Source organism: Moschus berezovskii, chromosome 7 (genome assembly GCF_049115385.1).
Source record: "Moschus berezovskii isolate FMDL1 chromosome 7, NW_MosBer_1.0, whole genome shotgun sequence".
NCBI classification, from domain to species: Eukaryota; Metazoa; Chordata; class Mammalia; order Artiodactyla; family Moschidae; genus Moschus; species Moschus berezovskii.
The window spans coordinates 68,737,343-68,970,195 of NC_142466.1; the positions used below are offsets into that span (position 1 = coordinate 68,737,343).

General features: G+C 44.1%; 5 protein-coding genes, 1 long non-coding RNA gene, 1 other non-coding gene and 1 pseudogene across 12 annotated transcripts in view; 6 read left to right on the forward strand and 2 right to left on the reverse strand.

Annotated features, from left to right (window-relative positions):
• Positions 1–37,272, forward strand: part of ZCCHC7 (zinc finger CCHC-type containing 7) — a 260,183-nt gene extending 222,911 nt beyond the window's left edge. For all 3 annotated transcript variants that reach the window (XM_055427067.2, XM_088837982.1, XM_055427066.2), the window contains 4 exons: positions 694–729; positions 26,897–26,992; positions 34,034–34,151; positions 35,964–37,272. In XM_055427067.2, the coding sequence (XP_055283042.1) occupies positions 694–729; positions 26,897–26,992; positions 34,034–34,151; positions 35,964–36,403 (690 nt within the window). In that variant the 3' untranslated portion in view covers positions 36,404–37,272. The remainder of the gene's footprint in view (positions 1–693; positions 730–26,896; positions 26,993–34,033; positions 34,152–35,963) is intronic.
• Positions 37,273–95,303: 58,031 nt separating this feature from the next.
• On the forward strand, positions 95,304–96,023 carry LOC129557149 (large ribosomal subunit protein uL23 pseudogene; annotated as a pseudogene).
• Positions 96,024–113,478: 17,455 nt separating this feature from the next.
• GRHPR (glyoxylate and hydroxypyruvate reductase) lies at positions 113,479–122,461 on the forward strand. The gene is made up of 9 exons (XM_055427069.2): positions 113,479–113,636; positions 115,529–115,659; positions 116,024–116,096; positions 116,646–116,762; positions 117,852–117,940; positions 118,957–119,061; positions 119,860–119,995; positions 120,524–120,654; positions 122,186–122,461. The coding sequence occupies exons 1-9, from the start codon at positions 113,554–113,556 to the stop codon at positions 122,305–122,307; spliced, it is 987 nt and encodes a 328-aa protein (XP_055283044.2). The 5' UTR covers positions 113,479–113,553; the 3' UTR covers positions 122,308–122,461.
• Positions 122,462–122,563: 102 nt separating this feature from the next.
• On the reverse strand, positions 122,564–151,958 carry ZBTB5 (zinc finger and BTB domain containing 5). Its single transcript, XM_055427065.2, has 2 exons — positions 151,760–151,958; positions 122,564–128,300 (listed from the first exon to the last, which is right to left on the reverse strand). Exon 2 carries the CDS (start codon positions 128,294–128,296, stop codon positions 126,266–126,268), a length of 2,031 nt encoding a protein of 676 aa, XP_055283040.1. The 5' UTR covers positions 128,297–128,300; positions 151,760–151,958; the 3' UTR covers positions 122,564–126,265.
• Positions 138,565–138,671, forward strand: LOC129557692 (U6 spliceosomal RNA). The gene has a single exon (XR_008686283.1). It is a non-coding gene; the product is annotated as a U6 spliceosomal RNA (small nuclear RNA).
• An 8,784-nt stretch (positions 151,959–160,742) lies between the features above and the next one.
• On the forward strand, positions 160,743–179,381 carry POLR1E (RNA polymerase I subunit E). The gene is made up of 12 exons (XM_055427073.2): positions 160,743–160,901; positions 161,518–161,621; positions 163,031–163,107; positions 164,396–164,481; positions 166,587–166,645; positions 167,456–167,600; positions 168,740–168,847; positions 169,474–169,570; positions 171,515–171,648; positions 173,595–173,676; positions 174,425–174,556; positions 175,701–179,381. The coding sequence occupies exons 1-12, from the start codon at positions 160,826–160,828 to the stop codon at positions 175,858–175,860; spliced, it is 1,260 nt and encodes a 419-aa protein (XP_055283048.2). The 5' UTR covers positions 160,743–160,825; the 3' UTR covers positions 175,861–179,381.
• A 4,558-nt stretch (positions 179,382–183,939) lies between these two features.
• On the reverse strand, positions 183,940–228,671 carry FBXO10 (F-box protein 10). 4 transcript variants are annotated; one of them, XM_055427071.2, is made up of 12 exons: positions 227,082–228,667; positions 224,030–224,121; positions 206,042–206,632; positions 202,318–203,139; positions 200,498–200,647; positions 199,121–199,257; positions 194,078–194,148; positions 192,167–192,319; positions 190,866–191,135; positions 188,662–188,972; positions 187,384–187,562; positions 183,940–185,878 (listed from the first exon to the last, which is right to left on the reverse strand). In XM_055427071.2, the coding sequence occupies exons 3-12, from the start codon at positions 206,624–206,626 to the stop codon at positions 185,704–185,706; spliced, it is 2,853 nt and encodes a 950-aa protein (XP_055283046.2). In that variant the 5' UTR covers positions 206,627–206,632; positions 224,030–224,121; positions 227,082–228,667; the 3' UTR covers positions 183,940–185,703. The 4 variants fall into 4 exon arrangements, with proteins under 4 accessions (XP_055283046.2, XP_055283047.2, XP_088694109.1 ...); XM_055427072.2 differs by having other exon boundaries at positions 206,042–206,211; positions 227,082–227,200; XM_088837983.1 differs by lacking the exon at positions 192,167–192,319 and having other exon boundaries at positions 227,082–228,668.
• On the forward strand, positions 192,314–197,226 carry LOC129556829 (uncharacterized). Its single transcript, XR_008686101.2, has 3 exons — positions 192,314–192,509; positions 193,513–193,661; positions 194,111–197,226. It is a non-coding gene; the product is annotated as an uncharacterized LOC129556829 (long non-coding RNA).
• Positions 228,672–232,853: the final 4,182 nt, after the last annotated feature.

The following is a 232,853-nucleotide window of genomic DNA, read 5'->3' on the forward strand; positions in this document are numbered from 1 at the left end:
ACTGGTTTTTGTTGCTGTTGCTTTTGTTTGTTTTGTTTTGTTGTTACCTATTCTGGTTTCAGTAAATCACTCTTTTACAAAATTATTGTGGTTTTATTGGGTTTTTAAAGTTATATCTCTATAAATGTAACAATGGAGAAGACTTGACTTTTATGGGAAAAGGTATATAGATTCTTAAAGCTGTCTTTTGTTTTGCTCTTTTAGTTCTTATGTATTTCCTAGAGTATAGCAAGTGATTAGGTAAAACATCAGAAATGTATAACTACAGTGAAGTCTTCTTAAAAGTAGTTGCTATTAAATTGTTTTCTATCGTATTACCAGAGTTCAGAATGTTCTTTTAAAAGGTGTACTTGGTGAGTCTTATTGATTTTGAACACTGCTGTTCATTTATCAGTTTAACTGAGTTATGGCTCTTAATCACATCTTAGTGCCCAAAACTTCTAACCTGAAAAGATAAAAAGAGAGAGAAAACTTTGTTACTGGCTTTCTGACAATGGCAGGGAGTGTGTTAAACCAGTGTAAAATTCAATTAAACTGTCTAGCCAGGTTTTTGAAGCTGAAATGCAGACCCTTTCTGTTAAGCTTCTTATTTTCCTGTGACCGACACCGGTGGATGCTGGGTTATGCCAAAACCAACAGGCTGTAAAGTACCTTGTTTCATGCTCGCAGCTGATCAATATTTTTATTTTCCAGGCTTGCCCAGAAATCTGGAGGCAGTATCACCTAACAGTGAGTAGAAACACCTTTTTTATTTTCCCCAAGACCTAGCCTATTTACCCTTCTCTGAACTGCTGACCATAAAATATAGACAAGCATCTTCTACTGGAAGATAATAAACATTTGAAGCACTTTTGCATTGAGAAAGCAATAATATACTTTTTCTCTTCTCCCCTGCCCACTACTCTGTCCTTTATCTTCCAGTTCTTGAAAGATTTTGATTGTTTTTTATTACTCACATCATTTAATGATTGCATCATGGTATTTCTCATTTTTCCTAGATGACATTCATTAAAGGGGGAAAGTATGCTAGGAGCAAAAAAGAACAGTAGTAATCCAGCAATCCGGTGTCTTTAAAATGTCGTATTATCTACAGTCCACAAGCATACCATCCACACTATATTCCATTATAATTTTTCTGGCTTTACTGAAAGCTTTACACATATGTTTTAGTGAAGCTAGAAAAAACTTAGTGTATCTTTCACATAGAATAATTCAGCTGTCATATCCTTAAGCCCTTCTTGACTTATTTAAAATGTATCTTCTTTATACCATTCAAGTTATTTAATTCTTTGGTTTCCTTTTACTATGATTTTAGGCCAAGTAGAAGCAGAAAACATAGTCTGCTGTGGAATCAAATTGACTAAAGCTCAATATTACGAAGTCCATTTATTTTTAATATTTAGCTTAAATAATTTCAGTAATTCACCATAGACTTGCTAGTCATTTCTTTTAATATATTAAATATGTTGTGCTGAGCAATAGAAAACAATAAAAATTACTCTTATACAGTTATGCAGTATATTTAAAAGCAGTTCTTTGAAGTTTAACTTACTAAAAAAAGTTTTTTGTTTGTAGGAGGACATAGTAAAATAGAAACGGCAAAGTTTTTACCAAACATGTCTTCTTTCTGCTCTCCTCTTAAGAAGTAAAAACAAACCAATAAGTCGACTCAGACTATCAGTGTGCCTGTTACAGGCCCCAGAAGTACATCAGGTGGTTTGTTTTCACATTCTGTTATCACTGTTTACTTTGATCCAAGATTCTTGGTAGAAAGCTATAATTCCTCTACTATCCTCAATCCCAAGTTGGGTTTTGTTAAAATTCTTTAGTGTTATCCCCTACTCAAAAATAAATAAATACACACACATGTGAGTGAGCATGAGCACACACACATATACACACGTTACACATATATGTTACAGATATAATGCATATGAATATATTATGTTTTTGTATAAGTAGCAGTTTTTTTTATCCTAACACACTATGGTGAAATTCTTAGCTTAAACTTAATTGGAATCGAGTCATGTATTATACTTTTCACTCTTTGGAACTGTATAGCAAGTTTTTCATCGGCATTTTTATTAAGTAATAGCCTAATGTATATGACATTGCATTAATTTTCTATTTTCCTGTAAGTTAAAGAATTCCAATCACGAAAACTTGAAGTGTAGGAAATACTATTTTAAAACTATTCTTTTCATTATCTGCACCTGTATTTTTTTTTATATAACTATCATAGAAGAATAGAAATCAATGTTTGGTATAACAGATATTTTAAGGTTTGTTTAATATTGTAGCTTTTGAAAAACATAAATTGTAAAAGGAATAGTTAGAAAAAAATAAAAACAAAATTAATTTGCCTTCGGAGAAATCACAGTATATTCTATCTGTAGGTTTAACAAAATCATTTTGAAAAGTTTGTCTTAAATCTGGGATCATGATTAATTTTTCAAAATAATACTTAAATAACTATCACAATTCTGAATTATCAAGTTTCAATTATAAGTAATTAAGTATTAGTTTCCTGTGTAAGCATAAATGCAAAACAAGTATATTTATAATCGTGTACATCAATCCAGCTAAAATAAAATAGCTAAAATAATTATGCATATAGGCAATATCCTAATGTGTGCAATTAAGCAATATTTAATCTTGAATAAAAGCAAGATGCATGATGAGTTTAGTCATCTTCAGCTCTTTTACTAGGCGATGGACTGCCATCTATTGACTCATAGTAGCCCTCACACGTGAATGTGGCGTCAATCAGGGCAGTGACCAACTAATGAAGCCCAGGTTAGAACTGCTATTGTATAGTCATTTAAACTAATCTTCTTAAAATTAGATGTTTCTACACATAATCATTGATTAATTTTCTCTTTCTAACCAAAACACGCCCATTTCTTATTCAGAATGAGCTATGCTTTCTTTTTTGAAGGAAGAAGTGGATTTGTATATCTAGTTCAGAAATGTTTACATTTGAGAAGTTTTTGATTGCATTTATCTGACTGCCAATCAGTGAGGATAGAAGGACATTGACACACCCTAAAGTTTAACTACTACAATTTAAGATCTATCCAGGAATCACTTAAAAAAAAAATCTGTAGGTTAAACATAGTTTTATTTCTCAAACACCTAGGAAAAATGGTAGAGTTGATTGGTTTAAATGAGCCTGTGAAATCAAACCAGAAATTCCTTAAAACACATTCTGAAATAAGAAAATTAAAGAAGTATTCACTATTTTCAGTAATTTCATGAGAGTCAAATAACTTCTTTACAACTTATATCTGAATAATAGCTTTTTAACCAGACTTGACTAGACTCACTATATTAATAAAGAAAAAAGAAATAAGACCATCATCCTAAAGGGTGCATCCTAATAAAACTCTGGCACTATATATATTTATGTATATATATATATCCATATTATAACAAATATTTGGCCATGTCATTTTTCTTTATATATTTATTTAGTGGCTATAAAATTATATCATATAATTTAATGACTTTAGATTATCAATTTGTTGATCTGCATGGGAAAAAGAAAAATATATTATTTTTATTTAGCAGTTAAATAATTTTTATGAATAGTTTATGTATTTACGTCCTTCAAAAAACGTTTCGAAAGTTTTTTAAATCTTCAATAATATAGCACTGTTCTTGTATTTTAATTTCTGTAATATTTTCAGATTTTGGTAAAGCCTAACTTTGAATATTCTTTTTCATCTTTCAGATAATTCATTCTAGATTTAAAAAATTTCCCTCTTTAACTATTCAAGAAGGAAAGTCCCTTCCCCCATCCCCTGTCATTTCTAGTCTCATTTATATTAAAAATCCCAGTCCAAAATGGCCACCAACAGAGTTTTACAACCAACAGAATTTTTAACTAGTAGAGGCTATCATTTGAGATGTTTTAGACATTTTGTTAATCTTGTTTTTAATCTACTTACTTTAAAAAGTAACCAGGAGTTTGCTATTTGGGGGGCAGATGTATTGAGAACCAAAAAGGACAATACATCTTTTATATTTAATTTTGTGCTTGGATTTCTTTGTGTGCATTGTTAAAATGTGTTACAACCTACTACCTTTTATTTTAACTAAAAGTTTAAACAGGAAGTAAATGTGACTTTTTTGAAAGAATTAAGTTTTGAATGTTTCTTTATATATAATGTTTGAAATACCTAGAATTCAAAAAGCAAAATACTTGCTCTCAGGGACGTGAACAGAAAGGAATAGCTTTCCTGTCTTCCTTTCTAGTCTAGGAAAGGCTTGTGACCTGCATTTACTAGTAATTAATAGTAATCTTACCTGAACTAATTGAATGCTAGAGTGTGTCTTATGGACCATCACTAACAATATCATTTCATCTTGCCACTTAGTTTTCTCTCCTTACTTGAAAACATCAATTTAGAAATGCGTTCTTTGGATTTTCACAGTATGGAAATGGGAGTTTGAATGTTACTCTTGAAAACATTCTCTGCCATACATTGAATAGGCAACCTAAATGCCAACAGATTCAAATTTAACTTTAGAACTATGTTTTATAGTCCAGAAGGAAGGACCAAGAAAGTGGAATTTCATTATGAGGCAACAGCTATACAAAGGCATTTATCCTGGAGTTGTGATATTAGTTAGGGTGGGTGAAAGTTTTCTACCTGGCTAATATTAAAATGGAATATATTTTAATTAACTTAAAATGTGAAAAAGTGAAGAGTTAAAAGAGTTTCAAAAAGTCAGCCTCAAACCAAAACCTTTTCTTTTCATGGACAAAAATCTCTCCCTCTTTTTCTCTTTCTCTGTCTTCATTGACTATATATTGGGAATCCTAAATCTCCTAATGAGAGCTTCTTGGCTACATAAGCAGAACTGTAAAATCCACAAGAAACCCCATCCACACAGTGGATATCAAGTGCTAGGACTTTGATTTTTCTTCTATGTATGTGTGTCTAAGGAAATAGAACTGGTTACATACAGTGTTTTAAAATGTCAGATACCTCCAAACAGTGAGAACTAAGCCTCACTCTATTTTAGAATTGTTTAAGTTACCTTTTTCTTCATACTTTTTTTTTGAAGCCTGACATACAAATTATCACAAACTAAGACTTTATAAATTCATTTTGGAGGCCCTTATTTTGGTCTTTCAGTTCACCTTGCCAGCTTCCTTAAGAACTGGGAATACTCTTGTTTAAATTGTAGGGCTTTTTCCTCTATGTCTTGAATCACTATGGTTAAGTGTTGTTATTAAGATATTACATCTCTGTAAAATTTTTCCGAGTTTTAGTTTTTATTAAAATGCCCTTAATACTAGAACACTACCATAAATGTGAATGTACCATGCTCTGAGGATTCAGATGGTACATGACTGTTTTGTAGTACCTGAGGGCCATCTTTCCATTGTAGTACTAAAAAATAAATCATGCTGCCTTCTGTTTCAGGTTACTTTGGTGTGTGAATAAAAAGAGTTTTCTGAATAAGCATTGATTACTTATTTTCTAATATTTCATTTTGATAGCAGAGATAGAAAATATATTTGTACAGTGATCAAAATTTTTAAAGATTTTTTTCAAATGGAAAATTTATGTGAGTAATTTAATATTTACTTAAACACTCACCTTGTTCTTAAAGAATTTAGTGTCACCATTTTGCTAATAATTTTTTAGTTCAGTCTAACCATGTTTTGAATTTAGTATAAAAGATAATTACTACATTTACAGAGTAGGTCAACTGATTTTTTTCACTAGCATGTTGGACCACATTTGATAGAACTTATCATTGGAAGCAATTGGAAAATGCAATTTCAAAGCAAATGAAACCTGGAATTATCAATCTCAATAAATGAGATTCATTTAAAAATAAATACAATTTGCCAAATCATCAAAAAGCAATTTTCGAAAGCTTCTGTAATAGGAAGGGGGAAAAAGGTGAATGTTTTGAATTATAAATGCATATGTTATTTTTACTCTCACAGTGTTTCCTCAGACCTCTAGACATTGTATGTATACAAACTTATTTTTGAATTTGAGTAGAATAAATTATTTAGATTTGAGTATAGTTTATTTCTATTTATTAAAGCACATGAGAGAGCCTTCATATTTTTATTTTGTCAAAGGAATATTGAGGTGTCATCTCCTTCAGTGAGAATGCCCAACTTACTTTATTTCCAGTATTTTAATGCAAAAATTAGTTTGTTTTAAATGGGGAATCAATATGGCATATTTTGAGTAGTTGTTTTAATATATTTAATATCAAGTGCTTTATGAAAATAATTCTAATGTAGATTTAAATGTTTCAGAAGAAATGAGAAGTATGCAGCATTCACACAATTTAGAAAAGATTCTTTATAAATATTTTGTCCAGAAAACAACTGTTTTTGCATTTTCTAAATATCTTTAATGTCCTAATCACCCATTATTGTTATGTCTGTTTTTTTTAGGTAGTGCATGTTGCTGATAGTAAACTAATTGAATCTTAAGCTCTGTTATAAACTTCCTTTCTTCAACTGACAAAAAAAATCCCTGTGCTATTTGTATGCCCCTTAGTTGCTGGGAGCAAAGTCTATTACATTTAAGACATATATTTACTATATGGGCTTCAAGTTTTACTTCCATTTTAGAATGTTAAAGAAATAACCAGTTGCAGTTTATATTTTCTTACCTGTTAATAAATATTTCTCCTAAAGATTATAGAAACATGGAAGATTACGTTTGGGCATTTTGCTACTCTTTTTTTTCTTTTCCTTAGTGTGTTCACCTTTATACTTACAAAGGAATTATAGTTAGTCGTTACAGGGGTGATTTCTTCTTGATACTTAAATTTTGTTGCAGTTAAATCTCAATTTCTAAGTATTTATAATTTTAGCATGTATAACATTTTTAAAATATTTTCTTTCTTCTCCTTAAAAAACATACATCATTCGTATAATCCCAAAGAAAACTACATTGTGTTTTCCTTTGAAGCTCTACACTTTGAAATATTGTTCCAAATATGAAAAAAGTCAATGTAAGCAGAGAGCCTGAGAATTTTCAAGATTCATGAAGTTTAATACTGCACAATAATATGTAGCTGTATAATCAGTTAGATTTTAAAAATCTGAAATGTTGAATGCCTATTCTTTGTCATGTTAAATACACGTAAAGAGTATAGAATTATTAGGTAGGACAATTTTAGCATGTTTGAGTGATTATTATTCATATGTGCTTTGAACGGGTGGTTCATGCATTCCTTAAATATAGTACAGGTGATTGAGCTTGTCATGATCTTCTCTGGACATTTCAATGCAAGAATAAAAGTATACTGGACCAGTGATATTTGTAGTAAGCATTCCTTTTAGTAATCATGCATGTGAATGATATGGTAGATTACAGTAATTCCTAACAGTTCTTAAGTATTTAGGAATCGATTATTCACAATCATGATCAACTATAGCCTTTAGAGGTTTTGTTCAGTCATTTGACTAATCTTCAGGAAAAGGCTCCTGAAAGAACCCCTTGACTTATTGACATGAATAATCTCTCTCAATTAGTGTTATATTTTCTGTTATGATATAAAATACAGTTGTAAACTTGGGTTGAATTAAGTTTAAGATTTTAAAAGCAAAATCTCTTAAATTACTATAAGTTAATGAATTGCTGATAAACCCAGATTTTAGACTTGGAATTCATTTGCCATTTGATCCCCACATACCAGAAAGTCATGAGAGTTACATTTTTGTACATTTGCAGATATTTTCTTCTAGCTGTTTTGAGTTCAGCTGTGGTCCTCCAAGACCAACAACTCTGTTTTTTTAGAACTATCTAAACTATTATGTGAAGAAAAATGCTACATGTTTAGAGGACAGTTGAGCAGAAATATTTTTTTAATATCTTTGGAATTAGATCCCCCCCTTAATTGGTATACCAATGCACTACTAGATCACATTTTAAAAACAAGAATTATTCACTGAGAATGTTCAGAAATCCATATTAGCTTTGTAAAAAGGATTCAGTGTGTAAATCAATTGTTAATAAAGCTATCCCAGTATTTTAATTCCTCTTTTACAAAATTCATACAGAATTAACTCTTAAATAGATTTTAAGGTCACTTTTATAATTTGTAGTATATCGATGTCTATAAATACCAGTTTTACATAAGTATTGTTCCTTTACATGTATTTGTGGATTATCCCACATTTCTTTTCAGTTAAGGGAACTAAAGTTTGGATTGTTCCTTAACTATACAATACAATCTTAATTCCCTCATTCTTAAATTACTCACATTTCATTTATTTGTCTTTGTACCATATTCCTTCTTACATATTAAAGTCTTTAGAAAAATGTGCTGTAAAATTGGGGTGAAAGGGCAGGCTTATTTCTGAGGAAATTACTATGAAATTTTTAAATCATAATACAGGGGAAAGAAGGCCAGCTTTGGGATCAGACTTTGGTTTAAATTATGACTTTCATTTACTAGCTGTGCAAACCTAGTTAAAATATTTCCCTTTTGAGATCCTCAGTTTCTTCATCTGAAAAATGGGTATAAAGCCTTCTAGGGTTGTAAGTATGCTGTGAAATAATAAATGTAAAGTACTTAGCACAGTACCTAACACACAGCCTATGTTCAGCACTCTTGTGAGCTCCAATACAGCCATCCCACAGATGACTCACTCCTGTAGAGATAGAACGCTGGACTAGTATCCCAAACTCAGATTATGTATTTTAAAGTCTTCTATTTGCCTAAGATGAGATCCATAATGACCCTTTTCATGTGTGTCTCCTAAAAATGTTTCCTCCTTAGAGCTGTTGAAATGAAATCCCCATAAGCAGTGTCTTTTCTTAAAATTATTTACCTCAGTTTTCATCTTCTAGTTATTTATGCTTATCTTCTTTCTAGAAATAGAGGTGAGTAACTTTTAATTAAATATAGCAAACAAATTATTTTCTTAATTTGATTTGCCTAAAAATCATTATAAAGACTTTTTAAGAGTAGCTCACAAACATATTTAATCCCTCTCTTAGTGAAAATGATGATATAGAATGTGTACCATTACACAGATAAAATGGTATCATTCTGAAAAAAGCACATTGTTAATAAATGTATAATTCTTAAGTGGTAACTTCGGTGTCATCTGAATATAGTTATCTCTCTTAAGCAATTATAATACTTTCTACCAAAGCTAGAGAGTTTATGTTAATCAGATAAAAAATGAAGCAAAATAGCATATCAGTTTTTTGCCCTTCAGGTAAAACTGCCTCCTGTGCCTTCATATGATTGATGCCAGAAACCAGCCTGTTTTCACAACAAAATATTGAGTTATAAGAGCTTGGTCAGTTGTTCTGAAGACTCCCACCCATATTCTCATATAGGTCCAGTAGAAAGGACAACAAAAAATTAAACACTTCCTCAATGGATGTGATTGATAGTCTTTCAAAGGGCATTGCTATTCCATATTCTTTATTTTAGGACAAGCAGAAGCTAAGATGGAGCATATTGTAAAAGCATTACTTCCCCCCATTTAAGCAGGTACTTAACTGCTGTGGAATTCTCTACCTTTGTGGCTGGTGGCTAAGAGTATTTCAGTAGGATAAGCATGGGTGGGCTATCAGCAGGGGAAGAAATATGTGTTGTAAGTCATGTGAAGTTATGACAAAAATGAGAATCTCGGGGTTTATTTGGATCCCCTGTGTATTAGCTAATAAATATAATAAAGCTATGGTTCTGTTATTTTGCAGTTTTTCAGTGGGATAGTTTATGTGCAATTATATGCAAAATATATAGGCAGATTTGAATATGTTAAGCACTGCATGTGGTTGGAAGATGTATATTAATGTGGTTTCTGTGTTTTATAGTCTACACCAGTAAACATTCACATAAAATATCAATGGATTCACACATGTATGTGTTCCTCTCTTTCCCTTCCCCCCACATCCTGTCTCCACGCCCTCCTCATCCCTCCACCCTTCATCAAAGCTCGTGGTCCTTTTCCATCCGTGTACTAAAAGGTTCTTTGTAAACCAGGCCATTTGTCCATCATTGTTTGGGGTCCAAACAGTGGTAAGATACCCTGTCACCGATCCCACGTGCTATGAATGGCAGCTCCTCTCCGGACAATTGGTGGAGGGGCCGAGAAATATTCCTGAGAGGATTATTTAACCTTTCAATTTAGAGGGCACAAAGCCTAGCTGATTAATGAACTTTCTGATGGGCGCCGATAAGCGGATCTATTTCTTTATTTCCGCTAAAAGTGATTCCTTCTCCTGTCCATATTACTATAATCTTAAACATAAAATGTGGCAAATAGATTAAAAAACAGCACTAAAGAGTTTATCTGACTGGCAAACTGAAGGAGCTAAATTAAAATTGGTAATGACAGCAGTGGCTCAGCCTCATATATGGTTTTTAAATGCACTGTGTATTTTGAAGAGACTTATTCTCCAGCACGACTGGTAATGACTGCTTTTGGTGCACAGTCTGGGGCTGGCTTCTGTTATCCCCACCTCACCCCACCCCCCACCCCCCAAAAAAAATGAGTTGTGTTATCTGGATGGCTGCAGACACATACGCATCCCCCTTTCTCACTGCATGGGCAGACAAGGTCGATAGCATTACAAGGTATTTGTGGCAGTGCTTGTTTCAGTTTTCAGAGCTGCCAGTTTCCAGGCGGATTTGAATTACAAAAGAAGAAGCTGGCATGAAAATTGAAAGGTTTTATCGGCTGGTCTGAAGCCTCATAGCACATTGCTTATTTATGCAGTCCATTTGCACCAGGAAATATAAAAAGGAAATACATTTTAAAAATAAGGCCATAAAGACCCAGATATGTTTAAGATGGCAAATAAAATATAGATACCTATAATATCTTTCCAGGAAACGATTTTCACTTAATGTTGCACATTACTTCAGAAGAGCATTTATGTTGCTGTCATAAATTTGTGCGTTTGTGTCACTATGTAGGTAGTCTCTGGGGATTAAGAAGGAAGCCTTTGCTAACTTACTTTAAAATTAAAATAGACGGAGGGATAGCTCTGCAGTTTGAGAGCTACATTGGAAATATTTAAATAGGGTGGTAAATTAAACTTAAACTAACATTTTTGCATTCCATGTAAAATTAGCTATGGCCCAGTGAATAAATGCCACTACCTTTGGAGAAAATTGGGATGCTTTTTAAGCTATGAAGATTTGGAGCATTCAGAGGGTAAATTACTGTGATCCTTACTGTCTTGCATATGTTCATTGTTCTCTGCTTACTGAGGTTTTCTTTTTTTGTTGTTGGTTTTTTTGGGGGGAGGTCAGGTAGGGTTAGGATGTCATTTACAAAAGGAAAAACCATAAATTAATAAATTTAATAGCTCCTTATAAAACTTATGCTTCATTCATTATAGTCTTCAAATATATTGTCTGTTAGATTTTGCCTAACACTTAACATTGTGAATATATTATCTGGTTGGTAGTTATACCAACTGTTTCCCTCTATCCTTATTACTGTAGTGTAGTTTTGACTTGAAAAAGATACAGTCATGTAATCCCTTACACTGTAGGGTACATAAAATGAAGATATAAGTATACAAACATACAGTTCTTCAAGGCCTTGAATACTTAATGGTCTTGCCACACTGGTTATTTGCAGCCTTCAGCCTATTGGCTTATAAAATTTAAGAGTATCCAAAAGAGGGGTAGGGAGGAAGTTATGTGTACATAGGAAATTTCAAATCAAATTTCAAATCAGAATAAAGCAAAACACTTTATTTGCTGCAGTTCAAATGGACACTGTTTTAGAATTCATCTTCCAATAAAGCAAATTGCTCTATTACTCTCCGCTTAACCATGAGAGGTGCAATTTTTTGTTGTTGTTGTTTTTTTTTTTTTTTGCAATTTTCATTTTCACCAGTGTCTGGTACCTTTCTCATGTTTTCATGACCTGGACTAATTACTTCATGTAGTTTTTTTTTAACAGAGAAAATATCAAAAGCATACACGTCTGCTGCATGCTAATGATGTGCTGTACATTTTTTCATGAATTTTCATAAGGATTTTTTCTACGTAGCATGTGTGGCTTAATGATGTAATCACCCGATAGACTAGAAAATGCTCCAAAGGAGACGTTACGGTCTGTTGTGTACATAATACATGTTTCAAAAATCTGCCTAATTAAGGAATTACTCGATGGATTGGGAGTCTGGTGGGTACATGACATAGTTTTTTTAACACATAGAAAATACAGGTATGTCATTATATATGGTGCTTTTAATGGAATTTTTAGGATATAAGGGAAAATAATGGCAATGTCTGCTGGAATAAAATTGAATTCTTTTTTTTCACTTAGGAAAAACAAAGCTTAAAAATCTTCATGAAGGAAGCTTTGTTTTAAAATAATTTCAAAGCCTTTAGCTTGAGAAGAGACTTGCTTCCCAAATCTCTCACAGGAAGTAGTACTATGAATATTTGTCCGAACAGTATGCAAATGGAAGGTTTTGTTCAAATCGTGGGTGGAGTAGACCTGGAGTTCAGGTTACTAGGTGTGAGGGCCCACTCCAGGAAACCACTGAAAACGGAGAACAAGATACAAGCCTTTATGGGATAAGCATTTTTGCCTTTTCACAGACTCAGCTTTGGTTCAGTTCACTGCAAAACTATTTGCCCAACTTTAAAGTTTCTTTCTTTGATTCTTTTAGGCACCAGCTGTGATTTTCCTTGAATGTGTACCAGTTACTTTTCTGTTGGCATTTATTTTGTGAACAACACCAAAGGAAAGGGAAGGCATCCATTCTTTCCCTGATGGCTTTTCATAAAACTAAATAAAATACTTAGAATACTCTATCTGATTCTGGAGTTGGTAGTAAAAATAATATTTTTAAATTGGGGGAGAAGTATGTTTTAAATTTAAACTTTTGTTCTGTCCAAATGTGAAAATCATGCCATTGGGTCACTTCAACTAGTGGACTTTGTGGGCAAGCTTTCAGATTATTGGAACATTTTCTTAACAAATCCTATTTGATTACTTGGGTTGGATATTTTAAAATACATGAACATGAATATTGGAAGGAGGCTTGAGCTGTTAGTTTATTAAAAGAATAAATTAATTGGAAATATTTTTGAAAGAATAAGGTAGTTCTCAAGCATGAAAAGCATAATTGATTTGAGAGGTGTGTATACGATGTTCAGGAGAACTGAAGCTAAGCTCAGTGCTGCATTTGGTCATGAATACATTTAACTTGAAACACTTAATGTATTTGCTTTTTAATCTATATTCATATAACAAATTAGATTAATAAAAAACATAGTCTAATCTTTAAGCATATGTATGATTATAAAAAGTCTATTTTGCATTCACAGGAGTAGAAAATTCCCTTTAATTAATGAAATTGATTGCAGATCCTATATAGTAATGAGCTTCAACTAGATACAAGCCCTCATTGGATCAAAGTCAGTCTAGATAAGGGCAGCCCAGGGTCACAGAGGGAGATCCCCAGCAGGTTCGTTTGCATAAAAAATTACTGTTAGAAATAGGACACTGAGGCAGCTCTGGCGTTTTGATCTCTTGGCCTTTGTCATGGAGATTCCTGGTAGTGAAGGGAGTAAGGCCAGTGTCCCAGATAATGATTAACTGTTTTAATGGCATTCATTCATTCATTCCGCACTAACTACTCATGCAGAAAAAAGGGTTATGTAAAATGACATTAGAAGAAAATCATTTGTAATCGTTGCATCGGGCTGCACTTTGAGGAGACATTAGGAGTAAATCCGTGGCGTGGTAGGCTTACGCTTTATCTTCTGATATTTACTGAGTTTACTGGTGCATGAAAAGCTTTTAGCAAGAATAGCAGATGGGATGGACCTTTCATAGGTAATGCTATCTACCAGGTTATTACTTCTATATATTGATGGTAAAGTAATCTCCAAGATATCACCCTACAAATACAGATTATTTAAATGTCTGTAACCAGAAAACAAACAAACAAAACTGCTTTCATAAATAGTTCATTTGGTTATCCATTGGGTCAGTCTTTAGATAAATCTTTTAACTTTAAAAAAAGTTCTAAAAAACTACATTCATTCCCTTGCATTTAACTTTTTGTCTGCAGTACAGACATGTATGACTGAACTTTGAACTTAGAGCTAATCAGTTGACACATTCTGCTTTAAATTGGACCTTTATCGTTAATTAAAAATAAAGACATGCTCCAAGGCAGAAGTATTGAGTCATAGATTTCTATTTCTAACACTTTAAAGAGTTGTAAGATTTTTGTTAGGTCATAGTATGAAAACTTGTCCACTGGAAATCATTATTGAGTTTTCAGTACTGTATTTTCTAATACAGAAATGTTCTCTAATTAGGTAAGATCTAGGCTGATTTCATTCCTATTAAGTCCTAGTACATGATAGCAGCAGATAGCATTTGTCACGTCATTTACTAATTAATTATTGCAAAAGTTTGAATTTCCATAGCATGATATAAATACTGTTGCTATTTTTATTATAATAATGGAAGTTCTTAACTAGTGATATTATTCAGATGAATGAACATTCAGATGTTTGCACTTCATCCAGGGGCATAAATGAACAGTGGGATTAAATATGAAGCTTTTTGAATGAGATTACTTTCAAAATAAGTGTCAACTTTAAACATGGTTTCAAAATCTTGATTAGAAGGATCTCTCTTTTCCTGGTACTATGACTGATTCCTATTCTCTTTGCATTACTAATTCCTTCCTGGTTCGACCAGAGTACATCACTCACCCTCAAGGTGAAGTATGAGAGCTTACAAAGCTGTATTAATTTTTTCAGCCTTTTTAATATATCAAAGCATAATTTTATGAGTTCTCCCTTAATGACACAAAAAAATTAATATTATTTCCCAAAGTATCCAGACTATTAAAAATAACTAAAATGTATTGGATGCTTACATGGTCCTTGCACTTTATATATGCATTATCTGATTATTAATTTATTAATACTTATTGAACTCCTACTGTACACCTAGACCTGTTCCAGGAGTGAGGGTACAACACTGAACAAAAGCACAGACAATATCCCTGCAAGTTAGGGGACAGGCAAACCAAATAAGTAAATAGTACAAGTGTCAGATGTAGTGAGTGCCTTGGAGTTCTAAAAAAAAAGTAGTGAAACAGGATCAGTTTGGTTCAGTTCAGTCGCTCAGTCGTGTCCACCTCTTTGCGACCCCATGAATCGCAGTTCGCCAGGCATCCCTGTCCATCACCATCTCCCGGAGTTCACTCAAACGCACGTCCATCGAGTCAGTGATGCCATCCAGCCATCTCATCCTCTGTCGTCCCCTTCTTCTTCCGCCCCCAGTCCCTCCCAGCATCAGGGTCTTTTCCAATGAGTCAGCTCTTCGCATGAGGTGGCCAAAGTATTGGAGTTTCAGCTTTAGCATCAGACCTTCCAATGAACACCCAGGACTGATCTCCTTTAGGATGGACTGGTTGAATCTCCTTGCAGTCCAAGGGACTCTCAAGAGTCTTCTCCAGCACCACAGTTCAAAAGCATCAATTCTTCGGCGCTCAGCTTTCTTCACAGTCCAACTCTCACATCCATACATGACCACGGGAAAAACCATAGCCTTGACTAGATGGACCTTGGTTGGCAAAGTAACGTCTCTGCTTTTTAATATGCTATCTAGGTTGGTCATAACTTTCCTTCCAAGGAGTAAGTGTCTTTTAATTTCATGGCTGCAGTCACCATCTGCAGTGATTTTGGAGCCCAAAAAAATAAAGCCTGACACTGTTTCCACTGTTTCCCATCTATTTCCCATGAAGTGATGGGACGAGGTGCCATGATCTTCGTTTTCTGAATGTTGAGCTTTAAGCCAACTTTTTCACTCTCCTCTTTCACTTTCATCAAGAGGCTTTTTAGTTCACTTTCTGCCATAAGGGTGGTGTCATCTGCATATCTGAGGTTATTGATATTTCTCCCGGCAATCTTGATTCCAGCTTGTGCTTCTTCCGGCCCAGCGTTTCTCATGATGTAATCTGCATATAAGTTAAATAAGCAGGGTGAAAATATACAGCCTTGCCGTACTCCTTTTCCTGTTTGGAACCAGTCTGTTGTTCCATGTCCAGTTCTGTTTCTTCCTAACCTGCATACAGGTTTCTCAAGAGGCAGGTCAGGTGGTCTGGTATTCCCATCTCTTTCAGAATGTTCCACAGTTTATTGTGATCCACACAGTCAAAGGCTTTGGCATAGTCAATAAAGCAGAAATAGATGTTTTTCTGGAACTCTCTTGCTTTTTCCGTGATCCAGCAGATGTTGGCAATTTGATCTCTGGTTCCTCTGCCTTTCCTAAATCCAGCTTGAACATCTGGAAGTTCATGGTTCACTTATTGCTGAAGCCTGGCTTCAAGAATTTTGAGCATGACTTTACTAGCGTGTGAGATGAGTGCAATTGTGTGGTAGTTTGAGCATTCTTTGGCATTTGCTTTCTTTGGGATTGGAGTGAAAATTGACCTTTTCCAGTCCTGTGGCCACTGCTGTGTTTTCCATATTTGCTGACATATTAAGTGCAACACTTTTCACAGCATTATCTTTCAGGATTTGAAATAGCTCAACTGGAATTCCATCACCTCCACTAGCTTTGTTCGTAGTGATGCTTTCTAAGGCCCACTTGACTTCCAAGATGTCTGGCTCTAGGTCAGTGATCACGTTATCGTGACTATCTTGGTCGTGAAGATCTTTTTTGTACAGTTCTTCTGTGTATTCTTGCCACCTCTTCTTAATATCTTCTGCTTCTGTTAGGTCCATACCATTTCTGTCCTTTATCGAGCCCATCTTTGCATGAAATGTTCCCTTGGAATCTCTAATTTTCTTGAAGAGATCTCTTGTTTTTCCTGTTCTGTTGTTTTCCTCTATTTCTTTACATTGATTGCTGAGAAAGGCTTTCTTATCTCTCCTTGCTATTCTTTGGAACTCTGCATTCAGATGCTTATATCTTTCCTTTTCTCCTTTGCTTTTCGCTTCTGTTCTTTTCACAGCTATTTGTAAGTCTTCCTCAGACAGCCATTTTGCTTTTTTGCCTTTCTTTTCCATGGGGATGGTCTTGGTCCCTGTCTCCTGTACAATGTCATGAACCTCCATCCAGAGTTCATCAGGCACTCTATCTATCAGATCTAGTCCCTTAAATCTATTTCTCACTTCCACTGTATAATCATAAGGGATTTGATTGAGGTCATATCTGAATGGTCTAGTGGTTTTCCCTACTTTCTTCAATTTAAGTCTGAATTTGGCAATAAGGAGTTCATGATCTGAGCCACAGTCAGCTCCTGGTCTTGTTTTTGCTAACTGTATAGAGCTTCTCCATCTTTGGCTGCAAAGAATATAATCAATCTGATTTTGGTGTTGACCATCTGGTGATGTCCATGTGTAGAGTCTTCTCTTGTGTTGTTGGAAGAGGGTGTTTGCTATGACCAGTGCGTTCTCTTGGCAAAACTCTATTAGCCTTTGCCCTGCTTCATTCCGTGCTCCAAGGCCAAATTTGCCTGTTACTCCAGGTGTTTCTTGACTTCCTACTTTTGCATTCCAGTCCCCTATAATGAAAAGGACATCTTTTTTGGGTGTTCGTTCTAAAAGGTCTTGTAGGTCTTCATAGAACCGTTGAACTTCTGCTTCTTCAGCGTTACTAGTTGGGGCATAGGCCTGGATTACTGTAATATTGAATGGTTTGCCTTGGAAACGAACAGAAATCATTCTGTCGTTTTTAAGATTGCATCCAAGTACTGCATTTCGGACTCTTTTGTTGACCATGATGGCTACTCCATTTCTTCTAAGGGATTCCTGCCCACAGTAGTAGATATAATGGTCATCTGAATTAAAATGGACTGGAATGAAACAGGATAGGGAACACCAATTGGAGGGAGCTTAATGGCAACCCACTCCAGTACTCTTGCCTGGAAAATCCCATGGACAGAGGAGCCTGGTAGGCTACTGTCTGTTGGATTGCAAAGACTCGGACACGACTGAGTGACTTGACTTTACTATTAGTGTTGAATAGGGTGGTCAGGAGGGCCTTACTAAGAAAATGACATCTGAGCCAAGACTTGAAGGAGACAAAGGAGCTTAACCATGCTTGTCTGGGGGAAGAGTGCTGCAGACAGAGCAGCATTGGTACTGTTTGCAATACCCTCAAACTTAAGCAATAAAGTAAACTCAGAGAAATTCCATTAAGCTTTTGCTGTGTATCTTCAATCAGTAGTTTCAGTATTCATGTCTACTTTAAATACTTTTATTGGCTGCATAATTCATTGTCACTTTCTAAAATTTTGGAGGCTATAACATCTACTCATTCACTAGGTATTTATTGAACATGCACTGTGTTCTAGGTGAGATGTTGGGAGACTTCTTTTTTTTTTGTCAAGAGCCAGATAGTAAATATTTTAACTTTGTAGGCCAGTCACTGGTCTCCGTCATAGCTCTGTCATTATAGCGTGAAAAGCCACCTGGCTGTGTTCCAATAAATTTTAGGGACATTAAATTTTGAATTGTGTATAATTTTCACATCTTACAAAACATTATTTTTTTAAGATTTTTAAACCATTTTTTCTATTCTAAAAATGTGTTTTTTATTACAGACCTCGCTCCTAAAATGGATTTAATATTATCCCTTTCTGATTTTTTATTTCTTTCAACTTCACTGAAATATAATTAAATTTCAGTAACCATCACATATTTAAAGTGTACAGTTTGATCAGTTTGGATATATGTATGCAAATCTGAGAGGCAATCAAAATGTATTATTTATTTAATAATGCATTTAATAAATGTATTATTATTTTTGGCTGCACCATGCAGCATGGGGGATCTTCGTTCCCCAGCCAAGGATCAAACGTGTGTCCCCTGCAGTGGAAGCACGGAGTCTTAACCACTCCCAATGGTTTAAAAGTGCCAAACTATTTTAAAATGTTAAAATCATTCTTGGGCCATACACAACAGGCAGTGGGCCGGATTTGGCCTGCCAGCCATGGTTTGCCAACACTTACTCTAGAATCTTGGCATAGGGATGTAGAGTGGACTAGATGAAGATCTCTGTCCTTAGCATCTCGCATTCTAGGAATGGGGAGGCAGATAATAATGAATAATCAGTTTAGTATATTAAAGGGTGACATAGGAAAAGGGGATCCAGAGCCCTGCAGCCTCTACTGTGAGAGGAAGTGACAGGAATGAACCACTGAAGAGTTGTGTTGTAGTGTGACTTTCTTTGTGTTCTGTACTCCCAGGGAAAAGCCAGAAGGATTGTAAGGGGTACAGGTGCCCCTGCATATGAGGAAGTCCCTGCTTGTATCCATACTAGTCAAATCAAGTTCCAGTGTCTGGATATACTTGCTAATTTGGTTCTCATCAACTCCCCTCATAATTACTTCCTTATCCTTTTGCGTAGGATTTGAACCAATGGAACCTTTACTCAGTGAAATAAATATAAGTGAGAGTATTTTCCTTCTCATGAATGAATCTAGAAATCTTGGCTCAGAGATAAATTGTCATGTATCTATACAGACATAGAGAAACTTAAACATAGATAAGTTTTCCAGAGAACATGTATTATTTGGGGGATGGATTATGCTATCATTGGTTATAGTTTGTGCTAACAGTCACCAGTTAGTTGTTGAGTACCTACCATTAGCTTCACACTAGCTTCCCATGCCACTTAAATCCAGTGCTTTTCACCCTCATTTGTGATCTGGTCCCTTTTCACCTCTAGAACCACCTTTTCTCCCAATTTTCCATCACCTACCACACTTGTAAGTTATAGATATTTTTCAGATACTCAAATATAGCAAGCTTATGCTCACCTCAGGACTTTGCACTACCTGTTTCCATGCCTTATGCCTAAAATGCTGTTTCCCCAGTCATCACATACTTGGTGGGGTTATTATGAGAAATGACGTTCGCAATGAGAGTTCCCCCTTACTCAATCTGAGTCACAACCAATGACTCATTTACAAAACATTTTAATTGCCTGTATACCATTTATTACTACCTGGTACTGTCCATGAATGTGTATTCTTGGTTTCATCTGTCTTTCACCATTGGAGACGCGAGTAGCAATTTTTGTCTTGCTCAGTGCTCCATTAGCTACTCTTTTTAAAAAAATTTATTTATTTTAATTGGAAGCTAATTACTTTACAATATTGTGCTTGTTTTGACCATCAGTTCAGTTCAGTCACTCAGTCATATCTGACTGTTTGCGACCCCATGAATCACAGCATGCCAGGCCTCCCTGTCCATCACCATCTCCCAGAGTTCACTCAGACTCATGTCCATTGAGTCGGTGATGCCATCCAGCCATCTCATTCTCTGTCATCCCCTTCTCCTCCTGCCCCCAATCCCTCCCAGCATCAGAGTCTTTTCCAGTGAGTCAACTCTTCGCATGAGGTGGCCAAGGTATTGGAGTTTCAGCTTTAGCATCAGTCCTTCCAATGAACACCCAGGACTGATCACAGGTGTACGTATGTCCGCCATCCCAAATCCCCCTCCCACCTCCCTCCCCATCCAATCCCTCTGGGTTGTCCCAGTGCACCAGCTCTGAGTGCCCTGTTTCATGAATCGAACTTGGACTGGTGATCTATTTCACATATGGTAATATATATGTTTCAGTGCTATTCTCTCAAATCATCCCACCCTCGCCTTCTCCTACAGAGTCCAAAAGTCTGTTCTTTGTATCTGTGTCTCTTTTGCTGTCTCGCACATAGGGTCATCATTACCATCTTTCTAAATTCCATATATATGCATTAATATACTGTATTGGTGTTTTTCTTTCTGACTTACTTCACTCTGTATAATAAGCTCCAGTTTCATCCACCTCATTAGAACTGATTCAAATGTGTTCTTTTTAATAGCTGAGTAATAATCCATTGTGTGTATGTACCACAACTTTCTTATCCATTCATCTGCCCATGGACATCTAGGTTGCTTCCATGGCCTAGCTATTGTGAACAGTGCTGTGATGAACATTGGGGTACACATGTCTCTTTCAATTCTGATTTCCTCAGTGTGTATGCCAACAGTGGGATTGCTGGGTCATATTGGCAGTTCTATTTCCAGTTTTTTAAGGAATCTCCATACTCTTCTCCATAGTGGCTGTCCTAGTTTGGATTCCCACCAACAAGTGTAAGAGGGTACCCTTTTTGCCACATCCTGTCCAGCATTTTTATTTGTAGACTTTTTGATAGCAGCCATTCTGACCGGCGTGAGATAGTACCTCATTGTGGTTTTGATTTGCATTTCTCTGGTAACGAGTGATGTTGAGCATTTTTTCATGTGTTTGTTAGCCGTCTGTATGTCTTCTTTGGAGAAGTGTCTGTTTAGTTCTTTGGCCCATTTTTTGATTGAGTCATTTATTTTTCTAGTATTGAGCTGCGTGAGCTGTTTGTATATTTTTGAGATTAATTCTTTGTCAGTTGCTTCATTTGCTATTATTTTCTCCCATTCTGAAGGCTGTCTTTTCACCTTGCTTGTAGTTTCCTTCGTTGTGCAAAAGCTTTTAAGTTTAATTAGGTCCCATTTGTTTATTTTTGTTTTTATTTCCATTACTCTGGGAGGTGGGTCATAGAGGATCTTGCTTGTGATTTATGTCAGAGAGTGTTTTGCCTTCATTTTCCTCTAGGAGTTTATTTATAGTTTCTGGTCTTACATTTAGATCTTTAATAGATTTTGAGTTTATTTTTGTGTATGGTTTTAGAAAGTGTTCTAGTTTCATTCTTTTATAGGTGGTTGACAAGTTTTCCCAGCACTACTTGTTAAAGAGACTCTCTTTTTTCCATTGTATATTTTTGCCTCCTTTGTCAAAGATAAGATGTCGATAGGTGTGTGGATTTATTTCTGGGCTTTCTATTTTGTTCCATTGATCTATATTTTTGTCTTTGTGCCAATACCATACTGTGTTGATGACTGTAGCTTTGTAGTATAGTCTGAAGTCAAGCAGGTTGATTCCTCCAGTTCCATTCTTCTTTCTCAAGATTACTTTGGCTATTCGAGGGTTTTTGTATTTCCATACAAATTGTGAAATTATTTGTTCTAGTTCTGTGAAAAATACCATTGGTAACTTGATAGGGATTGCATTGAATCTATAGATTGCTTTGGGTGGTATACTCATTTTCACTATATTGATTCTTCCAATCCATGAACATGGTCTATTTCTCCATCTATTTGTGTCCTCTTTGATTTCTTTCATCAGTGTTTTATAGTTTCCTATATATAGGTAGATTTGTTTCTTTAGGTAGATTTATTCCTTTTTATTTAGGTAGATTTATTCCTAAGTATTTTGTTTCTTTAGGTAGATTTATTCCTAAGTATTTTTTTCTTTTTGTCTCAATAGTGATTGGGATTGTTTCCTTAATCCTCTTCTGTTTTCTCATTGTTAGTGTATAGGAATGCAAGGGATTTCTGTGTATTCATTTTGTATCCTGCAACTATATTCATTGATTAGCTCTAGTAATTTTCTGGTGCTGTCTTTAGGGTTTTCTGTGTAGAGGATCATGTCATCTGCAAATAGTGAGAGTTTTACTTCATTCCAATCTGGATTCCTTTTATTTCTTTTTCTTCTTTGATTGCTGTGGCTAAAACTTCCAAAATTGTGTTGAAAAGCAGTAGTGAGAGTGAGCACCCTTGTCTTGTTCCTGACTTTAGGGGAAATGCTTTCAGTTTTTCCCCATTGAGGATAATGTTTGCTGTGGGTCTGTCATTTATGGCTTTTATTATGTTGGGTTATGTTCTTTCTATGCCTGCTTTCTGGAGAGTTTTTATCATAAATGGATGTTGAATTTTGTCAAAGGCCTTCTCTGCATCTATTGAGATAATCATGTGGTTTTTATCTTTCAATTTGTTAATATGGTGTATCACATTGATTGATTTGCAAATATTGAAGAATCCTTGCATCCCTGGGATGCATCCCACTTGGTCATGATGTATGATCTTTTTAATATGTTGTTGGATTCTGTTTGATAGAATTTTGTTGAGGATTTTTGCATCTGTGTTCATCAGCAATATTGGCCTGTAGTTTTCTTTTTTTTGTTGCATCTTTGTCTGGTTTTGGTATTAGGGTGATGGTGGCCTCATAGAATGAGTTTGGAAGTTTAGTTTAAGTAGGATGGGTGTTCGGAGAAGGCAATGGCAAGCCACTCCAGTACTATTGCCTAGAAAATCTCATGGATGGAGGAGCCTGGTAGGCTGCAGTCCGTGGGGTCGCTAAGGGTCAGACACGACTGAGCGACTTCACTTTCACTTTTCACTTTCACACATTGGAGAAGGAAATGGCAACCCACTCCAGTGTTCTTGCCTGGAGAATCCCAGGGACGGGGGAGCCTGGTGGGCTTCCGTCTATGGGGTCACACCGAGTCAGACACGACTGAAGTGACTTAGCAGCAGCAGGATGGGTGTTAGCTCTTCTCTAAATTTTTGGTAGAATTCACCTGTGAAGCCACCTGGTCCTGGGCTTTTGTTTGTTGGAACATTTTTTATTACAATTTTGATTTCCGTGCTTGTGATGGGTCTGTTAAGATTTTCTGTTTCTTACTGGTTCAGTATTGGAAGGTTATACTTTTCTAAGAATTCATCCATTTCTTCCAAGTTGTCCATTTTACTGTCATATAGTTGCTGATAGTAGTCTCTTACGATCCTTTGTATTTCTGTGTTGTCTGTGATTTCTCCATTTTCATTTCTAATTTTGTTGGTTTGATTCTTCTCCCTTTTTTCCTTGATGAGTCTGGCTAATGGTTTATCTATTTTATTTATCTTCTCAAAGAAACAGTTTTTAGTTTTGTTGACTTTTGCTGTAGTCTCCTTTGTTTCTTTTTCATTTATTTCTGCCCTAATTTTTATGATTTCTTTCCTTCTACTAACGCTGGGGTTCTTCATTTCTTCTTTTTCTAGTTGCACTAGGTGTAAAGTTAGGTTATTTGTTTGATTTTTCTCTTGTCCATTAGCTAATCTTAGAGCAATATCTGGCATGTATTAGGCACTCAATAATTGTCTTTTGGGTAGTTTAAGGAAAGTATATACAGATGCTCATGCCATGTGCCTCGCACTCTGATAATTGTCACTGATGGAGGCATCCTTGAATTTAGATTTTGCTCTGCTTGTCCCCTTCTTTTCTCTCATACACAATGTGGTTTCTTGAAAAAGTCATCTATATTCTGTTCTTCAGCATCTTCCTACTTGTAATAAACCCCTTACAATCTGGCTGGTGCCTCTGCCTCTCAAACGAAACTGCTCACACCAGTTGCCAGCAACTTCCTGGCTGCCACGTCCAATGGATTTTTGTAGTCTTTGTCGTATTTGATTCATCAGTAGCGCTTGACAACTTCTCCGTTCTGCCTTCACATCCATGGTACCATCTCTTTGGGTTTGATTTATTTCTCTTAAACCATTATGTGTTTATGGTTGCAAATTTTAAATTTTATGTCACATCAAATAATATCTTTTTGATGGAAAAATTATTTCTCCTTGCTAACTTCATGTCTTCCTAGCGCTCTGCTACCTGAACAAATTTGTAAGCCACTGAGCATGAGTGGTACATGCTTCTGTGCATACCTGTTAAAACTATATTTAATGGCTTTTTGCTAGTCTTAATTCATGACCCCCATTTTTTATTGAAGGATATATTTGTTGATTGTGTTTTTTATTATATCCCAATTTGTAATAGCTGAAGTTGTAAATTCCATTTTGTATTTTCAGTAGAAAGCATCTTTCAGGTAAATGTCATTCTCCAGTTTTTCATTTTAGGAAACAGGAGCTAAAAGTAAAGTTGTTTGAAGAAGGTTACTTTTATAGCCTATAGTTTATTTTCCTATATCAAGAAAATAAAATCCACAGTCTACCTATTTGGCACATTAAATAACAAAATTAGTTGGCAGGCCAATTAGTTGGCACTCTTTTGTTGGCATCCAATAAAGAATACAAGAAATAAACTTATTCAAGTTTATTCTCATCCATCCAATCTCCAAAAATATGGGGGGAATTAGTTTTTTCTCCTGTTTAAAGCCCCTGCCTTTTCAGGAGTTTTGGTCTCTCCACCCATTCTGTGTGTCTTCAACTTCCCCATCTCTGCTAGCTTTCTCACTATGTTCAAATCTCTTCCATTCTAGTAACAAACTCTGCCAAATCCTCTCCCTTGGTCCTGACTGATCTTATTTTGCCCCTTCTTATATATGCTTCATAAAGCAATATATACCTACTCTCCAGGCTTTCCTTGTGGCTCAGCTGGTAAAGAATCCACCTCCAATGTGGGAGACCTGGGTTGGATCCCTAGGTTGGGAAGATCTCCTGGAGAAGGGAAAGGCTACCCACTTCAGTATTCTGGCCTGGAGAATTCCGTGGAGTCCATGCGGTCGCAAAGAGTAGGACACAACTGAGTGACCTTCACCTACTCTCCACTTTTTTTCAACTTCCACTCATTTTTTAGACATTTTTTATTATGAAATGTAATATACTTCCTTAAAAGTGCATCAAACATATGAGTACAGTTTAATAAATTAGTTATATAACTTCCATTCAAGTTATACGACACCAGTGTGTTCAAAAATAGAAAATTACCACTACCCTGAAACCTTCTGTGCTCTATTCTCTCCCCACAGGAAGTAATCACCGTCCTGGCTTTTGTGGGTTATCATTTCCTTGCTCTTTTTTGTAGTTCTACCACCTTTGAGTGCATCTTTGTCAGTCTTCAACCCATTGCCTTCTATTCTCTCTACCTTCCCACAGATTCCAAAATTCTCACAATGAGATTATCCATGAAAAATGACAAATTTCATGGGTGTTTCTCAGTTCTAATCTCACTAGGCCGCTCTGCTATATTTGACATCATATATCAGTTCATCCATCTTGGAACTACTGTAAGGTATATGACTGTATTCTCTGTGGCTCTGCATTCTTTAACCTCTCCTCCTTTGTCTCTGTCATAGACTTTTCTGCCTGCCCCTCTCGTGTTGCTGTGCTCAGGGGTTCCATCTTTAGCTCACTGCTGTTCAGCTGGCTGTGGCAATTCTGAACATTCTGGTCATTTCAGCCTCAGCTGTTGTATAGCTTACTTTCAGATCTAATCTTTAGCTCAGACATGTTTCCTAAACCTTATCTTGAAACAGATAACTTCCTGGTGGACATCTGTCTCAACCTAGATGCTCAACATCCAAAACATACTTCATCATCTTTCCCTCTAAATTGACTCTGCCCTCTTTTCGTACCTTTTCGGAATCAGTTGTTGACACTACTACTCACTAGTTCCCCCAAATTAAAAAACTGAAAAGAATCCTAATTTCTCCTTACCCTCTACCTAAAATTTTCCATTTGATATATGCCTAATTCTTTAAGAGTAAATTTAAATTTTATATTTCAAGGGAAGCTTTACCTGAATTCCTCATCCCATCCAACAATGGATCCCTTTTGTCAATCCATTAATACTTTGTATATGCTTCTATCACTGTGTTTACATTGTTTGCCATTACCTATTTTTATTCCTGAGTCAGGAAGATCCCCTGGAGAAGGAAATGCAACTCACTCCAGTATTCTTGCCTGGAGAATCCCATGGACAGAGGAGCCTGGCAGACTAAAGTCCATGGGGTCACAGAGTCAGACATGACTTAGCGACTAAACCCATCTGTTTGTCACATTCTACTAGGCTTTTATTCTCCTTTATCTGAGATACCTAATGCATAACACAGTCACAGTATTGGGCTCGACGCCGAATGGAATGAGGAGTGAGGAGGTTGAGGAAAGCACATGTTGATGTTAAGAATAAAAGAACTGTTATCATGTCACTGGAATCACACAGAACCGTCTGAACATGGGTTCTCCACACTAAACTGTAGGAGGCAGTGTTTCTAAGGAATCTTTTACCTAAAAAAAGTTCTTTTGGAAAGTATGAGGTTTTAGTTTCCTTCTGACATTCACTAAATCTTCACAAATATTCATTTTGCAGACCAAACCTGGACCACCCAAAAAGCCAGAGACCCCTTCTGGACAATCAACCTTAGTGTATTGCTACAACTGTGGGCAAGAAGGCCATTATGGACATGTAAGTTTAAGTGGTAATTTGGACATAAAGCATTCTGTTGCTCAGGAGTGGTTGCTTAAAGGTAGACTTGAGAAGAATAATTCTAAACACTTTTTTTTTATATAAACTAATATCTTGAAGTAAAACTTAAATATCTTTTCAACTGAGTTACTTCTTCCATTCCTACCAGAGTAATACATCTGACAGAGCACATTCCTATATTTGTTTTAAATATACATGCAGGTTAGTCTAAAACAAATACAGCTCATAGAATTATTCAGACAAATAATAGTAGTTAATAGAATGGTTTACAATTCTCAGGAATTTCAAGGATTGATAATACTTTGACCCAGCCAAATAGTGATTTTAGATTTTCTACATAGTTCTCCAGTATCTCTGGTTTTTCCTGGTACTGTGTTCAGTTAAATCTTTACCACTCACATGCAAACCCCAACACTCGCTGGTGGAAGGACAGAGGGGTGCTGCCTTGTCAACCAGCCTGCCCACCTCACACATGCCAAGATTCCCTGTCCCACCTGCATATTTCGTAACCCTAACTGAAAAGGCCAAACCTGTGTTCTAGATGTTGAGGTATCAAAGCAGAAGCTTGTTGCTGTGAGGTGGGAGTGAGACTCCTAGCCAGTAGTATGAATGAGCAGCAGCTCATTGCAGAGATTGGATACAATAAGAATTGATTCACAGTCCATACATTCTGGGAATCTTGAGGAAGAGGAGGAAAGGCAGTGGCACAAGAAATAGAAAATCTGTACAGAGAAATACACTCCCAGTCTCCAGATAGGCTTCTAACAGCCTAGAAGCCAAAATAAACTGATATCAAATCAGATCTGATGACAAGAAGTGGAAAGCATACAGAAGTAGGGAATCCTCAAAATAGCTAGAGGTATGAGCAGTAGGATGGAGTGGTATTGCAGATCACATCTTGAGTTCCGACCATGGCACTTCACCACTGCAGACCTTGGAGGTAGAGCTCTACAATATGGAGAGAGATAAAAAGTCTGGAGAAGAAAAAGCATGGGACACAGTCCATCAACAGATGAAGTTTTCCTTCCATATTGGGACAGTAGGACTGTGGAATGAGGGATAGAATATAAAAGCTAGGATGGAGTTCTGACCCTTAGTTGTAATTTTTGCTGTATATGCTGACAACCATGTGACTTACCTTGTAGGTGCTGGGGATGGGAGGGGGGAATGAGGAGTTAGTGTTTAATGAGGACAGAGTTTCAGTTTAGGAAGGTGAAAATTTCAGGAGGTGGATAGTGATGAGAGTTGCACAACAATGTGAATGTACTTGTGTCACTGATATGGCTTCACTTTTATAGAGCTCACACTGGAAACCTAGTTAGAGAATTTTCAATTTTTTTGCAAAGTTATCATCTCCAGATCTTTTTCTCCTCTGTGTTTCTTGTTGCCAAAACTCAGATGTTGCTAATACTGTTTAGTGAACATTTTCACATAAGCAGTCCACTGCCACACAAATCACATATGTGTACCATTTATGCTTGCTTACCTCTTTAAAGCAGAAGGGTATAATTTTAGCATTTATGTTTGTTCAATTAAGGAAAAGCAATTATAGTTGAACACATACTGCTTGCTAGTCACTCCTGTTAATGGAGATAGGAAATACATTAAAATCATTTGGAATTTATCCCTGAAATCTAGATTTAGATGATTTTTAATTTATAATAAAGCAAATTTTGGCAGCCTTATAACTGCCATAGATGAAGAACTCTAGATTATCCACACTAATGAAGAAGATCAGTGGTGTGGCTAATCCAGAATAGTAGATAAATTATATAGCCAACTATCAATTGTCTGTGCTAATGGAGGGGACCAGTGATGTGGATAATCAAAAAAAAATTTACATGTAGCTTTGGAAAATGTTTGTAGTACTGTATAGCTCTGTATAGCCACATCAATCTGGACTGTACAGGATCCAAATAGGAGACTGTGTAGGTAGGTAGTTAACAGATGTCTGAGGATGCCTCCCCTTCAGTTTCAGAAATTCAGCTGTACAGATGTTAATAAATAGCTTTTTCATGTAAAAGATACTCTTAAGTAAATGTGACTGCTCCCTTCTCTAATTCCACTCACTCTCTCATTGGGGAGGGAGGGATGAACATAAGCAACTCTGTATGAGGCAAACTGATAGGAAATGCTGGTCACTGTATAAGGAGACCACTCCAGGATCATTGGGGTGCTAGGAGTATAAGAGCACTAGTACTTTTTTGTAATTGTGATTTGCTCTTAGGCTTCCAGGGTGGGTTGTGGCTAAAGACTCCGCCTGCAGTATAGGAGACATTTGAGATGCAGGTTCAATCCCTGGGTTGAGAAGATCCCCTGGAGGAGGAAATGGCAACCCACTCCAGTATTCTTGCCTGGGAAATCCCATGGACAGAGCAGCCTGGCAGGCTTCTCGTTTGCTCTTTATATTTTACAATTAGAATCTATCTTAGTCCATTCAGACTGCTATAAACAAGCTACCACAGACTGAGTAGGCTTATAAACCACCGGAATTTATTTTTTACCAAGATCATGGTGCAGAATCAGTGTCTGGTGAGGGCCACTTCCTCACTTTCTTGCTGTCTCCTCACATGGTAGAAGAGGATAGAGAGCTCTGTGGGAATTTCTTTAATAAGAGTTCCACCCTCATGATCTAATCACAGTCCCAAAGGGTTCACCTCCTAATGCCATCACCTTGGGGTTTAGATTTCAACACATGAATTGGGTTGAGGGGACACACAAATGTTCAAACTATAGCAGAATCTTAGACCTAAATCTTTTATGGATGTCTTTTATTCTGGAAACTTGGTGCCACCGTGGATAGAGATTTATAAAAGCAATTCTTTATGTTACCATGTAGGTTTGCCTTATAACTTTCAATACCCAAAAAGTCAGAAACTCAACAGCAGGTTAAATCTAAAGATAGTTGGAAGAAGGAAATTATAATGAACCAAATTGCTGAAATAGAAAACGAGATTAAATAACATCATCAAAACCAAAAGCTGGTTCTTTGAAAACATTTTCTTTTCAAAATAAAAGAGACAGACTTCTGGAAAAGCTTCTCAAAGAAAAGGAAAAGATATAAATAAATGATGAGTGAAAAGTGTAAATAGCTTGAAATATAGTATAATTTTTTAATTATAGGAGAATACTGTATAAACTTCATGAAGTTCAGCATTAGGGACTTCCCTAGCCATTGCATGGTTAAGACTCTGTGCTTCTACTGCAGGGGGCATAGGTTCAATCCATAGTCAGGGAACTAAGATCCCGCTTGCCTGTTGGCCAAAAGTTCAGTGTTAAATCTGAAAATACAAATAAATCTATGGAAAAATATGAACTAATCAAAATGACTGAAGAACAAACCTACATGAACCAATACCACTAAAAAGATTGAATTAATAATCAAAATTCTCCCCATCAAAATATACCAGAACCAGGTAGGTTTGTAGTCAAGTTGTACCAAACATTTATTCAGATAGATAATCCAGAAGAACACTACTCAACTTATTTTTTGAAGCTGTTATAACCTAAAGCTACTTCAAAATATTTACAGAATGTTACCATTTTTATGAAATCTGAACACTTCAAACTTATAATGTTGTGTATTGGCTTATTTATTAATAGTAAATTAATAGTAAAAGTATTAAAGCATGAGAATGGCAGACACCAACTTTAAGACCATGGTGGCTTCTGGAAAGGGAAGGAGATAAATGAGAAGTGGGAAGGACAGTTACACAGAAGATCTCAGTTCTATCATTAATGCCTGGTGGGAAGAGAACTGAATTAATGGTAAATGTTGATTTGATAAAGCTACATGGTTAGGTATAGATTTCTATTACTTTATTTTCTGTACTTTAGTATGTATTTAGAATGATTCCTAGTTCTTTAAATTACAAATTATGTCTCTAAGTGTGTGGCTGCCACCTTGATCAAGTATCTTAGAATTACAACTTGAGTATATAATGACAGAGTTATGATAAATCAGCTAAATTCTATGCAGGTAATTCACATATTTTCTTGCTAAGAGATACAGATAGCCTCCATTATCTTAAAGTAGAGTGTTCCTGTGAAACCTTACCTAACCTAAGGTAAGGTAACCTAAACTTGCCTAACAAAGTAGCTGTAAAGCAGAGAAGCAGTTACCTTATAACACATCTTTCCAGTGAGTGCAAAAAATAAGTGGAGATAAAACACAGATGCTCACAGACACAGTTCAAAGCTATGATGGCTTGATGCTGAGATGCTGAGTGTAGTTTATAAGGAGGGAGCTTGATGGCACCACTCTTGCTACTCCCAGTCATTTCAGTTCAGTCAGTCGTGTCCAACTCTTTGCAACCCCATGTCCATCACCAGCTCCCAGAGCTGGCTCAAACTCATGCCCATCAAGTTGGTGATGCCATCAAACCATCTCTTCCTCTGTTGTCCCCTTCTCCTCCTGTCTTCAATCTTTCCCAGCATCAGGGTCTTTTCCAATGAGTCAGTTCTTCACATCAGGTGGCCAAAGTATTGGAGTTTCATCTTCAGCATCAAACCTTCCAATGAATATTCAGGATTGATTTCCTTTAGGATTGACTGGTTTGATCTCCTTGCAGTATGAACAGTATGAAAAAGCTACTCCAGTTACTCACTGTATAATGGTTGCTGCAAAAGATGCTAAAGGCTATTTTCACTTTTCACCTTTTCTTATAAAGGTGAAAATCGGCTTCATAGTTCTTTCTGTAAGTGAAAACAAGTCTTTCATAAAAGTGAAGCAGTGTAAAGCGAACTTTTAAAAAGCAGGGGCTACTCGTACTTTAACTTTTCTTTAGTACCTAGCTAAGAAGTACTGACAACCTAGACAGCATATTAAAACGCAGAGACATTTCTTTGCCAATAAAGGTCTGTCTAGTCAAGGCTATGATTTTTCCAGTAGTCATGTATGGATGTGAGAGTTGGACTATAAAGAAAGCTGAGTGCCGAAGAACTGATGCTTTTGAACTGTGGTGTTGGAGAAGACTCTTGAGAGTCCCTTGGACTGCAAGGAGATCCAACCAGTCCATCCTAAAGGAAATTAGTCCTAAATATTCATCAGAAGGACTGATGTTGAAGCTGAAACTCCAATACTTTGGCCATCTGATGCGAAGAACTGACTCATTTGAAAAGACCCTGATGCTGGGAAATATTGAAAGCGGAAAGAGAAGGGGATGACAGAGGATGAGGTGGTTGGATGGCATCACTGACTGAATGGACATGAGTTTGAGTAAACTCTGGGAGTTGGTGATGGACAGGGAGGCCTGGCGTGCTGTAATCCATGGGGTCACAAAGAGTCGGACACGACTGAGCAACTGAAATGAAGAAGTACTGAATGTTTATGGTAAATTTTAGGCAAGATCGCAGAAGACAGGCGTGAAAGGTTCCAGAGAGCAGTGTTTTTCAAATGAAAGACATTATTTGGTTTGCAACAAGTTGAATGGATCTTTGTCACAGATCAGGATAAACAAAGCCTACTGCATGGGACATGGCTTAGGCCAAGGATGTGGATTTGGGAACTGGCAACCACCAGAATGCCAGAGTATGGAGAGTGGGGCAAGTGAGAGGACTGATCTTTTCATGAGTAGGGTGAGCAAAGAGGAGAAAGGTTTCCTTCAGAATCATGTAGGAGCACTTTCAAGCTAGGCAAACCCACCACCACCCTCAGTTCAGTTCAGTTCAGTCGCTCAGTCGTGTCTGACTCTTTGTGACCCCATGGACTGCAGCACGCCAGACCTCCCTGTCCATCACCAGCTCCCAGAGTTTACTCAAACTTATGTCCATTGAGTCGGTGATGCCATCCAACCATCTCATCCTCTGTCGTCCCCTTCTCCTGCCTTCAGTCTTTCCCAGCATCAGGGTCTTTTCAAATGAGTCAGTTCTTCGCATCAGGTGGCCAAAGCATCAGGTTCAGCTTCAGCATCAGTCCTTCCAACGAATATTCAGGACTAATTTCCTTTAGGATGGACTGGTTGGATCTCCTTGCAGTCCAAGGGACTCTGAAGAGTCTTCTCAAACACTACAGTTCAAAAGCATCAGTTCTTCGGCACTCAGCTTTCTTTATAGTCCAACTTTCACATCCATACATGACCACTGGAAAAACCATAGCTTTGACTAGATGGGCCTTTGTTGGCAAAATATAATGTCTCTGCTTTTTAACATGCTATCTAGGTTGGTCATAACTTTTCTTCCAAGGAGGAAGCATCTTTTAATTTCATGGCTGCAGTCACCAACTGCAGTGAATTTGGAGCCCAAGAAAATAATGTTTGTCACTGTGTCCTCTGTTTCCCCATCTATTTGCCGTGAAGTGATAGGACCAGATGCCGTGATCTTAGTTTTCTGAATCTTGAGGTTTAAGCCAACTTTTTTACTCTCCTCTTTCACTTTACAAGAGGCTCTTTAGTTCTTCGCTTTCTGCCACAAGGATGGTGTCATCTGCATATCTGAAGTTATAGATATTTCTCCCGGCAATCTTGATTCCAGCTTGTACTTCATCCAGCCCAGCGTTTCTCATCACCCTGCTCCCCACTGTACGAATCACTGCCCTTGTGAGCAGTGGTGTTGACTTAAAGTAAGCTTGCAAAAACCACTTGTATGGAGGAAAAAGAGCAAAAGTCTAAGAATTTAGCTCCACATCAGAGTGTAAATGCGATGAGAAGAAGAAAAGGAGAAGTACTTGAAGGAAGGCTGTTGGAAGAGACAGAGATGCAAAGGACTGATAAAACATAATTTCAAATGAAACAAACCCTCTAACAGAGGAACAAGGCACTGCTGGGGAAGAATGTTGGCAGGAAAAACAGAAGGGTTTCATAGGTAAAGAAGTAAAGGAAGAAAACCCAAGCCTGAAAGACTAGCATGTAAGCACAATTGAGTGTTTGATCCTCCCAGTGTCCCAGCAGACCACATCGTGCAGCCATAGTGCATATGAGTGATGCAGGGCTCATCTCTTAATTACAATGGTCCATAATCTTACCAAATGGTTATCTGAACGCTGTGACCCTATGACATCATAATTTCAAATACAATTTGCAGGAATGTACAGAAAGACGAATGTTTAACCAGACCTTTCCAACATCTCCATTCATCTATTACTATGATGACAAATACGAAATACGGGAGAGAGATCAGAGAATAAAACGAAAAGTGAAAGGTATGTTACTAGACTTTTTCCTAAATCGCCCTTGCAGTAGTCCCTAAATTTCTTTCTTTTTTTTTTTTTTTGTGCTGTCTTTGCAAACTGCTTTGTGGGCCTTTGGTTAGCACGGAAAATGTTTTTAATAATTACTGTAGAAACTGGAACTTCCTTGATCTCCAGAAGTCAAGCACCCACTTCAAAAATCCTGCTTTATAATCTGTTCACAATGAACATTTTTCTCACACTGTGATTATTTTAGAAAATGTCCAGAAAAACACTTCTGTCCATTTATGCATGCAGAATTTTTAAAGGCTCCTTTGAGATTTTTCTTTTCAACAAGTAATTATGTTTTCCCTCTAGTATTTTTCAAGCAAAGAAAAAGCTTTCTCTGCTTGGTGATTCCTGGAGCTTCCCCAAAGAAGTCATTTTTAATTGGCCACCATTATGAGCAAAGCTCCAGATCCTCCATTTCTTTATTTACCATTGCTAACATAATGCTCTTTCTCACCAAATTGTTTTATAATTTACATCTGTTCTCTCTACCTCTCTTCTTTCTTGCTATATACTTCAAGGTGGTTTACAAAGTTACTTTTTTTGTCTTCAGGACCAAATAGTTTTGTATTTTTCATGTTTGCTCATACATTGTTGACCCTTGGCCTTTTCATTATTCTTTTCCTGCCTGTCTCTGAGCTCAAGTCCTTTCAAAATGAAGACACTAATTCTGGAGAAAAGTAGATGAAACACTTCAACTCCTGCATATTTTGCCTATTTTATTTTATATAACATTTATCTCAACTATATGTAGAGAAATTACAGTATAAGAAGATAATGATTAGCAGCTACATTTTTTAAAGATTACAAAGAAATGCACCAGAATGTCATCTCTGGATTAAAGAGTTGTGTGTGCTTTCTCTTTTCTCTATACTTTTGTGTATTTTCCATCTTTTAGTTATTGACAGCTCTGTGGTACAGATCCGCTTTGAGGCTCACTATAGTGGACTTTGTGTTTTATACTAAAGTCTATAAGTAATTACTTATTTTTGCGTTGTATTCTAGAATTCATTTTTGTTCCCTAAATATACTACTTCATACTCCACCTCATTTTTTTTATTGGTGATTTCTGTAATCTTTCAAGGTTCTGTTGATATAACTTTTCATCCCTCACTGTACCCTCACCTCCCACTTATCTGTTCAGAATCACTATCAGATATTTGCAGTAAGAATGCCAAGTCCTGACAAAATATAGTGTCAGATCTGGCACTTAAACCTCTTGGATATACAAGTGCATGCGCATGTGCACACTCAGTCTCCAAGCTAGTGATCTTTACTCTGAGGACTAATCTGCTGTCCAGTATGGCATTCACCTATCAATACTGTGGCCAGACTTTATCTTCAGAGGATAGTTGAGATGTTATATGAAACTGTCAGTGGGCCATTTTCTACATCTTGCTTCACCTTATCATCAAGGACTCTTTATCACTGCAGGAATTTGAGTTGGTCAGATATGACTTTTCTTCACAAAGCTAAAATGATTACTTCTCTCACTGATCTCTGTCTCCATTGTTTAACCTAGTTAAACTGTGTTGAACAAAATAAATATCATTGGAGATCCTGATGTTTTTCATGTTTGGAAATAGAGAACTACAACCACTGAGTTTTTAGTGAGTGATTTTAACCTTAATAAGGTCTCTTTAGAATGTCATATCATTAATGCATTTAAGTATCTGACTTTCCTCTCTGCTGAGTTATTTACAGACCAGTGAAAACTCTGAATATGCTATGCCAGTCTAACTGCTGAATATGCAGAAATACTTTTATGTTTTCCAGAACTCCAGAAAAATGGGGACTTGCCAAGAAAGTTCAAGAGGCCTCATATGGAAGCAGCAGATAAGAGGCCCCGTGATATGAGAACAAGCCATGCCTCATGGAAAAACAACAGGTGGCCTCAAGAAAAGAAAGAAACCCAAAAAGAAACCATGAGCAGGAACATGAGAGAACGTGAGAAGCATAGAAAGGCTGCCAGGTGTCATGAAGATGATGAGGACTTCCCCAGGGGCCCCAAAGTCCACTCTACTCCTGGCACTTCCAAAACCCAGAAGCCTCACAAGCCCTTTCACCACTCATCACATTACCTCAAGCCGAAAGAAGACAGGCTGCCCAAGGAGGGCAAGCGGGGCAAGCATAAGAAAAAGGAGAGCTGCTTGGAGGAGGATAGCAATGATAATTTGTTTCTCATTAAGCAGAGGAAAAAAAAATCAAAGCTGTGAGTCAGCTTCTGATTGGGCTTCCCAGTGTTTGTCTGTTCTTCATGTCTACAACATCCTGTCCGTATTTTTATTATCTGTGATTAAATAAAATGAGATTTTTGGTTTTGTTTCTGTAATCTCAGCCATATCCAGAGCTATTGAACAAAGTCCTTGAAGATCTCAGTTCTCTATGTTCAACAGGTTCCTAGGTAAGAAAACAGATAAACCTGGACTTTCCCTGTTCCCAGATGTCATTTTTATTCACTCAGTATCCTAGGGATAGGAAAACTTAATCTTTTCACAAAAAAGTTTTTGAAATATTTTGAAAAAATAAAAACTCATTAAATGTAATTCATCTGCAGTGTGAGTATGAAAATTAAGTCCTTATAAGGAGAAATTAGCACTAATATGGAAAATCCATCCCTCTTTTTTAGCATTCTTTTTAATATTGGAAAGGATAATAACTATATATCTAAATCTGGCTTTTTCTTCTGAAGCTGGCATCAAAATCTTACTTTGATCAGAGCATCACAGGCTGAAAATGAAGGTGTCCTCCTTGAAAGCACTGAAGAGTTGGGAATTGGATTTTATAACAGAAGTAAGGAATCCATCCAGAGTAAATGCTGAGAGATTTCCTGAACTAAGTGAAAAGAGTTATCAAAAATGTTGACTTCATTGCAGTGAAATCATTTTTTACTATTTTTATAGCCATACCTGAGGAATACTGTCCCTCAGATATTTAAGATGAATGTTACCCAACTTAAAAAATTGTTTCCTTCTCCTGGGTTTTTTAACTACCACAGAGTTACACAGAAATTTTTGTATTTGTGACCTTTTGTACTTACCAGAGCCTAATGTTAGAATAAGAAAAATAAAATGTCTGAAATGTACATTTGTCTACTGTGTAAAAAGACAATGAGAGTTTGAGTGACAAAGAGCATACTTGGGTTGGACAAGTGACTGAAGTTATAGAATCTCTATAAACGGGGGTCAAATGCCCTTACTTCCCAAGCACTAGGTCTATGCTAGAATAAAATGAGATGGAGAAACATGTTCCTCCATGGTCTCCAACAACTGGAGTCTTAAATTTGGGGTTCCCTCTTGGGAACCATGTGTCTGGTAGCATCAGCTCTCTTTTGAGGGGAAGGGAAAGTCTCTGCTCTGGAATCAGACTTTAGTCTTTAGTCCATCACCTCCCCTTTGGCTGCCCAGCTTTCAACTAAGTATCAGCATCCATTATGTGTTGGTGCTTGACTTCCTAACATCTACTGGGATTGTTTTACTTGTTTTGACCCTAAGGTAAGTAGACAGAGTCTTTTTAATAACCCTGCTAGAAGTGGCAGCCATGAAAAACGACTTCATAGAATGCTGAGCCTTGAGATAATTGGCATTGTTTCTCAGTAGGACTTGAGACAAGCATGGCTTATTATTGACATGATGTGACTAGCATTCCTACATATCTGAGGACCTCTAATTTCAGGGCAGAAATGGGATGCCTTTCATACTCAGAAAACTGGAGGCAGGAAGAAAAGAAGCACTTCTCTGTTTCTGAACTTTGTCTTGTTTTTCCTCCCCCATTTTTTTTTAAAACATTTTGTTTGGGCATTTAATTTGCCCTTCAGATCCATGTAATTAGATGAAGTTAGGAAACACAGCTGAGTTTCTTCACTTTGGGGCAATGGGGAATGGTAAGGAAAGAACAGAAACATAAGACGAGTTTTTGCTGCATTTTCTCTTTGTTACCCTTGGCACCTGGCTCTTATACCAAGTGTTTGGTTAAAGTCAGTAAGTCTACTAACACACTAACTTTCCATACAAGAATAAGGAGTTTACCAATCTGACAATGAAATAAGATTTTAAATGGATAAATGTGATTAAGAGAAAAGCAGATGTCCCAAACAGTAAGGATCCACATAGTTGCTAAGATTGTGTGTGTGCGCGTACATGCGTGTACATACTGTTGCTCAGTCATGTCCAACTCTTCACAGCCCCATGGACTTTAGCCTACCAGGCTCATCTGTTCCTGGAATTTTCCAGGCTGGAATACTGGAGCAGCTTGCCATTTCATACTCCAGGGGATCTTCCCGACCCAAGAGTTAAACCCTGGTCTCTTGAGTCTCCTGCACTGGCAGGCAGAGTCTTTAGTACTGCATCACCTGGGCTTCCTAGTATATCGTTATACCATACTTTATTGAATCATTCCTCTGCTGTTGAAGTTTTTGGTTGCTTCTGATTTTCATTATTTTTTTAAAATTTCTCTACGCACATTGTATCTTTTCCAATTATTCCATATAAAACCAAAATTATGGGTCAGAAAACATAGATTTCATGCAGGTTTTAGTACATGTTGGAAATTATATTCCTAGCAGTATATGAGAATGTTCATCTCCTCATTCCCACAGTAACATGGAATATTTTCATTCCTTTTTCTCTTTGCCACTCTGATGGGCAAAGAAACATGATTTGTTAGTGCTGCAGTAAAAATATTGATGTGAGCTGTGTTTATGTAAGGAGAGACAGGGTTAACAGTGTGTCAACCTGTTGATAAAAGATATAGAAGCAGCTCATCGTAGGAAACAACTGAAAATTCTGACAAAAGATTGCATATGAAATAATAGAACCTTTCGTTCCTTCATTGCTGTCTTGATCCCTTGATCTTATCCTTTTTGGTTTTCATGGTTTAGAGGTTGCCGCTGGCATCTAGTGAGTAGAGGTCAGGAATGTTGCTAGAATGCTGCAGTGCAAAGACGGTCTCCTGCAACGGAAAGTTGAGCAGCCCTGAATGTCAGTAGTGCTGAGGTTGAGAAACCCTAATTAAAACCCCAACCCATTTCTCAAAAGGAATTCTCACCAGGAGTCGGTGTAGGCTGCCTTCCACATCTTGTAAAGCTTATATTAATAGTATATTAATACTTTCATCAGACTGGTGTTTGACAGTTTGATGGGACATGTCCTGCTCATCTGAAATAAGGGCCACTAGTTTCATGGCATGAATATCTATAGACCATATGGACCCCTTTGTGGAAGGACAAGGCCACTGGCAACTCAGCCAGCTTAGGGGAATTACTAGCATAACCAGAAAACATGGATACAAATTTTAGAGCACCAGGCTAGGGTGTTAGCTCTGTCAAGAGAATAGTGTTGTGAGAACAGAAGGAATTAGCTGAGGCAGGGGGAGGTGCGGTGAGGAGGGTTGGAGACTATCTAGTGGGACATTTGATTGGTTAAGAATGTCAGGAGGTTGTAGATGCCATCACCAGGACCCTAGTCCAACACAAGCACTTAGGGTTCGGGCTTATCAGCATGGCAAAGAAGTACCAACCATTGGAAGACATGCAGTGCATGCCATGCAAAGAATCACTTCACATGATGAAACCATTTGAGAGTTGCTCTATCCAGAGGACAGTTTCTGGTGAATTTAATGTATATTTAACTTATATGATGGTCATTCTACTTTCATCCTAACAATTGTGAAATCAATTTTTCAAGTGATTTACTAGGAAGTATTTCCAATAAAACCCAGTGAGGGAGTGGGGAAGTGGGACAGAGAAGAGAATGTATCCAAACCGGAAGCCTTATCAAGTCAGGTCCTGCAGAGGGCAGCTCTCAAGACTCCCAGAGGAGCACTAGAGATAGCATGGGCCACCTCAAAGTCTCCCTGATCAGGGCTAAAGGAGTATGTGTTCCTGTATCATTTTTTGTTTTGTGTTAAATCAGTCATTGTTTAAGAGCTGCTTCAGGAGACTTTTTTAGTCAACTCTGGCTTTCTGTGCACCCAGGCAAAGTGGGTTTGGGCAGTGAGAAGGCAGCCCCCTGACAGTGACACGGGGATGTGAATGAAACACATCACCTGCTACAACCATAAACTCAGAAGTCCTTCCCACTAAATACTTGGCAATCATACACTCAAATGTGGGTGTTTTTTTTTTTAACACAAAAAAACAACTTCGTTTTGACGAACTGTATGTAATCATTTTTCCAGACTTTTATCAGCTTATGGTATTCATATATAACGGTATAACATGAAAGAGTCCAAAATTCCAAATTTATTGCAGCACATATCATAGCCATTATCAGAAGTTTCAGGGAGTTCTACTTCCAACCAAGACTGGAGTAACGGGCCAGATTTACCATCCATCCTGGCATTGTAAAATACATGAAGCAGTTTTCAAGACATTAAACATAGACAAAGGACAGTGAACTTTTGAGAGATGACCCCTGACTGCCCCAGCAGACTGCTAAAACGGTTTTCCAATTGTAGAGCAAGGAGGGGAACCTAGGAAGGGCCTCATTAAGGAAACAGAGCTAGGATCCTAGAAAAGTCAAAGTGTCTAGTTTGCAGATTGGATTACCAGAAAGGAGAGAGCCAAATAGCCCAGAGATCTACCTGCAGAGGGTCCCCAGCAGCACTGGTTGGTGCGTATGTGTGAGGAAGCCACCAGAAAGGATTAGAGGGAACTGTGGAGCTCACGGAGGGTCAAGAATAGTTTCTGTTCTCACCAGAGTGGAAAACTTCATAGTTCATGCAGCATTGACTACAATACTCAGAAGAGTTTTTGCCTTGGTAATGGGGGGAAATTAGTCCTGGTTTAAACCTGTCTGGTTCTGCCTAACTAGCTTAAAACCAAGACATGAAAGAGCCAAAGTGTTTCCAAATAACCAGTTCCAAGAACAAAACTCAAGATCATTTATAGGAATACAAAAATATGCAGCACCCAATAAGGTCAAGTTGACAATGGAATACTACCAAAAAATGCAAATTAATCTATAGTCACAGAAGATCCATGGTTGCTTGCAGGTGGGGATGGTTGGGTAGGATAGGAAGTTTAGGAAGGGGCAGGCACAAGGAGACCTGGGGATGGTGAATACCTTCATTATCTCGATTGTGGGGATGGTTTCACAGATGTGTGTGTGTGTAAAAAGTCTTAATTTCATTCATAGTTTACTGGAAACATTTTAATGTTTTTTTCACTGAGTTGGGAATATTCTGGAAAAAAGAGAGGGCAAAACCAAGGATCAGTGGTCCACAGGCCATCCTCAGAGGTTTTTTGTTTTTTAATTATTTATTTATTTGGCTGTACTGGGTCTTAGTTGCAGCACATAGGATCTTCATTGCTGCATGCAGGATCTTTAGTTGTAGCATGCAGACTCATAGTTATGGCATGTGGGATCTAGTTCCTTGACCAGGTATTGAACCCAGGCCACCTGCAATTGCAGCGCAGAGTCTTAGCCCCCAGATCACCAGGGAAAACACCATCCTCAGTTTTGTTACCTGCTTTGCCCATGGCAGGCCAAGAAGGAGACTGATCACAAAGCAAGTGTCTAACTTTTGGGGCCTAGGGAGGGCAGTAGCTGACCTCTCGGGCCCAAGTGGTAGGAAATGTGTCTAAGAGGCATGCTATTGAGAATGTGCAACAGCATCGGGGGACCATGGCCCACAGGTTGGTGTCTGACTTCGTGGCCTAACATTCAAAGCTTTCCCAGTTCGTCTTCTGCCTCCTTCACCCTTCCAAACCCATTGGATAAATGACTAGTCCCTGAACAAGTCATGCTTTACCTATGCTGTTACCTCCTTCCAGAATATCCTATTCCACTTTTATGAACACCCCGGACAACATTAATCCTTCTCTCTTTGGTATTCCTGTTTGAGTTATTTAGTCAACAGATCTTTACCATGGATCCTTTTGTGCCAGATTGCTTAAGGTATTGCTTAAGGTTGACTTTACTAAGAAATCTCAAGGCTCAAAGACTTAAGCAATTAAAAAGCAAACACAAAAATGACTGTCATACATGTGAGGAGTGCAAGGACGGATATGGATCACTGTCAAAAAGAGTCAAGGAGATGGCAGGACCTCTCTTGCCCAAGACTTCCACTGGGTCTTCATAACAGAATGCAAAATTTCCAAGATAACAATAGGAAAAAGCCCTTCAGGAAGAAGGAATCTGTAAATATGAAACAGCAAGGCAGTTTGCCCATCCTCATTTCCTACGGCCCAAACTAGATGACTTGAAGCTGTAGAATTTGTCCTTTCACAGTTTTGGAGGCCAGAAGTCCAACATCAAGATGTCAACATAATTTCCTTTTTAAATTTTTTGAAAATTGAAGTATAATTGATTTACAATACTATATTAGTTTCTGGCATACAACATAGTGATTCAAAATTTTTATAGATTGTACTCTATTTAAAGTTACAAAGGAAAGGAAAGATTATGTGCTCAGTCGTGTCCAACTCGTTACAGCTTCATGATCTGTAGCCTGCCAAGCTCCTCTGTCCATGAAATTTTCCAGTCAAGAATACTGGAGTGGGTTGCCATTTTCTACTCCAGGGGATCTTCCTGACCCAGGGATAGAACTCATGACTCTTGCATCTCCTGCATTGGCAGGCAGATTCTTTACCACTAGCGCTACCTGGGAAGCCCACACAAAGTTATTATAAAGCATTGGCTATATTCCCTGTGCTGTACAGTATATCCTTGTAACTTATTTATTTTATACATAGTAGTTTATACCTCTTAATGCCCCTTCCCTCTCCCCACTGGTAGCCACTAGTTTGTTCTCCATGTCTGTGAGTCTGCTTCTTTTTTGTTATAGTCACTAGTTTGTTGTATTTTTTAGATTTCACATGTAAGTGATATCATCTGGTATTTGTCTTTCTCTGTCTGACTTATTTCACTTAGCATAGTGCACTCCAGATTCATCCATGTTGCTGCAAATGGCAAATTTTCATTCTTTTTTAATGACTGAGTACCATACCACATCTTTATCCATTCACCTGCTGATGGACACCTAGGTTACTCTCAAATCTTGGCTATCGTGAATAATGCTGCTATGAACTTCGAAGTGCATGTATCTTTTTGAGTTAGCATTTTCATTTTCCTGGATATATACCCAGGAGTAGAATTGCTGGATCATGTGGTAATTCTGTTTGTTTTTTTTTTTTAGGAATTTCCATAGTGTTTTCCATCATGGCTGCCCTAACTTACATTCCCACCAACACTGTACAAAGGCTCCTCTTCTCTACATCCTTGCCAACATTTTTTATTTGTGATCTTTTTAATGATAGCCATTCTGACAGGTGTGAGGTGATATCTCATTGTGGTTTTTAAATTTGTATTTCTCTGATGACTGGTAATGTTGAGCATCTTTTACTGTGTGTGTTAACTATCTGTAGGTCTTCTTTGGAAAACTGCCTATTGAGGTCTTTTGCCCATTTTTACATTGGGTTGATTTTTTATATTGATTTGTATGAGCTGTTTATATATTTTGAATATTAACCCCTTATTGGTCATGCCACTATCTAAGTGCCATGATAGTTGGCTAAACACCACACTCATGGTCCTTTTTAGGAAAAGTTGGGTATCAATCCCTTGATAATGAATGTAAGCCCTCCAGTTTCAGTGTGGGTTGTGTTCTCTCACAGCACCTTTCTGAGCATATGACTAGCATTCAGTTCAGTTCAGTCGCTCAGTCGTGTCCGACTCTTTGCGACCCCACAAACCACAGCACGCCAGGCCTCCCTGTCCATCACCAACTCCCGGAGTTCACTCAAACTCATGTCCATCGAGTCGGTGATGCCATCCAGCCATCTCATCCTCTGCCGTCCCCGTCTCCTCCTACCCCCAATCCCTCCTAGCATCAGACTCTTTTCCAGTGAGTCAACTCGTCGCATGAGGTGGCCAAAGTACTGGAGTTTCAGCTTCAGCATAAGTCCTTCCAATGAACACCCAGGACTGATCTCCTTTAATGGACTGGTTGGATTTCCTTGCAGTCCAAGGGACTCTCAAGAGTCTTCTCCAGCACCACAGTTCAAAAGCATCAATTCTTCGGCGCTCAGCTTTCTTCACCGTCCAACTCTCACATCCATACATGACCACGGGAAAAACCATAGCCTTGACTAGATGGACCTTTGTTGGCAAAGTAATGTCTCTGCTTTTTAATATGCTATCTAAGCTGGTCATAACTTTCCTTCCAAGGAGTAAGCGTCTTTTAATTTCATGGCTGCAGTCAGCATCCGAAGTGATTTTGGAGCCCAAAAAAATAAAGTCTGACACTGTTTCCACTGTTTCCCCATCTTATTTCCCATGAAGTGGTGGGACCAGATGCCATGATCTTCATTTTCTGAATGTTGAGCTTCAAGCCAACCTTTTCACTCTCCTCTTTCACTTTCATCAAGAGGCTTTTGAGTTCCTCTTCACTTTCTGCCATAAGGGTGGTGTCATCTGCATATCTGAGGTTATTGATATTTCTCCCAGCAATCATGATTCCAGCTTGTGCTTCTTCCAGCCCAGCGTTCCTCATGATGTACTCTGCATATAAGTTAAATAAGCAGGGTGACAATATACAACCTTGACGTACTCCTTTTCCTATTTGGAACCAGTCTGTTCCATGTCCAGTTCTAACTGTTGCTTCCTGACCTGCATACAGGTTTCTCAAGAGGCAGGTCAGGTGGTCTGGGATTCCCATCTCTTTCAGAATGTTCCACAGTTTATTGTGATCCACACAGTCAAAGGCTTTGGCATAGTCAATGAAGCAGAAATAGATGTTTTTCTGAAACTCTCTTGCTTTCTCCATGATCCAGCGGATGTTGGCAATTTGATCTCTGGTGCCTCTGCCTTTTCTAAATCCTGCTTGAACATCTGGAAGTTCACGATTCACATATTGCTGAAGTCTAGTTTGGAGAATTTTGAGCATGACTTTACTAGCGTGTGAGATGAGTGCAATTGTGCGGTAGTTTGAGCATTCTTTGGCATTCCCTTTCTTTGGGATTGGAATGAAGACTGACCTTTTCCAGTCCTGTGGCCATTGCTGAGTTTTCCAAATTTGCTGGCATATTGAGTGCAGCACTTTCACAGCATCATCTTTCAGGATTTGAAATAGCTCAATTGGAATTCCATCACCTCCACTAGCTTTGTTCGTAGTGATGCTCTCTAAGGCCCACTTGACTTCACATTCCAAGATGTCTGGTTTCAGGTGAGTGATCACGCCATCGTGATTATCTTCGTCGTGAAGATCTTTTTTGTACAGTTCTTCTGTGTATTCTTGCCACCTCTTCTTAATATCTTCTGCTTCTGTTAGGTCCATACCATTTCTGTCCTTTATAGAGCCCATCTTTGCATGAAATGTTCCCTTGATATCTTTAATTTTCTTGAAAAAATCTCTTGTTTTTCCTATTCTGTTGTTTTCCTCTATTTCTTTGCATTGATCGCTGAGGAAGGCTTTCTTATCTCTTCTTGCTATTCTTTGGAACTCTGCATTCAGATTTTTATATCTTTCCTTTCCTCCTTTGCTTTTCACTTCTCTTCTTTTCACAGCTATTTGTAAGGCCTCCTCAGACAGCCATTTTGCTTTTTTGCATTTCTTTTCCATGGGGGTGGTCTTGGTCCCTGTCTCCTGTACAATGTCATGAACCTCCATCCAGAGTTCATCAGGCACTCTATCTATCAGATCTAGACCCTTAAATCTATTTCTCACTTCCACTGTATAATCATAAGGGATTTGATTTAGGTCATATCTGAATGGTCTTGTGGTTTTCCCTACTTTCTTCAATTTAAGTCTGAATTTGGCAATAAGGAGTTCATGATCTGAGCCACAGTCAGCTCCTGGTCTTGTTTTTGCTAACTGTATAGAACTTCTCCATCTTTGGCTGCAAAGAATATAATCAATCTGATTTCAGGGTTGACCATCTGGTGATGTCCATGTGTAGAGTCTTCTCTTGTGTTGTTGGAAGAGAGTGTTTGCTATGACCAGTGCATTCTCTTGGCAAAACTCTATTAGCCTTTGCCCTGCTTCATTCCGTGCTCCAAGGCCAAATTTGCCTGTTACTCCAGGTGTTTCTTGACTTCCTACTTTTGCATTCCAGTCTCCTATGATGAAAAGGACATCTTTTTTGGGTGTTCGTTCTAAAAGGTCTTGTAGGTCTTCATAGATCTGTTCAACTTCTTTCAGCTTCTTCAGCATTACTGGTTGGGGCATAGACTTGAATTACTGTAATATTGAATGGTTTGCCTTGGAAACGAACAGAAATCATTCTGTCGTTTTTAAGATTGCATCCACGTACTGCATTTCGGACTCTTTTGTTGACCATGATGGCTACTCCATTTCTTCTAAAGGATTCCTGCCCACAGTAGTAGATATAATGGTCATCTGAGTTAAATTCACCCATTCCAGTCCATTTTAGTTCACTGATTCCTATGTCGACGTTCACTCTTGCCATCTCCTGTTTGACCACTTCCAATTTGCCTTGATTCATGGACCTAACATTCCAGGTTCCTATGCAATATTGCTCTTTACAGCATCGGACCTTGCTTCTATCACCAGTCACATCCACAACTGGGTATTTGTTTCGCTTTGGCTCCATCCCTTCATTCTTTCTGGAGTTAATTCTCCACTGATCTCCAGGAGCATACTGGGCAACTACCGACCTAGGGAATTCCTCATTCAGTATCCTATCATTTTGCCTTTTGATACTGTTCATGGGGTTCTCAAGGCAAGTATACTGAAGTGGTTTGCCATTCCCTTCTCCAGTGGACCACATTCCGTCAGACCTCTCCACCATGACCCTTCCGTCTTGGGTGGCCCCACACAGCATGGCTTAGTTTCATTGAGTTAGACAGGGCTGTGGTCCATATGATCAGATCAACTAGTTTTTTGTGATTATGATTTCAGTGTGTCTTCCCTCTAATACCCCCTCCCAATACCTACCGTCTTATTTGGGTTTCACTTACCTTGGTCGTGGAGTATCTCTTCACAGCTGCTCCAAGAAAGCGCAGCCGCTGTACCTTACCTTGGACTAGGGGTATCTCCTCAAGGCCGCCCCTCCTGACCTTGAATGTGGAGTAGCTCCTCTCGGCCCTCCTGTGCCCGCACAGCCACCGCCTCTTGGACGTGGGACAGCTCCTCTCGGCCACCGCCCTGATCTTGGGTGTGGGGTAGCTCCTCTCGGCCACGATTCTGTGCATTAAGTGCTTATAACTGGCTGTTCTATGGCAGTGTCATGGAGACAGGGCTACATTTTTAGCTTTCACACAATAGTTCAATACCCAAATCCACACGTAAGGAGCAGAAGTCACAAAAGAAAGTAAGACCACAGTTCCCATAGCAAGGCAAATGAGAACCCATGAAGAACCCAGAATTCACACCCCAAGCCATGCCCTGGTCAGGCATGGCCCACACTGGACCTCCACACTGGGTCATCCAGCCAACTCAATAAACATCTTGAGTATCTTACCTGAGCCAGGTTCTGTGCTGACATGAAGGGCTACCTCACCCTTGAGGAGCTCTCATTTTCTCTAGTGGGTAAGACAAATTCAAACTCCATTCAGTTCTACCACAGGTATTTATAGAATACCTACTCTGAAGTCATGGCACAGTGATGAGCCAGATAAATAAGATCCATGCCCTCATGAAGCTCATAGTTCATAGGGAAGATAGACTCCGTACGAGTGAGTTGAGTGAGTTGAGTGCTACAAAGTGCTCCTGGTGTAGAGTAGGGGCTCAAACATATGTTGATATAATAAAGAGATAAAGACTATGTCTTCTTTCTCCTCTCAGAGAGTCCTGAGAGAGGAGGACATTCAGTTCAGTTCAGTTCAGTCGCTCAGTCGTGTCCAACTCTTTGCGACCCCAGGCCTCCTTGTCCATCACCAACTCCCGGAGTTCACTCAAACTCATGTCCATCGAGTCGGTGATGCCATCCAGCCATCTCCTTCTCTGTCGTCCCCTTCTCCTCCTGCCCCCAATCCCTCCCAGCATCAGGGTCTTTTCCAATGAGTCAACTCTTCGCATGAGGTGGCCAAAGTCTTGGAGCTTCAGCTTTAGCATCAGTCCTTCCAGTGAACACCCAGGACTGATCTCCTTTAGAATGGACTGATTGGATCTCCTTCCAGTCCAAGGGACTCTCAAGAGTCTTCTCCAACACCACAGTTCAAAAGCATAGGTTTCAGTAAATGAATGTATGCCACTGCTCCCCAATACTATCCTGTGCCTGAGAGTACCAAAATAGGGACAACTAAAACCTTAGTCCACTGGACTGGGATGTTGACCTTCCAAATGGAAAGGTCCACAGTAGTTCCTTTGGGAAAGTGGCCTAAGGCCAGAGAGGGTGAATGTGGGTCTCCCATTGTAGGGTTTGGGGGTTACTGAGCTTGCTGGTGTTGCTCTGTCAAGCCTCAGGCAGAATAAACAGGACAAAGCCTTCCAAAATTATCAGTGTGAGGTCTGTTGTTCAAATGGAAGAACGAAGAAAATTCAAGTCCACTGACATAATGCTGGAGCAGAAATAGCCCTCATCTTTCAGAAAACAACCACACAGACACCTACTAAGAGAAGTATCTCAAAGTTCCCTGTTTTAGAAAGAAAGCCCCTGGGTTTCAGGACTGTCCTCAGTTGTAATCAATCAGACTTGTTTTCCTGCCTTCAAAGAGCTTTCATTCTGATTGGAGGAGAAAGAAACCCTGAAACAGCAGTAACTCAAGGTGGGGAGAAACCCAGATGTGAGACTGTGCAGGAAGGGGTCACTTCCAGGATCAGTGATGGTAGGGGCCCAGGAAGACTTCACAGAGGAAGTGACCCTAGAACTGGCCCTTGGAGCAGAGAGAAGACTTTGACATATAGGATAAAAGGAAATAACGTTTCAGAAGAATTCCAGGTATAGGCAATAGCTGGTGTGTAGGAAAATCCAGAGCACACTTAAGAGGGTCTAATTCATTTGCCTTGACCGTGGACGACATGAAACGGAGTAGAGGGAGGTTATTGGATCAAGATCACTAAAAGCTCCACAATTCGGGCCAAGAAGTGTGGTACTCTGTGTTTCATTTTCCTCATCCATAAAAATGGAAAGAAAACCCTTTCTATTGTAAGAATTAAAGTATCTAATGGATGGCACCCTCAGACATGAATTTAGATTAACACAGCACCACACAAGTTAGCATTTTTATAATATTAGTCCTTTCAGACATTGCTCTTCTATGGAATTAAGTATTCTTTATCTGCCTTTACACAGAAAGGTAGTGGGTGTTTGCATCAGGGTTCTCCGGAGAAATAAAACTGCATTTTTTTTTAATGTAAGACCACACAGTTGTTGGGACCAGCAAGTATAAAATCTGTAGGGCAGGCCAGCAGGCTGGAAACTCAGGCAGGATTTCTATCTTAGAGTTTTGAAGTGCGATTCCTTCTTCTTCAGGAAACCTCAATTTTTGCCCTTAAGATCTTCAGCTAATTAGATGAGTCCTTCCCACATTGTGGACGGTAATCTCCTTTAATGAAAGTCCATTTGTTGTAGATGTTAATCACATCTATAGAGCACCTTCCCAGCAACAGATAGACTGGTATTTGATCAAATAACTGGGTGCCCCATCGCCTAGCTAAGTGGACATACAGATTTACCAGCTCAGTGGTCTTATAAAACCTTAGTCCCTAGAACATGGTACCAGACCTGCCAGATGACTTCTGTACCTTGGTAATAATTTTACATTATTCATTCCTGCTTCCTGCATAAAACTTTCCACGTACCAGAAACAAGCTGAATGTCTATGAAATATATTGTGCCAAATGCTGATGCAGCCAAATATGCAGACTTCAACTTGGTGCCAAGAAACCCTTCCTGACTGGAGTTTCCAACAGTGAGACCGCCTGGGATGAAGTGGGCTTGCGAGGTAAGCAACCAGAGGAGATTTAAGCATCTCCCAAGAGTGGGCCCAGGCGCTGGGAGAAAGCCCCCGTGGAGGGTGAACAGATTCTGATAACTCTAGATTCTAAAAATGTTGCTCAGAAAAGTCCCTGCTTCTTCCTCCTCTCTATACCCCTCCCCTGCCCCAAAGTGAGGCATCAGAGGCTGGGGCAGAACATGGAACCTCCCCTAAATGAAAACCATCTGCATGTCTTACTCACCCTTCCTCCACCAGCCCCCTCTCCCCAGCCAGCTTCGCCTGGTTGATCTTTCTGGGAGGGGAGCTTGTCAAATTCTCCTCTGCCTCAGCCTCCTTTCACACCCCACCTTATCCTCCACGCCTATCCCCCATGGAGCCTTAAGGGGCCCAGGGGATCCACCTTCGTCCTGGACAAGTCATGGGTCACCAACCACCTCTCTTCTGTGCCTACACCCAATTAATCATCACTTCCTGGTGATTTGCATGGTAACCCTCTTGTGCTTAGCTGCTCAGGGGAGTTTTCTGGTTTCATTGCCTCAATAAACACTGGCCTCCTGGGTCACTGTGGATTCCCCTGCCAACCCACCACATACCTGGCCTCTGCAGCCTGCCTGTCTGTGCTCCAGAAGGTCCTTGTTTTCTCAGGAGGCTTCCCTTACCATCAACAAGCCAGGCTATGTATGCCGCACCATCTCGCAAGGGATGGGGAGGTCTTGGACAGGGCTGGATTCTTGCAGTTCTTCTCAGAGCTTCAAAGGCCTGAAAGATTGTCTAGTCCACTCTGGCCCACTAGATTTCACCCCCACTTTACAGATGGGGAATCTGAGACCAGACAGGGAAGAGGTTTGTCTGTGGTCATACTTCAAGTCAGAGGTTGAGCTGAGCCTAGGCTTTGGGACCCTTTCCCTCAGCCCTCCCTGTCTTTCTGTGCCACACCTTGTCAACAGAAAACAGAAAGCATTTGAAAACATCAGCATATTAGGCATGAGCAAAAAACATGTTTAGTGTTTAAATTTTGAAACTCAACAATCTCTGGGCATCCTCTGCTCAGATGGCAACAGTTTGAAAGATGTTCTGGGAATGGCCATGGGCTGGTCTGTGGCAAGGAGCCAGAGGGTGGGTGGAAGAAAAGACCTTCCTCCCAGGCAGGAACTCTTTTAGCACAGTAATCTGGGTATCTCCTAAGTAACCCCTCCCCACAGAGTCATTATCACGATCCATGGAACAAATGAACATGAGGATACAGGAACTAGACCAAAGGACAAAGAGAAAATTAGAAAGGAGGGGGAAACAGCAGCAGATCCAGGGAATACAAGGGAGACACCTGAAAGACCTCAAGTTCCCAGACCATCATGGGCCAGCAGAAGTCCAGACACTTGCTATAAAAGATCATCTCAGAGTGTCCAAGACAAGGATACTGTCAAGATCAAAAAGTCACCATTCTACAAGTTGGATGACCTTCAGAAGTTATTAAGTCTAGAACCCTCTGCAGTACATAGGGGAAACCCATAGAGTGCTTCATATCCTGCACTGAGTTAGGAGCAGAGCCAGGACTGGACCCCAGTCCCTGCCTCGCGGTGTGCGACTGTCTCCATGAGGCAGGATGGGCCACGGGGCCAGGGTTTGGAGAAGGCTTAGAGCAGGGGACGTCAAAGACAATGTTGAGCTTTCTGGAGCCCTGGAGCCTGGTGAGGCAAAAACGCCACACAGAAAAGCTGGGGTGTCTCTGTGACAATAGACTCCTGAGGTGCTGAGGAGAAACCAGTGCGGTTGTCATGAGGAAAGAAGGGCTGTGAAAGTGAAATTTACAATTTGTGAGAGAGGGAAACTGAAAATGTGCTCTCTATCCCATGCAAATCATCTGTGGCTTGTTGTCCCGCACCTGCAGCCTCTCATGGCATATACAACAGCCGGATCCATGGGTTTGGTTCCCACGGTCCTGTTCCAGGAAAATGGAAACAGAGATGGCCCCTGTCGCTCAGGGAGGGATGTGCTGGGGTGCCCAGGCTCCACGTGGAGGTGTCCGCTGGGCTGAGAGCCAGTCTCCTTTGTGCCTGACTGAGGTAAACCTGGCAGGGACTAGCTCCTAGGGACAGCATTCCCAGGGGGCCCCTGCCTCTCCTGCCCTCAGCTCCAGACTCCCTGCCCTGCTCACCTCCTGTCACTTCCCCTTTTGCTCTGCCCCCAGATACCCCCATATTTTCATTCTTGTGAGAATTTGCTCATGCTACATCTCCTGCTGGAAATGCCCTCTAGTCCTGTCAGCCCAGTCAGAAATTCCATGAGGAAACCTCCCGTTTGGCTCGAGGCACTAGCAGTGTCTCTCCCAAACGTGCCTCTCAACCTCATGTAGCCCATATCTACTTTCAGTGGTCTATTTATTCTTTCAGTCTCCCTCAGAAGACTGGGAGCCCCACGAGGACAGTTACTGTGTTAGGTTCATCTTTGTATTCCAAAGCCAAGACCTTCGCTTGGTGCCATTGGAGGCCAGGGTACAAGCTGCCACCATCCCAGTCAGAGCCAGGGCTGTCATTGCCAATCACTCAGGGTCACCTTTCCCTTGGAATCTCAAGAGGCTTCAGTCTTCCCCATAGGGTTCCAAAACATGGTCCACTCGAGAAGGGAATACCAAAGCATTTCAGCATTCTTGCCTTGAGAACCCCATGAACAGTATGAAAATGACACTGAAAGATGAACTTCCCAGGTTAATTGGTATGCTACTTTAGAAAAGCTGAGAAATAGCTCCAGAAGGAATGAAGAGGCTGAGCCAAAGTGGAAAAAACCAGTTGTGGATGTGTCTGGTGGTGAAAGTATTGTCTATGCTGTTAAGAACAATATTGCATAGGAACTGGAATGTTAGGTCCATGAATCAAGGTAAATTGGAAGTGGTCAAACAGGAGATATGAAGAGTGAACATTGACATTTCAGGAATCAGTTCAGTTCAGTTGTTCAGTCATATCTGACTTTTTGTCACCCCATGGACTGCAACACGCCAGGCCTCCCTGTCCATCACCAACTCCCAGAGTTTACTCAAACTCATGTCCATTGAGTCGATGATGCTATCCAACCATCTCACCCTCTGTCGTCCCCTTCTCCTCTTGCCTTCAATCTTTCCCAGCATCAGGGTCTTTTCCAGTGAGTCAGTTCTTCGCATCAGGTGGCCAAAGTATTGGAGTTTCAGCTTCAGCGTCAGTCCTTACAGTGAATATTCAGGACTGATTTCCTTTAGGATGGACTGTTTGCATCTCTTTTCTGTCCAAGGGACTCTCAAGAGCCTTCTCCAACACCACAGTTCAAAAGCATCAATTCTTCAGCACTCAGTCTTCTTTATAGTCCAGCTCTCACATCCATACATGACCACTGGAAAAACCATAACTTTGTTTGACTCGACAGACTTTTGTTGGCAAAGTAATGTCTCTGCTTTTTAATATGCTGTCTAGGTTGGTCATAATTTTTCTTCCAAGGAGCAAGTGTCTTTTAATTTCATGGCTGCAGTCACTATCTGCAATGATTTTGGAGCCCAAGAAAATAAAGTCTTTCACTGTTTACATTGTTTCCTCATCTATTTCCCATGAAGTGATGGACCAGATGCCATGATCTTAGTTTTCTGAATGTTGAGCTTTAAGCCAATTTTTCACTCTCTCACTTTCATCAAGAAGCTCTTTAGTTCTTCATTTTCTGCCATAAGGGTGGTGTCATCTGCGTATCTGAGGTTATTGATATTTCTCCCGGCAATCTTGATTCCAGCTTGTGCTTCTTCCGGCCCACCATTTCTCATGATGTACTCTACATATAATTTAAATAAGCAGGGTGAAAATACTCCTTTGACATACTCCTTTTCCTGTTTGGAACCAATCTGTTGTTCCAGGTCCAGTTCTAACTTGTTTCTTGTCCTAATACAGATTTCTCAGGAGGCAGGTAAGGTGGTCTGGTATTCCCATCTCTTGAAGAATTTTCCACAGTTTGTTGTGACCCACACAGTCAAAGGCTTTGGTATAGTCAATAAAGCAGAAGTAGATGTTTTTCTGGAACTCTCTTGCCTTTTCGATGATCCAGCAGATGTTGGCAATTTAATCTCTAGCTCTTCTGCCTTTTCTAAATCCAGCTTGAACATCTGGAAGTTCAAAATTCACATACTATTGAAGCCTGGCTTGGAGAATTTTGAGCACCACTTTGCTAGCGTGTGAGATAAGCGAAATTGTGTGGTAGTTTGAGCATTCTTTATTATTGCCTTTCTTTGGGATTGCAATGAAAACTGAACTTTTCCAGTCCTGTGGGCACTGCTGAGTTTTCAAAATTTGCTAGCATATTGAATGCAGAACTTTCACGTCATCATTTTTTAGGATTTGAAATAGCTCAACTGGAATTCCGTCATCTCCACTAGCTTTGTTTGTAGTGGTGCTTCCTAAGGCCCACATGATTTCACATTCCAGGATGCCTGGCTTTAGGTGAGTGATCACACCATCATGATTATCCGGGTCGTGAAGATCTTTGTTGTATAGTTCTTCTGTGTATGACCAGTAATTCCAAAGAAGCTGAAGTTGAACAGCTCTATGAAGACCTACATGACGTTATACAACTAACACCCAAAAAAAGATGTCCTTTTCATCATAGGGGGCGGGAATGCAAAAGTAGGAAGTTAAGAGATACCTGAGTAACAGGCAAATTTGGCTAGGGAGTACAGAATGAAGCAGAGCAAAGGCTAATAGAGTTTTGCCAAGAGAACGCACTAGTCATAGCAAATACCCTCTTCCAACAACATGAGAAGGCTCTACACATGAACATCACTAGATGGTCAATATAAAATCAGATTGATTATATTCTTTGCAGCCGAAGATGGAGAAGTTCTATACAGTCAGCAAAAACAAGACTGGGAGCTGACTGTGGCTCAGATCATGAACTCCTTATTGCCAAATTCAGTTCAGTCATTCAGTCGTGTACAACTCTTTGCAACCCCATGGACTGCAGCTGCTGGGCCTCCCTGTCCATCACCAACTCCCAGAGTTTACTTAAACTAATGTCCATTGAGTCAGTGATGCCATCCAACCATCTCATCCTTGTTGTCCCCTTCTCCTCCCGCCTTCAATCTTTCCCAGCATCAGGTCTTTTCAAATGACTCAGTTCTTCACATCAGGTGGCCAAAGTATTGGAGCTTCATTTTCAGCATCAGTCCTTCCAATGAATATTCAGGACTGATTTCCTTTAGGATGGGCTGTTTGGATCTTCTTGCAGTCCAAGGGACTCTCAAGAGTCTTCTCCAGCACCACAGTTCAAAAGCATCAATTCTTCAGTGCTCAGCTTTCTTTATAGTCCAACTCTCACATCCATACGTGACTACTGGATAAACCATAGCCTTGACTAGATGCACCTTTGTTGGCAAAGTAATGTCTCTGCTATTCAATATGCTGTCTAGGTTGGTCATAATTTTTCTTTCAAGGAGTAAGTGTCTTTTAATTTCATGGCTGCAGTCACCATCTGCAGTGGATTTGGAGCCCAAGAAAATAAAATCTGTCACTATTTCCATGAAATAGTGAAAATCTGTCATCTATTTGCCATGGAGTGATGGGACAAGATGCCATGATCTTCGTTTTTTGAATGTTGAGTTTTAAGCCAGCTTTTTCACTCTCCTTATTGCCAAATTCAGACTTAAATGGAAGAAAGTAGGGAAAACCACTAGGCCATTCAGATATGACCTAAATCAAATCCCTTATGATTATACACTGAAAGTGACAAATAGATTCAAGGGATTAGATCTGATAGACAGAGTGCCTGAAAAACACAAGGATGGAGGTTCATAACACTGTACAAGAGGCAGTGATGAAAACCATCCCCAAGAAAAAGAAGTGTAAAAGGCAAAATGACTGTCTGTGGAGGCCTTACAAATAGCTGAGAAAAAGAAGAGAAGCGAAAGGCAAAAGAGAAAAGGAAAGATACACCCATTTGAATCCAGAGTTCCAAAGAATAGCAAGAAGAGATAAGAAAGCCTTCCTCAGTGATCAATGCAAAGAAATAGAGGGAAACAATAGAATGAAAGACTAGAGATCTCTTCAAGAAAGTTAGAGATACCAAGGGAATATTTCATGCAAAGATGGGCACAATAAAGGACAGACACAACGTGGACCTAACAGAAGCACAAGATATTATATAGAGGTGGCAAGAATACACAGAAGAACTTTGCAAAAGAGATCTTAATGACCGAGATAATCGTGATGGTGTGATCACTCACCTAGAGCCAGGCATCCTAGAGTGCAAAGTCAAGTGGGCCTTAGGAAACATCACTACGAGCAAAGCTAGTGAAGGTGATGGAATTCCAGTTGAGTTATTTCAAATCCTAAAAGATGATGCTGTGACAGTGCTGCACTCAATATGCCAGCAAATTTGGAAAACTCAGCACTGCCTACATGACTGGAATTGGTCAATTTTCATTCCAATCCGAAAGAAAAGCAATGCCACAAATGCTCAAACTACCACACAATTGCACTCATCTCACATACTAGCAAAGTAATGCTCAAAATTCTCCAAGCTAGGCTTCAACAACATGTGAACCGAGAACTTCTACATGTTCAAGCTGGATTTAGAAAAGGTAGAAGAACCAGAGATCAAATTGCCAACATCCGTTGGATCATAGAAAAAGCAAGAGAATTCCAATAAAATATCTACTTCTGCTTCATTGGCTACGCTAAAAAAAGCCTTTGACTGTGTGGATCATGACAAACTGTGGAAAATTCTTCAACAGATGGGAATACCAAATCACCTTACCTGCCTCCTGAGAAACCTGTATGCAGGTCAAGAAACAACAATTAGAACCAGACATGGAACAATGGGCTCATTCCAAATTGGGAAAGTAGTACGTCAAGGCTGCATATTGTCACCCTGCTTTTTTAACTTATATGCAGAGTACATCATGAGAAATGCCGGGCTGGATGAAGCACAAGTTGGAATCAAGATTGCCGTGAGAAATATCAATAACTTCAGGTATGCAGATGACACTACCCTTATGGAAGAAAACGAAGAAGAACTAAAGAGCCTCTTGATGAAGATGAAGGAGGAGAGTGAAAAAGCTGGCGTAAGCTCAGCGTTCTAAAACCTAAGATCATGGCATCTGGTCCCATCATTTCATGGCAAATAGTTGGGGAAACAATGCAAACAGTGAAAGACTTTATTTTCTTGGGCTCCAAAATCACTGCAGATGGTGACTGCAGTCATGAAATTAAAAGATGCTTGCTCCTTGGAAAAAAAGCTATGACCAACCTAGACAGCATGTTAAAAAGCAGAGACATTATTTTGCAAACAAAGGTCTGTCTAGTTAAAGCTATGGCTTTTCCGGTAGTCACGTATGGATGTGAGAGTTGGAATATAAAGAAAGCTGAGTGCCGAAGAATTGGTGATTTTGAACTGTGGTGTTGGAGAAGACTCTTGAGAGTCCCTTGGACTGCATAAAAGATCAAACCAGTCAATCCAAAAGGAAATCAACCTTGAATATTCATTGGAAGGACTGATGCTGAAGCTGAAGCTCCAGTACTTTGGCCATCTGATGTGAAAAGCTGACTTATTAGAAAAGCCCCTGATACTGGGAAAGATTGAAGGTAGGAGGAGAAGGAGATGACAGAGGACGGGATGGTTGGATAGCATCACTGATTCAATGGACATGAGTTTGAGCCAGCTCTAGGAGATTGTGAAGGCCAGGGGAGCCTGTCGTGCTGCAGTCATTGGGTTGCAAAGAGTCGGCAAGACTGACTGAGCAACAACAACTACCCAGGAACCAAGATTAGCTTTCTTGACGGCAACTAGTGACTCATTACATACTCGCCTCAGGTCTCTCAGCTGGGGGCTGATGGCGCCTCAGATATTTGGCTCCAGGGCCATGCTCTGGGCTTACCATAATTGCTGAGAGATGCAGAGTGGACTTTCTCATGTTGCCTCAACCTCACTCCTGAAGAAATCCCGGCAGGAAACCCACGCCGCTTCTCAGCACATGCACACACTCCCACATTTTCTCACTCTTGCACACTTACACACGTATTCCCCCTCATGCATGCACACATCCACACATGCTCAGATATGCATATCCCCACACGTGCGAGCTGACACACATGCTCTCACACATATATACATATTCACACACTCACATATGCACACACTTGTGTCACGTGCACATATTCCCACACTCACAAATACACTTCTGTTAAGCATTTCGTTAGTTTGCTTACGAACCCTCAGTGAGGGTTTCAGGGCTGCAGGGAGGTATCACTTGACACAGTGCATAGTTACCACTGTCTTGCAGTTCCTTCTTCCCACTTTCACCATCTTTCTCCACCTCTTCCCTCCGTTTCTCCAGCAGTGCCCCACCCCAGCATCAAATCCTTGCCTCTCTGCTTTGCAGAAGCTTTCTGCTGTGCACCCTGGAGCTGGGGGCAACCCATACGTCTGCCTGCGGACCTCCACCCCCAGGTATTGACTTTCCCAGAGTTATTTGAATCATGTTTCTCTACCTGGTTTCAAATATTGTTATGACTAGATGGATGGCTTTAACAAAAGACTTTTGTCTAAAACTCTCTTCTTCTCCTCTTAAACTAACACAGTTCAGTGACAAACACTGTTTAAAACCTCTACTAGTGCCTGGCACCATGCCCAGCATTGCCAACAGAGGCAGCACTGCCCCTAAAGGAGCACCCAGTCTAATGGCAAAAACAATTAGTGGCAAGTGAAGGGTACGATTAATGCCATCCCTGGAGGCGCAGGAATGACGTCCCTGCTGTGTGATGACCAAATTCCAGGTGAACAGAATCGAGAGGGTCATCTTGGGCAGGAAGGACACATGCACAAAAGTGGTGGAGGGAAGGAGCCCAGCTGATGACCTGTGAGGGTGGGGCTGAGGGTGCAGGAGCAGAGTGAGCAAGCAGAAGCCAGACTGCACCGGGGTGGGCCTGTCGGCTGTCACTCTGTCCTGCCAACGATGGGCCCTGGTCGACTTGTGAAAGCCATGATTTGAAAGGGAGCCGGTATCTCCAATGTCTTCTCCAAAACTGCCTGAGCCATATGCCCATCTGTCCGTTGTCACCAAGGCCTTGGAAAAGTGTTCAGTGTCCGACTGTCCTCCAAGAAATACACACATCAGAGGCAACCCATATCTGATTCCTGTCACTGTCATCAGTTTCACCTGTACTTGAACCTCATCTAAATGGAATCATCCAATATGGACTCTTTTATCTCTGGCTTCTTTAGCTCACTGTGTCTATGAGATTCACCCCTGGGTAGAATCTTTTTAATAACTTTGTTTACAGCATTGAGGGTTGAGGTTGAAGAAGCCCAGACTTAACAGCTTTCTAATCACCCCACCACAGAAGCAGGGCTTTCATGAAAATTAGCTTTTATCCTCTTCTTTTAAAAGCTTACACAAAACATAAGCCTCAAGGACCATGATGTATAGCAAGCTGCCCCAGCCATACCGAGCAGCAAGAGTCTCACTGCAGTCCACGACTTAAGAGACTCTATTAAATTCAGGGTGGATTTTCTATGCCCAGTGGTTTTCCATTTTTGTCTTTTAATTTTTGCTCTAAGGACTTAATTTTAACAAAAGAGCCAAATTACCACCATGCTTTAAAATGAACTTGTTTAGAGAAGTTAAAAACAGGCTTTAGAATATGGAGCTTTAATTAACTCTGGAAGATGGTAATTAAACAGCCCCTGTGCCCTGTCTCATGCTTTGCAAAAGCAAAGAAGAAAGACCAGTGACTGGAGGTTCTCATTTTGGCAAAACACTGAGCCACCTAAAGAGCTTTAAAGCTTCTCGTATCTCAGCTGTACCCTCAGACCAGCGACATGGGAATCTGTTGGGTTGGGACCTAGACACCAGAATAGTTTTTTAAGCTCTCAGATTCCCATGTGCATCAAAAGTTGAGAATCTCTACTTTAGGCTGATTGACAGCTGTGGACAGTGATGGGGTGAGAGACAAAAACGGGAAACGGGTGAGCTGAGAGATAAGGAGAGGGCGTCACGCAAAAGTACATCTCAGCTTAGGAAGGAACCGAGGGAACCTCAGCCAAGCCACAAGTCACCAAAGGACTTTTCCAGCCACTCAGGAAGAATTCTGTTATGGGATGAACTGTGTTCCCCCAGATATTGAAGCCCTACTCCTGGTACTTCAGAGTGTGACTCTAACTGCCTTTAAAAAGTTAATAATGTTAAAATGAGGCCACTAGGATGGTCCTTACAAAAAGAGGAAATTAGGACAGGCAAAATACCAGAGCCACATGCATGGAGGGATGACCCTGTGAAGAGGCAGTGAGAGAGCCACCATCTATAAGCCAAGGAAAGAAGCCTCAGAAGACTCCAACCCTGCCAGCACCCTGATCTTGGACTTCCATCCTCGAGAACTGTTAGGAAATGAATTTCTGTTGTTTTAAGCCCCCCAGTCTGTGGCATTTTGTTATGGCAGCTCAAACAGACTAACACATTCCATGTCATCTCTTTGGCCATATGTGTAAAGAGTCTTGCAAGGGTTATTCTCTGGCCCAGTGTCTCCACTTCTAGGACTCTACCCTATACATTAATCAGGAATGACCTTAAAAATTTATCGGCTAAGATGGCCATAAACAATGGAAACAGTGGCTGACTTTATTTTTCTGGGCTCCAAAATCACTGCAGATGGTGATTGCAGCCATGAAATTAAAAGACACTTGTTCCTTGAAAGGAAAGTTATGAGCAATCTAGATAGCATATTGAAAAGCAGAGATATTACTTTGCCAACAAACATCTGTCTAGTCAAGGCTATGGTTTTTCCAGTAGTCATGTATGGATGTGAGAGTTGGACTATAAAGAAAGCTGAGGGCAGAAGAATTGATGCTTTTGAACTGTGGTGCTGGAGAAGACTCTTGAGAGTCCCTTGGACTGCAAGGAGATCCAACCAGTCCATTCTAAAGGAGATCAGTCCTGGGTGTTCATTGGAAGGACTGATGCTAAAGCTGAAACTCCAATACTTTGGCCACCTGATGTGAAGAACTGACTCAATGGAAAAGACCCTGATGCTGGGAAAGATTGAAGGCGGGAGGAGAAGGGGACGACAGAGGATGAGATGTCTGGATGGCATCACCGACACAATGGACATGGGTTTTGGTGAATTCCAGGAGTTGGTGAGGGACAGGGAGGCCTGGCGTGCTGAGGTTCATGGGGTGGCAAAGAGTCGGACACGACTGAGCAACTGAGCTGAACTGAAGATGGCCATAGAATATTCTTTGTAGTTGTAGTTATTGGCAGTGTTTGACAGTGGGTGAATGAAGGAATAAATGATAGCAATCAATCAGTTCAACTGAGCAAGAAGTTATTAAGTTACCAAAATTTTTAAAGTTGTACATTCAGCATGATCTCTCACCTATGTGAAAACTAATTTATCTTAATCTTGATCAAGGATCTCATCCTGAGATCTCTTAACCCCATCCCAGGATGCTGGCTGTGCGTCTTTCTTTGGCCTCCAGCATCTAAATTACCTACAGGTAGCACCCCCTCCTCACCACACATGGACCCACAGGGAGTCTTCTAGCTTTCTAGCTAGTACCTCTCTATCCCAAACCCATACACAGGTGTATACATATGAGAAATGCATTGAGCTGTGCCTGCACTTTACTGCATATAAATTATGCATCCACTTTTAAAAGTATTTTGAAATGCAAATGGAAAAATGCTGGAATTTAATACATACATACACAGGTGACTGATACAGAGTCTGTGGATCTGGGAAAGGCAGGGACAGGAGGCTCAGTTTCTCTTAAGTTGGAAGTGTGGAATCAAGGAAGGTTCTGCTGAGAGGTGGCTTCTGTACTAAGACTTACAGGCTCAAAGAATGAATAGTGGAGATTGAGTGTCTCAGATATTCTCGTTCACAGGCTCAGAGGCCAGTGAGGGTGCATTCAGGTGGGAAGGTGGGACTGGGAAAGGTTGAGGGATGTGACAGGTCACCAGAGGGAGTGGTCTGTTGTGCTGATTCCAGGAAGGATCCTAGCATGGCAGGTCAAGTGATCTGCTTTGTCAGTGATCTCGGCTGGGGGGTGGGGGTGGGGACTGGGCAGCTGTACCAGCTGTGGGGTGCAGGGGAGAGTGGGGGTATGTGGAGGTGGAGGAAAGGGTCTAGATGATGTGGCTGAGCCCCCCAGATACTGTACTTTGGGATACAAATGAATGGGCCAGGCCCTGGCTGGAGGGCTAGGCTTTGTAGGTCTGTGAGTGTGGAGGGGAGGAGGGAACTGCTTGGGAACTTAAACTTTGGGGACCAAAGAAGATAGACAGGGGGATGGGGTGAGAAGATCTCAGGAAAAGGTCTTGGGTTGTGGCCTTGAACCCAGACTGGTGGCCAGAACCCAGGGTCAGGTTCTTAGCTGATCTGTTTTCTCCTTGTTTGGGTTGGTTTTTTTTTTTTTTTAATATTTATTTATTTTTGGCTGCACTGGGTCTTTCTTGCTACACACAGGCTTTCTCTTGTTGCAGCAGGCAGGGGCTACTCTTTAGTTGCAGTGCATGGGCTTCTCGTTATGGTGGCTTCTCTTGTTGCAGAGCATGGGCTCTAGGCACAGGTTTCAGTAGTTGTGGCTTGTGGGCTCAGTAGTTAAGGCACACAAGCTTAGTTACCCCATGGTATGTAGAATCTTCCTGGACCAGGGATCAAACCCATGTCCCCTGCGTTGACAGGCAGATTCTTAACCACTGAACCACCAAAGCAGTCCCTCCTCCTCATTTTATTTTGTAATGACCTTTTTGTCCCCTCAACCCTTACCACAATTTATAGAGGACAACACTAAGGCCCAGGAAAGGGTAGAAAGTCGACAAGGAAGGGGCATGAGAGTGGGTTAAGCAATGTGAACCAAGCATGTAAGGGACCTGCTGGTGTCCTGGCCTTGGCCTGGGGCCAGCAAACCCACTCAAGCTCACTTCAGAGCAGCCTCAACCAGGAGGAACTCAGAAGGAACCCTGCCCCTGTCACCTAGTGAGGTCCCGAGCCAGTCATTTCAGTAGCATGAACCAAAATGATGCAGAAATGTGCCTGGCCTATCTGTACAAGTTAGCAGAAGTTCCTTCTGAATTTCTGTTGGGTATTTTGCTTGGGTTTTTTGTTTTTGTATTTGTTTTAATTATCCAGATTAGCATTAGGTGAATTCCCATGATTAAAGGGTCCCCATTTTGTAAGACCAGCTGTCAAAGTGGAAGTAAGCACATGCTGGGTTTGCCCACCAGCCAGTGTTTAGTGGACAGAGGACAGTGGGACCCCTCCAAACCCCACTCTCCACCTTGTCAAGAATTAATATCTCCTCACCATATAAACAACATGGACTTTGTAAATGCATTTCTTTCCTTAATGTTTTAGTACAACATTTGCTCTTGTAATGAGTTGATACCCCAGTATCACTATTCCAATGCAAACTAACCCCCTTTTCCCAACAAGGCCACTCCCTGGTTTCTGGTGCTGGAGGGACTGGAGGGGCAGGTTTGGGATTGCTGGGTTGGGAGCTCTGGAAGGAAGACAGAAAAAAGAGATTGCCATAAGTGAAGACCTACCTGGGTCTGTGCATATGCTCACAATTGTTTGATGAGAGTCTGCACCACAGAGGGGCCATCTCATCTCCCTCTAGGCCTTTATTTCTGCCATTCCTTCCTCCCGGCGTCCCTTCCTCCCACCTCTCTGTCCAGCAGAATCCTACCACGTTCAGGGCCGGCTCAGTGTGAAGTCTGGCTGGACAAGCAGGCAGCAGAGAGCTCAGGCTTCAGGGCAGGAAGACCTCTCAGGATGGCTGTGAAGATCTCACATTTGCAGCCACCATCAGGGCCACCTTGTTGTGGCACCAGTAGCTCCTCCTCTGTGATCTCCCAGCACTTGCACATTTGTACACTTTGTTTCTGCCAATGAAGGAGATGTGAGTTCAGTCCCTGGGTCAGGAAGATTCCCCGTAGGAGGAAATGTCGACCCACTCCAGTATTCTTGCCTGGGAAATCCCATGGACAGAGGAGCTTGGCAGGCGGCAAGCCATGAGGTCACAAAGAGTCAGTCATAACTCATCAACAATGCTTTGTTTCAGAAAAATAAGCACTGAAGTTGCAGGACTGAATACATTCTAATATCCATTTTTTGAAAAAAAAAATAAAACTGGGCTGTTTATGTAGACATGAATATAGAACATTTGGGAATGTATGCACATATATAAAGAGATATGTCTTTTTTAATACACTTTAAATTTTATTTTATTTATTATTTATTTATTTATCTTTGGCTGTGCCGGGTCTTGCTGTGCATGAGTTTTCTCTAGTTGCAGCAATCGGAGGCTACTCTCTAGTTCTGGTACACGGGCTTCTCACTGCAGTGGCTTATCTTGTTGTGGAGCATGAGCTCTAGAGTATGCAGGCTTCAGTAGTTGTAGCACAGGGGCTTAGTTGCCCTGAGGCATGTGGGATCTTCCACAACTAGGGATCAAACCCATGTCTCCTGCTTTGGCAGGTGAATTCTTAACCACGGGGCCACCAGGGAAATCCAGAAATATGTCTTTAATATCCATAGAAAGAAATCTGAAGGATATATATTTCTAAACTATTTATCTTGCTTATTTCTAGGAAGTGGGTTTGATTTCATATGAAGTATTATTTGAATTTATCATGAGCATGTATTAGGTTTTTAAGCCTTTAACCAATGTTTCTGAAGAGATGTTTCCTGGGTTTGATGTGTCTTTTCCCCTGGCTGAATTTGCCTCTGTCCCCCATACCAGCCCAGGCCAGGGCACAGTGCAAAGTGGGCAAGTATTTGCTAAGCGAATCATGGAGAGCACAAGGGGAGAGCACACCGCCTTGAGACAGGGACATGATGTTATTGCCTCACAGTGCTGGAAGGGCACTCGTGAGTCCTCAGGAAATATTGGTTGAATGAGTGAACAAATGAACAGGAATCCAGTCTGAGTGATTATAAATTCTGAGTTTATATTTTTGAACCAAAGGAGTTTTTCAACATTTTTATGTACTTATTTGGCTGTGTTGCATCTGAGTGGCGACATTGGGATCTTTAGTTGTGTCATGTGAGATCTAGCTCCCTGACCAGGAATCCAACCAGGCCCCCTGCACTGGGACCATGGAATCTGAGCCACTAGACCACCAAGGAAGACACTGGGCAAAAGGTAGTAATTAAAAAATTAATACAGTGCTGTAGTAAAAACGGGAATCTACTTCAATATAACTACAAATGGTTGACTAAATAAATTATATATGCTCCCTTAATGAAGTCAACTGCACTCATAATAGTTTGGGGAATTTCTAACAGGATGAAAAAGGCTGAGAATCTAACAGTAAGTTTTTTTAAAAGCATGACACAAAATGGTGTGACTGGACCACCAAGGAAGGAATTAATGGTTTTGTAATATATTAATTGGAGAAGGAAATGGCAACCCACTCCAGTGTTCTTGCCTGGAGAATCCCAGGGATGGGAGAGCCTGGTGGGCTTCCGTCTATGGGGTCACACAGAGTCGGACACGACTGAAGTGACTTAGCAGCAGCAATATATTAATATTAGAAACCAAAGAGACAATGAAAGAAGGTACCAACTGAAGAGGTCTTAGAAATGTGTTATCAACAGGTATAAAATTTTTTTCATTATAAAGTAACAGAATTATACTTCAGAAATTTGAAAAAGAAAGAAGAAAAGGGTATACTCACAGCACGCTAACATATCCACTCTCTGTGTTTTCATGGCCTTCCTTCAGGCTATGTGAATGTGTGTACATTTACCAAATCTACATGTTACCTAGTGGACCGCTTACACCATTTTGTGTCATGCTTTTAAAAAAACTACTGTTATATCCTCAGCTTTTTTCATCCTGTTAGAAATTCCCCACACTATTATGAGTGCAGTTGACTTCATTAAGGGAGCATATATAATTTATTTAGGCAACCATCTGTTGTTATATTAGAGTCCCTTTTTTATTACAGCACTCTATTAATTTTTTAATTACTAGCTTTTGCCCAGTGTCTTAAAATTTTACTCTGGGGTGCCATTCAAAGATGTTTCAGCACCTCAGATCCATGTCTCTGGAAGCAAAGGAGAGCTGGGCTGTCCCAAGTGAATGTGAAAGTGAAAGTTGCTCAGTCATGTCCGACTCTTTGCGACCCCGTGGACTGTACAGTTCGTGGAATTCTTCAGGCCAGAATACTGGAGTGGGTAGCCTTTCCCTTCTCTGGAGGATCTTCCCAACCCAGGGATTGGACCCAGGTCTCCCACATTGTAGGCAGATTCTTTACCAGCTGAGCCACAGAGGAAGCCCAAGAATCTCCAGCGGATCTTCCTGACCCAGGAATCGAACCAGGGTCTCCTGCTTTACAGGTGGATTCTTTACAACTGAGCTATCAGGTCTCAAAGTGGCCAGGCCACAAATTATTAGTTTACCAGTCCACGCTAGATAAGGAGCTTCCATCAGAGAGTCAATCACTGCTTCCTTCCTAGAGAAAGTCTTGCTACGAAGAAAAGTCAGCTGAACTAAACAGTGAGCCTGGTATCACAGTGATGTACACTCTGGTGCAAATTCCTTACTCCTTCTTGGACATTTAACCAAGAATTCAGACCAGTGCTGGTCTGAGGTCACATCTTGAATAGTACTTATCTAGACAGCTTCATTGAGCACGAGTGGATTCTATGGGAAAAACACCCTCTGGGTGGATTTGTGCTTGGGTTTGGAAGGAGCGTAATAACCTCCCTACTCCCAAGCCGGAGTTGTGTTGTGGCCTTCCTGGGCAACCATACACAAGGGTATCCCGTCCCGCAGCTGCTGCTCCCATGCTCTTGGGAGTCTGCGTCATGTTCCTGCAGAGCACACTGGTACACATAGGTTGTCGGTCACCTGCACACTGCCACACACACGTGTGTACAGCCAGGGCTGCCCCTAGAAGAGAGAAGAGCCCTGGAAGCTGTCTGAAGGGCCTCCATGACAGCTGCGCTGTTGACGCATTTCATAGGACCCTTAGGCTTCCCTGGTGGCTCAGAGGTTAAAGAGTCTGCCTCCAATGCGGGAGACCCAGGTTCAATCCCTGGGTTGGGAAGATCCCTGGAGAAGGAAATGGCAACCCACTCCAGTACTCTTGCCTGGAGAATCCCACGGACAGAGGAGCCTGGTAGGCAACAGTCCATGGGGTCGCAAAGAGTTGGACATGACTGAGTGACTTCACTTTCACTTTCACTTTAGACTAGCCTTAAGAACAGAACTTTTTCAATTGAATTTTAATTATTCTCAGAAAAAAAAAGGAAGGATTTTTAGGATTTTAAGCTGAAAAGTGACATAGTCAGGTTTGCATTGTAGAAGGAGCAACTGTTCTGTGGAGAATAGACTAGAGGAGGTGAGACCAGAAGTGAGGATTCTAGCAGTAAGGTGAGAACTAGACTGGTAGGCTTCCCTCTCCTTCTCCCAGTCCCTGGCCACAGCTTCATCACGGCAGGAGTGTAATCTAATAGTCCTGGACTGCGGGCTTGGTCTGGTGACTTATTCTGGTCAATGAATGGAATGGGGCAGGAATGACTGGATATCAGTTCTGAGACTTGACCTTAATTAAGAGACTTCACATGTTTCTACCTGCTCATCACCAGGAGAAGGATGTGCCCAGCTAGCCTGTGATTCTGGAGGATAAGAGAAGCATGCCGCACACCCACCCCCTCCTGCTTATGGATTCACGGGTCATTCCAGCTGAGGTCAGCAGAGGTACAGAGCCATGAGAAAGAACTACCTGTCACTGTAGGCCACAGAGGTTCGTGGCTGTTTGTTAGGCAGCAGCAATAACTGGTACAGTGCGGATGGGGATGTGAACAAAGCCGGGGAGCCTAGGCAAGCAGATGGGGTTGGCAGTCAACAGGGCGTGTGGGTGAGACTGACGGAGCATCTCTGAGGGCTTGAAGATTGGGCTCAGGTTTCCGGGCGGTTGGAGGTGCAGTCCCTGTGCTGGAGGGCATGGGGAAGAAGGACAGAAGTGACCTCCTGCATTAGACTTAGGTCAGCAACTCTCTCCTTTCCCTGACTCTATTTCTTTGTTTCTGAAGGAGTCCGGGGCCTGTCTGTGAGGAAAACCCCTTGGGGGCTAAACCACTGAGTGGGATCACCTGCATCCCTGCCACCACACTCAGTGATACTCAGTCTCTGTCAGAACCCCTCCCCTCCACTACAGACTCATTGGAACAAGCCCTGACTTGGACAGGGGGTGAATTAGTCTTCCCAGCCATGGGAGCCACTCAAGGGAAGCCCTGAGATTTCCCAAGGCTTCCTGCTGAGAATGCAGTCTGTTCTTATTACTTTCATTTTCTTGAAATACCTGCCTTTGCATCAATGAAACTGCCCAAAATGTTCACTTCTTTATTTCCAGCGAGACAAATGGAGCTCAATTTTCATTGGATAATTATTTTCAATTAAGCGATAACAATCCTGTTTTGTGCAAAAATAATCTTGTCCAAAGACCAAACAGTTTATCCCACCCAGGAAACAAGGAGGCAGTGGCAGGGAGAACCCTCGGCGTGTTTTCCATGCAGTGGGGGGGTGTTCCTCCTGGGGCACCTGCTGATTCCCTGCACTGCAGCTGCCTTTTTCTGCCTTGAACTGAGAAGCAAGTACCTCCTGACACCTGCCAGGAACTGGAAAAGCAACTGGTGCTGAGAAGGGCCCTGAACAGAGGCAGGAGACCTGAGTTCCAGACTAGCTATGCATCCCCATGCAAGCCTTCCTGCCTCCTGAGGACACATGTGCCTTGGAGTACTCCTGAATAGTCTGGTCACCCTGCTGACCTCAGCCACTGCCCAGTCAGGCCTTGATATCAGGTTTGAAGAAGCCATGATGCTGTTCACTTGGCTGTAAGGGCAGCACACCCAGCCAGACCCATCCCTTGCCACACCTTCTGATACCCCATGTTGTGTGTACAAGTTATTTTGAGTCGCTTTTCTGGCTCACCACTGTTTGGGCCATCTTACAGAGGTCTTCACAGAGTCGCGTGGGCCTGCAAGTCTCATTACCTTATGGTGACGTCATACTCTCGCTTCCGACCAGAACTCTTCACTTCCGCTTTCAGTTCTTCTCTACTGTTGCAGTTCTGGGTAAAACCCCTCTACTGATTCAGCTGCCGAGAACATCTCCTACCAATGTCTTCCTTCTTCCTAATGCTGTGTTTTCATTATGAATCCAAAAGTAGATGCAGTTATAATTGTGCACTGAGAAAGACTCTTAAGTTCATACATTCTCTATTGAACTTGAACATGATCAGATTTTATCAAGAACAGCAAAATACACAGTCCAGAAACGTTTCCCCTCACTGAGGCAGATCAGCTGAGCTCCAGCTCTGTGCGGGTGGTGGCAGAGCCCTGTGGTCCCTACTGGCCTCCTGACCTCCACTCCCCACCCCACATCCTCCCTAGGGGACCTCAGGGAGGCCTGGGGAACAATTTGGGAAAAATAATGAGGAAGCCACGACAACACGTGCAAGCCTACTTTTAAACAACCAACTCTGCCCTTGAGGAAAGAGATCAGTGTTTGTGTGCGATGGAGTAGGGGGCGGATAATGTGGTTGATATATTAAGTAATATGAATTATTTGTTCTATAAATATTTATTTATGTGGAAAGGTGTTTATAAATATTTGTGTGAAAAGAGTACATATTGCTAAGTGAAAATGAAATGAAAATGAAAGTCTGACAATACATATGATCCCATTATTGGGGGAGAAAAGAAAAATTGCCTTCCTGCCCACCCTCCTATTGTTACTTACATAGAAAGAAATGAGGATTAAGGTGATCCAAACAAAAAGCTGATGTGAATTTTTGTGTCCAGTATTTCCAATGTTTGATGCTTCAGGAAAGGATGATACAAGAAACCAAGGAGGGAAAAAAACCCTCCAAAGCTCTTGTTCAGTCACTCAGTTCTGTCCGACTCTGCAACCCCATGGACTGCAGCACTCCAGGTTTCCCTGTCCTTCACTGTCTACCGGAGCTTGCTCAAACTCATGTCCGTTGAGTTAGTGATGCTATCCAACTTGCTAACCATCTTGTCCTCTGTCACCCCCTTCTCCTTTTGTCATTGATCTTTCCTAGCATCAGAGTCTTTTCCAGTGAGTTGGCTCTTCACATCAGGTGGCAGAAGTATTGGAGCTCTAGGTCTATGAAATTCACCACCCACCCCAAAAGCCTGAAACTCAGGAGGCCTTTGGACATCAACTTCATGCCATCAGCAGTAAATCAAAGGAATACTGATCAGAAAAGCCAGCTTTTTCCTCCTCCATCCTCCCCTAAGACTAGTTAAAGTTCCCCCAGGCTGGTGGAGGAAGATGAATGGGGGGTAAGCATGAAAATGTAATGCTGGAGGCCTTCTGAGAAAGGGCCAAGTCCCTGATCCCTCACCCAGAGACTTGGCCTGGAGGTGGGGGTGATAATAGCCCCTCATGAGCCAAGGATCTGAAAGCAGAGAGGACTGCAGCCTTGATGCACTGCTGGGTTTAGACACTTCCGTAGAATGGGCATACCCACTGGGACAGTGGGAGAGGCTGACGGGAGCCAAAGACTTCCAGTGTGCCTCGGAGGGCACCAGGCTCTTTGCCAGGCCCCACAGCAGGCACTGCTGTCCCTCTGCTTTTCCAGCCCTGGCTGGCTCTCCTCAGAGCTCAGACAGTCCCGCCACTGGATGGCTAGGTTGGGGATGGCAGTAGGGCTCTCTGCTCCCTTGGCTTCGTTCTCCTTCCCCAGCATCCAGAAAGTGTCTAGCCTCTCTTGCACACCTCTACTGACAGACAGATCACTGCTTCCCAAGTCAGCCTGAGTCACTGTGAACACCTTTCTTTATCGTTTATTGTGGTATATACACATAACATAAAATATACCACTTAACCCATTTTTAAGTGCGCAGTTTAGTGCCATTGAGTATTAATATATCCATAATGTTGTGTCACCATCACCACCGTCCATCTCCAGAACTATTTTATCTTCCCAAACTGACTCTCTAGACCCATTAACTAACTCCCAATCTCCCCTCCCCCAGCCCGCAGCAGCCATCATTCTACTTTCTGTCTCAGTTAATTTGACTACTCTGGTTATAGTATATAACTGGAATCATACCTGCAGTGTTTGTTCTTTTGTGCCTGGCTCATTTCACTCAGCATAGTGTCTTCAGTGGAGAAGGCAATGGCAAGCCACTCCAGTACTCTTGCCTAGAAAATCCCATGGACGGAGGAGCCTAGTAGGCTGCAGTCCATGGGGTCGCTACAAGTCAGACACGACTGAGCGACTTCATTTTCACTTTTCACTTTCACACATTGGAGCAGGAAATGGCAACCCACTCCAGTGTTCTTGCCTGGAGAATCCCAGGGACGGGGGAGCCTGGTGGGCTGCCATCTATGGGGTCACACAGAGTCGGACACGACTGAAGTGACTTAGCAGTAGCAGCAGTGTCTTCAGGGTTCATCGTGTTATAACCTGTGTCAGCACTGCATTCCTTTTTGTGACTGAATAATATCCCATTGTGTGTATATACTGCATTTGATTTATCCATTTATCTGTTGATGGCCACTTGGGTTGTTCGCACCTTTTGGCTATTGTGAATACTGCTGCCGCAAACATGAGTGTGCAAGTATCTCTGTAAGTCCTTACTTTCCATTCTTTGGAGCATATACCTAGAAGGGGGATTGCTGGCTTATGTGGTAATTCTATGCTTAAGTGTTTGAGGAAGCACCATACTGTTTCCCACAGGACCTGTACCTGTTGAGTGGCTCTGACTGAGAAAACCATCTTGCATGCACTGGACTCCACAGCCCCATGGCTTCCCTCACTGGCTTTGCCCTCAAGGCCATGTCCCTCAGCTGCCCGCTGAGCCTTGATGGCGGCCTGAGAGTCTGCTGGCTCTCTCTGCTCTGGGCAGGTCTCCCCGGGGCCCCATGTCCCCTGAAGTTGGCTCCTTTGGTACACATGCCTCCCAGGGCTCCTCTCCAACCATTCTTTGTACCGAGCACATTCTCTAGAGAAGTTCCCCCAGGCTGGGAACATCCAGGCCGCCCTGTTGTGGGGAGACGGGGCCTCAGAGTTGGGATGAGCTGGTTGTGGTGTGTAGAAGGCAATCCAGTCCCGCACCTCAGCCTACCCCACCCACAGCTGGTGCTCTCTCTGCCCCTCACCTGCTCCTTTCCCTCACTCCCCTCCAGCCGCATCAGCCTTTCATCTGCCCTCTTCCCAGCTCAGAGCTCCCCTCTTTCTCACCACACAGATTTCAACTCAGAAGTCAGCTTCTGAAGGAGACCCTCACTGACTACCGGGCATGACGCCCCCCACTTGCACCCTTTCTATCACCTTTCCGGCTTGGCTTCCTTCACTGCACTCACTGCTGTCTACCAGCAGGTAAGCCCATGGGTCTGGAGCTCCTCTGGCCCCTGGCTCTGTCCTAATGCCCAGAAGGTGCCTGGCATCAAGGAGATACTCAGTGGCCAAATTTGAAAGCCAAGAACCCTATGCTCTCCTCCTGGCTGGGGAGTCAGGGACCTGAGGCAAGGACCCTCCCCCAGGGTCTCACTCTCATCAGCAGTGACCTGGGTACCTGGCTTCAACCATCCCTACAGCCTCTCCCTGCTTTTCTGAGTCTCCTAAGTTCATTAACCCCACTAACAAAACAAAAATCTCTAAGCAGAAGTATAAATGTAACCTGGGAAATTCTGAAGGCATTTTATACATTTAAAGAGGTAACATAGGTTTAAAATTGAAATTTTACTCTGCTCTGTTTCCTAGATGAGACTGAAAGTTCTTTGATAGTCATAAGGCTTTAAAATATCTAACCTCAGTTTCTGAAGGGATGAAGACTGCCTTTTCACCCTCCATTCCTAAAGACTTCCCTGTCCTGAGACATTTTCCATTTCCCTGTCCTGGACCTATATGAAGTCCACCCAGCGGGAGATTGTGCATGTGTTGCGTGTGTGGAGAGAGGAGTTATGTCATCACCACCAACAGGACTTCCCTGGTGGCCCAATGGTTAGGACTGCACACTCCCAGTGCAGTGGGCATGGGTTCAGTCCCTAGATGGGGAAGATCCTAAATGCCACATGGTACAACCAAAACACAGTGTAACAACAGCAACAAATAAACCGAATCCCCCTTCAGTGGGGAAATGGGTGGTGACCACAGCTCCTCCGGTTGTACTGAAACCTCTCTAGGCTGCTCTAGACATTGAACTACGTGAGTTTTTGCTCAGGGCCCTTTCAGTGTCTGTGGGGAGGTATCATGGTGGCGCTTCTACTGCCGAGTGGTGAAGCCAGTCCAGATCCAGGGCAGCACTGCAGTCATAGGACACTCACGGAGGAACTCCACAGCAGGCCAGGCCTGCAGGGGCGGTGGTTTAGAGGGTTTAGGGGGCAGGTGCACAGGCCCTTACTCTGCTAGCCAGGAAGGGCAGACTCAGCCCAGAAGGGAATCTTCACAGATTTCCTACATGACGCTGATCATGAGGGCTTGCCTCACCCTAGCCCAGCCCAATCCCCAACCTTGCCAGAGGCTGGGTGACTGGTGGGAAGAACACTGGATGCAGCTCAAGACCTCTGAGTCCCAGCTGTGTCTCTGCCACCAAATGTGGACCAGGCACACCTTGACTCTCCCCTTTTATGAACCAAAAGGGTTAGAACGGATCATTTCCACACTTCTCTCTCTGTGTGATTTCTCCTTTGTTCCTGCCCTTGTTGCAGTCCCTGAGGTGGGGCTGGGTGAAGCCAGGATGCCCAGGGTGACTCTGTCCTCACTGAGCCCAAAATGTGGACACAGAACTGAAATACAAGCATGAACTCTGCTTGGTGGGAAGGAGACTTGAGTGTGGTCCAGGGAGGTGTTCTAGAAGCTCCGAATGAAGAGTCTGCAGTGGGGAGTCCAGAGCTGCTTCCTAGAGGAAGCAGTATTTGGGGATGTGCATACGCTGAGGTGGATGGGGGGCGGTGGGGGTGGGGAGGCGGGGAAGCATCATGGAGGAGAATGGGTGGGAGACTTGGCCAGGCCAGCAGGTGGTCCAGAAGGAGGAGCACGTGAGAAAATTTCTTGGTGTCCCAGTACTGTGGAGCAGGGTAAAAAGGGTTTAGAGGTTTGCTCATTTGTGGGGTCAAAGTCTGAACAAAGGATTTTTTTGCCTGTGACAGTAGCTTGTCTCTGGACACAAGAGGGTCTTATTCTGGTGACAGCATGAATGATTAGGACTCCTCCAAAGAAGTTCTTGGGTCTGTTGCCACCTCCAGCATAAGAGTCCCAAGTGAGACAAACCTGCATTGTATTTCATAAAAAGACATTTTTGTAAATGTTACATAAGACCATCACAGAAAATCTGGAAAAGGGGAAAAGTAAAATTACCCCCAGGCATCCATTAATATCGTCCCTGAGATGTTGGGTGTGTTTCCATCCAGTATTTTCCATAAGTGTGGGTGTGCACGGGCTATTGCTATATGTCTTATCTCCATATCGCATGTATTTTAATTTTTTTAATTAAAAAAAAATTTGGCCATGCCACTCAGCATGTGGGATCTTAGTTCCCCAACCAGGGATGGAACCCATGCCCCTATAGAGGAAGTGTAGAGTTTTAACCACTGGATCACCAGGGAATTTCCCTTACATGTATTTTTAAATACATAAGAAATGCACAAGGCACATGTGTGTCATTCTTCCTGCCCTGCAGTGACCCACCTTTAAGAAACGATGCTGTGTATAAAGCAGAGGAGGCAGTGAGAGAGGTGCCAGCTGGCACGTGCCAGAATGATGTTAGATGTGTGTCTCCAGGCCAGGCAGCCATCACAAGGCTGCATGTGATTGCTGGTTTCTGCTCGGTGTCCTGTCTTGTAATCTCAACATGTATTTGTGACCTTGCTCAGTGTTCATTGTCTATTAAATGCACTACAAAATTTAATTCCCATGGTTGGTGACTGAGTGAAGGAGCTTTTCAAAGAAAGGTGTATCCTTTTAACTCAGAAACTCTTATCATTTTTTTAAGACTTAATTTTTTTTAGAGTAGTTCTCGATTCACAGCAAAAGTGAAAGGAAGGTACAGAGACTTCTCATATACCTTCTCCTGCACACAGGCACAGCTTCCCTCATGATCGGCGTCATGTAGCAGAGTGGTACACTTCCAACCAAAGGTGAACCTACGCTGGAGACTTCCCTGGTGGCAGTGGTAAAGAATCTACATGCAATGCAGGAGACCCGGGTTCGATCCCTGAGTCGGGAAGATCCCCTGGAGGAGGGCATGGCAACCCACTCCAGTACCCTTGCCTAGAGAATCCCATGGACAGAGGAGCCTGGCAAGCTGCAGTCCTTAAGGTCTCACAGAGTCAGACATGACTGAAGTGACTAAGCAACAGCAGCAGCAAACCTACACTGACATAGCATGATCACTCAAAGTCCGTAGTTAACCTCAGAGTTCACTCTTGGTGTTATGTCTTCTATGTTAAGTGACATGTATCCATCACTTTAGTATCATACAGAATATCTTCACAGCCTTAAAAATCCTCTGCGCTCTGCCTGTTCATTCCTCCTGCCCATCTCCACCCCCACAACCACTTATCTTTTACTGTTTCCATAGTTTTGACTTTTCCAGGATGTCTTATAGTTGGAATTACACAGTACGTAGCTTTTTTAGATTGTCTTCTTTCACTTAGTAACACACCTTTAAGATTCCTCCTAGTCTTATTTATAGTTTAGAGCTCGTTTCTTTTTAGTTCTGAATAGTATCCCACGGCCTGGAAGTACCACTGTTTATTTATTCATTCACCTACTCAAGGACATCTTGGTTGTTTCTAAGTTTTGGCAGTTATGAATAAAGCTATTATAAATATCCCTGTGCAGGTTTTCACGTGGGCATAAGTTTCACTTCCTTTGGGTCAATACCAGGGAGCGCAATTGCTGGATCCTATAGTAACAGCACGTTTGGCTTTGTAAGAAACAGATAAACTGTCTTCCAAAGTGACGGATATGCATCCCCAGCAGCAATGATGAAAGGTTTCTGTGGCTCCTCCTCGTCGTCAGCATTTGATGTTGTCAGTGTTTGGGATTTTGGTCATTCTAACTGGCGTGTAGTTGTTGCTTATTGTTGCTTTTTTTTTATTATTAAATATTTATTTGTTTTTGGCTGCATTGGGTCTTAGTAGCGGCGTCTTTCACCATGGTGTGCAGGCCTCTCTTTAGTTGAGGCCTGCAGCCTCAGGAGTTTCTCTGCAGCCTGTGGGATGTTAGTTCCCTGTCCAGGGATTGAGCCCACGTCCCCTGCATTGGGAGGTGGATTCTTAACCACCGGACCACCAGGGAAGACCCTTGTTGTTTTAACTTGCATTTCCCTGGTGGAATATGAAGTGGAGCATCACTTAATATGCTTATTAGTCTTCTGTTTGTCTTCAATAGAGGAGGTGTCTATTGAGGTCTTTGGCCCACTTTTAACTGGGTAGTTTGTTTTCTTGTTGTTGAGTTTTAAGAGTGCTTTGTGGGACTTCCCTGGTGGTCCAGTGGTTAAGACTGCACTTCCACTACATTGGGTACAAATCTGGTCCCGTGAGGGCACCTAAGACCCCACATGCTATGCAGTACGGCCAAAAGCAACAACAGAAAAGAGTCCTTTGTATATTTTGGATAGCAGTCCTTTATCAGATACGTCTTTGATAAATACTATTTCCCAATCAGTGGGTGATCTTGTTATTTTAAAGAGCTCCACAGATCAAATAAGTGAACTCCAGCCATGCTCTGAGCTCTGACACCCTCGAAAAGAGGTGGGGAGGGGGATGCTTGCTTTTTCTTCCCCAGCTGGATTCAGAGGTGAGCAGTCCTCATAGACTGGAAAGGGCAGGGCTGCTCAGTGGTACTTTTTTAAAAAAAATTATTTATTCTAATTGGAGGATAATTACTTTACAATATTGTGATGGCTTTTGCCATACATTGACTTGAATTGGCCACAGGTATACATGTGTCCCCCGCTATCCTGAACTCCCATCCCACCTCCCTTCCCACCCTATCCCTCTGGGTTGTCCCAGAGCCCCGGCTTTGGGTCCCCTGCTTCATGTCTCGAACTTGCACAGGTCATTTATTTTCCAGTGGTACTTCTTAAGGATCACTACACATGATGGCTTTAGGCATGGTAGAGACCCTCAGGATAGAACTGGCAATGTTCTATTTATAGACTTTTTCCTGCCTAGTCTGCTGGAAGAGGTCTTTCTGACTCTTTGCGGTGTATCTGCTTTTTTTAATATTTTATTTTTATTTATCTACTTGGCTGTGCTGGGTCTTAGTTGCAGCAGGTGGGATCTAGTTCCCTGACCAGGGATCAAACCCTGGACCCTCTGCATTGGGAGCTCAGGGTCCTAGCCACTGGACCACCAGGGATATATGGTTTTGTTTGCAAGTTCCCTTGGGGAAACCAGTCCTCCTCAACTTCATGAGGCTATCAATTATGATGGCTTCACCCTCCAACCCTGACTCTCTGAAGCAGATAATCTTAAGGACCACTCCACCCTGCCTCTCAGTACAGTGGTTGATTTAGAAATGGGCATCTGACTCAAAGAGCCAATCAGAATCCTTTTCTGGTATTGTTGTGTTCAGTTCAGTTCAGTCGCTCAGTCGTGTCTGACTCTTTGCAACCCCATGAATCACAGCACGCCAGGCCTCCCTGTCCATCACCAACTCCCGGAGTTCACTCAGACTCATGTCCATCAAGTCGGTAATGTCATCCAGCCATCTCATTCTCTGTCATCCCCTTCTCCTCCCACCCCCAATCCTTCCCAGCATCAGAGTCTTTTCCAGTGAGTCAACTCGTCGCATGAGGTGGCCAAAATATTGCAGTTTCAGCTTTAGCATCAGTCCTTCCAATGAACACTCAGGATTGATCTCCTTTAGAATGGACTGGTTGGATCTCCTTGCAGTCCAAGGGACTTTCAAGAGTCTTCTCCAGCACCACAGTTCAAAAGCATCAATTCTTCGGCGATCAGCTTTCTTCACAGTCCAACTCTCACATCCATACATGACCACTGGGAAAAAGAGTGCCTCCTCTAGATAGCCTTGTTTTGCTGGGAGGTTCTGTATCTGGGCTGCCCACCACCATCTTTCCTAACTCATGGAAGGAAGAAAGCCAAGCAGAGCCAAGAGATGGGCAGAGAGAGGCAAAGTTCTGAGTGCCTGAGCTCCCACATAAACCATGCCTGGTTGCCCAGAATTCCTTTCAGGAACCGATGAATTCCTTGATTGTCTAGGTTCAAGTGAGTTAGGTACCTCTCACTTGTAACCACGAGCCCTTTCAGGTCCATTCAACAGAGTTGGCCTGTACAGTTGTGCAAGTATGCACTATGTAGCCATAGGTGGCATCCTAGATTTATACAACATAATATACATTTTGCTCAGCTGAAAGTAGTATGGTGCTCAGGCATCACCCCCTCTCAGAAGCCCTCTTTGATTTCCCCAGGCAGTCAGCCCTCCTCAATGCTTCCAGGAGTTTTGTGAAAAGATACACTGTGGAGCTAATCCTTCTATACTGCAGTTTACATACACACACACCTGCCTGTCTCCCCGCAGACTGGCCGCTCCCTTGTATGGACTAGATCTGATTTATCTCTTTTTCCTCAGTGACCCAACTGAGAGTGTGCTTAGGTGTTTTTTAAGTGAATTATCATCAAATCTCGTGACAGCAAACAACTGGAATGTCCCGTCTAGTTTGTTGTAAAGAAAATTCCCCTTATCGTTGCTACAGGTAGATCGGGAATCAACAGACTTGTAAATATTTTAGGCTTAGCAGTCCACATCATCTGTGTCATGACTTTTCATTCCTCTTATTGTAGCATAAAAGCACTACAATAAGCCTGGCTGCATTCCAATAAAACATTATTTACAGACACTGTAATTTCATATAATTTCCATGTCACACAATATTATTCTTCTTTTGAGTTTTCCAAACTACTTCACAATGTAAAAGTCATTTTTAGCTCTCAAGTCATACAAAAATAGGAACCTGGCAGGATCTGGCCCATAGGCCTCAGTTTGCTGACTCCTGGTGTAGACGGTTGCTGGGCACCTCCATCCACAGGGGGCACTGGCAGGAAGCTGCATCTCCCCCTGATTCTGGGTCTTGGAGCTGGAATGGCTATCACCTGGTACGGCAGCCTGGGCCTTCGCCTGCCCTCACTATGTGAATCAGAGATTGGGCCAACTTCTGGTGATCCACAGGTTCCTGGCATGTCAGAATAAGAAGAGCACAACACAGCTGTACCTCCTACAGACCCAGGGAGCTGAGGCCGCTTGAGCCACCGACTGGCTCCGGGTCACACACCTTGGTGCGTCTGGGTCCCGGGGGACCAGGTGTGCGGTCACCCAAGAGGCTTTCAGCAAACCTCCCGGCAGCAACCAGAGGAGGTTTCATTCCTCTAGCCGCAATCCTCCAGGTGCTGATTTCATCTTCACACACCCTCATGCACTTGGCTCTTGGCTGCACCCACCCCGCCTCACCCCAGATACCACCAAGCAGCGGCAGTCTGACAGTGACCTTCCCCTGTCACCTGCGATGCCTGTTCTCCACCACATGCTGTGGGCCTCTCGTACCAGGTCCCTCCCAACCCCGTGAGCCCAGCTCATACAGCCAAGAAGGCACCTTTGTAGAAAGGTCTGTTTCAGAGACCCAGGTGGCCCGAGAATGGTCTTCTCCATCTGCAGGAGATAATGGACGTGCATCTTTAAAAAGGAATAAATACATATATAATGATTTAGTTTAAGAAACTGAACAAATATTCATTTTCTTAAACTATTAATACCTAATTAACTGATAATAAAATTAATTGGGTAAAACAGCCTAAAAATAATGGAGTACTCATTACCTGAGGGAATATAACTGCGTTGAAAAGAAGTCTGACTGTTCCAGAGACCAAAAAAGTCCCCAAAAGCAGCGAAGGGAAGAGGCTTTGTCCAGACACTGGATAAGGGTTCCCGTGTGTGGCTTCCTGATGTGTCTCCTGGAAGGGGTTGGAGGTAAAGACTGCCTGTTACAACTCAGCAACTTGACCGTGGATTTAAAGAGCATCCCAATGCCCACCCCAGCCTTGACAGCATCCTTTCATCACCACCAATTCCAAGAAAGAAAAGAAAAAACCAAACCACTATTCACATCCTTTTGTTAGATTATGAAAGAGAAAACTTGCAGAGACCTTAGAGACCTTAGGTCTTCTATGGTCAGTGCCAGTCCCCAGACTGGACACTGGCAGGGAGGCTGCCTGGCTAAGTCTCCGGTCTGGGGTGTTAGGGAAAGAAGATGCAAATGCAAAATTCCCATGACAGCTGCAGACAGAGGTGAGGTGCAATCAGAGGAAGGGAAGGTGCCGGGAACCAGTTAGAATGGCTGGGTGGGCTTCGACAGCACAGAGGAGAGAGGAACAGTAGCAGCAGCCCCAGGCAGGGAGGCACAGGGACCCACTGGAAACACCCGGAATTTGGGCTGAAACAGGACCCAGGAACTGCTAGGATGTAAGGTCACAGCTGTGCGAGGGAAGCGCTGGCGCTGACCACCTCGCCTTCGACAGCCTGGCAAGCTCTGGGTCCCACTGTAGACCCTGCCTTTTATTATTCATCTCTTTTGTGAATTCAGGTGGGGAAAGGTCTGCTGAGAGTCATGCCAGAATTCACAGGAGAAAGACTCTGTAATTTCTTTTAGCTCTGTGACTCTGGACAAAGTATTCAGTATTAATGCAGTTGACCATGACGTCTTCTGTGTGCGCGACTGACAGACCAAATTACCTTTCCTTATCTCCTGGGGAGAGAAAAAGGACCATTTATTTGACATATTTCATAATCATTTCACCTGCTTGCCCCCTACGAAGAGCACGGGTGACCTGGCTCCCTCCCTCCCTCACGAAGCAGGAAGCATATCCTCTAATAAAGCCCAGTTTCTAAAGAATGCTTTTAATCTTGGAATAACTGAGCGGGATTTTCAATTGTATTTTTAATTCTCTATCTACTTTTAAAAGCCCAGGTTTCCATCCTCTCCAATTCTCAGCTCATCAGAAGCAGGAGGGACATCACGGGTTCCCATCTCCTGCCTGGCCTCTGCCATGTGGAGAAGGCAGTGGGCAAAGGCTGCTGAGGATTGGGGGTGAGGGCTGTGTGCCACCCACTGGGCACTGTTCTCTAGGTGGGGCCTTGCACATCCCCAGGCTGGGCCACTACAGAGCCCCAAAACATTTTTTAAATTGTAGTAAAAGACACACAGCATAAAATTTACCATCTTAACCATTTTTAACCAGTTTAGTGGCACGAAGCACATTCACCATTCATGTTGTCATGCAACCATCACCACCATCCATCTCCAGAACTCTTTTCATCTTGCAAAACTGAAACTGTTCAGTTAAACAATAACTCCCCACTTCCCCCTCTCCCCAGACCCTGGCAACCTCCGCTGTGCTTTCTTTCTCTAGGAATCTGACTACTCCAGGTTCTTCATGTAATTGGAAGCATACAGTATTTGCCTTTTGGTGACTGGCTTATTTCACTTGAAATAATGTCCTCAAGGGTCATCCATGTTATGTTAATAGTATGTGTCAGGATTTCCTTTCTTTTTAAGGTTAAATAATATTCTATTGTATGTATTAATATATACCAGATTTTGTTTATCCATCCACCCACTGAGGAATATTTTTAATTAATTAAATTATTTATTTATTTTTGGCTGTGCTGGATCTTCATTGCTGCACATGGGCTTTCTCTAGTTGCGGCAAGCGGGGGCTACTCTCTAGTTGTGGTGAGTGGGCTTCTCATTATGATGGCTTCTCTTGTCGCAGAGCACTGTTGTCCTGTGGCATGTGGAATCTTCCCAGACCAGGGATCAAACCCACGTCTCCTGCATTGCCAGGCAGATTCTTTACCACTGGACCACCAGGGAAGTCTGATTGAGGGATGTTTAGGTTGCTTCCATATTTTAGCTATTGTGAATACTGCTTATGAACAGAAATATCTCAAGTCTCTGCTTTTAACTCTTTTGGGTATATATTCAAGAAAGAGGACTGCTGGGTCAGATAGTGATTCTATTTTTAGTTTTTTGAGCAGAAGCAACTTTTACTTATCCCTGTTCTGGCCTTCTTCCACTCCTCAGGCTGGAGGCCAAGCCAGGCAACACATGAGAATGTGCGAAAGCAGCCTAGGGCTTCTCCTAGGGCTTCCCCTCCTCCTCTGGAGGGGAATTTGCACAAAACCTAGCAGGCGGCCTCTCAGGGCTTCCTCTCTGGATTTCAAGTCATTGCTTCTTAGGATTTCCAAGACCCTCACTCCAGAGTCTGCCCTTGGGAGCTGGCAGGGGACACATTCACATATCAAATAGGCTAATAAGCACCTGGGATCTAGGAGGTATGATCTCCCAGGTATGATCATTATCCCATTTTACAGATGAGAGTACTGATGCTCAGAGAGGTTACATGGGGGTAAGGGGGCCCAAGGTCCCCTCTAGGAAGTGGTAAGGCTCAAACTCAAGCCTAGCTCTGTCTACATTCTACTGCCTTATGCTGCCTCTACTGGCATTTAAATGCAGTGTGGAGAGGTACAACCCACCTGCTACAGAAAGAGTGTACAGGGTCAGAGAGAGGGGAAACCAATTCTTTTCTTATTTTTGGCTGCTCTGAGTCTTTGTTGCTGTGCGTGGGCTTTCTCTTGTTACACTGAGCAGGGGCTACTCTAGTTTCGGTGTGGCTTCTTTTGTAGCACAGCATGGGCTCCAGGGCATGCAGGCTTAACAGCTATGGCACGCAGGCTTCAGTAGCTGCGCTGTGCATGGGCTTAGTTGCCTGAGGCATGTGGAATTTTCCCAGACCAGGGATCAAACCTGTGTCCCCTGCATTGGCAGGCAGATTCCTAACCACTGGACCACCAGGGAAGTCTAAGGCAGAACTGATTCTGACTTAGGGAACTGGAAGTTTCCTTGGAGGAGCTGCATTTTAGCAGGACCTTGAAAAACAGGTAGATTGTGGAAGGAACTGGGTAAAAAAAACCCTTGAGTGGTTCTGTCTGGTGAAAGGTAATAGATCTTAAATGCGGAAGAGAGCGACTGACCTAAGAAAATATTGGTGCAGTTTATGTCAGAGGATGTTTTGCCTGTGTTCATTACTAAGGATTTTATGGTGTCAAGAACATGAAAGAATCAAGAATCTTAAATGCATATTACTAGGGGAAAGAAGCCAATCTGAAAAGTCTATATACTATATGATTCCAACTATAAGACATTCTAGGAAAGGCAAAACTATGGTGACAGTAAAAAGATCAGTGGTTTTCAGTGGTTGGTGGGAGGGAGTGACAGAAAGATAAGTAGGTGGGACACTGAGTATTTTTAGGATGTATGTTATTATAATGATGGATAAATATCATTGTATATTTGTCCAAACCCATGTAATGTATAATACTTAGATGAACCCTAAGGATAACTATGGACTTCGGGTGATAAGAATATGTTAATATAGGTTCATCCTTGGTTAAAACTATACCATACTAGAGTGGAGATGTTGCTAATAGAGGTGTAGGGGCAGGGGGTATGTGGGAAATCTCTATACCTTCCTCCCTCCCAGTTTTGTTGTAAATCTAAAACTGCTTTTAAAAAATAATTTTTAAAAGTTATTTTGAAAAAGAAAGTAAAGCATATTCAAGTTCTACTCTTGCTACAGGCAGTTCTCAGGATGAATATTGTCAAAGTTTCACATAATACTTAACTCCTATGCTATTTAACTTTTTCCAGAGTTTAAGAATGTTTAAAAATTTCCAATTAATTTTATATACTTAGAGTAACTCCAACACCAAGACCTGATATATATTTTTAAAACCATCAGATAAAGAACACTTATGTAAAATCAGGAGCCAACATCATACTCAATGATAAAACACTCAACTCTAATCTAGAGGGATTCACATTTGAGTCAGAATTAAGACAAGGATATCAGTTGTGTATCAGCAATGTTAGCAGCTATAACAAACAAAATCCCAAATCTTAAGAGCTTAACACAATAACAGTTTATTTCTTATTCACACAAATAACAATGAGGACTCCTGGTCAGCAAACATCTCCCATTAGGCTTTTCATGGACCTAAACCCCTCTGCCTCTGGTTCTGCCATCACTGAGGACCACTGCTAGATCTTCCAACAGCAGAGAGAGAGGAGAGGGTGGTAAGGAAGGTTTTATGGGCCAAGCAGGAAAGCCCCTATGTCATTTCCACCCACAATCTAAAGGCTAGGACTCTGGAGAAAAGGAGACAGGTGGTAATGCAGCATTCCTTTAAGTCTGCTCCACTGTTAGGTTACTTTCTGCACAGTTTGATGTGGGGCAGGCGGGCAATGACTGCCACCTGAGCACTGGTGATTGTAAACACATCCCAATTTCAGAGATTTAAAATGTGAAAACTTTGACTCGATGAAATACTGCTTATGAATACAAGACAAAATAAGAAATACTGTATTTGGAAAAACCCATAAACAAGCAAGGATTTTCCAGGCATGATCCCAAGGCAAAAAGCATAAAAGACAAACTGAACTACATAAAAATTAAAAATCCCTCACATCAAAAAAAGAAAATTAAGGACTTCCATGGCAGTCCAGTGGTTAAGACTCCATGCTTCCAATGCAAGGGGCTCTGGTTCAATATCCTGGGGTCGGGGGAACTAAGATCTCACATGAAAGCGAGAGAGTCACTTAGTCGTATCCGACTCTTTGTAACCCCATGCTGTGGAATTCTCCAGGCCAGATTACTGGAGTGGGTTGCCATGCCATTCTTCAGGGTATCTTCCTTCCCCAGGGATTAAACCTGAGTCTACTACATTTCAGGCAGACTCTTTACTGTCTGAGCCCCCTGTGGGCAAAAATAAAAATTATAAGCAGAAGAACCCATGGGGGGTGGAAATATTTGTAACGTGTGATAGATCAAGAATTAGTAGGCTTTCTATTTTTAAAACCCTTATAAACCTATGGTGAAAAACATGAAGACTCCAAGATAAAAATGGACAAAACTGTGACAGGAAATGAATCAAAAAAGAACTAAACATGGTTAAATATGTTAACTATGTAAAACTATTTGGAAGTCAAAGAAAGGCAAATTAAAACCACAATAGGATATCTTTTTTTTTACAATCAAACTGGCAGAGATCTGAAAGTCGATAATGGTACTGGCAAGGACTAGAAATGAGAGACTAATTCACTTCTGAAAGAGGGTAAAATGGGTGCACTACTTAGCTCTGTGAGTATGATCTTAAACATGTGCATACCTGTTAACCCAGCCATCCCACTTCTGGAATTTTTTAAATTTAGTTTTCATTTTTATCAAAGATAAACATGCATATAATTTTGAAAGTTGAAAAATTCTACATGGTTTCTTATGAAAATCAGCAATTCCCTGAAGCCCCTTTCCCCTATCACCACCCTACCCCTCTTTCTCAGTTGTAGAGATACAGATTTCAATCTTTCTGATATTTACCATATATTCCATAAAGAACAGCTTATATTGCTACTTCTTGAATTTTCAGGTTTGGGCATTATCTAACGATTTCTCATCATGAAGAGAGGATTTAACTCTCTCACCAACCCCTAAACACAACCCTAAGCACAACCGCTACAAAACACATACCTATACTCACCCGCCCGCACACCCACATATACCTCCCGGTCATCAGCCTCCCAGTATGTTGTCACTCTGATTAAATCAATATTCATTATTTGCCTTATTCCTACTGTAATGTGTGTGTGCTCAGTCTCTCAGTCGTGTCCAACTCTTTGCAACCCCATGGACTATAGCCCATCCAGCTCCTCTGTCCATGGAATTTTCCAGGCAAGAATATTGGATCAGCATGGGTCACGGAGAGTTGGACACGACTGAGCGACTGAACTGAACTGAACTGAACTGCCATTTCCTACTCCACAGGATCTTCCCAACCCAGCGATCGAACCCACCTCTCTTGAACCTCCTGCATTGGCAGGCAGGTTCTTTACCACTGCACCACCTGAGAAGCCCTTTCTGGCTGTAAATCTATTGTCAAATGAGCTGCGTAAAATGTTATTTTCTTTTTCTGCACAGCATTTTGTTTTCCCTGGGGTAATAACTGACTTGTTTTAATCATTGGTTCAGCTTGCTCATTTTTATCATCAATTTAACCACAAACTCTCTTTCAGAATTTTGAACTTGTTACTCCATTGTGTTCTGGCTTCCACTGATGCTGTTTTTTAAAAGCAATGCCATTCTGAGTCGTAGTCCTCTGTATATACCTTCTTTTTCTCTGCAAACATGTAGAATCTTTTCTCTGTCCACATCACCCCATATTAACCCCAAATCTGAGATACTTGAGCCTGGTTTGAGACCTCTTCATGGTTTGTGGTATAAATCAGGCTGCTTCTTCATCTCTGGAATACGGCTTTCTTGGGCCTGTTTAAGTCCATCTATTTTCCAACTACCAAAATGCTGTTGCTGATGACTGCTCTATTATCCTCCTCTTTGTGGGTTTGTTCTGTTTTAGTCAATTTGCTATATTAATAGTTTGGAGAGAAAGCAGTATTGTACCAAGGTTAGGTATGGAGGGACTCCTTCCTGGTGGAGAGTCTTGATTAGACTCCTCCCCAGCCCCGCCCTGGGACCTGGCTCTCCACTTCCGACTCCCTCCTCCCGCAGTCCTCTCAAAACAGCTGTTGCTTAGCTCAGTTCAGCTGGCAAATACCCTCAGGGCAAATTAATGAGCTTAGTGTCAAATGTAAGGAGTTTGCAAAAATTACAGTAAACCTGAAAACAATATAAGGAAAGAGATTTTAAAAAAACAAAATGGAAATCAATGAAATAGAATTTAAAAAATGGAAGGTGAAGACCAATGAAACTAAGAGTTGATTCTATGAAAAGACAAAAATCTCTGGGAAGATTGATCAAAGAAAAAAAAAAGAATATACAAATAAATGATATTATATATGAAAACAGTAACATAACTGTAGTTAAAACAGGCTTAAAAGATAATAGGATAAAGATAGACAAATATCTGGAGCTTTTATCTTTTCATGTGGCTGTATTTGCAATAAAAGATTACTGAGAAAAAATGTAGTAAGAGAATGCTATCAACAACTTTCTGCCAACAAATCTGAAGTCTTAGTAGAAATAAATTCCTACCAAAACTGAAAAAAAATAGATATCATGAATAGCCTTTAAACAATTAAAGAATTTGAAGCAATAATTGAAAATTATTCCCATAAGGAAATATACTGACCAATGATAAACTTTTAAGCAAATTGGAAATAAAAGGGAAGTTCCTTAACCTGATAAAGGATATCTAGAAAAACATCCAAAGGAAATATTACTTGTGTAAACAATAGAAATATTTCCCTTAAAATCAGGAAAAGATAAGGATGCCCACTCTAACATTTTTTGTTTAGCTTTATACTTACAAATTTGTTTTTCTTAAATAATTACATTTAGTAGTAGAAGTTTATAAATGAATTAATAAAGAAGAAAATAAATGAATGACATACATTTGAAAAGACAGAGAAACTGTCAGTATTTGCAGATGATATGATTATTTAGAAAATCCAAAGAAGTCTACAGACCAATTATTAGTTTGCAAGATTACTGGGTATAAAATCCACAGACAAAAGTCAATGAAATTCATAGTCATTAAAGAAGAAAACACAGATAATGAATAAATTTATGAAAATATGCTCAACCTTTGTAGTTATCTGGGAAATTCAGTTTAAACAAAGATGGTATTTTATACTTGTCAGATTGGCAGGTATTTTTTTACAATCTGATACCATCAAGTGTTGGAGAAGAGGTAGAGTAACTGGACCCCTCATACGCTGCTTGTGGGAGTCACTGGTACCATCTAAGTTAAGTCAAAGATGCCCTAGGCTCAGCAAATTTATACTAGGGTATATTCCCCCACCAAATCTCTTCTGAGTGTATCCAAAGAGACATTTATAAGAATGCTTATGGCAATACTGTTTATAATGACAAAAAAAAAACCAAAACTTAAATGTTCATTGCCAAGAAAACGAATAAAGATGGTGCATTCATAAAAAAAAGAAGAAACTAATATGGAGTAAATAAACAGGAAATAGAAGGATATGATCCTACTTAAAATTGCAGCATTCCACCCCCCCACCCCCCACCTATCTGACTTTATTTTTCTCCTTTGCAACTCTCACATTCTAACATATAATTTATCTATAATTCATAAGTTTTGCTTATTGTTTGGCTCACCCCATGGGAATGTACACAAGAGTAGAGATCTTTCTGTTTTGTTCACCAATGTTCCCACAATTTGAAAGGGTACCTCATATAGAGTAAGCACCCAATAAATATTTGCTGAGTGAATTCGCTGAATGAATGCAAGATGGCATGAAGCCACATATTGAAAGTTTCAAGGCGTGCAAAACAATACTACTTAATACTACAGTTCAACACCCCTTTGTGGTTTGCGTTACCTGTGTGACAGATAGAGGGCAGTATGAGGATCAGGGCACCCAGGAGCCTCCAAGTGTCCCCATAAGGTTTTATTTCCTAAGGTGGCCATGGAGGGGGAGCATTTGTTATGTTATTACCAGCAATGTTTGCATGATGGAGAAATTTTGCATTACAACTTGTTTTAAATAATAGGAACAATTGCACCTGCAGTATGTATTAAGTTTCTAAGGGTTTTTCCACATGATCTCATGGGTCAAGTGTGCAGAGAGGGGGCTTCCTATAAGACCAGTTCAGAGCAAGATGGGGCCTGGCACTGGGGTTCTTCCAAATTGCCCAAGAGGGGAAATCCCAGCCTGAGGAGGAAGAAACATTTGCCCAGGGGACACCCCTCCTGGATGAAACAGGAGGGTCTGTGAGAACTGGGGTTTGTCTGATGCTGTCCTCACTCGGGAGCTGGGGGCTTGCTGCTGGGCCCCCAGTCAGGGGCACGCTCATCTGAGGCAGCACTGGGTTCTGTGATAGTAGCTGCCCTAGTTCAGAATCTGAATCCCTGTGGTCTCTGTTTCCTCACATGGATTATGAGAGAATAACTAATGACCTTGTTCTGTCTACCTCAGAGGGCTTTTGGGAGGACCAGACAGCAAGGAAGGAAAATTGCCCTGACAGTATCAGAGACCAGAGTCCCAACGCAGCTTTGCATTTTCTCCTTCGACATGAAACACTTGAATGTAAACATCATCTATGTTGTTACACAATCTTCTTCTTTGCAACTTTTTGGCTACGCAGAGAGGCATGTAGCATCTTAGTTCCCCAACCAGGGGTCAAACCTGTGCCCCCTGCAGTGGAAGCCAGAGTCTTAACCACTGGATGACCAGGGAAGTCCCACATGATCTTCAAAATGATCATTTTTATTGGTCAAAGAACCATCAAGGGCCGCGGCATAATTTACAGAATCACTCCCCTCTTGTTGTAGATTGTGTTTACCATTTTCCTCAACTGTAAGCAACACTACAATTAACATCTTCATGTGCTTGCATCTTACTTTGCTCTTTTGGAATTACTTCACTAGGATAAATTCCAGAGTCAGCAAGTGGTCAAAGAAATGTAAATGGCTCTTACGTTGAGCTCCCATTCAGAGCTCAAAATGGCTTGCATTTTTGATGGGATCTATGGAAGTGATGCTAAAGCTGAAACTGCAATACTTTGTTTTTTTTTTTTTTTTTCCAGTAGCAGTTTGTTTATTTTTTTTGTTTGTTTTAATTTTATTTATTTATTTTTTTGCATTACAATAGTTTAATATGAACAATCAGAACTAATTAACAGTATAACAATATTTTACAACTGAAATAATTAAAATAAACTATAAAATTACTACATAAAACAGATCTGATCTAGCTTATTTACTTTCTATAATCTCTTCAGTGCTGCAAAACCATTTATTTCTTTTTTTTTTTTCATGTTTTAATAAACACTTCGTTTTTTTGTATTGCTTTTTTTTTTCATCACAATAATAGAAATATAACATCATATATCACTGTAAAACACATTTCCACATAAATGCTGATAAGCACAAAATATTTTTCATCATTTACATTTTAACTGTAATAATATATGGCAGAATTAAAGCTGCATCCATCATGTGTCTAACTCACCTTGCTGTAATGAATTTTTAAATGTAATGGTTTCTGTCGCAAAGTAAAATCGTACATAATGTCTAGTGACACAGTACGCTGGTGGATGGGTGGATTTGGAAAATGGAAATGCAACTTCATTTTTAATTAGATTTATAAACTTCACCACCTCTACCTCCAGCCAGCTTCCCAACCCTCCCTCCCACCACCATTATTTATTTATTTATTTATTTAAAATGAGGCTTTTAATTAATGTTTGACAGAGCTGATTCAGGTTGAATAGACTAAATTTCTTTAAACAAACTTACTTATACTCCAGAGTCCTTTAAAAACTTAATAGCATTTATACATTGAAGGTATTTGATTTTCTTGTAACTAGCACTTCAAATGCAACAAGCATTTGAAGCAACAAGCATTTGACCCAACAAGTAAAACTTTCTACAGTTCATAACTTTTATAAATAAAATAAATTAAATGTACAGTGAATAAGTTCTCTGAAATATTTCAATATTTCTGCAGGTTTAGTAACATCGTAAAATACATTTCAACTAAAATTCACAAATCTAAAAACCTGTTAGGCATTTTTAGGCGTTTTAAGTTGGAAATGAAGACCAATGTTACATCGTAATATGCCAATTACAAATAGTACTTCAAATAGCAAATACTACAGTTTGTCCCAAACTTTAAAAACTATTCATGAACTCAACACTGAACTATTGATGGCTATGAGAATTGTTTCCTAGCCTTTTTGAAAATTTCAACCCATTTACGTTTAAGGTAATTATTGATAACTACGATCCCATAGCCATTTTCTTTATTACTTTGGGTTCAAGTTTATACACTCTTTTGTGTTTCCTGTCTAGAGAAGATCCTTTAGCATTTGTTGGAGAGCTGGTTTGGTGATGCTGAATTCCCTCAGCTTTTGCTTGTCTGTAAAGCTTTTGATTTCTCCTTCATATTTGAATGAGATCCTTGCTGGGTATAATAATCTGGGCTGTAGGGTATTTTCTTTCATCACTTTAAGTATGTCTTGCCACTCCCTTCTGGCCTGAAGAGTTTCTGTTGAAAGATCAGCTGTTATCCTTATGGGAATCCCCTTATGTGTTATTTGCTGCTTTTTCCTTGCTGCTTTTAATATTTGTTCTTTGTGTTTGATCTTTGTTAATTTGATTAATATGTGTCTTGGAGTATTTCGCCTTGGGTTTATCCTGTTGGGGACTCTCTGGGTTTCTTGGACTTGGGTGATTATTTCTTTCCCTATTTTAGGGAAGTTTTCAACTATTATCTCCTCAAGTATTCTCTCATGGTCTTTCTTTTTGTCTTCTTCTTCTGGGACTCCTATGATTCGAATGTTGGAGCGTTTAACATTGTCCCAGAGATCTCTAATATTGTCCTCATTTCTTTTAATTCGTTTTTCTTTTTTCCTCTCTGTTTCATTTATTTCTACAATTTTATCTTCTAGTTCACTAATCCTGTCTTCTGCCTCTGTTATTCTATTGTTTGTTCCCTCCAGAGTGTTTCTGATCTCATCTATTGCATTATTCATTGTATATTGACTCTTTTTTATTTCTTCTAAGTCCTTATTAAATCTTTCTTCCATCTTCTCAATCCTTTTCTCCAGGTTATTTATCTGTAACTCCATTTTGCTTTCAAGATTTTGAATCATTTTCACCATCAAAATTTGAAATTCTTTATCAGGTAGATTCCCTATATCTTCTTCTTTTGTTTGTGTTGGTGGGCAATTATCTTGTTCCTTTACTTGCTGGGTATTTCTCTGCCTCTTCATCTTGCTTATATTGCTTTGCTTGGGGTGGCCTTTCCCTCTTCTTGCAGTTTGTGGAGTTCTCTTTATTATATAGTTTCTTCGCTGTGTGTGGGGTTGGACGGGTGACTTGTCGGGGTTCCCTGGTTAGGGAGGCATGTGTCAGTGTTCTGGTGGGTGGAGCTTGATTTCTTCTCTTTCCTTTAGAAGACAATGGCTGCTTTTCTGGGAGCCTGATGTCCTCTGCCAATATTCAGAAGTTGTTTTGTGGTCTTTACTCCGCATTCAAATGTTCTTTTGATGAATTTGTGGGGAAGAAAGTGGTCTCGCCATCTTATCCCTCCGCCATCTTGTTCCTTCCTCCCCAGAACACTGGATTCTTATATTCCACTTGGTCGTGGAGTACCTCTTCCCAGCTGCTCCAGCAAGGCGCAGCCGCTGTACCTTACCTTGGACGAGGGGTATCTCCTCAAGGCCGCCCCTCCTGCTTTGAATGTGGATCAGCTCCTCTCGGCCCTCCGGTGCCCAAGCAGCCACCGCCTCCTGGACGTGGTACAGCTCCTCTCGGCCACCGCCCTAACCCTGGGTGCGGGGCAGCTCCTCTCAGTCACGATTCTGCACGTGGTCGGTTGCGCCGGGAGCCGGGCGTCTCTCGCGTCTGCGCCGCCGGGAGCCGGGCGTCTCTCGCGTCTGCGCCGCCGGGAGCCGGGCGTCTCTCGCGTCTGCGCCGCCGGGAGCCGGGCGTCTCTCGCGTCTGCGCCGCCGGGAGCCGGGCGTCTCTCGCGTCTGCGCCGCCGGGAGCCGGGCGTCTCTCGCGTCTGCGCCGCCGGGAGCCGGGCGTCTCTCGCGTCTGCGCCGCCGGGAGCCGGGCGTCTCTCGCGTCTGCGCCGCCGGGAGCCGGGCGTCTCTCGCGTCTGCGCCGCCGGGAGCCGGGCGTCTCTCGCGTCTGCGCCGCCGGGAGCCGGGCGTCTCTCGCGTCTGCGCCGCCGGGAGCCGGGCGTCTCTCGCGTCTGCGCCGCCGGGAGCCGGGCGTCTCTCGCGTCTGCGCCGCCGGGAGCCCTGAAACTGCAATACTTTGGCCACCTCATGCGACGAGTTGACTCACTGGAAAAGACTCTGATGCTGGGAAAGGTTGGGGGCGGGAGGAGAAGGGGAAGACAGAGAATGAGATGGCTGGATGGCATCACCGACTCTGTGGACATGAGTTTGAGTGTACTCCGGGAGTTGGTGATGGACAGGGAGGCCTGGCGTGCTGTGATTCATGGGGTCGCGGAGAGTCGGACACCACTGAGTGACTGATCTGATCTGATCTGATGGAAGTGCTCGGAGAAGGCAATGGCAAGCCACTCCAGTACTTTTGCCTAGAAAATCCCATGGACAGAGGAGCCTGGTGGGCTACAGTCCATGGGGTCACTACTAGTGGGACAAGACTGAGCGACTTCACTTTCACTTTTCACTTTCACACATTGGAGAAGGAAATGGCAACCCACTCCAGTGTTCTTGCCTGGAGAGTCCCAGGGATAGCGGAGCCTGGTGGGCTGCCGTTTATGGGGTCGCACAGAGTCGGACACGACTGAAGCGACTTAGCAACAGCAGCAGCAGAATGGAAGTGCTACTTCCAAATGGTTGGCCCTTGTGTATGTGTAGGACCACTGCATCTTACTCCAGGAGGGGTCTAGTCCTTCTGCTGCTGCTGCTGCTAAGTTGCTTCAGTCGTGTCTGACTCTGTGCGACCCAATTGACGGCAGCCCACCAGGCTCCCCTGTCCCTGGGATTCTCCATACAAGAACACTGGAGTAGGTTGCCGTTTCCTTCTCCATTGCAGGAAAGTGAAAAGTGGGGCATAATTCAAAATTCACCGAATTCGAGATTAATCCTGACAAAAGATGAGAGAAGATGTTTATATTTCTTTACCTGTTTTAAAAAATGCCCTACGTGGCAATATTGTAAATCCAGTTGGCAGCTCACTTAACTGCACAGCTTTGAAGTTGCTTGTTTCTTGACATACATTGTAAAAGGTGGGAGAATTCAGACAAAATGAGACTTTATTAATATGTAACATTCATAAAATACTTACCTTGCAGATTTAAAATACTCACAAAATACTGCCACGCTGTTCTAGTTTTGTCACACCATTTCCACCATGGGGCACTATTATTTTAATTGTTTTTTTTCCCCAAAGAAATAGGTCTTCTTCTACCTACTACCAAGTTTGCAGCTGCAAGCCTGTAAGAACCACCTATAAGGCAGGGAAGGAGGAGACAATGCAACATAGGCACCTCTCTTGAAACCAGCTGATAACCATATGCTCCAATTATTAAGAATTTACTTCCTGCCAGGCACTGTACCAGGCTCTTGCCTGTGTTACCTCATTTAATCTTTGATACTATTAAATAGGTACAGTTTTCCCACTTTCCAAAAGAGGAAATCGAGGTCTGGGTCCTAGGCATACGGGCATTACAGACAGAGCAGGTAGACTCAGAGAGCAAGATAGAACTGATGTCAAGGGTCATTGCTCCCAGTTCTGTCCCTAATTTTTGGCTCATTGCTCAACTCTTCTGGGCCTTGTCTGCCAACAGGGTGAGGCTAAGGACCAGGGATGGGCACTGGACATGGTACAACCTCTTTACATGGCCTTGCCAGCTATGGGGCCCTGGAAGAGAGAACTACTGTCTTTTCTTTACCTGCACAGAACACCAGGAGAGTCTCCATCTCAACGCTCAGCTGAGCAAGGACGGGCCACCAGACCAGACCAGACCAGCAGTGGGTTGGCACACAGATGTGTTTACAGCGTCTTCATCACTCACTCAGGAGCCCCAGAACTCAGGCTTGTCATTCCCCAAACACTTTTTGAGAACCATGCTGAACGCCGTGGAGCTGGCCTTGGGGCCAGGGAGCCCGGCTACACTCCACCTTGTGACACAGCTGTGGGACTTGGGTAAGTCATGTCTGTGGCTTCTGACCGCAGTTTCCTCCTCTGTAAAATGGGGATGAGAATGTCTGCCTCAGAGGGTTATTGTGAGGCCTGAGTGAGGAGAAGGTGTGACTTTGGCCTCATGAGAGGTCCTGTAAAGCGTGAACTGAAGTGGGCCCTCCAGGTGTTCTCTGGATATGACTCAGGTGCCCGCCAGGGACCTCAGCCTGACACCAACACCCCAAAGAGACCACAAGAGAGAAAGTGTCAGGCCAGGAGGGGGTAGGACAAACTTTCTCTGAAGGTTGGGAAGGGTTCTCAGAGGGTTCCCTGGAAGAGGTGGTGTTTGCACCAAAGGAAAAATCAGTCCTACTGAGTGATCAGAGCTGCCCCTGTAGCCAGGACTTCCATTTAGAACCTGGACAGAAGACTTCCTGTAGGAGGTAAGCTCAGACTGATTCCACCCACCCAGAGAGGACAGCCCCCCAACATCTCAGGATCTCTGCGACCCACTGTGTCACAATGCAGTTCATTCATTCATTTGGTTAATATTTATTGAGTATCATGTGCCAGGCACTGCTGTCACACTGGAGATATGTCAGTGAACAAAACAAATCCCTTGCTCCTTTTCACAAAATTGGTGCTGAAGGTAAAAAGGAAGCCCCTGCCCCTCCCAAAGCCAAAGACAAAGTAAAGCCGTTGAAGACTGAGAAAGTGGCGTTGAAAGGTGTCCACAGCCACAGTAGGAAGATCCGGAAGTCACCCACCTTCCGTTGGCCTGAAACACTGTGACTCAGGAGGCAGCCTGAATATTCTCGGAGGAGCGCCCCTAGGAGAAACAAGCTCAACCACACTGCCATCATCAAGTTTCCCCTCGCCACCTCAGCCATGAAGAAAACAGACAACAACACACTTGTGTTCATCGCGGAGGTCAAGGCCAATAAGCATCAGATTAAACAGGCTGTGAAGAAGCTCTGTGACACTGACGTGGCCAAGGTCAACACCCTGATCAGGCCTGATGGAGAGAAGAAGGCGTATGTTCGACTGGCTCCTGACTGTGATGCTTTGGACATTGCCAACAAAATGGGGATCATCTAAACTGAGTCCAGCTGGCTAATTCTAAATACAAAATTTTTATTATTAAGATAAATCCCTGGCTCTTAGAGCTTACATTCTGATGAAGAATAGAGGGAAGCTAGACAGTAAGGAAAAAAATAAGGATATTTCGGGTCGGTAAGGAGTGAGGAGAATAGAGAATGAATGGGGCATGGGTGTGATCAGGGAAGCTGCAAAGAGCCAATTGTTGAATAAGATCAGTGGGAAGAACATTCCACGCATGGGAAACAGCCGGCAGGAGTGCTGGCAGGCAGAGTGTGCATCGTCAAGGGATTCCAGGGAGGCAGCAGAAGGGAGGGAGTGAGGATGGAGGGCATCGCATGGTCCTTAGTGGGCCTGACAGTATTCCTGAGTTCCCCGCAAGGGTAGCAGGGAGCCCTTGGAGGGCTTCTGAGGAGCCATGGCTTGGCCCTGGTTGCCCGTGAGCAGAGACTGGAGCGGGGTGAGGCGAAAATAGGGAGAAGGCCAGGGGACAACTGCAGAGGTGACCGTGGCTTAGGTGGGGTAGAGGCAGCAGAGGAAGAGAAGTCAGATTCTGGCTGTGCTTGACGGTGGAGCCAAGAGGAACTTTTGATGAGCTAGAGTCTACCCCCACTCCCCCAAAGCCCTCCTGGGGCTGCAGGACTGAAAGGCTCCCTGAGACCTCTCTGAACACCACCTGGAAGCCTCCTCCTTCCAAATGTTATTGGGGAAATTAGACCTTAAATGCTTCATTTTTGTGCTTTTTTCCAGAAATCAAATATAATCACTGTAAGAAAAACTCCACCCCCAAGGTGCTGCTCCCTCCGGTGGAGGCAGGGATTAGCTGAGATTTGCAGGACTGTGTTGACTCCCAATTTAGATGCTTTCCATAAATTAATTACAGAGGCAAAGTCGGAAGGGAGGCCTGGGGAGTGGGTCCCGGGGCAGCTCTTCCCTCTTCCTGGAGAGCCAGGCTGCTGCCAGCGCTGCCCTGGCCTGCAGGCTCCAGGAAGATGCTGGAACTCCTGATCTCTGCCTGAAGTTTGCAGCTGTCAGTCCCTGCGGGCTATGCATCGTCCTCTCGGGAAGAGGTCCTGGGAGAACATCGGGCTTTGGGCTTTCTCCTGAGGGTAGTGGGGAGCCAGGGAAGGTGGCAGGCAGGGAGGAGATGGGACCAGATCTGCTTTTTAGAGGCAACCTCTGGCAACTCCAGGAGCCTAGCTTGGAGGAGGGGAGGCTGAGGGCCCGGAGGCCAGGTGGATGGAGAGGGGAAGTGGGGTCATGTAAAGAGATGGGAGTTCCCACTAATAACACACCGCCCTCCCTGGGTTGCCCCTCATCAACATGGCTCTGCCCTCTGGGCCCAGGCCTGATGCCCACCTCACCTGGGGCCTGAAGCTCTTGTTGGCAGAGCCTCTTGGGGCCTAGATCAAGGCCAGTGACTCATTTCTGAAGGTTTTGGGTGAATAAGACAGTTCTACCTCTCACCTAAGCTATTTGTCCCTCCTCGTCACAGTTCAGGGTTTTGGCCGCAAACAGTGGCAAATGGGAGAGGGATTTCCGGAGGTGGTTTATGGGACTTCTGCTGAAATAGTTGAGTGTACTTCACCTGCAGCCTGCAGGGGGATGAGCCATCCCTCCAGCTCCACCCTCTTTCTTGTTTCAGTCACTTAGTCATGTTGACTCTCTGGACTGTAGCCCACCAGGCTCCTCTGTCCATGGGATTCTCCAGGCAGGAATACTAGAGTGGGTAGCCATTCCCTTCTCCAGGGATTCTTCCCAACCCAGGGATTGAACCCAGGTCTCCCGCATTGCAGGTGGATTCTTTATCATCTGAGCCACCAGGGATATAGTTAACGCTCTTCCTTGGCTTGTCCTAACCATGGCCACTCTGGCCTTCCAGCAGTATGCCTGAGCTCCTCTCTGGTGGCCCCCTCAAGCTCTTTTCCTCAGCAGGAGGAACACCTGGGCAAGGACAGGGTAGGATCCAAGCCTTTTGTGAGACCTCAGGACCCAGCTGGGGGGACACTTGATAAACATCTTCTCAGTGAGGGAACCCCTGCAAGGGTGGACACCATCCCCATTTTTCAAACAGGAATACTGAGGGTCAGCAGGCAACAGTGACCTGCCTAGGCCAGAACCTGCACATCCTGTTCCACATCACAGGGCAAGGCTACACCTCCTCCTCCAGGAAGCTGAACTCAAGTCTCTTTGGATGGTACAGACTGATGGTTGCAGGGAACATGGAAGCCCAGCCCCCTTGCCTGGGCTTTTGAGAACCCTGACATGTAACTTACACTCCAGGGCCCCCTTGGATCAGACTGAAGTTACCTTCTTCAAGAGGAGACCAGAAATGGCACCATGTATGATGAATAGGGAAGCCTGGCATGCTGCAGTCCATGGGGTCGCAAAGAGTCTGACACGACTGAGGGACTGAACTGAACTGAACTGATCTTCTCCTTCCTCCCCACCTCCACCCCTCCTGGATCCCAGTCTTTTCCAGGCTTATTCTGGGAGTACTTCCTGGATAAATCACTTGCATTGGAATCCTCAGCTAAGAGCCTGCTTAAGAGCCCTGCCACACCCACAGTCCAGTCTGCATGTGGAGTTTTGCTGCCCCCGACCTTGCAGCTGCCCTGGGCCTCCGCGACTCCATCTGTATAAAGGTGGTGCCCGGCTCCAGTCCTGTGTGAGCACTGCTGCTCTTCTGGTCCTGGATCCCTGCCTCCCAACCCTCCCCCACCCCTTGCCACAACTGAACTCAGTCATCAAGGAAAGAGGAGCCCTCCTCATGTAAGAATGAACAGTTCTCAGCTCACAGAACCAAGTATTCGGGCTGTTACAGCTCATTACTAAACCCCAGCCATGTCCTGAGAAAGATTACAGAAACGGCTCTGGTAGAAATCCCCAGCAGAAATAACCTGCCACAGGGAGCCCTGCAAATCTGTGGTCATTCCCCAGCTCATCTCCACTCAAGCACATTAGGTGTTTGCAAGTCAGTGTGCCCACAGCATCTGAGGGATGGTGCCTGCTTTTGGGTCCACGTGTAGGACTTGGCGGGCTTCCCTGGTGGTTCAGATGATAAAGAATCCGCCTGTAATGCAGGAGACCCAGGTTCGATCCCTGGGTTGGGAAGATCCACTGGAGAAGGGAATGGCAACCCACTCCAGTATTCTTGCCTGGAGAATGCCATGGACAGAGGAGGCTGGCGGGCTATGGTCCATGGGGTCACAAAGAGTCAGACACGACTGAGTGACTCACACACACATACACAGAGGACTTTGTACAGCTGCTGGGGGGCTTCAAGCCAGATTGTCCAATGGAGGGAACCTGAGTCTGGGCAGCAAAAGGCCCAGGTTGGTCAGCACTCTGCTTGGAGCCTGCTGGTGGCCCAAACAGATCACCGTCCCCTACTGACCCTCAGTTTGAAAAATGGGGATGGTGTCCACCCTTGCAGGGGTTCCCTCATTCATGGGGAAGATGTTTATTGAGTGTCCCCCCTGGCTGGGTCCTGAAGTCTTACAAAAGGCTTGGATCCTACCCTGTCCTTGCCCTGGTGTTCCTCCTGGTTTGCAGGGACAATGGGCAGAGGAGGAGAATGATGCAGGTCAGAGGGAGAAGTGGAGTCTGTTGGGCAGAGTCAAGTTAGCACATAGAGGGTCTGGCTGGTGGCTTGGGTCAGAGGAGTCGTGGGTGTTGTGGTCAAATGCTGTGGTGTCACTCTGTCTTGGGTTTGAGAGCAACTTATGATCTTGGGCGAGTCCTTCTGCCTCTCTGAGCTAAGTTTTCTTGAGAAATCCTAACAGTGCCACTGTCAGGCCTGTGTGGTGGTAAAGTTTACATTTTTTCAAATCTGACATAGAGCTGAGCTCAGTGTGGATGGAAGTGACTTCCCTATACTGAGTCCCCCAGCCTGGGGTCCCCTGCTCCCCAGAAGAGCAGGCCGAGAGACTGAGAAAGGGGCAGGAGGATTCCTTTGCTGGGAGCAGAGCCACAGCAGGGCTGAAAGTCTAGGGGTGATCAAGGTTTGCTGAGAGAGCTGGGTCACCCCCGTCCCTCCCTGTGCTCTGGTGAGTCCAGTCCCTGGAAAGCCTGTGGGGCAGGTCCTGCTAAGCCTCCCTCCCTTTTCCCCAGCCTGCGGCTCCACACACTCACCTCATCTCCCAGACACACCTCACTGGGAGCTGAAACTCAAACACATTATCCAAGGGCCTGGGCTGGTCAAGGGGGCCTAAATGGGCCTTTTGCTTCCTCTCTGCCCAGGGCTCAGGTCCATATAGCCATATCAGCTTCTAGCGATCAGATGCAAACCCACGCAGAGGCCAAGATGGAAGCCACACTGAGCCTAGCTTGGTGTGTTTCATCAGGGGACTTCTTGGCCTCAGTTTCCATATCTGTATAATGGGCAAGTAAGAGATCTCTGAGATCCTTTCACCAGTCGTTAGAGCCATTGTACCCTCTGGCCCAGAGAGGTAAAGGGAGCCCAGACTAGAACCCAGGCATCCTGCCCCCAGACCAGGGCTCTAGGACCATGAGCGTGAGCAGAGGGAGGCTCCCAGGTGCTGTCAGGCCTTGAGATGACGTGGAGGAGCTAACTGCCCAGGCCTCTGGGTGTCTGGAACCCCAGCTCCTAGCTTCCTTCATATGCCCCATCATCACACACCCACAAATCAGGGGTAGGCACTCCCCTCAGGGAGGAAAGGATCAGATGATCTCAATTCAGTTCTGCCCTTTATCAGCTGTGTGACCTTGGACAAGTCATTTCACCCATCTAGGCCTCAGTTTCCTTGTATGTAAAGTGGGGGTACTAAAATCTGCCTCACTGGACTCTGCAGAGATTAAATGATCTCGTGCATATGAAATGCCTGGCATGGATCAAACACCAAGTGGAAGTTTCCTTTCCCTGGGGCCTCTTCCCTTCCTCCTGTATCATTTGGCTCACCTTCCACTTCCCATCTCAGCTGCTTGTACTTCTCTTCCCCTTGGCACACGCCCAAGCTTTCCAGCCTCTAGACCCCTCCTCATGCTATTCTTTCTACCAGGATTGCCTTTCCTCCCTCTCATTCCCACCATTCTCAATCTTATTGCTTTCGTTGTTCAGTTCAAATGCTGCCTCCTCCAGGAAGGCTCTCCTCCGAGGAGCTCTGTACCAGTAGACAAGAACACAGATACAGCGGCATCAGAAGGGACAGATCTCTGCCTGTAGTGGCTTTGGGTACCTCCTGCTTGGGTCAGTCACACATGTTGGAGCATTGGTCTCCCCTGCCCCGCAGTACACAAAAGTGTCCACTAGGTGGTGATAGAATGACAAAGTCGCCGAGGAGATGCACAAGAAGGGAGGCCAACAAGGCACCACCAGTGTCATTCATTCATTTCTTCCACAAATATTTCTGAACACCTGCCATGTGCAAGACTGCAGGATGACAGTGGCAAACAGAGCAGCGAAGTCCTTGCTCTAGAGGAGCTTATGTTCCTGTGACAGGGTGAGAGAGAAGAAACACAAAAAATAAGGAAATAAAGCAAGAAAAACCAGGATGGGGTGAAGGCTGTACAAAAAACACTGGGACCCACTTGTGTTCAGACTTTTGAATGAGCATTTCTTCAGTGAACAGCAGGATCTGTAATCAGAGCATCACTTAGGGTCTCCAAGTGGCTGAGCTGGAACATTCCCCACCCCACAGTGTGCTCTTGGAACCAGCAGCATCTCTTGAATCTTACAGGAAATGCAGCTTCCTAGGTCAACCCTACATCTACCGAATCAGAATCTGCATTTTAACAAGATCCCCAGGTAATTCATATGCACATTACAGTGAGAAGCTCTGCTCCAGCCAGAGGTCAGGGGGTGACCTGCAGCCAGGGGCCAAATCTGGCCACCTATTTTTGTACAATGCCCAGGCAAGAATGAGTCTTGCTTAAAAAAATGAAATCTAGGAATTTTATGACACAAGAAAATTATATGTACAGTACTTCAAATTTCAGTGTTCATATGTAAAGTTGTATTAGCACACAGCCATGCCCATTTGCTGACGTGTTGTGTGTGGTGGCTTTCAGGCTATGATGGCCACAGCTGAGTAATGCAACAGTAATGTATGGCCCACAGAGTCTAAAATATTTACAACTGGGCCCTTTGCAGAAAAATTTTGCCTATCTCTGCTCTAGTTCATCTCCTTGAAGAATCAGGGCCCAGAGAGGGGCAGTATCTTGTCAGAGCTCATAGGAGCCCCATTTATATTTCCATTTTCCATGTAAGGTCTTGTTTGCACAGCCTCTGGTTTGGGCAGTTGAATTGCCTTTGTCTTTTCTGGATTTGGAGTGATAACCTCACTGGAAAAGGTTCATGACTGATTTATGATATAATAAAGACATTTCAATGAAATTCCCATTTCAGATGAAGCTGGTTTGGAGCCCAGAATGAGATGTGGGTGCCCATGGAAACTGGGTTCTTTTTAGTAGAGTGTGCATGACTGGTATGAGCCTTTTGTTGAGAAGGTAGGGAACCCTGGGCTCCTGAGAAAAGGAGAGGGCTTCAGGGGTCAGCGCAGGGAGCTGGAAGGAGACTTTCCAGCCATAACCCACACGCAGAGTGAGGGGCTCTGACCCTTCGGGTGCTCTGAGGCTTTGGGACAGGCCAGCAGTTGAGACTTATCTCAAGTCACCAAGTACTTGCCTGCTGCGTCTCCAGTAGGGGTCTTGCAAGGGTGTGGGTACTGAGAGGGCACAGCAGAGAGGACTGTGGTCAAGGTCTGGACTCTGGGCAAGGAAGCAGCTCTCCCTGACTCTGCTGCATCCATGAGTCCCACTGTCCTCGTGCTTGAGGGCAAAGCTCAGCCTGCTGCAACCCCTCCCTACTCAGACCAGCTGCCCAGAGCAGCTTGCAGCTCCCCTTTGGGGCCCGTGCTTCCCACATCAGGACCTTTGCTCCTGCTAGAGCCGGCCAATGACCGCAGTGCCCTCCCTCTGTCCCCAGTTGCCTCACCAAATCCTCCCCATGATTCAGGGCCCCGCTCAAAGTCTGCTCCTAAAAAAAACTTTCTGGTTTCTCCCAAGTTAGTTTCTCTGCCTCCTTCAGCACCTTGAACCTTTCTCAAAATTAGGAACACCATTTCTCGATCTCATCTCAGCTACTGGTTGGGGAACAGAGGGAATAAGAGCACAAGCCACAGTCATATGTACTTAGATTTAAACATCATCTCATCCACTTATTAGCTGTGAATGCTTGGGCAAGTTTCTTAACATTTCTGAAACTGTTTCCTCATCTGCGAAATGTGAATAATAACAGCATCCACCACAGAGGGTTGCTGTGAAAATTAAATGAGATAATACATGTAAAGAACAGCCATGGACTCACAGCTGGCACTCAGTAAATGTTAGCTCTCACGGTATGTTGGAATAATATTATTACTAGTTGTTTGTTGAATAAACAGATGAGTGGCATTGATTCTGAATCAGAGAGCTGATCAGCACCCATGGACACCTGCGCTGCACCCAATACTGGTGGGCACTTTTCTTTTTTTAGATTATTTATTTTTTATTTATTTTTATTGGAGGCTAATTATTTTACAATATTATATTGGTTGGTTTTGCCATACATTGACATGAATCCGCCCCAGGTGTACATAAGTTCCCCCTCCTGAACCCCGCTCCCACCTCCCTCCTCCCCTTATCCTCCCTCTGGGTCATCCCTGCACACCAGCCCCGAGCATCCTGTAATATGCATCAACCCTGAACTGGTGATTCGTTTCACATATGATAGTATACATGTTTCAATGCCATTCTCCCAAACCATCCCACCCTCACCCTCTCCCACAGAGTCCCAAAGACTTCTGTATACATCTGTGTCTCTTTTGTTGTCTCGGATACAGGGTTATCATTTCTATCTTTCTAAATTCCATATATATGCGTTAGTATATTGTATTGGTGTTTTTCTTTCTGGCTTACTTCACTCTGTATAATAGGCTCTAGTTTCATCCACCTCATTAGAGCTGGTTCAAATGGATTCTTTTTAATGGCTGAGTAATACTAACTGCAATACTTTGGCCACCTCATGCAACGAGTTGACTCACTGGAAAAGACTCTGATGCTGGGAAAGGTTGGGGGCGGGAGGAGAAGGGGACGACCGAGAATGAGATGGCTGGATGGCATCACCGACTCTGTGGACATGAGTTTGAGTGAACTCCGGGAGTTGGTGATGGACAGGGAGGCCTGGCGTGCTGTGATTCATGGGGTCGCGGAGAGTTGGACATGACTGAGCGACTGAACTGAACTGAACTGAACTGAATACTCCATTGTGTATATGTACCAAAGCTTTCTTATCCATTCATCTGCAGATGGATATCTAGGTTGCTTCCATGTCCAGGCTATTATAAACAGTGCTGCAATGAACACTGGAGTAGATGTGTCTCTTTCACTTCTGGTTTCCTCGGTGTGTATGCCCAGGAGTGTGATTGCTGGATCATATGGCAGATCTATTTCCAGTTTTTTGAGGAATCTCCACACTGTTCTCCATAGTGGCTGTACTAGTTTGCATTCCCACCAACAGTGTAAGAGGGTTCCCTTCTCTCCACACCCTCTCCAGCATTTATTGCATGTAGACTTTTGGATAGCAGCCATTCTGACTGGTGTGAAATGGTATCTCATTGTGGTTTTGATTTGCATTTCTCTGATTATGAGGGATGTTGAGTATTTTTCATGTGTTTGTTAGCCATCTGTATGTCTTCTTTGGAGAAATGTCTGTTTAGTTCTTTGGCCCATTTTTTGATTGGGTCATTTATTTTTCTGGTATTGAGTTGCAGGAGCTGCTTGTATATTTTGGAGATTAATCCTTTATCAGTTGCTTCATTTGCTATTATTTTCTCCCATTCTGAAGGCTGTCTTTTCACCTTGCTTATAGTTTCCTTTGCTGTGCAGAAGCTTTTGATTTTAATTAGGTCCCATTTGTTTATTTTTGCTTTTATTTCCAATATTCTGGGAGGTGGGTCTTGGAGGATCCTGCTGTGATTTATGTCAGAGAGTGTTTTGCCTATGTTCTCCTCTAGGAGTTTTATAGTTTCTGGTCTTACATTTAGCTCTCTAATCCATTTTGAGTTTATTTTGGTGTATGGTGTTAGGAAGTATTCTAGTTTCATTCTTTTACAAGTGGCTGACCAGTTTTCCCAGCACCACTTGTTAAAGAGACTGTCTTTTCTCCATTTTATATTCTTGCCTCCTTTGTCAAAGATAAGGTGTCCATAGGTGCGTGGATTTATCTCTGGGCTTTCTATTTTGTTCCAGTGATCTATATTTCTGTCTTTATGCCAGTACCATACTGTCTTGATGACTGTGGCTTTGTAGTAGAGCCTGAAGTCCGGCAGGTTAATTCCCCCAGTTCCATTTTTCTTCCTCAAGATTGCTTTGGCTATTCAAGGTTTTTTGTAATTCATACAAATTGTGAGATTATTTGTTCTAGTTCTGTGAAAAATATCGTTGATAGCTTGATAGGGATTGCATTGAATGTATAAATTACTTTGGGTAGTATACTCATTTTTACAATATTTATTCTTCCAATCCACGAACATGGTATATTTCTCCATCTATTAGTGTCCTCTTTGATTACTTTCACTCGTGTTTTATGCTGCTGCTGCTAAGTCACTTCAGTTGTATCCGACTCTGTGCAACCCCATAGATGGTAGCCCACCAGGCTCCGCCGTCTCTGGGATTCTCCAGGCAAGAACACTGGAGTGGGCTGCCATTTCCTTCTCCATGGTAGGCATTTTTCTATATGGTGCCTCTTGCAGACCTTTGCTGTGGCCTCTAAGGCAGCCACTCTCCCTGCCTCCCAGCCTGCAGCTGTCCCCGTGCTGTTTGACATTCAGGTGTCTCTGGGAAGCATGCTGAGCTGTGTCACTCTATGCCTGAGTGGGTGTGGGGAGGGCTAGGTTACAAGGTCAGCCCTGGGGTCCTACAGTGGGACTCCAGCCCAGAGGGCCAAGGCTGGACTCTAACCATGGCTGGGGGGAACAGTGGAGGAGAGAGGGAGGCACACCCCCAGGTCAGCTGGGCAGGGCTCAGGAGGGGTACTGGGTTGGCTCAGGCCCTTAAAGTTCCAGGTTCCAGAAGGCAGGAATAGGGACCAGCCTCAGAAATTGGGCAGAAGTCAGATGTCCAGAACAGAGGCCCAAGGGCCAAGTAGACCCCTCAACCAGGCTGACCTGATCCAAGACCCCTGAGCTCTCTGCATCCCCTGACCAAGGGTAGGAGGGTTCCAGGGCTGGAGCAGGGGAAGGGGCTGCAGGGGGCACATGCCACAGCTGTGGGGAGTGAAGCCCCTGAGGACAGGGAGGCAGACAGTGGACATGGACATGGATGGGGCCCATTTTCTTCCGCTGGCCAAAGAATGAGGATGAACTTTGGTCTAATTTATCAGCATTTCCTGTCCACCTCCGAGGCCCAGGCCCTGGGTTCAGCACATACCAACCACCATGACAGGGAATGACTGTCCCCATTCTGTGGTTTGGAAACCAAAGATCAGACAGAAGCGCTTTGCCTGATGCCACCTGGCCAGTATGTGGCCAAGGCAGATCTTGTGAGCCAGGCTTGTTCTCACAGAGCCTCACACAAAGGCCCGACTCTCTGCTTCTAGGCCCTCAAGGGTGTCCTCACCCACTCTTGGGTACGAGACTGCATAACGTGACCACAAACCTAGTGGTTTCCAGCAACAACACCCCTTGACTATCTCAGAGATGACCAGTCACATAAAACTAGATAGAAAGTTCCACAGAGCAGGAGATCCAATTTAGAAGTAGACCCTAAAAGACCCACATTTAGTATACGATATAAAAAGATGGTTTATTTCATAAAAGGTGTTGAACAATTTGCTAGCTATCTGAAAAAAAATCATGGATCAAAACTTCAGTAAAAAATTAAACTGCAAAGGTACCAAGCCTAGAAAGCATTATACACACACACATGTATATATATATGTGTATACATATATATAAAACCCCATGTGAAAAAGATTTTTTGTGAAAAGGCAACTTTAAAACATAGCCCCCCATGTCTTCCATACTCTTCCCATCAAGAAGTGGCGTCTCTGTCACCTCGTGATTCTGGGCTCAGCGACCATGTGGCCAAGAGAATATGATAGAAGTGAGGCAGTGCCATTTCCAGGCTCAGGCCTTAAGTGCCTGAGAGCTCCCTGTTCTATCTCTTGGAATGGCCCAGGCTCCAGGCTGTGAGAACGTGCAGGCCACAGGCCGGGGGCCCTGCAGAGGGCCCAACTGGTGGCCAGCCTCGACAGCCAGACACTTGAGTGAGGAAACCTTCAGCTGCCTGCAGCCCAGCCACCATCCAACTTCTCAGCAAAAAGCAGCCTGAACGAGACTCTCTTACTGAGCCCAGCCAACCTCCAAAACCATCAGAGATAATAAGGGAATGACTGTTGTTGCTTTAACCCACTATGTTTTGAGATAATGTATTATGCAGCAATAGATACACTGTGATACACGTTTTGTGACAAAACCTAGAAGCCACAAGAATAAAAATGTCTTCATTAAAAATAATTAACAAAATCACATGACAAAAAAAAACTGGGGGAAAGACCATATTTGCAACTCATTATAGACAAAGGGCTAATTTCCTAATGTACAAATAGTACCTACAAATCACTAAGGCAAAGATGCCCAGCTCAACTGAGTAGGCAAAGAATATCCATAGATAGTTTATGGAAAAGGAAATGGCTCTTAAATGTATGAAAACTGCTTAAGTTGGCTCAAAAGAGAACTGTAAATTAAAATTACAATAAGATACCATTAAAAATAATAATACGCTGAAGAAATATGTGCTTTCATATATTACTGATAGGAACATAAATTGAACAACTCTGAAAAGCATTTTATCAGTATCTATCAGAATTTACAGCGCACATATTTTTTGACCCAGCACTTCTGCTTCTAGGAATTTATCTTACAGATGTATTTCAGTTCAGCTCAGTTCATTCGCTCAGTCGTGTCCGACTCTGAGACCCCATGAATCACAGCACGCCAGGCCTCCCTGTCCATCACCAACTCCCGGAGTTCACCCAAACTCATGTCCATCGAGTCGGTGATGCCATCCAGACATCTCATTCTCTGTCGTCCCCGTCTCCTCCCGCCCCCAATCCCTCCCAGCATCAGGGTCTTTTCCAGTGAGTCAACTCTTCGCATGAGTTGGCCAAAGTATTGGAGTTTCAGCCTCAGCATCAGTCCTTCCAATGAACACCCAGGACTGATCTCCTTTAGGATGGACTGGTTGGATCTCCTTGCAGTCCAAGGGACTCTCAAGAGTCTTCTCCAACACCACAGTTCAAAAGCATCAATTCTTCAGTGATCAGCTTTCTTCACAGTCCAACTCTCACATCTATATGTGACCACTGGAAAAACCATAGCCTTGACTAGACGGACCTTTCTTGGCAAAGTAATATCTCTGCTTTGTAATATGCTATCTAGGTTGGTCATAACTTTCCTTCCAAGGAGTAAGCATCTTTTAATTTCATGGCTACAATCACCATCTGCAGTGATTTTGGAGCCCAAAAAAATAAAGTCTGACACTGTTTCCACTGTTTCAGTTCAGTTCAGTCGCCCAGTCGTGTCCGACTCTCCGCGACCCCGTGAATCACAGCACGCCAGGCCTCCCTGTCCATCACCAACTCCCGGAGTTCACTCAAACTCATGTCCACAGAGTCAGTGATGCCATCCAGCCATCTCATTCTCTGTTGTACCCTTCTCCTCCCGCCCCCAACCTTTCCCAGCATCAGAGTCTTTTCCAGTGAGTCAACTCGTCGCATGAGGTAGCCAAAGTATTGCAGTTTCAGCTTTAGCATCAGTCCTTCCAATGAACACCCAGGATTGATATCCTTTAGAATGGACTGGTTAGATCTCCTTGCAGTCCAAGGGACTCTCAAGAGTCTTCTCCAGCACCACAGTTCAAAAACATCAATTCTTCGGTGATCAGCTCTCTTCACAGTCCAGCTCTCACATCCATACATGACCACGGGAGAAACCACAGCCTTGACTAGACGGACCTTTGTTGGCAAAGTAACGTCTTTGCTTTTTAATATTACCCACCCACAAAATGACCTTTGTGAAAGGTTCTTTGTGGTGGTAAAGATGGGAAGCATCCTAAATGTCCATTAGGAGAGGACTGTTCATTGAGGTTCACTTCTACAGTGAAATAGTCCACATCCATAAAAAGAATGAAGCGCCTCTATGTGTCCGGATTCGCAACAATCTCTAAGATACACTGTTCAGTGAAAACAAACGGCGTGAGGCAGAGGGTATTTGCTACCATTTATCTGAAAACTATATGCATATTATTGTATGTATTAAACATCTCTGGAAAGATGTGACTGCCTCTGTGGAGATGATCTGAGTGGTGGGGGACAGGGTAGGAATAGGCAGTTTTCACGTTATACCCTGTGTACCTTTGGGGATTTGTATCTTGCATTTATTGAGTTAGCCAAAATGTTTGTTTGGGTTTTCCTGTAAGAGGTTATGGAAAAACCCAAATGAAATTTTTTGCCAACCCAGTATTCTCTATTCCAAAACTAAAGAAAAATACTCATTTAAAAATAGTACTTGAATAACTGGCTAATCCTTTGGAAAAACATTAAGGAGAACCCCCCTCAAACTGTAAACACAAAATGTTCCAAATGTATTCAAGATTCAAATGCAAAAGTGAATTTATAAAAGTTCTACGAAAACTTCCTTTCTTACTGTCATTTTGAACTTTTGCATGTCCCAAATTTCCATCCCCCTGCTGAAGCTGTTGCCCTGACCCCCAGACCCTCAATACCCTCAGTACCCTCAGGCCCTGATACCTCACCCAGGTATCTCCCAGGCTGTTGGAACTTACCAAGGGCTCCATGAATCTTCAGTTCAGTTCAGTCGCTCAGTCGTGTCCGACTCTTTGCGACCCCATGAATCACAGCACGCCAGACCTCCCTGTCCATCACCGACTCCCGGAGTTCACTCAAACGCATGTCCATCGAGTTGGTGATGCCATCCATCCATCTCATTCTCCGTCGTCCCCTTCCCCTTCCGCCCCCAATCTTTCCCAGCATCAGAGTCTTTTCCAGTGAGTCAACTCATCGCATGAGGTGGCCAAATAGTTTCAGCTTTAGCGTCAGTCCTTCCAATGAACAGCCAGGATTGATCTCCTTTAGAATGGACTGGTTGGATCTCCTTGCAGTCCAAGGGACTCTCAAGAGTCTTCTCCAGCACCACAGTTCAAAAGCATCAATTCTTCGGCACTCAGCTTTCTTCACAGTCCAACTCTCACATCCATACATGACCATGCGAAAAACCATAGCCTTGACTAGATGGACCTTTGTTGGCAAAGTAATGTCTCTGCTTTTTAATATACTATCAAGGTTGGTCATAACTTTCCTTCCAAGGAGTAAGCGTCTTTTAATTTCCTGGCTGCAATCAGCATCTGATTTTGGAGCCCAAAAAAATAAAGTCTGACACTGTTTCCACTGTTTCCCCATCTATTTCCTATGAAGTGATGGGACCAGATGCCATGATCTTTGTTTTCTGAATGTTGAGCTTCAAGCCAGCCTTTTCACTCTACTCTTTCACTTTCATCAAGAGGCTTTTTAGTTCCTCTTCACTTTCTGCCATAAGGGTGGTGTCATCTGCATATCTGAGGTTATTGATATTTCTCCCGGAAATCTTGATTCCAGCTTGTGCTTCTTCCAGCCCAGCGTTCCTCATGATGTACTCTGCGTGTAAGTTAAATAAGCAGGGTGACAAGATACAGCCTTGATGTACTCCTTTTCCTATTTGGAACCAATCTGTTGTTCCATGTCCAGTTCTAACTGTTGCTTCCTGACCTGCATACAGGTTTCTCAAGAGGCAGGTCAGGTGGTCTGGGACTCCCATCTCTTTCAGAATGTTCCACAGTTTATTGTGATCCACACAGTATCTTAGCTCTTGTCAGTTTGAAGCCTGGGAGAAAGAGAGCAGTGCAGAGTGAGCTCAGTCAGTGAAGGCTCTGCTTGCCGAATGTCTTCCTGGGGGAGGGTGCCTCCTGAATCCTGAATGATGGAGGAGGGTTTAACAGCTGAAGTTAGTGCACTAGGTGAAGAGGACAAACAGGGGTGCAGGGAAACTTGACTCTGAGGAGTGAATTCACCACTTCCATGGTCCTGAGGGGCTTCCCTGGTGGCTCAGTGTAAAGAATCCACCTGCCAATGCAGGAGACATGGGTTCGATCCTAGGTGGGGAAGACTCCCTGGAGAAGGAAATGGCATCCCACGCCAGTGTTCTTGCCTGAGAAATCCCATGGACAGGGGAGCCTGGTGAGCTATGGTCCACGGGGTCACAGGAGTCGGATACGACTGAACAACTAAACAACAACAACAACCCATGAAGCTCAGGTCAGGTAAGCCCTGATCCCTCTCCAGTTCTGATCCATCCTCTCCCAATTACTTCATCTCATGCGCCCTCAGTTGGCTCCATCCCCTGGCTCCCTAACCACCACCCAGTAACCCTTACTGAGCACCAGCTGGGTACTTTGCCTTGGAGGAGGAGCCCATTAACATGTCACAGCCCCTCCTGCCTCTGGTGGACAGACTTGGCCAGTGTCCTTGCCTGTCCTGGTGTGAGGGAGGAGCTGGACCCACGTATCACCACTGATTAACAGATGATAGAGACACAAGGCCAGAAGCCCTGGTCTGAGGAAAGAAAAACACCTTGTTTCAATGTTTGAGGTATTTCATAAATTGTCCTCGAGGTGACCTCACACTGCAGATAGCAGTCTGTGGGTAAGACATTGATATGTTACTTACAGAAGGAGATGGCAGGACAGAGCACGGTCCAGGGACCCAGGTGACCCAAGGATCCAGCTCTGGCCACTTTAGCAACTTCTGTGTGAACTCAGGCTGGAGATGTCACCTCTCTGGGCCTGTCTCTCCTTCCTGTCTGGGCCTTGAGGAGGCAGGTTGGATTCAGATTAACATCCACAGAGAAGAAACCAACAGGTAGGGCTTTTGCCTTCTAGGAGCTCCCAAGCCTGGGAGCAAGTATGTGAACAGCCTGTGGTGGAGATGAAGCCGGCAGAGCTGAGGGACAGGTCTGGGCCCCTCTCACTTGTTTACTCAGCGTTTGCACCTCTGACCAGCTGCTATTGCTGGGGTATGGGTTTCCTTGAGTGTGTTACTATTTATTAAGCACTCGTGACATGTGTTACCTTGTATGGTTAGGCCATTCACGGTGGCTATTGTCTTGTTCTCTGTATCTCCTGCTGCATATCTGGTCCCCGCTTCACTCACATGACTGTCCAATCCTCTTAATTAGAGGGCTTAATTAGTCCCTGGTAACTGATGAGCCCACCTGATGCCAATTCCCTCCTGATGCCAATTCCCTCCTGATGCCAATTCCCTCCTGTAAATGATAGCCTTCTCCCTCGGGTAGTAAAGACTGTTGCAATGTCCTGCCAGCATGTTTGGCAAGGTGTGGCTCCAGGACCCTTTGTGTATGATCCCCTGACAAATAAACCACTGATGTCTCTGTCTCCAGGCTCTTCAGTTTCGAAGCTGGACAACTACAAGGCTTGCAGGCCTGAGTGGTGCAGCCCAACATACCTGTTGTTTGTAAGTACTGTACACGGTTATCCTCCCAATAAGCCATGAGGGAGGTAAGTACTATTACACCTATTTTACAGATGAGGAAACTGAGGTGTGTAGAAGGTTAAGACTTGTCCTTAGTGGGTCACAGAGCTGCGATTTAAACCCAGGCAATCTGGCTCCAGAGCCTGAACTCCTCACCTCTCTCATGGCCTTGGTGCTTGGTGACTATCAAACATGGCCCAGGGCCCATGCAAGTGTTGCCTGCTTAATAATCACAATAGCCCTCAAAGGTAAGTACTCATCACCCCATCTTGAAGCTGAAGAAACAGCCTTAGGAAGAGGATGTGAACCGGCCAAGACTACACTGCTGGTAAGTGACAGAGCTAGGAGTCAGACCCTGTCCACTTGACTGCAATCCCAGGCTCTGCCCATGACCCCATATGATCCCGCATGGCTCCAGCAGCTTGGCCCTAACCCCATGCCTGACCTGCTTCCGGCCAGTCAGCAGGTGTCCAGCAAACTGGGTAGCTTTCAACTGTGGGCTTCCTATGGGAAATTGCACCAAGTATTAAGGAGGTCATTCTGGGATTCAGACTGCCCTGGTCCAGGCTCCTGTGTTTGCACAATAGGCCAGGCTCAGAGTCCAGTCTGTGTGGCTAAAGATAGCTGCCTGGAACATTGTGACCATGATGGAAGAGACCTAGAGAAGATGGTCAAGGGACAGCAGACCCTGGGAATGAGGATAACCCTTGACCACACCCTTCTCCCCCAGCACAGGCATCATACTCACAACCGTAGGCACCTTTACAGGCACCCACACACATTCACACAGGACTCTCCCGTGGCTGCCCCTTTACCCATCCCAACCCCTAAGACCGACCGGAGGCTCTGAGGCAGTGAGTCCTCAGAGGTAGGCCGTGGGAGCCAAGGGCACGAGCCTACCACCAGCTCCAGAGCCAGTCTATTTCATTAAGGCTTGATCACACTAACACAGAAACGCACAAGGCGCACACTCGGAGCCCGAGTCTCCCCGCCCCCCCGCTCCGGAGCCAATCCACACCCTCGCCCCGCCTGCTCCTGCTCCGCCCCTCCCGAGGCCCCGCCCCCTTCCCGGCCCGCCCGGTCTGGGCCCAATATCCGGCGGCTGCGGGGTCAATGAGGCCAGTGAGACTCATGAAGGTGTTCATCACACGCCGGATTCCCCCCGAGGGCAGCGCTGCGCTCGCCCGGGCCGCAGAGTAAGAGCCCGGCGCCCCCGGACCTCTCCGTGCGCCGAGTCCCCTCCCTCCGGGCGCGCGTTCGGCGGGTGGCGTCGCGGGAAGGGGTTGCGGAGCCCGGGGCACCGCTCCTAGACCTCCGGCAGCCTGCACGTGGGGTGACTCAGCATCTCCGGGCGGGCCGGGGGGCGGCCTCCCGCCACCCACTCCTTTTTGGTGGGGCGGACACAGCGGTCCGTGGGGCCAGAGAGAACTAGGATCCTGCGCTTGGGCCTTCGCCCAACTTTCGAACCCGTGCCTGGCTGGAACGGTCTTGGAGTTTGGGGAACCTTAGAGAAAGTGCTCAGGGGCCAAGCTTTCTCCAGGCCCGTTGCTGTGCTGCTGGGACCCGCAGTTCCCGTGGCACTTGCAGTGGGGTTGGGGTGAAGGCTGGAGCCTTCCCCAGTCGTGGGCGTGGGGAGAGGGGAGACTGCTCATGTCACAAGGTCCAGGCTGTTAATCCTTTACCCTCTGAGGTCTCTTGGACGGGTCAGGGGCCTTGGCAGTCACTGGTCTGTTCCCTCTGGACGGTTAGCAGGGGGCCTCTGCTAGCACTTCTTAAACTGAACTCTGCATCTTGCCAGGTGCTTCTTATAAGTAAACTCTTAATTCTTCAACGCTGTGAAATCAGTGCTGTGATTCGCACTTTACAGAGAAACTGGGAGAGGTACAGTACCTTCACCAGCCTCTATAGGTGGCACAGCTGGGATTAGAAGTCTGCTCTGCGGCAGTCTGAGCACTGCAGTATGCAGGTTTTCACTTCCATGTCAGGCGAGGAGAAGGTGGACCCAGCCTTTGAAACAAGTGCCAGGAGAAAATGAAATTTGTTTCTTTTATTCAGTGCAATAAAACTTTTGCCGAAGACTTGCCGTGTACTGGGCATTGAGGGGGAGAGGGGAAGGCAAAGACAACAAGAACACTAGTAGCCGTGCTCACACTGCTGAGCGCTGGGCCACTGTCCAGGAAAGGAGGCTGAGAAGAGGCCGGTGCCTGGGCAGGGAGTTCTGGAAAGTGCCAGCAGCTCTGTGTCTTGCACATGTAGATTTTCCATACGTTTTGGCTGCACTGAATTAAATGTCATGGGCCGGAGGTTGGGCAGCACTGCTGGTAAACATGCCTGGGGCCCCCCAGCCACTCTGGAAGTGCCCCCTGAAACTCCTCCATGTTGAACCCCTTTGGTCTTGTCCATGGCTCAGATGGTAAAGAATCCGCCTGCAATGCGGGAGACCTGGGTCCGATCTCTGGATTGGGAAGATCCCCTGGAGGAGGGCATGGCAACCCACTCCAGTCTTCTTGTGTGGAGAATCCCCATGGACTGAAGAGCCTGGTGGGCTACAGTCCCTGGGGTCACAAACAGTCAGACACGATTGAGCGACTAAGCAGAGCACAGCACATGTACAAAGTTAAGAACAAGAGTTACTCCTTTCATGGACTCACAGAAGATGTGCAACTGGATAAGGAATCCAGGCCTGGTTGCTGGCAGGACCCCCCACTTGGCCTTCCCAGTTGGCAGCCTGGCCCAGGAGCTTGCTGCCTGTGAGGCCTCCTGTGGGGGTAAGAAAGCTCTGCTTGTGTTGAGCTGAGAATGGTCCCCCTGACTTTCTCCTTTCAGCTTAGGCCCTTTTCAGTCCTTGTTGGAGAACTGTGCTCTGTGACAGCCTTCACCCTTCAGCCACCCTCTCAGGACAATTCTGAGGCTGCCCACACCTAACCTTGACTCCCCTCAGCCAGCCCCAGGCAGCTTGAGGCCAGGGCAAGCAGAAAACAATGTTTCGCACTCTGACAGGGTCTGTAGATGTGGTTGGAGGGCTTCTGGGGCCTGTGGGCACCTGTGGGGCTTCCCCACTTCTGAATGGTCTTCCCTTTGTCTTCAGCTGTGAGGTGGAGCAGTGGGATTCTGATGAGCCCATCCCCAGAGAGGACCTGGAACAGAGAATGGCTGGGGCCCATGGCCTGCTCTGCCTCCTCTCGGACCGCATAGACAAGAAGCTCCTGGACGCTGCAGGTGTGTGCGCTGTGCAGGCCTGGGGAGGGTTCCCAGGGTGTCTTGGTCCGCTGCTGCTGGTTCCCAAGCAGGTCTTTAGTGATTTCAGCGGGCTCTGAGGGAGTTCACTGTGGTCCTAGACCACAGCTCCATGTGGCACACACTTTGCCCCTCTCTGCTGTCTGTGAGTCCCCGGAGGGAGGCTTTAAGAGGGCAGAGACCATGGTGTGGAGGAGAGCCAGGGCCCTGGGCCCTTGTCCAGCTCTGTTCAGGCTTGGTTTATGACCTTTAGCAGGGCGCTCCCTTTTCTGGATGCGTCTATATATGTGGGAATGCCTTGAATCCCTTGAGGAAAGATACAAATAATGCTTTTTCTGCCCAACAGGAGCTAATCTCAAAGTCATTAGCACAATGTCCGTGGGTGTCGACCACTTGGCTTTGGATGAAATCAAGAAGCGGTAAGTGCAACTTGGGTTCTGGAGTAAAGGGTGACTAGCAGAGAAAAAGAGGAGCTGAGTATCTATTTGTTTTTTCTTCATACCCCTTGACCATTTGGTGAAAATGTAAGGTAGCCAATGATAAAATCTGCCCACGTGTGCACAGGTCAGTTAAGATAAGTCTGAGCAGTCAGAGACAGTGGGTAACAATGTCCAGGTAATATCCTTGCTCATTCATTTTTTTTTCTTGACCCTCACATCAACCCCTTCAAGTAGAAAAGGCAAGTATTATTATTTCCCTCTTTAGATGAGGAAATTCAGAAAGATTAAGTAATCATAGTTACTGGAGCTTCACACATTGGAGCCTGATTTTCCATCTAATATTCTTCTCAAAACGGGAGATGGTCAAAGAGGGGATTGAGGGCTGGCCATTCCTGGGGGCCCACTTACAGCTCTGAGCTTCCCAACAGGCAGTGCAGAAGGAGCAAAGCTGCATCCCAGCAGTGTCCCAGCAGTAGAAATCGGGAAGGTGCTTGAAACCATTGTTACCACCAGCTCTTTGGTTCGTAGTGGGATCCGTGTGGGCTACACTCCAGGCGTCCTGACAGATGCCACGGCCGAGCTCGCCGTCTCCCTGCTGCTTACCACTTGTCGCCGGTTGCCGGAGGCCATTGAGGAGGTGAAGAAGTGAGTGAGTGCTCAGCTCAGCACTTGAACCCTCAGTGCTGCCCCCTGGCCCAGAGGTGATGCCGTCCCCAGCTAATGAGGGAGACGGACCCAGGCAAGATGCTAAAGTGCACAGCAGAGCTGAAACAAACAGGGCATGAAGGGAAATTGTGGGGGTGCAGTGTAGGTCAGGGAAGGCTTTGCAGAAGAAGTAGCTGAGTAGCTGGTGGGCATCCTCAAAGGGCCCTGTCCACCATTATGTGGATCCAAAAGACTCTGAAGACTGAAGCTTGTTTCATGTTGCTGTAGATACACTGACGTGTTTGATACAGGTGCCACCCCAGATGTTGTTGAGTGTGTTATGTAGAATAGAGCATATATACTTTACCCCCTTTCTAAAATCTGAAAATTAAAAAAATTTAACTTGGGAGTTTCAAATCGAGATGTGGGCTGTATATCCAGAATTGGGGAAAGCCCTCAAGGTGGGGGGCACTGACCCGAGCAAAGCCCAGGAGACATGCGGATGCAGGCGCTCAGAGAATGTGGACCGGGAGAGGGTCTTCGTGGTGGGGGTGTCGCGGGGCGAGGCTGCGTGGGACTGAGTAGACACAGCGCTGAGTGTCCCTCCCACCCTCCTGCCCAGGGGGTTGGCCCCTTCATCGGAGGCAACTCAAGATAGACTGTGTTGCCCTGTCAGTCCAGGGCAGCAGGGGTGGGCCTATGTTTTCCCTGGAGCACTGAGAACACTGGTTTTGGAATCCCACATTCCAGGTTTGCAACCTGCTGCTCTGCCCTGGCTGTGTGACCTCACACAAGTCGCCCTTTCTGATCTCAGCTTCCCTGTCTGCAGAAAGGGAGGAGAACCTGTAAGAAACCTTGCAGCCCTCAGATTCTGTGTCCTCAATTGCTTTAAAAGAATCGTCATTCCCACTGCTTATCCGCAGTGCCAATTGGCTATAGGTGTAACTTGTGGTCCCCTGCATCCTTAACTGAAGGGTGGGGCCTGTCCCTTGGACCCCAGCCCTTGCCTGGGAGTGTGGGGTCTGTGCAGCAGCCCTCATCTTTGCCCAAAGCCAGGGCCTCTCAGCCGCCCCTCCTCTGTCCCCGCAGCGGTGGCTGGACCTCATGGAAACCCCTGTGGATGTGTGGCCACGGCCTTTCACAGAGCACCGTCGGCATCGTTGGCCTGGGGCGCATAGGTGAGGCTCCATCTACCCGTTTGGCTTCCTGGCTCACATGTCTTAGTTAGAATCTCCAGCACCCCATGTCTGGATGTTGACAATCCTTCTTTGGGAAGGATCGCCATACCTGTGTGCAGTAGGGATATCTCCAGTGAGAAGACACAGCATTGTAAAAGATAGGCCAAAAAATAAAATGAGTTCCTTAAGAAGTCACTAGGTGATAGATATGAGTTGTAAGAGCCAGGGTTCTTTATAGCTCCGTACAGAGCAGATGAAGCAGTGATGGCTGAGGGGTTGGGGAGCCCTGCTCCCCGAGGCCTGGTTTCCAGAAGGCATTTGACTCCTGAAGCCTTAACACAGAAACTAGAGGGTCCAGTGGACAGAGCTTACCTGTGATGAATGAGGCAGGGCAGAGGTATTTTTCTTTCAGTGGCCCCAGCACTGGAGAAGTCTGGCATCCTGCCTGGAGAGGCGAGGGTGAGGGTAGGAAGTGGGCGTAACTTGTCTAGCTAGCTGGCAGCCCTGCCTCCGACACTAGGGAGTTGCTTGGAGGAACCCAGCAGCTGTGGTGCATGTTCTGAGTCAGAAAACCCAGCTGCCCAAGCCCATCTTGGCAGCAGTGTATGTGGAAAGGTGTTAGAGGTGGGGCAAGTTGGCAGTGCCATCAAAAAGTCATTTGGGGTCTGCGGCTGCATTAACAGAAGCAGAGGATCCAGAGGAGGCAGGGGACCACGTGGTCAGACCTTTCTTGGGCTGCCAGGGAAGGTTAGAAAGTGGCCCTCAAGATGGCCAGAACCACGTGAGGACAGCACAGGCCAGTCACAGCCACACAGGAGCTGTGGTCCCTAAAGGATGGACCCCTGAGCTGAGGGCAGTGTGGGGTGGTGGGGGCCGGGTGCACTGTGGCAGGATTAGTTACCATAGGAAAGGACCTTGCCCTCAGCCCTTCCCCCAGGGGCTCCCTGGGCACTGTTCCCACCCTCGCCCTCTGAGGGCTTGGGAACAAGCGCTGACTCTCGACTCCTTGTCACCAGGCCAGGCCATAGCTCGGCGTCTGAAACCATTCGGTGTTCAGAGATTCCTATACACAGGGCGCCAGCCCAGGCCTCAGGAAGCAGCGGAATTCCAGGCAGAGTTTGGTAAGTAAAACCTGGATTTCCACAGGGGCCCCTTCTGCTTGGCTGGGTGGTTCTCCATGCTTGCTGTAATGGCAGCACTTTGGGGCAGGATGCAGGAGCTCCACAAGGCCTGTGATGTCCCTCAGGCTTTATCTGACTGCCCTGCCCTGCATACAGAGGCCCATTCGGGGAGCGCAGGGACTCAGCCAGGCGACACCGAGTCCCCTCTGTATCAGAGAGACTCCAGGTCTCCTGTCCTGCAAGGTCCCTTCTCACTGTTGTCCGTGTACACAGAGCAGTAGGGATGGTGATAACGTGTAATGAATTGGTACCTGTAAGGATGACACATGTGAGGAACTGCTGGGACTTTCGCTCCTAATTTCCGTAATAACCTGCTGAGCCCTGACCATCAGCCTTGCATCTGGGTGAATCCAGTCCCCTGGCAGGTGCACAGCTTGGTGAGCAGAAGGCAAGCTGGATTTCAGCCACTCCACCCTGTTGGCACATTGGGCCTTCAAAGAGGTGAAAGCAGTGTGGCCTAGATCCCCGCTGTGTGACCCTGAATAAGCTTCTGCTCCTCTCTGGCCTCAATTTCCCCACCTTTAGAGCAGGGGGCTGACTGAAGTATGTAACACACCAGGATCCAATGAGTGGCCATTGACTGTGCAGTTATCAGAGTTGTCCAGGTGGAGACGATGCCTTCAGGAACCATCTTGGGAGTTTCCATTATGGGAGGAGGGAGGGAGGGGTCAGGTTGCCCACCCTCTTTCTGTCCTTAACCCGGGACACAGCACCTGATGGAGCCCTGCACTCCCCCAGTGTCCACCCCTGAGCTGGCCGCTGAGTCTGATTTCATCGTTGTGGCCTGCTCCTTAACACCGGCGACCAGGGGGCTCTGCAACAAGGACTTTTTCCAGTGGATGAAGAAAACAGCTGTGTTTATCAACATTAGCAGGTATCCTGGGTCACCAGGCAAGCCTGGAGAGGGACTGCCCCTGCTGTTGTGATCCCCATGGGATGTCGATGAGACTCAGGCTGAGTCTACTGCTCTCCATAAACCAACCAACCACTCAACTCAGAAGGACAGTAAGGGCCCCAGAGCACGTCCCAGCTGCTCAGAGCAGGGCCTGGTCTGGTTCCCAGCAATACCTTGACCTTGCTCAGGAAGTGAAGGCACCATGGCAGCAAATTAGGTAATTTTGTTCCTCTAACCACAAACGGTTGGACTTGACAGTCTTTACAGCCTATTAGAGGCCAGCCTTCATGGCCCTGAGCCTGGGTTTGTCTGTGTGAGTCAGTGAGCTTGAACTCACACACTTCTGGAAAGACAGACCCAAAACATAGGTTGTCTTGGGTCCTCAAGAATGTCCGCAGGGTGCCTCTAGTCCACTAAGCATGTTATGGGAGCAGACCTTCCATCTCAGCCACTCCAATCCCTTCTTAGTTATTAATAGTGCTTCAGGACATCCACTGTCATTCCCAGGGGAGAAGTGGTAGACCAGGACGACCTGTACCAGGCCCTGGTCAGCGGTCAGATTGCAGCTGCCGGACTGGACGTGACGACCCCAGAACCACTGCCTACTAACCACCCTCTCCTGACCCTGAAGAACTGTGGTAAGAACCGTCCTTTGCCAGTAACACTTTCCCCGGCAGTGGTTCTTTCCCATCGTGGCTGATGAAACCAAGTGGCAGTTCTCCCAAACACTCGGGTTGGGCACCATGCCCCTCAGAGCCACAAGCCACAGCCATCAGAGGCAGGAGGCACAGATCCAAAGGCCCTCCCTCAGTCTTCTAAGTTTTAACCACCCCATCCTCTCTAGCTCAGTTGGTAAAGAATCCACCTGCAATGCAGGAGACTTCGGTTTGATTCCTGGGTCGGGAACATCCACTGGAGAAAGGGATAGGCTATCCACTCCAGTATTGTTGGGCTTCCCTTTTGGCTCAGCTAGTAGAGAATCCTCCTGCAATGCGGGAGACCTCGGTTGGGAGGATGCCCCAGAGAAGTTAAAGGGTACCCACTCCAGTATTCTGGCCTGGAGAATTCCATGGACTCTATAGTCCACGGGGTTGCAAAGAGTTGGACACGACTGAACGACTTTCACTTCACTTCACTCCTCTCCCCCATCCCCTAGCCCCAGGGGAAGTTTGGCATTGCTCCCTCTGTGATACCTTAGTGCAGTGGTTCTCAACTTTTATGTTATCAGTCACCCGGAGGGGCTGACCAAATACACCGTGCCAGGCCCCCACGGGCATCTGCCTCATCAGGCCTCGGGTGGGGCCTGACAGTGTGTCTAACGTCAGCGGGTGGCTGCTACTCAGCCTGGGAGTGCAGTGAGAAGCACTTAGAGTTCCTCTTTAGCGTCCTCAGTTACTGCTAACAATTCCGTGCTGAGTTGACAATTCTTTATATTATGTTCTCTCTATTCAGGTAGCTGGTTTGGTTTCTGTCTCCAGACTAAGACATAACTGTTAGGGCCGTAGGCCGTCTGGGCCGATCCTGCCCTTTGCTCACCCTCTGGAATGGAAAACCAAAGAGAAGGCCTGTAGCTGCCTTCCCCGCCTTGAATGCTCCTGTTTTCACAGCCCTTGGAGGCACTACCATCCCCACCCTGTGCCTGTGTGAAGGGAGCACTGGCTGTGACGGCCAGGCTGTTGCCCAGAGCTGGGAAAACTGTCCCATTCCTGAGGCCTGGCACTCAGTGCAGTGTCCTGGGGACTGCTTTCAAAAGGCCCTTTCTGGGGACTATTGACCTCACTTGCTCTGCAGTGGGGTCAGAGGGCACTGGGCTGTCCAGCCTCTCATCTGGTTATTTTGGGAGATCAGAGGCCTGGGGGCCTTCAGGGAGGGGCCCATGGTGTGGACCAGCAGGTAAACTGGCACCTAATGTCACTGTCTGGTATCTGAAGGGCGGGTCTAGAGAGGCTCTGGGACCCCTTCTGGCCCTGACACTCGTGTTCAGGATGCATATTTGTCACCCTTGAGTCTGGGTTTGGTGGCCCCGGGGAGAGGAGTGCTTTGAGACAGGAGGGAAGGCAAATTGAGAAGTGAAGGGGGTTCTCCTTATTCTTTTTCCTGGCAAACCCTAGCCCGAGGTAAGGCTCTTGAACCACTCTTCTCATTTCCCGTCCTTCCTCTCCTTTCCAGTCATCCTGCCCCACATTGGCAGTGCCACCCACAGAACCCGAAACATCATGTCTGTGTTGGCAGCTGACAACCTGCTGGCTGGCCTGCGAGGGGAGCCGATGCCCAGTGAACTCAAGCTGTAACCACACAGGGACTCGGGGCCAGAGGAAAAAGTCTGAAATGTACCCATTCTGCAGAGGGAAGACTGGTACTAACAGATGTGCTGCACTTTTGAGGTTGGAAGCATCCTAGCCCCAAGTGTGTAATTCTATTAAATAATTCTTGGAGACGTCTGGGCATGTAACTGGGAGAAACTGACAAAAGCATCTGCTTGGGTTTCCTAAGCTAGGGCCTCTAGTGACTCCAGGTTCTACCTCCAACCCCCGTCCCCACCCCCGAGCATCTGAATTCCTAGAACCTGTCCAAGCTGCCTTCAGTTCAGTTCAGTTGCTCAGTCGTGTCCGACTCTTTGCGACCCATGAATTGTAGCACGCCAGGCCTCCCTGTCCATCACCAACTCCTGGAGTTCACCCAAACTCATATGCATTGAGTCGGTGATGCCATCCAGCCATCTCATTCTCTGTCGTCCCCTTCTCCCCACAATCCCTCCTGGCATCAGGGTCTTTTCCAATGAGTCAACTCGTCGCATGAGGTGGCCAAAGTACTGGAATTTCAGCTTCAGCATCAGTCCTTCAAATGAACACCCAGGACTGATCTCCTTTAGGATGGACTGGTTGAATCTCCTTGCAGTCCAAGGAGCTCTCAAGAGTCTTCTCCAACACCACAGTTCAAAAGCATCAATTCTTCGGCACTCAGCTTTCTTCACAGTCCAACTCTCACATCCATACATGACCACTGGAAAAACCATAGCCTTGACTAGACGGACCTTTGTTGGCAAAGTAATATCTCTGCTTTTTAATGTGCTATCTAGGTTGGTCATAACTTTCCTTCCAAGGAGTAAACGTCTTTTAATTTCATGGCTGCAATCACCATCTGCAGTGACTTTGGAGCCCAAGAAAATAAAGTCTGACACTGTTTCCCCATCTATTTCCCATGAAATGATGGGACCACATGCCAAGCCACCTTAGCCTCAACCAAAAGGCTTCAAAGTTTCCCTTGCTGAGGACAGGACAGTCACAGCCCAGTGGTGACCACAGCAATGGGACCTGCTACCTAGACCATCAGGCAAATTAAACACATGTGGCAAAGTGAACTAGGTAAGGTCACAATACTCACTTTTTGGTCAAGAATAATCAGGGTAGGTAAGTTTCTTTCATTTTTATTTTAAAATTAGTTTTAGCACCTTCACACTTTGTTCCTCGTATCCATCTCCTCCTCCACTCCCGCTCCCAGGTGGATGCCCTTTACTAAACACCTCTCCTCACTCCTAAGGCCTGGCTGCCAGCACTGCCAAAGCCCTACGCCTGCTAAGGGACTCAGCTCCGGCTTTTCCCCGCAGCCAAGCCAGACTGAAGAATGGGGTTTCTCCCCTAGGAGGCAGGTAAGAGAGCAGCAGAAAGTATACAATTTGGCAGGCCCTCTAGGAGGGCCTGAGGACACCGCCTCACCCCCATCCACAGTGCAGAGGGAAGAAGCGCAAGGGACTAACAACCAATACTTGTTACTGACAGCATCAGAGTATTTTCTAAGATGCCTGGTTTAAAACAGAGTACTGGTAACAGCAGGGTTAGCAGAAAAAGCAATACTACTTCACTCTTTTGTTTCAACCTTAATAACCTAAGGTGAAGAACAAGAACACATAATTAGTTAGAGGCATTAATATGACAAAGCTTTTATTTCAAAGTCTCAAATTTTGACCAGCATAGCACCACTGACACAGGTGCCCTGATAGAACTTTATGATTTGGTCACCAGAAATGATTATGCCAAGCTATAATTAAGGCTAACCAATCAAAATCCAGGTACCCAATACCAGTTAAAATTCAGGTAGAAACTACTAGTTGTAGGAACCCTGGGACTGGTCTTCCAGGGAACCTCTGAATTATTTAAGTGCTACAGCATGTACAAGGACACTGGCCCACAGGCTTGCTTCTCACACATAGAAACTGATTGACTAAGAGGTAGATGAGAGATTCCAGATTGCACTGGGCAGTGGAGAGTCAGGGCTTCAGCTACTGTCAGTCCCCAAGGCAAGTCCACTGAAGCCTGAGCTCAGATGGGGGGGCCACTTCCTGGCACCTCTTCCTCAAAGTGGAAGGGAAGGAGGGTGACCGCTGTTTGGTGCCACCAACTCCTCTTCCCAGGCCAGGCAGGGCCTCTCTCCTCCTCCACACTGACCCACCTGCCTCCCAGGGTTGATCTCACAAGTCACTGACTCCACAGAGGGGTGGATGTACAGCCTCATCACATCGTCAGAACATAACTACTAACAATTTTCCACACACAACGACTTCACAGGTGATCCCTCCCCACCTCTCCCCTCCCCTTTCAGGAGACAGACAAGAGGCTTTCCCTTTTGGTTTTCCTCCCTGGGAATCAGTTCATAGGAGATGCTAAATCTGACAGTGAGCATTGTGAGTTTGTCCACAGACAGACGTGTGCATATGCTAGATTAAGAGAAAACACATGCTGACTACTTTTCTAAACACAAGAACTGAAGGATTTTGCTCAATTATGCACAGTGGTTTGGGGTGTCTCAAGCTGTATAAAAAAATGAACTCATGTTCATGTACGAATTAAACTGACTTCATGAGCTCTACAAAGACACATTAACCTGTGCTGTTCCCCTGGAAGCTCTCAAGCCACGGCTTAGCCTAACAGATGCTGCCCATAGGGTTGGAAGGCTACAGGGGCGGCCCAGAGAAGGCTAGGTCAGTCACCCAGAGGTCTCCTCAGACTGTTTCAGATGCTACCTGGTGGCTTCTATGCTGTGGGCTGCCCAATCCTCTTATAGAGATGGGAAAATATTTACCCATGAACACTGCTGTGTCTGGATTTTAAACCTTCAGTATTGGGTTGGGGCAACAACAGAAGCTCAGGGTCTGGACTTTAAAACCGTAGAACAGTAATAAAGCCCACGATGGAGGGGGGTTGACTTCACTTTTAGTTAGTTTTTTACCTGAAAACAGTAATCTAGGCCCAGGAAAGATGCTGTAAGTGGCATGAAAGTGTGAAGAAGCGAAGCAGAGAACGGGCTTGTCGCTGAGTGAGATGTGTCAGGCTGGACCGGCCCCCGAAATCTGCACAGAACAAAGGGTAAATGCGCCGTAAAAGATCCCACTAAACAGGACTCCACATCATCAGAACAAAGACGAACACTAGCTCTTCTGACTTCCAAACTGTAACATGTGTAATACAAGTTGGTTAGAATACCGCTAAAACAGCACATACTGAAACAACACCTTACTTGTCGCTCCCTATTCATAAGTACATACTCCTTTTACAACTTTGTCTTTAAAACTGGGAAAAATTGTTAAAACATCTATCTAACGATGATGTTTTCAAAAGTATATACACACCTGTTAGTCCAGAGAATGCTCGCTCTGGACCCAGTGTCAGCACCATCAAAGTGCAGCATCTGTGACTGCAAATCAGACAAAAAAAAATACAGTACTTTCTGAAGCCTAAAACTAGCTCATGATAAACTTTAAAGCATTTCTGGCAGACAGGCATGTCCTCAAGGGTGTTCCTTTTAGACAGGCACAAAGTTGCCACTGGTTACACATAAGTGCGTTTTGCATCACTATACAAGTATATAATATTCTCATCAGAAGGTATATAGGAAATTTCATTAAATGCTTCAGTTTTACAAAAATTGCTAAAAAAATTTTTTTGCACTTCAATGTTTAATTTTTCAATGTGCCACTTCTAACATCAATTACAGACTACTTTCCGACTGCATTACTCAACCCTAAGGAAGAACGTGGTTTCAGGGATTGGATCCCTTCTCTGAATGTGTGCACTGCCCTCAGAAATGCGGCAGCACAAGCTCTGCACCTATTAACTCTCCGCTTATTAGTCTTCGAAATCTGCGTGAGCCACTCACAGCCTGAAGTCTTAAACCCCATGGCATTAACCACCAACCAACCAGAGATTTTAGTTCCGGTCCTACAACTGGCATCGGCATTATCTCGAGGTCAGGCTAGAGCAAAGTGCTGGGGAGGTTGCTGCTCTGCCAGCGCAGGCAGGTGGTCTTCGAGTGTTTGTACAGGTGGCTGGACTGACTGAACCTCTTGCCGCACTTCAGGCAGGCGTAGGGCTTTTCACCTGTGTGGACACGGATGTGCTTCTTGCAATCTGTCAAGGTCAAGAACGTCTTGCAGCAGATCTTGCAGGCGTACTTGCGCGCCCCCTCGACAACCAAGACATTGTGCTCCGACAAGGCCTTCTTGCACTTTGACAAGACATCAGCAGATGCCCTCGTCAGCTGTGGGGGGCCGGGCTGTGAAGGGTGGCCGTTTTCAAATGAGGATGTGGCCGCGTTCATCATTAGCTGGGAACTGGCAGAATTCTCTGGGATCTGTGAGCTCCTGACAGAAGTTACCACTGGCATTTTGGGAGCTATGCGGCGATAGTAGGGAAAGTTACTGGCTCCTCCTCGAGGGGAACCCATCATTACCCTGGAGAAGGAGGAGTGCAATCCCAAACCGGACCTGGAAAAATCCATCCCAAACTGTTCTCCTCCCTGGTAGCCTGAGGTCTGCACACACGGTAGGCCCATCACGTCCTGCATGGGCCTGACAAAGTGGGAGTCTGCGGGCTCACTGAATGGGTTCTCCACGTGGGCACCAGGGGCCGAGGAGGGCCCGCCCGCAGGCCCGGCCTCCGGACTCAACAAATAAGGGGCCTCCCCCTCCAGCCTGCAGTCACTGGTTGTGTTTGGGAGATTATCGTCATTGTTCTGATTGGTACTAAAGGTACTTCCTCTGCTCTTGTTAAGAAAATTTGAAATACTAAAGGTGGATTTATGTTCGAGGTTATTGGTGACTTCCAAAATGTGGATGTCCCCTACCCGGTCGGTGCTAGACTGGGGATCTGAAAAACTTCGGTCACTGCTCTCTGGGCTGAGGTCTATCTTCTCGGCACTGACCACCACCCCCTCCACCTCCACCGACTCGCTGCCTTCCGCTTGGGAGGTCACGTCACTCACTTCGTCCTGCGGCTCAGGAGAGCTCAGGGGCTCAGACTTTACCACCACTCTCATGTGTTCCTTCTCACCAAGGCCCACCTCCGGGTTTTCACACTGAAAACCACTCTTCTCAGCTGTGGTTTCCTGCTCAAAACTAGTCTCGACCTGAGTGGCACGGGAGGCCATGGAGAGCTGGGCCATGTTGCCGGCGCTGTTGTCGGACTGGCTGGGCATCTGGGCATCTTCTTGAGCGCTGAAAGACTGGTCAAACATGATGGTGCTGTCGTCTGGGTTGTCGGCCATCCCATCGGCCTTAGGGTTGTCCACAATCTTCAAAGAATCTGGAGAAAAGAACTCCTCCCGGGAATGAACCCCTGGCCCGTTCTCTGGCGTCACGTCGGAGATGGCAGACTCATCCAGGGTAGGTCGGAGGCGCTGCCTGGCCCGCTCCTCCGCAGACTGCTTGCGCTTATGCAGGCGGCGCATGGGGAAGGGTGTCCGCTGGTCCAGGTTACCGCGCATCGAGGAGCTCATGGGGGCTGGCTGCTCCTCGCCGCTCTGGCTGGAACTGAGGGCGGAGCTCACAATGCTCAGTCCCAGCTGCTGCAGCATAAAGGAGCGCTGCATGCGGGCGCTCTGCTCCTGAACACGCTCACTGGGGGGAGACATGGGCAGCGTCCGTGTCGTCAGGTAATGTTTACATGCCTTAACAACAGAGTTCAGGTGCAGGTGAGAGGCTGCCAGTAAGACATCCATGACATTGCTCTCCCCCAGCATGAGAGTGGAGGTGTACATCATGTCAATCAGTGCGGCGAAGGCCTCTGCTGTCACCACTTCACTATCCAGCTGGATCATGTTCATGGTTTGATCTCCCTCTGCCACTGAGAACAGGGCTCGGAAATGCGTGCTGCACGCTGCTAGTACCGAGCGGTGGGCTTTGAAATGTCTGTTCCCCACTACAATGACACAGTCACAGAGCTGGCCGTGAAGCCTCTGATAGTTCAGCTGCTGGAAGATCTGTTCAAAGTGACCAGGAAAATCCATGATCCTACAATACAAAGAAAGAATTAACATGAAGAACAGCTTAAGTCAAAGTCAGAGCACAGAGTGGGCACTGACCAGAGAAGCATGAATGGCCAAGCCTGGACCTTTCAAAGCGTGTGGTGTTTCTGATGGGGGGCACACAGACTAAACACCAGTCCAATAAGGAACAAATGCTGACTCAGCTAACAGCCTTGGAAATCTACACAGACATGCACAGATCAGCAACTGGCTATTTACAGGCTTCCCTTCACTCTTAAATGACCCACTTTTAACACTTGGGGCCATTGTCAGAAAAGACCAACATGTGGGTGATGCAACATCTATACCTGAGAAGTCAAGAGTTCTGCATTCCTGAGAACAACAAACTCCAAGAAACTCTAAACTAAGACTTTTGGCAACCTTAAACGGTGAAAAGGGCAAATCAGCATTAGTGGGAAGATGTCCGGTTCTAGATGGTAGTAGACTGCACACACGCATTTACCCTCTCCACCCGAAATCCCATCAAAAAGACACCAATGTTTCTTGGTTTGTTCTTGTTTTAAAGGTAAAAACCCATAAGGGAAAAAAGAATGGGAAAGAGGTATTAATGGCATTTTGGAAACTGGTAAGCAGGTAAACAAATGTGTGCTGACTTAGCACACCCAGAAACAACCCTAAGTTACAGTCCATGGAGTCACAAAAGAGTTGGACATGACTCAGAGACTGCTGCTGCTGCTCCTAAGTCACTTCAGTCGTGTCCAACTCTGTGTGACCCCATAGATGGCAGTCACCAGGCTCCCCCGTCCCTGGGATTCTTCAGGCAAGAACATTGGAGTGGGCTGCCATTTCCTTCTCCAATGCATGAAAGTGAAAAGTGAAAGTGAAGTCGCTCAGTCGTGTCCGACCCTTAGCGACCCCACGGACTGCAGCCTACCAGGCTCCTCCATCCATGGGATTTTCTAGGCAATAGTACTGGAGTGGCTTGCCATTGCCTTCTCCGGACTTAGAGACTAAACAACAACAAATAAAACTGGCAGTGGTTAAAACAATCTGACTTATATGTAAGTCCCCATTCACCCAGAGGCTCATAACTGGCTGCCACAGTGCCAGAGGAAGTGAAGCAAAGATGATGCCAAGACAAAAGGACTGGCAAGAAGTCTACTCAATTAAAAAAAAAACAAAAACAGAGGTTCCACACTTGTGGCACACAAAAGGTAAACCTAGAGACAGAGAATAGATTAATGGCTCTCTGGGGCTGGGCTCAGGGCAGGACTGCAATAAGGGACTTTCAGGGACATGATGGAAATGTTCTAATATGATGATTACGCATAAAATTTTCTAAAAACACTTGATCTGTACACTTAAAATGAGGAATTTTATGGTATGTACATTATACCACAGTAAAACTCAATTAATTAAGCTTCAAAAAAAAATGGGGAAAGAAAAACAGGAGATGAGCAAGCTCTAAAACCACCATTTCAGAGTACATTTCGAACTTTAGGGCTTCTATAAAACCAACCAGGGACTTCCTTGGTGGTCCAGGTGGTCCATGCTCCCAATACAGGGGGCCTGGGTTCACTCTCAGGTCAGGGAACTAGATCCCACATGCCACAACTAAGACCCAGTGCAGCCAAATAAATAAATATATGTATTTTTTAAAAAGACAAAAATAAAACCAAACAGACTGCTTAGAACATCACATATATCTTTGATAATACTACGGAATTATTAGGTGTTTTTTTTTTTTACCCCTTACGTGTGATAATAGCATTCTGATTTTTTCCCCCAAAGGAATAGTTTTTAAAGAGAAAACACTAGAATATTTACAGATGAAATGACATGATGTCTGGCATTTGTTTCAAAGTTTATTTTTCATACATTGCAAAATTTTCAAAAATGTTAAAAAATGGAAAAAAGAGATCACATCACTAAGTAAAAAAATTTCCAAAGCTGAGTTTGGAATCATTAAATATCTGGACATTTTCATCTCCTGGACTCATCAGAAACAAGAATTTGCTTATTCTCTCCTAAGAAATTGCTATACTTCCCAGGAATTACGTGTCTGCTGAGTCAAAGTCTGTGTCCTTGACCAGTGCTCAGGACACACACTCATTGTGTGGTTAGAAAACAGAGTCAATGTCCCCAAAGTGGCGCGGCTCTGTGCCCTCTGCCCACAGACTCTGTAGAAGCTGAAGGAGCCACAAAGTTTAAAACCCTGTTTCATCCTCTCCAAAGAAGGACCCTCTGGTCTTCTGGGAGGCGGTGAAGCAGAATCTAGTGGTTAAACGCCAGGATACAAACACATGCAGACAGCATCTAGTGTGCCTGGTACTAGAGATAAAATGATCAACAAAACAGATCGGATCTCTACCCTCAGGGGGGAGCAGACCAATCAACATTCAAATACAATAAAGTACTGCAGTGCTAAGGTAGAAAAGATGAAGAGGCCCCTGCCTCGGACAGTGGGTGTGGAAAGGCATCTGCAGGGAAGAAGCCTGCAGACTCCTGCTAGGCTTGGGTGGCTGAACCAGAGAAACTGTACTCAGGACATGTGCTTGCGAGGCTGGGATGAGCAGCTACATCCACAAGTGCAGTATAAAGTTAAAGTCGGCATCAGAAGGCAAGACGCTTCCCCCTCAACCCCCTCCCCACCAATAGAAGACTAGCATCTGGGTTCATATGCCTGGGAAGTTCCTCCAATAGAAGACCACTTGGGACCCCATCAAACTTCCCCACGGTGAAGCCCCCAGTCCTCAAGGCCTATTAACTCAGCTTCCAGTTACTCAGGAACACCACAAACTGGAGGGGGGAAACTTCTAACATGAAAAACAAAGTTCTAAACAAACAGAAACACATCTGGAAGAAACGGAACTAAGAAAGAAAAGCACCTATAATTAACATCCTCAGAGAGCTAAGATACCATATCCACAAAACAAGAAGAGAAAGTTTTTAATTTTTTAAAAAACATTTATTTAGCTGTGCTGGGTCTTAGTTGTGGAATCTTTAATTGTGGCATGTGGGATCTAGTTTCCTGACCAGGGATCAAAACCGGCCCTCCTGCATTGGGAATATGGAGTCCTAGCCATTGGACCACCAGGGAAGCCCCTGTTTTTAAATTTTTTTTTTTAAGAGATATTCCAGAAACAAAATTATTGGAAATTTAAAGTTGCAAAAAAAATTTTTTGTTGTTCTTACTAGAAGGGCTGGAAGATTATATGGCTGCAGAAATGTGGCAGACAAGGCAAAGGAGAAATAAAAGTGAATGAACAAGGGAAAAAAAAAAGAATTAATGAAGTCCAATGTCTGAATACAAAAAGAGAAAAGACAGAAAGTGACAAGAATGATAAACAGCAAAGAAAAATTCCCAGAACTGAAGAAGTTCCTTATTCAAACTAGAAAGTTCCACCAGGTACTCAGCAATATGAGTACAACAGACAAATCCCCACGTTTGGTGCATCACAGTGACATTTTAAAACACTTAGGATAAAGATCTGGAAAGTTGGGAGTCGGGGAGTTAACAAAGAATCAGGAATAAAACTAGCATTAGACTTTTCAAAAGCAATATTGGAGGGTAAAAGGTGATAGTTCCATTAAAATTCTCCAAGAAAATTATTTCCAACTTAGACCATACCCAGTCAAACTATCAATCAATTATGAGGGTAGGCTAAGGCATATTCAGACAAATAGGAACCCAAAGGTTTACCTCCCACATACCTTTTCTCCAGAAGCTATTAAAGGTTGTGCTTAATGAAGCTGATAATAAACCAAAAAAAGGAAGACAATACAGAAAGTTGAGACCCACTTTAGAAAACAGGCAAAGATAATTTTGAAAGATGATGCTGAAGCCGAAGGTGACAGCAAGGCAGCAGGGCAGAGGAGCAGACTGGAGCAGGAAGCTGAGAGAGTCCTGACTACTGAACCACCCAGGAATTCCCAATATAAAATGAAATTTTAAAAAACATGGAAGATCCTTGACATTCTAAAGGCACACACCCTGAGATCTTTGCACATCTCCAAATTCACAGATACCATTATGGCACTTTGCAAGGATTACTACAAGCAGAAGGCAACATGGATGCCAAGCTGCACACCAGGCTTGCCCACTTGCTCTAGTGGCTCAGCACCACAGAGCAGGCCAAGTCTTGATTGAGCGAAATGACAAGTAACCAGAGAACACACACCTTAAGATCCTTTGGAAATAACAAAAATGAAAAACTGTAAATCCATCAAAACCAAGGGTCTACAGTGCCATGAGAGTATTAAGCCACAGGCCTTTGTCGTACCTTGAAAGTTGCAGATGGCAAAATGCCTCAAAGCAGTGGCCACATGTTGGCCATATTCATTGTTGAGTGAAGGGTCAACAATGGTAAGCAGCAGCACACATGCCCGGACCCCTACGGAATCACTCAGGGACCAAAGAGCTCAAGGCTTTGGGGAGATTAGTTAGACAAAAAGCAATCACTGCTCACAAGTCGACAGCCCCCTGACTTAGAAAGTAAACGTATATACTAATTAGTGTCAAGTTCCAAGGAGGTGATTATTTTATAGCAGTAATAGGGAAGAAACATTCTGGTTCAAGTTTATTAAAAAAATAATAATAAAACCGCGAGTTGTTTTAGGAAGCTGTACTGGTCTCTGAGAGACCATGTCGACTGGGGCCCTGTTAGGTGAGAGCAGGCAGCACCAGACACTGAGTTTATTGCTCTTTCTCCTAATGTGGAGACCAGAATCAATGCTGTAGTAACTGTTGAAGTGCCATCTTAAGTACTTTTCACTTATTTTATCTCTAATCTTCAAAACAACCCTGCCAGGTACGGCTTATTAATCTGACTTAACAGATGAGGGGAACATAAAAGACTAACTCCCCAAGTAAGTGGTATTTAGATGCGGCATATCAGTTTAAAAGAATGATGATATTCTGTCCAATGCCTTTCTTTTCAACAAGCAGCAGAAATATGACTATCTGAGGAAAAATAGCCTCCTTATTTTTTGAAATGTCAGTTACCTTCAGTATAAGAAGAAACCACCACTCTTTTCCACAAAAGGTCATTCACTAAAATGTCAAACACTTATTCAATTCCCTTTCTATAGAAATGGCATAAGGAGGAAGGAAACTGTAGTCTCAAAAGTACTATTCTGAGGAAATTCCCAGGGCTCAGAAACCTATGAGAAGAGACTACTGAGGTGGCTAAACATGCCCTGGGAAAAAACCCAGAGATTTAAATAACGTTGGAAAATAGGTAAACAGTCCATATAACTTGCTATCACTTAGAGATTGTCAGCCCTACACTAGATGCACCAACAGTCCTTGAAATCAACTTGAGTACTCCAGGAACTTCTCAAAGCACCTTAGGGACAGAACTATAATGTCCTGCTGTGCCTTACTGTCAGGGCAGTACAGGATTCCTTTCTTCCTCCTCCTCCTCTTTAAATTAAGATTTTTTTTTTGATGTGAACCATTTTTAAAGTCTTTATTGAATTTGTTACAATATTGCTTCTGTTTCATTTTATGGTCAAGAGGCATGTGGAATCTTAGGTCGCCAACCAAGGATCGAACCTGCAATCCCTGCACTGGAAGGCAGTCTTAACCACTGGACCACCAGGGAAGTCCCAAGACTCCTATCTTCTTAAGGGGCTCCAGAAGTTGTGAAACTAAATCGTGACATTAGAGATGATCAAAACCTGGAGAAACACTTATTCTCTATAAATTAATAACTGCGTTGAATTACCCATTTAGAGATAACCACAAACTAATTTCTCCTTAATAATAATCTTTTATCTCAAAATCATGTAATCAATTTATGATCATTTAGATTAGCAATAGAAATTAAATCCACTATGATAAAAGCAAATTTTAGCCATAAAACTGGCCAATTATTCAACTATTCTTTCCAATATCTAGGGTGTCAGAAAGCACTTCAGGATAACTCAGAGCTCTTAACTGAATACAATAAGTTCATTCAACTGATTTAAAGAGAAGGGGATTTATGATTAAAGGATGTCAGGAAGCTCACAAAATCTCCAGGAGGGTGCGAGAGTGATACTGGAATGAAGCAGAGCATCCAACCCACATTATGGAAAGTATTATTGCCATGGCCACTCAAACTTTGCATGGACCCTGCTCTGGATTAGCGGCTCAGAAGAGTAGCTGTCACTGCACCTTCTAGACTAGCACTATCCACTAAAACTTTCTACAGTGATGTAAATCACCAGCACAGTTGCTGTGCTGTCCACTAGTCACTGGCAGCTACAGAGCACTTGAAATGTGGCTAGTGTGACTGAGGAAATGAGCTTTTAATTTTATTTAATTTTAACTAATCAAATGTCTACTGGATTGGCCAGAGTAATTCTAAATGCTCAAATCATTCCATATTGCTCACATCTGCATCCAGACCCCACTCAGGTATCTATGACCAAGGGAACCTAGTTCTCCTATCTGCACTGTAACTATGATTCTACCTCGGAAAATGGGACTCACAATTTACAGCCTATCCAGATGTAAAGGTTGGGGTGTTCAAAAGACTCTGGACAGCTGCAAATGACAAACAGCTATTATATCATTCCTCTGACAATTTGAGCCCCTATCCATGTCTGTCATGTGCAGATGACTTTGTAATACATTGCTCTGCATGCAATGGGGTGAGAGGTGATCAACCTGAAAACGAGAGAAAAGAAAACCAACAGAAAGTCAAAGAGCTGGTGTCACGGCACACGTGCACAGACAGTGCAGACATCTTTAACTAGCATTATCTTTTTATATTTTTTGCTGCCCTGGGTCTTAGTTGCAGCATTCGGGATCTAGATCCCCAACCAGGGGTCAAACCCACTGGGAGTACAGAGACCCAAACCCTGGACCACCAGGGTAGTCCAACTAGCATTTACTGAGCCATTCCATAGGCCATGATAAGGAAATAAAGCTCTAGGGAATTTAAAAACTGAGGCCACTTAAAAACATGCATTTCTAAATTAATTTTAAAATAACAGTATATAATGACATACTAATTTATGAAAAATAGTATCTCCCACCAAAAAATAAGAGAGGAACTGTTTTACATTTTTGCATTAACAGAAGACAGCTGGATTCTATTTGCTTTTGCATTCAGGTTTTTGCAATATCACACACAAGTGTACACTCATGAAAGATGTTATACTGCAGCCTGGATGAGAGAGGGTTTGGGGAGAATGGATACAAGTATATATATGGCTGAGTTCCTTCGCTTTCACCTGAAACTATCACAATATTGTTAATCAGCTATACCCCAATACCACGTAAAAGTTTTAAAAGATAAAATACATAGTAAATTAAATAATAATGAGGAGAGAGGCACTGTTTTACATTTTTGCATTAACTGAAGACAGTTGGATCCTCATATTGCTTCTTCAATCAGGCTTTTGCAATATCACAAGTGTACACTCATGAAAGAATGACAGTGAAAAAAGTAAGTTTTTGTATCATTATGAAAATAGTTTTAACCTCACAGACTCCTTGAAAAACTCTCAGGGGCCCCTATTGGTCCTTGGACTATACTTTGAGAATTGCTGATCTAATGAAAATTCTAAGTATCGTGGGGGATGGAGGAATGGGGAGTGAGCACTGAAATGCACAGGGCAAAACTAGTAGAATTTAAGGAGAAATTAACAGACTCATAAAAAGACAAATTCTTATCTCTAACCAGGGGAAGTCAATAGACTATGTTTAAACTGAAAAATTAAGTAGATCCAAGCATAGCTTTTCATACATGTATGTAAATATCAAAAGAATTAGCTAAGAGTTGAAAGTGGGAGTCTTGGGGAAGAGGAAATGGGATGCAGGGGGGCCAGGGCCTAGTACTTAACAAATCTTGTTGGATTATTTGACTTAAGTGTGTGTACTTAGCAAATTACTGAGACATATATATATCTTTGGTAAAATTTATTTTTAAAACTATAAAAAAACCCTGAAGAGACCATAATCACCCCCACCCTAACACACACAATTAGAAAAAGTTGCAAAAGAATTCAGTTCAGTTCAGTCGCTCAGTCGAGTTTGACTCTTTGCGACCCCATGGACTGCAGCACACCAGTCCTCCCTGTCCATCACCAACTCCTGGAGCTTACTCAAACTCATGTTCATCTAGTCAGTGATGCCATCCAACCATCTCATCCTCTGTTGTCCCCTTCTCCTCCCGCCTTCCATCTTTCCCAGCATCAGGGTCTTTTCAAATGAATCAGTTCATCGTATCAGGTGGCCCAACTATTGGAATTTCACTTTCAACATCAGTCCTTCCAATCAACACCCAGGACTGATTTCCTTTAGGATTGACTGGTTGGTCTCCTTGCAGTCCCAAGGGACTCTCAAGAGTCTTCTCCAATACCATAGTTCATAAGCACCAATTCTTTGGTGCTCAGCTTTCTTTATAGTCCAACTCTCACATCCATACGTGACCATAGCCTGGAAAAACCATAGCCTTGACTAGACGGACCTTGGTTGGCAAAGTAATGTCTCTGCTTTTTAATATGCTGTCTAGGTTGGTCATAACTTCCCTTCCAAGGAGCGTCTTTTAATTTCATGGCTGTAAACACCATCTGCAGTGATGTTGGAGCCTCCCAAAATAAAGTCAGCCACTGTTTCCACTCTTTCCCCACTTATTTGCCATGACATGATGGGACTGGATTCCATGATCTTAGTTTTCTGAATGTTGAGCTTTAAGCCAACTTTTTCACTCTCCTCTTTCACTTTCATCAAGAGGCTCTTTAGTTCTTCTTCACTTTCTGCCATAAGGGTGGTGTCATCTGCATATCTCAGGTTATTGATATTTCTCCCAGCAATCTTGATTCCAACTTGTGCCTCATCCAGCCCAGCGTTTCTCACGATGTACTCTGCATACAAGTTAAATAAGCAGGGTGACAAGATACAGCCTTGGCATACTCCTTTTCCTATTTGGAACCAGTCTGTTGTTCCATGTCCAGTTCTAACTGTAGCTTCCTGACCTGCATACAGGTTTCTCAAAAGGCAGGTCAGGTGGTCTGGTATTCCCATCTCTTGAATAATTTTCCACAGTTTATTGTGATCCACACAGTCAAAGGCTTTGGCATAGTCAATGAAGCAGAAGTAGATGTTTTTCTGGAACTCTCTTGCTTTTTCGATTATCCAGCAGATGTTGGCAATTTGATCTCTGGTTCCTCTGTCTTTTCTAAATCCAGCTTGAACATCTGGAAGTTCATGGTTCACGTATTGCTGAAGCCTGGCTTAGAGAATTTTGAGCATTGCTTTACTAGCGTGTGAGATGAGTGCAATTGTGCAATACTTTGAGCATTCTTTGGCATTTCCTTTCTTTGGGCTTAGAATGAAAACTGACCTTTTCCAGTCCTGTGGCCACTGCTGAGTTCTCCAAATTTGCTGGCATATTGAGTGCAGCTTTTTCACAGCATCATCTTTCAGGATCCAAAATAGCTCAATGCATCACCTCCACTAGCTTTGTTCATAGTAATGATTTCTAAGGCCCACCTGACTTCACATTCCAGGATGTCTGGCTCTAGGTGAGTGATCATACCATCGTGATTATTTGGATCGTGAAGATCTTTTTTGTAGAGTTCTTCTGTGTATTCTTGCCATCTCTTCTTAATATCTCCTGCTTCTGATAGAATCATATCATTTCTGTCCTTTACTGAGCCCATCTTTGCATGAAGTGTTCCCTTGGTATCTCTAATTTTCTTGAAGAGATCTCTAGTCTTTCCCATTCTATTGTTTACCTCTATTTCTTTGCATTGATAGCTGAGGAAGGCTTTCTTATCTCTCCTTGCTATTCTTTGGAACTCTGCATTCAAATGGATTTATCTTTCCTTTTCTCCTTTGCTTTTTGCTTCTCTTCTTTTCACAGTTATTTGAAAGGCCTCCTCAGACAGCCATTTTGCCTTTTTGCATTTCTTTTTTCTTGGGGATGGTCTTTGATTTGTTACACAGCAATAAATAACTGAAACAATTGAAACTTTGCGTCTCCCAACAAATCAATATTCAAATACAATCCCCAAGGGACACTTTTATTTTTTATTAATATCTGGGGGGAGGGGTGTCTGTCTATTAATGTCTTTGGGGAAAATCACTTTTAAACCATTCTTAGTCCACATGGAACAGATGAATGCCCCCAAACCTCTGAGTTCCAGAAGATCCAGGGTGGCCTGGCTAATTTGGTAACCACTTCCCTTGATTACAGTGATTGTTTCAGAGATGGGTATATGACCCAAGCCATACCAGAATTAGATTCTGCCCTGGGGACTTCTGCTGGTACCCTTAAAGAAAAGATATTCTCGTTCTCGCTTTGGCAGCACACATACTAAAACTGGAACCATACAGAGAAGATTAGCATGGGCCCTGTGCAAGGATAACACACAAATTCATTAAGCGTTTCATATTTTTCACTCACTGGGATCCTTTTTTGGAGGGGGGCTGTGCCGCATGGCATTCAGGATCTTAGTTCTCAAACAAGGGATCAAACCCACACTCCCTGCACTCAGAGTGGGTTAACCACTGGATCTCCGGGTAACTCCCTCACTGAGATCCTTATCAATGCCAATGTTAGAGAAGAGAAAAAGGAAAGACTATCTCAAAAAAAAAAAAAAAAAAGTGAGAGAGAGGAAAAGAAAGAGATATTCTCTTCACTCAGACTGCAAGCTGTGAGGGAGATGTAAGTCTAACACTGATGGTGTCGATTTCTGCCTATTTGAGAATGAAGCCAACACAGAAGGAAGCAATCCCAAAGACAATGTATTGATGACATCAAGACCCTGGGATCCAGCCATGACTGTAGTTGGCATGATCCTAGGACTTTCTATTTCATGAGTCAACAAACTCCCCTTTTACCTTAACCAGGTTCACATTGGATCTCTGTCACACTGTAAAGCTCAAATCATAATCTTAATAAAAAATATAAATAACATGGCTATCTTGAAACATTTTTGGATCTAAAAACAGTATTTTAAAACTTCAGTCAGTTTGGGAGGTATGAAATGTGATGGAAGGGAGTCATGAATCAAGATCATGCTTATTCAAAACTCACAAGCATCTCCAGCAAACTCACAGATCCAGTCTAAAAGTTATAAGAGAGCTCATGCTAAGAAGATAAGTGTTCTATGAAAAGCTGCCTGTCTGAAGCCTTCAAACCAAGGAGAAAAGCTTCATGTCTTTTTAAAAGATTTCAAAATGTGACTGTGTCTATATGGCAGGAGATACTGCAAATAACTTACCAATTTCTAAGACTGAAGGAAGGAGGAGAAGGGGACAACAGAGGATGAGATGGTTGGATGGCATCACCGACTCGATGGACATGAGTTTGAGTAAACCCCTGGAGTTGGTAATGGACACGGAAATCTGGTGTGCTGCAGTCCATGGGGTCACAAAGAGTTAGACACAACTGAGCGACTGAACTGAACTTTGTTTGACCTGAAGCAAGTGTATACTACAATATTTATCTGTAGGAACAGATTGTTAGTAACCTCCAAACTAAATATAATTAAGAAAATAAACTTATACCACTGCTTATTACATTAACATGATCAAGAGCTGTTTTTTCTACAGATTCACTTTCCTAATAGTGCTTTACTTAGACTAATAAAAAAAGTTCGTTTGTGTTCTAGGAGAACAAGCCAGTTAATAGTACATTTTAAACTATCTGATTTATATACTGACCTACCCACATACTTTTCAACAATACACTTAGTTTGTAAAGAAAAGTACACCCATACTCAAACATCATCTACCACATAGCAAGCGATCTGCTGCCCATCTGCCAGGGAGGATCTGCAAGGCTACACCACTAAGAAGCATCTTAACATTCTAAGAACTCTTATGTTCAATATACCTAATCTAGATAAAACCCTAGCAGAAATATAAACAGAACTTTCCCTCTACTTGTAGAGATGACAAAAGTGAAAATAAATATGTAAGAGTACAAAACTAGGCAAGGTCCCAGTCAAGCAGGCTAGGATTTTGATGGGGCTTCAAGTCCTGGAAACCTAAAATTCACCCATATTCTGATCTGACCAACTGAGACTAGCCAGGCTCACAGGTGCCCGGGGTTAGCTTTAGATACCACATCCATCAGCCTGATTAATTTCTTTCTTGCTTTTTGGCTGTGCTGGGTCTTTGTTGCTGGGCATGGGTTTTCTCTAGTTGCAGCAAGCAAATTTCTCATTGTGGTGTCTTCTCTTGTTGGAAAGCATGAGCTCTAGGCATGCAGGCTTCAGGCATGCAGCCCAGCATGTTGACTCAGCAGTCATGTTGCAAGGAAGGGCTCAGTTGTGCCACAGCATGTGGGATGTACCTGGATCAGGGATCAAACCCATGTCACCTGCACTAGCAGGCTGATTCTTAACCACTGGATATGACTAATTTCATGGTATCTCTGGTTCTGTTGTGTCAGGGCTGGTTCAGAAATTGGACTTGTGTACTAAGACTTTTCAGTCATGTCTGACTCTTTGTGACCCTGTGGATTGTAGCCTGCCAGGCTCCTGAGTCCAAGGGATACTCTAGGCAAGAATATTGGAATGGGTTGCCATGCCCTCCACCGGGGCATCTTTCCAACCCAGGGATCTTTCCAACCCAAACCTGTGTCTCTTAATTCTCCTGCATTGGCAGGTGCATTCTTTACCACTAACACCACCTGGGAAGCCAAAATTGGACAGATTAAGTCTATTAAAAAAGAAGTCTATCAATGACTGAACATGAGCATGACTGGGGATGTCAACCTAACCCCAGAAACCCTTACCATCTCACCCTACTCTTCAATGCTCCCACTTCACCACCTTGTTTTCCAGTGAAAAATCCCTAGGGATTAGCTAACCTAGAACTTTATAATTCAGTCTGAGTAAGTTATTAGTGCCCTACTTATACTCCAGTGCAAAGTCAAAATGCTTCTACTAAAACCACCTGTTGAGGCCAGGGACTATACTTCCTCTCTCTCTCCCAAAGTGCTTGATATAAACTCAATGAAGTATTTGTAAAGTAATTTTAGATATTTTATTGGTCACTCGTGCAGCATGTGGGATCTTACTTCCCCGACTAGGGATCAAACCTGTGCCCCTTGCATTGGATGCAAGGCATTTTAACCACTGGAATTTTGTATATAGATGCAATATCACACCGCATTACCCAACAAGTCATTTTCCTGAGAATCACAACTATCCCTAAAATCAGCCAGAAGTCAGAAAGAAGAAATCTCAGAAATCCAAAACAAAGATCAAAGCCTACACATATATGAAAGACTTCCTCATAGGAAAGTCCCTGAAGCCCTCACAACAGTCTTCTGTTTCAAACAAACAAAATTCAAATTTTTCGAGTTTCCTAACTAACTGAAGATGGGCACAAGCAATTCTAGAATGAAGACCAGAGGCGGCTGCATGCTGACAGCTGCAAAAAGGGACAGCTGACCCACTAAGGGGGAAAAGGGGCCCAGCAGCAAGTACTGGAGGGGCTATTAAACCTAAAGATCTTAAAAGCCAAGGAAGGTGCTTGTGAATTTGATTTACGAATTCATTCATCTAACATTTTAAAGCTCCTACTTTGTTTAAGATTAAGCACTGTGGAACAGAGAATTTCGACGGCATAGTCAGTCTTTACTGTCACAGGAGCTTAGTGGCAACAAGACATACACAGATAACCATAGCTCAAAGAGAAAAGCATTAAGTGCCACCTAAGAGATGATGGTACTCAGGAGCTCAAAGAAGGCAAAGGGTATTTTCAGCTTCATGGTGGTACTGATAACAGAGCTAGGAATTACTGGTTTGGATTTGGATAAACTGTAGATGTAAAGTACATTCTAGACAGAGATAAAGGCAGGGAAAGGTTTGAGGTAGGGGAAGCAATGTATTCACTCTGGCTGGAAACTAGGTAAAGCTAGAAAGATAAGCACTGGAGAGTGAATACTCATAACTGATATTAATGATTACTGTGAGTCATCAGAAAAGCGAACCATGAGAGGCATATAATTTTGAACTAAAGACTATCATCATTTTTTTCAGATAACTTTTATAAAAAGCACTTTACTTTTTTTCTTATGTACTGTTCACAGTATGTCAGGGTTCTGGGTTGCAGCATAAAGGTCAGTTGCTGAGAGGTTACTGGTTTGCTCACAGAACTGATGGGAAGGCTGGGCATCTCAGCTTGAACTGGGTAGCAGGAACCATCTGGCCAGAACGCAGTCTCTGTCTGTGCTGGACAAGCCACTAGTGCAAGGAAGCTGACTCTGCAGGGTATCTGATCCCTCTTTCCCTTCGTTATCACTAATTTTTATTCTTGAACAGGTTTTTTTAAGAATACATGAGATGAAATGTGAAGAGCACTCGAAGTAATTGTACTGCATACTGAAATAAGTTGTCTCAAGGAAAACTACTTGCGTAATTTTTGAGTCATAAGCTGAACTGTTTTCATCAAACACCATTTTTACTTGGAAGAACAAACAACAGACAAACTATGGTTATTCAGACTTGAGTATCTGCCAGACATTTTCTTGAAAATGAAATGAGCCTGTCATTTCAATGAAAACAATCTACAGCATTTGCTGCCTATGATAAAATTTGAGCTTTCAGGTGAAAATAAACCTTTTGGAAAATTTGTGTTTGCCACCACAGGCTTCAAAGCATCCCAAAACTCAGTCTTCTGACAAGACCATTTGTAATGTTACTATCACGTAATTTTTAAAATACTGTATAATAAGTGTCAACATTTGAAAGATCTGCATAACTCAGTGAAACAATATTTTCCAAATATCCAATGTTGTAATCATATTACAAAGTAACGTATGGGTAACAAAATTCAAAGTGGAAGATATAAACTAATATATTTTAATGCAACAATATGATATGGCTTCACATCCCACAGCAACTAACCAATTAAGAAAATTGCATCTGTCAAGTTTGTTACAGTATCAGAAGAGAATATCCAAATTTATCTGAAAAAGCTACTAAAATACTCTTCCTTCCAACTACACATTTGTGAGACGCTGGATTTTTCTTTTAGGCTTTAATCACGAGTATAACACAAGGGACTTCCTTGACAGTCCAGTGGTGAAGACTCTGCACTCCCAAGGCAGGGGGCACAGATTTCATCCCTGACTGGGGAACTAAGATCCTGCATGCTGCACAGTGCAGCCAAAAATAAAAATAAAAAAGAATATGTCACAACAAACAGAATATTAGAAGCAAGTATGAGAACCCACCTGTCTTCTATTTGACATTAAAGAGATTTGCAAAAAGTGTAAAACACTGCCATTCCAAGCATTCTTGGTACCTAGAACTTGGTTCCAAATACAATTCTCTAAAAAAAGAAACCAGGGCTCCTTGAAGAATTGGACAGTTCAAGGACTGGGGCAGGAAATATACAAAATAAGCCTGGAGCATCTCACAGTACTAAAGTGTAAGGAAGTGCTTCAAACAAACAAACATGATAATGGAAGTAGGTGAAAAGCTCTTATCCAATAGGAGTAAGAGCTCTCAAAGACCAAAGTTGGAACAATTGAACAAACAGAAAAATAGTACTGGATTATAACCCAAAATATAAATATCCATAGGTCAATATTGATATAAATGATTAAACAAATGAGAGAGAAGAGACAAATCTGCTGGGCAAATTCCAAATAATTTACATAGCTACTCTGCCCTTAAAGGGGCTGGAACATAACTCTCCACTCCTTAGTGAGAGCTGGTCATAGTGACTTCCTCCCAGGGTAAGGGATGGAAAGGGAGGGGAAGGGAGGGGAGGGACGTAACAGTGGAGAAATCTGACCAACACTGTCTCGGCCAGGTGACCAAAGGCAACATCAATGGTGATAAATCATGTTGATAGTGTGCATCTTGGTATGTACCATATGTTCCTGTGATGAGGATGGTTCTCCCTGAAGACACCCATAATCTCCATCTAATTGTGAGAAAAATCAGACAAATCCCAACTGAGGGATATCCTACAAAGTATCTGACTGGTACTCCTCAAAACTATCAGAGTCACTGAAAACAAAGTATGAGAAACTTTCACAGCCAGAAGCTTAAGGTGACAAAATGACTAAATGTAATGTCATTATATTTAGTAATGAGATCTTGCAACAGAAAATTGACAGGAGGTAAACAACTAAGAAAACCTGAATGAAGAATGGACTTTAATTAATAATAATGTATTGATAATGGTTCATTAATTATAACCAATGCACCATACTAATGTCAGATGTTAAGAATAGGGAAACAGGGTGTGGGTTTTTATTTATGGGGAGTCTGTACTATCTTTACATTCTATACATCAAAAACTGTTCTAAAAAATAAAATTTATATATTTTTAAATTCCACTCTTTTCACTAGATGTTTGTTTTGAAAACAGTTTTCATAAAAATATGTTAACATGTAATAGGTTTATTATTTTTAATGAATTATTTTCCCCTCAATATTAATTTCTAATATGTTAAATATCATAGCTATAACTCACAAACCCTTTGGAGTCATCAACAATTTTTAAACACATAGAGAAATTCTAAGGAATTCAAAAAGTTTGAAATATCACTGAAATAGGTTAAGTTTCACATATATGGAAAATGCATGTATGTGGAATCTCACTCTAAAAACCAGGATAAATGGAACTTTAGTGTAAAGGTAGCCTTCAATTTATACATATATTGTGCTACTCAAATTTACAAAACAAATTACTTAGCATTTTCTCAACAATATTACCTTCCAAGATCACTCATGAAATATGCCTTTTAACCTGTTACAATGGTAGCAGACAGTCAAAGCACCTGTGCAATTTAAGTAACACTGCACTACACTTACCACTATATTCAATTAGTTGGATGAATGGGTGGAATGCCTACTAAGAGCCAGGTCCTGTAGGTACTTTACATATATTCTCTCTGACGGATGGATGGTCAAGCAGTGACTTGTCATCCCCACGTCTAGGGCCAACATCACCTGACTAGTACAGTAAGTGAAGGAGAAGAGGTATGAACCTAGGTCCAACCACAAAACTTCAGTCACCAGGAAGACACGGGCCCAGTGGCTGATAAAGAGAATATTCAGAGGAGAGAGAGTACACAGTTATTAATATTAGTGTGACACGCTAGTAAAGTAATGCTCAAAATTCTCCAAGTCAGGCTTCAACAGTACATGAACCGTGAACTTCCAAGATGTTCAAGCTGGATTTAGAAAAGGCAGAGGAAATAGAGATCAAATTGCCAACATCCACTGGATCATCGAAAAAGAAAGAGAGTTCCAGAAAAACATCTACTTCTGCTTTATTAACTATGCCAAAGCCTTTGACTGTGTGGATCACCACAAACTGGAAAATTCTGAAAGAGATGGGAATACCAGACCACCTGACCTGCCTCTTGAGAAATCTGTATGCAGGTCAGGAAGCAACAGTTAAAACTGGACATGGAACAACAGACTGGTTCCAAATCTGGAAAGGAGTATGTCAAGGCTGTATATTGTCACCCTGCTTATTTAACTTATATGCAGAGTACACCATGAGAAACGCTGGGCCGGAGGAAGCACAAGCTGGAATCAAGACTGCTGAGAGACATATCAATAACCTCAGATACGTAGATGACACCACCTTTACAGCAGAAGGAAAAGAAGAACTAAAGAGCATCTTGATGAAAGTGAACGAGGAGAGTGAAAAAGTTGGCTTAACGCTCAATGTTCAGAAAACTAAGATCACAGCATCTGGTCCCATAACTTCATGGCAAATAGATGGGGAAACAGTGACAGACTTTATTTTTGGGGGCTCCAAAATCACTGCAGATGATAACTGCAGCCATGAAATGAAAAGATGCTTGGTCCTTGGAAGAAAAGTTATGACCAACCTAGTTCAGTTCAGTTCAGTCGCTCAGTCGTGTCTGACTCTTTGCGACCCCATGATCGCAGCACGCCAGGCCTCCCTGTCCATCACCAACTCCTGGAGTTCACCTAAACTCATGTGCATCGAGTCGGTGATCCCATCCAGCCACCTCATCCTCTGTCATCCCCTTCTGTTCCTGCCCCCTCAATCCCTCCCAGCATCAGGGTCTTTTCCAATGAGTCAACTCTTCACATGAGGTGGCCAAAATATTGGCGTTTCAGCCTCAGCATCATTCCTTCCAATGAACACCCAGGACTGATCTCCTTTAGGATGGACTGGTTGGAACTCCTTGCAGTCCAAGGGACTCTCAAGAGTCTTCTCCAAACCACAGTTCAAAAGCATCAATTCTTTAGCGCTCAGCTTTCTTCACAGTCCAACTCTCACATCCACACATGACTACTGGAAAAACCATACCCTTGACTAGATGGACCTCTGTTGGCAAAGTAATATCTCTGCTTTTTAATATGCTGTCTAGGTTGGTCATAACTTTCCTTCCAAGGAGTAAGCGTCTTTTAATTTCATGGCTGCAATCAGCATCCTCAGTGATTTTGGAGCCCAAAAAAATAAAGTCAGCCACTGTTTCCACTGTTTCCCCATCTATTTCCCATGAAGTGATGGGACCAGATGCCAAGATCTTAGTTTTCTGAATGTTGAGCTTTAAGCCAACTTTTATGACCAACCTAGACAGCATATTAAAAAGCAGAGACACTGCCAACAAAAGTCTGTCTAGTCAAGGCTATGGTTTTTCCAGTAGTCATGTATGGATGTGAGAGTTGGACTGTAAAGAAAGTTAAGTGCTGAAGAACTGATGCTTTTGAATTGTAGTGTTGGAAAAGACTCTTGAGAGTCCCTTGGACTGCATGGAGATCCAACCAGTCCATCCTAAAGGAAATCAGTCCTGAATATTCATTGGAAGGACTGATGTTGAAGCTAAAACTCCACTACTTTGGCCACCTGATGCGAAGAACTGACTTATTTGAAAAGCCTCTGATGCTGGGAAAGACTGAAGGTGGGAGAAGGGGACAACAGAGGATGAGATGGTTGGATGGCATCACTGACTCGATGGACATGAGTTTGAGTGAACTCCGGGTTGGTGATGGACAGGGAGGCCTGGCATTCTGCAGTCCATGGGGTCACAAAGAGTCGGACGCGACTGAGCAACTGAACTGTATGGAACTGACTGTTAGCAAAGGTTAGGAATAAGGATTAGGAGATTGGAGGGATGAAACTGAAAAGCAAGGTCAAGAATTAAAGCTGATTGAAAAGAAAGGTGTGTAAAATAACAACTAAGGAGTGAAAATTAGAGTAAGGGTTCTGAAAGAGCTGGGAGCATGGGCTGGTCTTCTCTTCCTCAAATCCTCCTTTACTGCCAATGCTACATGCTGCCAGCACCAAAGACCACACTGCCAAGCCTTCGCCACTGCCAACAGACTCTAGTTTGGAAGGTCAGCAGGATGCAAGATAAGCTTTTTTTTTCTCCTTCCACTGCTCCTTGCCTCTCGCTCCTCCCAACCCTGCCCTCCAAGAGGCTGGTGCCAAACAAGAATCAGAGAGCACAGCTTTGGGGAGAAGAGGGGCTGAGTGATAGAATGCATTCCTCGTGGCAGGATCACCTGCTAAAAGGGGACGATCTTGATCTGCCTAAACCTGTCAGGGAGATGGTCAGCCAAGATGGTGGCCCATCAGCAGGATGCTGTCTGAAAGGCCGGGATGTCCAAGTCAGTCAGTTACAGGACAGAGTCTGATAGTACTACACTTCAACTTCAAAATAATTTACAACAAACTTCGCCGCTTTATCCTGTTTAGAACTTTACACCTGCACTGTATTGCCCCAGAAATGCTCCTTTCTCAGGTGCTACATTTTCCTAAAACTTAGTGACTAGCCAGCCAACTGATTATCCAGATAAAAGAACATCTGTAGCCACTTAACACTCAAATGATGATACAAACTTCACAAAGGTATGCAAAAATCTATAGAAACCATTCATCAATGGCTTCTTTTAGCTGCTTGTATATGAGATTATATTTTAACATTTTTAAGAAGTCTAAATATATTTTCTATTATTTAGAAAATGTTGCCCGACAACCATTTGAGTTGCCCTTGCCACACACAACCTTTTCAGCAATTTTGAAAAACAGCCTTTATTGCCTTTTACCCCTGACAGATCAAGATACATATTTCTTAAGGAAGAAAACTGAACTTTTATCAAGAAGAAAGCCATTCTAAAGCACTGGAGACACTATTATTGATGGTGCCTTTTCAGGAAGAAGATGAAAAATGGATTTAATTCATCCCTTATATCAAGTTTACTTTCAAAGCAGTATATCCCTTCACTTCTGAATTATTTATCAAATCGAGAGTATTTGATACTTCACCTGCTGAGCTGCTTTTAACATTCTATTCAAAATAAAATACAATGTATGTTACTAAATGTGCTTAGATTTTTGTATTGTCTGTGATTCTTCTCAAAACTGAACCCCCAAAACAGTGGATTTTCTTCTCCCTGTACTCCTTCTGCAGATCCTCTCTGCAGTAGAGACGAAAATGGAAGGACTACAAAATTGAAGGTCTTGCGTTTTTAAAGAAAGACAGCTGAGTGGATTTTAAATTATAACTCACTAATTAAATGTATTGAAAAATCAATTACACCAAGTTAACAACGTCTTGTACAGAAAATAGGGGGAGCGATTCACCCTGATTATTTTAAACTTTTTTTTTTATTTTAAACTTTTAAGAAGCAGGAAATAGAGCATTTGTAAACTGTTATCAAGTACACAGAGTAACAAAGCACCAAGCATAGTCTCCAAAAAGCAGACCCAGCACTCAATCATCCTTTAAAATATATCAAAGAAACAAACGACTGCTAATTTCCATCTATATAAGGAAACATATTATTTCCAAAGGGATTCTTTTCAGTAACAAACTTTCTTCTAAGTGCAAAGGCAGATTTGGAAAATTAATTGGTTACAATTAACATGGAATTAATTGGATACAAAAGTCTTTTAATATACCATGTTTCATTAAATCTAGGATGCCAGTGCTTATAAGTGCAACACTATTTCATGTAACATTAGCGGGGTAAAGCGCTGCCAATTAAACTATGGCATAATGCTCACTTATGGCACCCCACCTCCACCCCCTAGGTCGTCAATATTAAAATGTGAACAGAATGCAGTTTAGAATCAAGGAAATACTGGAACCTTAAACATATCATTCAGACATGTTAGAATATCACAAGGAAAATTATCTACAGATAAAATAATCTTAGATACTAAAACCGTAATCTATCTATATTACACTAAAATGTCAGTACTCTAACACAATTCCTAATCTGTTTGAGCTGTCAGAAAGGTAACTCAAAGCTTTTAACAGATGTATAATTAGTCAAATGCAAGGCACCTCCTAAAACTGGAATCTAGAGATTAAAAGCCACTATTCAGTGATGGAAATGATGAAAACAACTGTAAGAGCAATAGTTCACTCAGAAACAGCTGGTCTTTTAGCCTGAGTTCACTTTATATTTAGACAAAAGGTGCCTTGTAAAGTTACATTCCATCCCACCTGCTACACTCATAAAATCTGGCTCTACTGGACAGCATCCATATTTGAGGAATGTTAAATACGGTAAAAAAAAAAAAAAAGGAACTCATGTTCTTAAAACTGACAGGAAATTTGTTTACAATAGATTTATATTTTAAAAAAACAAAACCTGAAGACTAACATGGAATCAATACCTTGGGCTTTTCTTTCCCCATTCCAAAGGGAAATTTGAGGCAGATTCAAGATTCTGTACAGCACTGGAGCAAATTTTGTCATTTCTCACTGTACATATTTTTAAGTCTTGGCCATACTAAAGGACTCCAATTCAACATAATTCATGCTAAGTACTTTAAATACTAAACATTTACATGCATTCTGTACCCAAGTATTTTTTTAATGACTTCAACTTCTCGTGATAGTCTTGAGACAAAGACTCTTTTGAGAGCACTGACCCCCTAAGCTTAGCAAAACACCCCACTCTAAATGCTTTTCTTCCAAATCTGATCACTTTCAGAATTTTGCGAGACACCTCAAATAGCCAGAATACAGCTTGCCAGTATCCCCTGCTAACCATGTTTTCAAACAAATTTAGGAGAGAAAAGGGAAAGCAAGAAAACATGTTGATTTCAGGACTCTAAAAGTCCTGGTTCGTTTTATTTAGCAAAACACAAGAGCCCAGAACAAGCCCTCAACCAGTTAAGTCTTACCTGGCAGGTCACCAAGCCAACAGTGGTGGCAAAGCCAGTCTTCCCAAATTTCCTGGGATTTCCAGACCAGACTAAAGCAGTAGGAGGAGGCCTTCCCTGGTTTAGGGGCTTTTTTCTGAAATCCTCTCTGTCTCCTCTCTCCACCTGGTCTCTTTCTCTGCTAATCTTTTGGTTTACCACGCTCACCACGGAAATCACAAAAACCGAATTCAGTTTCTCCAGAAAACAATGAGACACCTAACCCAGCTTCTTTAAATTAATCTAAATCACAACAGCCAGTACAAGGATAACAAATCATCAGTGATGTCTAAGGCACAGCATTCTCTTCAACCTCTAAAGAAAGATCCCAATGTACCTAGTATCTTCTACCTACTACAACTGAAAGGTAATATGAACATATTATGGAAATATTTTTGCTTCAATTCTTGAAGGTGAAGCGTTTCTTACTTCCATTCATTAAAATTAACCAGAACCCAAGCATACTACTTAGTACTCAAGACTTTGCTGCGCCTCTAGCTATATTTTTTTCCTCCAAATTATTTAGAATTTGGGTCCTATTCAGAAATTAGCTTCCACAGACCCTCCACGATGCCAGAAGGAAGACTGACTTAATGACAAAGGACCTTCTTTAGAAGGAAAAAACCTAACCCTCGACCCACCCCCTCTAATTTACTGCCTAATGGTAGTATCTAAGTAGTATAAATCCTTATGTCCTCCAAACGAGGGGAGAAGGGGGCAAGGCTGTTCTTCCCACTGCATTCCCCACAGCTCCTAGCACGAAGCCTGGAAGCAGAAGCCGTTCAATAACTGCCTATGAACACTTTAGTCCTCTGATAAGTTGGGGCATTCCAAAACACTAACTCCATCCGTGCAGGGTCAGCCTCCGGTTCCCGATTCCAGACCGCCTTGGCCTTGCACTGATGAAATGAAACCTCGTCGCTCAAACAGACCCAGGATGGGGGCAAGGGAGCCACCCGACCCCATCCCGCAGATCTTCTATTCACCTCGCCAGGCTGTTGGTCTCCAGCCGTTCCCACCCGAGCCCTGTAACCAACGTCGCCCGCCGGCAGATGCAAGAGGGCAAGAACCCCCGCCCCACCCTGCGGACAGACAGCCTGGCGTCGGGACACGGGGGACGCCTGCGCAGAACACGCCTCCCACTAGCCTGGCCCCTCCGTTCCGAGGGTTAACAATACTCCCTCAGAAAGACAGACAGGGTAGGCGGGGGTGGGGTGTGGAGGGGAACCAGTACGCGTCTGCGCGCGTCTGGACGCCAGGACGAGACCCCGCTCGCGCCGCCCACCCAGCACCCCTAGAGCTCAACCGTCTCCACGTGAGCGCGCCCGCGCGCGCCACCACAGCTCGCGTTGACAGGGTCGCCTCACCTGAGCCGGGCTCCGCCCCCCTTCTCGAAGGAGGAGGCGGTGACCCTTCTCCGATCCCACCCGACAGTGTCGGAGGAGGTGGAAACGTCCAGGCTGGCGCCTCCGTGATGGGATTCCTCCCTTTTCCGCCCACCCCGCCTCTAGTCCCTCAGCTCCTTCAGCCCGCTCGCCACCGCACTCTGAGAACACCGCGGCGGCTGCCCACAGCAAACGGAAGTGACGCAACCGACTCACTTACTCCGCGGCTTTCCTCCTCCTCTCCCAGCCCGAGCTGCAACCAATCAGAAGGGGAGAGGGCGGGGCAGCGGCAGAAGTGCAGCCAGTCGATGCTCGGAATCCGGAGGAATTGACTCTGTCCCTGGAGCGCTGACCAATCCGGGGTCCCAGGAGCCTCGCTGTGTTTACTACCGACCGAATCCGTGAGCCCTGCGACCAATAACCGTTTGCCTTACAACACGTAAAACTGTTATCAAACGCCTTTTAAGGCGGTATTTACCACCAAGCGGCTCTAGGTTTGGACTACCGAAAAGAGACTGTGTGCCGAAGCCAATCGAGAACAGTTGTGGTGGAGGCCAGCAGGTTTTCCGCCGAATCTCACCAATCACAACCACTGCTGCCTGATATCTGAGCCAGGTGTGAGCAGAGCCCGCAAGGTAGTGGGTCCCACCGCTGCCTGGACCTGAAGGATTCCTCCAGCCTCACGGGGCCCGGCTCCCTCTTTGGTGATCCCGGGCTCCCTCTCAACTGCGAATTCCCTTCGCGGGGCTCACAGAGTCACCCGGTCCGAGGTTGAGATCCCACCTTGTAGATTTTGGAATAAAATAAAGTTCCAGGAAGATGTTTAGGTTGAAGTAAGCCAAAATCCAGGCTAAAGACGTTGAACTGAAAATAGGATGGATCCATCTGACCGCAGTTGAGTCCGGCACTGTCCCACAGGCAATCCCGGTGGCGACGTCGCGAAGCGCTGGCGCCTAAGTAGTCTGGCACTTAGCGCCGCATTCCGTGTGTTGTGTGTGTCGCTCAGTCGTGTCGGACTCTTTGCGACCCCATGGACTGTAGCCCGCCAGGCTCCTTTGTCCATGGGATTCTCCAAGCAAGAATACTGGAATGGGTTGCCATTTCCTTCTCCAGGGGATCTTCCCGACTCAGGGATCGAACCCGGGTCTCCTGCATTGCAGGCAGATTCTTTACTGTGCAGGTCAAATAAGCCTGCATTCTTCCAGAACCAAGCCTCCAGAGAACAGAATTGGAAACGCGGAAGGGTTGCGGACTTCGGTGGGATTTTGTCAGAAAAGAGCTAGCTCCGGGCGGCTTGATGGAGAGCCCGGGCCCAGACTGACACCGGCCCGGGCGCTTCCGACGGCGCGGGGCCATGGGGCAGAAAGCAGCTCTTCTTCGGCGGGAGCGCTACTTGGCTGCCGAGACAAAGGCAGGCTGGGGAACGCCGTTCTTTTTGGGGGGTGTGGGGAGGGCGCGGGTGTATTATTTTTAAAAGGGACCATCCCACTTCAGTCCTCAACATCCAGTTATCGTTACATCTGATCCATCCCTTCAGACCATATGCATTGTTAATGTTGCTTTTGGTTTTCTTTTTTTTTCCTTTGAGGCCTCAAATGAAGTCTGACGGTAATTGTATTCGTTAAGATTCTCTGACATTTTATAGCCCTTGCATGTATTTTTACTGCCAGATTGGTCAGTTTCAGAGAAAAAAAAAAAGTGGGGAGGGGGCGGGGAAATGCTGACAATAAGCTAGTCCTTTCACATGTGTGACCCTTCGGTTCAGTTCAGTTCAGTCGCTCAGTCGTGTCCGACTCTTTGCGACCCCATGAATCACAGCACGCCAGGCCTCCCTGTCCATCACCAACTTCCGGAGTTCACTCAAAATCATGTCCATCGAGTCGGTGATGCCATCCAGCCATCTCATTCTCTGTCGTCCCCGTCTCCTCCCGCCCCCAATGCCTCCCAGCATCAGACTCTTTTCTAGTGAGTCAACACTTCGAATGAGGTGGCCAAAGTTTTGGAGTTTCAGCTTTAGCATCAGTCCTTCCAATGAACACCCAGGATTGATCTCCTTTAGAATGGACTGGTTGGATCTCCTTGCAGTCCAAGGGACTCTCAAGAGTCTTCTCTAACACCACAGTTCAAAAACATCAATTCTTCGGCGATCAGCTTTCTTCACAGTCCAAGTCTCACATCCAGACTTGACCCTTGGAAAAACCATAGCCTTGACTAGACGGACCTTGGTTGGCAAAGTAATGTCTCTGCTTTTTAATATGCTATCTAGGTTGGTCATAACTTTCCTTCCAAGGAGTAAGCGTCTTTTAATTTCATGGCTGCAATCAGCATCTGCAGTGATTTTGGAGCCCAAAAAACAAAGTCTGACACTGTTTCCACTGTTTCCCCATCTATTTCCCATGAAGTGATGGGACCAGATGCCATGATCTTCGTTTTCTGAATCTTGAGCTTCAAGCCAACCTTTTCACTCTCCTCTTTCACTTTCATCAAGAGGCCTTTGAGTTCCTCTTCACTTTCTGCCATAAGGGTGGTGTCATCTGCATATCTGAGGTTATTGATATTTCTCCCGGCAATCTTGATTCCAGCTTGTGCTTCTTCCAGCCCAGCGTTTCTCATGATGTACTCTGCGTATAAGTTAAATAAGCAGGGTGACAATATACAACCTTGACGTACTCCTTTTCCTATTTGGAACCAGTCTGTTGTTCCATGTCCAGTTCTAACTGTTGCTTCCTGACCTGCATACAGGTTTCTCAAGAGGCAGGTCAGGTGTTCTGGGATTCCCATGTCTTTCAGAATTTTCCACAGTTTATTGTGATCCACACAGTCAAAGGCTTTGGCATAGTCAATGAAGCAGAAATAGATGTTTTTCTGGAACTCTCTTGCTTTCTCCATGATCCAGCGGATGTTGGCTATTTGATCTCTGGTGTCTCTGCCTTTTCTAAAACCTGGTTGAACATTTGGAAGTTCACGATTCACATATTGCTGAAGCCTAGCTTGGAGAATTTTGAGCATGACTTTACTAGCGTGTGAGATGAGTGCAATTGTGCGGTAGTTTGAGCATTCTTTGGCATTCCCTTTCTTTGGGATTGGAATGAAGACTGACCTTTTCCAGTCCTGTGGCCATTGCTGAGTTTTCCAAATTTGCTGGCATATTGAGTGCAGCACTTTCACAGCATCATCTTTCAGGATTTGAAATAGCTCAATTGGAATTCCATCACCTCCACTAGCTTTGTTCATAGTGATGCTCTCTAAGGCCCACTTGACTTCACATTCCACAGCTTTATTAGTGGCAGACAAAAGAAAACGTGAATGTGCATCTATAGAGCATTACAATACATGGATATACACTGTACATGTATTCTGACTCCTTTATTGCTAATGATCACATATACATACAAAACAAAACCGGTAAAAACCTGTGTGTGGGTGTACACATAAAAGCTGGTAAATGTATGGCTGAGTATGAAAGGATACCATCAAACTGTTCGTAAAAATTACCTCAAGGTAATGAAAAGGAATGAAAGGAAGTTGGGAAGGTGATAAGGAAATATTTTAAGAAGGCCTTTTTAATTTTTTGCCTTTATATACATCTCTATCAATTTAATATTTTAATGAGCTTTATTATTTTAATAGTACTTATGAAAACCAGGAATTTTAGATTGAGTTTTCAACTTATTGACAAAGTTATTCCTCAGTTCAGTTCAGTCGCTCAGTCGTGTCCGACTCTTTGCGACCCCATGAATCACAGCACGCCAGGCCTCCCCGTCCATCACCAACTCCCGGAGTTCACTCAAACTCATGTCCATCGAGTCGGTGATGCCATCCAGCCATCTCATTCTCTGTCATCCCCGTCTCCTCCCACCCCCAATCCCTCCTAGCATCAGACTCTTTTCTATTGAGTCAACTCGTTGCACGAGGTGGCCAAAGTATTGGAGTTTCAGCTTTAGCATCAGTCCTTCCAATGAACACCCAGGATTGATCTCTAGAATCGACTGGTTCGGAGAAGGCAATGGCAAGCCACTCCAGTACTATTGCCTAGAAAATCCCATGGATGGAGGAGCCTGGTAGGCTGCAGGCCGTGGGGTCGCTAAGGGTCGGACACGACTGAGCGACTTCACTTTCACTTTTCACTTTCACACATTGGAGAAGGAAATGGCAACCCACTCCAGTGTTCTTGCCTGGAGAATCCCAGGGACGGGGGGGCCTGGTGGGCTTCCGTCTATGGGGTCACACAGAGTCGGACATGACTGAAGTGACTTAGCAGCGGCAGCAGCAGAATGGACTGGTTGGATCTCCTTGCAGTCCAAGGGACTCTCAAGAGTCTTCTCCAGCACCACAATTCAAAAGCATCAATTCTTCGGTGATCAGCTTTCTTCACAGTCCAACTCTCATGTCCATACATGACCACGGGAAAAACCACAGCCTTGACTAGATGGACCTTGGTTGGCAAAGTAATGTCTCTGCTTTTTAATATGCTATCTAGGTTGGTCATAACTTTCCTTCCAAGGAGTAAGCGTCTTTTAATTTCATGGCTGCAATCAGCATCTGCAGTGATTTTGGAGCCCCAAAAAATAAAGTCTGACACTGTTTCCACTGTTTCCCCATCTATTTCCCATGAAGTGATGGGACCAGATGCCACGATCTTCATTTTCTGAATCTTGAGCTTCAAGCCAACCTTTTCACTCACTTCTTTCACTTTCATCAAGAGGCTTTTTAGTTCCTCTTCCCTTTCTGCCATAAGGGTGGTGTCATCTGCATACCTGAGGTTATTGATATTTCTCCCAGCAATCTTGATTCCAGCCTGTGCTTCTTCCAGCCCAGCGTTCCTCATGATGTACTCTGCGTATAAGTTAAATAAGCAAGGTGACAATATACAGCCTTGACGTACTCCTTTTCCTATTTGGAACCAGTCTGTTGTTCCATGTCCAGTTCTAACTGTTGCTTCCTGACCTGCATACAGGTTTCTCAAGAGGCAGGTCAGGTGGTCTGGTATTCCCATCTCTTTCAGAATTTTCCACAGAAGCATAGTCAATAATTTTTGTTTGTTAACCCTAAATAAGTTAACTGAATAGTACAGATGCTTTGAACAAAAAATACATATTGGTTTCATTAGGAGAGTCATGGTAAGTAGCACAAAGGAAGCGATGGTTCCTTTCTGTTCTGTGTTACCCAGCCCAGAGCTAAAGCATTGATCTGTGTGGGGCCCCACAATGTGATTGATACAGAGATACTGGTGTGTGTCCAGCAGTGGTGACCAGGATGAGAAGAGAAACTCTGGTATGGGAAATAGCTGAGGGGCTGGAAGGAGTTGCTGAGAAGCAGAGTGGCATCACTGATGCAATGAACATGAATTTGGGCCAACTCCAAGAGATAGCGAGGGACAGGGAGGCCTGGTTTGCTGCAGTCCATGGGGTCACAAGAGTTGGACGTAACTGGGCGACTGAACAACAGCAACAACAACAAGAGGGGCAGATAAGCGGAAAGCATGATCAGAGTATTCAGGCGTCGGAAGGGTTCAGGGCAGAGGAGTTGGCGATGTTCTGTGTGGCCCTAGAGAGCAGAAACTGGAAGTACAGGAGAAACTACAAAAGATTCAGCTCTGTGTAAGGAAAAACCTGTCCCAGATGAGTCTTCTTTATAGGAAATGAGTTGTCTATGTCTATAGGTATACAAGTAGTCTGCATCAGGAATGCAGAAGATACAGTGCTCAGAGCTCAATGCAAGTTGCAATAAATGATCTGACCTGCCCTGTTCTCTTCTTGCTAGTGATATCCTGAATGGCCAGCAGATGGAGATATTACCCCAGGAAAGGAGGTCTCTGCCTGCCCCCTCCCCCAATTCTCCAATTCCTTACTTGAAAAGAAGCAGGTTTTGATTTTCTGAAAAATAATGCTAAGAGCATCCCAGAAGTCTCTGAATTTCCAAACTAAACTTATAGACAAACACTTTGTGGTGAATCCTGCCTGTGACTATCCCGGACTCTAATCTGGAAGAGGGCACTACAGCTTTTGGCATTCTGGTCACTGACTAAGTAGGTCGACTTGCAGTTCAGAAAGCCGAGGTCATGGCATCCAGCCCCATCGCTGCACGGCGAACAGATGGGGAAACAGCAGAAACAGTGTCAGACTTTATTTCTGGGGGCTCCAAAATCACCGCAGATGGTGGCTGTAGCCATGAAATTAAAAGACGCTTACTCCTTGGAAGGAAAGTTATGACCAATCTAGACAGCATATTAAAAAGCAGAGACATTACTTTGCCAACAAAGGTCCGTCTAGTCAAGGCTATGGTTTTTCCAAGGGTCATGTATGGATGTGAGAGTTGGACTGTGAAGAAAGCTGAGCGCCGAAGAATTGATGCTTTTGAACTGTGGTGTTGAAGAAGATGCTTGAGAGTCCCTTGGACTGCAAGGAGATCCAACCAGTCCATTCTAAAGGAGATCAGTCCTGGATACTCATTGGAAGGATAGAGGCTGAAGCTGAAACTCCAATACTTTGGCCACCTGATGCGAAGAAATAACTCATTTGAAAAGACTCTGATGCTGGGAAAGATTGAAGGTGGGAGAAGGGGACGACAGAGGATGAGATGGTTGGATGGCATCACTGACTTGATAGACATGAGTTTGAACAAGCTCCAGGAGTTGGTGATGGACAGGGAGGACTGGCATGCTGCAGTCCATCGGTCTCAAAGAGTCGGACACAACTGAGCATCTGAACTGAACTGAGTAGGTCATCTTGCCCCATTCCAGTTTCATATGCATGTATGTATATATATATATATATATATATATATGGGATCTGCGTGTTTAGAATCATTGTTAAATAATTAAACAATATAGGTGTGTACTATGGTCCCCTCCCCATTAATATTTTCCTTTTGATAGAATCTCTGTCACTTTGAACTCTTGCCTGTGGGAAATCTGGGAGTCTTTGCTCTCAAGCAAGGTGTCATATTCTTCACTCTTCCACTCAGCTGTAAGGCAGCCAATTCTTAGGGCTTTCACAGACTTTGACTGGTAAAGATTTACCTTAAAAGGGAAAGTCTTGGACTTTCCTGGTGGTCCAATGGTTAAGACTCCCAACTTTCACTGCAGAGGGTCATGGGTTTGACCCCTGGATCCCTGGTTGGGGAAATTCCACATGCCTTGCAGTGGGGGAAAAAAAAGGAAAATATTCTTGTACAACAGTGCTCCAAAAACTCGAAGGGCAAATGAGTTACCTAGTGATCCTGTTAAAGTGCAGATTCGAGTTCCTGGGTGATGTTGATGCTCTTGGCCCAAAGATCACACACTTTTGAGTAGCAAGACCATATAATATGTCCCTATTTGAGGAGGGGCAAGACACTTCTCTCAAGAACTATAATTGATTCCTTGTATCCACTGCTGTCTTCTTTGTCACTTGTTAACTATGATTTAACTCTTCCCACATTTATAGAGAATCTGCTATTTGTAAACCGAATGCCAGATAAATTTAAGCAATTTTAGTGTTTTTAAGCTCCAGTCCCTATGCTAGGCTCCTAGGATTTGTGATGATTCAGACTTATTTCTTGGCTTGCCACTCATTTCATTCAGCCTTTATTGAGAGTCTACTATGTTCCAGGCACTGCTCCAGGAGCTAAAAAGATTCAGCAGTGAACAAAAACAAATCTGTTTATTTTCAAATCTGGGAATATTTGAAAGAAAAACTAAATGATGATAGTAGCAGATTCTAATCTATTGAATAAAATAGGAATCCACAAGTCCACCCTGACGTAAATAAATAAATAGGAAGTGTGATGAACAGGATATTTACTTAGTGTATATGTACCTGCCCACAAAATACCTATTAATTACAAAGGGAAAACAAAACTGTGAAGAAGTCTGGTTGATACCACTTCAGTTAAGTGGTATCAAAGTTACTATCAGCAGTAATGGAACAAACTGAAATAGTGTACCAGCTAACATGATATAATGAGAATAGCATCATATCTGTAATATTCCTGCCCAAGATGCATGAACCGAGACTCATAAGTTGGAAACATTAGACAAATCCAGACTGAGAGACATTCTACAAAATAAGTGCCCTATAACTGGCTTTTTAAATTTAAAATTCAAAGTCAAAATAAGAGTAAAGAACTGTTGTGGGCTGAAGAAAACTACAGAGCTATGATAGCTAAATGCAACATGTGGTTCTGGGTAAGAATTTTTGCTATAAAAACGTTACTGGGACAGTAAATGAACTTACATGGGGCACGATGATTATATGGTAGTAAGGTCCGTCTAGTCAAGGCTATGGTTTTTCCCGTGGTCATGTATGGATGTGAGAGTTGGACTGTGAAGAAAGCTGATCGCCGAAGAATTGATGCTTTTGAACTGTGGTGCTGGAGAAGACTCGAGAGTCCCTTGGACTGCAAGGAGATCCAACCAGTCCATTCTAAAGGAGATCAATCCTGGGTGTTCATTGGAAGGACTGATGCTAAAGCTGAAACTCCAATACTTTGGCCACCTCATGTGACGAGTTGACTCACTGGAAAAGACTCTGATGCTGGGAAAGGTTGGGGGCGGGAGGAGAAGGGGACGACAGAGAATGAGATGGCTGGATGGCATCACCGACTCTGTGGACATGAGTTTGAGTGAACTCCGGGATTTGGTGATGGACAGGGAGGCCTGGCGTGCTGTGATTCATGGGGTCGCAAAGAGTCGGACACGACTGAGCGACTGAACTGAACTGAACTGAATGCAGCAATGTTAGTTTCCTGATTTTGACATCTGGGTTGTAGTTACTGCTGGTGGCTCAAAGGTAAAGAACCTGCCTGCCAATGCAGGTGATGTGGGTTTGATCCCTGGGTTGAGAAGATCCCCTGGAAAATGAAAAGGGGCGAGGGTGGGCGGGGCAGGCGCGCATAAGAGCTCAGGAAAAGGGCTCTTAGGGGGCCATGTCCTGTGGGGCGGAGCCATGCGTCTTTGCGTGCGCGGGGCGGTGCCCGGAGAGACCACGCCTCTTCCGGCCCGCCGCACTTCCTCCGCGTGTGGCTGCAGCTGTTTTAACTCCGGGGATTGGCGGCTGGCGTGGCGAGATGGCGGCGGAGGTGTTTCCGAGTGCGAGGTGGCAGTACTGTGGGGAGCCCGATGACAGCCAGAGCGCTCTACTGGGTAAATACTGCGAAGCTGGAGCAGGTTTTCCTGTAATTTCCTCCCCTTCCGTTCCGGTACCGCTACAGCCCTCCACTTACCACGTCCGTCCAGCCGCATTCCCAGCTGGGCCAGGGCCAGCTGGGCCAGGGCCCCCCATTACTCCTTGGGGCTCGGCCAGGGCTCTCCTGTCATCTCCTGTCATCGTGTCTCTCTGTTACTACCTCCCAGGTGGATGAGGACATCCCAGTTACGTCCTCCCCAGGGCTGGGGCTGTATGTATCCAGAACCCCGTCATCCCCTCACCCTCCAGGCCTCACACCTGCTCCATTTCCTTCTCCCAATTGGCCAGGGATTCCCTCAGCCTTTCTAGGTTTGGCCGAGGTCTCCTTAGTCAGCCCCACTCCCCTAGTTATTCCTTTCTGCGGAGGCCCGTCCCCAGGGATCCTCTCACGGCTCCAGCCCCTCACCAGCCCCTCTTCCCACCTGGACCAGGACAACTTTGGGTTAGGACCCGGGCTTCCTTACCGTCCCCATTCCCCGAGTCGGTGACTCCCTCCCACTGACGATTCATTTCCTCTCCACCATACTCTGGGTTTTTCTGCTCTCATTTCATTCTTATGCTGTAATCTTAAAGTGCAGTTCTCCAATGGGAGGCTACAGAATCCAGGCAACATGCGCTTTACCTTGTACAAGAGCAACGACTCCACAAACCCCAGGAAGAGGAGTCAGCGGATCCTGGTAAGTGCTGCTGTGGCCAGTCACCTCCACTCTGCAGACCTCAGGAGGCCCTTTGGGTGTGGGTTGATGTAGGAAGGAGTGAGAGGAGAAAAGAGGGGGAATAGCAGGTGAACCTTTGAAGAACGTTGTGCCCAGCAGGCTGGGGTGTGGAGACAGGCCCCATTCAGTTTCACACTTGTGGTGAAATGATGGCTTTTTTATTAATTTGTTCAATCAGCGAGCATTTATTGAGTCCCCAGTGTGGCCCTGGACTGTAAGCTGCTAGGGAAATAACCAAGTCAGACCTGGCCACACTCTGAGGGAGCTCATACTATAGAGCAGTGTTTCTCAACCTCAGCACTATTGGCATTCTGACCCAGATATGTCATTCTTTGTTGTGGGGGCTGTCTTGTGCATCACTGGATGTTTAGTAGCTTCCGTGGCTTCTGCTTACTAGTAGCACTTCCTAGTTGTGGCCAACAGAATGTCAGACATTCCCAGATATCTGCATTCCCTGCTCTAGAGAGGTGAGAACTGAATGTGAGGAACTCATACATAAGTAAACAAAGCTCAGGCTCCCAGGGAGAGAGTACAGAGCAGGGCACAGTGAGCTGAGTCAGTGAAGGCTCTGCTTGCCAGAATGTCTTCCTGCGGGAGGGTGTATGGGAGCTGAACCCTGAAGGATGGAGGAGGGTTTAACAGCTGAAGTTAGTACTACAGGTGAAGAGGACAAACCTGGGGAGAGGGCAGGGAAGCTTGGCTCTGATTGAGGAATGAATTTACCACTTCCATGGTGCCGAGGGGCTTCCCTGGCGACTGGCTCAGTGGTAAAGAATCCACCTGCCAGTTCAGGAGATGTGGGTTCGATCCCTGGGTCAGGAAGATCTCCTGGAGAAGGAAATGGCAACCCAATCCAGTATTCTTGCCTAGCAAATCCCATGGACAGATGAGCCTATAGTCTATGGCCTATAGTCCATAGGGTTGCAAAAGAGTCAGACACAACTTAGTGACTAAACAATAATAGCAGTGATCCTGAGAGCAAATGAGGAGTAGTCATGATAGAGGTGGGCAGAGAGGTTCAAGAAAGGCTTGGGCTTTAGTGTTGCCTGCAGAATCATTTTGTTGCATGCCTCTAAGCTGTGGGAGCCCATCCCTTCTCCAAGTCCTGAGGCGCAGCTCCAGCAAGAACTTTCAGACTAGCTAGAAGCCAGCACTACCTGGAACTTTCCAAAAGTCCTCTTGCCTTTCCACCAGGGACACCCCAGTCTCACTTAGAGATTAGTGGAGCTGGTTCATCTCAAAGAGGCTCTCTTGGCTCATCCACTGCAGTTTGGATTCTAAAGCTTCTACAAACTTGGAAAAGGGCGTCAAGATGTTTACTATCTTTCAACATTGGTTGTAATGGAGCCCTTCCCTCCTCTACATTTTAGGCAGCTGAAACAGACAGACTTTCCTACGTGGGAAACAATTTTGGGACTGGAGCCCTCAAATGCAATACTCTGTGCAGGTAGAGATAGGGGAAAGTGATTGTGGGAAGTGGGGATGGTGGTGGTGGTGGTGGTGGTGGCGGCGGCACCACTCTTCTCTGATTTTAGCTGCAGTGGGGGAAATCTAGAGAGGTTTACTAGGTTCCTGTGTTCCTAGACTCAGGGACCTGCACATCAGCATATAGACATTCTTGAAATTGAAAAGTGACTTACATTTATTTAATTTCCTGAAAATCTCATTCATTTGTAATTAAAAATTTTTTTTTTAAGTTGAGATGTAATTGACATACAGCATTAGTTTCAGGTATATGATAAAATGATTCAATGTATGTAATGCTGCAAAATGGTCACAACAATGTCTAGTTAACATCCATACAGTTAGAATATTTTTTCCTGGGATGAGAACTTTAGAGGCTTACTCTCTTAACATCTTTCAGATATACAATGCAGTATTATAGTCACTGTGATGAACGTTATATCTCCAGGACTTATTTATTTTATAACTGGAAGTTTGTGCCTTTTGACCTTCATTAGTTTTGACCACATCATTAACTTGAAATATTCTTTGTTTGTAACTGTCTTATTCCTAAAAGGCAGCCGTCTCCATTATTTTTGGATGTGGGATCAAAGTTTGCCAGAACTCTGCCTTGGAAGTAACTACAAGAAAAGGGTTTGGTAGTGTCCAAGGCTCCAGAATTTCTGTCTAGTTCTGGAAAGATTACTGACTTGGGCAACTCCGCCGTTTACTGACCTCTGGTTTACCTCTTGGTACAGTGAAGATTGTTCAGCCTGTTCAGTCTCACTGTCAGGCATTGCATAATGCAGTGTCCCTATGAAGATATCCATCCATGAACCACAACCAAGGCCCTTTTAGAGTCATCTCCCCCCTCCCCCGCCCCAGCAGCTGATAGAGCTCTGATGAATGTGTTTGTGCTTGAAACTTTTATCATCTCTTTACAAAGATTTTCTAGTTTAAACTGGTCTTCTCATAATTACCGAAGTTTTGTCTTTGCCTCCATAGAATTTACATATGGAGTAAATTTTAATGTAGTTCTAGATTGTTATATCCCAAAAGGTATTACCACTACATCAGTGACCCCAAATGTGATTGGCTATAAGAATCACCTGGTGACTTCCCCACTACCCTCCTCTTTTCCCCGCTCATTTCCCTCTGCCTGCAGAGAATATCTGCTGTGGGGGATTATTGTTACTCATGAGTAAGTGGTGCCTTTTAAGCAGAAACAAGGAGATTGTATAAACAATACCTTTTGAATGATCCATTGTCACTGATATTCCTTCTTTATTCAGGCACTTTGTGGGAATTTTGAACAAGACCTCTGGCCAGATGGAAGTATATGATGCTGAATTGTTCAACATGCAGCCACTGTTTTCAGGTAGGTTCTAGTTATGAAGGCTCAAGGAAAGGCTGAATATTTTAGGTTTGCTGGATGCATCAGTTTGACTTGTACACTACATTTTGTAGCTGTTTTTTTAAAGGTTTTTTTTCATTTGACAAAGTTTTAAAAGTGCTTTTACTCAACACTGATGAGTTGATGAGTAGTTGATGACCTACTATGCCCCAAGCACAAGTTAGGGGCTGTGAATATAGCAAAACAGACACAGATTCTGTCCCTACAATGTTTACAGACTGAAGATCAAAATCGAATCTTAATTTAAACAAGTTGAGCAATGATCAGAGCAGAGTAATGGAGGGCATGTATGATACTCTTTTTCATCAAGGACCTTTCTTAATTCTTAATGGTTCTAGTTGGAGTAGAGGTTTTAGAATCTCTGGTAGGTTGTAGAAGTTGCTTATAGGTTGGACAAAGGTTGAAGCAAAGTCTCTGCACTTTGTAATTTGGGAAGAGATCTATTTTTTCTCTAACCCACTGGGAGAAGTTACAGTTACCTCTCTCCTCTGGCATTTTAGAATGTATTGGGCTAGAGTGGGATCAATACTGAGAACCATGCTTGGGAGGGAATTAGAAAAGGATTATTAGGATCATTGTGAATCTGCTTGATACCTTCAGAGGCATTAGTTCTAATAACTTCATTCTGGCAAAGCATTGGTCTCAGCCTTTCTTGTGAAGAACCAGAAGTACTTCTGAGAAATATACATAATATAAAAAAAATATGAGATTTTGCATATAATTTTAAAGGGCTTTTGCATCCCAAAGGTCATCTGTGAATTTCCTAGGGGTCCATAGTCTCCATGTGAAGAATTCCCTGCTTTGCACACAAATAAAACAACATATAAATTATTCTCTAAATGCTCTTCTAACTTCCCATGAACAGAGAAAATTGTTCATTAATTTGTTATTTAAACACATTTGTAAATATTGGTTAATTCTACCCAGCATATATAAAAATTACACACATTTGTTGGGTCCTTACTATGCTCTGGGCTCTGTTCTAAGCATTTTCAATGCATTATATCACATACTTCACTTTTTAATCAATGATGAACCTGGGACAGAAGTTAAATGACTTTGGCAGGAACATACTGCTGTTATAAGTAAGAGGCCTGGTATTTAAATGCAAGCAAGGTCACTTCAGAGCTTATGCTCCTGTCCACTAGATTATTGCCCCTTATATGAATACTCTGTGGGAGATGAGAGAGCTTCATGTAAAATAATACATACCTCATGTTTATGCCCGCTTTTAGGTCTTAAAATTAAAAAAAATTTTTTTTAATGAAGCATAATTGATTTCTGGTATTTTATTAGTTTCAGGTATATGGCATATGATTTTTTTTTTGGCAGATGATATTCCAATATAGATTATTACAAGCTATTGGGTACAATTCCCTATGTTATCCAGTAAATACATGTTGCTTATCTATTTTATGTATAGTAGTTTATATCTATTAATCCCGTACTCCTAATTTGCACCTCCCACACATCCAGGGGCTGGTTGGCTCAGATCATGTGCCAGGCTGTGGTGTGGCGAGCCCATGCAAACCTTCCTTTCCTTTCACATCCCTTTGGGGGACAGTGGTGGGGGGTCCCAACCCTACTACCTGGTTACCTGGAAATCTTTCTTCTGCCAATTTTCAGTTAGTTTTCCATGAGAACTGTTCCACATATAGATGTATTTTTGATGTATTTGTCAACGGGAGGTGAACCCCATGTCCTCCTCCTCCTCAGCCTTCCTGATTCCTTCCTCCTCATCTCTTTTACAGGAAGGGCAAAACTATATACTGGAAAGAGCACAGGACTTAGTTTCTGATCCCATCTCTGCATTGCCCAGGGCATGTCATTTCACCTGGAGGCCTCATGCTTCTTGGATCCCTTCACTTGATTCCATAGTTTATTCTCCAGATCCTCTCCCTGTATACTGAAGCTTCATATTGAATGTTCATAGTCCACATGCATGTTAAGCTCTGGGAAGTCCTGTAGTAGAGAAATCTTAGATTAACTGTTAACCAAATATTAAACACTCTTACTGTCTGCAGGCAAACTTAACAGTTTGCTTTTTTTCTTTGTTTTATGTTTTGTAGATGAATCAGTTGAGAGTGAATCAACACTGGAGAGTCAAGCCAAATCTTTCAGAGAAAAGGCAAGTGTGACAGAGCTAAGATGTGAGGCCTAAAGTGAGTTCCTTCCAGGCCTTGAATTTCTCCATCAGTAATGTAAAAACGCACAGTTCTCCGTGGGTGCTCCCAGTTCATTCAGTCTGTGGCTCTCTGGACAGTTCCTACCTGCAGAGGCCTCTGTGGCCTCACGGAGAGCAGATGCCCTATCTGGGGCAGCTGTGCACAGGTCTGTGCCAGCATCTGGAACTGGTTCTCTGCTGGGCTGTTGCTACAGGTGTAGCATAGCACTTATTTTCAGGATTTAATCCAAGTTTCAGAAAATACTGGTTGTAGCCTGGAAACTTCACATCAAGACAAGGTAAACTTTAGGATTGTCAATGTAGTAGCTTCCTACAGGCTCATCTCATCCTAGGATGGCAGACTGATTGGATCTTCAGGACTGCTTGGAGCACTGTATTGAGAAGGGTGTGAGGCTGTCTGCAGGCTCAGAGGGGGAATGAGTAATCTGTTAGCAGTGTCTGTTGTGGGTGTAGGATTGGAAAATGGTGAGCCGTGTGCCCCAGATTTACTGACCCTAATTCTAGTCTTTTCATTTTACAAATGGAAACACTTGATTTATAAATAGCTCATTATAGATTATAAAATAAGCGCTTTAGATCTCTTAATATCTTTTGGTTCTTACAACAAGCCTATGAGGTAGTTAGGTATGAGTCAGCCCAGTTTACAGGTGTGATAGTGATGGCTCAGAGAAGCTGAGAGCTTCCCAGTAGTCACACAGCTAGGAGTAGCAGTGCTCAGCCTGTCTCCAGTGACCAAATTTGTCTTTGGCACAGATGGATTCTTGTATTGAAGCCTTTGGTACCACCAAACAGAAGCGAGCTCTGAACTCCAGGAGAATGAACAAAGTTGGCAGTGAATCTTTGAATCGTGCAGTGGCTAAAGCTGCAGAGAATATAATTGATACAAAGGGTGTGACTGGTAAGCAGCTGAAACTTGGGGTTAGAGGCTGCTCCTTGAGACAGCTGTCCCTTCTCTTGAGATCCTTTACCTGCCTCACAGATGGACATGATGGGAGTTAGGGCTGTATTCCTTCCTGCTTCTCCCTGAAGGCCTTCTTCGGAATAGACTGTGGGAATTATAAGAAACAACTGACATGGCCCGCCCTCAGTGAGCTCAGTCAAGTAGTTTTCCTATTAAAATGGAATTTTAGGAAATTTTAGAAAACCTTTCCATACCCTATGATTATATAAATATTTTCCTCTATTTTCTTTCATTACTTTCACAGTTTTACTTTTTACATTTACATCTTAATGACCTTTTTCTTTGGTCTACAGTACAAACCTCATTTTATCTTTTCCAAATGATTAGCGAGTTGTCCCCAACTTCATCTTTTCCTTGTGTAAAAACTGATTCAAAAAGTCATCTTTATCGTTTTACCACATTCTTAATTGGGTTCTGTCTCAGCATTCTGACTGGCTATTTGTGTAGCAGCATTTGGTCCTTCTAATTATAGTAGCTTCACCATCCAGTTTATTGTCTGATGGGGCAACTTTATCCTTACTGTTCACAAACATATGCTGTTGTAGCATACTTTTTCTTCTAGATGATCTTAAGAATTATTTTGTCAAATTCCCTCAAAATCCATTTGGGATTAATATGGGGAAAATCAGCATCTTTATAATACTATGTTTTCCCATTTAGAAATGTAGAAATATGTCTCCATCTGGTCAAAGATACAGTTTAATGTCTTAAGTAAATTTTTCAATTTTTTTTATTCAGTTTATTCTCAGCTATTAACAGTAAACTTAATAGCTGAAGACATTTAAAAAGAAAAAAAATTCACCCATTTTCCTGTCGTTCTGCAAGACCAGCTGTTACAGTTTTCCTGTTTTCCTCTCTTCTTGTCTGTGTGCATACTTAATTCAGATGTGGTTATTCCTGTATGATAGTTACAGTTTTATAATTTGATCTTTCTCTTTCACTCACAATACGTGAAGAAGTTCAGATGAGGGGGTTCTGGGTCGACGATAATCTCAAGTGCACAGGTTGCAGAGAGCATTGGGGAACCCAAAGCTAAGCAGGGTGACACTGACGCTGACTCTTCCTTTACCTAAAAGCCCTGGTCAGTGACGCCATCCACAATGACTTGCAGGATGATTCTGTCTATCTCCCTCCCTGCCACGCCGATGCAGCCACGCCTGAAGATGTGTATAAGTTTGAAGACCGTATCCTTCTTGGAGCAGAAGCGCCAGCTTATTTCCCAAGTAGGGATGTGTGCACAGCAGTGCCATGGCCAGGCTCTCTAAGGATGTTGGTGGTCCGGTGATACTCACAAAAGCTCGCCCCAGATGCTTACTATTGCCTCAGCACTGTTGCTGGGAAGTCAGCGAGGCTTCCCCAGTAGCTGAGGACATTTGGGACTACCGGCCTCTCAGCACCTGGGAGTCAAACCCATTCCTCAGCAAAAAGCCCACAGCTCAGCTCAGTGGGTGGGGCTTACTCTCCACAAAGAGTCAAAATATGACTTTTAAGTTGGCCAGTGCCCAAAGTCTAGGGCAGGCTGATTTTATAAAAGGAAAGGTTAGAATGTAGAGTTTCCATACTTGTGATTCTATTCAGATGGAAGATGCCTGCAGCAGCTTTGTAATAAGAGAAGACAGAAAAGTCCAGGCAGACCATGAGCTCTGGGCTGGGAGTCGAGAGAACTGAGTCCCAAAAGCTCTGCCTAAACGTACTGTGTTGTCACCCCCTCTCAGCCTCAGTTTTCCCATTTCTAAGATGAGGCTGTTACAACATGGTCTAGCTAGTTGATGTTTCCACTGTAATTGGGTTTTTCTTGACCTGTAACTAGTTCTTTCCCCTGTGGAGTATGATGCTCTTCAGAGCCCATCTGAAGCTTTCAGGAATGTCACCTCAGAAGAAATACTGAAGATGATTGAAGAGAACAGGTATCCCACTTGGGCGGATGGAGAGTCTGGGTTGTGGTGTTGGGACACACACTTAATGTAGTCAGACATGAAGGAGACCTCGGGTGTCAGTCAGTGAGGACGTATGTCTCTTCAGCATTTGGACGTGAATGAGCCAGTGTTTGCTCCAGTGTTTGGACTCCCAGGCCTATTGCCCCAAGGCTGCGGGTGGCATTCAAGGGAGAGCATTGGCCTCTGAGTGCAGGGATCGTGTGGCTGGGCAGAGGGTGGTGAGGCCTTGTAGGCTGGGCTAAGAACTGGGACTGACATGTATTCCCCCTACAGTGTTATACCAGGTCCAAGGGCTGGCCTGGGAGTAAGTGCCTGCTGAAGTGATAGTTTATCTGCGGTGATGTGTTGAGTGAGCTTTTCTAAAGTTAAATTATATATGTTATTTGTTTATTGGTTTTTTTAATGTTTATTATTCTTGGCTGTGCTGGGTCTTTGTTGCTGTGCAGGCTTTCTCTAGATGTGGTGAGCAGGGGCTAATGTTGTTGTGGTGCTCAGGTTTTTTATTGTGGTGACTTTTCTTCTTGCAGAGCAGGGCTCTAGGGCACCCAGGCTTTAGAAGTTGCTGCACGGTAGTTGTGATGCATGGGCTTAGTTGCCCCGGGGCATGTGGGATCTTCCCAGACCAGGGATCAAACCAGTGTCCCTTGTATAGCAAGATGGATTCTTCTTTTTTTTTTTTCATCCTGCTCTTTCTTTTTTTTTAATTATTTTTTTCTTGCGCTGGGTCTTCATTGTGGCATGTGGGATCTCATTCCCTGACCAGGAATCGAACCTGAGCTCCCTGCGTTAGGGAGTCTTAGCCAGGGAAGTCCCGCAAGATGGATTCTTAACCAGTGGACAATCAGGGGAGCCCTGAATTATGTTATTTAAATATAGTGTGTTTTAAATAATTCAGAAATGATTGCCTCTACTCCCCTCCCCCTTTTTTTTACTTTTAAAACAGCTTTTCTTTTATGATGGTAGTGGGGGATTTTTTTTTGCTTTTGAGTTTTTTTTTTAATAATTTTATCTTGGAAAAATGTTGTCAACCCTAGCTTGGTTCCCTAGATATTTGTTTGGAAATTTTACTGGTCAGTGAAATCCAAAGTCTTAGAAAATACATCCACTCCCCTCCCCCGACCCAAAGTTCCATTTCCAAAAAAGGCTTCATTGCTGGTTCTTTGTTGTCGTAATGTGATTGTGGCTCAGGGCCAGGTACTGGAATGAACTCTGGGCTGGGAGTCTGGAGAACTGAGTCCCCGTCTGCCTAATGGACTATGTGGATTTCCCCTCTCTGAGCCTTAGTTTTTCCATCTGTACAAGGAGGCTGCCGTGAAATGACATTGAAGAGCCTTTTATGGCTGCGATTCCACAATCATGATAGTGGTAGAACAACAGTATGTAAGAAAAACAGCCAGCACTGATGGGACTCTTCCCTGTGCCAAGCGCCACTTTAATTGCATTGTCTCATTTACTCCACAAAAATCCATCGGGTGAGGGTACTTAATTTAGAGGTAAAGAAACCAAAACAGAGATGTTCAGAAACTTGCCCAAGCCACTGCATGGTGGAGAGGGGATTCAGACCCAGGTAGCTGAGAGCCCATGCTCCAGACCACCACATCAGGATTGGGCAGCTATGGCCAGAGTGCTGAGTCTTGGACATTGCCTGTGAATAAAGTTTATTGGAACATAGCTTCAGTCATTCATTTATGTGTTAATCAGTGGCTGCCTTTGCACTGCAGTGGCAGGGACCATTTGCTCACAAAATGTATATTTACTGTCTAGACCTTTACTCCCCCTGAACTACATTCATGCCTCTCCTATTATAAGGAGCTGGTGGGATGGCCCTTCCTCAGCTGTTGACAGTATAGCAGGTATAGGGGGTGCCTGCTGGCTGGTCTTAACAAATTTCCTCTTTTCTCTCCCTTGTTGTAGTCACTGCTCCTTTGTCATAGAAGCGTTGAAGTCTTTGCCATCAAATGAGGAGAGCCGAGACCGCCAGGCGCGGTGCATATGGTACCTGGACACCCTCATCAAATTTCGAGCACAGAAAGTGATTAAGCGGAAAAGTAAGTCCATGATAGACTTTTTTTTTTAATTGAAATACAGATGATTTATAATGTGTTTGTTTCAAGTATACAGCAAAGTGATTCAGTTACATGTGTATTTATACATATATATATTCTTTTTCAGATTTTTTCCATTATAGATTATTATAGGATACTGTGTATAGTTCCTTGTGCTATACTGTAGGTCCTTGTTATTTTGTATATAGTAGTATGTATCTGTTAGTCCCAAACTCCTAATTTATCCCTCCCTCCCTTGTTTTTCCCTTTTGGTAACCATACGTTTATTTTCTACATCTATGAGCCTGATTTGTATCATTTTCTTTAGAGTCCACATAAAAGTGATACTATATTTGTCTCTCTCTGTCTGGCTTTACTCATTATGATAATCTCTGGGTGCACCCATGTTGCTGCAAAGGGCATTATTTCATACTTTTTTATGGCTGAGTAATATTCCATAGAAATATATATACTACATTTTTATCCATTTCATCTGTTGATGGCCATTTAGGTTGCTTCTGTGTCTTGGCTATTGTAAGCAGGGCTACAATGAACATTGGGGTTTATGTATCATGATAGGCATTTTATTCTAGTTATTTCCAGTCTGTTATCTGTCTATAGTTATTAGACTAGCTCTAGTAAGAGAAGAACTGGACATGTCTTTCCAGGTCGTCATTTATACCTGTGTAACAGTGGGGTGCTGCTGATATGTTGAGAGGACTCGCCAAGCTCTTTCCTTTGAAAATAGGGTCGAGTTGGATTTATGGTTGCTCAGAGCTAACATTCACTACTTCTGTTCTATATTAGGTAAAGTATAACATCCAGTCCAATCAAGTGAATAGTCTAGGGGATGGTTAGAAATAGTTGTATGGGGAAAAAAGTTGGCCTTGCTTGTGAAGGCCTATGGCACGCTGTTGTGTCAGCTCTTTCTGGCTCGGAGGGAAGTCAGTTTCTACTGGTAACCCATGTCACCTGTCACCAGGGCATGGGTGTCTGCCACACAGAGCCACCCAGAGTTGGAAACCAGAGAGAGACACCTGTCATTTGAGGCCTAAGGTGTGTACAGTTGTGTTACTGTGACTGGGCACCTGGGGTCTATACAGGAACACCTCGTTCTGCCATGCTTCACAGATACCATGGTTTTTACAAATTGAAGGTTTGCAGCAACCCTGGGTTGACCAAGTCAGCACCATTTTTCTAACAGTCTGCTTACTTTGTGTCTATGTATCACGTTTCACTATTTGTGAATATTTTCAGCTTTTACGTTGTTATATTTATTATGATGGTCTATGATCAGTGATCTTTGATGTCACTGCTATGACACTCTGAAGGTTCAGATGATGGCCAGCAATTTTTTAGCAGTAAGGTATCTTTTAATTGAGGTATGGACATTGGTTTACAATTTTTAATTAATTATTGGGCACTTTTAAAAAAAACATAATATGACTGCACACTTAGGAGACTACAGTGTACTGAAAACCTAACTTACACGCATTGGGAAACCAGGCAGTTCATGTGACTTGCTTTATTGTGGTGGTCTCAAACCAAACATGCAGTAACTCTGAGCTGTGCCTGTACTCATGTTTTTCAGTATCTGCTTAATTCTTATTTTCACATTCCAATCTCCCCTCCTTTCCCTCTCCCTGAGCTTTCTCCACAATCTGTTTCACTTTCTAACATCTTTGAATCTTGTGTCTTTAGGCCTCATTGGAGTCTGGTTTTCTTTCTCGTCATTGCCCTGTCATGAACATCTCTTGATCTGCAGGCTAAACAAACCTGAGCCTGTGTTCATTTGATGGTGGCTGTTCTGTTTCATGGGCCCCTTTTTGTCTTCCTACATGTCTCTGTTTAGTCTCTGGGCCCACTGTTATCCTTGTCTCCCAGCTCATAGGTGAGGCGTGGCTTGAGAGTTTTGAAAGAAAATGATCAAACTCCATTTTGTCTTGTAGGTGCCCTGGGACCCGGAGTCCCCCACATCATCACCACCAAACTACTGAAGCAGTTCACCTGCCTGACCTACAAGAACGGCAGGTCAGGGGGCTTGACTTCTTGGCTTTTGCCTATAAAGGCGAGAGCAGGATCGGCGGGGAGGGGGGCTTGGATTGCAGTCCATGTTCACAGAGTCACTGTGCTGAAGTGGGCACTGCTGCTCGGCAGGGTCTTGGGTAAGTGAGTTTAGGCAGCACTGTAGTGCAGACTGTCTCTCTGGGAGAAGTTCACATTAAGGCTCTGGGAAGTCCTGCAACAAACGACTACACCAAACACTTTTTCCAGGGATGCCTTCCCAGTGTCCCCAGAACCAGTGTTGTATAGAGAGGTGGTGATGCAGGCAGGGGCAGGCCAGGGGGGTGACTTTGGGGAAGCACCCTAAGCAGCACACCTGGGCTTCTTTCCTGCTGTTTGCTTGCAGCATGTTTCCTGCTCTGCTTGAAGAATCATGGGCAGCCAAGTGTGCAACGACTGTTTTCCCAGCAGCCCTGCTGAGCAGGCTGGAGGATGGGGATGGTCTGCACCAGTGCAGGCTCCAACTATGCCTGGGGAAGGTGGAGATGCAACCTTTTTTGTCCTCCCTGGAGGGACACTGGGATCGGCTCCACTGTGTGTTAAGGCTCAGGCAGTGTAACAGGACAAGGGATGTTGCTCAGATTCCTTTTCTTTCTCCCGAGATGAGAAGACAGTTGAATGCATATGGGAATAGGCTTGGATGTTTTTCCTTTCCTTTTGGAGAAATCATCTTGGAGTTTAATTTTGTCTCTTTTTTTCTACCACTGATTTGCAGTTTGCGCAACTTAATTTCGGACTCTATGAAGGCAAAGATCACCGCCTATGTGATTGTACTGGCCTTGCACATAAATGACTTCCAGATTGACCTGACGATGTTACAGAGGGACTTGAAGCTCAGTGAGAGAAGGTGAGCATAACAGAAGAAAAAGCTGTCTTAGGGAGCCTTGATGTAGTTCTGGTACTGCTGGAAAGCATGAGACCCTGTTGAGGGACCTGGGGACAGTCTTTAGATGAATGAATGATTGACTGAATGGACGGGTAACCAGACATTACTGAGTGTCTTCACTATGCTAGGCACAGTGTCAAATCTGTCATAATCTCCCAGTGATTTCTCTTAAGAATCAGTAGAAGAATCTTTGGTTCAGAGAAGGCAGTGACTTTCCCAGGGTCACTCAGCAAGAAGGGGACTAGTTGGGCTTCAGAAATGAGCCTTCCATTCCCGTGTAACTGAGCAACCTCCAGTCTCCAAGTTGCTCTCACTGGAAAGAGGGATTCTGTGTGATTCTGATGGGGTAACCTGGGGGTGGAGGTTGTATAAGAGAACCCCAGTTTCAGCTTAGCAGAAAGCACTCTCAGAGTCAGATGGAAGGGGCTGTCAGAGGAGGTGTCTAAGGCAAGGCAGAGTGGGAGTTTGGCAGGGCTATCACATTCACGCTTCTCTGACTGGACTGGGAAGGTTGGCGAAGTGGCGACCTTTTCAGGCCCTTTGTAGCCTTGGTAGAAGGGATTCAGACTGAGTAGGGAGCACAACCTCCAGGGTGCTGAACCGCAGGGTGTGTTCGCCTTTGTCAGTGATTAAGGAGTATCTGACACCCAAGGACCCTGGTGGTGGTCCAAGAACGCCTAGGAAAACACCTTCATCTGGACTCTTCCAGCAGTCTGGAGCGGGATTATTCTGAGGGCTGTCCATACGTGGCCTTCCCACAGATAGTGAGGTTGAACATACAAAAGAAATAGTTTCTTGGAGTCTGTAAAATTCTGGTAAGTGCTTGATCCTTGTTATAGGAAGTAAACAGTTATCAATAGGAGCCAGATAACCTGGTTTTCTATCACTTGTATAGGCATTTTCTAACTGCCACAGATTGACACGGAAGTCTGATGGCTCTCAGCGATCTTGTCGGCCTCTGCTGGGAGCTTTGCTCCTGTGTCCACCTTTGGGATTCTGTCTTTGAGGCATGGAGCACAAATGTGCCACCCCCTCCTGCCTGCCATGCTTCCCTGAGTATCGCATTGAGGAGACTCTCCCTTGTTTTATGTGTTTGTTCCTTTAGGATGATGGAGATAGCGAAAGCCATGAGGCTGAAGATCTCCAAAAGAAAGGTTTCTCTGGCAGTGGGTGGGGAGGAGGAGCACAGACTGGGCACTCTGTCCATCCCGCTGCCTCCAGCCCAGACCTTGGACCGTCAGTCAAAGCGAAGGAAAATGACCTAGAGGTGTGCTTTCCAGACCCAACATTTTGGCCACTCCTATTCATTTGCATTTTTATTTTTAAAGAAAGAGGGTTAAAGAAGAAGCCTTGCTTTGACACGGGCATGAAGCCAGACACCAGCACCTCAGTTGTGCTGGTCTGAAGCAGAAACATAAAGCAAGGCCCTGTTGGGCTCCATCTCTGTGCTTTGGTGTCACTGTGACTATAAATGGCAGATGATTCATGTGTGGGATGTGGGAGGGTCGGAGGCAAAAGATCTCACAGGCTGAACCTTGGGCCACATCTAATGGGTAAAGGTTAACATTAAGAGAAATGTGAAATGCTGTGCTTAGGTCTGGAAGGACCAGTGGCATCCATGATGAGGACAAAGCCCAGCAGGGCTGGGAGAGGAGGCTTCAGGTCACCGGTGTGATGGGATTGCCCAGACAGGCTAATTTAGTTCTGGGCTGCTGAAACAAAGCAGAACCAAATCAGAGGAAGTGATTAAATCAGTTGTTCAGCTTGGCTCAGGCCACACACAGGGCAGGGGTGAGCTCAAAGCCAGTGAATTGGTCAGAGCTCAGTACAGAAAACAAATGGTCCTAGATGTTCTTAAGGAGAAAGGATTTTAACACATGGATAAAATGGTACAAAACTTAAAAAGTTGCAGGAGCCAGTTGCTGCCAAGTGGCAGCAGGAAATTTCTGCCAGTAGAACTGCTGAGTTCAAGAACACAGTTTGGGCGGCCAGCCAGGCATGAAGAAGCCACTTGAATTCTTAAAGTTTCTTGAATTCAGCTGCTTCTGGAATTCATGAAGCTGGTAACTTGACACTAGAATGCTGGTTCAGCCACCCATGCTTGCAGTATCCAGGCTTCCACCTCCTGGCTTGTCAGCATGGACAGCCCAAAGATCAAGAGACTGGCCTCCATCTTGCTTCCTTCCCCTGTGAGTACACACGTAGGGATCTCGTTTCATCCAGAATCCTAGCAGTGAGGGTGTCTTAGAAATAGGTTTCAGCTCTCCAGCCTCTAGTTTCAGGAAGCCATACCAGAAGCAGATGGGAAGGGGTGCTTACTGCCACCCATCTTATCTGCCAGGGGAATATGGAGAAGTGGTGTCCAGAAGGTTGCTGTGAGGAACGGGACTGTGACACAGAGACTCGGGTATATGGCTGATGCTCAGACTCAGCTCTTCAAGGTTCTCCTGAGGCAGTGAGAGCAGTGCAGTATGTAGGGCTCGTGCTGGGGGCCGGGGGCAGTGGAAGAAGGAAGAGAGAACCCAGCTCTCTCTGAAAATGAGAAAGAAAGACGTTTACATAGCAGCTGGGCCATCTGTTAGGGAAGACATGGTAGAAATGGGCCTTGGATGATTCATTCAGGGCATGTGATTCTTGTATGTCTTCGAGTACTGGGGTGTGGTGGTCAGAGCCACTTCTAACGCATGGCCAGGCCTGAAATGCCCAGTTACCATGTTCTTGTCTGGCTTGTCCCCATTTGTGTCTGATCCTGGGAAGTGGGCACTTCCTCCAGCAGAGGTGTGAGCAGGAAATCTAAATGTCTGTTGTTTTTCTTTATCTAAGCTGTTGCAAAAATCAGGTATGTGACTCTGCATCAGGAAAAATAATAATCCTGATTTGACTCTGGGAAAAGAATCCCTTGTGTGTTTGCGGGTGTCAGCATGAATACTTTTAGATTCTGATGGTTTTGACCCCTTGAGGCTTAATTCCCAGCAGTGATTAGATCACAGCATGTGACCTGGCCCCTGAGCAGCCTCTGCCCTCATGGGGAGGCGGTCACCGTGTGAGTCCCTTTCGTCACTCACACTGAGGGGTGGTGTGGATGGGGAAGGGCCTTGAGTGGTAAGTGTTCTGCTGGCTCTTGAAAACGTGGATCTGAACTGCTTGGGTCCACGTAGACAAGGACTTTTTTCAGTAGTAAACACTCCAGCACCACATGAGTGGTTGGTTGAACCTGCAGATGTGGAACTGCAGATACAGGGGGCTGGCCTGAATCATATGTGGATTTTGCAGCTGTGTGGAGGGTCGGTGCCCCTAACCTCTTGCGTTGTTCAGGGGTCAGCTGTATACTCGTCCTGGGTGACAACAGGTGTACTTTACTAAGTGTAGGCGATGTGGTCCCAAAAGACTGAAAAGCAAGTTTTTGTACATCAAAGGGTTTGTGGATCTGAAGGCTCAAAAGAGGGCCCTTTCCAACAAGGCTCAAGAGAGGGTGCCTAGCACAGTGCCCAGTATATAAACAGCAGTGTCTGGAGTGAGCCAGAGTCCATGAGTGGCACCTTCTTTCCTTGGCAGAGCTATCCGGTAGTACACACTTGTAGAATAATGGGATTGTACTAGGTTTTTTTTGCTCTAAAACCCTACTTATTTACTAGTGCATTCCAAGAGGATTCCTTGTCCCCATCAAGTTACTTGTCATAATGTCGCTTGATGATCTCTTTGAAGAAAAACAGACTGTGGACAGCTTATACCCTCAATAAGATTTGCAGTTTGTGGAATAGCTTACAGAATGTTAAAAGAGTGAAGTCTGTTCCCTGGAGGGAAGTCTCTGCGGCCCTGACCTACTGACACTGTTAACAGCGATGAGATCAAAGAAGGAATATTTAACATCCTTGCAGAGAGCTCCGCATGGAAATAGCTAATTAGGTAAAATTTCTTAAAGCGTCTTCTTTTAAGAACTTTATTTTTATATTAATGTCGTACTTAGGAAATAGTCGCAAGAATAAGAATAGAAGTATCCAGAGAGCTCCTGTATATTCCTGTACCCAGCTGCTCCAGCTGTTTATGCAGTATCCTATTTATTATTTGCTTTTTACACTTATACATTTCTTTTTGAACCATTTGGGACAATTTGAGAAAAATACCCTTTTTATCTTAAGTACTTCAGTGTGTTGATCCTAAGAATAATGAGGACTTTCTCTTCCATAAGCACATTGCTGCTGCTGATGCTGCTGCTGCTGCTAAACTTCCCAAAAGTAGGAACTAGGATCTGGCCCACCGCTCATATTCACGCTTTGTCCATCACACTTCATTGGTCTTATTTCATCTGAAACAATTCCTCAGTCTTCGCCGTTCCTGACCTTGGCATTTTGAAGAGTAAATTAGCCATCTTGCAGAGTACCCCTCATCTTGGGTTTGTCTGGCATCTCTTTATGATTAGATTCAGGATACACATTTTTGGAGGGAATATACAGACGTGTTGCTCCGCCCCATACGCATCACAGTCGCAGCATGTGATGTTGGTTTGTCTTTAAGGTTATAATCTCTCCACTTTGGAGTTACTGCTTTTCTTTTTGTAGTTAGTTTTTGGAGAAATACTTTAAGCCTCTAAATATCCTGTTCCCCATCTAATTATTATCCATGAGTTTTAGCCTGGAGTGATCATTTTTGCTGAATGAATTACCATGATGACTACAAAATGGTGAGTGATATTCTCACTCCCATAGTTTCTTACACATTTACTGTTGGCATTCTGTTGTTAAGGAGCTTTCTTTTCTCTTAGATTAAAATTGTTTTTGTTCATTTAGTATGGACTCATAGATTCTTATCCTGTGAACAGTTACCAATTATTTTGATGCTCAGATTGTACCACATTTGGCCAATTGGAGTTCCTTCAAGCCAGCTCTTGTATCCCTGTCTTTTTAAGGATGCTTCCTTAATTTCTGGCACAAAATATTCTAGCTGCCTTGTACTTTCCTGCTCTGGCCCTGGAATCAACCTTTTATCCAAGGAGCCTGGGTGGATGACATGAATGATTGGCCCAGACTAAGAAGTGAAATACCATTCTGACAATCAAGACAGACAGCATCTTTGGCTGCAGTCAGGCAAGATCTGGTTTCTAAGCAGGGGTGACAGGTCACTCAGGCTGTACTAGAAGGCCATGCTAGGCTTGACTTCCATTTAAAAGGATGATCACAGTGAATGGGCCCAATGCAGTGGCCATAACTGCACCCTGTGAAGTTCTGGACAGGAAGGGAGAAGGAACTAGTGGAATGAGGGCGTTCCTACTGGGAGACTACTCAAGGTTGGAATAAGCCCAGCAGGCCCCAGGTGAGTCCACCATGAGGACTGTTCAGAGAAGAAACTGTGCTATTGGAAGGAGGGGGAAGAAGGTGGGCCCAGGGATGTTGCTGGACAGGTGTCAGTCAGCTCATGTGCTGTTCCAAGACCCAACTCTGGCTCTTGTCTGGTCTGGCCATAGCATACCCACCGTTCACTATAGCCAGGGCCGCCTCTGGCTATAGGGGGCAGTGGCCTCAACAAGACTGGGAGGCCTTGGTAATGAAGCTGTATTGGTTTTTTTAAAGTATGGTTGATCTACAGTGTTTTAGGTATACAGCAAAGTGATTCAGTTATACATATATATCTATATCTAGCTATCTTTTTCAGATTCTTGTTACAGGTTATTACAAGATATGAATACTGTTTCCTGTGCTATTCAGTAGGTTCCTGTTGTTTATTTTTTATCACAGTGTGTATCTGTTATTCCAAAATTCCTAATTTATCCCCTCCCCCCATACTGGTCTCTGTTGTGCTTACACACTCCCATCCGCAGGCATCAATATTGGGCCTGACTGGCCAGCAGGGAAGTCTAGGGAGACTGCAGTGTGAGCTGCTTGAGTGGGGAACAGCCAAGACCTGTGAGGTCCACACAAGGGTTAAACCTTCACCTGTGGCAAGGCACCCTCGGGAGGGGACTTAGCTGCTGCAGACAAGCAAGCAACCGCAGGGAAGCACAGCTTCCTTAGAGAACCCTATCTTCTGATCCATGATTTCTGCACATAAAAGCTGGGACATGACCTCCTGAGATGCAAGACAGGACTCCTAAACTCTATGTCTTCCTTGAGCTTTCCAAGACCTGCCCGGGCCACTGGAATGGATCTAGAAAAATGACCAGATGGTGGGGAGACAGTCTGCAAACTGGCATGTATGAACTGAGGGCAGGAGAAAGTGGACCCGAGGGGGATAAAGATGCTGTCTATAAACCCCTGGAGAGTCCCCACAGAGGGAAGAGAGATCCTTTGGGGGCTCCAGAAGTTAAAGATACTGAGAATGGGGTTGGGCTTGTTTCCTTGTCCATCTAACCATGTGTCCAACACTTAACGGAGTTTGCTTGGTGTTGGGTATAAAGGACCAACAGGGCTTGACCACACAGCTCGAGAGGGGGAATCATACATATCAAGAGAGTCTGTGAATGCAGAGGATTCAGTGTTACCATGGGGACAACGCGGGTGGGTAGGAGAGGCTGGAGGAGGGGCGCGTAACTAGATCAGGCCTGTAACTAGGATTTGAAGGGGTCAGGAAGTAAGGGTGTGGGTAGGATTTAGCCAGGGTGATAGATTTTGGCTCATTTAAGGAAAAAATACCCAGATAGAATGGGTTCTCTTGGGTAGGTCTGGCCTGTGTGGGAGAGCAAGCCATGCACTCAACCAATGCCAGCTACTCGGAGCAGTCTCCTTCCAGATGCTTCCCCAGCCACGGAAGAGCCAAGATAGGATGGATGGCCAGTGTTCCACTTATGCCTCCAGATCACTTGGCAGAACATGGGCATTATATGTATGTGTGTCTTGGCTGTTCGTGTTATGGAAGCCCTAGGTTAACAGCCTTACTCGCACCTCTTCTGCATACAGCCTCTTAACGTTTGGTAGGGAACTTACTGAGCCGTAACAGGCATCACCATTCGGAACACAGTTCCCTCTGGGGAGAGCAATCAAGATAGTGAAGTAGTATGATGTGAAGCTCACCTCCTCCCACAAATACATCAAAAATACATCCACATGTGGGATGGTTCTCACCAAACATCTGTTGAGCCCTGGCAGAAGACCTCAGACCCCTGAAAGAGCAAGAAAATCTCCATGAACTGGGTAGGATGAAAGGAAAAGGGACAGGAAAGAATCTGGATGGGACCTGTGCTCCTGGAAGGAAGCTGTGAAAGAGGAAAGGTTCCCGCACCCTGAAGTCCCTTCACCAGCAGAGATCAGCCAGAATATAAGGGAGCTTCAGAGCCTCGGAGGAGAGCACAGCCATCAGTCTGAAGGTGCTAGAACAGATAGAGACCCGTGTAGACGGTCAGTGCCACGGCTGTGCACTCCCCAGCCTGATAGGTGTCCACTGGAGTGCATGTCCACAGTCCGGGCGGGGGCTGGGTGCAGAAGCTTAGGCTTCAGAGATCAGACTCCATGAGAGGGCTGAGGTGAACTTTGTGGAAACAGCCTGAAGGGGGTCTGGTGGCACCGCACCTGGGGGTGTACTCAGAGGATGCCTGGGCCACCTTAGAGGGCAGGCACCATTCTGTGGGCAGTGAGTGAGGGGAGGGGCGAAATCCAATGACAGCCTTTATCACTGCATCAGCTCTCAGGCAGCAAGACACCATCTAAAAGAACAGGATCTGTCACAGACTTTGAAAGCTGCTGCCCCCTTGGATGCAGGAGTCGTCTCTAGCGGCTGACTCGGCCCTTCTGGGCTCCAGGAGACATTTCTCCAAAGAAGAAATACAGATGACCAATAGACATGTGAAAAGATGCTCAACATTGCTAATTATTAGGGAAATGCAGATTAAAGCTACGAGGTACCACCTCACACTGGTCAGTATTCCATTCCTCATAAAACTAAAAACAATTACCATATGACCCAGCAATCCCATTCCTGGGCATATATCCAGACAAAACTAATCCAAAAAGTACGTGCACCCCTCTGTTCATAGCAGCACTATTCACGATAGCCAAGACATGGAAACAACCTACATGTCCAGTGACAGATGAACGGATAAAGATGTGCATATATACAATGGAATACTATTCAGCCACAAAACAGAACAAAATGATGCCATCTGCAGCAACATGAAGACCCTGTCAGAGAAAGACAAATACCCTAAGATATCACTTATATGTGGAATTTAAAATATGACAAACGAAGGCTGTAGGTCCCTCAGTCGTGTCCAACTCTTTTTGACCCCATGGGCTATAGCCCACCTGGTTCCTGTGTCCATGAATTCTCTAGACAAGAGTAATGGAGTGGTTAGACATTCCCTTCTCCAGGGTATATTCCTGTCCCAGGGATTGAACCTTGGTCTGCTGCACTGCAGGCAGATTCTTTATTGTTTGAGCCACAAGGGCAACACCTTATGACAAAATGAACCTATCTACAAAACAGAAACAGACTCATGGACATAAACTCTCAGCCATAAAAATAATGAAATACTGCCATTTGTAACAAGGATGAATTTGGAGGGTATCACGCTTAGTGCAGTAAGTCAGAGAAAGACAAATGTTGTATGATAGCACTTATATGTGGAACCTAAAAAATAAACTAGTGAATATAACAACAAACATACTCTTAGATCTAGAGAACAAATTAGTGGTTACCAATGGGAGATGGTGAAGGACAGGGAAACCTGGCGTGCTGCAGTCTGTGGGGTCGCAAAGAGTCTGACATGACTGAGCAACTGCACAAGTGAGAGGGAAGGGGGAGAAAGGTAAGGGTAGCAGATTAAGAGGTACAAACTACTATTAATAAACTACAAGAGAATAAACTACAGGATATTGTGCCCCACGGGGAATATAGCTAATATTCCATAAATGAAGTATAACCTTTAAAAGTTTATGAACCACTATGCTGTACACCTGAAACATACACCCACTATACCTCAGTTAAGAATATTTAAGAGAAAAATTCTAAAACTATCCTGAAAAATAAAAGTCTTTTAATTAAAAGAGCACTTAAGTACTAAATACTGGCTTTCTACTCAAGTGACGTGTAGATGCTAAATGAGTAAAATGGGAAAACGTGGTCATGAATCTGAAATCCCTTTGCAAACCATCAGGTCATCCACACCAGGGACTTCACTGTTGCTCTTCAGAAAGCCCATGGGACAGGCAGGCCTGCACCACGGTCCCTGACCTGTGAGGACAGACCTTCTAACCTGGGATCCTGCGGGAACAAGCTGAATGGACAAGATAGCCCTGGGTCTCCTGCTTCCTTCAGTGGTACCCCGGGGGAGCAGAAAGGTGATGGGCCTGCCTCCAGCGCTCAGGAACCCCAGTAGATAACCCAGACCAAGGAAAGTACCCCCCCAAAGTGCCTCTTAAAATATAGAACTTTATTTTGGTTGCCGAGATTTTCATAAGCACTTGGTTCACAGAAAAGTCATTTGTTACAAAATAACAAAAGGCAGCATTCTGTACAGCGACTCACACTGGGGCCACAGATAAGTGCAAAGAACAGTGCTGAGGAGTGGAGGGATCCACGCTCTTGTTCCGCAAGTTCTCAGGGAGGAAACCGAGCCCCTGGCTCCCTCTAGCCACACCCTAGCCCACCTTGGAGAACAGCACCAGGGGCCTGGCAGAACCTGCCTGGGACACCAGCTGTGGGTGTACAACCATGACCTTACCAGGCTGGTGAGGCGCCGCATGGAGGGCCAGGTTGGCGGGGTACTGTTTCAGGCTGAGCCGAGCCTGCGTCAGGCCCCCTTCCTTGCACAGTGGGTCTGAAGCCACCTGGCTCTGGAACCTTCACACATTCACAGTTGAGCTTAGTAGAGCCTTCCTCTCCCTCTCCTCAAGCTACTAACTCTCCTGGTACCCTGGGCTGGGGAGATAGGCGGTGACCTTCATGGAGCTTACAGGTGAGTCAGTGGACAGGGATGGACCTGGGTAATTTCTAAGCAAGACAGAGTGTATCCTGGGGGGGCAGAGACAGGGCAGAGCGCTGCCATCCACATGGCGTGTTGAGCCTGGAAGGATGGGTGGGACCTGGGCGTGCATAGCTGGTGAGGAGAGCGTGAGCCAAGGCACAGAGTGGGAAACCATGGTAGGATCTGTAAAGGCAGGTGGTTGGTCATCCATGAGAATGTGGACACAGACAGGGGCCCCAAGCACCTCCATCTCCACCTGTCTGGCGCCCAGCAGGGGCAGCTGGTCTGGGTGTGCTTGTGGGATTCGAATCCTCCTTAATGCTGCAGGCACTGAGTCAACTATGTCCTGAGTCTGGGGGCAACCAGAGGGCGGAGCAGTCAGGCGAGTCCTTGCACTGCCCAGCCCTCACCTGCTCACCTAACCACTTGAGGGAAGCCTTCTCCACACGCCCCTCCTGCTTTCCCAGTTGTCCCTGGGGCAGCCTGCCAAGAGAGGCTCCTTATCTCAAGCCCCTCCTGCCTCAGAGGTCCACATCCAAGAGAACTGTGTCCTTAAGGAAACCAAACCTCCAGCCTCCCCCACAGCAGGGTGGGCATGGCACTGTCCCCGGAGAGTCAAAGTGAGGGCTAGGAAAGGGGGTGACTCTGGGGCTCTTTGCATCTCACTGGAATCACTTCTGTCCCTTAAAAATAAATTCGTTCTTCCCTGAGAAGATTCTGGTTTTGGTGTGTATAGTTCCCTGTAACTAAAACCGAAAACCCTGGCCAAGGTTTCAGAATCAATTTCCCCAACTCTTCGATCATCTCTACAAGAGCTCGAGGGACTAGAAACCCACCAACTTCTGTTCCCTTTTCCTCCTTGAAAAATAATTCCATGGTTGGGGAATTAAGATCCTGCACGCAGCACGCTTAGCACAGCCAAAAATACCAACCAACCAAACCAACACAAAATCAAAGCTCCTTCCTGCTGAGGGCTTTGGAGCCAAAGGGCTTTGGAGGTACTTTGTTCTCAGTCCCCAGAAGACTTGAGAGCCTGCTTTTCAGGGAGGAGGAGATAAGATGAGCAGGAGCCTTCACAAGCGCTACTTCTTCCACCCTTGAAGGCTGCAACTTCTTAGCTCGGCCTGGCAGGGCCCGAGCCTGACAGTAGGGTATGTGCCTGCTTCCTGGGGTCTTCGGACGCCCCCCAGCTGCCTCCTTCCGCAGCTCTCCATTCTTACAGGATGGTGCAGAAGATGCTGCGTTTGCTGTGGTAACCACCTTCCACATGGGCTGTGATCCTGGTCGCCATGGCTGTCACCTTCTGCCCACTATGGGCAGCGGAGGGGCCTCGGAGAGAGTTTTCAAGGTGAGGCCGTGCTGGTGGGTTCGCCAGGCGCCACGTATCAGACCTGAAGGGGCAAAATGACAATGCACTCTTTGAGGGTCTAGAGCATTTGCTGAATGCCCCATACAACCTTACCTTTGGCCTAAGATCCAGGTGTTTAAATTGGGGTATAGGTTGTGTCTCCCTAGTTAAGCGATAGCAAAAGGGGGTGGGACATGCATGAAGCTAAATCTGGTTCCAGCTCTGCCTTCAATTCTGATGCAACCCTGGATAGGTTCCCTCTCGTACTCTATTCCTCCATCTTTAAACAAGGATCTAGATAAGACCAGTGACTTTCTCTTTTTTCTTTCATTCCCCCAGGCCCAATTTTTTTCCCATTATGTATGACCATAAATGTTATGCAAGCTTCATTTACTTTTAGTTTTTGGCCGTACCCTGTGGCATGTGGGGATCTTAGTTCCCTAATGAGGGACTGAATCTGCACCCCCTAGATTGGAAGGCGGACTCTTAACCACTGAACTGCTGGAGAAGTCCCATACAAGCTTTATTAATCATCAGCAAAAATTAGAAGCTACCTAAATATTCCTCACATGAGTTTGAGTGAACTCCGGGAGTTGGTGATGGACAGGGAGGCCTGGCGTGCTGTGATTCATGGGGTCGCGGAGAGTCAGACACGACTGAGCGACTGAACTGAACTGAACCGAAATATTCCTCAGCTGATGAACAGATAAACCAAGTGGTGTGTCCATTCAGTGACAAAAAGAATGAATGACAGATGTGACACCACAGGGGAATCCGGGATACACTGGGCTAAGTCTGAAAAGCTAGGCTCGAAAGACTACACACTATATTATTTCTTTAGATGACATTCTGGAAAATGCAAATCTACGGAGGGCAGAAACTGATGGATTTCCAATCTCTTAAGCTTTTGTGTAGGTTATGAAGGGTTGGGGAAAATCAAATGATAGTGATGGTTTGATCAGGACTTTCTGACCTAAGTTACAAGGAATCACCTCTAATACATATTAAATCCTAAACTGCTTAAAACAGCAACATTGTCTTGTATTTTTATGATAATATTACAAGCAGGGCTGGCAAGCTGTGGGCAGTGTCAGAGGCTGGCTACTGAGGGGTGAGTAAAAGCCTGGGTGTATTTGTTCAAGGGGCAACAGCGGCCATAGCAATAGACACTCATGTGATACCTCAGATATGCTACTAGGTCACAGGACCTTATTTTATCTGAAGTTGATGCTATGGACATTATTAAGTGGATTTTACTAAGGTTCAGAGATGCTGAGTAAATTGCCCAAGGTCACATAGCCAGTAACTGGCAGAGGTGAGATTTGAAACCACATACCCCTGACTCGTTGAAAGCTTATTCCCTCCAAGGGAGTCAGGCTCAGGTCCTCTGCCCAGGCCCAACACAAAGGCCAAGCACAGGCCTTTATCTGACCAGAGCTGAAAGCTGGCATGACTAGGGAGCGAGGGTTGCCACAGTCACTGGGCCTGGCTTCCCCAGTGACCTCGCTGTGGTTCTAGAAGATTGGTTTAGGCACCCCATGCACTTACTTCTTGAAGACCAAGAACCTGTTGTTCTGTATAACGCATTCTTGGTTGTTTGAACTCTGCTGGAAGATGGTCTTGTTGGTCCTTCCCTGGAAGATGGTGTTCTCCTGCACCAGGGCCTTGGCGTGGCCCTGTACTGCAACGCCGGAGGCCCGGAATGAATGGATTCGGTTCTTTATTACCTGGGAGAGGCAGCCAGAGCTTGTCACACCTCAGGGACTGCTGGGGAGCCAGGTGAATGAATCACCAATTATAAAACTGAGGGGTACAAGCATGCTAGGTAGGTCAGCACTGAGCCAAGGGAGCTCATGGAAAGGCTGTCGAGGTCAGCCAGAGAACCAGAGAAGGCTTCCTGGAAAAAGTGATGGATAAGTTGTAGGAGTTTCTCAGGCATAGAGCAGGGGAGAGTTGTTCCAGGAAGAAGGAACAATGTGAAAAGGCCCCTCAGACTGAGGAGGTCGTGCCAGAAGCAAGGGCCATTGATGACCCAACTGAGGTGACAGTGAGCCCTCCTCTGCCTTCCCACAGTGCTTGGATGCAGAGCCAAGGAGTTCTTTACTCCTTGCTGAAGTCAGGGACTCACGAAGCCACAAAGCCAAAAAGAGGCTCTGGGACTGTAATTTCACAAGGGCAGGGACTGGGTCTGCTTGGCTCAACAGTGAAACCCTAGCACCCAACTCAGTGCTTTGCATAAAAGTGGAGCTCGGAGCTCAAGGTCCTGTGCAGAAAAAAAACAGGTGAAGGAACAGACACAGCACTGAGCGAAGTGCCCTGTGAGGCAGGGGTAGGCACAAACACCTTAGAAGTCAAAAAAATGGGCACCTCCCACAGCCTGGGGGGTCAGGGAGGGCTTCCAGAAGACAGTGACAGCCAATGGGGAGAAGGCTACTCTGGGTAACAGGACAGTGTTGCAAGGCCCCAGGGCAAGATTTCTCATTAAGCACCCACTGCAATCCAGGTCCTGAGTGAGATTATTCCTCTAGAAGAAAGTTTAAATAGCCCTGATCTTAACCTGAAGACCATGAAGATACCCCAGGGGGCACCCCCACCCCAGTTTCCTGCCAGTACCCCTCCTGTGTGAAGTGCCCCCTGTATCTTGCAGGCAGGGTTTAGGTGGCACCCTTGCAGAGTGCTGAGGGTTTATGGTTTTGTTTGTCAGCAGAGAGGGCACGAGAGCTCCCCTAGGACTGGCTAGGTATGCACATCACACACACACACATGGCTCTCCTAGGACTGGTGTAGGCATGCATGTCACACACAGACACACACACACACACACACCTTTGTGTCAGACATGGGCAGCAGCTGCAGCCCACTGCCCCGGTTGCCAATGATGTCATTTTCCATGATGGTGCTGTCACCCTTGGTGATGATGCCGTGGCCTCTGTTGTCATAGATACCATTGCCCCGGAGCTCCACCTTGCACTGGGCCTCGATCTTGACCCCACTCTGGCGATTGCAGGAGATGCTGTTGTTGGCCACACGGGTGAGCTGACTGCTTTGGGCCACGGTGATGCCCCTGACTCTGTTGGCGTGGATCACGTTGGTTACAACGTGCAGTGCCTCACTGCTCTGGATGTAGAGTCCTGAGGCTGTGGGGGGAGAGGAAGCACAGGGTGGCCCCAGGGTCACTGCTAACCAGACCCAGAGGAAAAGCCTTCCCAGAATTGTGCACGCAGGAGAGGAGGTGGGGAGGAGAGGGAGAACCAGCCCTGGGGACTGCAGCTTCCCAGATGGATGACAGAGCAGGAGGAAACCTAGGACCAGCAAGGAAACTCTGTTCCTTCTGAGCCAAGTGCTCAGTGAGGGGGAGGGAGACATGCTGTGAAGAGGTGCCCAAGACTCAGCTGGTCCTCTGGCCCAGGCGCTCATCCTGCGCTGGATTGCCTCCCACAGTTGCCTCCCCCTACTGCCATCTGTACCTCCTGGGACGGGGCGCTCACTACCTGATCAAGGCTGCCCATCCTGCCTCTGGACAGACAGACTCACCTGAGTGAAAGTTCTGTTGCTTTTGTTCTGCTTCCCATTCTGAGCTAGCATCTGCCTCCCTATTGTTTGGGGAAATTTTCTTATTTCTTAAGAATTAAGAAATTTCTTACAGATACCACAGGGGGAAAAAAGCACAAGATCAGCAGGCTGAGAACTGCAGAACGTGGTCAGGAAGGGGCAGCACGGCAGGCGGACCTGGGGTGAGAAGGACGCCCAGTGGTGACGTCCACTGCACCCCCCCAGGAGCAGGAGGCTCGGGCAGCAGAGGGAGGAGGCTGAGGGAGGGTGATGACCATGGAATCTTGTGGGAGCAGTCTGGGCTGTAAGCCCTGCAGGTCTGAATATTTTGGTGCCACCTGCCTGTTGCTTCTCTTGGCTTGGTTGAGAACCGCAAAAATAAAGTGTTTTGAATTTACGTGGCTTTGCTTGTCGAACTGGACAGCATGGCCACGGAGAGGGAACCCTCATTTTGCAGGTAGGTAAGTGGGCTGGGGCCACTGGCTCCCCATCTCCCTGCCTCTGCCACTCCCAGGGTGATGAGCTTACTCAGGGCCCAGGGGCCTCCTTTAACAAGCCTTCCTCCACCATTCCCCAGAGTGATTCTCATAAACAGCCAGGTGTGGGAGCTGTAGAGTTGGATGAATTCTACAACAATTTTTTTTTCCCATTCAATAAACATCAAACACCTACCATCCATTTTTATCAAGTTTAAGATAACATGGATTTTAAATATTCTTACTTTCTGTAACTCTAAGAAATAGAAAGTGAAACCGCTCAGTCGTGTCCGGCTCTTTGCGACCCCATGGACTTGCAACCCCATGCACTGTAGCCTACCACGCTCCTCTGTCCAGGGGATTTTCCAGACAAGAATACTGGAGTGGGTTGCCATTTCCTTCTCCAGGAGATCTTCCCAACCCAGGGACTGAACCTGGGTCTCCAGCATTGTAGGCAGCCGTTTTACCATCTGAGCCACCAGGGAAGTCTAAGAAAGAAAAATCACTGCCACTTAAACCATGATATGCCATCAACTGTAAGACGCATCTCATCAGAGATGTGAAAAAAATACGAAAAATATGTCTCAGAATTGACTGAAATGTATATGCCAGGTGTGGGACTGGTGCCAAGGGGCAGGGGGCACCAACAGGAGTGGGATTCAGTTCCTTGCCTCAAGTTCACTGCCTGTCAGAATTGATGAAACAGCCCCAGAAACGAATACAGTCTCAGCCCCCCTAACAGTGCCGGTGGGGCTGAGGGCCCAGGTGGAAGGAGGGAAGGGTGGCGGGGGAGGGCTCTGAGGTCCTAGTTGTTTGGGACGTGTGGATGGGAGAAAGGGAATTTCGGGCAAGAGAAAGGCGAGGGTGGTGGTGGGAGAAGAGGAGAATGGATTGAAGTGCAGGGGGTGGGGATGCCAGGTGAGTGGCTGATGAGGCTGAAGGGTCTCAGGGCGGGCTGAGCATGGGAGACCTTGCAGCGGGGCCATGGGGAGGGGTGCTCACCTCCGTTGTGGTTAACACTGTTGGACTCGACCAGAGCTATGGTGATGGGCCGGCGCAGCGGGTCGTCGTCCTTCTCCAGCTCCATCTCCCACAGGATGGCATCCCCATCCTCGCTGAAGTTCTCCTGGGCTCCGTGGCCTCCAGGGAATTCTCCAGAGCCATCCTTCTGGCTGAACACTGCCACTCCATACAGGCCATTGTAGCTGACATGGTTGCTGGTGACGTGGGGCAGGCTGGACGCCATCATCCACACACCACAGCCCTTATTAGCTGTAACAGTGAAAGGAGCTGGTCATTAATGCTGCCAACAGGCGAGGCAGCACCCAGTATCTCCCCAGGCAGGGAATCAAAAAGGCACTGGCCTGGGAGACTTGGCCACTGATTGGTAAATGGCCTTGAACGAGTCACTTTAGGGCTTGGCTGCTGCAGACTTCTCCTTCATACAAGGATTCTCCTTCACACAAAGGGTAGTAACAGTCAGGTTAATCTCACAACTACCGTCACTCCACGGGGTGTAAAAGAGCTCTGGGAACTGCCAAGGCCCCACTTCCAGATCGGAAACACATGAGCCCATGGTGACAGTGCTCGAAGGGCCCTCAGAACTCATCCAGCCCAACCACACCCTGCCCAGAAATGCAGGGTTTGAGTGCAGCCCTACCACTCCCTACCTGTGTGACCCTGAGCAGGTTACTAAACTTCTCTGTGCCTCAGTTCCCTCATCTTTAAAATGGGGTTACTAACTGTACCAACCTCAGAAGGGGTCCTGAAGATTAAATACGATAATGCACAGAAAGGGCCTAGTAAGAGTCCAGGACCTGAATGTAGGTTAGCTATTATTATTATTAGAGATGCAGTCCAGAGAGACTGAGGTGTGGCCCAAGGTCACAGAATGAAAGAGAACAGTTTTCTTTCTATGATTATCCTATTTCTCCATTATATTGTTAGTTTTCTGGATCAAAAGAAAGAGTAAGAGGGGTTAGATGCTCATGTATCAGAAATTAGATGGCCCTGTCCTTACACAAGATCCACTCCTGCCCTTGGCTGTTTTAAGTGGGGATTAAAGCTCTCTGCTTTGCTGACCCCATGGGGTCAACCTGGATTAGAAGGTGATTTATGAAAGGCTCATGCCTTCTGAGAGGGGCTGTGACCTGAGATAGAGGCTGGTATTTAAAATGAGGTACTGGAGGCCCAGGGAAAGGCAGTGACTCTCTCAGGACTTACAAGTTGGAGATGGAACCTGGGCCTCCTGCCTCCAGGCTGCACTGGCCCCCAAACCTGTCCCCAAGGAGAGCGGCTCTCACCGTAGATGGTGTTTCCTTCTAGCAGGCCTTTGCCTTCATCCCCCACAACCACACCATCCGAGTAGCCAAAGCAGATGAGGTTGCTCCTGAGGATGGGGACCCCTCCTCGGCGGATGTCCACACCTCCCCACTGATTCTCTCGGATGACATTTTCTATGGAAAGAGGTGGAAAAGAGGGTCACAGGCCACCTACAGCGCTGGCATGAGGACTTGAACAGCTGACAGAAAACACGTCCGGACAAGGATGCTGAGGCCTGCCCCTGCCAGGAGTCAGCACCCAGAATCTTGTCTGCTGTGTGACTTTCCAAGGACTTGCCTGCTGTCTGCTTTCCCCAAGAGCAAGGTTTGTGTCTGCCTTGTGGTTTCCTGTATCCCCAGAACCCCCTGTATCTAGCGGCCTGGAGGACTGATAACTAAGAACAGACTGGCTTTAGAGTCCCCAGACCAAGGCCAGGCAGGGCTGTCTGTTCTGGGGGACTGTCCTCGGGAGCACTGACGCAGAATCCAGCCACTCCTTACAGCCCTGGGGAGGTGCGAGCCTGTCCTTCTCAGCCTCAGTTCTGGACTGACCACGGCCCTCCTCTCCCCTCCACCATGTCTCTGGGAGGGGGCGGGCTGAAGGGCCACCAGTGAGAAGGGGTGTCCTGGGACACTGCTGCCGCAGCACCAGGATGGGGCAGACTCTCAGCCTCTTGTGACAGGACTGTAATGGTTTAGGAGACCCTGTGTGACCAGCTTCTGCCTGCCTCTGGGACCCCATCTCAAACTCCTTGCCCCTTGCTAACCACACTGCAATCAAATGAGCAACCTCTGTGATCCTCAGGCCTGCCAAGTCTGTTCCCACAGGTGGCCCCATTTGGAATCCTGGTTCTTTCCTGAGTTCCTTCCCATCCTCCAGTTTCTGGTTTACATGTCATTTTTTTGGAAGGCCTGCACTGACCACACAATCCTAAATACCCACACACTTTGTCTATCACCTTATTTTAATTATCTGTAGAGGAAATTCCCTGGCAGCCAAATGGTTAGGACTTGGCACTTTCACTGCCAGGACCAGAGTTTCATCCCTGATTGGGGAACTAAGATCCTGAAGCTGTGAGGTGTGGCCAAAAAAACAAAAATATATATCACCCTCAGAGATGACTCTTCTTTAAAAAAAAATACATGCTTTTGTTATTTTTCCCTCCTAAAATGTCTGTTCCTGACAGCAGAAATCGTCTGTTTTCTTCACTACTGTATCCCTAGCTCCTGCATACACTGTGTGCTCAAAAAATGTCTAATGAGAAAGGCAGGATTCAGTCAAGAGGAGTTACTGGCCCAATATTTACTGGATCTCTTTAATGTTCTAGGTATGGCTATGCTCTGTGCTGAGGCTACACTGACGTACCAGATGGACATGATTCTTGCCTTACAGAACACAGCAAAGGAGGCTGTCATTAAATGGATCATAAGAAATTAAGTACAGTGTCCTACAGAGTAGCGCTACTTGGTGGACTGAGTGAGTGGATGTATAATGGGAGGTCAGGGCAGGCTTCCCCCAGGAAGAGACAATCGGGCTGAGGCTCAGACAATGACAGGTGTTGGCCAGGCAGAGGGGGAATGGGGATGGACTGCCAGAGCAGCAACAAGCCTATAGAGCCCAGAGAAGGGGTTCAGTTCGTGTGGTGTGAATATTTCTGACAGTGTTCTGTGAGCCACCCACTCCGATCCTGTAAGCACCAGGCCTGGCAAAGAAAGGACACGACCTCCCTGCCTGGTGAGCACGGCCAGGGCATGGAGCCCGCGTCCCTGAGCACTGGTCACCATCAGGAGGCCAGACTGTCCAGGAAACGGACTGGGTGGGTGGGAAGCTGGGGACATTGGCTGGGTTGTGGTTGCCTGGATGGCTACAGCTCCAGGCAGTCTCATGCCTACCTGTGATGAGGCCTCTACCATTCTCGTTCACAGCGATGCCGGCTGCGTGGCCCTTGAAAATGTGGTTCCGGCTAGAATGAAAGGAGAAGACAAAAGGTGAGACCCGACTAACATCATGCATCAAAGACAATGCCCATCCAAGGTGCCGACCCTTCTGCGTGGGCTTCCCAGATGGCTCAGGTCCACTGGGATATGGAGCACCTCTTTGAGGCCCAGAAGCCAGGCAGAAAGCAATTGTCAGTTACTGCTGCCCCAAACCACCTGCAACTATGCCATAGAAACAGATACCCCTGTCTCTGCAGCCTCTTTGGACTGTTAGCCACACTCAAGCACTGTTTTATTTGTATTATCGTTGTTGTACAGTATTATATGATTTGAAGGTGTACAACACAGTAATTCACAATTTTTAAAAGGTTATACTCCATTTACAGATATTATAAAATATTGACTATATTCCTGATGTTGCACAATATATCCTTGTAGCTTATTCTATACGTAATACTTTATTCCTTTTATACCTATTAATCACCTACCCCTAGACTGCCCCTCTGCTTCCCTCTCCCAACTGGTGACCGCTAGTTTGTTCTCTACCTGACTCTGCTTTTTTATTATACTCACTAGTTTGTTGTATTTTTTAGACTCCATAAGCGATATCATACAGTATTTCTTTCACTGACTTATCTCACTTGGCATAACGGAAGATCTAAGAAAGCACGCTCCTGACTCAAGAGACACACATGGCCCTACTGCCATGGAAAGTCTTCAAGAATGAGTTCCCTAGAATAAGACACCTGAGTGTGTTAAAGGACCTGCACTGCTCCGGTCTCTCAACTCTGGGTTCCTGCCTGTAAATACACAGCCACACAGATACTGGCAGAACTGGGTTATTTCTGGAGAATACACATTTGCTGTTTGGTATTTTTACTAACAGGAATACTGTGATCACCTTCTATGCTGGAGGAGCACCTGCCCCCTCTCTTAGGAGGTGCGCTCCTACTTCCTACCATGCAGCCAAGGGATTTAGATCCAGATATACAACTAGCTGTTCAGAACCTGACACAGGGCCTGGCTCCTTTCACAGAACCTCACTGATCATGAGTTGGCTGATAAGTCTTCCCAACTGTAGGGCAGGGTCCAAAGCGTTTACCACATGTTATTATTGTTTAGTTGCTGAGTCGTGTCTGACTCTTTTGTGATCCCATAGACTGTGACCTGCCAGGCTCCTTTGTCCAGGGATTTCCCAGGCAAGAATAGTGGAGTGGGTTGCCATTTCCTTCTCCAGTGGAATCTTCTTGACCCACAGATCGAACCCACGTCTCCTGCTTGGCAGACAGATTCTTTACCACATAGCCACCAGCAGGGAAGCCCATACTTCCTTGTGGGGAAGCCAAATGCCAACTGTACCTACATTATGCATTTGGAGTTGAATAAGTGAAATTGTCTGTTAAAAAACATCCTTATGTTTTTACTCAGATATTTTGATGTGATTATAATTCAATAAACTGATGGCTACTCTGGGCTTCTAGAATTCAGGGTCAGATGCAGTCCCTGGGCTCATTCATATTTCTGAGAGCTGCGCCATGGAAGCAAATGCATGAGTGTTATACTTTTAACACAAATCTCACTTACTTTCAGAAAGAATCCACGGCCACTTGGAGAAACATGTATGTGTGTGTATATAGGGTAGGCAGAACAAAGGTAAAAGAGACATCAGAAAACATGAGGAAAAGGGGACAGAGCATTGTTCCAAGAACCAAGGGTGGGATATTAACACAGTTTGAGTCCTGTGCATCCTTGCAGCCAAGGCAAAAAAATACAAAACAAAAAACCATAGGTTATATAACTATTACCAGCAAAAAAATATGCTCAATGGCTTGCCTTATTGAGGTCACATCAGGGAGCTTGAAATTCAGGGACCTCCCACAAATCTATGTCCTCCATCACAAAGAAACATAAAGGAAAAAAGCACAACCTAATTCTCTCAAAGCGACTGTTTTATTAAAAAATACTTTTTATTGAAGTATATTTGATTTATAATGTGCCAGTCTCTGCTGTACAGCAAAGTGACTTACTTACACATATAGACATTCTTTTTCATTTTATTTTCCATGATAGTTTATCACAGAATAGGATATTGAATATAGTTCCCTGTGCTGTACAGTAGGACCTTGTTTTTCATTCATCCTGTATACAGTAGTTTACATCTAAACCCAGAATTTCTTTTGGAGGGGTAGGCTTTTGGTTTGTGGGATCTTTGTTCCCCAACCAGGGGGAACAAAGGCCTTCAGCAGTAAGAGCATGGAGTCCTAACCACTGGATCACCAGAGAATTCCCTCAAAGTGACTGTTTTAAAAAGCCAAAAATGAAATAACAACAACAACAAAAAAAGCCAAGACACTGATCTGGTTGTAATATTCCTTGTTCGAAACCCTTCAACAGCTCCCCGGCACCCACAAGTTTTGGGTATATGGCTGCAGTAAGTAATTACCACAAACTTAGTAGTTTAGAACAACACGAATTTATTATCTTCCAGTTTAGGAGGTCATAAGTCCAAAACGGGTCTGACAGGGCTAAATCAAGGTGCCAGTAGACTTGCCCTTTTTCTGGAGCCTCGGAAAGGATCTGTTTCTGACCTTTCCAGCTCCTAGAGGCGGCCCATGCTTCCTGGTCTGCGGCCTCATTCCTCTGGCTTTGCCTCTATTGACATATTTCCTTCTCTGACTCTCCTACTTCCCTCTTTTAAGAACCCTGTGATTATAATGGGCCCACCTGGATCACCCAGTGTACTCTCCCCACCTCAGCACCCTTAACTGAATCACATCTGCAAAGTCTCTGCAGATGTGACTCACATCTTCTGACTTGTAGACAGTCTATGCACAGGATCCAAGGATTAGAAAATGGATAGATTTGGGGGGCCATTATTCTACCTACCACATGTGGTATTCGAGTTCCTCCATACTCCAGCATCAACCCCACTTTGTAGGCTGACCTTATGCCCAGACATACCACACTTTTCCCACCACTTTCCCAAGTCATACTTCAAATTTCACTGCCCCAGGCTTGTAATGCCTTTCTGAGGCCATAAAATCCTACTTTTCCCTTCAGTAAAAGTAAAGTGTTAATCGCTTAGTCACATCCAACTCTTTGCAACCCCACGGACTGTAGCCTGCCAGGCTCCTCTGTCCATGGAATTTTCCAGGCAAGAATACTGGAGTGGGTTGCCATTCCCAGGGCATCTTCTGACCTAGGGATTGAACCTGGGTCTCCTGCATTGCAGGCAGATTCTTTACCATCTGAGCACTGCTCAAATGTCAGCGCTCCACGTGCCCTGTCCTGACTCAGCTGCAATCATGACTGGTTTCCTTCTGCACCTGTGTGAAGACCTATAAAAGTGCTCACTTTGGTGAGTCCTTCCCTTACAGCCCTCATCTGCAGAATGACACCAAACACTCCACAGAGCAGAGACTGTTCATACACCCTTTATACTGCTAACCCCCTTATATGGAGTAAACACCTAAATGTGTGTTTAATGAATAATATGCACACATGCAAACCCATACTCTTAAGGCAGTAATGTAAAAGATGGGAAAACAGCTCCATAATCATGTGATCACTAATTGTTTTTAGTAAGCTGCCTGCTGGAGAAGGAAATGGCAACCCACTCCAGTATTCTTGCCTGGGAAATCCCATGGACAGAGGAGCCTGGTGGGCTACAGTCCATGGGGTCGCAAAAGAGTCAGACATGACTTAGTGACTAAACAACAAACAAAAACAAGCTGCCTACAATAGTGAAAAAATAGAAGCCTAAGATTAATAGGACTGGTTCAAAAATGAGGGAGTATCAAAACAATGGAATGTTCTGAAACTGACCAAAGTGATAAATATAAGATCCTGCAACAACATGGAAAAGTACACACAGGATAATGCAGGGAAAAACTCTCAGAATATATTTGCTGCACAGTAATTCCAGTTATTTTTGTAAAGCACAGACATAACATGTGAGTCTTCCACTCAAAACCTTTAATGATCCCCCCCTTACCTAGACAGAATAAACTCCACCTTTCCCACTGGACTACATAAGGCCTTCCTCATCTGGCCCAAGGCTTTGGAGCACACTGCCTGGCAGAGATGGACTGCCACCGGACTATAAACACTCAGGCTGCAGTGACCACAGGACCCAAGATGATCTGGGACAGTCCCAACTTGAGATGTTTTACAGCAATGTCACAACTTGTGTGAGACTTTTTCTCAAGCCCCAGGGGACTGTGTGCTCCCTGACTCTGCTGTGTTCGGCTGCCTCTGCACACACCACTTCCTTCTCTAGGAATGTCTACTCCCCAGCTCCACGAGAGGCCAAGCCCTACCCGTATTTCAAAGTCTAACCCCAATGCCAGCTCCCAAATGAGGCCCCCCACAGCCCCCTCATCAGAATAATTCCCCTCTCGGTACCACTTTGATAGCATTTATCACAGCCTGCACCACATGATGGGTGGGACGGCAGATCCACAGCCCCACTACCTACAGCTTACACCAGGGACGGATCACGGCATGCTTCCACGCTGAGGTCAGATGTAGCCTCCAATCTTAATACAGCATCCCAGGTAGCCACTAGCAACTGATGAGAGTTGTCAAGTGAGTTGAAATCTCTATGCCATTCCTATCTTAGCATTATTTCTGGACACACATGTCCTCCTCCAGACTAGAGTAAGCTCCAAGGGAGCAGAGTCTGCCTGGTTTACCTTTGTTATCATTATTAGAAGTGCCCAATAATGCTTGATGAATAGAATGGCCCCACATAATGAACTGGAAGGGAACATAGACACAAAAGCAGAGAACACAGATAATATAACACAGAAAGCTGTGTTACTGAGGTGGGATTGTGGATGAAGTCTGTCTCTTCTCTGCTTGCATGTATACAGTTGCTTTAGTAAACAAAAATGGTTTCAAATGAAGCAAAGACAGGAAGCAGGGAACCAGAGATGAAAGAGGAAGAAAGGGACCAAGGGTGAGCAGGATGGTCTGAGTACAGAGGCACATACATACCTCACGACTGGATTTCCGTGGTACAGGATATAAATGCCAGCCTCCTTGTTTGAAAAAATTTGATTGTTCCGGATGACGCCTTTCCCATTGCCAAGGACAACAATGCCAGAACGAAGGCCGTGGTGGATCTGGTTACACTGCAGGTTAACAGGAGACACCACAGAAGGCAGATCAGACATGCCAGTGAGCAGCAGGGGGTTCAGTGCTGCCCCACGGCAGGGCCAGGATGCATCAGCAGAGGAAAACACGTCGCTGCGGGATCCCAAGCACAAAACAAAGTGAATGGACCAGGCGTGGCCCTGCCCTTTCTGCACAGGTGCACCCAGGATACCTGTCAGATAGACTCCCAAGAGAGGAGCCTATCCTGCCCAGACTTGAGATGTATTAACAGTTACATCCTGACACTTAATGCTGAGGGCTCTTGCCTTCATCTGCAATGCACAGTACTGAAAATTTCTGAGCCTCTGAAGAGTCCTCCAAAAATTTCTGAGCCTCCAAAGAGCATGATCATCATCGAGGCCACATTACCCCAAGGCCCCAGGGGCGGAGCCCCAATACATGGGAACATTGACTAAGCACAGGCCTGAGGGACCACCCAGGGAAGGGAGGGGGACTGTGGAAGGTGTAGCCCCAGGGAGCTTAGGTTTCCCATGAGGCAGGAGGCCACCAGAAGGTATACGAGCTACAAGGACCCTCGGAGGTATTTCTGCCAAACTCCTCTGTGCAAACGGGGAAAGAGGCCCAGGGTCATACAGTACATTTGTGGCTGAGCTGGATCTGAAACCTAGCTTTTCTGTTGCCTTTTGCATACTGATTAAAATCTTAGGTTATAATAAATTATAATTGTTTCCACTCGGCTAATTTACAGCCTAAATACAATCATATATTTAAACCAAGAAGCAAGCTATTTCTTTTCCAAAACTATTTCATAAAAACAAAGTTCAAGTTTGCTTTAAAGTGTTTCCTGCTGCAGGAGCTCCTATTCTTATTGGTTTCCAGATTTTCCCCTGAAGGATTTGGCAGACTCACCAGGGTAACCAAGTGTTTTTCAGGGCAGACACCATATCTTTATTCTTACTGAACTCAAAACCCACAAGAGCATATCAGGGCTGCAGGAAGGAAGGCCCTGTGAACTTCCCTGTCTGCTGGGTCCTCACCCTTGCTGGGGGAGACTTCAGGGATGTGATTTATCCAAAGTCACCTTCAACACACGGAGGAAGAGACCAGAGTCACAAGGACACACAGAGGAAAGGACAGGAACAACTTGCAAGCAGGAAGCAACAGGAATTCAAAATGGTAGCATTTGCTTAGACATCCTAGAAAAGGTTTCTGAGAACTATGAGCCACCCTGAAAGGGGCACCAGATGGAGGAAGTACCAGAATGAGAGGGTTGGACTTCTTTCGGATGTCCACACCGGCCTCTGCGTTGTGGCAGATGTTGTTGCCAGCGATCAGGCCTCCACCCTCCAAGCGAAGAAAGATGCCCGATGCTCTGCAGTGGTGAATGTGGTTCCTGAGCATGATGATCTAGGCAGAGAAGAAACAGCCATTCATTTTCTCTCACAAAGGTTATTTTTTAAAACCTGCTCAGGAGGCACCTGAGTTTCCTCCTTCCTGTCTGGTCTGTGCAGATCTGCCCGACGCCAGCTCAGTTGCTCTCGCTATGTGCTCACAAGGAGGGAGCATCTCGATGCCCTTCCCGGTCTGGTCCTGCAGCCTCTGTACCAACTAAACCATGGATGGAAGCTTGGCCCTGGGCTCCACATCCACAGCCTCGGAGCAGGATAGAAGGGATGCTTAGATGAGATGGGATTAGGCAGACTGCTAACTCCACATGAAGAGTTCCCCAGAGGTCTGAGGGCACAGCTACTTTAAATGGAACCAAGTGCCAATTCCATAGGCACTTCTGTTGGACTTCACTTGCCTAAGGAAGTGCTAGAGGGTAAGATAACTCAGGCGCTCCTTGCCCACCTTCCCTTTGGCTTTTCACTTGTAAGACAAATACCCATTCTTGCCCACTCTGCATCTCTCTTAATGTATTATCTTGGGGTGGAAAACCCACTGGAATTCCAAACTAAGAGACAGTTAGAAATGTTGGTATGGGGATAAGGAAGCCTCTTTAAAACAAGATACCATAATCCAACACACAGCTTATTGAGAGGATGTACTGCCACTTACACTTTTTATATTTAATAATTATATAAAAAATTAAAAATATCTATTTTAAAAAACTGTGTATTAATAATAAAATATATTATGTGAAGGTAAATTGTGTACTAACAGTAAATAATATATTACATTAGAGTTAAATCCTGGGAGAGGTAAAGTATAATGGAAGTACAATTTCAAGGAGATGCTTTCTGCTTATGATGGAGAAAGTTAGAAAGACTATTGCTCCCACAAGAAGAATCTCTGAATCCATGAGAGCTGAGGTTGCAGGACCACCAACGAGCCTGGAATCTAAGGGAAAAAGGCACCTCAAGGACACGAGACAGGAGTACCTGCTTGTTTGAAAAGACACAGGTGCCATGCTGGCCAGAAAGTAGAGTTTGGCTAACTGTTTTCACAACTTGTTAAAAGTCAAGTGTGAATCAGTGCGAGCACAGACACCCCGGGAGTAGCTGCATCTGTTCATTTCTCCACAGATGCCAGGTGCTCATGGAGAAAGGCTGAGGGCCGGACAAGAGGCCAGAGATGCCTCCTTCCTGTTGGGCACTTGGCCGGAAAGAACAGTCACTTTGGAAATTGGATTTCTCCCCTAATTTTCCAGAGAACAAGCTTTAAGCAGCTGGGTGAAGAGCTGCAAACCCTGTGGCTCTCATGGGGGGTGGTGGAAGACAGAAAAACAATAAACCCTTTATCCCTCGGGGATGTGGGAGGAAAATGTTTTGGTCTTGAGGGTTAGAATTCCCCTCCTAGTGCAGGAGGTAAACCCATGGACACATCACCTACCCAAGACTAAGGATGAATGGGGATACCAGAGACTCCTCACAGCTCTGCCTCATTCAAGTCAGACGATGGACATGGGGCAAGTGTGCATTATAAGCTTAAGAGATGATGACTTTTTAAAAAATACAGACTAGCTCCATCCAAGCCCTCCTGCAAACAACCACTGAAGCCCTCTCACCACTCAAAAATCATGTTCCTGGTGACCCAGTGAGGCCTCATGGGTCTGCTCAGTAAGCCTATGACAGCACCTTGCTATTATGTATACACCGCACCGCGTAAGTCAGGTTCCGGAAGATGTTTCCTTCCATCTTGGCTCGGCCGTAAGAGCAAACAAAGACACCTCCCTTGCCGTCCCGGAAGAGGCACTTGCGGATGAGGCAGCCCTGCACGGAGTTGGCCAGTGCCATGGCCTCCCTGTCCTTCTGCAGCTCCTGCTGCAGGGAGTTCAGCACCAGGCAGCTGGGCAGCTGGATGGAGGCTCCGGGCAGTGGTGGGCCCAAAAAGGAGCCCCCCAGGACCGGCCGTGGGCTCTGCACTTGGTAGGACAGTCTGTATGTGAGCTGGTCCTCGTCCTCGTCCTCACCGCTGGGACTCAGGCCTCCATCGCTGCTGTCTGGGGTCTGGGCCACCCTTTCCCCATTGCTGCCCACCTCCGCCTCCTGTGAGCCAGCCCTGGGGGAGTCGGTGGCTGGGCTGGTGGGGCTCTGGCTGCCCTCAATGACAATGCCACAGGTCCTCGGGCTCCAGGCCTGGTCCCTGCTCTCCAGGTCAAGGGACATTAAAGAGTCCGAGTCCTCGGTAGGGAGCACACCAGGAGAGGACCTGATGAGCCCTAAGAGGTGCGTGTAGGCCCAGTTGTTTTCTGAGGACGGGTGGCCCTCAACAGTCACCGAGTTGTTTTCACTGCCCACGAATTCACAGTTTTCCAGGACACACAGGGGCACATTGTGCAGAAAGACATGAGTGTTCTTGAAGGAGCAAAACTTCACTTGGCAGGTGCCCGGGCCGTGGACCTGGATGTGCCCATTCTCAAAGTTGCAGTTGTCAAACTGGACATGACCTGAAGTTGTCTGGGGGATGAGAGAGAGAGAGACAGTGGGTGTAATAGCGATAAGATCTGTTTTGCTTGTCAGAGCTCTGACTGCTCCAGAGGGGGTGGTGCCTCGAGAGGCCTTCTGTCCTGCTGGTCACGTTCCCTTCCCCCCAGGGTGCATGTCTGCCAGCCCCGGAGGAACAGGGAGCTGCTCTGCATGAAGGAAGCTGCCTGCCCTTCTCTCCCTCCAGTCCCAAAGGGCCGGGGCAAGAGTGGAAATGGAGAACGGCAGAAAAGTTCACTCTGCAGCAAGGCCCTTCCCCAACCCCTCAAATCTCAAGTAAATCCTACCAATGTTTATGAAGCACTTAGAATAAAGGGTGTGGGGGTGACCTGCAGAAGGGGGAAGATGCTGAAAGCTCAACGAGATGATGGGGGAAATGGAATTGACACAAGTTAATACTGGAGGTGAACCAGGAAACTATCACTCTAAGGATGATTAGAAATGATGGGGAAGCTTCTAGTTTCCACAGACCTAGGAGCTGGCTGGGATGCAAGCCCAACTTTACCAAGCCCTCTGATGGATGAGGGTCCCATGTGGCGCTTCAGTTACACAGAGACCGTGTCCCATCACGTGGCACTTCTCTGGGTCTCACCCTCCAAAGCACTCTCCCTTCACTGTCATCCACCCTCAGTCCTGCAAGCCAGCCTCTACCTGAGCTTGCAGACTGCAGCTCACCAGAGGCCAGACTAGTGTCTGGACTCAGGATGGAGCTGGATGAAGTGGGAGGGCTGACAGAGGCCAAGGTGGCCAGGAGGGGCTGTGCCAGCGGTGGGAGGCCCCGACACAGGTGCTGGGAGTCTGCGTGGGAACTAAAGCTGGTGCACAACCAGAGCAGGAAACAGCAGGCCACGTGTCTGAAGAGCCGGACAAGGTGTGTTGCCAAAGCCGGCAGCACAGAGGCTAAAGGGCACGGGCTCTGAAGTCTGGCTGCAGGGCCCAGCTCCCAGCTCTGCCTCTCCCAAGGCTGTTACCTCAGGCCGACATGTCACTTCTCCAAGCCTCAGTTTCTCTGTCTACAATACAGGGCTCATGAGCTAACAAAGCGCCAGGCACAAAGATGGTATGTGATAAAAGCCAGCTATTATCACCGCGGAGAGCAGAGTCCTCTGGGGTAGGGGAGTGCTGAGCCCCAGAGCGCAACTTCCTTGAGCCATCAGCTCTGCAGGCCTGACAGTGGGGCCTGGCTGCTCTGTACTTCTGAAGAACTGTTTCTGGATTTCACACCAAGTTCCATGAGATGTATTTGAACCATAAAAGGAGGGAGTGTCCCATGATCCCGTTCAGTAATCCTTGGACAATTTTACATTCTCCAGCAGTGATCTCCCTTGAGAGTTTCCCAGAACTTAACTCCCCTCAACCTATCTCGTTCTTCCCTAGGGCTAAGCTAACTTTTTCTTGATGCAATTTAAGTCTAGTTTCTCTTGCTTGGTCCTCTCTGTAGAAAAACACTGGCTCTCTAGAGATGCAAAGCCACTGCCAAGGTTCTCCTCAAAAGCCATATAAAACAGCTGTGAAATCATCCTGGCCTTGGCATTTTTTCAGGCAGGGTGATTCTGGCCCCTTGTCCTGTTGTTAGTTAAAAGACAATCATGGACTGAGCACGAATATATGCCAAGCACTGAGGTAGGAAGTGGGGTGAGCTACAAAGACATCTACGGCCAAGACCTACCCCTCGAAGATCTGTGGCTACACTGATGAGGGGGAAGCAGAGGCTGAAATGAACATCTCACTCCAAGAATAAATGTCTATGAAATGTGAAGGGTGTGGAAATGAACAATTCTTCTGGGTCTGTAGATCATCAGTGGAAGACCTCATCAGTCCTTCTGAAATGTTCTGAAATGTTAGCAAGCAGCCTTTCAAGCTTCCAGGAAGACAGTACAATGTAATTTCAAAAGTGCTTAGGCTCAAAGGCCTGGATTTGAGGTCTAACCTAATTATCCACTTGAGAAAGTTACTCAGTGTCTCTGAGACTCAGTGTTCTTCATCTGCAAATTGGGGACACATCTCCTCTGTCTACAAGTTTGTTGTGAGACCACTGATGGAAAGTCACTTATGATTACAGGTTTTGAACCCTAGTTCTGTCCCTTACAAAGTCTGAGACCCTTGCTGAGGCTCCATTTGCTTGTCTATAAAGCCAGCTGACACTACCCATCTTAATCATGCTGTAAGGACATGCCTGGCACCCAGTAAGTGCATCATAAATGACCGGTGGCATAAAGATCATTATGAACCTGACAGATAATCTGGTTGTTACTGGTAGAATAGTGGTGGTGTAATTTTTGTTGAAAAGATACAAAATCCATGCACTGTAATCAGTTTCTAAGCAATGTAAAAGCTGCAGACTGTTCTGCCAGGAGCTATCAACAAGCTACCGTGCTTGTCTCTGAAAACAACTGCTCTGTTCCTAGAAGGAATATGTTGTTTTGATATTTCCTGACTCTCTCTCCAGTCACTCTTGGCAAAAGCCAGACCTTCCTTGACCCTCCCCAGAGTGGGGCTAACGTGTCGAAGGTCACTGGCCTGCAAAGTGTCCCCTCTTTGGCCATCCCTCTGGGAATGCTGCCTGTCACCATGCGGCATGCTCCTAGAACCTGGCTTTCCCACCTGGCCGCTGTACCTGTGGCCCCAGTTGGTCCAGTTTGGAAGGGAAGAAGTACAAGGCAATTTTGACCTCCAGTGAGGGAACAAAGCAGAACGTTGATCTTTACTGATCCCCGTGCCTCCTTCTCAACTGGTGTAGAACTCAGAGGACTGTGTTATAGGAATAATGACTGAACTCTCAATTCCAACAAAAAAGGGGTTATAAACCCACCAAGAAGAGGCCAAGACTCAGGGCCAGGCTGGGAGAGGCCGTCCATCGGAGGTGGACACCCACCTTAAACATGAAGGGCGAGAACCAGGCCGGCATGAAGACAAGGTTGCACAGGCGTGTGGTCGAGCACTGCTGGTCGATGCTGGCCAGCAGGGCCACTTCGCCCAGCTTCCCGTGGCCTACAATCTCCACAGGCACCTTCAGGATGATTTCACCTTGCTCTTCGTGCAGACCTGGGAACAGCAGGATTCGGTCAAACAGGCTGGACATGGCCAGGGCACTGCCTAGGCTGTGAAACTCATGGCCTGGCCCAACACTCAGGGTCCGGCGCGTCCTCCTCCGGCGAAATAGAGAAAAGCAGACTGAGGTCTCCAAGACGGCGGCATTCTTGGTCCAGGTCTTGGAGGCAAGGTAATGCTGCTTGAAGGCCTCCCTCCAAGACTCAGGCTCCACATCGGGCTGGTTGGGCCAGTTGGGATGGCGGCACTCAGCACAGCCCAGATACAGCTGCCGCCAGCGAGTCCTGTCGAGACTAAGGATCAGTTCACGCCAGGCCCTGCACACCAGGCTGCAGCGACCCAGGTCAGGAAGGGGCAGGTAGGCCAAGATCATGCGCCACAGCTCCAGGGGGAGGCCGCCAGCCTCCATGGTCACCTGGGACACAGACACAGAATAAAAGAGTTTCTGTCTACCCTGCTTATGGTCCCCTTTCTTAAAATATCCCCTGACACCAGAGAAATACAAAGTATCGTAAGAGGCTACTACAATGCCAATAAAATGGAAAACCTAGAAGAAATGGACAAATTCATAAATAGAAACACTCTTCCAAGACTGAACCAGGAAGAAATAGAAAAATATAAAAACTGACCAATCACAAGTACTGAAATTGAAATCATGATTAATAAACTTCCAACAAACAAAAGTCCAGGACCAGATGGCTTCACAGGCGAATACTAGCAAACATCTAGAGAAGAGTTAACACCTGTCCCGCTGAAACTATTCCAAAAAATGGCAGAGGAAAGAATACTTCCAAAATCATTCTATGGGGCCACCATCACTCTGATATCAAAACCAGACAAAGATACCAAACAAGAAAACAAAACTACAGGGAATATCACTGATGAACATAGATGCAAAAATCTTTTTAACAAAATACTAGCAAACTGAATCCAACAACATATTAAAAGGACCATACACCATGACCAAGTGGGATTTACCCCAGAGATGCAAAGACTTTTCAATCAGTGTGATACACCACATGAAAAAATTGAAGGATAAAAACCATATGATCATCTCAAAAGATGCAGAAAAAGCTTTTGACAAAATTCAACACCCATCTGTGATTTAAAAAATAAAACCCTCTTCAAAAGGTGGGCACAGAGGGAACATACCTCTACATAACAAAGGCCATATATGACAAACCCAAAGCTAACATTGTTCTCAACAGTGGAAAGGTGAAAGCATTTCCTCTAAGATCAGAAACAAGACAAGGATGTTCACTCTTGCCACTTTTATTCAACACAGTCCTAGCCACAGCAATCACAGAAGAAAAAGAAATAAAAGGAATCCAAATTGGAAGGGAAGTAAAACTATCATTGTTTGCAGATGACATGATACTATACTTACAAAATCCTAAAGATGCTACCAGAAAAATATTAGAGCTAATCAATAAATTTGGTAAAGTTGCAGGACACAGAAATCTCTTGCATTTCTATACACTAACAACAAAAGATCAGAAAGAGAAATTAAGGAAACAATTTGATTTACCATTGCATCAGAAAGAATAAAATACCTATTAATAAACTTACCTAAGGAGGCAAAGGGGCTTACCTGGTGGCTCAGACAGTAAAGAATCTGCCTGCAGTGCACGAGACTTGGGTTTGATCCCTGGGTTGGGAAGATCCCCTGGAGAAGGAAACGGCAACCCACTCCAGTATTCTTGCCTAGAGAATCCCATGGACAGAGGAGCCTGGTGGGCTACAGTCCATGGGATTGCAAGAGTTGAACCTGACTGAGCAACTAACTTTTAATTTTATATTTAGAGTACATCATGAGAAATGCTGGGCTGGATGAAGCACAAGCTGGAATCAAGATTGCCAGGAGAAATATCAATAACCTCAGATATGCAGATGACACCACCCTTATGGCAGAAAGTGAAGAAGAACTAAAGAGCCTCTTGATGAACGTGAAAGAGGAGAGTGAAAAAGTTGGCTTAAAGCTCAACATTCAGAAAACTAAGATCATGGCATCCGGTCCCATCACTTCATGGCAAATAGATGGGGAAACAATGGAAACAGTGACAAACTTTATTTTTTCTGGGCTCTAAAATCACTGCAGATGGTGAATACAGCCATGAAATTAAAAGACGCTTATTCCTTGGAAGGAAAGTTATGACCAACCTAGATAGCATATTAAAAAGCAGAGACATTACTTTGCCAACAAATGTCCATCTAGTCAAGGCTATGGTTTTTCAAGTAGTCATGTATGGATGTGAGAGTTGGACTATAAAGAAAGCTGAGTGCCGAAGAATTGATATTTTTGAACTGTGGTGTTGGAGAAGACTCTTGAGAATCCCTTGGACTGCAAGGAGATCACACCAGTCAATCCTAAAGGAAATCAATCCTGAATATTCATTGGAAGGACTGATATTAAAGCTGAAACTCCAATACTTTGGCCACCTGATACAAAGAGCTGACTCATTTGAAAAGACCCTGATGCTGGGAAAGATTGAAGGCAGGAGGAGAAGGGGATGACAGAGGATGAGATGGCTGGATGGCATCACTGACTCAATAGACACGAGTTTGAGTACTCTGGGAATTGGTGATGGACAGGGAGGCCTAGCATGCTGCAGTCCATGGGGTTGCAAAGAGTCGGACATGACTGAGTGACTGAACTAAACTGAACTGAGCAACTAAGACATACAGACATACACACAAGGAGGCAAGAGACCTGTGCTCTGAAAACTATAGGATCCTGATGAAAGAAATTGAAGATGACACAAACAGATGGAAAGATATACCATGTTCTTGAATCAGAAGAATCAATATTGTCAAAATGACTATACTCCCTAAGGCAATCTACAGATTCAATGCAATACCTGTCAAATTACCAATGGCATTTTCCACAGAACTAGAACAAGAATTTTTAAAAATTTTCATGGAAACATAAAAGACTCCGAATAGCCAAAGCAATCCTATGAAAGCAAAATGGGGCTGGAGGAATCAGGTGCCTTGATTTCAGACTATACTACAAAGCTACACTAATCAAAATAGTATGGTAGTGGCACCCACAGAAAAAGAAGTATAAACCAATAAATCAACAGGACAGAAAGCCCAGAAATGAACCTAGCACCTATGGTCAATTAATCTATGTCAAAGGAGGCAAGGATATATAAGGGAGAAAAGACAGTCTCTTCAATAAGTGGTGCTAGGAAAACTAGACAGCTATATGTAAAAGAATGAAATTCAAACATTCTCTAACACCATACACAAACTCAAAATGGATTTGAAATCTAAATGGAAGACCAGCTACTGTAAAATTTTTAAGAGGAAAACATAGAACACTCTTTGATGTAAATCACAGCAGTATCTTTTTGGATCTACCTCCTAAAGTCATGAAAATAAAAACAAAAATAGACAAATGGGACCTAATTAAACATAAAAGCTTTTGCACAGCAAAGGAAACCATAAACAAAATGAAAAAAACACTCAAATAATAGAAGAAAATATTTGCCAGTGAGGTGACCAACATGGGATTAATCTCCAAAATATACAAACAGCTCATGTATCTCAGTATCAAAAAAACAAACAACCCAATCAAAAATAGGCAGAAGACATTTCTCCAAAAAGGACACACAGATAGCCAAGAGGCACATGAAAATATGTTCAACATAGCTAATTATTAGAGAAATGCAAATCAAAACCACAGTGAAGTATTACCTCACACCAGTCAGAATGGCCAATGGCCATCATCAAAAAGTCCACAATGCTAGAGAGGGTGTGGAGAAAAGGAACACCTCCTACACTGTTGGTAAGAACATAAATTGGTACAACCACTAAGGAGAACAGTATAGAAGTTCCTTAAAAAAAAAACAAAACTAAAAATAGAGCTACCATATGATCCAGCAATCCCATTCCTGGGTTTATATCCATAGCAAACTGTAATTCGAAGAAATACATGTACCCCAATGTTCACTGCAGCTGATAAGTCTCCCTTCAGGAGCTCTCTGAGCTCAGAGAGGATTTCCTTTCACGCAAATGTCACATTCTCTGTTGTTCCATTTGGCATTATTTACTATATCTTTACAATATTAATCCATGGGGATCCATGCAGCAACAGGGATTTCTATAACCAGGTAACACTTAAAAATATATATATATCCCCACAAGATCATCTCAATACACACGGAAAAAGCATTTGATAAAATCCAACATCTATTCATAATAAAAAGAATCTCACTAAAGTAGGTATAGAAGGGCTATATCTCAACATAATAAAAGTTACTAATATTTATGGTAAACCCACAGCCAGCATAATAAACAGTAAAAAGTTGAACAGTAAAAAGCTGAAAGCGTTCCCACTAAATTCAGGAATAAGACAAGGATACCCACTCTCACCACTTCTATTCAACGTTGTATTGGAAGCCCGAGACACAGAAATCAGACAACAAAGAAAATAAAACGTATCCAAATTGGAAAAAAGGTAAAACTGTCACTATTTGCAGATGACAAGATACTTTCTATACAAAGTCTCCACATAAAAACTATTAGAATAAATTAATTTAGCAAGGTAGCAGGATATAAGATTAACATAGGGAAATCTGTTGCATTTCTTTTCACTAACAATAAAATATCAGAAACAGAAAGTAACAACCCTTTTTAAAACCATGTCAAAAGCAAACAAAAAACAACTTAGGAATAAACTTAACCAAGGAAGAGAAAGACTGATATGTTGAAAGCTATAATACACTGATAAAGGAAACTGAAGATGATTCAAAGAAATGGAAAACTATCCAACGCTCTTGGACTGGAAGAATGAATACTATTAAAATGGCCATACAACTCAAAGCAATCTACAGGTTCAATGCAATCCTTATCAAAATACCTGTGAAAAATATTATTTTTCACAGAACTAGAACAAATAATCCTAAAATTTATATGGAGCCACAAAAGATCCAGAATTGTCAAAGCAATTCTAAGTGAGTGCCAATTCTGAGAAAAAAGAACAAAGTTGAGTGTATAACCCTTCCAGACTTCAGACTATATTTCAAAGATATAGCAATCAAAACAGTATAGCACTGGCACAAAAAGAGCCATACAGACCAATGGAACAGATTTGAGAGCCCAGAAACAAACCCACACACCTACAAATTAATTTATGACAAAGAAGCCAAGAATATACAACGGAGAAAGGACAGTCTCTTCAACAAGTGGGAAAGATGGACAGCAACATGTCAATCAATGAAACTAGAGCACTCCCTCATACTACATACAAAAATAAACTCAAAATGGTTTAAAGACCGAAAGGTAAGACATGACACCATAAAACTCCCACAAGAGAACACAGGCAAAACATTCTCTGACATGAATCAGAGCAATGTTTTCTTAGATCAGTCTCGCAAGGTAAAAGAAATAAAGCAACATTTAACTTTTGCACAACAAAGGAAACCATCAACAAAATGAAAAGACAATCTACAAAAGGAGAAAATATGTGCAAACAATGTGGCTGACAAGGGGTTAATGCCCCAAATACACAAACAACTCATACAACTCAACATTAAAATGAAACAAAAACCAAAAACTATCCAATCAAAAAATGGACATCTCTCCAAAGAAGACATATAGATGGTCAACAGGCACATGAAAAGATGCTCAACATTGCTAATTATTAGAGAAATGCAAATCAAAACCACAATGATGGATCATGTCACACTGTTAGAATGGCCATCATCAAAAACTCTACAAATAAAAAATGCTGGAGAGGGTGTGGAAAAAAACAGCATCTTCCCACACTGTTGGTCGGAATGTAAATTGGTGCAGCCACTATGGAAAACAGCATGGGGGTTCCTAAAAAAACTAAAAATAGAGCTACCATATGATCCTGCAATCCCACTCCTGGGTATATATCTAGAGAAAACTTTAATTTGAAAAGATGCATGCACCCCAATGTTCACAGCAGGATTATTTACATTAGCCAAGATAAGGAAGCATTCCAAGTGCCCATCAACACATGACTGGCTTAAGATGTGGTGTATATGGAAAATTCTTGGCCATTACTACTTCCCTGGTGGCTCAGACCATAAGGAATCTGCCTGCAATGCAGGAGACCCAGGTTCAGTCCCTGGGTTGGGAAGATCCCCTGGAGAAGGGAATGGATACCCTCTTCAGTATTCTTGCCTGGAAAATTCCATGGACAGAGGAGCCTGACAGGCTGCAGTCCATAGGGCTGCAAAGAGTTGGACACAACTGAGCAACTATGCCATATTACTCAGACATTTGCAGCAACATGGATGGACCTAGAGAATATCATACTTAGTGAAGCAAGTCACACAAAGACAAATATATGATACCACTTACATGTGGAATCTACAAAATAATACAAAGAAATATATACACAAAACAGAAATAGACTCACATAGAAAACAAATCAATGGCTACCAAAGGATAGGGTTGGGGGTAGTAATTTAGGAGTATGGGATTAACAAACTATCAATACTATACATACAGTGGGCTTCCCAGGTGGCGCTAGTGGTAAAGAACTGGCCTGCCAATGCCGAAGACTAAGAGACATGGGTTTGATCCCTGGGTTGGGAATATCCCCTGGAGGAGGGCATGGCAACCCACTCCAGTATTCGTGCCAGGAGAATCCCCATGGACAGAGGAACCTTGCAGGCTAGGTCCATAGGGTCACAGAGAGTCGGACACAACTGAAGCGACTTAGCACTCAGCACTCAAACATAAAGTAGACAGGCAACAGGAATTCACCATACAGCACCGAGAACTATATTCAGTATCTTACAGCAACATAATGGAAAATAATCTAAAAAATAAATAACTAGATCACTCCCTATGCCTGAAACTAACACAATGTTTTAAACCGACTATATTTCAATTTTAAGCAAAGTATACAAGTTTTGCCCCCTCCCCCTTTTCTTTGTCACTGAGGCTTCTGAGCCATGGAATTAAAAGTAACAAATGTTCCCCAGGGCTTGTACCTGTAAAGAACTGATAACAGAGGGAATCTGTTTAGATGGGAGGGAGCAGGTCCTGAGGCAGGGCTCAAACTGTGCCTTTTTAAATGTGTTCCCAAGAGTGTGAGAACTCAAGGTTTCTGTGAGGTCCCTACCTAACCACAATGGAGGGATCCACATGCCTCAAGGCCACCTCAGTGTCCCCAGTCTCAGTGGGGAAGGCAGGGGCCATTCCCTTGGGAGATGAATCCTATGAAACCTGGCTCTCAACAAGTAGACTCTATCCCTTCCTAGCCCCATGACTTGAAACAAATCCTTTAACACCTGTGAGCTTGTTTCCTTATCTGTAAACAGGCTCACGATGGCTATCTTGCTATCCTTCATGAGGATTTTGAGCATTTCCAAAGGAAAATAAATCATTTATTCAACAAATATTCATCAATTGTCTAATATTGTGCTAGGCACTGTTCCAAGTACTGACAACCAGTAAACAAGACCTTCAGGGACAGAAAGTACATTTAAAAAAATAATAACATAAACGCTGCGAAGACAAATAAAGCAGGCTAAGGGCTGTATGTGTGTGTGCCCATGTCAAGGAAGGCCTCCGAGGAAGTGACATTTGTACAGAGACCAGAATGCCATTTAAAGCTATGGCGTGAAATCACTAGAGAGAGTGAAGGTGACCATTGCCTCGCCAGCCTAACATCTAAAGGGCATGAAGTGGAAAAGGACTTGATAAAGGAGAGACTGGGAGTGAACACCCTGAGAAAACCATACAGAATTCTGGTCAACATAAGGCACCGGAACCGAAGCACTGCTGTGCCATCCAGGCTGCCACTGCTTCCAAGAGGGTGGCGGCTGTGCCATTTAGATCACTGCATATCATGGTGGGTCAGCAAGTTGGGGTCAGGAATAAAACCTCGAGTGGCATCTCTGCAGCTCGCTCTTGGGAGAGTGGAGTGTGGGGTGGGTACAGGGGATGGGAGGAAGTACCGAGTTACAGCATAGGGACTACCTGTGTGAGGAGGGAGGCAGCACATGCAGACGCAGGGTGGCCAGGTGACGCAGCACCTGAACGCCTGCTGTAGAGAAATTCACTGCAACCAATTAGACATTCTCTGCCCTCAAGGAGCTTATCGTTTTATTTAAGGCTTCAATTTACTGTCTGTCTCCCCTGAGTCAAATGTGAGCTGCTTTGTAAGATGCCTAGAACCATGCTTGGCCCACAGTAGGTGCTTAATAGACACTTACTGAATGAATGAATGATCACCATCATCAGGTATCTGGTGTACGGTATTAGAACAGCCTCAGCTAGAGAATCCATACTTCGAGACAGATCCTTATGGAATTAAAAAAATAAAAGTAAATAAAACCCAAGTATGTGGTCAACACTTGCTATGTATAAGACTCTGTGGTAAGCACTGTGAGACAGTCAGAAGTAATACAAAGACCTCACCCTCAAGTCTGGCAGGAGATGAAGATATCACTACCACCACCTCCCCCAACTCCCCAAAACCACAGTGCAAGGGAAAAGTGCTCAGTGCCATAGAAGAGGGAAAGCCTGCGTGTAAAGAATAAAAATGTGAGCCCCTCGCTGGGGGAATCAGCCAGTCATAAGAGAAGGCAACAAAAACAGCAGGAGCTACTGTTTACTTAGTATGACTGTCTGAAGGGCACCCCCATTAAGCACGTTTCATGCGTTACTTCCTTCTATTCTCTCAGCATCTCTTCAAAAGCCTTACAACTCAGAATGTTGTTTCTAGGACCTATAAGAACTGGTTAGAAATGCCAACGCTTGGGCACCATTCCGTAACTATTGGATCAGAATTGGCATTTCAACAATTTTACAGGGAATTCATATGTACTGTATGTTTAAGAAGCACTGATCTAAAATTATTATTGTCTTTATCTTACACATAAAGAAACTAAGTGAGAGAACTTAGGTGACAAATGGCTTACTCCAAACCACTCTGCTAGAGAGCTGCAGAGCCCCCTTTTGAAGCCAGACCTTACCCCAATGTCCGGGTTTTTAATCATTAAGTTAAGCTTCATGGAAGAGCTGACGTATGAGATATGGGGCAATGTTGGGGCATCCAGAGAAAAGATGAATGGGGACTGTGGACAGAGGAGAGGGTCAGCCAAGCCCCCAGGCAGGAAATTTCGGCTGGGCTTCCCTGGTGGCTCAGATAGTAAAGAATCTGCCTGCAATGTGGGAGACCTGGGTTTGACCCTTGGGTTGGGAAGATCATCTGGAGGAGGGCATGGCAACCCACTCCAGCTTTCTTGCCTGGAGAATCCCATGGACAGAGGAGCCTGGTGGGGTTGCAAAGAATCAGACGTGATTGAGTGACTAATCACAGCACAGAGGATACAGGAAGAAACTCAGTCTGGTTGAAGCTCTGGGAGTCTGAAGGGGTCAAGGAGAAAGATCAGCTGGTTCAGTTCATGCAGTTTTTGTTAACTTGAGGGCAGTAAGGAGCTGCCGTGAGTCCCAGCACAGATTGGCCCTACCCATCCTGAGAAGAGTCAGACAAAAAGGACTCAACCAGCTTCTAGTCGGGGTCTGCCTCTCCCTCACCAGACAGCCTTGAGGGTGGGGCTAAACACCTGCGTTCCTGTCCCATGTTTGTCTAATGAAGAAAATGCACTTACTTCCTACCTAGGGGAGGCCACATCAGTATATCAAAGAGGCGGGAATTTTGCTTTTAACAAAAAAGCAGGGGAAAAGAGCCAGGACAGTTCAGGATTCTAGTATTTTCAAAGGAAAAACGAAAAGATTTTCCTCCCCTGTTCTGAAGCATACTAAATACAAACTGTATTAGTTGAGGAACTGTAATAGGTTAATGATTTTAGACTTTTCTTTAAATCAAGTACATTTTCTAGAGCTTTGTTGATCTTAGTTTGAAAGTACACAGAGATTAAAATACAGTGAACCATGAAAGAGCTCCCTACACATACTGACACTTACACATGTACACACTCTATTGGAAAATGAAACAGAGCTTAAAACTTTGAAGATGACAGATCTCATTTGGGCTTTTTATCATTTCTTCAAACCTCAGTACTCTTCAGTCTGAGAAACAACCGTTTCTTACTTTCTGCTTTGAAATTTGATGTCTGTGTTCTGGCACATTTACAGGGCTGAGTGTGGGAGCTATAAGGACCCGCTTTCTCTCCTTCAATGCACTGCCATTTATTCTCACCTAGGAGAGTGCACTGGGTCAGGGAAACCCAAAATCTGGATTTGAATCGCATTCTAGTTCACTGGGTGAACTTGAGGGAGCAGGGAAAGGTTGAGGGCTTACTAAATGCCAGGTGCTTTTTGTATGTCATCTCAGTAAGGACTTTTAACCACCCGAGAGGTGGTAGTCTTCTTACACCCGATTCCAGGAATAAAGGTTATCCCATCTTTTATTCGGCAAGCAGTACAGCTGCCATTCCCAGTCTAGACTGAGTCCAAAGCCCCTGCCTCCTAGCTTCCTTCCTGAGGCTCTGGGGTTCCTAACTTGTGCCATGATGGTAAAGGACCTTCTAACCTCACCATTACACAAAACTCACAGATCATGAAATAAGCATGAATTTACTCCTGCAATTATTATGCATTAGAGTCTCACACAGTGTCTGAGCTGGATGTGACACAGCAGGACTCAGTCAGGAAGCCTGGGCCAAAGATTTAGGACCTCAAGCCAGTATTTGTGACAATCAAGGCACCTGTGCCCAGCAGCAGCCCTCTGGCCAGCAGGCAGCAAGTGCAGCAGCAGGAGGAGGAATGAACACAGACCTTCAACCGAACCCAACCAACCCAGATGTTCTGGCGGCCTCCCTCTGGCCTCCTCCCAGGCGGCTTGGTCTGCAGAGGAAACAGAGCTTGTGTCTCTTTATCACCACCTCCTGCCTCTCACTCCACCACATACAGCTTCCCAGAAATTTCTCTTCAATCACTCTCAGCTTGAGATAATTCCACACCAAGTGATTATTATTTTATACCCGAGATCACATGTTCAATGGAGTCAGAACATCTGGGTCTCAGCTTCCTCATCTATTAAAGTGGGTGTGATAATAAAACCCTCGGGAGTTGTTGTGAGACGACAATGAATGGAAATCACTTAACACTGCGCCTGACACATAGTAAACACACAATAAAGTGATGCATTCCCTCTCTGTTACTGACTCTTGCCTTTCTCTAAATTCCTTTCTCTTTCTGTACTGCCTTTGAATCGACCCTCCAACATCTTAGAAAAACAAATCATAGTAAGTGATGGTTTTCTGTAGTGAGATAAGATACAAGGAGAGCAGAGACAGAGTAGAGGTCACGGCTGCCCTACCTGGCCTACAAAGCAGACAGTCCCACCAGGCCAAGCAGTGGGTGCAGAGGATTCTTATTGCAACTGAGCTACCTGATGCCATTTGATGGCGAAGAAAATGAGGTTTCTTTTCAGAACAGCATCACTGAAAGAGCACTGGCAGCAACACCCATGTAGACACTGACCCTAAGTTCCGAGTGTCTGTTCTAGTGACTCTCTTGACTCCAAGAGCTAACAACAGAGAGCTTATCATAAGGGTTTACGTGGCATTTAACGGAATGGATTTTTAAAGAAACACAAGAATAGAAACATAGTAGGTCTGGGTTTCCCAGAGTCTAGAATGGTCTGGATCAATGGCGGCCCCAAGGCCCTCAGCAGCTGGAGTGTGGATCTTCACTCATCACATGACTCAGCCACTCTCCAGGGATCTGTATTCTCCTCTTGTTTGGAGTCTACATAACATTTCTCTCCTTCATGCCTTCTGCTTCCTCCAAAGATCAGTTAGCCAGGGCTCCTCAAAGGCTTGACTCTACCTCACGGCTTCTCTCTATATACCTTTTCAGCTTCAATTTCTGTAGCTAAGTGTCCTTCTGTATCCCCAGTTTAAATGTCTAAGAGAACACGCATCTTCTTTTACACTGGGTTACATCACAGGTCCCCGGTGAGGCCAGCAATTGGCTGTGCTTGGGTCTGATGTCCATCTCTGGTTCAGTAAGTTTTGACCAGGGTGTAGGGGCAGAGCAAGATTTTATGGTAGAAACACAGCTGTCTGGGGCTGCCATTCCATGAACAGGAGTTATGGATGTAGAGTTTTCTCTTAGAAAGGGCTGTGGGAATGGCAAGCACCACGGCTGACATATTGAACACATCTATTGTCACCTTGCTTATTTAACTTATATGCAGAGTACATCATGAGGAACGCTGGGCTGGAAGAAGCACAAGCTGGAATCAAGATTGCCGGGAGAAATATCAATAACCTCAGATATGCAGATGACACCACCCTTATGGCAGAAAGTGAAGAGGAACTCAAAGGCCTCTTGATGAAAGTGAAAGAGGAGAGTGAAAAGGTTGGCTTGAAGCTCAACATTCAGAAAACAAAGATCATGGCATCTGGTCCCATCACTTCATGGGAAATAGATGGAAAAACAGTGGAAACAGTGTCAGACTTTGTTTTTTTGGGCTCCAAAATCACTGCAGATGCTGATTGCAGCCATGAAATTAAAAGACGCTTGCTCCTTGGAAGGAAAGTTATGACCAACCTTGATAGTATATTAAAAAGCAGAGACATTACTTTGCCAACCAAGGTCCGTCTAGTCAAGGCAATGGTTTTTCCCGTGGTCATGTATGGATGTGAGAGTTGGACTGTGAAGAAAGCTGATCGCCGAAGAATCAATGCTTTTGAACTGTGGTGTTGGAGAAGACTCTTGAGAGTCCCTTATTCTGCAAGGAGATCCAACCAGTCCATTCTAAAGGAGATCAATCCTGGATGTTCATTGGAGGGACTGATGCTAAAGCTGAAACTGCAATACTCTGGCCACCTCATGCGACGAGTTGACTCACTGGAAAAGACTCTGATGCTGGGAAAGGTTGGGGGCGGGAGGAGAAGGGGACGACGGAGAATGAGATGGCTGGATGGCATCACCGACTCTGTGGACATGAGTTTGAGTGAACTCCGGGAGTTGGTGATGGACAGGGAGGCCTGGCGTGCTGTGATTCATGGGGTCGCGGAGAGTCGGACACGACTGAGCGACTGAACTGAACTGATACATACTAGAGCCCCATGCGTCTGCTGCTGTCAACCACCGAGATGTTCTCAGCCAACAATGCCAAGGTGCCCGGAGCGAGTAAAGGAATTGTTTGACCAGCCTCCTCCTTCCCTGTCAGGCTCATGAAAAGGTGATGTCCTCCCAATTTTTTCTTGTAAAGATTAACTGAGTTAATCCCAATCACAACCGCTCTAACCCTCTTCTCTCTTTGTATCTGTCAGCCATTACTCCGTGCAGTGGACTGTGGTAGCTGTAACTTTCGTCTGCCCAGCACACTTTCCCTCTTTACAATTTTTATTTATTGTTGGCTGTCCTGGGTCTTTGTTGCTGCACACGGGCGGTGTGGCGGGTCTTTGTGGGGTGTGCGGGCTTCTCTTGTGGTGGCTTATCCTGTTGCGGAGCGCGGGCTCTGAGCGCACACGCTTCAGTAGTTGTGGTGCATGGGCTTAGTTGGCCCTCAGGATGTGGGATCTTCCTGGACCAGGGATCGAACCTATGTCCCTTCCACAGGCAGGTGGATTCTTAACCATTGAACTACCAGGGAAGTCTGCACCTTCCCTCTTTTGGTTTTTTAAGACGAACCCCACTCCCACTTCATTTAGTCCTGAGTCTAGGGGCTGTCACGCAAAGTGCTTCAGCCCTTCATCACAGAGGATGGATCCCTGGCCCAAAGTAAATGATCAGAATAAACCATCCCCCCTTGACAGGCACGGGGACAACTCAGACGAGTCCATCTGAGGAACGAAGCCAAACTAAGACAAACAAGGTTAAGTGACTATGAGAAATAGAGAAAGCACCCTAAGAATATTTTTGGGCCCCTGGATCCAGCTATGTAGTTTTATAAGCCAATAGAGTTTCTTTTTAAAGTTAAGAGTGCCTAAGCTGGTCACTTGCAACCAAGAGAGTCCTGACAGGTATACACAGAGTTTTCTCAAGGAAATTCTTTGCTCTCTCACTTTTTTCCCTCCCTTATCTCACCTGTCCCATCTCCCGGTCCTTAAATGACTCTAATCAAAGCTGACACACTGTATTATAACAAATTTACTGTTAAGCGGCAAAGGAAAAGACAGTTCAAGTGGCCTAAGATTTTGTACCATCCAAAAGAAGAGTAGAGATATTTATTATTTCTGTAATTTATCAACTTTGGTTAAATTAAAATTTCAAGGGTAACCATTAAAAGAAGAGCAAGAAGAGCATAATGTCTGTTTGAAACTAGAAGTGGGGGAGGAAAGCAGTGATTAAAACAACCTCCCCAAAAGGAAAAAGAGAGCTAAAATAAAGGGAGAACCAGCAGGACAAACACACCGAAAGCATAAAATACGACGACAAACTTAAACCCAAATACATCCATGGTTGTATTAAATGAATACAGGCTAAATGTTCCAGTTTAGAGACAAAGACTGTAAAAAACCAAAACCCAGCTACGTGCTATTTATAACAGACATTCTTAAAACACACAGAAACAGAAAGGGTGAAACCAAAAGGACAGGAAAAGATATACCTTGCATAAATTACCAAAAAAGATGGTATGGCTATACTGGTATCAGATAAAATAGAGTTTAAGGATAAAAAAATTTCTTTACTAGAAATAAAAAAGGGCTATTTGAACTGTGGTGTTGGAGAAGACTCTTGAGAGTCCCTTGTACCGCAAGGAGATCCAACCAGTCCATTCTAAGGGAGATCAATCCTGGGTGTTCATTGGAATGACTGATGCTAAAGGTGAAACTGCAATACTTTGGCCACCTCATGCGACGAGTTGACTCACTGGAAAAGACTCTGATGCTGGGAAAGGTTGGGGGCGGGAGGAGAAGGGGACGACAGAGAATGAGATGGCTGGATGGCATCACCGACTCTGTGGACATGAGTTTGAGTGAACTCCGGGAGTTGGTGATGGACAGGGAGGCCTGGCGTGCTGTGATTCATGGGGTTGCGGAGAGTTGGACACGACTGAGCGACTGAACTGAACTGAACTTCATAAATGATAAAAGGTTAGTACACCAAGAAGTATAACAACTTCATATTTGTATGCACTTGATAATTGGGCTCAAAGATAAAAAAGCAAAAAATTAAAAGGTAAAACAGACAATTTCATTATCATAGTTGTATATTTTAACACATTTCTCTATAATAGCTAAGATAAGCAAAAATATCAGTAAGGATTAAGATTTGAAAATAATTAATAAACTTGATCTAATGGCATTACACAGAACTATTACAAAGAATCCAATAATTAAAGAATACAAATTATTTTCAAGCACACATACAACACTTATAAAAACTCAAAACAGAGCCCTAACAGAAATTTCAACAAATTTAAAAGATTAAGATTATACAGAACAAGCTCACTGACTACAATCAATTAATAAAAGATAACTAGAAAATACTCATATCCTTGGAAATGAAGAAAACATTTCTAAGATACCTATGAGTCAAAAGGGAAATCACACTGGGAACTAGAAAGTGTTTAGAAATAAATGATTAAAATACTACATATCAAAACTCATGAGCTCTGGCTAAACAGTAGTTGGAGAAAAATGCTTAACCTTAAATGTAAAGAATAAAAATAAAAAGTATAGAATTTAATGAACTAAGCATCCATTTCAAAAAGTTAGAGGAAAAATAAAAAAAATATACAAGGAAAGTGAAATTCTTTTTTAAAAAAGCAGAATTTAATGGAATCGAAAACCCAACCATGGAGAAAATCAATAAAGACAGAAGTTGGTTCTTCAAAAGGAACCTCTACTGAAGCTCAAGAAGAAAAAAGAGAAGGCATAAAAATGAAATCAGATGGAAAGAGGATATCACTATAGATGTTGCAGACATGAAAAGGGAAAGGAAATATTACAAACTTCATATAAATAAATTTGAAACTTTAAACGACAAATTCCTGAGAAATATTACTTAAGAAAACTAACTTAAGAAGAAATTGAAAAACTTGTCCTAGAAGCATTAAAAACATTGAATCTGTGGTTAAAAATAACATAACAAAATAAACTTCCAGACCCAGGTCACTTTGTCGCAGAGTTCTCTCTTACATTTAAGGGACAAAGGAGGGAAACTAATACGGATGGTGGAAGTGGAAGTTGATGGGCATGATTTGATCTTTGGACCAATGGTAGTGGCAAGGATTGTAGCTTGTCCCACTAACCTTATACTTGTGAGTTTCCCCAGAAACTGTGACTAACCAGAATCCTGGAGAGGCTGTACCTGGATGGAGTGAAGCTGACGTAGAAGGGAAAGGTCTGACTATAGGGAATACCACTGGTGCCCCACCCAGATCCTCTTTACTGCCTAGCACACCCAGCCCCCAGACAGAAGTGTCAGCTGCTAACAAGACACTGATGTCTCTTCTGCAGAAAACCACCACCTCACCTACTTATCCTTCTCTTCCTCTCCTCCCTCCATCCTGCTTCCCTCATTCTCCTTTTCCTGGCCACTTCTTCCAATGCATCATTTGAGTGTTAATCCCCACTAAGGTCCTGCTTCAACAGAATAGGCCTAAGATAAACAGCTAGGAGGATGAAAAGAGTCACAGAGAAGGAGAAGGTACTTTTAAAACATATAACTGACAAGGAACCACTACCCAAAATTTATACAGAACTCGGATAAATCAATAAGAAAAGCTGAAAAACAGGCAAAAGACTGAATAGGCAGCAAACAATAGATGCCATCTGATTAACCAATAAAAAGTGCTCATCAGTTGTAACCAAGGAAAGAAAATTAAAACCACAGAGATATCAATAAAAAACACCTACAAGAAGAGTTTAAAATTTTTAAATTGACAATACCAAGTCATTGCAAGGATGTGAAAAAACAGGAACTGTTATATATTGCTGGTAGCAAAGTAAATAGGTACAATCACTTGGAAAACCATTTGGCATTATCTAGCAACGAAATTCTACTTCAACATATATAACCTAAGGAAACTCATTCGCAGGACTTCCCTGGCTATCCAGTGGTTGGGACTCTGTGCTTTCACTGTAGGGGGCGTGTGTTTGATCCCTGGTAGGGGAACTATGATGCCACATGCTATGCAGCATGGTCAAAAATTTTTTAATGAAATAAAATGGTAAAATGGTGAATTTAAAAAATACATACATAAAAAATTAAGAAACTCATTCACATACACAATAGAAAATGTCTAAGGATGTTCATGGCGGCACTGTTCTTTGCATTTAGAAACTATATCATAAGATACTTATAAATACAAGGATGAATAACACTGCTGTGACATATTCATGTCATGAAACACTACTGGCAATGCCATCACATGGATTCAGCTCACAAGCAAGCTGAGCAAAAGAAGCAAACACAAAAAGCACACAATATGATTCTACACGTATAAAGTTAGACACCTAGTTAAAAAGTAACTGTATCGCTGAGAATGCAAACATAGGTGACAAAACTACAAAGAAAAGCAAAGAAACGATTATCACAAAAGTCAAGATAGTTTCTTCCAAGGAGGCGGTTTTGATTTGGAAGGGGGTGCTATGGACCCCCTGGCAAAGTTCTATTTCTTGACACAGGCAATAGTTGTATGCGTATTTTCCTTAGAACTGTTAAATGATACATTTATGGATCTTATCCACATGCATTCTTGTTATATTTCTCTCTCTGTTTTTAGTCTGTGCCTGAGACAGGCAGGATCTTAGTCCCCTGGCCAGGGATTGAACCCGTGCCCCCTGCAGTGGAAGCATGGAGTCTTGACCACTGGACTTCCTGTGTCACATACTTTTAAAAGTTTAAAACAAAGACAATAAAATAAACATATTGATTACTGTTTGACTCTTACCTATGAAAAGCAAAGTGAGTAGGCACCCAAAGTCCTGGAGGAGCTATCTGGTTGAAGGTTGGCATTCCTGAGTATTCTTGGTAGGCAAAATCCTGGAGAGGAGTAAAAGCGATTTGCCAAAAAACCATGGGTTAGGGTTAGGACAAGAAAGGATTCAGCTCCCAAACCCTGAGAAAAGCTTTGAAAATATATAACTCTACTGGGTGGTCTGAGGTGACCCCGACCAAGGCTGCCTCTATGTGCTTCCCAAATAGGGGAGACTGGGGGAAACAGCTTAGTGTCAAGCTCCACACATGGCCTAGAGTTTGGCCCATTGGGAGAAGGGATAAGCACAGCAGCATAAATTTAAAAAGCTCCAACCTTGGAATCCAAGCATGGGATCAACTGGCAGGGCCGTGGTCCAATAAGGGCACTGAGCAGCAGTGGACACACTTCCTTAGATGATGCAGGACAGCTGTTCAATAGTAATATGATACAGCCGTGTCAGAAACAATGTGGGTAGACTGCTCAGATTACTGTTCTCTCTCTTCTGGAGAGTAATACTGATTTCTTTGGACTGAGCCCCCAGGGGGCTTGGAAGTGGGAGATTTTGTAATTCTCACTAATGGGGGCAATAGAGACTTGGGAGATTATTTGGAAAAATAAAGAAACATGGGGCTGCTTAGAACCCAACTGGTTTTGAAATGAGATATATGGTTAAACATCTGAAATTAAAGACAAAATCGTAACCAAATGAGTTTGCTTATCTACCTTTATGAACATATTAGCATGTGTACAGGTAGGAACTAATACATCCCTAGGCTAAAAGAAAGACTAACAAGAGAAATAAGGAAACATTTCAAAGAAAGCCCATGATAGGTGACTTAAGAGAAGGTTCATTCATTAAGGTAAATTGAAAGGACAAAATGCTTCTTGTACTATTATTATTATGTGACTGACACAGAAGGAACTTGTTTCTTTTACATCTTCCTTGAAAAGCATCTCAGTATATGGTACCTTCTCGGTTGCCCAGGACACCATCTTTACCACCTCTGAAAGCTCTCACTTGCTCCCAATCTACATCTTTATCAGAGCCCCACTGATTTGCCCCTTCGGATTATCCCTCTAAAGATTCTGAGATACCTAAACCAGGGTCTATACGTGTTGTTGTTCTGTTTTTTTTTTTCTGTTTCTACTTATTACCACTCCTCTTGGTCCTGCCACTGATGGATGTTTATTAAAGGAAAGAAGGAAAGAGGCTGGGAGGGAGTAAAGGATATTATGGCTGCACTGCAACTTAAAAAATTAGAGAACCACTATCAGAAAACAAACTGCAGGGAACTGGGGACTACCTGACCACGTATTACTTAACAGCTACTTGTGCTATCATAAAAATACAATTCATCTGATAACCATGGAAACCAAAATGAAGGCACCGAGGTGAGGGTGGCTCTTTTCAGAAATCTAAAAACAATAAGAGGCCTGCCTGAAACCAGAAAAAGAAATCCAAGCGCTGCACGCCTGAGGAAATCCTTTACTAAAAGGCCTGACAAAGCAGCGTTTTCTCCAGTCTCTAAAATCTCACCAGGCTTCAACAAGGGCCCTGGGACCGGCTGGGGCTGATCATGAAACTATTCAGGCCTCTCTGTGTGCATCGGTCCCTTGGGGCCAGCTGCTGTAAGGAAGGCTCCCTGGGACCTATTGTTATTTTAAAACGTACTAAGAACTGGCAGAGGAATATGTATGTGTGTATTTCTTCTCCAGATCCTATTAGGTACACAAGCACACAATAAGTGCTCCATATATACTTGTTGAATAAATGAAGAAATCAGGTTAAAATTCAGGGAAAGTACATCTGGTAAATAGTGTATGTTCTTTCCACCACCCAGTGCCAACATCCTGTCAGGTCCTGAGAAAATCAAAGCCCTGTCCTCAGTTCTGGATCCAGGTTCTCCATTTGCCCAAGGAGACAACCCGAGTAGATGGTTTCCTAGGCATCTTCCAGCTCTGACAGTCAATCACTGTATTGTGCTTTTTTTGGTGGCAGCACACGCCTGGCACTTCTCTTTCCCCTCAGAGGGAATCTGATACCCATCTGCTCCAATACATTAATGTTCCCATCCTGACTGACTCACTTGGTAGAAACAACAGGTTCACATGCCAACTGTAAATGAGAAGGCAAAGGGGGCCCAGACAGAAATGGGGAAAGAACTCCACTTGACCCCGTTCTTAGGAAATCAGTACAGCACTCTTTTTAGGAATAAATATACAGAAACGGAAGTGTGATGATTCTAAACATCCCTCACCTGAATGGCTCTCTAGCTTACTAATTTAATACTTCTACTAATAGCAAATTATTGAGCATTTCTGTGCCCGACACGGTGCTAAGTCCTATTACACTTAATCCTCACAACAATCTCATGAGCTAATTACTGTTGTTGTCTTCTTCTAACAGGGTTCTATCCGGCTCGAGGCTGCACAGTAAGTGGCAGAGCTAGGATATGAATCCAGGTGTAACTGACACCCTGAGTTCTGGCTCTTCAGATGGCTTTTCCACCTGTTCCTCATTGTAGTCCTGTGAGCGAGGCAGGGCAGGAGTGATCACCTTTACTTTAAAGATGGAGAAACCAGTCTCCGGAGAGGCTTTGCGATTTGCACAAAACACAGAAGACATAAAAGGTGCCCGGCCTCAAACACTCGCTCCTGCAATCCGAGATGAGGGTTCTTCCCATCTTCCTCTTCGACTTCACTAACAGACTTGCACAACCTCCAGGCTGAAGGCACGGCAGAGATCCACCTTCCTGGCCCCGTTTCACAAGAGGGGAAACCAAGGCACAGATGTTCTCCGGTGCAGCTGAGCCTCCAGGTGCCAGCAGAGCGCGGGGCCGCGGGCGGCCTGAGGGCAGCCCTCCCTGTGCAGCCGGGGCCAGGTGCTCAGACTCCGCGGCCAGCAGCCGCGCGAAGCGCCCGAGGTCCCCGGGAGGCAGCCCCAGGGCGCCCGAGCCCCCTCCCCCGGGCCGCCCCCCGCTCCGGGGCCAGGGCATCCCGGGGTCGCGGGCTGTCTCCCCCTTACCTCGCCGGGAGCTGTCCGGGGCGCTAGCCCACAGCAGCGCGGGCCTCGGGCGCCGGGGCCGCAGCCACCTGAGCGGCGAGGACTGCGGCGCGGGGCCGGGGGCGGGCGCGCCTCGAGCCCCGCCTGGGGGCGGTACTTGCCGGGCGGGCGCCGTCACGTGGCCCGCGGGGAGGGGATGCCGGGAGCGGCGGGCGCGCGGCCGGGCTGGGCTCCCGGACCACCGCGGCGGAAAGGAACCCGCAGTCTGCTCAGGCAGGGCAGGGAAAGGGAGACGTGAGCGGGGCGGATGAGGCTTCAGACGCTGCGAAGTCGAGCTCGCGGAAGGACGATTAAGGCTGGTACTGCATGGCCCCACTGGAGCAGAAATAGAATCGGTGGGTGGAAATTGCAGGCAGGCGACTGGGGTCACTATGAAGATTCTTCCAGTCATCAGTTATCTGTCGGTGTAATGGGCTGTTCCAGGAGCTAATGAGCAACTTTGTAGGTGTGCACAGGGGCTGGTTCATTCATTCAACGAACTGACCGCTGGCTGTGGCCCAAACAATATGCTGGGAGTATATATTAAATAATTTTATGTATACACACTACCTGTCACATCGTGTTAGTTGCTGCTGCTGCTGCTGTTATGGGCACAGACGTGAACAAAGCTGATGTGGCCTCTAACCTCCTTAAGTTAATTTCTGAGTGGAGAAGGTAGACATTAATCAGATATCGTTTAAATAATTTGTATTAAGTGCATGGAAAGAACCCAGATTTAAAACTAGGGGGCAATGGAGGGTGGTCAGGAGTTAGCCAGAGGGAAGAGAGGAAGGTAAAGCGTGTGTGAAAGCTCTTGGGTGGGGTGGGGCAGAGGAGAGAAGATTGCTCTTTAGGTAAATGGAAGATGTCCAGTTTGTCTGAAGCTTATTGTGTTCACAGAGAACACTGGAAGTGAAATTAAAGCCAGGTAGGGATCAGATCACACAACATTTATAAGTCACAATAGGGATTTAAAAATTTTATGTAAAAGGAAGGCAAAGAAGGGGTGAAGGATATGGGTGATTTGAGAACTCCCTCCCTTTTTTGAAGTATGATAGGAGTCGGGGAAGATCCCTTGAAAAAGGACATGGCAATCCACTCCATTTTCTTGCCTGGAAAATACTGTGGACATAGGAGCCTGGCAGGCTACAGTCCATGGTTTCACAAAGAGTCAGACCAAACATTAATTAAAAAAAAAAAAAAGTATGCCAGCTACTGTGTGGAGAATAGACAAAAGTAAGAGTGGAAGCATGGAGATTGGTTAAAACTTGGACTGGAGTGATGGTAGTGAGGATGAAGATAGATTCAAGGAAATTTTTTGAGGTAGTCAGCCTCAAGGCTTGATGGGGGAAACTAGGAGGATTCCCCAGTCTTTTAGTTTAATGTGACTGGGCCCATGAAAATGCTATTTTGTGAACTATTATCAGTATCAGTTCAGTTGTGACCCCATGAACTGTAGCACGCCAGGCCTCCCTGTCCATCACCACTGGAGTCCACCCAAACCCATATCCATTGAGTCGATGATGCCATCCAGCCATCTCATCCTCTGTCATCCCCTTCTCCTGCCCTCAATCTTTCCCAGCATCAGGGTCTTTTCAGATGAGTCAGCTCTTTGCATCAGGTGGCCAAAGGATTGGAGTTTCAGCTTCAACATCAGTCCTTCCAATGAACACCCAGGACTGATCTCCTTTAGGATGGACTGGTTGGATCTCCTTGCAGTCCAAGGGACTCTCAAGAGTCTTCTCCAACACCACAGTTCAAAAGCATCAATTCTTCAGCGCTCAGATCTCTTTATAGTCCAACTCTCACATCCATACACGACTACTGGAAAAACCATAGCCTTGAATAGATGGACCTTTGTTGACAAAGTAATGTCTCTGCTTTTTAATATGCTATCTAGGTTGGTCATAACTTTCCTTCCAAGGAGCAAGCGTCTTTTAATTTCATGGCTGCAATCACCATCTGCAGTGATTTTGGAGCCCAGAAAAATAAAGTCAGCCACTGTTTCCCATCTGTTTGTCATGAAGTGTTGGGACCAAATGCCATGATCTTAGTTTTCTGAATCTTGAGCTTTAAGACAACTTTTTCACTCTCCTCTTTCACTTTCATCAAGAGGCTCTTTAGTTCTTCATTTTCTGCCATAAGGGTGGTATCATCTGCATATCTCAGGTTATTGATATTTCTCCCGGCAATCTTGATTCCAGCTTGTGCTTCTTCCAGCCCAGCGTTTCTCATGTTGTACTCTGCATATAAGTTAAATAAGCAGGTGACAATATATAGCCTTGACGTACTCCTTTTCCTATTTGGAACCAGTCTGTTGTTCCATGCCCAGTTTTGTTGCTTCCTGACCTGCATAGAGGTTTCTCAAGAGGCAGGTCAGGTGGTCTGGTAGTCCCATCTCTTGAAGAATTTTCCAGAGTTTATTGTGATCCACACAATCAAAGGCTTTGGCATAGTTAATAAAGCAGAAATAGATGCTTTTCAGGAACTCTCTAGCCTTTTCAATGATCCAGCGGATGTTGGCAATTTGATTTCTGGTTCCTCTGCTTTTTCTAAAACCAGCTTGAACATCTGGAAGTTCATGGTTCATGTATGGCTGAAGCCTGGCTTGGAGAATTTTAAGCATTACTTTACTAGCGTGTGAGATGACTGCCATTGTGCAGTAGTTTGAGCATTCTTTGGCATTGCCTTTCTTTGGGATTTTAATGAAAACAGACCTTTTCCAGTCCTGTGGCCACTGCTGAGTTTTCCAAATTTGCTGGCATATTGAGTGCAGCACTTTCACAGCATCATCTTTCAGGATTTGAAATAGCTCAACTGGAATTCCATCACCTCCACTAGCTTTGTTCGTAGTGCTGCTTCCTAAGGCCCACTTGACTTCACATTCCAGGATCCAGGAACTATTATAAGGGGAACATATTTGGGGGGGTCAAGAACTCAATGTTGGACTTGTTAAACTTTAAATGCCTGTGTGTCAGCCAAATGGAGATCAAAAGATATTTGATGCAGACCTCTGGATTTTGGAAGAAAATGTCAACTACAGAAATCTAACCAAGAACCTTGAAGACCTACAAGACTTTCTAGAACTAACACTAAAAAAAGATGCCCTTTTCACCACAGGGGACTGGAATGCCAAAGCAGAAAGTCAAGAGATACCTGGAATAACAGGCAGATTTGGCCTTGGAGTACAAAATGAGGCATGGAAAAGGCTAATAGAGTTTTGCCAAGAGAATGCACTGGTCATAGCAAACACCCTCTTCCAACAACACAAGAGATAACTCTACACATGGACGTCACCAGATGGTCAATACCAAAATCAGATTGATTATATTCCTTGCAGCCAAAGATGGAGAAGCTCTGTACAGTCAGCAAAAACAAGACCAGGAGCTGCCTGTGGCTCAGATCATGTACTCCTTATTGGAAAATTCAGAATTAAATTGAAGAAAGTAGGGAAAACCACTAGACCATTCAGGTATGACCTAAATAAAATCCCTTATGATTATACAGTGGAAGTGACAAATAGATTAAAGGTTTTAGATTTGATAGAGTGCCCGAAGAACTATGGATGGAGGTTTCTAACACTGTACAGGAGGCTATGATCAAAACCATCCCCAAGGAAAAAAAAAATGCAAAAAGGCAAAATGGTTGTCTGAGGCGGCCTTACAAATATCTGAGAAAAGAAAAAAAAAAAGGCAGAGGAGAAAAGGAAAGATATATCCATCTGAATGCAGAGTTCCAAAGAATAGCAAGGAGAGATAAGACAGCTTTCATAAGTGATCAATGCCAAGAAACAGAGGAAAACAAATGGGAAAGACTAGAGATCTCTTCAAGAAAATCAGAAATACCAAGGGAACATTTCATGCAAAGATGGGCACAATAAAGGACAGAAATGATATGATTCTACCAGAAGAAGGAGATATTAAGAAGAGGTGGCAAGAATACACAGAACTATACAAAAAAGTTCTTCATGACCCAGATAACCATGACGGTGTGATCACTCACCTAGAGCCAGACATTCTGGAGTACGAGGTTAAGTGGGCTTTAGGAAGCATGACTACAACCAAAGCTAGTGGAGGTGATGGAATTCCAGCTAATCTATTTAAAATCCTAAAAGATGATGCTGTGCAAATGCTGCACTCAATATGCCAGCTAATTTGTAAAACTCACCAGGGGAATAGGACTGCAAAAGGTCAGTTTTCATTCCAATTCCAAAGAAAGGCAATGCCAGAGAATGTTCAAACTACTGTACAATTGCACTCATCTCACACGCTAGCAAAGTAATGCTCAAAATTCTCCAAGGCAGGCTTCAACAGTCGTGAACCAAGAACTTCCAGATGTTCAAGCTGGATTTAGAAAAGGCAGAGGAACCAGAGATCAAATTTCCAAGATCTGTTGGATCACAGAAAAAGCAAGAGAATTTCAGGAAAACATCTACTTCTGCTTCATTGACTACGCCAAAGCCTTTGGATCACAACAAACTGTGGAAAATTCTTCAAGAGATGGGAATACCAGACCACCTGACCTGCCTCCTGCGAAATCTGTGTGCAGATCAAGAAGCAAGAGTTAGAAATGGACATGGAACAACAGACTGGCTCCAAATTGGGAAAGGAGTACGTCAAGGCTGTATATTGTCACCTTGCTTATTTAACTTATATGCAGAGTACATCATGAAAAATGCAGGGCTAGATGAAGCACAAGCTGGAATCAAGATGCCAGGAGAAATATCAATACCACTCTAATGGCAGAACTGATGAACTAAAAAGCCTCTTGATGAAGGTGAAAGAGGAGAGTGAAAAAGCTGGCTTGAAACTCAAAATTCAAGAAACTAAGATCATGGCATCCGGTTCCATCACTTCATGGCAAATAGATGGGGAAACAATGGAAACAGTGACAAACTTTTATTTTGGGGGGCTCCAAAATCACTGCAGATTGTGACCACAGCCATGAAATTTAAAGAGGCTTGCTCCTTGGAAGAAAAGGCCCTGATGCTGGGAAAGATTGAAGACATGCAGAAAAGGGGACGACAGAGGATGAGATGGTTGGTGGCATCATGAACTCAATGGACATGAGTTTGAGCAAGCTCTGGGAGTTGGTGATGGACAGAGAAGCCGGGGATGCTGCAGTTGATGGGGTCACAAAGAGTTGGACACAACTGAAGAACTGATCTGAACTGAACCTAAGAATGCTGTGAAAAACAAATCACTGCACCATACTGAGGTTTGAAATAACTGACTTCAGTGATCCCACTGACATATCTCAGTCCTTAGTTCTATATATTGTATTCTCTAAAAATATATTCCATCTATAATACCATATGATGAATTGTTATTATTACAGATTCTGGGTGAGGCCTGAGTTACCATGCAGCTTTTCTTTTATAAATGGAAAGAAAAACACAAAACACACCTACCCTAAGCCAACAATTTATTTTAAGCAAAGTCAAAGTTGTACATACTAGCTAGATACAAATAGCAGACCACTCTGACTTAGGTCAGATCAGAACAGGGGAAATTCAGAGTACATTACACTACAATGGGCGTGATGATTTATCTCATTATCTTTGGGCAAAGCTATAACATGTTTAATCCTTTGAAGGGTGTCCCATTGTATGAAACTGGCAGTCTCGATGTCTGTCAAAAAGCAATCAAAAGCCTGAGTTTCTGGATTTGTGCCAGCCAACATTATTGTTTTGGCGTTTCTATGAAACAGTTAAGCCTTTTAAAGGAGTGCAACAGCTTTCTACAAGAGCATGCT

Bases quoted from the DNA above. Each gene is read 5' to 3' on its own strand.
- FBXO10 (XM_055427071.2), bottom strand. From the start codon at position 206,626: ATGGAGGCTGGCGGCCTCCCCCTGGAGCTGTGGCGCATGATCTTGGCC. The intron at 200,648-202,317 runs GTGCTGTCATAG...TTCTCTGCCTAG, and splicing joins GGTGTATACATAATAGCAAG to ATCATCATGCTCAGGAACCA. The intron at 199,258-200,497 runs GTACTTCCTCCA...GTTAACCTGCAG, and splicing joins AGTCCAACCCTCTCATTCTG to TGTAACCAGATCCACCACGG.
- GRHPR (XM_055427069.2), top strand. From the start codon at position 113,554: ATGAGGCCAGTGAGACTCATGAAGGTGTTCATCACACGCCGGATTCCC. The intron at 115,660-116,023 runs GTGTGTGCGCTG...TCTGCCCAACAG, and splicing joins GAAGCTCCTGGACGCTGCAG to GAGCTAATCTCAAAGTCATT. The intron at 119,062-119,859 runs GTAAGTAAAACC...GCACTCCCCCAG, and splicing joins GGAATTCCAGGCAGAGTTTG to TGTCCACCCCTGAGCTGGCC.
- POLR1E (XM_055427073.2), top strand. From the start codon at position 160,826: ATGGCGGCGGAGGTGTTTCCGAGTGCGAGGTGGCAGTACTGTGGGGAG. The intron at 161,622-163,030 runs GTAAGTGCTGCT...TCTACATTTTAG, and splicing joins AGAGGAGTCAGCGGATCCTG to GCAGCTGAAACAGACAGACT. The intron at 169,571-171,514 runs GTATCCCACTTG...CCCTTGTTGTAG, and splicing joins AAGATGATTGAAGAGAACAG to TCACTGCTCCTTTGTCATAG.
- ZBTB5 (XM_055427065.2), bottom strand. From the start codon at position 128,296: ATGGATTTTCCTGGTCACTTTGAACAGATCTTCCAGCAGCTGAACTAT.